Below are 288358 nucleotides of genomic sequence, written 5' to 3' on the forward strand. Positions count from 1 at the left end.
GATGAGTTTCCCTCCGCTGACACTCTGGGTCTATTGTATAGGATTTTGGATTCACCACGTTGCCTGTCCCCCTTTCTCTCCTGCAAACGATGATCCAACTGGACTGTTAGATCAATAAGACCCTCACAAGTGACAGGTAGAGGGACCACTGAAGCTAAAACATCTTTCAGTTCACTACGCAGCCCCTGATAGAATAGTGAAGTGCGTTTTTCCTGAGGCCACTCCGTTTCCACCACTAATCTATTAAAATCAGTTATATAAGGCAATAATTCCTGCGTGCCCTGTCTCAATGTGATAAGTTCCCTATCCAAAGACAGAGAATGAGCCTTCCTATCAAAAAGCTTCCTCATTTCATCACAAAACTTGGAAAAATCAACTAAGACAGGGTCATTTCTTTCAATCAACGGGAAAGACCACGTAGCCGCGTTACCTCCCAAGTACGACATAACAAACGCGGTCTTGGACTGATCATCAGGAAAAACAGCCGGCTTACACATAAAGTGCAGCCGGCATTGTCCCAGAAAGATATTAAACTTTTTTGGATCCCCAAAAAATCTTTCAGGAGGTGACAGAGGAAGTTGAAGGGGCTGTATGACCTGTATTGTAGAGGGACTAGCACCCCCACTTTGACCCTGTAGCGTATCCTTTGTAGCGGGAGGGGGCAGTGTCCAACCCCTAATATAGGAACCTCCCTGAGTACCGGAAGGACCACCCCGTGAAAGACCTACGACTTCCCTTCTCACTGTCACCATCTCATTACGCATAGCAGCGTGTTCCCCTCTAAACGCTTCTACCTCCATCCGGAGGGCAGACAATGTTTCCAACACCGAAGTTAAGACAATGTTAGAGTCCATCGCTCAGGCCGTATACAATCCGTGGGCTTGTCACTCTGTCAAGAATCAAAACATGAGTGAACTAACCTCTTATATGCGGGATACAGCAGGAGCGATGTCAGATGCTTGATTCCGACCTCCCCTGTATGCAATACCCCGCAGGAGTAGCAATATCTAACTCCACCACAGGTATCACAAAAGGGGAAGGGGAAAAGTGGATAAATAAACCATAAAGATGTAGCAGTGTAAATCAGCAGGTCTTGAGAGATCAGGATATCAGAATGACTTCTTCCTAACCAAGGACCCTGTAGAGGAAGAAAACACACGTCACCACACACCACACATTTTGTAAACATACAATAATTACTATGTGTGAGTGACTAACTTACAGTAACCACTGCTGCAGATGGTATTACTCAAAACGTCACAAAAAGGAAAAATAAAGAAAAGACAAAGAAAAAGTGATAATAGCAGTAGTTGTTAATTCTCTTGTAAATAGAGAATTAGTTCTTGCAGCAATTTACGATCCCTTCAATTGTACTTATCTGCACCAGTGAGAGTCCTTTCTGATTATGGGTCCACTGAAGCAGTATCCGTTACGACTGCAATACACTTGTTATGTTCACGAGTCGGAACCTCTCTAATCCAGCGCGGCATGCGCTTCAAACTAACTACAAAACCTTGAAATCCTGTGCGACCCTTTAAAGTCAGCGCGACAGTCTTTCTGCATAAACAAGCGTTTCCTCACGCTTCCGGATTCACGCAATATCCCAAAATAGTCCGTGCACATATAACACGGGAAGAAATCTTCGCGGTCTAAATCCAGCGCGTCATGCGCTAGCGCATAAGCAGGAAAAAACAACGTTTCTCCTCACAGGCTCCAAACACGAGTGTTTCCTCCAAGACCAGAACTCTCACTGAAAATCAGGTGACAAGCACCGGAACACAGGAAAAGGAATGCCTAAGTAGGCAAAGGGAAAGAGAGAAAGGCCAACACATTCCGCCAGGCATTCTGGGAGTTGAAGTCCTATATTAACACCTTTCATCCATAGATCACTGTCACTCACTGAATCATGACAACTAGGTAGAAATTCGAGTTTAGTATGCCTGAACTCAGAAGGACAAAATACATCTTTTAGTGAAGTTGGTTTTATCATTCTGTGTTTGAAAATACTACTTTTAGAAAGTAGGTATGTTCTTGCCTATCTATCCAAGCCTGCCTCTGCTAGGTTGTGTATTCCTTGTCTGGAACTTGAGTGACAGGGGCTTGGGGATTCCAGGACATGGGGTGAGTCAGCAGAGGGCTGAATAAAGAGATCTGCATGCAGATGGGAGGGAGGAAATGCACCTGGGACCTGAATAGGGCTGTGCCTTCTCTCCACAATACTGGCTCCACCTCCTGTGGTGCGTCTGATGTCCCTGGCCTACACTGTGAAAGGAAAGAAGGAGTCTTGCCAACAAAGTGCTCCAGGACTGACCAGAACTGGTTTGGACTGGGCAAATGCCTCCCTGCCTTCAGAGAACAAAGACAATTAGTATAAATATTGAGACCTAGACCCAAGAACTTTAGATCACTTCTGGGAATCAAGACAAACCTTTGCTAAGGAGAAGAACCAGGAAGGTGAAGGAGGAGACTATCCCTGTGCTGTGTGTTTGGGGATTGGCCTGCAGTGGTTGCTTCATTGCCAAAGAAAGGAGAAAAGAACTGAGTGTGCATTTTATCAACTTGAAGAAGAATCTCCAAGGGATTGAACTATAGCTTGCCTCCTGCCTGAAGTCTCAGGGATACAAGACTTCACCAACAAGCTCCCCCCTGAATTCCCTTGCTGGGAATTGAAGTGCCTGCTGTTGTGCTGGGCCTTCTGAGAGACTGCGAGTCGCTGGGATCTGGAAGCACGATGCAACGACGAGAAGCATGTTGCCGCCGCAGCAGCTCTTGTCGCATCGCCGAAGAAGCGAGCCGCCGCTGTCATCATCGCATCGCCGAAGCAAGGCGCATCCCAGGAGAAGTGTGCCGCTGCCGCAGAGGTTGCTGCTGCATCACAGGAGAAGCGCGTCTCACAGCCTGTTGCGGCTCCAAAGATCATCGAGTCGCCGCACAGCCGTCGAACGTGCATGCATCGCATCAACGTTGTCGCACCGTAACCAAGACGCCATTTTGTCGCATCGCACCGGAGAAGAGTCTTGCATCGAGGTGCCATCTTGTCACATCGTACTGGAGAGCAGTAAGAAACTGATGCATCACCTCTCCACACAGTAAGGAAGCAAGAATCAACTCCCCTGCGCAGTAGTAATTACCGATGCATCCACTCCCCTGAGTGTAAGGAACTGACACATCACCTTCCCTGCGACCCTTTTGTTTTCTTTGTGTTACGCATTTAAGGTACATTGAGAGTAAAGTGTCGCATTTACAACTTGTGAGAACTGAGCTATTTTATTACATTTTAAAGTCTATTCTTGAGTACAGTATGAGGTATTAGAGTTAACTTACCTGCATGTTAACCTTTGGGCTTTTAAGTGATATTTCTATGTTTTAGATCATGAATCACATTCAAGAGTTCCCTGGACCCAACCCTCAGACTGTGGTCAGCCCCTACTGTGCATTGCCAAAGTGGAGGTTGACTGTCTACTGGCTCTGCTGCCATACAGCAGTTAGAGTTGGCTGTCAGGCCCCGCCCCTGGCCAGGACCTGTGTCCCACTTTCTGTGGGAGGCCAACACCAGCCGCACCGAGCTGCGGTGGCCACAGGGAGCCACGACTATGTCATGCTCCCATCCCACTGTTGGCAGCTAACCACCTCTTTGCACAGCATACAGTCATATACAGCATGGGTTGGCAACAGGGACTGGCTATTTAGACTATTTCGAATTTACAAATCTGGAAAAATAATACAAATGGCGTGGGTAAAGGGCAGCACTATGGGCCAACCCTTAGGCAATAGCAACAGGCAAGGTCATGTGCTCATTCTTTGAACCATATGAGCTCCAGCCATATGCAGCGGGTTTGAGTGCCCATGATGGGCTGGGTTAGGTATCTGTACACCCCAGGCCAAGCCTCACCCTCAACCCCTGCGATGAATTAGGCAAAGTGCATGACCAGGCCCTGCGTCCAAACCGCACTGTACATGGCCAAATTAAGAACATCATTAGAAAGACAAAGAAATTCACTGAAAAGTAACACAATTAAAAACATCGACTTATGGTTCAGGATTAAATGCATAAAAAACATTGATATTTACCACATATGGTTGTGTGACCTGCTGTGAGTGTGTATGCATATATAAAAGTTTCCATCCCACTAACTGCTCCTAAGGGAGCACTCTGCACACTTAAATAATTGGGGAAAATGAGGAGGCACTCAATGATCTAGCATGCAAGTTGTAGTGGGTAAGGGTAACCATCTTTTTCAAATGAATACTCTATAAGGGGTCTATTAAAAGGAGGTCACAAGCACTTTCTTTCCCTCATCTCCTCTATCCGGGGTTTCTTGTACTGCACCATTCCATAAGGAATCCTGATATTTTTTAAGTTGTCGGAAGTTGCCTGCTTAGATGCATTTTCCTAATAACAGATCTTTTTTTTTCTCTTAGTGGACAATGGATTATTACCTGTAATTCTGGTGTGGAGTTATTTTCCACCATTACTGTGCCACTCATGCGTGACCTCTTGCTGTTTGTTCTATTAATATCTAACATAAAATGTCTGTGAGCAGAAATACTGTCACCGAGAAGTCAAGATTGTCTTACCACCTTCTCACAAAATATGGTTTTGCATGTGTTGTTTTACTACTTAGAACACAAACAACGATATGACTCTCCCCCAGATGCATCAAGCATCCATTTTGCGATTCCTTATTAGCGAAAAATAAGGATTCACTAATAAGGAATAGCAAAATGTTATCCATGAAGAAATCGCTAAAAAAATTGCGATTTCTTAATATTCCTTAATTGCGACTCGCAAATTGCGAGTCGCAATTAAGGAATACCTCCCCATTCATTCCTATGGGCCTAGAGGCCCATAGCAATGAATAGGAAGACATTCTCAATTTGCGATTAGCAATTAGCGAATCGCAAATTGAGAATGCAGTTTCAAGGGTGCAGGGGTGTCCAAAGGACACCCTGTTGCACCCCTGAAATTAATCTGTGCACATATGTTGCGCACACACATGCCCTTAACTTTGAAAAACGCACAAAAGTGCATTTTTCAAGGTTTTTGCAAATTACCATGAAGTTCAACTTCATGGTAATTTAATCCCACTATTAGCGATATTTTTTTTACTTCGTTGCATTGCATTTAAGGAATCTCAATTTTGGATTCCTTAAATGCAATCGCAATTTAAGGAATCTCAATTCAGAGATTCCTTAAATTGCGATTTTTGCATTTCGAATTCTGCATCCCAAATGCAAAAATACCGGTCGCAAAGGGGCAGATTCTGAGAATCTGCCCCTTATCAGCCAGATTTTCCTTTCATGCATCTGGGCCATTGAAAATAAAATTAACACCTCTCTGTCCTAATAAAGCACGATCATTTTGCATTTGGGCAATTGCAAACTGTAAAAAAAGGAATTATGTCTCTGTGAGTTATTCGAATTCTTGTGCAGAGCACAATGTAAGAGATTTGTGAATATCGCTAACATTTTCATTGGTAATAATGGATTGAAAGATTCGCATTTTGAGAAATTCCCTCACTTTACAGCAATGTACAGCGGTTAATATTTTGCATTGCATTTTCATTTGCATAAACACAACAGCAGATCCACTTAAGAATGCTGGTGTCAATGAAACACCCAATTTGTGATTGAAAATGATCTGTTACCCAGGAAGTATGACCGGCGAAACGATTCTTCAAATTGGAAAGTATTATTTTAGCAATTGTTCGCTCTTTTCTAAAATGAGAATGGCCTTGTGAAATGTTCCTGCTGTGATGTGTTAGGTGCGTCTGAGGCAACTCTAGGACGGTTGCATTTTGTTTATTTTTCTCTGTGAATTAAATGTCATTTACAGAAGTTAGGAATGCGTGATTCTGACATCTATTATTGCCATTTAACCGTTGGATAATGAGACAACTGGGGAATACTGTGCAGACACCTCTGCCAGAAAAATTATGCGGAAAGCATGACCTGACAGCGCTAAGAAAACTGAAAAGGACTATGCGTCTGACACACTATAGTCCTTTAACGGTATAATGAGTGACATGGAGACCAAAGTGGCTTATTAGGCAAGGACTACGTGCGTTTCGCTGGATATAGATTCGGTCATTAAGAGGAGACATTTTTTCACATATTAACTTTCCTGTCCTCTTTATATATTCAAGAATCATTAAAAGGGCCATCTAATGAAGAGAAAAAAGTAATGTTTACCCATTCCTGCAACTTTGACAATCATTAACAGAAGACGTTCTAAACTTTTGCGCTGTTTAATTATGCTTCTGAGAGTATCCTTCATTCGATGGCCCTTTAAAGTTTAAAGCACTACGCTCCGCTCGCGGAGTTTGCGAAGTTTTTGCAACTTCGCACTACGCGAGCGGCACGTAGCACAGTGCGAACATGCGTAGTGCAGCGTAGCGTAGTGCAGCGCTCATTTTTTGCTTGTTCGCGGTCCTGAACGTCATGTTCGCGACCGCGAGCAAGCAAAATGACATCCCGGCGAGATTCTCAACGCGAGGAGGTCAGGTTTCTCATTGTGAGTGGTTGCGCATGCTCGCGACCGCTCTCAATGAGAAACTACCTGTTCGCGTTGAGAAAGCTGCCGCTCGAGTAATAATCTCCTCGAGCAGCAGAAAACTACAGCTCGCACTGTGCAAGATGCCGTTTTCAATGCTTGCACAGTGCCGGATGCTTGTCCGCACTGTGCAATCATTGAAAATGCATCTTGCACAGTGCGAACATGCTACTACGCAGCTCGCGTAGTGCTACGTGAAGTTCGCGTAGTGCGAAGTGCACTTCGCGTAGCTTCGCGTAGCGCTACTTCGCGAACTACGCCCACCCTTACTTTAAACCCCCTAAAATGTACTTCACCCATACCGAGCACCTTGACTGTAACAGCACCTTTCCCTATAGCTTTCGTAAGCCTTAACACTTGCTTGTTCACATTCCTCCAGACACAGAAGCATGCCTTACTGTCTATGCACTCTGCCAATATAGATCTTTGACCTGCACTTGTTTGGACCCACCTCTGTTCGGAACAAGCCATATGCAAATCAGTCTTGACCCTGCTCCAATGGGAACAGTCCAGCCAAATCTGCCAGGCCAGGTTCTTCCTGAACCAGACAAAAAACGACCCAAAAGAGGTTTTGCCCTAATTTGGGCTCATCGATCGGGTGTAGCTTGGTTCCAGTGGGACAGTGTACAGAGGAACCCACATCTGGACATGTACTTAAAAAAATGATGGATGAAATGCTTGAATTAATCTCAGCCACTGGTATTTACTCCAGCCATTTCCCAGTCCATTGCGGTTTTGCACTCCATGCTAACTCAATTTGTACTCACCCATGTGCAAATCAGTCTTGACCCCGCTCCAATGAGAACAGCCGAGCTCTAACTGCCAAGCAATGTTCTCCTTGAACCAGAACACAAGCAAACCAAGACAGGTGGACTGGGATGCAGCCCAAAAATTACCATTGTCTGAGATAAGTCGATTATTCATCATCACTTATTTGGTATCATTCACAGGTACACCCACATTTTGATCTTGTACATATTGTGCCAGTAGAATCAACCTATACCCGACTTTTGAGCCATATTAAGGGCAAAACTGATTTGGTTTCCAGTTCGGGGAGGACCTGGCCTGTCAGTATAGTATGGCAGGGTAGAAAGCCCAACATGGAGGTCAGGCAGCTGAGCGTTAGTAGTATTTGAACAATGCTATTAAATCAAGGATGGGAAAACCTAGAAGCATTTATTGGCAGACTTGTTAATTCACCTACAGTGACACTGGAATGATTGGGTTTACCTAGCAAGCTTTTCAAAGGTCAGAGCAAACGGTATTGCAATACTCAGTTACTTGCATCAGAAGATACTTTAGGACTTTACGTAGTGCTGAAATTACTAAAAAGAAAGAAATGGCTTCCCTTATAATGAATAGCATGCACAATAGTGCCTTAGAGCAGACATCTTAAGGTTATTATCCTCTAAAGTGGAAAATAAATATTGGACTTTTTCTCTCTGGTTCAAAAAGTGCTATGAAGATTATGGTGTGTTAGGTTATGTTACTTTGTCTTATGGTGTATTTCTATAGCATAATATATTTTTTAAATAGAGTGGTGAAAGCACCGAGCCTTGAAAACACTGCAGTTGAGAGACCTAGCTCGGATCTATAAGGAGGAAGATTGATGTTTTGATGATGATAGTAAGGAAAGAATAATGTAATTTATGGCCAAATCATCTAATCCAATTTCTTTTACTATTGCAAGCAGGAGGTAGTGGTCAATAGTATTCAAAGCTGCTGACAGGTCCAAGAACACCCAGATGCCTTTTTTGGCATTGTCAGACAATTGAAGCAGGAAAGCTCAGCGATGCTATAATTCGCCTAAAAAGAATTGAGAAGGAGATTAGATTCTACAAATGGTTTCTGCTAAAACAATTCTAGTTTACCCTAAATGCTGTACCACTCCGTGGTTATGTTATAAATTGGACAAAGTGATCAGTTCAGAGGGACGAAAGGAGCAAGTTGTTGCATGATTCTAGTGGAACAAATTTCGGAAGGAGAGGCAGAGTTTCTTGAGGTGGTGATATCCTCAACTACTGAGATTGAGTACCTAATAATGAAGAGTCTCTATTCTGCGTTCACTTGGATGGCTCTATGTATGAGTAGAGGATTAGATTAGTTTAGATGTGAATAGATTTGATTGCGTTACATACAACCAGATTAGATTTGGTTAGATTAGGTCCTGTAAATTGCAAAACGGTGACCCCGAAGGGTAACTTCGGAGAGCTAAAAGAGGGATAAGAAAAATAAATTAAAGAGAGGGGAAACAAAAGCTAAAAAGGAGTTACAAAACAACCATGTCTTGAGCAGTTTCTGAAAATTGAGTTGGTTTAGAACTTTTTAAACATTGTTGGTATGCAATTGTAGTACTAGACAGTGAATATAGAAAACTTTCCCTCAAAACCGAAGGTTATGAATTTTGAGATTTTCTAAAGGCAGGAAAATCGGAGCATAAGATGGATGATATTTCACATATTTCTATTGTAGGTAGAGATATCTAAGGCCAAAGTAGGTGTGGGACCTGGCCATTTTTGCAGGGCTATCCCCAACTCTTTTGCCTTCCTCTGCCTATTTTTCTGACCTTTTTGTTGGCTTTAGGAATCTAGACATGTTACCCTTGCTGATCAGTGCTAAAGTTCATGTACTCTCTCCTCTAAACACTGAATGAATGGTTTACACCTGTTTAGCATATTTGATTTACTTATAAGTCCCTTGTAAAGTGGTATTCCATACACCCAGGGTCTGTAAATTAAATGCTACTAGTGGTTCTGCAGCACTGCTTGTACCCCCCTCAAAACGTAGCCTTTGAAACCTGTCTCAGGTCTGCCACTGCAGGGCTTGTGAGTGCAGGTTACTGCAGCTTTAAATTGCCATTTAAAACTACTTGCCATGCCTTTCCCCTTTTATTACACATTGGTCATTCCTAAGGTAGGCCCTAGGTAGCAATAAGGGCAGGGTGCTGTGTAAGTAAAAGATAGGATATGTACCTTGAATGGGTGAAATGTCCAATTAGTGACAAATAGGCAATTTTATTTCTCACTGCTGTGAGGTCTACTTCTCTCATAGGCTAGCTTTGGGAATTCCCTCATATGGTTTTAAATGGAAATCCCTGATCTGAAAGGAGTGACATGGCCATGTTAGGTATATTTAGCATGGTAGTGATGAATCCTGCTTGCTGGTGTAAGTGTAAGTTACATTACTATTTTCGAAATGCCACTTTCAGTTAAAATTTGTACCCAGTAAAAACACTGATTATACCAAGCGCAAAATGGAGGCAATAGAATTTTGCCGCAAGGTCAAACTGACGGCGTTTTTTGCTAATAGTCCATCTATTGAAAGCACAGAAACAACTGGCCTTAGGAACAAATCCAAGATTGTTCCTTACACTAATATTCCAAAACAAGTGCAAGCTTTTGAACAAGTACTGCTGTCTTCCATTACCAAGATGGAGACAGCTAAGACCTTTACTCAACAGAATATGAATAAACATCAGAGAGAGGTAATTGGTTCGCTAAATAATGACCCTTCTATTGTCATCAAACAAGCCGATAAGGGCGGGGCTATAGTCATCTGGCCTCGCACAATGTATTTGGCAGAGGGGGAAAAACAAGTGAAAAACACCACTTGGTATCGTGCATTAACGGAAGACCCTACTAGAGATATTCAGGGCCAAATTTCCAAAGTTTTGGACTTTGGCAAAGAAAGTGGTTTCCTGGGCAATAAAGAATATGATTATCTTTCTAAGAAATGCCCGAGGACCCCTGTCCTTTATCTTCTTCCGAAGATCCATAAGAGCATGCAAGAACCCCCCGGACGCCCCATCGTTTCCGGGTGTGATTCCTGTTTAGAGCCGATTGCACAATATGTAGATTTTTTCTTGAAACCGTTTTTGGGCCAAGTCAAATCATATTTGCGTGATACGACTGATTTCTTGCTCAAAGTGGAAGGTACCAGCTTCAACCCCAGATCGCAAATCATGGTGACAATGGACGTTACGTCCTTATAGACCCAAATTCCCCAAGAGGAAGCCCTAGAAGTGATGCAATTATATCTAGACCAAAGAGAAAGACTACATCGAGTCCCTACTGGTTTCATTTTGGAACTTGCGGCAATAGCATTAAAGAGAAACTATTTTACCTTCAATGGCCAGTATTACATGCAAGTGAAGGGCACCGCCATGGGATGTCTTTACGCCCCAGAAATGGCGTGCTCTTCATGGCGCAGTACGAGGAGAAGTTCGTTGATACCAACAACCCTTTCAGGCAACAAATTATACAGTGGTACCGGTACATTGACGACGTCTGGCTCCTGTGGCAGGGGAGCCAGACCGAGTTAATGTCTTTTCACGGATGGCTTAACACAAGGCACAGAGACATTAAGTTTTCAATAGAAAATAGTGCCAGTCGTATGACATTTTTGGATATCGAGCTAAGATATGAGGACGGACGGTTGATAACATCATTACATAAGAAAGACACTGATAGGAATACTATCTTGCACCATAGGAGATCACATCCGCGCAGCTTAAAAGCTAATCTGCCCTATGGACAGCTACTTAGAATCAGGCGCAATTGCTCAGATGTGCAGGAGTATGAGCGTCATGCACGAGCTTTTTGTTCCGATATGCAAGAGAGAGGCTACCCTAGGAAGCTCCTTAAGCATTTGCTCAAACGTGCCAAGTACACACCTAGGGAATGTCTTTTGCAACCCAAACAACGCACACCGTTGAATAAACTTGTGTGCGTGACAACTTTGTGTCCGGACACACACAAACTACGACAAGCGGTGTTAAAGAACTGGCATTTATTGGAGGGGTTGAATTACCCTTTTCCCAAACCCATTTTTGCCTACAGAAAAAATCGCAGTATTGGTGAAGAACTCATTAGGGCAGATATTGCTATTCCAAAGCCCAAAGCGATCTACTTGCACAATGGAACCTTAAGCCGATTGAAGCCACCATAAGTGTGGAAATTGCGTCGCCTGTTCCAGTACAATTGAAGGTGACGAGTTTGTTCACCGAGGCACAAAGTGGAGACACATAGATTTCTCCAATTGCAGAACTAAGAATGTTGTCTACATGGTATTATGTCCGTGCCAGCTCCTTTATATAGGAAAAAACAGCCAACAAGTGAATCAAAGAAACAGCCAGCACCGATCCCGCATCAAGAAGCAGGTAATGTCTGCTCCAATGGTAGAACATTTCCGCGAAAAGGGCCACAACAAGCAACAACTCCAATGGTCTGTACTGTACACCATGAATCCCAAGTCTAAATGCCATGACGTCGAGCGAGTTCTATTACAAAAAGAAGCATATCCTATTCTAAAGTTCAACAGCGCACAGACTGGCCTCAATAGCCTGTCTGAGATAGCGCATATATAATAATTGTCTGATAAAATTCATTAGAGTTGACTTACACCGGTTTGACATCCCTGGTTTGACCAGTGGTCCTTTCGATCTATATCGATTTTTTCAAAAAATTGTGGTCCATGGCCTTGAGATGTGTTGAGAATAACATCGCATGATGCTCAAGCTGCAATACACTTCACATTGTGAGAAGAATCTTCAGCATGGGGTATAGTACCAATGCGTTTCATAATTCATCAGCGCACACACCAAAAATGTAATTAGTTTGAAAACATTAGCACGTTAAAATGGATAGGCAAACATGTCGCATATATATGTGTCTTTATGGCGCCTAGAATATGCGATTTGAATAAATGCGACTACAAGTCCCATTATGCAATTTTGCACCAGGAAGTATAAAACAAACAGAAAAGTGCGGCGGCCATCTTTATTGAAAGAAAGCAGACCCGAGTGCGGGCGTGCTGTGGCAGAGGAGCAGGTATTTACAAACACCGCCTTAACGCGGTCTGAGCATTTATTTAATAATTTTGAGAGATCCATGTTTGAAATCGACGTTTCATTCTATTACAGGACGGTGACTGCGGGTTCTCATTGTAAACCTTTAGGAACAAGATACTCCAGTAAGGTAGGCTAATTCTCCTGTGAGCTATATCCACTCACCTAGAATGTTTTGTAAAAAACCACATGATTGAAACTTATGCCATTACTGTTGTAGAATCACACTTTGATGGTGACGTCGCACAAGCCAAATTCGCCGTGCTACGGCAGTTCACATAAAATAAGGTACGCTCTTTTACCCCCCTTTCACATCTTTGACTAGAGCTTGATAATTAAAAGACCCGAGTGGGTTAAATTGAAAATCAATTTCCCATCTTTTTTAGACATCTCTGTCTGGCCGCCACAATAACTAGCGAGTTGGACCACAAGAAGATTAACCATCACGCCCCTCTTTAAAACAATTTTGGTATGTAGCTATCCTTCATTATCACTCTTTGTCCACGGTTGGAGAAAGGCAATCACTATGAATTGGCCTGTTAAAGTAAAACAATGTCTTTGCATCTTTTCAGATACAAAGGATAAACAGCCCTGATGATAGACCAGTGATTTTGTGCCTGGTTCTTGAAACGCGTCGGCAGTCTTTCACGGGTGGAATAATTTGTCAACTTCACGACACTAGGCCCGGCTGGTCCAGTATTTAAGCGTGTACAAGCTATTAAGTTGCTTATATCCCCCTGGAAATCATTTTTCTTCATGTTTTTCATTGTAATATTTGTTGGTTGTAATGTAATTATAATGTTTTGTAATTTTTGATGCAGAAACGTTCTTTAGTGTGTAAATAGTGTTTGTCTTTTGATGTATGTACAAAGTGTATTTAGTCCTGTAAATATTTCAATATGTAGTCCTTTATTCTGTTATGATTTTTTGAAAAATTTAAAAAAAAGCATAAAATGATAGACACAGAGTAATGCTGTCTAAGGGTGGTTACAATAAACTGGTTTCTTACCCTTCTAGAATATTGAATGAGTAATTGTGGTATGGGCACTGTGTGTTTTTGCAATTTAAATATAAGGTCTAGCCCCCACTACGTGTTTATGGACCTATCCCCTTTTGGTTTTCAACTTTTAGAAAGTGAATATTTCTCTGTGCTTATGACTCTTTGTACTTTGAAGCCGGACTGCAATACACGTCTGAGCTTGGGTGAAGGCTACACTTGGTGCATACTTTCCAAATAGCCTCAACACAGAAAGGGCTGGTTGTGACAGTTACATCTGCATTTATCTGTATATGTATGTATGTGTATGGGGTGGGAGACGGAGAGGTCGTTCACACTTCATTTGTATAGGTTCTGTCCTGCCCTCTAACAAAATGGTTGATTTACCCTGCTGACGTCTGGAGCCAGGACTCGCTTGAAAGGGGTGGCTGCGCACTTCTAAGCATTCCTTTGAAATCACCCCTTGACCAAAGACATCTTTGGTATAAGTACTGGGGCCCCATGCTTAAACATTTTGTGAACTTGTAACTAGATGCCGTTGGTTCCACAAACTGCACATTGCCAGAGGACCGCTGTGTTGCCAGGAGAAAACCGCAATTTGGACTATCTGCTTTGTTGTGATGGTCTGCTGGCTGTTGGGCTGCTGGAGGGACTGCCATTCTGCAATCTGCCTTATGTGCTGGCCTGCTGCCTGACCACCTCCTTGTGATACAGTGCTCTCCCAGGTCTTATGACTTGCCCTGTTTCCTACAAATCAGAGCATGTTGAAACCTTTTTCAGCTTGAATCTGAGGTGCAGACACGTTAATGAAACTATTGCATGGTGAGCTCTTTGCTTTATCTAACAGCATGTGGTGAGCACTTTGCAGTGCCCAAATGCTGGCTGATCTCAGCACTGCCAGTGCGTGAAGGCCAGCTCGAGCACATAATTGCTTTCTTTGAGCCTGCAGGTAATGGGAGATCCTGTGGAAGGTGCCGTACCAAAGAAGGGAGACATCATCTGGCAACCAGGGCCAGGCCTGCCAACTGAGGATCCATAGCCAGGTCCACACCAGAGCACATTGTAAGTGAGGCTGTGAATGAAGAAGGTGGGTCCCATCCTTGAGGACTGCCAGGATCCCAGAGGCACCTTCCCCTCCTAACCCTGTTGTTGGTCAGGAGAGAGAGAGCAGGTCCCCTGGGATGCGAGAATTGCTCTGATCACATGAAGGTACTGTCTGGGCTGCAGGGAAGAGAACACCATCCCACGCTCCTTCACAGGTGACTCAGATTTCCAAAGAGGCTGTATCTCAGCAGCTGCATCGCATGCTTGCACGTAGCTGCAGTTGGTATCCCAAAGATGGGGGACTGAACAAGGTCTCCCCACATGGCCCTTGAGATTTGTGCCTTTCCCCACTCTTACCAGAACATAACTCTCCCTGATTTTAGGAGACGGTGATATGAGGATTACCGTATCCAGTGTAGTTGGTGCACAAGTGCCCCAGCAAATTAACTGAGAGGTGACGGAGCACAGCGTTAGCCTCCTTGGCTTAAAGACACTCTCCGCCACTTCTTAAATGCAGAGCTGTACCATATTTACAACAATATTATGCAGCCTTGCGTTACCCCCTGCTCGGTTGCTACATTTAGAAGCTTAGCGTCAACGCTGGCACCCTTGCACCAAAGTGCAAGGGTGTCTGCCTTGTAGGGAAGATTGTTTATATGCAGAAAGGTGTCCCTTCCTGTAGATAAACAATCTTTAAACGACCTTTTATAACTTCTATGTGAGCACATATAGAAGTTGCTAAACTTCATTTTTTTTAAATGATTCTTTATGTGCAGGAAGGGACACCGCAGCACACACGAAAACCGCAAAAATGAGGAGAAATTAAACATTTCTCCTCATTGCGCCAGGGTAAGACTAGGTTTACCCTGGTCTTAATTTTGGTGCTGCCCCATATTTACTCCACCCTTGCAAATATGGGGCAGTATCAAAGGCAAAATTAATGGGTGTTGCAGTGGAATGTCCACCACAACCCCCATTGCCCTCACCTTTCATGCTAAGTATAGCGGGAAAGGGGGCCTTATTTACAAGGCAGTGTTAAGCCACGTTAAGTGGCTTAAGGCTGGTATGTAAAGAAGGTAAAGACCCTATTACCACCACAACATCCTGAAAAGTGATGTTGTATTGGCAACAGGGACTTTTAAATATGCCCCCAGGTTTCTAAATTCACTCCTTCAGTCAGGAACATAGAGATGATCGTAACCATGCTAATAGGAGTGCATGAGTTCATGATGTGCCTTTCCTGCTGCATTTTCTGCCCTGGGTATTTCAAACCTGCATGTAATTATTTTCATAGGGCTCATTAAAATGCAGCATAATATATAATAGGAGTGCAGATGCACTGTACCTATGTGTTCCCTGCATTTGTATGTGACTTACCCTAAATATGTGCATTAGTTGCTAGGTACTTACTGACAAATGTTGTTTTACCATACATAGGTCAGGATAAGGAGTACTATCTCAGGATATGCATAGTATGCACTGTATTTATGATTTATGTTGTTTTTCTCTATGCAATGTGCAATATACTATATTTTTGTATGATCCTGTGTGGAGTCTCTTTTGTGGTTTGTTCATTGTTTTTCTGCGTGAGTTGCGCAAACGCTTTACACATTGCCTTTGATGATAAGCTTGACTTCTCAGAGCCAAACAACCAGAGGGTGCGTACAGGTTATCTTTCGTGGGTAACTCACTTCTCCTGATTAGAGTGGTGGGTTCTACTTGGCTTAGGTGCATGCCATAGCCAACCAGAAACCCAATTTCTAACAGTAGGAATTGAGTGCAGGGATTAGGCATTTAAACCAAACTCTTTTCTTGATTAGATGCCAATGCAAGTTAGATAGGTTACTTTTCGAGGACCAACATATAGGTAGTTAGCATGCACAAAGCGTGATGTTATGAGGTCTTCTATAACTGTCTAACAACAGCTTACTGATAGAAGCACAAAAAAGTGTGTTAGGGCCTTCTTTGTGGCAAAGCAAGATAAAGTGACTAAGGTAACCTGAATGTTCATCTCGAGTTTCGAATCAAAGAGATTGGCAAATTTATGATTTTATTTACTGGTGTCAATGCTTGACTCATTATCCTTCCACCAATATTCATGCCATTTGATGTCTGTACGATTACCCAATGTTAGGATGTCCGTTTTATCAGGATTGATCAGAAGGTCATTTTTCTTCATTCAGACATTGATGAATTTCATGCAGTTTTGAAAATTCTCCAGAGCTTGGTAGAAATCAATGTGTAAACTCATTTTTTGCTGAACTTCTTTTGTTACCTCTAGGACTCTGTACTCTTTACCTCTGCTAACCAGTGGTAAAGTGATTGTGTTCTCTCCCCTAAACATGGTAAGAATGGTATAAACCCATTTGGCACATTTAATTTACTTGTAAGTCCCGATGATATGGTACTACATGAATCGAGGGACTGTGAATTAAATGCTGCCAATGGGTATTGGGCTGCAGCACACGTTGTGACATCCACTAATGTAGCATTGAAAAAACATGTCCCGGGCGTGCCACTGCAGCTTGGAGTACAGTATTAAACTGTCATTTCAACCTGGCTAAATAAACCTTTTACCTTGCCTAAACCTTCCTCTTTAATACTTATAAGTTATAAGTCACCACTAATGTAGGCCCTGCAGACTCATGGCAGGGTGTGTGGTATTTAAAATGTAGGGCTTGAGGATTAATGTTTTACAAGTACTGAGAGTGAAAAACCCATAAAGTTATTGTTCTCTGTCACACAACACTGGATCACTTTATTGCACTTGATAATTGATAACTTCAGTTTGGGAACAAATAGATAATGCTTCTTCCACTCATTTAAATTGTACCATAAAATCCTCTGTAACTGTAAAGTTGGATTTTTAAGTTACTATTTTGAAAATGCCACTTTTAGAAATTTGGCATTTTTCTGCTTTAATCAAGCACGCCTTTCTGCCAATGTCCAAGGTCACATGACTTTGATTAGCTCTCCTGTGGAGCATTGTGTATTACTACCAGTCAATGGGGAAAAAAGGGCCAGGGAAGTGGGTCTGGGCATTCCTCTCCTAAGCAGATTGTCCTGGCAGTCACACTCAGCCCTTCCTGAGTTTCAAAGGGGTAGCGCCTGAGGACTTTGTTCTTCCCCTTCCTAATTTCTGAGGCTGTCTGTCCACCACTAACAAATGTAGCTCACACCAATTCCTGTCTGCCCTTTGTTACCTTAGACAGTTTGGTGCCATACTCAAGGAAAGGGAAATAATAGACAAAGGAGGCATCCAGCACCCACAAGCTGGCATTCGGTATACAAATGGCACGCTCAGAACCTCTAATCAGACTACTCCTCAACCTGTGAAAGATTCAGAATAAGGACTGCCCTGCTGTCTGTTGAAGGAAGAATGGGCTTGCTTGCCTTTAACGGAATGCTAAGATGTGATGCCAAGGGGGAAATGGCTCACCTCCTGTTTGAGCTATAGGGACACAACAAGCTTCCAGAAACCTCCCCGCAACTACTTGGCTGACCAGCACCACCTGCACCTGCCTGAGCCCTGCTGCTGACTTCTGCTGGAGTGAGTCATGATCTTGAAGAGGTGCCGCCAGGTCCCAGACCTTTGGCTGACATCAGAGTGTACTACTCCTGAAACAAAACTGTACTCCAGGTGAAAATACAGAGGTTTGGATCTCTTCTTGACTGCAGAAAGGCTCCTCATGTTGCAACAATCACTATGTCTCCCATCAAGGTGAAATTCCGATGGTGACCTGCTCTTCACATCAAAAAGAAACCGCTGTGTTTCCAGACACTGTGAAGCTCCAGTGATGACCTGCTCTTTGCTCCAGCAACGATCTCCTCACAGACCCTGCAGATGCAAAGCTCCAGCTGTCACTCTTGTGTGGACTTGGACACAGGACTAGCATGGTCCTTGTATTTGAGCTGTGTGGCAAGATACATGCAAGTGATTCCTTATCAGCGAAAAATAAGGATTCGCTAATAAGGAATAGCAAAATGCTATGCATGAAGAAATCGCGAAAAAAATTGTGATTTCCTAATATTCCTTAATTGCGACTCGCAATTAAGGAATACCTCCCCATTCATTCCTATGGGCCTAGAGGCCCATAGGAATGAATAGGAAGACAGTCTCAATTTGCGATTAGCAATTAGCGAATCGAAAATTGAGAATGCAATTTCAAGGGTGCAGGGGTGTCCAAAGGACACTCTGTTGCACCCCTGAAATTAATCTGTGCACATATGTTGCGCACACACATGCCCTAAGCGCATGTGTGTGCGCAACATGAAACTTTGAAAAATGCACAAAAGTGATTTTTTCAAAGTTTTTGCAAATTACCATGAAGTTTAACTTCATGGTAATTTGCTCCCCCTATTAGCGAAATCGCTAATTTTTTTACTTTGTTGCATTGCATTTAAGGAATCTCAATTTGGGATCCCTTAAATGCAATCGCAATTTAAGGAATCTCAATTTAGAGATTCCTTAATTTGCGATTTTTGTATTTGGGATGATGCATCCCAAATGCAAAAATACCAGTCGCAAAGGGGCTGATTCAGAGAATCTGCCCCTTTGCGACCAGATTTTCCTTTCATGCATCTGGGCCATTGAGAATAAAATTAACACCTCTCTGTCCTAATAAAGCACTAGCATTTTGTATTTTGGCAATTTCAAACTGTAAAAAAAAGAATGATGTCTCTGTGAGTTATTTGAATTCTTGAGCAGAGCATAATGTAAGAGATTTGTGAATATCGCTAACATTTTCATTGGTAATATTGGATTTAAAGATTCGTATTTTGACAAATGTGAGTGTTTCCCTCCCTTTACAGCAATGTACAGTGGTTAATATTTTGCATTGCATTTTCATTTGCATAAATACAACAGCAGATCCGCTTAAGAATGCTGGTGTCAATAAAACACCCAATTTGTGATTGAAAATGATCTGTCACCCCGGAAGTATGACTGGCGAAACGATTCTTCAAATTGGAAAGCATTATTTTAGCAATTGTTCGCTGTTTTCTAAAATGAGAATGGTCTTGTGAAATGTTCCTGCTGTGATGTGTTAGGTGCGTCTGAGGCAACGCTAGGACGGTTGCATTTCGTTTATTTTTCTTTGTGAATTAAATGTCATTTACAGAAGTTAGGAATGTGTGATTCTAACACTGACATCTATTATTGCCATTTAACTGTTGGATAATGAGACAACTGGGGAATACGGTGCAGACACCTCTGCCAGAAAAATCATGCGGAAAGCATGACCTGACAGCGCTAAGAAAACTGAAAAGGACTATGGGGCACATGCATCATTCATAGATTTTGCGATTCTTAATTTGCGAAAATTACCGAATCGCAAATTAAGAATTGCAAAATGCTATGCATCATTTTTTTGGCTATTGATTTGGGATTCGGTAAAAATCGCAATTTTTACCGAATCCCAAATCAATAGCGAGTTCCTAAGTGCATTTTCGCAAATCCCATTGATTCCTATGGGCCAAAAGGCCCATAGGAGTCAATGGGAAGGCATTTACAAATTCGCAATTTGTTGATGCATTCCAAGGGTGCAGGGGGGGTCCAACGGACCCCCCCCTGCACCTCTGAAATGCATTTGAAAGTGCATGTTTCACACACACATGTCCTAAGGACATGTGTGTCTGTAACATGACAGTTTAATAAATACATTTTTTTGCTTTTTGACAGATTTTCGCAAATTAACACGAGGGTCAACCTCGTGTTAATTTGAACTTCCTATTTCATAATTCCCATTTTTTTTAAATGATGCATTGCATTTAAGGAATCGCACAAATTCGATTCCTTAAATGCATTCGCATTTTTAAGAAATGCACAAAAATGCGAATTCTGAAAAAGTGTTTGATGCATCCCAAAAACGTATTTAGGAAGTGCAAATGGCCGAATTTACCGATTCGCACAGTTTGCACTTCCTAAATAGGTTGATGCATGTGCCCCTATGCGTCTGAAACACTATCGGCCACATGTATCATTTTTTATGCGAAAATTAAGGAATCGCAATTTAGGAATTGCAAAATCCTATGCATCAAGAAATCTGAAGTGTTTTTACGATTTCCTAATTTTCTGTATTTGCGATTCCTTAATTGCGAATCGCAATTAAGGAATGGCATTACATTGATTCCTATGGGCCTAAAGGCCCATAGGACTCTATGGAAAGGCATTAGCTTTTTGCGAATTTGATTTTGCGAATGACAATTTGTTGATGCATTGCAAGGGTTCTGAGGGGGGTCCAAAGGACCGCCCCTGCACCCTTGAAATGTTTTTTAGTGCAAGTTTCACACACACATGTCCAAAGGACATGTGTGTGTGTAACATGACACTTTCAAAAATGCATTTTTGAGCTTTATTGCTAAATTTCGCAATTTAACACGAGGGTCAACCTCGTGTTAATTTGCACTTCCTATTTCCTAATTCGCATTTTTTTTTAAATTCATGCATTGCATTTAAGGAATCGCACAAATGCGATTCCTTAAATGCAATCGCATTTTTAAGAATTGCAAAAAATAGCGAGTTTTCTAAAATTATTTCATGCATCCCTAAAAGTGATTTTAGAGTCGCAAACGGTCGATTTTTCCGATTCGCACCGTTTGCGACTCCAAAACCACTTGATGCATGTGGGTGCAAAGTCCTTACCGTTATAATGAGTGACATGCAGACGAAAGTGGCTTATTAGGTAAAGGACTATGTGCGTTTCGCTGGATATTGATTCGGTCATTAAGAGGAGACATTTTTTCACATATTAACTTTGCTGTCCTCTTTATATATTCAACAATCATTAAAAGGGCCATCTAATGAAGAGAAAAAAAGTAATTTTTACCCATTCCTGCAACGTTAACAATCATGAACAAAAGACGTTCTAAACTATTGCGCTGTTTAATTATGCTTCTGAGAGTTCGAAGATCTGTTGTGATATCCTTCATTCGATGGCCCTTTAAACCCCCTAAAATGTACTTCACCCATACCGAGCACCTTGACTGTAATAGCACCTTTCCCTATAGCTTTCGTAAGCCTTGAGACTTGCGTGTTCACATTCCTCCAGACAGAAGCATGCTCTACTGTCTATGCACTCTGCCAATATAGATCTTTGACTTGCACTTGTTTGGACCCACCTCTGTTTGGAACAAGCCATATGCAAATCAGTCTTGACCCTGCTCCAATGAGAACAGTCCAGCCAAATCTGCCAGGCCAGGTTCTCCCTAAACCAGACAAAAAACGATCCAAAGGAGGTTTTGCCCTAATTTGGGCTCATCGATCGGGTGTAGCTTGGTTCCAGTGGGACAGTGTACAGAGGAACCCACATCTGGACATGTCTATCTTACTTAGGGAAGTACATAAAAAAAATGATGGATGAAATGCTTGAATTAATCTCAGCCACTGGTATTTACTCCAGCCATTTTCCAGTCCATTACTATTTTACACTCCATGCTAACTCAATTTGGACTCAGCCATGTGCAAATCAGTCTTGACCCCGCTCCAATGACAAAAGCCGAGCTCTAACTGCCAAGCAATGTTCTCCTTGAACCTGAACACAAGCAACCCAAGACAGGTGGACTGAGATGCAGCCTGAAAATTACCATTGTCTGAGATGAAGTCGATTATTCATCATCACTTTTTTGGTATCGCTCACAGGTACACCCAAATTTTGGTCTTGTACATATTGTGCCAGTAGAATCAACCTATACCTGACTTTTGAGCCATATTAAGGGCAAAACTAGTTTGGGTTCCAGTTCGGGGAGGATCTGGCATGGCAGTATGGTATGGCAGGGTAGAAAGCCCAACATGGAGGTCAGGCACCTGAGCGTTAGTAGTATTTGAACATTGCTATCAAATCAAGGATGGGAAAACCTAGAAGCATATATTGGCAGTCTTTTTAATTCACCTACAGTGACACTGGAATGATTGGGTTTACCTAGCATGCTTTTCAAAGGTCAGAGCAAACGGTATTGCAATACTCTAGTACTTGCATCAGAAGATACTTTAGGACTTTACGTAGAGCTGAAATTACTAAAAAGAAAGAAATATGCATATGCTGGCTTCCCTTATAATCACTAGTATGCAGAATGGGGCCGTAGAGCAGACTTCTTAAGGTTAGTTTCCTCTACAGTGGAAAATAAATATTGGACGTTTTCTATCTGGTTCAAAAAGTGCTATGAAGATTATGGTGTGTTAGGTTATGTTACTTTGTCTTATGGTGTATTTGAATAGCATAATTATATTTTTTAAATAGAGTGGTGAAAGCACCGAGCCTTGGAAACACTGTAGTTGAGAGACCTAGCTCGGATCTATAAGGAGGAAGATTGATGTTTTGATGATGATAGTAAGGAAAGAATAATGTAATGTATAACCAAATCATCTAATCCACTGTCTTTTACTATTGCAAGCAGTAGGTAGTGGTCAATAGTATTCAAAGCTGCTGACAGGTCCAAGAACAACCAGATGCCTTCTTTGGCATTGTCAGGCAATTGAAGCAGGAAAGCTCAGCGATGCTATAATTCGCCTGAAAAGAATTGAGAAGGAGATTAGATTCTACAAATGGTTTCTGCTAAAACAATTCTAGTTTACCCTAAATGCTGTACCACTCCATGGTTACGTTATACATTGGACAAAGTGATCAGTTCAGAGGGATGAAAGGAGCAAGTTGTTGCATGATTCTAGTGGAACAAATTTCGGAAGGAGAGCCAGAGTTCCTTGAGGTGGTGATATCCTCAACTACTGAGATTGAGTACCTAATAATGAAGAGTGACTTTTCTGCGTTCACTTGGAAGGCTCTATGTATGATTAGAGGATTAGATTAGTTTGGATTAGAATATCCAGTTGATTGAAAAAGCAGCCAGTTTATTGACATTTTTTAGCTGGGTATTTCATATATTGGGTCTTTAATATACTGTTTAATTCCTTTTAATGATGAAATGTCTTAAGCACATAAGGTGTTTTTTATTCATTTTATGTATCCTATCTTTTTTATTGTATAAATTGTCTTTTATGATGTGAAAATTGAAATAAAGATGTATGAAACCTGAACCTGGATTAGAATAGATTGGATTAGGTTACATAAAAACAGATTAAATTTGGTTGGATTAGATTACATTAGATCCTGTAAATTGCAAAACGGTGACCGTGAAGTTCGGAGAGCTAAAAGAGGGATAAGAAAAATAAATTAAACAGAGGGGACACAAAAGCTAAAAAGGAGTTACAAAACAACCATGTCTTGAGCAGTTTCTGAAATTTGAGTTGGTTTAGTACTTTTTAAACATCGTTGGTATGCAATTATAGTACTAGACAGTGAATATAGAAAACTTTCCCTAAAACCGAAGGTTATGAATTTTGAGATTTTCTAAAGGTAGGAAAATCGGAGCATAAGATGGATGATATTTCACATATTTCTATTGTAGGTAGAGAATCTAAGGCCAAAGTAGGTATTGGACCTGGCTATTTTTGCAGGGCTATCCCCAACTCTTTTGACTTCCTATGCCTATTTTTCTGACCTTTTTATTGGCTTTAGGTGTCTAGACATGTTACCCTTGCTGATCAGTGCTAAAGTTCATGTGCTCTCTCCTCTAAACACGGTATGAATGGTTTACACCTGTTTAGCATATTTGATTTACTTATAAGTCCCTTGTAAAGTGGTATTCCATACACCCAGAATCTGTAAATTAAATGCTACTAGTGGTTCTGCAGCACTGCTTGTACCACACTCAAAACGTAGCCTTTGAAACCTGTCTTAGGTCTGCCACTGCAGGGCTTGTGAGTGCAGGTTACTGCAGCTTTAACTTGCCATTTAAAACTACTTGCCATGCCTTTAACTCCCCTTTTATTACACATTGGTCATTCCTAAGGTAGGCCCTAGGTAGCAATAAGGGCTGGGTGCTGTGTAGGTAAAAGATAGGACATGTACCTTTAATGGGTGGAATGTCCAATTAGTGACAAATAGGCAATTTTATTTCTCTCTGCTGTGAGGTCTACTCCTCTCATAGGCTAGCTTTGGGAATTCCTTCATATGGTTTTAAATGGAAATCCCTGATCTGAAAGGAGTGGCTTTGCCATGTTAGGTAAATTTAGCGTGATAGTGATGAATCCTGCTTGCTGGTGTAAGTGTAAGTTACATCACTATTTTAGAAATGCCACTTTTAGAAAGTGTTTTTTGAGAAAAATAGTGCTGACCATACAAAAATTATAATAACTCCGTATTTAGAGTAACAAATCAACCTTAATTAAAGATTTGTTTGGTATTATTTATTTATACCCTTTTAATTCATTTGTTTTTTAGTTAGAAAATAGTTCAGACAAAAAAGACATACCTTGTACATACAATTATTCAAAAATAGAGAGGGGGGAAAAAAAGAAGATCAAACTTCAAATGACTGTACTTAATCACAATAACATTTACATAAAACATAGATCCACAACTATGTACATTTGCACAATTATTTGTGTACCAACACAAATACTCATTAACAGTTGATTTCTAATCCAAAGAATCAAGGAAAATCAAGAAAAAATCAGATGGAGAAAAGATAAATCAATATCATGCACAGTATAAACAAGGCTGAAATGCTTAATCAAACTTTCAGTCATTAAGGGAGCAATTTTAATCCCAGATCTTTAAACGGTGCTTGTCTCCATTTGGCCGACGCGTTTCGAACTCGCTAAGGTAATTTGCGTGTTCTCATCAGACGCGTTTCGAACTCGCTAAGGTAATTTGCGTGTTCTCATCAGGGCTTATTGAATTTTCCTGCATAATTTTGTGCAAAAAATAAATGAAAAACGAAAATTTGTGTCACTTCCTCTAAAAGAGTGAATAGCCTCATGTTATCGCTCCAATATATACAGTGAGAGCAAGGGGATTACCTTACTGGGGTAGTCGCAATTGGCTGGGGTTCAATTATTTTGTGACGTTCTCGCCGTAGTGTCTGGAAGAGGAAAGACCTCATCAATACAGTGTTCCAAAAGAGATCGGGTTGTCTGATGCCAACCTAATGTGCACCCTACCTTGAATCTTGTCTGTGTGATCCCTTCTTAAAATCCAAACTTGGTGGACATTCAATGTAATTTAGTAAAGATTTCCCAAATGCCAAGGGTCCCGTTTGTGAGCCTAAAAAGAAATTGGTAAAGGAGGGCTGTAACTCGTCCTCGTTGTGTAGTGAGGTGCTGCTAGCATCCTTGACTGGCAATAATATACCTGTGCTCCAGGGCTCAGCAGAAATATTCTCACTGCTGCAGGCGGCGTCAAGCAGGGACGGCTCAATACAAGTTAGAGCGGACCGAGTGCTGTAACAAAGACGAGCACTCAATTACTAGCTGCTTGCCAAATATGACACAGTTCGAATTCAGCGCGACCGGGCAGGCATCACTTACCCGTTGTCATCAGTTTTTGGCTATGCTTCCAGCTCCTGGCAACCTAGCTTCAAAGCGCCATGTTGGAAGGGGGCGGCGGTATTTTATCAAATCACATGACATTTGGGAATTGTGGGATATGTAGTCCCCTACAATGCCTATACTCGTGGGGCTTTTTTACAATCTTGAAATCTCAGACATAGAATTTAACCCTGTCTGAAAGCTATTAAATCTCAGTATCAGATAGGCTTCCTTTTTAAGAAGGACATCATCAACATCTTGTACTCTTTTGTTATGCCCAATTGTGTACAAAACAGTCCATCTAAAGTCCATTTCTGAATGGCCTTGTTCAATAAAATGTTGAACCATGGGAGCAGACGCAACTTCATTTTTGATGCGTGATCTGTGTTGTGTAACACGAGTGTTAATTTGCTGGTTCGTTTTGCCTATGTACAGTTTGTCGCAACTGCATGTGATTGCATAAACCACATTTTTGGTTTTACAATTACTAAAATTCTCATTCTTCCATTTTATGTTCCTGTGTAGAAACTCACTGCCCTCAATTGTTGTATCACATGACACACATGTGGGAACTGTGTGTCATGTGATACTACAATTGAGGGCAGTGAGTTTCTACACAGGAACATAAAATGGAAGAATGAGAATTTTAGTAATTGTAAAACCAAAAATGTGGTTTATGCAATCACATGCAGTTGCGATAAACTGTACATAGGCAAAACGAACCAGCAAATTAACACTCGTGTTACACAACACAGATCACGCATCAAAAATAAAGTTGTGTCTGCTCCCATGGTTCAACATTTTATTGAACAAGGCCATTCAGAAATGGACTTTAGATGGACTGTTTTGTACACAATTGGGCATAACAAAAGAGTACAAGATGTTGATGATGTCCTTCTTAATAAGGAAGCCTATCTGATACTGAGATTTAATAGCTTTCAGACAGGGTTAAATTCTATGTCTGAGATTTCAAGATTGTAAAAAAGCCCCACGAGTATAGGCATTGTAGGGGACTACATATCCCACAATTCCCAAATGTCATGTGGTTTGATAAAATACCGCCGCCCCCTCCAACATGGCGCTTTGATGCTAGGTCACCAGGAGCTGGAAGCATAGCCAAAAACTGATGACAACGGGTAAGTGATGCCTGCCCGGTCGCGCTGAATTCGAACTGTGTCATATATGGCAAGCAGCTAGTAATTGAGTGCTCGTCTTTGTTACAGCACTCGGTCCGCTCTAACTTGTATTGAGCCGTCCCTGCTTGACGCCGCCTGCAGCAGTGAGAATATTTCCGCTGAGCCCTGGAGCACAGGTATATTATTGCCAGTCAAGGATGCTAGCAGCACCTCATTACACAACGAGGACGAGTTACAGCCTTCCTTTACCAATTTCTTTTTAGGCTCACAAACGGGACCCTTGGCATTTGGGAAATCTTTACTAAATTACATTGAATGTCCACCGAGTTTGGATTTTAAGAAGGGATCACACAGACAAGATTCAAGGTAGGGTGCACATTAGGTTGGCATCAGACAACCCGATCTCTTTTGGAACACTGTATTGATGAGGTCTTTCCTCTTCCAGACACTACGGCGAGAACGTCACAAAATAATTGAACTCCAGCCAATTGCGACTACCCCAGTAAGGTAATCCCCTTGCTCTCACTGTATATATTGGAGCGATAACATGAGGCTATTCACTATTTTAGAGGAAGTGACACAAATTTTCGTTTTTCATTTATTTTTTGCACAAAATTATGCAGGAAAATTCAATAAGCCCTGATGAGAACACGCAAATTACCTTAGCGAGTTCGAAACGCGTCTGATGAGAACACGCAAATTACCTTAGCGAGTTCGAAACGCGTCGGCCAAATGGAGACAAGCACCGTTTAAAGATCTGGGATTAAAATTGCTCCCTTAATGACTGAAAGTTTGATTAAGCATTTCAGCCTTGTTTATACTGTGCATGATATTGATTTATCTTTTCTCCATCTGATTTTTTCTTGATTTTCCTTGATTCTTTGGATTAGAAATCAACTGTTAATGAGTATTTGTGTTGGTACACAAATAATTGTGCAAATGTACATAGTTGTGGATCTATGTTTTATGTAAATGTTATTGTGATTAAGTACAGTCATTTGAAGTTTGATCTTCTTTTTCCCCCCCTCTCTGTTTTTGAATAATTGTATGTACAAGGTATGTCTTTTTTGTCTGAACTATTTTCTAACTAAAAAACAAATGAATTAAAAGGGTATAAATAAATAATACCAAACAAATCTTTATTTAAGGTTGATTTGTTACTCTAAATACGGAGTTATTATAATTTTTGTATGGTCAGCACTATTTTTCTCAAAGAATTTACATAGGGTCCAGCTGTCCTTACTCCCCAGGACCTATCTCCCTGTTTACAAAAAAAAAACTTTTAGAAAGTGAACATTTCTCTGTGCTTATGACTCTTTGTACTTTGAAGCCGGACTCCAATACACGTCTGAGCTTGGGTGAAGGCTACACTTGGTGCATGCTTTCCAGATAGCCTCAACACAGGAAGGGCTGGTTGTGACAGTTACATCTGCATTCATCTGTATACTGATGATCCTCCTGGGCTGGGAGAGGGAGAGGTCATTCACACTTCATTTGTATAGGTTCTGTCCTGCCCTCTAACAAAAGGGTTGATTTGTCCCCTGCAGACGTCTGGAGCCAGGGCTCGCTTGAAAGGGGTGGCTGCGCACTTCTAAGCATTCCTTTGAAATCACCCCTTGAACAAAGACATCTTTGTGTATAAGTACTGGGGCCCCCATGCTTAAACATTGTGCGAACTTGTAACAAGATGCTGTTGATTCCACAAACTGCACATTGCCAGAGGACCGCTGCATTGCCAGGAGAAACCGCAATTTGGACTATCTGCTTTGTTGTGCTGGTCTGCTGCCAGTTGGACTGCTGGAGGGACTGCCATTCTGCAATCTTCCTTATGTGCTGGCCTGCTCCCTGACCACCTCTTTGTGCCCCAGTGCTCTCCCAGGTCTTGTGACTTGCCCTGTTTCCAACAAATCAGAGCATGTTGAAAGCTTTTTCAGCTTGAATCTGAGGTGCAGACACTTTAATGAAACTATTGCATGGTGAGCTCTTTGCTTTATCTAACAGCATGTGGTGAGCACTTTGCAGTGCCCAAATGCTGGCTGATCTCAGCACTACTAGTGCGTGAAGGCCAGCTCAAGCACATATTTGCTGTCTTTGAGCCTGCAGGTAATGGGAGATCCTGTGGAAGCTGCCGTATCAAAGAAGGGAGACATCATCTGGCAACCAGGGCCGGGCCTGCCAACTGAGGATCCATAGCCGGGTCCACACCAGAGCACATTGTAAGTGAGGCTGTCAATGAAGGAGGTGGGTCCCATCCTTGAGGGCTGCCAGGATCCCAGAAGACACCTTCCCCTTCTAACCCTGTTGTTGGTCAGGAGAGAGAGAGCAGGTCCCCTGGGATGCGAGAATTGCTCTGTTCACATGAAGGTACTGTGTGGGCTGCAGGGAAGAGAACTCCATCCCACGCTCCTTCACAGGTGACTCAGATTTCCAAAGGGGCTGTATCTCGGCAGCTGCACAGCATGCTTGCGCGCAGCTGCAGTTGGTATCCCAAAGATGGGGAACTGAACAAGGTCTCCCCACATGGCCCTTGAGTTTTGTGCCTTTCCCCACTCTTACCAGAACATATATTGGGGAAATGTTTTCATTAAGCATTATGAGGAACTCTCCCTCATTTTAGGAGACGGTGATATGAGGATTACCGTATCCAGTGTAGTTGGTGCACAATTGCCCCAGCAAATTTACCGAGAGGTGAAGGAGCACAGCGTTAACTTCCTTGGCTTAAAGGCACTCTCTGCCACTTCTGAAACACAGAGCTGTACCATATTTACAACAATATTATGCAGCCTTGCGTTACCCCCTGCTCCGGTGCTAAATTTAGAAGCTTAGCGCCAACGCAGGCACCCTTGCACCATAGTGCAAGGGTGTCTGCCTTGTAGGGAAGATTGTTTATATGCAGGAAGGTGTCCCTTCCTGTACATAAACAATCTTTAAATGGCCTTTTATAACTTCTATGTGAGCACATATAGAAGTTGCTAAACTTCATTTTTTTTAAATGATTCTTTATGTGCAGGTAGGGACACCGCAGCGCACACGGAAACAGCAAAAATGAGGAGAAATTAAACATTTCTCCTCATTGCGCCAGGATAAGACTAGGTTTACCCTGGTCTTAATTTTGGTGCTGCCCCATATTTACTTCACCCTTGCAAATATGGGGCAGTATCAAAGGCAAAATTAATGGGTGTTGCAGTGGAATGTCCACCACAACCCCCATTGCCCTCACCTTTCATGCTAAGTATAGCGGGAAAGGGGGCCTTATTTACAAGACAGTGTTAACCCACGTTAAGTGGCTTAAGGCTGGCTTGTAAAGAAGGTGAAGTCCCTATTAGCACCACAACATCCTGAAAAGTGACGTTGTATTGGCAACAGGGACTTTTAAATATGCCCCCAGGTTTCTAAATTCACTCCTTCAGTCAGGAACATAGAGATGATCGTAACCATGCTAACAGGAGTGCATGAGTTCATGATGTGCCTTTCCTGCTGCATATTCTGCCCTAGGTATTTCATACCTGCATGTAATTATTTTCATAGGGATCATTATAATGCAGCATAGTATATAATAGGAGTGCAGATGCACTGTACCTATGTGTCCCCGGCATTTGTATGTGACTTACCCTAAATATGTATTTTTGGGGGGGCCACAGCAGTGTGTAAATAGTAAAGCCCCCAGAGGAACAGAGTGTATATTTAAATAAAAACCTGAATTGCTACCCGGGCTAATGAAGCAGAGACCATCTCTCTTGGGGTAGCCATATGACCTTCTTAGAATGTACATGGAAAGTCTGCTGTCCTGTTCTTTATGTGATGAAATGTGATGTTTGATTGTTCTTGCATCTAGGGATTTCTGCAGATTAATTTTTGCGGTTTTCATTTATAATTATTGTTCATTCACTATATTATTCTCAACATTGGAGCTCACCTGGTATGGGTGGAGATTTTTCGAAGCAAAATGATATTGGTTGACCTGTACATGACTATTTAATTTGATCAAATGAAAAGCGCATTAACTATAAAAATCGCTTTTCTCCACTATGTATTGGTTCTATTGAGTATAGAAACTGTAAACCAGTAAACTGTAGATTTTGACCTTTGAATCTAAATTTTATCTCTTTTCATAATAGATTGGTCACTGGTGTATCTTGTATGTGTCGTGTCTTCCCCTCTCCCTCGGAGTGAAAGCCCTGATGAAGGTGTGCCCGTTGATCTGGGCCTTGCACCAAAACGCGCGTTGGCGTTATTCGAATTCTGGATCCTGCCTTATCGATCTGGGCTTCCTGGCGGTGTGCCACGAAGGTCCTGCATGGTCCCCTCCTTGTGTCACTCTGGGGTTTATGTTGAGGAATGTGTATTTAGTATGGTATATCTGTGGATGTCTGTGTGTGACTGAATGAGTAGAGTGTGTTTTTGAGAGGTTGAGGTGGGGGATCGGTATGATGTGTATCTATTTATGCAATGTCTTTGTAACTATTTATTGATGTTTTAAGTAATCTAATGTTTTGAATAAAAAAATATACAAATTAAATAATGTGAAAAAGGAAATAAAGACTTTTCTTATATCAATATCGGTAACCCGTGTTACTTTGTGACCTCTATGTCGCCCTGTGGTGAGCTCCATGTTGTAATGTAAAATAAGTGGACTCTTTATGAGCCATTGTTTAATTCGCATGGGTGGACTTCTCTCGTGCAGTAGTGTTATTTTCCCCTGACGTCTGCCCTTATTCGTTGCAGGGGGCCCCTTTATTATTGGCCTTACCCTAAATATGTGCATTAGTTGCTAGGTGCTTACTGACAGATGTTGTTTTATCATACATAGGTCAGGATAAGGAGTACTATCTCAGGATATGCATAGTATGCACTGTATTTATGATTTATGTTGTTTTTCTCTATGCAATGTACAATATACTATATTTTTGTATGATCGTGTGTGGAGTCTCTTTTGTGGTGTGTTCATTGTTTTTCTGTGTGAGTTGCGCAAACGCTTTACACATTGCCTTTGATGATAAGCTTGACTTCTCAGCGCCAAACAACCAGAGGGTGAGTACAGGTTATCTTTTGTGGGTAACTTACTTCTCCTGATTAGAGTGTTGGGTTCTACTTGGCTTAGGTGCATGCCATAGCCAACCAGAAACCCAATTTCTAACAGTAGGAATTGAGTGCAGGGCTTAGGCATTTAAACCAAACTCTTTTCTTGATTAGAAGCTAATGCAAGGTAGATAGGTTACTTTTCGAGGACTAACATATAGGTAGTTAGCATGTACAAAGCATGATGTTATGAGGTCTTCTATAACTGTCTAACAACATCTTACTGATAGAAGCACAAAAAAATGTGTTAGAGCCTTCTTTGTGGCAAAGCAAGATAAAGTGACTACGGTAACCTGAATGTTCATCTCGAGTTTCGAAAAAAAGAGATTGGCAAATTTATAATTTTATTTACTGGTGTCAATGCTTGACTCATTATCGTTTCACCAATTTTTGTGCCATTTGATGTCTGTATGATTACCCAATGTTAGGATGTCCGTTTTATCAGTATTGATCAGAAGGTCATTTTTCTTCATCCATACATTGATGAATTTCATGCAGTTTTGAAAATTCTTCAGAGCTTGGTAGAGATCAATGTGTAAACCCATTTTTTGCTGAACTTCTTTTGTTACCTCTAGGACTCTGTACTCTTTACCTCTGCTAACCAGTGGTAAAGTGCTTGTGTTCTCTCCCCTAAACATGGTAAGACTGGTATAAACCCATTTGGCACATTTAATTTACTTGTAAGTCCCTATGATATGGTACTACATGAACCGAGGGACTGTGAATTAAATGCTGCCACTGGGTATTGGGCTGCAGCACACGTTGTGACATCCACTAATGTAGCATTGAAAAAACATGTCCCTGGTGTGCCACTGCAGCTTGTAGTACAGTATTAAACTGTCATTTCAACCTGGCTAAATAAACCTTTAAATTTACCTTGCCTAAACCTTCCTTTTTAATACCTATAAGTTATAAGTCACCACTAATGTAGGCCCTGCAGACTCATGGCAGGGTGTGTGGTATTTAAAATGTAGGGCTTGAGGATTTATGTTTTACAAGTACTGAGAGTGAAAAACCCATAAAATTATTGTTCTCTGTCACACAACACTGGATCACTTTATTGCACTTGGTAATTGATAACTTCAGTTTGGGAACAAATAGATAATGCTTCTTCCACTCATTTAAATTGTACCTTAAAATCCTCTGTAACTGTAAAGTTGGATTTTTAAGTTACTATTTTGAAAATGCCACTTTTAGAAATTTCTAGTAATGGACGTGCACCGCCTGGTTTAAGTGATTTTCTTCTATGGTTCTCTGTGCTTTTCTGGGAATCACTCCCCACTCCGGAGTGTGTGCTATATGGCTATTGGTTGCAGTTCAAAGAAAATTTTGAGCTGTCTCCCAGAGCACTAGATGAGTTGCTGTGTGTCCAGCTGAACTTATTAGAATTTTCTTTGTGATTATAAAGTGCAAAAATTAAAATAAACAAACACAAATGAATCGCTGGACCTACTCTGTCTCAGAGTGCACTGGGCGGTTTATAATACACATTTTAAACAACAGATCACACCCACACTACGTAGTTCTGCACAGAGGAAACACAGTATCACCGTAGTTAAGCAGGGTCGCCCAGGAAGGGAGACCTCCTTATGAGGTCAGTGTTATTCCATCCCCAACATCGAACCCTTTTAGTCATTTAATTAGTTTGTGTTGTCAACATGAGCCGTGCATTGAACATGTGTATATGCCCTAAGGTCAGTTACACGCAATTTCAACAAATCGTCGATATGTCACTCACACGTGACTCCCACGCATCAACACTCACACAGAGAGACAGTCGTAGGTCCAGCGATTCATTTGTGCTTTTTTATTTTTATTTTTGCACTTTATTTATACCATTGCTTCAGAACAGGAAGGGAGTCTATCCCTTTAAATAAATAGCTAACGACGCCATATGCGTATTGACGCCAGAAGACAGCAAGCAAGCCGAGCAGTGAGGGTCAAGGGTACCACACGCCGTGTACCCCGCCGGTTTCACGGTAAGATTCCTAAAGCATTTTTTAAGCGTTTTAAGCGTTTCAGAAACCGTAATAAGCTATCAGCTAGGCGTTACGGCACACAGCACCTCAAGGGTACACACAGACATAAACAACACACGAAACATCAACGTGAACTCGCCGGCGGCAAAAACTTGTGAACTAAGGAGTCCAGCTGGCAATATGCTGATGGTGTGGGAGTATTTATAAGTGCTTCATACATTGAAAAGCTTATGAACCAGGCGTAACGAGATATGGAGTCTGGAGGGGGCATAAAGCTGCGGTTCACTAACCTTTATATGCCTGCAGGCAAACACATGTGAGCCAAACAGTCACACACAGTGTTACAGCCACCATATAACTTTCATATTCCGAATGGATTAACACCGACGGAGACACATATTATAATAAGGAGCATAACAAAACGACGTAGAGGATAGAACACAAACACAGTGACAAAGCTAGAGACATAACAGAAAACACAGTAGTAAGCGCAGCAGCGCTCGTTGGGAGGGAGGAGGTCAAATTTCGAGGGATTATCTTCAAATGTTTGAACATACGTTATTTACCTTACAGATGTTCCCCTGATGAAGGCATATCACATGCCGAAATGCATTGGGAATGAAATGATGAACAATAAGAATGTAAGGGATTATGGCATTTCGCAAGGAAATCAATTGTTGTGAAGTAAAACATTGATAATAAAAAGTCATTCTTTCAAACGAAGGAGAATTTATATGTTTATTCAATCACAAAGAAAATTCGAATAAGTTCAGCTGGACACACAGCTTATCATCTAGTGCCCTGGGAGACAGCTCAAAAGGTTCTTTGAACTGCAACCAACAGACTTATAGACATTTGGCATTTTTCTGCCTTAATCAAGCATGCCTTTCTGCCAATGTCCAAGGTCACATGACTTTGATTAGCTCTCCTGTGGAGCATTGTGTATTACTTCCAGCCAATGGAGAAAATAGGGCCAGGGGAGTGGGTCTGGGCATTCCACTCCTAAGCAGATTGTCCTGGCAGTCACACTCAGCCCTTCCTGAGTTTCAAAGGGGTAGCACCTGAGGACTTTGTTCTTCCCCTTTCTAATTTCTGAGGCTGTCTGTCCACCACTAACAAATGTAGCTCACACCATTTCCTGTCTGCCCTTTGTTACCTTAGACAGTTTGGAGCCATACTCAAGGAAAGGGACAGAATAGACAAAGGAGGCATCCAGCACCCACAAGCTGGCATTCGGTATAAAAATGGCACGCTCAGAACCTCTAATCAGAATACTCCTCAACCTGTGAAAGATTCAGAATAAGGACTGCCCTGCTGTCTGTTGAAGGAAGAATGGGCTTGATTGCCTTTAACGGAATCCTAAGATGTGATGCCAAGGGGGAAATGGCTCACCTCCTGTTTGAGCTATAGGGACACGACAAGCTTCCAGAAACCTCCCGCAACTACTTGGCTGACCAGCACCACCTGCACCTGCCTGAGCCCTGCTGCTGACTTCTGCTGCTGACTTCTGCTGGAGTGAGTCATGATCTTGAAGAGGTGCCGCCAGGTCCTAGACCTTTGGCTGACATCAGAGTGTACTACTCCTGAAACAAAACTGTACTCCAGGGGAAAATACAGAGGTTTGGGTCTCTTCTTGACTGCAGAAAGGCTCCTCACGTTGCAACAATCACTATGTCTCCCATCAAGGTGAAATTCCGATGCTGACATGCTCTTCACATCAAAAAGAAACCGCTGGGTTTCCAGACACTGTGAAGCTCCAGTGATGACCTGCTCTTTGCTCCAGCAACGATCTCCTCACAGACCCTGCAGATGCAAAGCTCCAGCTGTCACTCTTGTGTGGACTTGGACACAGGACTAGCATGGTCCTTGTATTCGAGCTGTGTGGCAAGATACATGCAAGTGATGCTTTGTTCGTTTTGGTGCCATTTTCACCTAAAATGTACACAATTCATAACTCTGGTTCTACCGATTGAATTTCTGTTGTTTTGCTGTTATTGTATTGAGTACATTTTACTCTAGTTCCTAAATTTCATTTAGGCCTTTTGCTGGGTTTTGTTCCCACTTCATTGATTTTTGAGTGCTGCATGAATAATTTACACATTGCCTCTAAGTTAAGTACGGCTGCTTTTGTACCTAGCTACCAGAGAGTTAAGTTTGTCGTTTACCCTGTCAATGATTGTGTTGATTACTTGAGTGGGTTTCTCAAACCTCTCAACTAATAACCCAATTGGGTATACCATAGTTGTGAGGCGGAAGGAGTGAATAATAGCATCGAGAGATTAAATAAAGCAAAGCAGATTGAAAAGGATTGAGGGATACCATATTCAATATGTTTGTGTGAGGACCAGTAGCTTTCACAAATTACCAACTGCTGTATTTTAGAAAAGAACAATACCAGCTCAGACACTGCCTCCCAAACGTATCTCGCACATGTATTGTAGAAAATGTTATAGAAAACAATGTCAATGGAGACAGACATCAAAATAGGGCAAGAAATGTAAGTGTACCTTTATCATGCCATAAGTGGCAATAGTCCATTACTGAGACTAATACAGACTCCCTTTAGTGGCTAACTGAAAGCGAGATTGAGCTAGGTCTAGGAGATTATTCACTTTTAAGTATTGTGAGTTCTGACTGCTAGCAAGGTTCTCTAAAATAGTGTTGTGAAATGGAAAGAAGATATTGGTCTATGATCAGAACTTGGATTTTCTGCTCCCTATTTATGTTCTAGTGTTACCTGCTCAACTTGAGACCAATTATTAGTGTTCGGAAAAGTGTGACTAATCACTTCACTAGCTTAATTAATTGTTTTCCCCCTACCAGGATCTGAAAGAGAGACAATTGTGGTATTTTGGAGGTGTGTCAGTACACAACTAACTAAAACAGGCTCAAACCTGTTTAGAGATCTTTCACGCAACGTGTTTCTAGATAGTATAAAATCAGGATTCTCTGTTCCAGACTTTCTTGATCTTTGTGTAAAAGAAGCAAGACTAATGAATTAAAAAATCATGACTTATTGGGACATTACTCAGTTTGAGTTGTGGTGAGGTGAGTTTTTTTGCAATATTAAAAACGTTCTGGGTAGGCAAATGGGCATAGTATTTATAGGCACCTTATTAATAGCAGCTTCAGAATAACATTTTTCTTCCAGGATATTTCATGTTTTTAGCCTATTAAAGTTATCATTAAACTAAGGTTCAATAAGTTTGGAACTACATAGATTGATGAGCTTATTCAGGGCAAATTTATCAAGTGCTGTATGCATCAATTTATTAAAGTTGGTGACGCCTACAAATGCCTCCACAACACCGGACCCCAATACCTCAAGAGAATCTCCTTCGACATACCCAAGAGAATCCGCCAATCCGCTGACCTCGCCCTCTACAAAACCCTGCGCATCCGCAGAGCCAGAGCAGGTGGACGGGCCTTCTCCTTCATCAAGGCAAACACCTGGAACGAGCTCCCAATTGACTTCAGACGTGCCCCCCCCCTGAACTTCTTCAGGAAGATGCTCCAGACCTGGTTCTTGAACCAAACGGAGCTCCTCTACCTCCCTCTCCTAAGCACCATTAGACCCTCACGGGTGAGTAGTGCGCTTACAATCCCCTGATTGATTGATGATTGATTAATGTCACCACCAAGTGAACATGTTGAATCAGATAGAGCACTTGCAAAATTAATGTTACTGAATTTAGACCGCGCATGGTCAATATTAGTGGGCCTCTTCATATTATTTCTGTATATATATATATATATATACACACACGCTCACTGATAATTGTAGAAAGCAGACGGCACTCCAAGCTATAGGTGTTGTCAAGAATTTTAATAGCAGACCCCCTGCCCCAGGAAAAGACAAACGCGTTTCGCCGAGAAACGGCTTCCTCAGTGTATATATATATATATGTAAAGCAATAGAATTGCCATTTCAATAGAAATTGTTTGAAAGGAAGCTTCAATTATATCTTGTGTGTACACCACATTATGAATTGCATCTGCAGGAGCACAGATGGGAGCAGATGGCTTAGTTTTGGCATGCCTTCAGCATGCTCGCTGCACATATCCTCTACACCTACACACCTCTCAGTCCATTAAATTGTGGAGAGAAGACAAGCTCGAGAAATGCTTTGTTAATGACCTGAACATTAATTCCTCAAATAATATGTGCAGGATGGAATGAATCTAAGGGGGCATACTTATCAAGGGTTTTGTGGTACGTTTGCGCCACGCAAAGGGGTGCAGGTGACGCAAAACCTACAATGAGATTTACCAAACCAAGCAAGGCCACCTTGCGTGCCTCTGCGTGGCTTGGTAATTCTTGGTAATACAAGTCAGCTAACTAGCTGCCTTCTGTTACTCTTCCCCAGGAGGCATCCCATGGAGTGTCCCCAAGCATCCATCCATGGATTCTGAAGCATTCCTGGATTTACCAATACTAGTAGAACTTGGAACACGTCAGAATGCTACTCCTTCCCAGGGGAGGCATAACCAGGTAAAATATATTTATTACTACTCGTTTGTCCCTCTTTGTACATGTGCTGCATTCTGCAGCAGACATAGAAAGAGGAAACATCCTTAGAAGATTGTTTTTGTGCAGGAAGCTTTACATAAGCAAACCAGTCTGTATTGCAGGCATCCTTGCACCATGGTGCAAGGGCACCTGCATTTGTGATAGTCAGCATAGAAATAGGGCAGGAATACATCATATATTGATAGATATGGAGCGTTCCTGCCCTCTCTCTCTTTAACGCAGCACTGCGCAGCAAGATGTCTCGCTGTGTTGCATTGCGTTAAATAATGATAAACATTGCCCAAAATGACAGATAAGGAGAAGTAATGTGGCACCTCTTCTGGAAAGTCTCCCTTATACTGACTGCCTAAGCTCTTGCATTATGAAAGCAAAACCCCCCAACACTAATTAGAATAGTTTCTTAAAGATAATTACCACCCCTACTAGTTTTCTGCTATACATCCACACAGCGGTTCTAATAAAAAGGATGCATTTGAACAATGATTAGAACGCTAACCTCTCACACATTATTTGCGGGATGGAAAAAAGCTAAGAGACGTCAATGGGCTGAGATGAGGTAACCCTTGGTAACCATCCACAAAACTTCTGACACTCCTGCAGTAAGGAAGGAAATCACAAAAAAATTCAAGTAAAAAGAGCTTAAATTGATCAGAGTGGTTGCTCAAAAAATATTTAAAATCAGACCCCAGATGTTCGCTGAATGTCAGAGTGCTGCTTGATCTGTGATCTAGTCTTATCTTTGAGATGTAAATGGTACACAGAGTGTCACAGCGATACTGAAATTGTGTAACCTAGTTCTGCTTGGTCAGATAGGTAGCTAAATCCTTAATCATCCTTAACAGCTCTTTTGCTAAACTGCGGCCTGGATGTTATGTGATGAATAGCAGTTCTGCCTAGCCAACCGTATACGTAGTTTGTACTTTAATAGGGGGCTCAAATATTGCGATCTGGGAAGGGGTCATAGTGAAGTCTCCATTGTCTTTCTGCTCTCTTTGCCGCTAACATCAAAAAAGAAAGCACTGCAATAAACCAGGGGTTTGGTCTACTTTTCTGACTAATAGTATACTTATAGGTGTTCTTTTTTAAAAGGTGGAACACATTTTGATGGAAGGTGGTCAAAAGGCAATATACTTCCTCTGACCCATTAGAGGTTAAATTAGAGGGACATATGGCATATATGTAATTGTAGGCTTGTTGAAGAGAGATGGTTCTCCAGCATAATGCCACTAGTAAAGATTTAGGTGGCCTAAGGTGTTGAGAGTTAGCAGTTTTCAGAGAATAAAGAACTCCTAATAAATACAAGGGGAACAATGTCAAAGAAAGTGATGGGTCCGGGAGGTGTCCTGAATGATGTGTTAGCTATTTGATTACAATAAGAGGTTGAATACCTCTAAGAGCTGTGCCTGCTGGATGATCCACCCAAAGCTTAAATTGTACAGTTAAAATACATGGCTGTTGTTGATAGCAACGTTTGCAGCATCTTTAATGAAGGCTGCTGAGCATTCTGTGATGGTTTGAGTGAGGTGGTAGATGAAAAATAGATCCAATGTGACAGACGATTTTTTTTAATGGGTTAACAATTCACTTGTAAACATTTTCCTGAAGGGGTTGCTTTAAAGAATAAATATGTCAATACGTTTTCTACAGAGTTGCTCAAATGAACATTTAGATCCTAAATCTTCATTTATTTTCAATAATAACAATTCTATCTTAAGAATTTTTGTAAACATAGTACAAACATTTTAATTGGTTTTAGAACTGCAGCATTAAAAATAAAATGGGACTCAAGAGCTTGGCTGAAAACTCCAAATAGATGAAAGTGCACAATTCAGTTTTTTCCCAATTACTACGCATATCCCCTGTATTTAGGGAAGCACGGAGGCAATACGTTTTATCACAAAAGTGTAGATGTGAAGCTGAAGCTCTTCAGAATTTGAACAATTTGTTGAAGCCGTCGAGGTACGATTTAATAATCTTCAGAATTTTAAAATCATTGGTACCTTTGTGGAATGGTGATGGATTAAACCCAGATCAGTTGACTGGGGGTGAGTGTTTGATTTGTTCAAACGCTCCGTCCATCATCCCCTTTTGTATACCTTTGTGGAATACCATTATAAACGATTAGAATAGAATTTCACCTTCTTTTAAGTATGAATATTCTTATATACCTATTTAAATAATGGAGACGTTATTCATTCCTGTACTACACAGATTGCACTGCTACAAATTTTCATCAACAACTAAGCTACAATATAAGTGACAAATGGCATTTAGAACCAACAGACTAAAGCACAAATTGACTTTTGGACCAGTATTATGGTTAATATGTGATTACAAATGTTGATGGAAATTCAAGGGCCAAATATACAAAGCCCTGTTCCTGTTAAAACCCTGCGATTCACTATATCACATGGTTGGTGACAGTAAAAGGACTTTTTCATAATCTACAAAAAACATTATATAAGTGCCCTTATCAAATTGCATGCAGGAGGGTTGTGAAAGAGGCCTCTACCTCCTATTTGTTCAGAGCCCTTTTTTGGCTATTTGGCATAGTTTGCGCTTAGACCTCTATAACATTTTGTCCACTTAAGGTATCCACACCAAATAAGTGTCTTTTTCCAACATTCTGGGAATTCTAAAGATAACAGGGTTTTTTAATACCCTTGGAGGAGACCGAGAAAGGAGGCTCAATATAGCTTAGTGTAGAGTTTCCCAGTTTCAGAAACATGTAGAGCTGAATAAAACAAAAACTAAGTTTTTAACACAGTTTTGGCATTTTTCACAGAGGTATACCATTTTTTCTATTTCTAACTGAGCCCTCCAGCAGCCCCTAAGCTAGCCCAGTGGTCTTTGTGCCAAAAGCTGCTGCGCCCGAGCCACTTCAGAACTCCGGTTTCATGTGGACTACCATGGGCTCAATACGGTCACCAAGACTGACTCACACCCCATCCCCAGAGCTGATGAGCTCGTGGATCGTTTGGGAGCTGCCCAGTACCTCAGTACATTTGACTTAACTTCTGGGTACTGGCAACTGAAGGAGCCAAAGCAAGGTCTGCGTTCTCAATGCCAGAGGGGCACTTCCAGTTCCGTGTCATGCCCTTTGGGTTGAAGAACGCCCTTGCCACCTTCAGAGACTGGTTAACCGGGTACTGACCGGGCTGGAGGAATTCAGCGCTGCATACCTGGATGAAATTGCTGTGTTCAGCCCCACATCGAAAGAACACTTGCAACACCTCTGCAAAGTGTTGAAGGCTCTGCAAAGGGCAGATCTCACTATCAAGGCCAGTAAGTGCCAGATAGGGCAGGAATCTGTGGTGTACTTGGGACACCAGGTAGGGAGCGGCCAGGTGGAACCCCTACATGAAAAGATTGATACCATTCTGGCTTGGGAACCCCACAAGACCCAGACAGAGGTGAGAGCCTTTTTAGGTCTCACCAGGTATTACCGAAGGTTTGTCAAGGGATATTGCACCATTGTTGCCCCTTGACAGAGCTGACTTGAAGGAAGCAGCCCAGGAGAGTGAATTGGACCAATGCCTCTCAAACTGCTTTTGGTGCCCTGAAGACTGCCATGTGCACAGCCCCTGTGCTCAAGGCACCTGACTTCTCTAGTGAGTTCATAGTGCAGACAGATGCTTCAGAGCATGGTGTGGGAGCAGTACTCGCACAGATCAACAACGAGGGCTTGGACCAACATGTAGCTTTCATTAGTAGAAGGCTACTTCCCAGGGAACAGAGGTGGAGTGCAATTGAAAGGGAAGCTTTTGCTGTGGTCTGGGCTCTGAAGAAGCTGAGGCCGTACTTGTTTGGGACTTACTTCCGGGTTCAGACAGACCACAGGCCCCTCAGTTGTTTGATGCAAATGAGGGGTGAGAATGCAAAACTGCTGAGGTGGTCCATCTCCCTACAGGGAATGGACTTTACGGTGGAACACCGCCTTGGCACAAAACACGCCAACGCTGATGGTCTGTCCAGGTTTTTCCGCTTTAGTGAAGAAAACTCCCTAGAGGGTGGGCAGTTCTCCCCACTTTCAGCAGGAGGGGACACGTGTTAAACCTGGCATCTTTGAAGTGATTTCCCCTGTCTTTTTACCTCTACCTCCTGTAGTAAAGTACACTAAGGGGCCGATTATGATGGAGGATTTTCCGCCTCCTCCGGGCCGGCGGAAGCCACCTCCGGCCACCTCCGGCCCGGAGGAGGCAGAAAATCCTCTGCGGAGTCACCAAAGACCCACCGCCGCATTACGATGGCTGGTGGGTCTTGGTTTCTGTCCGCTGCTTTTCCGCCGCGGTCGGATTACAACCGCGGCGGAAAAGCTCTCATTTGGCTGGCAGTGTCTATCAGACACCGCCAGCCAAATTAGGAAGCATTTGTAAACATGCTTTTCCGCTGCGGTTTTTCCGCCGTGGAAAAGCATGTGTACTTTTGAATTTGGGGGCCCGTTGCGGGCCCCCAGGGAGTTGGCGGGTGGGGGGTGCACATGGGGGGACCTATGGTACCCCCCAGTATTTACATGCACAAAGCGGCAGGCACCGCGTGGTGCCTGCCGCTTTGTGCATGTAAATGTTTAACATGCACTTTTAACATTGCGGCGGGTGCTGCTTGAAGCAGCATCCGCCGCCATGTTAAATATCAAGGATGTGACCGCCAGGGTGGCGGTCACATCCTAATCGCACTTGAGGGAACGCCGCAGCCCATGCGGACGTTCCCTCATCCTCTGGGGTCGCGCGCGATCCTAATCAGCCCCTTAGTGTGCCAGGGCTGGTGATTCAAATGCTACTAGTGGCCTGCAGAACTGCTTTTGCCACCCACATGAGTAGCCCTAAAATGGTGTCTCAGGCCTGCCACCGCAGTGCCTGTGTTCAGTCTGTGAACTGCCATGTCAGCCTGGCCAATGTCCCCAATGACCAGGCCTACTCCTTCCCTTTCTGTACACATGGGACACCCCTATGGAAGGCCAAAGGTACCCCCCTGGGCGGGGTGCAGTGTATGTGAAAGGTAGAGCATGTACTAGTGCAGCTGACATGCTCTGGTAGTGATTTACTGCCATTTTCGTTTTTCACTATTGTAAGGCTATCTTGCCCATAGGCTATCATGGGGAATGCTGTGTACAGTGGTTACCCGCATATCTTCCCATAGGAGCAAGATAGGACATAAAAGTCTGGTATCCCTGAACTCAGAATTTAATAACACATCTTTTAGGAAAGGTGGTTTTTAAATCCTGTGTTTGAAACAGCACTTTTAGAAAGTTGCTGTTCTCTTGTCTGACCTTTCTGTGTGCCTTGGCCTATTTGTGAATTGACTGTCTGGTTTGTGAGTGGCAGGGGCTGGGTGGCTCCCAGAGGCTGAGTGGTTCATCCCTGGGCTGAATAGCTCCATCTACATCTAGAGTGGGGGGAGGGGGAAGTACCTGGGCCTGAATAGGGCTGTGCCTGCCTTCCACAATGCTGGCTCCACCTCCTGCTGGGCAGCTGATGACCCTGCCCCTCTCTCTGAAAGGAAAGGAAAGGAGAGGCCAGGAAAACAAAGTGCTCCGCGGCTAGGGCGACTGACTCGGGAATCTGGGGATCATGGTTCGATCCTCGGCACCGTCGGCAGAATAGCCCAGCACCATGTGACTCTGGGCAATAGCTTGCTTAATCTTCCCGATGGCCCCCAGCGCCTAGAGACACTTACGGGTGATTGTGCACTTTACAAATGTGGATTATTATTATTATTATAACTGGTTCAGACCGGGCTCAGACCCTCCTGCTCAAAGGGAACGAAGACTTTTAGGGGTATAAGTATAGGGCCCAAGACTACAGAAAATTAGATCATCCTGGAATCAAGAACGAACCTCTGGCAAGGAGAAAGCTGAAAAACTGAAGAGGAAGGACTGTCCTGCTGTGTGTTTGTGGGCTGACCTGCAGTTGCTTTACTGCCAAGGAGAGGGGAAGAACTTTGCGTTGTGCTGTGTCCCCCTGCTTGAAGAGATCTCCAAGGGCCTGAGTTGAGATGGCTCCCTGTTAAGAAGTCTCAAGAACAAAACGACTTCACCCCCAGCTTTCCCCCTGAACTCTACTGAGAGAGTTCTGTCCCTCCAAGAGTGCTTGGGCCCGTTGTGGTGCCTCTGGAAGTTGTACCTGTTGTTTGCGACAAGAAGAAACTGAGTCTTTCTACCAAGTTGCACGCATCGCTCGCTTGCGGAGCGCATCCCCGTCAGTGCGAGGAAATTCCCACGGCCGCGAAGATCAAGATCGTCGCAGCGCCTGTTGCTGCTGCAAGAACCGATGCATCCTTCGCTTGCGGAATGCATCGTTCTGGTGCGGGAAGAGTACCATCGCTGCGAGTAAAGTCGCAGAGCCTGTCGTCACTGGGTTTGATTGTTGCACTGCTTGCTTGCGGACCACATCACATCGCAGCGAGAGTCGTCCCAGAGCCATCGCATCGAGGGAGAGAAGATCGACGTTGCACTGCGCATTGCCGCTGCACCTGAGATCATCGCCGTTCCGAAGATCGTCGCATCATAACTTTGCGAGACGCTTCCTATGAAACATGCACACCGTAATCCATACAAGGTATCGCATCTCTCCCGGTACAGACCGGAGTCACCGAAACACTCCCGCTGCGTCCAGCGGGGTTGTCGCATTGCCTCCCTAGGGTCTCAGGAGTGACACATTTCTTGTTTTTCAATGCTGCAGCTTTCCCTTGGAACAGTTATCACATCTAAAGGTACTGTTGGCTAAAACGTGACACAACTGTGTATTATTTTAACGCAACCTTAAGAACTCCTCTGAAATCATATCCTTGAACTATGTATGTTGGAGTTTTGTCGTTTTGGTCTTGTTTAGTTTAGATTAAATACTTCTAATTCTCTAAACTTGTCCGTTTGTGGTGTTTTCACTGTATTACTGTGCCTGTTGGTACAATTACTTTACACATTGCCTTTGATAAGCCTGTCTGCTTATGCCAAGCTACCAAGGGGGTGAGCAGGGGTTATCTAAAGAGTATATCCCCCTTACCCCGACTAGAGGCCAGGGTCCCCATTTGTCACAAGTACCTACCTGTGCCAACTAGAGACCACGAATTCTAACAATGGTGGTCAGCGGTGAGGATTTGAACTTGTATTTGTACTTGACCCACAGTGATTGGTGTACATCACTAGTTTAGTGCAGACCACTACGCAACCACTTACTGTGTTCTGATTTTTGGTTCTATTTTTGAGTAACTCTTCAAAGCATCATGTCTCAGAATGGAAAGGTAGCAAGTGTGGAGGCAGAATTGGAGTTTCGCATTGAGGATTTGTATTCTTACAAAGTTGAGCAGCTCAAGCAATTCTGCAAGGACCGAAGTTGCCCTGTGAAAAGCAGGTCTAGAAAGGATGAGCTGCAGAGAATTTTCAAGGTCTGGTGGGAGGCCCAAGAGGGAAATGATGCAAGTGGAAGGGAGGGGTTTCAACCCCAAGATTTGCCAGTGGGAAATCCAGGCTCAAGGCCTGGCAGCAACCATTCCAGCAGGGGTCATACCTCAGAAGAGTTTGAGGAGAACCAAAGAGTGAGAGGCCATGAAATAGAAATCATAAGAGTGAAAATGAAGCACTTTGAAATAGAGAAAGAAAAGGCGGCAGAGGAGAGCAAGAATGCTCGTGCCTTGGAGGAGAAGAAATTGCTTTTGGCTCATGAGTTGAGCATGAGAGAACTGGATATCAAGGCGAAGTAGGTGGATTCCAGTTCAAATGGTGGCAGCGCACAGCCAGTGCAGGGGGGTAAAGTACATATTCCCAAGGATCTGATTCATAATTACAATAGGAGTGAGGATATCTATGCCTGGTTTACTTCTTATGAAATTGCATTATGAATGAATGGTGAGCCTGAACAGTATTGGTGGGCGGGCCTGTGGAAACATTGTGAGGCTTCTGGGAGGAGTGCTCTAGAGCCCTTAGAATTAGCAGGTACCATGACCTACCCCAATATGAAGGAGGCCCTATGTCTCAGGTATGGACTTACTCCAGAGCAGTACAGACTGCAGTTTGGGAACTCCAAGAAGAAAGAGTCTGAGACTTTGATGGAGTGTGTAAATCTGTACTCGCATGCACTGGAAGGTTGGATGAAGGACATCAAAGTAACTGATTATAAGGGGTTGTTGCATTTAATTAGTTGGGAGCACTTGAGTAGTGTTTGTGTTCCAGAACTGCGCCAGCATCTTTTAGACAGAAAGCTGAGAGACCCCATTGAGCTTGCTAAGGAAGCGGACCGCTGGACCAGGACCAGGGTCCACAGATGAATTTTGGGTACCACAGCCAAAGGTTGGCAGGGTCCCCAGCAGTAGAGTCGGGGGACAAGCGTAACCAAGAGGAGTTCTCTCAAGGGCCCCAAAACAGTTCCCAGGGTTAAGAGTCCCAACCCTCCATACCCAAACAGCCATGGCCCCCTAGGGGCAGAAGGGATAACAGGGGTCCCCCTACCTGCTATCACTGCAATGAGGTGGTACATGTTATCAATAGGTGGCCTAGGAAACAGCCAGCACCCACTGGTGCTCTAGCCCCGGGGTTAGCAAGTTTAGCTTTGGGAGGGGAGTTAATTTCCAGTGGGGAGGAGGCAATAGCAGTCATGACCATTGTCTCCCTAGGAGACCAAGAGATGGTCCAGGATACCTGTCTGCCCCCTAACACTAAGAAATACGGGCAGAAGGTGACCATGAATGCGAGGGAGATAGAGCCTCCGAGAGACACAGGAGCCAGCGTGACATCCTTGAGGTGTCAGTGGGTGTCTGAAGAGCAGGTCATTCCCAATGTACTCCACCCAGTAGTTGCAGCTGACAGCTCAGTGCGCCTCTGCAAAGTGGCGCAGGTCCGATTTGAGTGGAGGGGGGTCTCAGGTCTCTTGAGGGTTGTTGTGCGTCCGTCCATGCCTGTAGACTGTCTGCTAGGTAATGACCTGGAGAGTTCCCTGTGGAAGGTAGTGGAACACCAGGCTCATATGCAGATGTTGGGTCTGCCTGAGTGGATCAGTGTGACCACTCGGTCTATGACAGCCAGTAGGGGTGATTCAGCAGAGCTGGAGCCTGAAATAGTGGCCCAGGAACCTGCCAGGAGAGGAAGAGGCAGGGGGCACGAGAAACCTGCCCCAGCCGTTCCCACCGCCCAGGAAGGAGCAGAACCTGAGGGGGATGCCCTGAAACCTACCAGGGAACAGGTGGCCGAACTGGAAGATCTACTTGAGCTAACCCATTGGCAGCAAGAGGGTGGTTCCCTCCAGGGAGGAGTTCTGCAAAGCGCAGAAGAAAATGCCTTTCTCTCATTGGTGTGCGGCAGCAGGCTGCAGACCAGGCAGCAGGTGGAGAGTCCAAGGATCATCTCATTTACTGGGAAGATGAGTTGCTTTACAGTGAGCCTAAGTTCGCTGAGCACAGTGCAGCCCTAGTGCTGATAGTACACAAGCACTTCAGGAACTTACTAATGGGTGTGGCTCATGACGTGCCTCTCGCAGGACAACTGGGGCATGGCAAAACCTTCCAAAGGCTTGTCACCCACTTCTTCTGGCCCCAGATGAAGAAGCACGTTGGTACCTTCTGTAGATCTTGCCAGACATGTCAGGCAAGTGGCAAGAGTGGAGGGAAGTGCAAGGCACCCCCTAACCCTTTCCTGTGGTGAGCACCTCTTTCGAGCGGGTAGGCATCAACATTGTGGGGCCACTGGACCCCAAGACAGCCTTAGGCAACAGGTTCATCGTGGTCTTAGTGGACCATGCCACCCGGTACCCGGAGCTGTCCCTCTCAGGACAATCACAGCCCCTGTGGGGTTCCCCGGAGAGGTGGTTTTCGTCAGGGGTACCAACTTCATTTCTAGGTACATGAAGTCTCTGTGGGAGAAGTGTGGGGTAACTTATAAGTTCACCACTCCTAACCACCCTCAAGGAAACGGGTTGGTTGAAAGGTTCAACCGCACCCTGAAAGGTATGATTATGGGCCTAGCAGAGCCCATGAGACGGAAGTGGGATGTCTTTCTACCATGCCTGTTGTTTGCCTATAGGAAGGTGCCTCAGGGTTCATTCCCTTTGAACTTGTGTATGGCCACCCTGTTAGAGGACCTCTCACACTGGTGAAGGAGGGGTGGGAGAAATCCCGCGGGAAACCACCCCAGGAGGTGTTCAGCTATGCGCTGGCCTTCCGCAATCAGTCACAACGCTTCAGGAAACTCGCTAGGAGATCCTAGAAGCTAGCCAGGAAGAAATTAAAAGATGGTACGACTAGAATACCACTCTGGTCGAATTTCAACCTGGGCAGAAAGTGTGGGTGATGGCGCCAGTGGAGCCTTGTGCGCTCCCAGACAAGTGGAATGGGCCATATGAGGTGGTGGAGCGTAAGAGCGAAGTAACCTACCTGGTTAACGTGAAGACTTCCAGGCAGCCCCTGAGGGTCTTGCATGTGAACCGCCTCAAACCCCACTTTGAGAGGTCTGAAGCGACAATGCTCCTGGCTACAGATGCTGGAATGGAAGAGGAAAGTGACCCTCTTCCTGATATCCTGGCAGTCAAGGAGCAGGACTGGCCAGTGGATGGTGTGGTCCTCTCGCCCACCCTGACCCCAGAACAGCAAATGGACTGTCGCCAGGTGTTGGGTCAGTTTGCCTCCCTGTTCTCCCTGGCCCCAGGTGTCACCAATTAGTGCATCCATGATGTGGACACTGGAGATAGTCTGCCAGTGAAACAGAAATTTTACAGGGTAGCTGACAAGGTCAGGGCCAGCATCAAGGAAGAGGTTTCCAAGGTGTTGGAGCTAGGGGTAATTGAGCCCTCCAGAAGCCCCTAAGCTAGCCCAGTGGTCTTTGTGCCAAAAGCTGCTGCGCCCGTGCCACTCCAGAACTCCAGTTTCATGTGGACTACCATGGGCTCAATGCGTTCACCAAGACTGACTCACACCCCATCCCCAGAGCTGATGAGCTCGTGGATCGGTTGGGAGCTGCCCAGTACCTCAGTAAGTTTGACTTAACTTCTGGGTACTGTCAGATTGCCTTAACTGAAGGGGCCAGAGCGAGGTCTGCGTTCTCAACGCCAGAGGAGCACTTCCAGTTCCGTGTCATGCCCTTTGGGTTGAAGAACGCCCCTGCCACCTTCAGAGACTGGTCCATTTGTGGTGCTTTCACTGTGTTACTGTGAGTGTTGGTACAAATACTTTACACATTGCCTTTGATAAGCCTGTCTGCTCGTGGCAAGCTACCAAGGGGGTGAGCAAGGGTTATCTAAAGAGTGTAGCCCCCTTACCCTGACTAGAGACCAGGGTCCATATTTGTCACAAGTACCTACCTGTGCCAACTACAGACCCTGAATTCTAACAGATACTTAGTCAGTCAGTCAGTCAGTCAGTCAGAAATCTTTATTCGACTATATTTCAAGCCATAAAATAATGCATCATACAAGAATACAGGAGTTTCCGAATAAAATCAGCATCAAATTAATACACATATAGAAGACTCTTAGAATAAATTATACTAATCTAAATAGGACGATGTTTAACTTAATAATGATGATGGAGGCAAAAGACAATCTTAGTACACTATTCTTAAAAACAGCCGTTTAAAACGGCATCATCACCAGAAACATGAGCTAATTTTCCAACAATGTTCTGGAGTCGAACTGCAGAGGAGATGTATTTGTAGACCATTGAACAAATAAATTCATCCTGTAAAAGCTGAAGATAATACAGTACAGCCTGACATTTCCTTATATTTAAAAATTGTAAAAGTGGAATTAAAAAAGCACGCCTTGGATTGATATAGAGTTTGCAAAAGAACATAAAGTGCAACGTGCTCTGCCTTGATTGTGAATCACATGGACATACATCCAACCTAGCGTCAGAGATGCATTTCGTGGGTATGAGACCAATAGATGTGAAATTCCAAACCTCAACCTTATAAGATCATATAGTTTGGTATGACTAAAATAAAAGGAATGGTAAGGTTTGGTGCCTAAAGAGCAAACTAAAAGTGAATGGCCAGTAACTCTTTTTATCCCCATTTCCTGCATGTGTCTTTTCAGATAAGAATATGCCAGAAAATCTTTCTTCAGTTTTGTCCTTGACATTTTAGGAATGTTTCCTGGGTTGTCAAGACAATCTGATAATCCCAAGTTCCTTAGTTGGGCTCTAATATAAGAGATCCAAGGGATTTTTTTTGCCCATTCTAGTTTTAAACAGTCAGTGATGACCGCACGATTCAGGACTGGTTTCTCTTTTGACCACATGTTATACCACAATAAGAGAGGCACTAATTGTGTGCGCAATGGTTTGAAACAGTCAACTGGCGTTTCAAAAACATATTTTCAGCTCTCGGTAGGCCTAAGATGTTACAAGTGCCCCAAACTCCAGCGCCACACAAAGTAGTGGCACATATATGTCCTTTATATATTTCAAGGATTACTTTTATTGGGGGGAGCCTGGTTTTTTTGCAAATCTAAAGATGGCCTCCAGATTTTGAATAAAACCCTTGATCTTAGCCTCCATTAAGTGGTGCCATAAACCTGTTGAGTCAAAAAGGATTCCTAAATAAGGGAAGATGGGCACATAAAGCAATTTCTCGCTGCATACAAAACAAGTCTTCACAAGTGTGGGAAGTTTTCCCACCACCATAACATGGGATTTAGCCACATTAGTCTTGAGGCCAAGGTCATTTATAAAAATTATTAAAACGTGTTAAAAGTCATTTCAACCCCACCCCGGTTCGAGACATTAAAACACAAACGTCTGCATATAGTAAAGCCGATAACGGCCTTTGGCTTATATGTAGAGCATCCATGCGCCCATTTGTGATAACGGTTCCTAAATCATTTATATACAGACAAAATAAAAAAGGGGCAAGCACAGAGCCTTGGCGGACCCCACAGCCCATTTTGATTTGTGTTGTAAGATCCCCACCTGCTCCACCCCAGGGCGACATCCCGATGCATAGCTGCTATGAAATGCACTATCGCTGATTCAATGCCCTTCTGCAACATCTTCTCCCAGAGTTTTCCTCTCTGCATCCCGCCAAAGGCAGATGTCAAGTCCATGAAACCTAAGGATAGGGATCCTGACCTGGCTAAAGTAAATTTGCCTATGACTAGGTGAAGATTAGTGCACTGTTCTACTGTGCCCAGCCCTCTCCTGAAGCCATATTGGATATCAGAGAGCTTGCTATTCTCTGTTACCCAGGCCTTCAGCCTTTCTAGGATTACTATGCCCATGATCTTACAGGTGCAGTCGATCAGGGAAATAGGCCGATAGCATTTGGGGTCTGCTCTGTCAGCCTTTTTAAAGATGAGCACTATTGTCACGGTTCTCCAGGAGTTAGGAGGTCCTTGGGCTACATAGCAGGTTAAAATATTTGTTAAAAGCGAGAGCCACAAGGGTGTATTGGCCAGGAATAAATCTGCTGGGACGCCATCAGTGCCAGAGGCCTTGTTCCTCACAGTCTGGGTTAGGGCCCTATCAACCTCGTCTAGTGTTGCGGGTGCCATGGTTGTTGCCCCATGGTTCGTATTAAAGCTAAAGACAGGATCACTACCAGTTTTGTAGAGACCTGAAAAGTGTTTGACCCAGGTCTCTGGCATGATGGCTGCATCGATTTTACCATTTTTAGGACTCATTAAAAAAATCCTGGTTAACAGTTTGCCAGAACAATTCAGAATCTCTGCTCTAACAGGCTGTGTGCAGTTGTTCCCATGCTTCATGCCTGATTTCAAGCTTACTTTTCATGAGCGCGTACTTGTATTTAGAGCGTAGCTGTTTTACCTCTGATAAGTTGTGGGATTTCTTTTTCAGGGCCTTCACTAGTTGATTATGCCAAGAGGTGCAGTCATCATTAAACCACCTTTTGGCGCTCAGTGGCCTTGACCTGGGTTTCTTGGTTAATATAGCGTTTACGGTCTCTATTATTCCCTCAAAAGAGGTTACCATACCTGAAGGATTTATACTTTCTTCCAAGCAGTCTAAAACTTGAGTCAAATTAGTTGTTATAATTTGATGTAAAACCCCGTCAGGCTGTTGTAGACCACTTCCGGAGTGTCCTTTATTTTTTTCGTAGGTTAATTTGCCTGTACTAACTGAGGCGGGTTGGGCATCAGGTTCGGTCACCATCTCTAGGGAAATAGGGTAGTGATCACTATAAAGAATTTTGTGTAGGTTAAAAACCAGAGAGTGGGATTTAAAGAACTCTGAGAAGGCAATAATAACCAATTAATGAGCCTTGGCCTCTCCCAGTGTATGTTGCCATGTTAGTACCTGCTAGATTGTTAAGGTCCACAGTGAGAAAAAGTGAAAAAAATTACAAAATGTAATTAAAAATATTCCCACAGGGATTGTGAATAAAATGTCAGCTGTCCTCTGTATCCCCAGCTACCAGATGCCAAGCGCCCTGTCTTGAGAGAGGGCATAGTTTATAATTGAAATCCCTGCCCCATAACACTATGAAATCAGTTTTTAGTTCCTCTATATGTTTTGACAGTGTGTATTCCAATGCTTGGGCAATGCTTATGTTTGTAGCGTTAAAATTGTTATGATAAAAATGTATAAGTACCAATGTCAGGCTTCGACCAATGGAGATGTTAATAATCTGAAAGTGTGACGAGTGATATGCAATCCTACCCAAACTACCATTCATTGTCATTGAGACAAGAGTCAGTAAACCTTCTTTTTCATGACCGCCCAAAGAAGCATTGGCCGGTGTGTGGATCGAATAAAATTTATTTATATGTACGATATCTTGCAGCCATGTTTCTTGAAGGCATACTATGCCATAATTTTGAATAAAAGAAACCCATTCCATGAGTTCTAAATTATGTGATAGACCTGCAATATTCCAAAATAGACTTCCATAAGTGGTCATATTTTTTGGGGCAGTAATCCCGTCCGCTTTGGAAGATAAGGGTAAGGCAGGGCCCAATTTGGGGCTCATATCCTTTAGTGCCCCAGGGGGTTCCAACTCTCCATATGGCAAAACATTCCACAGTGATGCAATGCTCTCTGATCATACATGTGAGGTGCAACTGGCTTAGTTAGGACTCACAGGGGAAGCAAAGGTATCCATTATGTTGATATACGAAAGGCAAAAAAATCAAGACTGAAAAGAAAAACCAGAGATAATTCCTTCGAACTCGGCATTAAGAAACAAAATAAGAGTAAAATTACATCTAAGTACATACATTGAAAATACAAGTGCGTACTATATACCCCTATTGATACTTCAAATATTTCCATATTCGTTTGTATCTAAACATTGAGCGGATGGATCTAGTTTTAGCCAATGCGTGCTCTTTTTCTTATATATCTGACAAAAGAGCGAGCATTTCTGATAAAGTAGGAGGTTTAGGACTGATCCATCCCCTCGCAATACAAAGATGTGCAGTTGCCAATACAATTGTCAGTAAGCGCATTATAGCAATATTATCATGCTTCTTAGACCCCAGAATGACCTCCTTTGTAGTAAAAGACAAATCAGATCCCAAACATTGGCCAGCAAAGGACGTAACCCACTTCCAGAAGTCTAGTAGACTAGGACTTGTATGGAACATATGAAGAATATCTGCTGCCCTCTGACCACATTTAGGGCAGCATGTCTTGTCCCCAAACCCAGTAGTAGATCTTCATAGAGGTTGTTGCCACCTACAGATTTTCTCTGGTGTATAATATAACATGCATATTGTTTGTAACTGTTGCAATTTGAGGCTATCAGAGTATACAGAGCTCTCAAAAGTATCTAATGCAAATATAATTTCGGATACATCAGTAATTAATTCCGAGTTTCTGACATTTACTAGCTAGATGGCTAATATCGGATTCCCTTAAATCGGCCAACTGTGAATAGATAGAGCTTATTCTAATCCCAGTGCCAGTCTGCTAGATCAGGGAAAGCCTACTGTAAAGTCTTAACAATAAATGTCCGAGTGTCCGACTCTTCTCTACCTTCCAGTATCCCGAAAATTCGCAGATTGTTCCAGCGCTGGCGGTTTTCGAGATCTTCTACTTTTCCTTGTAAAGCAGAGAATTGGATATCATGCTCATGGATTAATTTGGTAGAACATGATACAGCATCTTCGTTATCAGATAGTCTTTGCTGTAGAGCAGAGAGGTCATTTGTAAGTTGCGTCACCTGGCCGGTTACTGCCACCAAAGTATGCTGGATAAGAGTATTATCCAACCTCAGCTGTATAAAGTGTTCCTGTGCTTCAGCTCTTTGTGTAGTTAGTTTCTTCATAATTGAAGTTAATGAAGGTTCCAAAATTGTTATCGTACTTGATACATTTATAGAACCTACCCTCTCTGCAGATGCAGGAATATCCTTAGGTGAATGTATCATATAAGAGGGGTCTGCCCCTTGACAGCTCTTTGTCTTATTGCCATTAGTTATTCCTGCAAGTCGGGGGGTAGCCAAAGGAGTAGCCAAGCGCCAACAATTGGTGGATTTTTCACCCCCCCCTTTAACGTCTCTCTTCGCAGTCACCCATTAACAAAGTGGGCTATCTTGAGTTTTGACAGGTGACTTAGGCCGTGTTGAGCTGATAGAATTACCTTGCTGTTGGATAGAATTTGCGCCATTTACAGTTGTATTTTTATGAGCAGTTTTAATGTGTTTGAAAAGCTTGGCATTGCGTTTATCCTTCTTCTTAGAAGACTGAGAGTCAGCCACGTCAACCTCTTCAGTCGATAGATCAAGTGAATCATTGATATTAGCAATGTCTCATGGAGACAAATGGTGCATCTTAGGACCTACCCGTCCTGGCCCCCGTCCCTATGTACCATTTGTGCTTCAAAATCCCTGTGCCGACACAGGTTACCGGCAACCCAGCCCATGGAGTAATTCTCCATGAGACGAGAGGTCGTTTCTAAGGGGCAAATCAACGATTGAGTTGTAGCTTAGCTGTAGTTTTACACAGCGCGAGCTCGCTCTTTACACACAGGGGGCTTATATCCCCTCTGCACTTGCACTAAGCACTGCACTATTTATTACTGGTCCTTAGGAAGCGCCAAGGATCGTTCTGACCGTCTGGGCACAAAACATGTCGACCTGACCATTTTAGTTACCTGTGGCACATCACAACCCAGAGATGTAACGCACAACCTTCTGGTTTTTTCTCCGCCAAAGCGACTCTTCGGGGGACCCATTGGGCAATGCTGCACCGGCCCAACGAGGAGCAAACACCCGATGATGAAGCATGACATCCCTCGGGGTGTGTGAGGGCAGCAAGAGACAAAGTGTGTTCTCCCCCTTACAAAGTAGATCCAGACCTAGAACTAGCCATATTCTCTTCCAGCTCTAACATGTTTTTCTCTTCTCCTTTATGTGTGAGGGTGGCTCTTTAGCACCCACACCGATGGAACACTGACTCCCTTTATTGGCTTTTGAATGGATACAATTCCAAAACCTTTTTGACTCTAAACAATAATCAACTATAGCAGTGGATTCCAGAAGCTTTGATCTTGGGGCTGTTCTCTCAAGCTAAGGATGATGCGAAGAACACACTATGTTATGGCTCAAGTGTATTAAAAGAAGCAGAAATAAATTTCTCTGAAATAGAGAAAGAACTTTTGGCCTGTTGGTCAGCGATCAGGAAATTTCATCCATATATTTAGGAAAATCATTTCATATTGCAAACAGATCACAGTCAACTAGTCTCCATATTGTCAGTGGATAAGATCAAGGATCACTTACCACAAATTGCTAGGTTGTCAACTAAACTGCTTTAATATGATTTTAAAGTTTCATATGTGCCTGGCAATAGAAAAGCAGGGCAGATTATGTGTCCAAATTTCCAATCAATGAAATTGACATATGCATAGTTGAGAAGTTAAGAGAGTTGATCCATTGCGTGTATTGAAATATAAAACATGTGTGCTATTAGTGAGGTGGAATGGAGAAAGAAGTTGTGTAAACATGAATTGTTAATTCAAGTTGAGAAGGATAGATGACCTAAGGAAAAGAATGTTCCATACCACTTTCAAACATTTGTTAGATTCCTTAGTACTTTCAGTGGAGGATGGTATACTCATGCCTGGAGAGGGATTTGTACCTCCGGAAAGTTTAAGGAAAAGAATAATGTGTTTTGCGCATGAGGGCCATTTGGGCAGAATAATGATGTCTCCCATGGTATGTGAGACTTTCTGATGGCCTACTTTGGCTAAAGTCATTGATGAGCATGTGGGTGATTGTGTAGTTCATTGCAATGCTGAGAAAGGGTTCAAAGTAAACGTAGGAATCCTCATATGCAATCAAATGAATTTCCATCTAGGCCTTGGGAAACAGTTGGCATGGACCTTGTGAGTCCATAGAACTTTTTACCATCTACATCTAGGTTTGTGTTTGTTCTTATAGATTATTATTCAAAATAGCCTAAAGTCCTGTTCATGGGTGAACCTACGTCCAAAAATGTCACTGGTTTTTTGAAGGATGTATTTTTAAGAGACGGTTTTCAGTCTTTCATTGTATCTAATAATGGAGTGCAATTTGTCAGCCAAGAATTTCAGACTTTTCTCCAACAAGAGATAATAAAGCATCTTAAAAGCTTGTTATATCACCCACAAATGAACAGGCTTCCTTAAACACATGAGCAGAGTCCTGGGTAATTGTGTTCAGTGGGCTATTGCTAGCATGTGAATTATTCAGAATGGAGTGCGTACTATGTTTTGGTTTTACCACACCACTCCTCATTCTTACACAAATGTGTCACCATTTGAGTCATTGAGGGAGAGAAAACTATCATCCAAAATCTGTCCAGAGTGGATGTCGAAGTTGGAAAAACAGAATGTACTGGATAGTGTAGATAATGTGGTCATACAAAATGTACATGAAGCTCAGGAAAATCAAAAGAAATACTTTGATTCAAGAAAAACAATGGTGATAGTGTACAGATTAAAGTTCATGTGCACACAAAGAAAGGTAGCATGAAATATTTAGTACCAGTGACTGATGATAAGGTTTGTGGAAATGCAGTCAAAGGCGCAACTAGAGCCAAATTTTGGGAGGGCTAATAAAAGATTTCGGGGTGGGGGGGATACTTTTTCCAGCCATAGGCAGACTGGAGATACAGGGGCTCTAAGAAAAAAAAACAACAAAGCCTCATTAACAAGCAAATGGTCTTTTAAAGACCTGTGAAGTACTCAGTGCGGCTGTGGTATGCCCAGGAAGCTGTCTTACACGATGGGGGGCTGAAGCCCTTTGAGCCCAATGGGCGTTGTGCGCCTGGTCAGAGTCAATAAGCAGAATTGGTAGAATGTAGGGAAAGTGATCTATATTAAAAACACTCAAGAGTCTAGGATTTTTTTTTTTTTTTCTTTATCCATCCATGCCTCTGTACAAAATACATTTGTTTATATATGAGGATTTTTTTTATTTTCCCCCCTAGCTCCCCCCACCCAAAGAACCCCTCCCCCCTGAGGAACCCCCCCTGCGTACCTGGCGATGACTTCGCCTTTCGGAGCAACCGGGTGGTGTCCGTGACCAATAAACTATATTCTAGCGAGACGAACTAAATCACAAATAAATCATATCCTCTGTTTTGTCATACAACATATTTATGCAATGATTTACTTTCTCAAATTCCCCCAACCATTTTTTTTTTCCCTCCTTAAGGTGATCACCAAATCTATCCAATACTATTCCTCCTGCTCGCTTCTCATTCGGTCTAAAAGGTTGTCAACCTCTTCTGGCTGTGTGAAACTATAGGTCTTATTCTTCCACATAATCTTGAGCATAGCCGGGAATCTCATTTGCACATGTGCTCCCAGTGACCTTAGATCCGGCATTCTGGTGCCCAGCTCCCATTGTCTTTGTGCGGTTCTTGCTCCGATGTCAGACCTAATAAAATAAGGACTGGACTTGTAAAGGAGATCTGTTTTTGAAAGGGATCTCCTCAGGATAAGCTCCTTAACACTGAAAGTTTGGAAATTTACTAATATTTTTCTGGGTGCTTTCCTATCTGTACGTCTCTTGTAAGGGTCTCTATGCACCCTTTGAATTTCTGCCTCCAGATCTATATCCGGGCGGTCTTTTAAAACACCTTCTCTCATGAGTTTACAAACAAATCCCTTTATGTCCTCCAGCTCTTCCCCTTCTGGTATTTTCAAGATCCTTAGGTTATTCCTACGTGCTTGAGTCTCCAGCCGCTCAATGTCCATAACCAATGATCTATTCTGGACTTTTAAGTGCTCTATATCCTTTTGATTTCCATATGCAGTTTTGTTCAAGGCAGCTGTGTCTGTTTCAAGGTTCCCTGGCGAAGAGTGACCTCCTCTAATTTAGATTCTAACACATCGAATCTGTCCTGTATTGTTTTTTGGTTAGTTTCTGATATCTCAAATTTCGACATCATATCACCTCTCAAAGATCGAAAAAGGTCCTCTAACCGGTCACTCTCTCGCTCACATAAGTCCTCAGAGCTTCTCCTTATTCCCGAAATTATTTGAGCAGAATCTGATTGATTATCTTTACTTGCGTCCTTTCTCCTTGTCCCTACTTCTAACTCCTTAGAGCTACTTTGTGCAGGTTTTGCTGTTCCAGATTGACTCTTGAGGCTCGTGTCTTGCTTTCCTTGCACTTTGTCTACTGGGGTTACTTTATTTAAATTAGCCGGAGTACCTAATACCCTCACACTTTCAGTCTCAGGAGGATTTAACTGAACCTTATGCTGCCCCGAGCTCGCTAAACTCAACGTTTCTGTTCCCACTTCAACATTTTCCATATTTTCCAAGTTTTCTAGGGCCCCGTAACGTTTTTTTAAAGGTATAATGTCAGTGTTGTCCTCCAACTGCACTGAAGAACGCCTAGCCTGATCTAAAACCTTGAAGAAAGATTTGAGGGATGGGGTACTTTTCACCACCTGGCTCTCAAGGGACACTCCTTTAAATTTTTTTACTAAAGTATACTTGTTCTTGTTACTTTTGCAAGGGGTTAATGGCATGGGCCGCTCCCTCTCTCCAAATTCAAATTCTAAAGCCCCTTTCTCTTTTAATTCTACGCTTGATCTTAGCTGGTACCTATTTCTTCTTATTGGGAGGATATTTCCTTTTTTTACAGGTTTTAAACTTGTCTCCGCATTAGCAGACTCAATTGTCTCAGATGTAGCAACTTCCGTTGATTTTTGTCCTACTGACTCAATACATTTCAACAGTGCCGGCTCTTGTACTGAAGCTTTCCCTATATCAGCATAGCTATCCTTGTAAGTTAGGAAGTCAATCTGCGTTTGATCCATACAACAGCCCAGCCTCCCAGTGATAACTCCGTGAGTCACTACCGCTTTACTCCCTTTCTCCCCACACCTTACTGCAAAAGAGTAAAGCTTCTTTCCCTCAGGCACCGTTTTGTGGGATTGTTGCTCAGATGTATATGTCGCCAGGCCTCCAAGTTTAAGTTTAAATAATACGGAGCGGAATCTGCTCCATAGGCACCGTCGGCGTTCTTCCAGAGTGGGAACAAGTAAAGCGCCGGACCATAGAGGTCCTAGCGCCGATTTATATATATATATTTTTTTACGCCTGTAGGTGGTCAAGCCAGTATAGATGTGCTGTACACTGAGAGAAACGAATCTAAATCGCCTCGCGCACCGGTCCTTTAAAGCAGAGTTGAGTGCGTGTGAGGTACAGCCTGGCCCGTAGACTCTGCCGGTGTGCTCGCGGTAGAAGTGTTTTTCCTCCAACCGGTCCAGATGTGCGGTGGTCCTAGCGCCGCCAGCTGTAACCCCCTTCTCAGGTGGCCGTTGACCTCGGAAAAAACAACAGAGGAGCCGGCTTAGCCTTGCGTTGAACAGTTACGGGGGACAATGCATCTGCCGCTTACCTAACAGAGGGAAGCTCGCGACCTCAAGCTACTGCGTGCCATTCGTCTCAATCATCGGAGAACACCTCGGCGCTGCCGCGACCGGCTCTCAGACCGCCGCCATGTTCCTCGTGGGCGTGTCCGCCTCTTCTCAGTGCCTCCAAGAGTCTAGGATTGATGCCAGCAGAAAAAAAGATCCTGATGAAAATCCAATCAGAGTTGGCAAGAGCAGTCATCAGCCAAAGGTGCTTGTTAGATGTAATTGAAGTGTTTATTCACAATAAAATGCTACGTTATAGCATTCCTGTGTTTTCAATGATTTTATTGGCTCAGTATATCGATGCAGGTGCTTAGTAACACTTCTAAATTATTTATGTAAGATCTTTTTATTACTGTTGTAGCTTTTATGCATCTGGTTAGATGTTTAGTAACATTCTTATATTATTCATATATGTGTGTAGGATTCTCAAGTTATTTATGCAAATAATAATTTGATGTTTTTTCTTCAAGATATACATATAGTTTAGTCATGTTATTTTACTAGTCTATGTTCACACATGTCCTTCCATCAAAATGGTACCTCACTTGTGTATCTGTGTGGGTATGCCTAGTGCTGTGACAGGAAATGGGCCAAAAGGGAATATGAATGTATCACAGTTTTTTCACGGAAAACAGAGTTTTTTCTAATGCCGTTAGCTCTTGCCCGCTTTGTTTACCCAGACTCTCTTGCATACCTCCACAATTGACTAAAAAACAAGTTTTCCTCATATTTATCTTAACAGAAAGTTCTGGAATCTGCAGATAGCCACAATCTTCCTTCCACCTAGCAGTCGCCTAAGTCTCCAGACATAAATAGCACCTCAGTTGTGTGGGTAGTCCCGGTGCCCGCAAAAGAAACAGGGCAAAACGCAACATGGTTACATCACTATTTTTCTACTGGAAAAAAACCCGATTTGTATATGTCATTAGATGTGGATTTTGGGCCCTAGCTCAGCCAGTACTTAGGGAAACCTAGCAGACATGTGCATTTTTTAAACCTATACACCTCGGGTACTCAAGGGAGGGTAGACGTACGTGGCTTCCACCGGCTGTTTTTTACCAAGAATCCATAGACTACAAAAAAGCATTTTACTTGTATTTCTGTGATGGAAAGTTCTTTATTCAGTGGGCAGTCACACATTTCTTTCACATAGCATTCCCTTAAGTCTCCCGATAAAATTGGTACCTCACTTGGTAGGGTAGGCCTAGTGTCCACAACAGGAAAGGGCCCAAAACACAACATGGGGCCTGCTTCAGATCTTGTCGGACAGGTTACTCCCTCACAACGTGACAGAAATCCCATCCGCCAATTTATAAGACCCAATATATCCTATGGGATTTATATTTTGGCAGACAGGATATCTATCACGTTTGTGATGGAGTAACTCATCTGCCAAGATGTAAATCAGGCCCTCAGACAAATCACATTTTCCACTCAAAACTGGAGCATTTTCTGCAATGTGGGTAGCTGTGGATTTTGGGTCCTAGTTTAGCCGAGGAAATCTTTTGGAATCTGTGTGGAGTCACATATTTCCTATCACCAAGCATTCCCCTAAGTCTCCTGATAAAAATGGTACGTCACTTGTGTTGGTAGGCCTACTGCCTACGACAGGAAATGGCATAAAGCGCAAAATCGGCACATCACATTTTTCTACAGAAAGCTGACATTTCTTTTTTGCAATTTCAGTAGCGGCAGACTTTGGGCCCTAGTGCAGCTAGCAACGATGAAAACCTAGCAAACCTGTAAATGTTTGAAAACCAGACACCTAGTGCAATTCCGGCTGGGTGACTTGCAAGGCTCTCACAAGATTTTTCCACTAAGATTCACTTGCAAACCTCAAACTTCAAATAAACACACATTTTCCTCTTTTATGTGATGGAAAGTTCTGGAATATGCAGGGAGCAGCACATTTCATACCACCTAGCATTACCTCAAGTGTCACAATAAAAATAGTCCCTCACTTGTGTGAGTAGGCTTTGTGCCCACAACAGCAGACAGCCCAAAACACAACATTGACATATTACATTTTTCAACTGATAAAGTACCCTTATTTGCAATGCAGGTAGCTGTAGGTGTTGAGACATAGCTCAACCAGCACCTAGGCAAACCTAGCAAACTTGCACATTTTTGAAAACTTGTCAACAAGAGGAGTCTAGGGATTTGTGACTTAATTGGCTCTCACCAGATGATTTTACGCAGAAGCCTTTTCAAACCTCAACCTTCAAATAAAAACAAACATTTTTCACTCAATTCTGCGAGGAAAACATGAGTGATCTGTGGGGAGTCACACATTTCCTACCAACCAGCATTCCTCCAAGTACCCTTAGCAAACCTGCACATTTTTGAAAACTTAACAACCAGGGTGGTCCAGGTGTGCATGACTTGCGTGGCTCTTACTTGGTAATTCTATGCAGTAGCCTTTCCAAACATCAAAATTCGACCAAAAACACAAATTTTTCACACCACACATTGCTGTGAGGAAAGCTTCTAAAATCTGTGGGGAGCCACAAATGTCCTACCAAACAGAATTCCCCTAAGCTTCCCAATAAAAATGTTGCTTCACTAGTGTAGGTAGGCATAGTGCCTGCAATAGCAAAGGGTCCTAAACACAGCATAGACACATCACATTTTTGCACCACAAACGGACAGTTTTTGCAAGTTAGGTAGCTGTTTGGACCGTAGTTCAGCCAGCACTTAGGGAATCCTAGCAAACCTGCACATTTTTTACAGTTTTCACTGTCCATACTGCCAAGTATTTGCTGGTAGCGCTGGCCATTGAAAGTGGACCTGTATATCTGCACATCTAAATTAAATGTGTGGACATAGAGGTCAGGCTCAGACTGCTCTTGCTCATTCAGGCTATGGGAGGGATATATAAAATGCCAAGATGGAGAAGTCTTAACCATGGTTACACCTATGGTCCATTTGCATATAAACTGGGTGGGCAGACCATTATTCTGGTGGTAAGAATACTCTGTCACTGTTGCAACAAAGTATCCTTACTGCCACAGATATAAATCTAAACCAAAGGAAATGATGGACGGAGCGTTGACAATACAAGCACACGCCCCCAGTCAACTGATCTGAATTTAATCCATCACCATTCTTTAGCCCACTCTGCCACCCCAGTTCAGACATGGCCATATGCAAATCAGTCTGACCCTGTGCCTCATGGGAACAGTCCAGCCCGAACTGCCAAGCCATGCCTTCCCTGGACCGGAAACAAGCTTACCAGGACCGGTTTCTGGCATTGCAGCTGTCTTCAGCTGGGCTTGCTTGAATCCAGTGGCAAAGTGAGCAAGGGACTGACGTCTGAGCATACCCTGCCAACTTATGGCGAACAAAGCAAAACCAAAGGAAATGATGGACGGAGCGTTGACAATACAAGCACTCACCCCCAGTCAACTGATCTGGGTTTAATCCATCACCATTCTTTAGCCCACTCTGCCACCCCAGTTCAGACATGGCCATATGCAAATCAGTCTGACGCTGTGCCTCATGGGAACAGTCCAGCCCGAACTGCCAAACCATGCCTTCCCTGGACCGGAAACAAGCTTCCCAGGACCGGTTTCTGGCATTGCAGCCGTCTTCAGCCGGGCTTGCTTGAATCCAGTGGCAAAGTGAGCAAGGGACTCACGTCTGAGCATACCCTACCAACTTATGGCGAACAAAGCAAAACCAAAGGAAATGATGGACGGAGCATTGACAATACAAGCACTCACCCCCAGTCAACTGATCTGGGTTTAATCCATCACCATTCTTTAGCCCACTCTGCCACCCCAGTTCAGACATGGCCATATGCAAATCAGTCTGACCCTGTGGCTCATGGGAACAGTCCAGCCCGAACTGCCAAGCCATGCCTTCCCTGGACCAGAAACAAGCTTCCCAGGACCGGTTTCTGGCATTGCAGCCGTCTTCAGCCGGGCTTGCTTGAATCGAGTGGCAAAGTGAGCAAGGGAATCACGTCTGAGCATACCCTGCCAACTTATGGCGAACAAAGCAAAACCAAAGGAAATTATGGACGGAGCGTTGACAATACAAGCACTCACCCCCAGTCAACTGATCTGGGTTTAATCCATCACCATTCTTTAGCCCACTCTGCCACCCCAGTTCAGACATGGCCATATGCAAATTAGTCTGACCCTGTGCCTCATGGGAACAGTCCAGCCCGTACTGCCAGGCCATGCCTTCCCTGGACCAGAAACAAGCTTCCCAGGACCGGTTTCTGGCATTGCAGCCGTCTTCAGCCGGGCTTGCCTGAATCGAGTGGCAAAGTGAGCAAGGGACTCACGTCTGAGCATACCCTGCCAACTTATGGCGAACAAAGCAAAACCAAAGGAAATGATGGACGGAGAGTTGACAATACAAGCACTCAGGCCCAGTCTACTGATCTGGGTTTAATCCCTCACCATTGTTTAGCCCACTCTGCCACCCCAGTTCAGACATGAACATATGCTAATCAGTCTGACCCTGTGCCTCATGGGAACAGTCCAGCCTGAACTGCCATGCCATGCCTTCCCTGGACCGGAAACAAGCTTCCCAGGACCGGTTTCTGGCATTGCAGCCGTCTTCAGCCGGGCTTGCTTGAATCCAGTGGCAAAGTGAGCAAGGGACTCACGTCTGACCATACCCTGCCAACTTATGGCGAACAAAGCAAAACCAAAGGAAATTATGGATGGAGCGTTGACAATACAAGCACTCACCCCCAGTCAACTGATCTGGGTTTAATCCATCACCATTCTTTAGCCCACTCTGCCACCCCAGTTCAGACATGGCCATATGCAAATCAGTCTGACCCTGTGCCTCATGGGAACAGTCCAGCCCGAACTGCCAAGCCATGCCTTCCCTGGACCGGAAACAAGCTTCCCAGGACCGGTTTCTGGCATTTGCAGCCGTCTTCAGCCGTGGTTGCTTGAATCCATTGCTAAAGTGAGCAAGGGACTCACGTCGGAGCATACCCTGCCAACTTATGGCGAACAAAGCAAAACCAAAGGAAATGATGGACGGAGCGTTGACAATACCAGCACTCACCCCCAGTCAACTGATCTGGGTTTAATCCATCACCATTCTTTAGCCCACTCTGCCACCCCAATTCAGACGGTTGTATGACATCACAACGCATGCTTTTACCACGCATGCTATTACAACGCAGTTTTTACAATGCAAGTCGTTACAACGACTTGCGTTGGGGGGGCGCTGGATAGTGGAATAGTTTAATTTTCTATTCCAACTCTATTCCCTGTGAATAGTAGGGAAGGTGTTGGATAGAAAATTAAGCTATTCCCTATCCTACAGCGCCCTCCAGCGCAAGTCGTTGTATTGACTTGCGTTGTAATGGTTGCGTTGTAATGGCAGTGCGGTGTAAAAGTTGCATTGTAATGGATGTTCCCCGTTCAGACATGGCCATATGCAAATCAGTCTGACCCTGTGCCTCATGGGCAGATCAGTTGACTGGGGGTGAGTGTTTGATTTGTTCAAACGCTCCGTCCATCATCCCCTTTTGTTGGTTTCGGCACCTCTAGAAATGCAGGCTTCAGCACAAATACTTATCACAGTATCTGAATATTCAAGCCAAGACTACTGAAGGTGAGCAAAAAAGCCACGTCAAAGCACCTTAAGCTTTAAGGTCAATTTGCAAACCATTCAAACACCACTTACAAGACTTTCATACCACCGGCCATGGGCCCAATCCCACACATCAGTTCACTCACATCAACATATCGCCATCATTCAAGGTCCCATCACAATTATACACCACTGGATGGAATCCCCATTCGTAGCACCCTCTCGACCAGTCATCAAGCAACTAACATACAACACACCACAAACAAACATTCATAAACACCTAGATCCAGACATGGAGGTGGTTGGTGCCTCCACAACCATCACAAATAAATAAAAAGTTTGACTACATTTTTATTGCTTGTCAAGTATCTGCCTCCGTCGACATTCTTATCATTACCGAACAGGTGCTTAGTGAACCTAACTGCTCCATGATAGCCACTTAAGGCTCAGGAAGACGTGTCTTTCATGTGCCTTTAGCACACTCACTGTGCTAAATCAACCTCCCTCTAAGTTGTGGATGCAAGTTGGGGGTGTCTGAGCATGGCGTCTGAGGCCCACATTCTTCAAACTGTGTGACCATATCTACCTTTGAAAGTAAGGCAAACATGGTGGGTATAGGAAGCTGGCTCTCTTTATAGTGTACTAAAAAGAAGTACATTGTTCCTAGAGTTCAGAGAATTCCCAAATGGTACAAAGAGGTAAAAGCAGATCATTGTAATGCTCTTTTTCTGTCATGTGGTTGAGCAGTTAGGCTTATCAGAGTGTAGTGCCATTTGTTGTACTCAAAATTTAATAAATGAGCCACACACTCAAGAATAAATCCAGGACCAATTTGTAAAAACAAATTCAATTTGTATTTATTCAATAAGACCAAGAAGATAGTTCTAAAGTAAGTACTTTTTAAGTCATGATTATTCAAAGTTCGTAAAATATATCACATTTGTGCGAAGTTACACACCATAGGAATCAATGGGGAAAAAGAGACAAATGCATATAAAATCAGAATATGCTTTCACAAAGGTCACCTTCTTGTTTTAGGTTGATGTCAGGACCAGGTACAAAGTCCCAGCCGGAGATTTTAGGGAGCATCCCGGGTCGGGCAGGAGCAGAGTGCTGAGGGTCTTTGAAACTGGTGCGCAAAGATAAAGGGGGGCCACTTGAAAATGGACTGCACAGGTCGACTTACTGGAAGTCCGATGGGTCTCCGTGGAGGGAGGAGGTTGCAAGAGCTTGGGAACCATGAGACCAGAGCTAGTTAGTCTGTGCCGGGGCCAGTTGCAGACCTAACAGGTCAGCCGGGCATTGTGCATCTTCAGGGTCCTTGCAGTGAGGAGCAGGCATGTTGGTGAGGCAATCTCGGAATAGCTGGGCCACTCAGGAAGAGGATGTTGGATGTCTCGACATCCCTCGAGGGGTGCTTTCTTCTCGTGCTTTGGGAGTCTGAAGTGAACTTTTCGTTTTGGTTTTTACCTTTGTGTGTTGTATCCCCTAAGTATTTCTATGCCGCGGCTTTGGGGGGTCCTGGTACCTCCAAACTTGGTAGAAAGGCTGATCTGAACCTTTAGAGCTGCTGTACCTCTTCTTGCTTCAGTGTTACATCAAGGTGGTCGGGGAGCATTAAGCCGACAAACTGGACTTCACAGGATAGGTGCCTCTGGTGTCCAGGAGAGTGATACATTCACTCCAAGATAGCTTCTCAGAGATTTTTGAAAGGGTGTAGGTGCTCCGGGGTTCCGGGAGTCCTTGCAGGTTCAGGACAACACAGCAGGCAGTGATTCTTGAGTCCTTGGAGCAGCTGACAGAGTATGGCACCTTTCTTTTCTCATTCTTTTCTGCAGCATCGCTTCAGTTCTTGTTCACCGGGTTTTCTTTGCACTGGTCTTCTTTGGCCCACTGAAACTGAGGTTCAGGACTTGGGGAACCACCTAAATACTGAATTTGGGGGCAATACAAGGGGAGACATGTAGTAGCCAATGGGCAACTTACCTTTAGGGTATCTACAGCCTCTCTCTAATGAACACTTCCTATGGGAAGAGGCACTACCCTAGCCCTGATTGCAGGTTGTCTCACCATCTCAAGATGGTGGTGCAGGCTGAGGGGGCTCTTCCTCATCTAACTAATTTTTCTGCCTTTCCTCCCACCGTAAGTGGAGCAGGAAAGGGGGTTTGGCCTCCCCCACTCTCTGGGCATTACTGGATAGGATTTCAGAGGCAGCATTGCCCTTTAAGCCTCCTGCCTGGGAAGGTCATCCTGTCCTGGAGGAGGTGTGAGACACCCCCACCTAGAACAGGTATTGTTTCTGTCCGCTGTAAGTGCTGGCTCTCTCCCCATGAGGTCAGAAAAATGTCTGGTGGTACGAGGCTGGTGAAAACTGGCCAGATACTCAACTAGTGTTTGGTTAGGATTCAGGGGACCCTCTAATATGGTCTCCATTGTGAATTTATTAAAAGGTTCAAAATTGGAATCAGTGAGGATTCATTAAGAAATCAGTTAAGCCATCCTGGTGCTAGGAAATTGATGATGACAAGTAATAATAATAATACAGTATTTATAAAGCACAGGAATAACTTAACCCCAAAAGGGCATCAAGGCGCTATCAGATGGAAACAACATAAGAAATAACCACTAGCAGAACATAAGAGCGTGGAAAGACTGGGTAAATCGGGGCTAATAGGAAAGGGAGAACAGCCACGTTTTTATCAGTTTACGAAAGATTGACAAGGACGGCTGTCTAGCAATTTCGGGCGGGAGCGAGTTCCATAGTTTTGGAGCGACCAGAGAAAAAGCTCTACCGCCCCATCTCGCCTAATTGACCCTCGGAACTATAAGCAGGTTTTTCGAGGCAGATCGAAGGGATCTGCTGGGAGTATAGGATTTCAGTAAGGATTTGATCCCTTCTGGCCCTGATCCGAAGAACACACTGTGGGCGAAACAAAGCATCTTAAATGAGACTCTCGCCTGAATGGGCAGCCAGTGCAGTTCCTTTCTTGCCGCCGTCGCTGATGATCGCCTCAGCAGATTTAAAACTAATCTAGCAGCAGCATTTTGAATTACCTGTAATTTTTGGATCTCCTTCTGATTTATCCCGCAGTAGAGAACGTTGCAATAGTCGATCCTGGATAAAACCAGGGCGACCATAGATTGTTTGCGCGCCTCAGTAGATAAGAAAGGAGCTATCGTCTTCAAGGTTCGAATGATGGTACAGCAGCTGCCAACTGTTCTATTGACCTGTCGGTCAAATGACAGGGTGGGATCTATAATAACGCCTAAATTCTTAATGAATTTGGCCGGGCGAGGTCATTCGGCCAGAGCGGCGGGCCACCACTCCTCATTCCACAGATCTTGATTCCTACCAATTACCAGCACCTCTGTTTCCTCACCATTGAGCTTAAGAAAATTCCTTATCATCCATGATGATACTAATTCCATGCAGGTCTTAAGTTTTGCAGCACAGTCTTGCCCTGACTGGTTTGTCGAGACAATGATCTGCATGTCATCAGAGTAAGATAGCACCTGATAACCGAATTCTCTTATTATTTTGGCTAGGCGGGTCACATATACATTAAACAGAACCGGGCTAAGTGCCGAGCCCTGTGGGACTCCACATTGCACCGCCATAGTGGGGGACATAAATTCGCCCAATTTCACTTTTTGCTGTCTCTGGTGCAGAAACGAGGACAGAAGGTTCAGGGCGCTGCCCGCTACCCCTATTCCCCTCAATCTATCCACCAAGATAGAGGGGGACAGATTGTTGAAGGCTGCTGTTAGATCCAGCAAGACCAACAAGGTGGTCTGGCCCTTGTCCACCTCAGATCTGATATTATTTACTACCACCGTGAGGGCAGTCTCCGTACTAAGGGACGCACGGAATACATGCTGAGATGAATCCAGGCAGTTCTCCTTTTCCAAAAATGCTGTCAGATGCCGATTTAAGTGAGCTTCCAGAATTTTTGCCGGTGCTGGCAATAGTGAAATCGGCCGGAAATTTTTTAGCACCTCAGGGTTCAGAGAACCTTCTTAAGAAGTGGTTTAACCGCAGCAAGTTTCCACACTTGGGGGAAAATCCCCTCCGTGATGGCACTATTTAAGATGTCAAGAAGGGACGGTAATAGGATACCTCTACAGGCCTTTAAAATTTTCAAAGGACAGGGGTCCAAAGGAGAGCAGGATTTAATGGCATCGAGGATGCAGTTTAGTTCCTCCCAGGACAGCGCAGGAAATTTCAAAAAAAGAGGAGTGGGGCTGGAAACCTCGACTGTGTTTGTATCATCGGGGTGCGATGTAGGGGCAAGGAGGTCAGCTTCACTATTCAATTTTTGGTTAAGGATAGTATGCAGCTCATGTACTCTTCATGGCTTCCCTGTTCATTTACAATATCACAGAATGGACTGGACATTGTAGGGGCGTATCTGCTCATGCAGATATGCCACACATAGTATATAGTGCACCTGCCTTAGGGCTAAAGGCCTGCAGGAGGGATGACTTACCTTTAACTTATGCAGAGTATGGGTGGCATAGCAAACAGGGCTGCGCGCCATGTCAACTCTTCGGATTTTCCTGCACCAAGACATGCACTCACTTAGAAAACCCTCACATACACCACACATAGTCTTTGTCTAAAGTGCTCCCATGTAGTCGTAGGTCGCAGCACGCCGCATCCCGTAGCGGGGTGCGAAGACCCCAATGATGAAGCATGACACCAAGGGTCCTTTTGGTGTGTGAGGGGTATTTTTAAAAAACACTAAGGGCTCCCTATCACAATAGAGGATGCTTTCAGCCACCAAAGATGGATTCCTTTTGTTTAAACATACCTTCTAAGGGAGTACAAATCCACCCATAAAACTCTCTCTCCCTATTTTGTTATTTACTAAAGGTTCTTGCAGAGGCAGCACTTTAAACTCACTTCCAAATAACCTGGACTGGATTGGCACCACTTGGCAGAGCAAGACTTGCAGCTGGTAAAGTCCAGGTGCTTAGTTGAAGATGAAAGTGAAGTCTTTGATATCCCTTAGACTTTAGAAACAGGACGCAAGTATACATCCGAGATGGATACAATGGGTTAATTCTCTTACAGCAACAGATGTTGGATACGTATTTGATTCAAATTTGAAAACACAAGCATTTCTACAATACAAACAAAAATGTCCTCTGACTGCTGGAATTCTGCTGCAATCCCTCATTCTGAAAAGAAAATAGACAGAAAAATAGTGCTAGCTGTCAAGACAACATGCAAAGGCAGTGGTGCAGCGATCCGAACAATGTTCCGTTTGCTTGAATTCCTGGAGTGGAGGATAGGGTAATTCTAAACATGGAACATAGATTAGGACTAATCCTAGCAGCACATAAAGGGCTTGCATCGACTCATTCAGGTGTTTCCGCTGCAGTTTTTTTTAATTAAAACAGAGATACTGGTGGCCATGCATAAGGAAATAGACCAGAAACTACGTCTTGGACTGTGAGATATGCCAAAAGATGAAAGTCTGTACTGTGAAACGTCCTGCGCAGACGCCCCTGTTAATTTCAGATAAACCATTAGCTTGTGTTTACCTGGAACACTGCGGTCCCTTACAGAGGGATGGTAAGTATAAATATATCATGGTCACAGTGGATTCTTGCTCAAGGTTCATTTGGATGTGGCCTCAGCGCTCGGCTGATGCTCAAACTCTTATAAAAGATTTGCGAGTCTTTATCAGCACATACGCAGTCGGCACGCTACATTCTGACCAGGGTCCTGTGTTTAGCTCTCGAGCTTTCAAGGATGCCATAGCCAATTTGGGCGTTGCATTGCAGTACTCTAGTCCATTCCATCCTGAGGGAAATTCGGTTGTAGAGAGAGAAAACCGGGACATAAAGCAATCTATAACAGTTAGTGTATTAGGTTCAGGTAACAGGTGGGTCAAACATCTAATAAGTGTCCAGCGTAGTCTTAACAACATACCAAGAAGTTCTCCAGGGGGTATCACTCCATATGAGGCCCTTTTTGAGACAAAAATGCTGGTCGCCGACCTTGATTGCCAGACATCAGTGGTGGACCAAAAAGATTTTGATATCAAAGAACGTTTGGCTGTTTTACAGGACTTAAAAGAAATAAGAACGAAACAAAGCAACGTGTTCCTGAAGCCAACCACCACTGGGGAAAAAACGATCATCCCTGCAAGGCCTGTCTGGATCCCAAAGCTTGTGGAGCTAGTCAGAGAAAAGATAGCTGACAAGAAGGAATTTGGGCCTTCTTACAGACAACCAGTACCTTTCCTAGCAATCCACGGATCAAGAACAGTTTTACTACCGCCCATTGCTGGTAAAAAGGAGAACAGGTTTGTGTCCATTGACCTGATTAAACCACACTATGTGGCCGATAATAAGCAGTAGGCCAAGTGGGACTCCGCCAATGTAGCAGACTCACTCCTATAGCTACAATCCAAGAGGTTCAAACTGAGAGACTCATCACCTTTGAGGAATCTGCAGTGCGAAAAGAAGGACTATGCAACAAAGCCCTGAAACTTGTACCTCTTGAGACCCAAATAACAGTTTGTCAAGAAACACCTATCTACAACGAAGTAACAAGTGATCAAGTGGTTCCAGCGATTTCAACGAATCCTGATGCAATGCCAACAATTGACAGAACTGTTTCTGGCTATTTCATTAACTTTGATACTTTTTCTGAGGATCCCAGCGAACCTGGAATGACACCAGCACAAAGAACTTTCAAAGAACAAGCTACTGACTTTTTTCATCACCTGGAAAAGACTTATCTGGTATCACCATGGATGGAACTTTGGATTGTGTTGGGTGTACTTTTTCTTCTATTTTGGTTAGCTCTGGTAATACCTCTGGGAATGCTGATAAATGGAAGATATGTCAAAATGGACACAGCAAGTAAAAACATCAACTTACTCCTCAAGCCACACAAATCGTCCCATCGTGAACAAAGAGACTTGTCATCAGTGAATATCACAGCCGTTTCTACACGGGTGGTATAGCTTGGGACAAAACAGAATATGACATTTTTGGCCCATCGGAGCTGTTGAAGATTCTACACCAATATTTCATTAAGTGACTTTGTTTCATTAAGTACCTTTTCTGATGATTGGGACTTCGAGACTGTTAATAATATGAATCAGTCCTAGAAATCTGTGCAGTATTTACAAACCATGAATATTTAGAAGGTTCATCAGACGATGAACAAATGTATTGTTATAATCATTATGGTTATCATTTCTTGCACAAATCTGCAAATCCTAGAAATGTATTAATGTATAACCAATGGGAACATTGTCCTAGGCCACCAAAGGGTAGCTCAAAGACATTTGCTATGAAATTCCCCTACTTTTCAGGGTTCAATGTATCAAATGCTGAATCATTTTACTTCAAGAATGGAAACAAAACAGGAATAAAAAGTATGTTGACCAATCCAAAACAGATTTATTCTGCAGCCTTTTATGCCCAACTGTCTAAACTAGGTTTCGACTTTTGGAAAGACAACATTCAGACAAAATCTGTCTGGGGCACAAAACATTGGCAGGTACAGGGTGTAGAAGCTTTATTTAGAGCCTGTATTATCCCTGAGCAAAATATGTTTTTGAATGACACTGTCCAACAGACTTCTTGCCTTGGGTTAGCCAAGATCAAAGACATGAACAATCCTTCCTACCTATACCTGAAAGTAATAACACTTCAGAGGGGGAGGTTGACGTACATACTATTTTGCATCACAACAGAACAGATCCAGATTGGAATAAATGGTTGATCTGGCCCACAGACACAACCAACTGTCAAGATAGATTCCTGAACAAAACACAGGGTTTCACATTCACAAGGCCAGACCCAAGATATGTACAAAGACAGCATCCTGGAATAGTAACAACATAAAGTGTAGGGAAACTGCGCCTTGATTAGTTACATAGATCTACACTTAAGGATGTAAAGGAACACGTATCTTTACATAAAGATGGTGCTGATCTTAGGGAATTCTTGCTAGGACCAACAGAACCGCGTCATAAACTTTTCATATATGCTGGTATCTATGCTGCTTATAATGAAGCATGGAAGATGACGCAAGCCGAGACTGCAGAAAGAATACGAGAAATTGATCGTATTAATTTAGAGAATCAATCAATCAATCAATCAATCACAGCATTTATATAGCGCACTACTCACCCGGAGGGTCTAAAGGCGCTAGGGGAGGGGGGGTCCGCTACTGCTCGAACAGCCAGGTCTTGAGCTGCTTCCTGAAGGCGAGGTGGTCCTGGGTCAGGCGGAGGTGGGTCGGGAGGGAGTTCCAAGTCTTGGCGGCCAGGTAGGAGAAGGACCTTCCTCCTGTGGTGGCTCTACGGATCTGGGGGACGGCGGTGAGGGCGTGGCTGGGTGATCGAAGCTGGCGTGTGGGAGCGTAGAAGTTGAGGCGGATGTTGAGGTATGCTGGTCCTTGGTTGTGCAGGGCTTTGTGTGCGTGGGTGAGGAGACGGAAGGTGATTCTCTTGTTGACCGGGAGCCAGTGCAGATCTCTTAGGTGTCCGGAGATGTGGCTGCGACGGGGGATGTCCAGGATGAGTCGTGCTGAGGCGTTCTGGATCCGCTGGAGTCTCTTCTGGAGTTTGGCGGTGGTTCCCGAGTAGAGGGAGTTGCCGTAGTCCAGACGGCTGGTGACGAGGGCCTGGGTGACCGTCTTCCTGGTCTCGGTGGGGATCCACCGGAAGATCTTACGTAGCATGCGCAGGATGTTGAAGCACGATGAGGAGACGGCGTTGACTTGTCTGGTCATGGAGAGGGAGGAGTCCAGGATGAAGCCTAGGTTGCGTGCGTGGTCCGTCGGTTTGGGTGCGCTGCCCAGGGCGGGGGGCCACCAGGAGTCGTCCCAGGATGAGGACTTCCGTCTTGTCCGAGTTCAGTTTCAGGCGGCTGCTCATCATCCATTTGGCTACGTCTGTCATCCCTTCATGTAGGTTGGCTCTGGCGGTGGCGGGGTCGTTGGTGAGGGAGAGGATCAGCTGGGTGTCGTCGGCGTAGGAGATGATGTTGAGGTTGTGTTGGCGTGCGATGGCTGCGAGGGGGCTCATGTAGACATTGAAGAGGGTTGGGTTGAGCGAGGAGCCTTGAGGAACGCCGCAGATGACTTCAGTGGCTTCTGATCTGAACGGGGGGAGGCGGACTCTCTGCGTCCTTCCGGCGAGGAACGAGGTGATCCATTCCAGTGCCTTCTCCTGGATTCCGACGTTGCTGAGGCGCTGTACTAGGGTACGGTGGCAGACAGTGTCGAAGGCCGCGGAGAGGTCTAGGAGGATGAGGGCCGCTGTTTCTCCGTTGTCGAGCAGTGCTCGGATGTTATCGGTAGCTGCGATCAGGGCGGTCTCGGTGCTGTGGTTGGCCCGAAAGCCAGACTGCGAGAGGTCGAGGGATCCGTTCGTCTCGAGGAAGGCGGCCAGCTGCTTGTTGACGGTCTTCTCGATGACTTTGGCAGGAAACGGGAGCAGCGAGATGGGGCGGTAGTTCTTGAGGTCGGTGGGGTCGGCTGATGGTTTCTTTAGTAGGGCGCTGAGTTTGGCGTGCTTCCAGCTCTCCGGGAAGGTAGCAGTGTCGAAGGAGGTGTTGATGATGTCCCGCAGGTGGGGTGCGATAACAGCGTCGGCCTTGTTGAAGACGTGGTGAGGGCAGGGGTCGGTTGGAGATCCGGAGTGGATGGAGTTCATCGTGCGGATGGTGTCTTTGGTGCCGATCGGGGTCCAGGCGCGGAGGGTGGTGGTGGGGGGTGGTGGTGGTTCCGTCGTTGCTTCTGGCGTCGGTTGAGGGCTGAAGCTGTTGTGTATGTCCGCGATCTTGTTGTGGAAGTAGAGGGCGAGGGAGTTGCAGAGGTCTTGCGAAGGGGTGATGTCGTTGTTTCCAGCGTTGGGGTTGGAGAGCTCTTTAACGATGTTGAAGAGTTCCTTGCTGTTGTGTGCGTTGTTGTCCAGTCGTTCCTTGAAAGCAGTTTTCTTGGTGGTGTGGATCAGTTGGTGGTGTTTTCGGGTGGCGAGCTTGAGGGCAGTCATGTTGTCCAGTGTTGGGTCTCTGCGCCAGGCTTTCTCAAGGGCTCTGCTGTCCTTCTTGGAGCTCTTGAGTTCGTCGGTGAACCATGGGGCTTTCTTGCTGCCGGGTCTGCTAGGCGTGGCCCTCAGAGGCGCGAGGTCGTCTGCGCAGACGCTGATCCACTTCGTGAGGTTGGTGGCCACTTGGCTGGGGTTCGTTGCGCTGGTGGGTGGGTTCTTGCTCAGGGAAGTCGCGAGCTGGTCGGCTGTGATCTTGTTCCAGCTTCTGCGTGCAACCTGTTGCTGTTGGTGGTGGATCGTGGTCCTTTTGAAGCTGAAGTGGACGCAGCTGTGGTCCGTCCAGTGGAGTCCATTGGCGTGGCTGAAGGCGATGTCCTTGCTGGATGAGCAGACGGGGTCGAGTGTGTGTCCGGCGTAGTGGGTGGGGGTGGTCACCAGCTGCTTGAGACCGAGGTTGGCGAGGTTGTCCAGCAGGGTGGTGGTGTTGCGGTCGTTGTTGTTCTCCAGGTGGAAGTTGAGGTCGCCGAGGAGGATGTAGTCGCCGGAGGGGAGGGCGTGTGGGTTGATGAAGTCGGCGATGTCTTCGCTGAATTGTGTGCGTGGTCCCGGGGGTCTGTAGATGAGGGTGCCGCGGAGGGTTGTCTTGGGGTTGATGTGGACCTGGAAGTGCAGGTGTTCGGCGGGTGCGAGGGTGTCGTCGGAGTTGGTCGTGATGCGGATGGTGTTCCTGTGGACGATGGCGATACCTCCTCCTGTCTGGTTGATGCGGTCCCTCCGGATGATCTTGTAGCCGTCCGGGATGGCGATGGCGATGTCGGGCGCTGAGGAGGCGTTCATCCAGGTTTCCGTGAGGAAGGCGACGTCTGGGGCTGTGGTGTCGAGCAGGTTCCAGAGCTTGATGGTGTGTCTGTGGACGGAGCGGGTGTTGATCAGGATGCACTTGAGGTGGTAGCTGCTGGAGTTCGGCTTGGTCGGTGCTGGTGTGGTGCAGGTCCGAATGCAGGTGAACTTGCAGGCGTGGCAGCAGAAGGGTCCGTGGGTGCGTCTCGGGGTGGCTCGATAGCAGGCCGGGGTTCTACCGGTGTTGAGTGCGTAGAGTTCGGTGGCGTCGTAGGTCCGGCGGGTGGGCTGGTGTCTGCGGGGGACAGGGGTCCTGGCCCTGGGCGCGGTCGAGGCGCGGACGGGCACAGACGGGCTTACCTTTGGCGCGCCCGCTGCGCGTCAACGCTGCGCGTTTGCCACTCTGCCATATGTGGAGAGTGGGGGGGGCGGAGCGAGGGAGGAGCAGCTGGGAGGCGGGAGCGGGGCAGCGAATGGGAAGGCAGAGGGAGGGAAGGGGGCGGGCCACCGGGGGGCAGCGGCGGGGAGCGGGCGGGAAACGCGTCCGGGGCTGGGCGGGAAAAAGGTACAGAGCAAATAACTACGAGCAGGGGGCAATGCGGAGGGAGAAACGAAGATAATACAACGGGGGAGAAATGAAGAGAATACAGCGGGGAACAGAGCAGATGAAGCAGACACAAGCACTAGCAGTTACCACAGCGCAGCGGAGGAACTACCGCTACAGCAGTCCAGGTGCACGGCTGCGGGCAGCGGCGGCACTCGGCAGGAACGGGGGCAGCCTGGGCTCACTCCAGAGAGTGTGCGCGGTGCGTGGGGTGACCGGCCCAGAGAAAACTCTATCAATAGTTGATAATGGGTTAACGACTGTCGTCCAGGATATATTCATTGGACAGCATAGTGTCTTCTGCCATAGACATCATTGAACAGGACTTGGTCATGTTGCATCGTTTATTTATTATTTATTTATTGCATTTTTAAAGCGCATCTATCACCTAAAAAAGGCATCCTGGCGCTGGCAGACTCATAACAGCAAAGGCGGCCGGTGGCAGACTAAAATTTTGGGAAGAATAGTGTTTTCAATCTCCTCATAAACAGGAGGAGATCGGAGATGTGTCTAAGCTCAACCGGGAGAGCATTCCACAGTTTTGCCGCAGCTACGTCAAACGATCTTCCTCCTGCTTTGGTTTTCTTCAACCGAGGTATTGTCACCAACCTAGCCGAAGAGGATCGTAGGCTGCGGGCTGGGGCATACCATCTAAATTTACTTTGTAGGCCAACAGGACCTAAGTCATGCAGGGCCTTAAAGGTCAGACAGAGAGACTTAAATTGTACCCTCTGTCTCACCGGGAGCCAGTGTAGCTGGGCCAAGGCCGTAGAGGAAGAAGCTCTCGTCAGCCACCCCAGGGCTAGTTTAGCCGCCGCCGACTGGATTCTCTGAAGTCTATCTAGATAGCTTGGAGAATCCAGCAGCAGGGAGTTAAAATAATTTAGCCTGCTGAGCACAGTGCAACGTACCACCTCAACCCGGGCAGGGGGCAGTAATAGGGGAAGAATTTTTCTCAGAAGTCTGATGACAGCTAAACAGCCAGCTACTAGTTTCGATACCTGTGCCTCCAAAGAAAGCTCATTACTGAACATAACACCTAGGTTACGGACAACCTTCACTGGCTCTACTGCTGAAGAAAAATCCCCAGGCCAGAAGCTACAGGGTAAAAGAGTTTGCACCATAGGCATAGGGTCAGTCGCAATTACGGTCTATGCTATTAGGCTGGATGTTTCAAAACCTTTGTTCAGGCTATGTGCCTTGGCGTTTAATCAATACTACGCCACTGTTTTCAGAATTCAATCTCACTTATAAACAGATCAAGTTGGCACAAAGGGGAGCAGACTATACGGTGCTGAGCATTGAAAAACTGGAAAGATTGCTATTTACGGTAGCAGAAAAAATAGCTATTGAATGGATTATACATGGAACAATCACTCTGCTTGTTACAATTTTCCATTTTCAGTAATGCCTAAAACACATTCCAGCAGGCACATATGAAAGGTTGGGTAAAGGATACATCAAGACATCCTGGGAATTACCATACACACATAGATGTTGGAGGGGAGAAGTGAAGTGTTTCTTAGTGGTAAAAACTGTGAAAACGCACTAAGCAATTCTCTCCTTTGTCAGGGTATTAATTTACACTGGGCCTGCGATGGTTCGTCTAACATCTTATCCTGTCACCTACAAGGTTCACCAGCTGCAGCGATTGATCCAATTTTTGGACAACTTTCAAATGGAAGTTACCTCATGTGGACAAAAACAGCTGCTGTGGCATGTTGCTAGTAATACCATATCTAGTAACTGTGTCAGCCAAGGTCACTTGCTGTATGCAAGTATTGTTTCCCAAAACCAAGACAGACAGGGAGTCACCGTTATGGCCTTCACTGAACATCTCTACTATACGAATTGATACTTTGAGCATAATAAAAGCCATTCTTTTGAAAAAACTATGCCACTGACTCGGCCAAAGAGACCTATGATCAGTAAGTCGCAAGGACTTATGCCGAGATAAATGCCCTCTTAACTACAAACTGCCTTATACATTTCTTCAAAATGGTAAGTCGTATCTTAAACCTGTCTGATACAAGCAGTATTGTACATCTATTTAAGAACGTATGTTCTGGACTGTTAGCACTTTTTCAAGAAGTCCTAGGAATATTTCCAAACTTCGTGCACTCTGTGTTTGGCGGACTGACCCTCCTTTTGAACTCGTTGCAGGGATACCATTTTTGCTCCTTCTGCTACGATATGGCAGGCCAAATCACCAGCACCACTCCAAACACCATAGAGAGAGCTCTATTGGAGATGAAGTGTCGTGAGCGCATCGTCCAAATTATGGGATTAACTCGTCTATGTGAATTAAACACCACATGGTTTCTGTCATTCAGACCAATCTGGCAAGACTGAATCTTACCTGTTCAACGTTGCCTGCTATGCGGAGAAGAATGTGTGCTAGACATCTGTCTAACACTCCCATCAGTCATGCCAACAGATGTTGATACTTTGCTGGACCCGGTAACGGCCCATGCTCTGTATTGTCCCCAACGGCTACCATTTCTGATGACCGCATTCATTGAGATCTCACAGACGCAAAATACTGATGCTGAGGTACAAGAGGAAACTTCAGGCTCGCAGGTAACATCCGATTTGAATATTGCCGATGCAACCAATGCTGAAAGCGATGCTTCACATCTTTGTGTGGTTAATCTTCTAAACGAGGTAATCCAACTGTCACCTACAATGATAGACGATTTTTTTACAGACATAGAAGATTTCATGTTTTCTCCAAGCGCTAACACTGACTTTTGAATTTGGCACACAGTGTTCTGAGAGATTTTGAATTTGACCTTCATTTTTGAAAACAAAGAAATTTTTCCTATGATTAATATTTTTTTTCAAAATTTGTATTTTTCATTTTTTGGCACTAGTAATCTGCTTATAGTAGAACTATTCATAGAGAACAAGAATTCTTTGAATACTCCAAGAGACAATTTTTGACCTTGTCCACATACAAACAGTTTTATTTAATACTAGCATACCTGTCGCGCGTTGCTGCAATCTCATAAGAAAGAAAATTTGTTATGTTTCACTTGATACCAACATTGATAATGGTTCGGGTGGTAAATGCAATTCTTGCAATTTCACTTTTCCACCTGCACAGCACATTCCTGGAGTTTCATTCTTGAATTTCAATGCACGGCAAAATTCGTATAAGTTGTCCATTTTTCCAATAACGACACTTCGATGAAGACTGTAATCATAATCAGCGTCGTAATGGAACGCAGCAAGATTCAAATCAGCGTGCAGTGTACTCTTGGATCGAACATTGCATGCTCGATTGGTTTCCAGTCTTGCTCTCTGTTGGTCAATTGTTTCATTCGAACGGGCTTGAGCACTGCGTACTCGATCGTCTTCCAATCTTAATTCTCATTGCTCTCCTGTTTCATTCCAGCGGGCTTGAGCAGTGCGCAATCGATCGGTTTCCAATCTTGATTCTCGTTGCTCTCCTGTTTCATTCGAGCGGGCTTGAGCAGTGCGTAATCGATCGGTTTCCAATCTTGATTCTTGTTGCTCTCCTATTTCATTCGAGCGGGCTTGAGCAGTGCGTAATCGATGTTTTTCCAATCTTGATTCTCGTTGCTCGTTCATTTGAGAAGAACGGGTCTGAGCAGTTTGTATTCGAAAAGCTTCTAATCTTGCTTCCCATTGCTCGTCTGTTTCTGAAGATCGGAATGCCTTTTTCTTTCGTGCTTCAGATGTAGATCGACCAATCGATTTCCTTTTGGGGGGCATAACTGTTGACTATGCTCGCAAAATCGCTGAAAATAAATAAATGGAAATATTCATTATTCGAAAGATTATGTCGGCCCTGGGGGGCCGATATTTTAAAAAAATGTATGCCAGAAACCTTCCCGGGAGTGTACTCAACAACTTCCCAAAGTTTCATGGCGATCGGATGAATGGTGTAGTAATGCATAAAGGACAAACAGACAGACAGACAAACATACATTCGTTTTCATATATATAGATGACATGAAACGGTTTCGGCCTTTTTCTTGTGTATTTACGAGCCATTTCACAAATGTATATTTTCATGATTCATTCTGTTAGCATTTGAATGTAAATATATGCTTAGAATGAAACATTGCTTTAATGCGTACAACACCTATGCATTTTTCATATGTACAACCAGTTCTAATGAATTTTTTATGTATTTTGGATGGGTTTTCACACTTCATGTGTAGATATGTTTTAGATATGTTTAAACATGTTTAGAATTTAGTAATGTCGTACATAAGAAAGTGGAGTGGGTGTTGTGTTAAATTTTAGATTCCGAATGAACTTCCCGATTCATGCCCTTATATATTTATAATTCTCATTCCCCTTATATAGGCATACAAATCCAGTCTTATTTAGGCATAGCCCATGCTACCTAAATACAGGCATGGCTACTTCCATCCTTTCATCTACGTCACAACGATTTCTTGGAAAACCAGACTCTTAAGCAGAAGGGGCTTCTCCTAGCATGGATATTGATTTCTCCAAGAAACTCATTATTATGAATGAACATCTATTTCTTAGGGGTTCATCCATGACGTTCATATGCCCGACTTTACGTCAATACTGGCATTCCTAAACACCTTCAAGGTATAAATATACCTTCGTTTGCTATGGCAAAGCACGGGGTGGTTCGGTGCAGTTCGCCTACATACTTGGACGACGCAGCTCGCTACAGCAAGTGCCGAAGGAAGCCAACTCTCCAGCTAACACACTGACCAGAAGCTGTCATCCTCCTTCTGAGAAATCCAGCTCCAGTGCTTCCGACTCTCCTTGCGGGATGTTGGGAAATCGAGTCCCGAGACAGAGATACCAACCTCTCGCATTCTAAGGTATGGAGCTGATTAAAACCTAGAGAAACCTTCGGCAATTCTTGGCAAAACTAAACCTATGCTAAAAGGCAGACACCTACATCTTCCCTCGTACTAGACCTAGGTTATGTACACTGGGGTTGGCGTATTTTAGAAGCACCAGTTGAGTATTTTAGCCTGTGTTATTTATGTATGTATTTTTACTTGTCATAGCAACAGAACATGCTATTCCAGTATTATTTTATATTACTGTTTGTGCTGTACGCATTATACTTCGTATTCTAACAATTGTAGCAGTTCACCTCTCTTGCATGAGAAAGAACTGTTCAATAAACCCTTTTTATTGAAACGCCTGTCTCTCTATTTCTGTGCAAACTCTGTAGAAACAAAGCATGCATGATTGACTGAGTGAAATAGTTATCTATTGTTTCCACCACTCTGAAGATATGTTAAGATTCTAGGGGAAACAAAGTTGTAATGTTTATGCGGTTGTCAGAGACTAATCCCTTCTTGTTTGTTCGAGAAAGTTTCTAGTGACCTTTGAGTTAGCTGGCACACACCATTAAGTTTAGTATACTCGATAGAGACATACTGACCTCAGTCCTATGTCAAATCTACAGTGTATAATATTCCAACGCGCAGAGCCTTTTGGAAATATAGGAACTACACTACAATGAGGGTCGTGACCTGGGTTGAATTATTCTTGGAAGTGTCTTTGTAACAGAAGAGTTTTAAGATCGGCTGTGGAAGTCTGGAAAGAGTTGGTTGGCCGAAAGATTGGAAGTAATGAGTTCCAAATTCTCGTCGCAATACCTGAGAAGGATTGTGCCTAAAATCTTTCCCATTTGAAAGTAGGGAGTTTGAACAGTAAGTTTTCAGCATTGCCTGAAGGTCTGGAGCCTCCTCATATTTTGAATTTGTTTGCCAGGTAGCATGGGGTGGATGTGTGTATGGCTTTATGGGTGATGCAGGCAGTCTTGCAAATTGGCCTAGCTTCAAAGGGAAGCCAGTAGAAAATAAAATAGTATGGGTGTAATATGTTGATTTCTTTTGGCCCATAGACAAAACGTGCTGCTGAGTGGAGGATGGATTTTAGAGGAGAAAGGTTGGTTTTGGGGAGGCCAGAAAGGAGAGAGTTGCAGTAGTCCAATCTGGAGAGAACCAGTGATTAGACCAAAGTTTTTAGGTCTTGTTCAGGAATGAAACATTGAACTCCCCTGAAAAGGAGCAGTTGGTAGCATGTGATTTTGGCAATGGTGTTGATATGGCAATGTAGGTTTAATCTTTTGTCTAGGATGAAGCCTAGGGATTTGGCCCTGTCCATAATAATAGGATTGCTATTAAGTATGTTCAGATTGTCTAATGGTAAAGAGAAGAAGTAATTCTGTTTTGGAGGGATTCAGGATTAGTTGATCAGTTTGCATCCAATCTTGAATGGAGTTGATGATGGTATTGAGTATTGAAATGTTGAGTGCAGAGGACACCTTCAGGTAGATTAGAGTGTCATCAGCATAGCGGTGATAGCGGATCCTGGATTTTTTTAGTGGATTTCCCAGCGGCTCCATGTAAATATAGAACAGGGTGGGTGCAGGGTTCGAGCCTTGAGGGGTGCCTTGTACCACAGCATTTCATGTAGAGACAGTTTGCTAATTTGATCATCTGAGATCTGCCAGAGAGGTGTTTCAGAGAAAGGCATTCGAAGGTGTGGAAAGAGCATATGGGAAAATTCTTCAATTGGAAGGAGTTTCTGAAGACAACTGCTATGCCTTCCCCAACTTTACTCTCTCTGTCATTTCTGATAATGGGATAGTCTGTGGGGAGCAGAAGATCAAACGTAGTATAAGAGGTGTCTTTGAACCAGGTCTCAGGGAAAAAAAGTATATCAAGATTGTAAAGATTGATGATGTCTGAGATTTCCAGCTTGTGTTTAGTTGCAGATCTACAATTGTGAAGCAAATAGCGCAGCTCTGATATGACTGTTTTGGTGAAGGGGGTGTATGGGTTTTAGAGGCTATAGGGGTGATGTTCCTATATGTTGGTGCATGTGTTGAAAATGGCTTGTGTTTGGTTCAGGCCAGGGAGATTCAAAACTATAAACAATGGATTTTCACATTTCTATGTGTTGTGGTACATCTCATTATTAAGACTCACCTGAGCATTGAAAAAGTCTCCTCACCATTGGGAGCCCACACAGCAACCCACATGCTATAAATTCTTCCAGCATTGGGCAAACACTCATAATTTCTCACATTGGATTATCTTGATTCTTGAGCGCAGGCCTCAGATGTGCAGAGCAGTCCGCATAGTGCAATGATTAGTGTTGGCTGGAGAAGAGAAGGATGGGTAGAAGTATTGTAAGTAGGCAATAAATTGGAAATGTCTGTTGGCAATAAATTAGGTGCAGTTCTTTTGGGGCAATGGAAGAAGGGTACTCTTCTGAAAAAGGAGTTTGGGGTAATGAGCACTTGCCAGGGGAAGTAGGAAACCAGAAAAGGTGGATATTTTTGAACCCAGGTGGGAGATGGTAGTGTCAAGCTGGGAGATTGAGGAGATGAGATGGCCTAGTTTATTTTCTCAGCAAGGAATTTAATGTTGCTCAGCGGGTTCATAAGGGAGCTCAACTTGAGAGGGAGGGCAAGAAGGGAGGGAGGAATGAAGGTGTGCTGGGGTATAGAATTATAAAGTGGAGGGAGACTCGATAAGTGGTGTTGAATGGTAATAAGTACAGGTGCAGCTTTAGGGGAGAGAACATTTTCTGGGCCTATATTGAAAGACCTAGTAGTATTGAGTTCTAAATGGGGAGGAGATGGGTGAGGGCTGTAGTGGGAGGACGGTAGGTAGGGAGGGGATAGAAGGGAGTCAAAGAAAGGCAGGGGGGTCGAGGGAGGTGAAGAAAGGAGGGGGAAGAAGACATGTGAGTTCTGTAAGGTGAGTGTATGGGGCAGGTGAAAAGCACAATGAGAAAATTGACCCAGAGGGTAGATGTAGACAGTGAATGGTTCTTCTAGTCATGTGGAAGGGGAGGGTAAAGGTAGAGGTAGCCATAGGCGGGTAATGAGTTGACCAGCAGTACTGGAATGAGGGGGGGGAGAGAGATATATGGGGTTTACAAAGGATTCAGGTTAAAGGGAGAAGAATTGGGGGGAGATGGGTGTGGTGGGTGAAAAGGGTGAGCGCATGGTGGAGAAGTTGCTATGTGAGCTGGGAAGCCTAGCTGCTAGAAAAATGGTTTGGATAAGGGACTGAATAACCTGGTTAAGTGGAGGATTCTTTGAGATCCTGGGATGGAATGGAGGGGCAAATTAGAGTAATGTCCATAGGCTGGGCTAGTGTCCCAACTGGAGAGGGAGTAATTGGGAGGAGGGGAAGTAAGAGTGAAGGAGGGGAGCGGGTCTGCCAGAGAAGAGGCCTGTTCCTCTTGGGAGTGTTGCCTTCTGGTGTCCAGGTGGCTAAGGGGAGGCATGAGTGAATTGAGCGAGGAGTCAATTGGAGATTCAAGAGGGATCGACGTGCCAGGGATGGTGAGCAGGGATGGAAGTAGGTGGTCAAAAAGAGAGACACAAGTGCCGTTAGCTTGAATCATGACCTTACCATTGCTATAAAGGGAGATAGTGAGTGATCCATTGAATAGAGCTGAAGGAACAATTTCTAGTTTGTTGCCCATGTGGGATAAAGGAGAAGGAGGTAATGTTGAAGGAAGTAATGGAGGTATTGTGCCAGGATGAGATGTTATTGATAAAGAAAATGGGGTCAGTTCGGAGCCTCCCATATCGGCCGCTGCAATATTGGTCAATGAAAGGGTAATCAGGAACTTGTTCAAGGGTGTGTATGTTTGAAATTTTTATCAAATGCTTTGAAAAGATTGGGAGGGTAAATGAGCTTGAAGCAGTTGGCTCCAGTTTTCACTTGTTTGGCCGACATGATTATGAAGTGGAAAGGATGTGCTTAGGATAGTGGAGGGGAAGGGGAGGTGAGGGTGCCAAGAGTGTGGTGATGGTGTGTAGAATCAAAAGGAGGAGAAGGCATATAGCTCAGGGGAGCCTTAAGTAAGAAAAGTGAAAGGAGAAGACAGAGCATGGAGTAGTATACCAGTTGAAGGCAGATGCGTGTTTACGCAGCTGACCTCAAGCAGTGCAGGAAGGATCTGGTGTGGCCACAAGGGGAGCCACCACAGAGACAACTTTAGAGGTTTGTTTTAGCCAGTTAAATCAGACCAAGTCGTCCTGCCACTGTTTCTATGACCAGCCTCAATGGGCAGGAAGATAGTCCTTCACTAGTTTCAATATTTTGTCTCAAGGGTAGGAGAATAGTCCTTCCATAGTTTTAATGACCTGCCTCTAAAGGAAGGATATGATTCCTTCCATATTTTTGATGAACTGCCTCAAAGGGAAAGAGAATAGTCCTTCCAGAGTTTCCATCCTTAAACCTTGAGGGGAGGGTGATGCTTTAGCTGTGATGGACTGGGAGCAGAATTCAGGGCATACCCCACAGAGATTACAATGAAAATGTCTTTGAGAGGCTTCATTGTAAGGGCAAGGAGAAAAAAGACAAAAAAGCAGGTATCAGCCCAGTACCATTCCAAGATGACCACTGATTAGCTATAAGGGGTTCAATCTAGTGGATGGGTAAGTAGTCCTTCTTCACTGTTGTTTAAATTGCCAGTCAACAGTCCTGTTACAGTTACTCTACTAGAGAACCAGGACCTCTATCTTGCAGAACATTCCCTGGTGGACTTCAGAAAGAAACTCAAAACCTGGCTTTTTGAATGAGACATAGCACCCTTAGCGCCCAGATAATCTTAGGGGTGACAGTGTTGCGTTACACAAATATGGCTTATTGATTGATTGACTGTTCCCTTGGGGAGCAGGGTCAAGACTGATTTGCGCATGGCTGGGTCTAAATTGGAATGCCATGACGGGCAAAAAATGATGGATTTAGGCCCAGGTCTGGGAATGCCCCGATGTGGGTCTCCTGCTCTCCATGCCACTGGATTGGAGCTAGCCTAGCTGATGCGGGGTGATACCCTGCCCTGAAACTTGTCCCACAATGCTTGTTTCTGGGCTGGGAGGGTGTGGCCTGGCAATTCAGGCTGGACTATTCCCATGGGGAGCAAGGTCAAGACTGATTTGCAAATCGCTGGGTCTAAACTGGAATAGCACAGTGAGCAAAGAAACAATGGATTAAGGCCCAGATCTCTTTGTTGGGGGGGTGGGGGGGTGTTGGGGTATTTGCCATTAGTCAGCATTCCGTTCATTCATTATTTTATTTTGTATTTGTTGCCCTAAGTGGTATGGACATGCCCAGTTGTGGGTGCAGTGCTCTCCATGTCATTTGAGTTGAGCTAGCCTGGCAGATGAGGGGTGATACCATGAAACCAGTCCAAGTATGATTGTTTACTTTCTGGTCCAGGAAGTGTGTGGCCTGGCAGTTCAGGCTGGACTGTTCTAATGGTGAGCATGGTCAAGACTGATTTGCATATTGCTGGTTCTAAACTGGAATTGCAGAGTGAGCAAAAAACTCTGGATATAGTCCTAGATCTCTGTATTTGGGGTGAATGTTTGACATTGATCAGGAATCCCTCCATCAAGTGTTCTTTTTGCACTTTTAGAAAGTTGGGGTTTTCTTGCCTTAGCCATTTGGTGCCTGCAGCCTGTCTCTGATCGCATGACTGAGTGTAGTTGGCATTTGGGCTTTGTGTATTCCTCTTCGAGAGCCAGACACAATGGGAGCTTACGTGTGACTGAATGGACCATCACTGGCAGGATGGGAGAGAGGAGCTGGGCCCAGACTAATTTACCCCTGTATAGGCTATACTTCTCCACGCCAAGGACTACATACCCCCTGAAGTTAGTCTGGAGCCAGGGCAGGAAGTCAGGGTATCTGTGCACTTCAAAAGCATGCCACTAGAGGCTTCTCCCCATTTCAAATGCACAACTTTGTATAAAAGAAGAAGGACCTTAGACACCACCTCTAGTCTTCAGTACACTTCTGGACCTGTGGATGCTCTGCCAGGAAGAAGGATTGCTTTGTTGCTGAAGGACTGCCGCTCTCTTGGACTGCTGCTCTGGAAAAACTACTTCCTCACTTTGCTGGTCTGCTGCCCTCCTTTCCTGGGTGAGAAAGACTGAACCTGAATCACCTGAACCCAGAACCAGAGTGACTCCAAGAGCTTGCTGCTTGTCTTCTGATTGATGTCTCAAGGCCATAAAAGACTTTCAACACATCTGCTACAGTCTTGCCCTGTTAAGTGGTGACAATCCAGTCCTGGCCCCTTGGAAGTAGGTAGAGAGTGCTGTTTAAGCAAAAATGAATGCAACAACGCTGCTGCGCTGCTCGGCACTGGCGCGTCTCCATCAATATTGACACATCCGTTCTGTGGCGATGACCGAGTACATCACATCACTGACTGCACTGCTCATTGCCTCCATTTCTTAAGCATCTTTGACTTTGAATGGCTCAATGTTGACGCATCGCCTATATTTTACAATTTATCAATGATGCATCGCCTCTTAGTTCCTCGCATCTCATCTTCGCCATCGACGCAAACAAGGTACTTTGCAGCGAGCAAAGGCTGTCCCTGTATCCAGCCCGCGCTCCATCATGATCACCTTGAACTTTTGGATTTGACCCAGTCTAACTCAACCAGATAGTTGGTACTTTATGCTTTTAAGCACTATAATGCAGTCTATTCTTTAAAAATTCATAACTCCAGTTCTACTTATAGTTTTTTTGTCAATTTGGTCTTATTTTGTTAATTAAATTAAGCTTTATTTTTCTAACCAGATGTGGCATTTTTTGTGTGGTGTTTTCACTGTTTACTGTTGAAGTATTGCACAAATATTTTACACATGGCCTCTTAATAATAAGCCTTACTGCTCTGTGCCAAGCTACCAGGGGGTGAGCGCAAGTTAATTGAAGGTGTGTTTTTGACTAGGATCGGGGTTCCTGCTTGGACGGGATGCATATCTCTGCCAACCATAAACCTTATTTCTAACACTATGGAGTAAAATTAGTTGACTCTTTAAGATTTGTGATGACCCTGATTGAATATTGGCTAGTTTTATTCCATGGTAGTTCAATTAAGATACTTTCCCCAAAGGTATTTCCTCCATGAAAAAGTGCCACTGAAAGAGCTTTGGAGATTAAATGTCATGGACTTACCTCTGAACGCAATGATTTCAAGAATAGTGGGGTGTCCAAAAGGAAAGAAACCTATAAATGGGTATCGGAAGGCCTGTAGGTGATTTAGATATTTGCAAGGTATAATGGCAAACAGCAATGTCAACATCTGCTGTCTGGCTAAGACAGGGGTATCATTTTGACAGTAGCATTGATAATCTATTTTTCCCATGATGAATATAGTGTAAAAGGGTAGGTGCTAAAAAGCCTCGCCTGATCAACTTATTGATTTCTATGGCATCCGTGGTTTCTCCATTGGCCTCCCATCGAACATTTCTGGGCTTATGAGAATAAAGGCCTATTATCATTGAACGTAAGTACCCCCAAGTCACCCAAAGCCTTCCCTAATAGTATGTAGGCAACCATATGAAAAGCTGCTCTTAAATAGACAAAAGCTACATGTAGTGGTTTCTTTTGGAGCTCAACTACATTCTACAGCAGGAGAACAAATCAAAGCACTTGGCCTAGCTGGGAGATGGTATAAGACATTTAATTTATCTAATAGCATCTTGACAAATATGTTTGCACTTATCTATCAGGCTAATTGGAGGTAGTACCCTGTGTCATCGAGTGATCTTTTTTTATAACTCTGAATTATTTCAGCAATGTGCCAGGTTTCAGGTATTGAAGCAAATCTGCAATGAAAAGTGCATATAGGGACCCCAGATAAGGGGTTTGGATCCACAATGGATTTTATTACCTCCTAATCTGGACGAGAGTCAAAAGTACTACGATCCTTCAATGATTTAGGGGCCATATGTACAAAGATCAAGAGCTGAGATTTCCAAATTGCGATTCTTACTGACTTGCAATTATGAAATCGCAATTCATAATGCTAGAAAGCTTCCATCTATTAAATGGTGATTCCTAGTGAGTTGAAAATTGACCCACCTCATGAAGAATGAGGTAGCTTGCCGTTTGTGACCCTTTAAGAATGATAGCTATCACAAATCACCATATCTGTGATTGCTTTTTAATAAAGCAAGCTTTGCATCCTTTTTAAATGAAGCCTGTTCTCCTTAAAGGAAAATGGGATGAGTTTAAAAAATAGAAAATTAAACTTTAATGTTTTATGTTTAAGTGTAGGCAGTGGTACGCTGTACCACTGCCTAATCTTAATAAATATTATTGTTTACATTCTCAAAGGGAAAGAGGTCCTTTGGGTACTCTTCCCATTTGTGAATTGTTACCATAGCCATTTAGTAGTCAGTAAGGGCCAGATGTACGAAATGGGTGGATGTTCCCTCGTAAGCCTTGTAGAAGTGACGCAGTGAAATCTACCAGATTTCACAGCACCACTTCTAGGATGCAAATGCTTCAAAAACTTACGCCTGCCTCACAGCGGGCGTAAGACTGATGCATGCCCTTTCACATGGGGCTTGCCCCATGTGAAAGGACACATTGCCGGAGTTTTGTCACTTTTGTGGCACATTCCAGCAATGCATCACTTTTGCGCCATACAGATACGTAAGAAATACTGACGTATCTGTAACTCCTTGCGACATGATGCGTCATACAGTAAATATGACGCATCAATCATGTCCCACACAGCGATGCTTCCCTCCTCATATATTTGGCCCCAAATCCCTAAACCAAATTGCTATTCAGTAACAAGTTGCTGAATCACAATTTGGAATTCGTACATTAAAGAAATTGTTTTTGCAGTTGTAAGCGGGCTGATTCTGCAATGTCAAAACATTTTAGTAATTATGTCTCTAGGTTGTCTTCGAATCTCAGGTTTGATGGCAACTTCCAGTCTGTCATTAACAGTAACAGTAACATGGCGGGATGTGCCAGGGTCTTTATTAAGGTACTCATTAGGTCCGACCATTGTTGCTGCTCTCAAATTGACTTATTTGATTTTAGAGCTCACACCTGAAATTAAGTGTTAGACCTGACATCATTGGCGTGAGTCTCCCTTCCATTTTGACGGATTGCCTCCTCTGTTTTGATATGTTGTTGCTGGATTTATGCTTTGGGCACTGTGCCACTGCTAATCAGTGCCACAGTGCAAGTGCTCCCTATGTTAAAATAATGTACTAATTGGTTATTCCATGATTGGGTTATAAGATTTACCTGTCAGCCCCTAGAACAGTGCACCATGTGTGCCCAGGGCTTGTAAATCAAATGCTGCTGGTGGGCTTGCAGCACTGGTTGTGCCACCCACAGAAGCAGCTTGTAAAGTATGTCACGTGCCTGCCATTGCACGGCCTGTGTGCAGTCTAGCCTGCTAAGTCGACTTGGCCAAGTGCACCCACTTGCCAGTCCCTAAACCTTCCCTTTACTTCATATTAGATACCCATATGGTAGGCCCAAGGGCAGGGTGCATTGTAAGTATAAGGTAGGATACGCTCTGATGTGTGTAGCATGTTCTAATAGTGAATTACAGCCAGTTTCGTTTTTCACTATTGAAGGCTACCTGTTCTCATAGGCCAGAATGAGCAGCTAGATTATTACATTCTTATAATCCTAGCTGACTCAGGGAACATGGTAGAAATTCGAATTTAGTATGCCTGAGTTTATTTTTATTTTAGTTTATTTATATTCTGTGTTTGCAAATTCCACTTTTAGAAAGTAGGTATTTGCTTGCCTAACCATTTGAGCCTGCCTCTGCTGGGTTGTGTATTCCTTGTCTGGGTTTGTGAGTGACAGGGCTGGGGGATTCCAGGAGACAGGCTGGGGCAGCCCAGTGGTGAATAGAGAGATCTGCATCTAGATGGGAGGGAGGAGTTGCACCTGGGACCTGAATAGGGCTGGGCATTCCCTCTACAATGCTGGCACCACCCCCTGTAGCTTGTCTGATGGCTCTACCCGGCACTGTGAAAGGAGAGGAGGAATCAAGTCAACAGAGTGCTCCACATCTGTATCTTCCCTCCCATGTGCTGGTTCCACCTCATGTGGGACCACTGATGTCTCTGCCCTGCACAGTGAAAGGAAGAAGAGAGTCATGTAAACAAAGTGCTCAGGAACTGGTTTGGACTAAGCAGAGGCCTCTCTGCCTTGAGTGAACAAAGGATTTTGGGGTATAAATATTAGGACCCTGATCCCAAGAAATTAGATCACTTCTGGACAAGAAACCTTTCTGCCAAGGGGAAGAACCAAGGAAGCTGCAGGAGTTGTACTGCCCCTCTGCCAATGTGCTGTTTGCTGGGTTGGCTTGCAGTGGTTGCTTTATTGCCAAGGGACGGGAGAAGGAACTTTGTAAGGACTTTCATCTACAGAATATTCTCCAAGGGCTTGAACTGCGCTTGCCTGCTGCTGAAGTCTTAGGGACAAAAGACTTTACCTCCAGCTCCCTCCTGAATTTCCTTGCGTGCCGCTGGGAGCTGGAAGCGTGATGCATCGAAAAGAAGCTTGTCGCCGGCGCAGCTGAAATCATCGTAACGCCGGAGAAGCGAGCCTTCGTCGCATGTCCCTGGAAGCGTGTGTTCATCGAAGCTGCCTGCTGTCGCATCACCGAAGAAGCGTGACGCCATCGAGAGAGTCGCCATCGCATCACCAGAGAAGCGTGTCGCAGGGCCTGTCGCGGCTTCAGGGCGTCATCGCATCATCATTGCATCGCCGCATCAAGGGCCCCATCTTCTCGCATCGCAACTGGATCATCGCATCGCATCAAGGCGCCATCTTGCGCACTGCAACGGGCCCGCAGGCCGAGAATCTACGCATTACCTCTGCACCGATAAGGCTCACTACGAATCCCCTACTCTGCGCAAGCATTAGGAAGGACGCAATCGTTCCCCCCGGTCACGGAACTGACGCATCTCCCCTTTTGCGAGCCTTTTGTTCACTTTGTGTTACGCATCCAGGTACTTTGTTGAGAACTTTGTCGCATTTACCAACAACTTGAACTAAGAGATTTTATTCATCTTTTAAGTAATCTTAAGTGTAGTATTGTGGATTTTTGTCGTTTGTGGTCTTTTGTTTAAGTCTATATAAAGAATACTTAATTTTATAAAACCTGTGTTGTGTCCATCTGTAGTGTTTTCACTGTATTACTGTGTATATTCACAAATGCTTAACACCCTGCCTCTGAGATAAACCTGTCTGCTCGTGCCAAGCTACCAAGAGGGTGAGCAGGGGTTATTAGGGAGTGTAATCCCCTTATCCTGATTTAGAAGTAAGGGTCACTATTTGGACAAAGGTGAATACCATTGCCAACTAGAGAGCCCCAGATCTAACATTAAGTATGGTCATCTTATCTTTGCTCCGAAAAGCGATAGGGAGAACAACTTTTCCCTTCTGCAAGCGCTATCAAATCACTCCTAAAAGCGCCATCAAATCAAGGATTACGTTTGCATGAAGGCCTGAGGGAATATCTTTTTTCTTTGGTTATACGTTTTCCTAACTTTGTGAGCAAGCTTCTGTGTGCAGTGGACACCGAGAGGGCATCTATGGAGGTGGATAGCATGGTCTCAAAATCAACATTTCTACACCATTTCCTTTTTTGAAAGGTTTGGCAATGATTCTTATCTGATGGAGATCTACATAACATGCCATTGAAAAAGCAAATATATTAACTCGAGATTAGTCCTTTGTGCATGTCATTCCAAATTTGTGGACCATTCAGAAGTATCTAAAATATGTGATTTCCCCCGCAGCATCTATCGTAGTTTTTCCGCAAACATTTTCAAAATATTTTTTCTTTTGTACTTAAAACTATGCGCACGAAGTGGAACCCTTTCTTCAGAAAACTTCACAGAATCATATGTGACGTTTTAACCCAGTTGTATCGGTTATGCAAACAGAAAAATGTACAAACATATTGTGCACTGCTTCTGTTGGAAATAACTATACTTGGTTTATACAGGAATATGTTTCTAAATCTAACATGCTTGTCTGGTTTACTTGAAAACGTAAGCAAAGATGCTTTTTTCCCGCTCCAATGTTGTTAACTGACAATTTTCATAACAGGGCATTACAATACTTTTTGCAGTGGTTCTACTTCAATGCTGATTACCGTTTGATGGTGTGCATATTATATTATCATGATAATTGATATTTCAAAGACAATATATAATATGAACTAATGTGAATCTAATGTAATTCAATAAGCATCCTTTTTGCACTTTAGATACCTAATGTATTCTGTCACAGGATGCAAGATAATCTCTTAATGCTCATAACACACTCTATTTCCGATTTATTTTCAACTCTATTATAAAGTGACACCCTGGTTTGATGAGCGTCTCCTGAAAATGCATTCTGATGTGAATCTGATGTGCTGTATGGATGAATGGTTGTGCATTTAGTTACACATGCTCACTTTTTATGGAATTCATTTAGAGAATATTTTATTGCAATATTTCATGAAGTGTTTGGGATGCATTGTCATATCCTTTGTGTATTTAAATGTTAGAGTCGATTTTTATGACAGTAGTTTTCATGTTTCTCTCTACCGCTTCACGCTTGGTAAAAATGAAGTGGTCTGTTCTTCTTTCGACTCCATGGGTCAAATAAAATCATGTAAATGTGCGATGTGATTACTGAATAGCTGATGCCTTTATTCAATTTGCGTCAACGGTATTAGTAATTGTTAAATTAATTTATACAAATAGTCGATATCAGTTAATACAACATTAGCTTCGTTTTTATTAATTACTATAAATAAAACTCAATTTAAAAGTAAAGATTCCCCAAAACGTCTTGTTTTATGATTGTATTTTCATCAACAAACGCGTATTTGGGTTAAACAATGCATATATATATGCAAAACATACATTACATAGGATAACAGTAACAATTAAAAAACTAATTAAAATATGAAAATGGGATAGTACATGTTTATTGTTCATGCCTTGAATATTTTATGGACTTTTGCATTCTTGCATCCACATACTTGAACAAAGGTCAAAAAGAACTCAATCACCTGGTACAGATAAGTCGAGCGAACTAAGGGGCTCATTACGATGGCAGGCGGACATCAGTCTGCCTGCTATCGTTGCGGTTCTCTGACCAGCTGCTGGCAAGGCGGTGGTCCAGCAGAGTGAATTAGGATAAGCCCGCCACTATGGCGGGCGCATCCAGGGCCCTGATCATTGCGGATGGTGCTGATGGCTGCAGCACCGTTCGCAATGCCAAAATGCCTAGATGTGCATTTCCATGCACAACGTAGCAGGCACCACACGGTGCCTGCCACCTTGTGTATGGAGATGCTCCCCAGATTACATACACCCTACCCCCACACAGAGGGGATCCGCAACTGGCCCCCAAACCCAATCACTGCTGTGGAAAGGTCTCTTCCAGGACACATTCTAATATGTCTGACGGTGCCTGCTAGGCAACAGCACCATATTAGTGGCCCTTTTCTGTCCGTCAGGCAATCGGTGCGATTGCCTCCAGCCGAAAAGCGGCGGACTGACGTTTTGTCCACCACGATACCCACGCCATCCTAATTTGGCAGTGGGTAAAATGCTCGGTGATGGTGGAAGGTCCATCATAATTACCTCCAAAGAAATTAATATTATTTTAAGAGGAAAAGTAGTGAAAGGACAACTAGTTTTAAATGTCATTTGAACAAGATCAGCGTAGCTGAAGCAAATAACCAGTAAAAGCATGGTTTGGAGTCTGGGGGCCAAGAAGGAAAACAATTGGAGCGGAAGTGCTACAGGGAAGGTGGGACAGGAATGGTAAAGGAGGGTTGATATGAGATGAGAATTTCATAAAGACAGGAAGCTGCTAACGACGGAGCTCATTTAAAAACAGTACAAAGTTAATATATCAGAAAACAATCTAAAATATGTTACTAGCCTATGTGAGAATTAAACATTTACGAGTATATGAGCAGAGAAATTGGAAACATATTGCAATATGTTATCTCAGCCTCTTTTAACCCAAATCTTTAACAACCTGTAGACAAGTATCTTTTACGCTGTACCAGATAGGCATGTTGTCATCATTCGGATGGGGGAAGATACCAGTTACTGGTCTGAAGTTCCCATGGATGTGGACCTAGTGTCTCATTTAGCATTCGGCAGGACAGTCACTGCCAACCTTACAAATGTAGGAATTTTTTTCATTTGCTGAGGCATCTCCTTCCTCCATGATGAACTGGTTTGGGTTAAAAAGCACTGACATTTGGTCCATGAGCCACCGTGAACGTCATCTTTTTTTCATGTACTCTGCTGCTGTCTGTGGCTTAAAATATGTGTTTCTACAATTGTTTGTTCCTGTTGCTTTTTCAGACTAGCCATAACTGATTTCCTTGCCAAGTCTACAGTGCTCCGGCACCCATAGCAGGGATGTATTGCGGGGATGGGTAAAGGTGTCTTACCTCTTCTCCATGCTGATCTGCGCCCTCTGTCTCACCTTGACTGCTCTCTTGAAAGGGATTGCTTTATCTTCACCAATCTCATACTTCTCTGTATCCTCTTCAATCGCATAGAGCCATGTATTGCCATGTATTGCAGTACAGCAGTATCAGTCTCCTACCTCTCCCTTGCCATGCTCTGTTTTAGTGGCTTGTATTTTGGCCTTGCCATCGACCTCAACTATTTCTACAATTTTAAATTGTTTGCAACTCCTACACAACTGCTAGACATTTATCAAATCTAGACTGCTCATTTAACTCGTAAAACACTGACATTTAACTCGTAAAACACTGACAACACTAAACACTGTTAACTTCATGACAAAGTCAGCTACTGATTCCATTTTCTCTGGAAGGGCTAGCAACATAGTTTACTCCACACACAAAAATATTGTTTTGTAGGAATTTATTTTTTGGTGTCAATGTCTGTCTTCTCAGATAGTCACATTTGCTAATATGTATTTTCCATCCTAATCCTTTAGTGTTAGTATTATTTGTTGCTCATCTTGGTCACCTGGGGTATACATAAAGTAGTTAAATTCCTTCTGCCAGTACTGCCATTCAATCCATTGGCTGCTGCAGCAGCAATTACAGCAAACCTTTATTGTTCTCTGACTACACAACAACAATAATAATCTTTTCTACTACTTTCAGCAGTATTTTGTAGTCAAAGCTGTTAATATATTAGGCTGGCTTGCACAGAAATAGGCATGGCTGATCTGCAGATACCCCGCACTAGCCTGATCATTGCTTGCACAGCCAACTTGTTGGAATGTGGTTTATTAGTAGGTGTAGATAGGGACCTACTGCTAGTAATAAGGCCACAATCACAATATAGGGCCCCGTCAATGTTTCAATAAATTATTCCCTTTCTCAGCCTTGATAGCTGTGTATAAGCAGACAGGCTTAACTTAAGAGACAGGTGTGTAAACCATTTAAAACACCAATACATTACCTCACTTAGGCACAGCACTCAATACAAATTCAAAACCAATTGATAAAAATAGGAAATATTTGTATAATAAAATGACAACAAAAATCCAATTTAGGCAACCGGTGATATGAGTTTTTGAAGACTAACCCCCAGATGCATCAAGCACCTATTCTGCGAATTCCAATTTGCGAAAAATTCCGAATCGCAAATTGGAATTCGCAGAATGGGATGCATTAAAAAATGTGTCCAGAATCGGCTGCAATCGCCAAATGCGATTTTAGCAAAATCGTACAAAAATCGCAGAATCTCTTGTTTTTCCAAGTTGAAATTGCGATTTCGCAATTACCAAATTCGCAAATTGCGATTTCGCAAATTGCGAGATCGCAAAAACGGGAAGTCGCATTTTGAGCACAATGATGACATCACAACCAGGAAGTAGGCAGTTCCCTTACTCATTCTGAACACAGAGCTGGAGAGAGGAGGAGGCACAGCACTGAGCTCTAGCAGACACACCCTGCAGCCCCACAACAGTACATACATCCAACTCCAGAATGTCCCAGGATGCAGCAGGATCCAGTGAAACTGGCAGGAAAAGAAAAATAAAATGTTCCGAACAGGAGTTCGAGTACCTGATTGAGGGAGTCAGCAGGGACCATGATAAGTGTTTTGGGAAGCTATCCAGGAAGGTGCCTGAGGCTGACAAAAGGCGCATTTGGCTGCGCATCAGGGCGAAGGTAAACGCCATAGGAGTGACCCAGCGGTCAATCGATGACCTAAAGAAGAGGTGGTATGACCTCAGAGGCCATGCCAAGGAGCGCATAGCAGAGAGGCTGGGGGAGCAACGGGCCACGGGAGGAGGAGACCCCAAAGTTGCGGCCAACTCACCACACGAGGACCTTGTTGAGGATACCATCAACCCTGCAGCCTGCGTGGGCGTCACTCAGCTGGACACCTCCCGACCCACACAACAATCCCAAGGTAAGAGCCATGCAACTGCGACCCCGTCCCCTAACAATGCCCATGCCCCCAGAGCTAGCCATTTGATAACCCCAGTAATGCAGTCCATGCACATCAGAAACGCCCTATTGCATTGTGGGACCTGTAGTGTGACAATAGTTCCCTGATAGCCACACACAGCCAGAACTGTCAAGTGAAACATATCCCTAGAGCCAGTCAGGGAATGCAAGCCTTCATGCCTTTTGCAACATCCCACGTGCAAGATTCATATCATCAATCATGCACCCATTTACATCACAGGTGCTGCAGAAGCAGAGACTACAGACAGCGAGGCACTCCATATTGAGGAGACCCCAGAGGAGACGATGGGAGAGAGACATCCTTCCCCACAACCTGGACCGTCACACACACCTGCACCAGTACCATCACCTCCCCATGCGGACAGGGCCACCCCTGCAGCCGCAGGAGGAGTGCAACCACCCTAGGCGTCACGCATGGCAGTGGAACAGGCCACACCACCACCCAGGAGGCAGACACACCGCACAGCCACTGTGCGGTCGCAGTCAAGCGTCCGGTTGAGGCAGCAGCGCAACGTGGCCACACGAGCAGACAGGGAGCAACATGCCCAGGATCCAGGGCTAGGGATCAAACGCCGGATGCTAGCTATGCACCGCAGGCAGTCACAGCACATGGCAGCCATGCAGCTGCAGCTTTACAAGACTGCACTCAATGTCAACCAGCTCACCGAAAGTGTGCAGGAGTTAACGGCTGCAGTTAAGGAGAACAGCCAACTGATGGTGTCGCAGCAGGACATCACCCGACGCCACCACCGCCAGCTGCTGACCCGGCTATCAGCATATACCAGGTCGAACCACCTGATCGGGAATGCAACATCCCAACTGTCACGCCGGTCCCTGGCAATGCAAATCCAAATGGTGCAATGCTGCCAGGATGCTGCAAGGGCCCTGGAGCAGGTCACAACCGCAGTCCAAAACCAACAGGTTTGTGGTCATGGCCATGCAAGGGGGGGTGATGATGCCAGTGAGGGCACATCCAGCCTGAGCAGCCTGTCTGTGCCGGTGGCACCAGAATGGCGCCGCAGTACCAGGACCAGTGCAGCATCATGGCCGGACACTGCCGATGTGGATTTGGAGAGGCCACAGGGTGCGCCCGGCAGGAGGCGCCAGTGAATGACTGAACATTAGCAGCAGGGCCATGCTGATGTACCAAGCACGCCTGCTCTGCATTCATGAGGCTGTATGACGCAATACAGTATTTTTGTTATTTGAACAAACAAAAAAGTTATAGATCTTGTTAAAAAAATTATAAGAATTTATTTTAAACACAAATCTTACTCATATCATTATTTCATGTGGCATGCATGAGTGCAGTGTTGTGTGAGGGGTATGGGTGCACTAGAAATAGTTCCGTGTAATGTTGTTGCGGCGCCTGTGTCCTTCAGCAGGATTCTCCCTGCGTGCATGATGCACATGTGCAGGTGGCCGGTTGTCCCCCTCCGACTCACTACCAGAGATCCACACAGGTATCCTCCGCTTGGTAGCAATATTGTGGAGTATGACACACACGGCCACGATGCGGCAGCAGACCTCAGGCTGGTATTTGAGGGCCCCACCAGTCTTATGTAGGATGCAGAATCAGCTCTTTAACATCCCAAATGTTCGTTCAATGACATTTCTTGTGTGAATGTGCGCAGCATTGTAACGCCGTTCCTGTGGTGTGCAGGTTTGAGGTATGGGGTGAGGAGGTACTCACGGAGGCCGTAGGTGCTGTCAGCTGAAGGATAGGAGCACAGGGTCAGTGCCTGTTGTGCGCAGCTACATGGTCTTGACATACTGTATGTGGGCATGTGTGCTTACCTAGGAGATGTCCTTCGCCAAAGTCACCCCTGGCCAAGCGGGTGTGTATGCCGCTGTGCCTGAAGATGAACAAATCATTTGTGCGACCCAGGTATTGGGCCACTATTTCGGTGATGATTGTCTTTGCATTGCAGACCATCTGGATGTTGACTGAGTGGTAGGACTTGCGGTTCCGGTACATGTGTTCTGTCTCAGTGGGTGGGCAGATGTGGATGTGGGAACAGTCAATGCAGCCAATTACGTGGGGGAATTATGCTGTGTTATAGAAGTCAAGCTTTGTTTGATTTAAGTCCTGTTGGGTGGTTGGGAAGGGAATGTAGTGGTGTATCCCGGTCAGCATGGCGTCGAGGAAACTCCGTAGGCAGCGTGACAGTGTGCTCTGGGAGATCCCCCCCTGCATATGTAACTATCCCCTGGAAGCTTCCAGAGGCCAGGAGGTGCAGGCAGCACAGGACCTGGACATGGGTGGGCACAGCATTGGTCCTCCTTGTTGGGTGCTGCATCAGGGGGTCAAGGTCTCTGATGAGCTTTGTTATCATTGCCCCGTTCAGCCTGTATTTGTAGTAGATCTGCTCTTTAGTCTGGCCCAGGAGTGTTATCCGCAGCCGGAAGATGCGCTCCTGGATCCTGCGTTGGTTCCGGGCTGCAGCCGAGAGCCTCAGCCGCCTTGCCACGATGTAGAGACCTGGCATTGTGAATGTCCTCATGCTCCTACTGTGTCTCCTTAAGTGTGTTTGTTTCACCATGCACCTGTTCCTTGTTCTGGAGTCAGAATTCCCAGCAATGAAATTCAGGAGGGAGCTGGAGATAAAGTCTTTTGGCCCTGAGACTTCAGCAGGAGGCAAGCACAGTTCAAGCCCTTGGAGAATATTCTGTAGATGAAAGTCCTTACAAAGTTCCTTCTCATTTCCCTTGGCAATGAAGCAACCACTGCAGGCCAACCCAGCAAACAGCACACTGGCAGAGGGGCAGTCCAAACTCCTGCAGCTTGCTTGGTTCTTCTCCTTGGCAGAAAGGTTTCTTGTTCCAGAAGGGATCTGTACCACAGTGCAAGTGCTCCCTATGTTAAATTGATATACTGATTGGATTCCATGATTGGCTTATTTGGTCTTCTGTCAGCCCCTAGTACAGTGCACCATGTGTGCCCAGGGCTTGTAGAGCAAATGCTGCTAGTGGGCTTGCAGCACTGGTTGCGCCACCAACAGAAGCTGCTTGTAAAATGTGTCTCAGGCCTGCCATTGCAAGGCCTGTGTGTAGTCTGTGACTACCATGTCGACTTGGCCAAGTGCACCCACTTACCAGTCCCTAAACCTTACCTTGACTTCACATTAGACACCCCTATGGTAGGCCCAATGGTAGGGTGCATTGTAAGTATAAGGTAGGACATGCTCTGATGTGTGTAGCATGTTCTAGTAGTGAATTACAGCCATTTTCGTTTTTCACTATTGAAGGCTACCTGTTCTCATAGACTAGAATGGCAGTGAAGATTGTTACATCCCTACAATCCTAACTGACTCAGGGAACATGGTAGAAATTCGAGTTTAGTATGCCTGAACTCAGAATAATAAAATACATCTTTTAGTAAAGTTTTTTTTTTTTTTCTGTGTTTGCAAATACCACTTTTAGAAAGTAGGTATTTGCTTGCCTTACCACCTGTCTGGGTTTGTGTATGACAGGGCTGGGGAAATTCCAGGAGACAGTCTGGGACAGCCCCGTGGTGAATAGGGAGATGTATCTCCAGATGGGAGGGGGAGAGTGCACCTGGGACATGAACAGGGCTGGACCTTCCCTCCGCAATGCTGGCTCCACCCCCTGTGGCTTGTCTGATGTCTCTGCCCTGCACAGTGAAAGGAGAAGGGCAATCTTGTCAACAGAGTACTCCAGAGCTGCATCTTCCCTCCCCTGTGCTGGCTCCACCTCCTGTGGGGCGTCTGATGTTTCTGCCCTGCACAGTGAAAGGAAGAGAAGAGTCATGTAAACACAGTGCTCAGGAACTGGTTTAAACTAGACAGAGGCCCCTCTGCCTTCAGAGAACAAAGGATTTTTTGGTATAAATATTGGGACCCAGTCCCACTGACTTTAGATCACTTCTGGAAGAAGAAACCTTTCCGCCAAGGAGAAGAACCAAGGAAGCTGAAGGAGTTTGGACTGCCCCTCTGCCAGTGTGCTGTTTGCTGGGTTGGCCTGCAGTGTACTTCATTGCCAAGGGAAAGGAGAAGGAACTTTGTAAGGACTTTCATCTACAGAATATTCTCCAAGGGCTTGAACTGTGCTTGCCTCCTGCTGAAGTCTCAGGGCCAAAAGACTTCATCTCCAGCTCCCTCCTGAATTTCCTTGCTGGGAATTCTGACTCCAGTCACTTGCGTGCTGCTGGGAGCTGGAAGCGCGACGCATCGAGAAGAAGCGTGTCGCCGCCGCAGCTGAAATCATCGCAACGCCGGAGAAGTGAGAGTTCGTCGCATCTCCCTGGAAGAGTGTGTTCATCGAAGCTGTCTGCTGTCGCATCGCCGGAGAAGCGCGACTCATCGAGAGAGCTGTCATTGCATCGCCAAAGAAGCGCATCGCAGGGCCTGTCGCGGCTCCAAAGTACAGAGTCGTCGCAAGGCTGCCAGGGCGTCATCGCATCATCATCGCATCGCTGCATCAAGGGCGCCATCTTCTCGCATTGCAACTGGATCATCGCATCAGCATCGCATCGCATCAAGGTGCCATCTTGCGCACTGCAACAGGTCGAGAATCTACGCATCACCTCCGCACCGGTAAGGCTCACGACGAGTCCCCTACTCTGCGCAAGCATTGAGGAAGGACGCAACCGTTCCCCCGGGTCACGGAACCGACGCATCTCCCCTTGTGCGAGCCTTTTTGTTCACTTTGCGTGTCGCATCCAAGAACTTTGTGAGAACTTTGTCGCATTTACCATCAACTTGAATTAATTGACTTTTATCATCTTTTAAGTAACCTTTAGATTAGTATTGTGGATTTTTGTCGTTTGTGGTCTTGTGTTTAAGTCTATATAAAGAATACTTATTTTTATAAATCCTGTGTTTATTTATTTATTTATTAGAAAGTTTTATATAGCGCGAACGTGACCCTTGGGTATCAGAGCGCTTCACAGAATACATATACATGAGGTAGATTAGAGATAAAGCATACATATACATGAGGTAGATTAGCAATACACTTCACATAACGTTACCATGAAGGGAATGAGGTAGGTGGGTAGGTTATAGTTCCATATATTAGGTGTAACCTACTGCTACAATTCACATCACATTGCCCTACCGGACTGAGGTAGGTAAATTATAACTCTAAGTAGAAAGTGTAACACCCTGATAAGGTGTAGATTCGGCATATGTCAATCACGAGCTATATTCTGAACTATGTACACTAGTTTTTAAAGAATCGGTTAGTATTACCACCGGGATTACATAATGCTATACTTTCAACCTGCGTCTTTCCCCAAGTTGACATAAATGCTATAACTGTTCATCGGTATCCTACTAAATTGCGTGCTAAATTCCTGTCTAGACCATACTGATTTGGCTTTGATTGTGCAGTCTTCTTCTAGTTCTAAACGAGTGTAGCGCCTCTGGGTTGAATACTGCTTACTGTACGTTCTTTCTATTTTCCATCCGCCGCTCCGGGTAGGCACCTTCCAGATGAGGTGGCGTTGAAGTCCGTATTCGACTATGTAAGGAACTTACTCATTAGGAAGATCTTAGCTTCCTTTTTGAATGCAGAAATGTTAGTAATTTTCCTGATAGTCGGAGGAAGTGAGTTCCAGACTCTGGGGGCTGCCCCAGAGAACGCTCTGTCATACGTTTTCTTCTTCCTGAATTTGGGTGGCCTCAGCGGCAGCTCCTTGGCACTTCTGGCAGGTCTGCAACCTCCCGATATCTCGATCTTCTGGGCCAGGTAACTTGGTGTATTGTAATGGAGTGCTTTGTGGGTGATACATGCCATTTTAAATTGGATTCTGGCTTCATATGGAAGCCAGTTTAACGCTTTTAGGTGGGGAGAAATATGGTCGAATTTCTTCGAGCCGGTGATGAGTCTTGCAGCTGCATTGAGGCATGCTTTTAGTGGTGCCGTGGAAATTTTTGGCAGGCCTGCTAAGGTTGTACATCCATATTCGATCCTTGAGATAACTAAAGATTGAATTGCCAGTTTGAGATCTGCCGACAAAATGAACGGTTTCACTTTCTTTAGGTAGTTCAGATGAAAGCGTGCACTTTTTGCCGTTAGTTTGATGTGTGCTTTCATGTCTAGATTCTTATCCAAGGTGATTCCTAACGATTTGGCTGAGTCCACCAGCGTAGGGGTGCAGTTTAGTGCTGTGATCATTTTGGTCCATTCTATCGTCTCGGAATTGTTCTTTGGCGGTGAAATTAATAGGAATTCCGATTTTTTGTGCATTCAGCTTCAGGTGATTACTGGTTAACCAATAAATTGTCTTTTTTAAGGCCTCATTGATTAACTTGATATCCTCTAGAGATGCTACTTTGATGTAAATCTGCGTGTCGTCCGCGTACATGTGATAGGATATGTTTGCGTCTTGGAGGATTTCTGTCAGAGGTTCGACGTATAGGTGAAAGAGTGAAGGAGATCCTTGAGGGACCCCTATCAAGTTTGGACAGGAGGGGGATAAGGACTTATTGACCAAGAATCTTTGCGATCTGTTCTGAAGGAAGGATTCAAACCATTTCAGAACAAGTCCTGACATTCCCATCCTCTTGTGTAGTCTGTCCAGTAGTTTTTCATGATTTACCGTGTCGAAAGCTGACGATAGGTCTAGAAGGACTAGTAAGCATGATCTATTAAGATCTAGGGCCTGTAAAGCGTCATCAGCGATATGTAGAATCGCTGTTTCCGTACTGTGTCCTGTTCTGAATCCTGATTGGCAGTTGTCCAATAGTCTGAAGTTTGTGATGTGTTGGCTTAGTTGATTTTGTATGCATTTCTCGATTAGTTTGGCCAGTAATGGAATATTGGTAACTGGGCGAAAGTTATTAGGATCTGCTGGGTCCGCTGTTGGTTTCTTGATGATCGGTGTAACTTGGCCTGCTTTTAGGCATTCTGGAAGGACCCCTTGCGATAGCGACGCATTTATTATTTTTGTCCATATTGGGATGATGATGTGGTTGACGTTTTGTAGACATTTGGTGGGTAGTGGATCATTGAAGTGGTTATTTGGTTTGATGTCCGCTAGTGTTTTGGCTATAGTATTCTGATCATATATCTTGAATGAGTCCCAATGCGCTTTGTTTTTAGTTTCCACACGTTCGTTTGTCAGATTGTAATAGTCCAGACTGTGAGGTTGGATGTGTAGGTTGTCCGCCTCGGATTTGAGCTCTGTATCCAAGGTGCTGGCCTTGTCGGTGAAAAAATTAGCGAATACTTCACAGCTCAGAAGTGTTTTAGTAGTTTCTTGGGCCGATTTTGCAGATTTGTTGGATTGTTGCTTTAGGACCTCAAATAGTTTCCTTGGTCTGTTTTTGGCGTTATCCAATTCTGATCTAATATATTCCTTTTTAGACTTTAGGATCTTTTTGTTGTAATCATTTCTTATTTTTCTTAATGATTTCAGCTCTGGTGTTGCCGGATGTTGTCTCCATTTCCTTTCGGCCATTCTTAGTTTCCGTCTATCCTCGTTCAGTGCATCATTAAACCATGGGTTGTGTCCATATGTAGTGTTATCACTGTATTACTGTGTATATTCACAAACACACTGCCTCTGAGATAAGCCTGTCTGCTCGTGCCAAGCTACCAAGGGGGTGAGCAGGGGTTATTAAGGAGAGTAATCCCCTTGTCCTGACTTAGAAGTAAGGGTCCCTATTTGGACAAAGGTGATAACCATTGCCAACTAGAGACCCCCAGACCTAACATTGTTGGTCAGCGGTGAGGATTTGGACTTTGCATTTGTGTTTCATATACAGTGATTGGTGTACACTACTAGTGAGTGCAGGCCAAATGCGACCACGTACTTTTTTTTTATAGAATGCTTTTTTTCTTTGGAACTGTTATTTTTTCTAAAGACTCCCAATTCTTACTACCATGAGTAAACCAGCTTCTGTTGCATCTATGGATCTTGATTTTGAGGAAGAGAGGTTGGAAACCTACACTGTGAAACAGCTCAAGTATCTCTGCAGGAAATTGAAAGTTGCTACACCAGGCATGTCTAAAAAGGAAGACTACCAAAAGGCGCTGAGGGTCTGAGTAGAAGCCAGAAATGTCCCTGATCTTGTTGTGGAGCCTGTTGGGGATGCAGGTGGGCAAATTGATGGGCAAGAATTTCCAGCCAGGGAGGGGTGCCTTCCTCACCTGGCAGCAGCATCTCTTCCAAAGACCTGTCCCCCAGACAACTGGAAGACAGGGAGAGAAATAGAGCACTGAAGCTGGAGTTGACTAAGCTTAAGATGGAGGGTCAGAGAGAAGCAGAGAATAACAGGTTGTCTTTGGAAAGAAAGAGAATTAGAATGGAGCATGAGAGGATGTTGAGGGAGTTAGAGATCAAGGCCAAGGTCTTAGAGATCAATTCCTCCGGTAGCAGCGCACCATCTGTGCCTTCAGAAGGCAGGGTACATATTCCCAAGGATGTCATCAAAGATTTTCACAAAGGTGAAGCTATTGGTCAGTGGTTTGCAGCTTATGAGATAGAAATGTTGGCCCACCGGGTCCCTGAGAAGGATTGGGGAGCGGGGTTGTGGGGCCGCTTTGTCACTGAAGGTAGGGACACTTTGTTAGACCTGCCCAAAGAGCATAGGATGTCTTATACCCACATGAAGGAAGCACTGGTGACAAGGTATGGGTTAACTGAAGAGCTCTATAGAGAGAGGTTCAGGAATTGTAAGAAACTGGAGGGAACCACTTGGGTAGAATATGTGTCTTTCTTTTGCAGAGCTATGGATGGTTGGGTGAGGGGTAGCAATGTTGATAATTTTTCAGCTCTCTATGATTTGATTGCCAGGGAGCACTTATCTGCTAATTGTTTTCCAGAGCTACGCCAGCACCTTGCTGATAGCAAGTTGACTAATCCTAGAAAGCTTGCTGAGGAGGCGGACCGCTGGGTCAGTACCAGGGTCCACAAGGGTCTTGTGGGAGACTCCGCCAAAGGTGGGCAGGGTCCCCAGCAGAACAGTGGGGGGGACAAGGGTAAACAGAGGGAGTTCCAAAAAGGTCCCCAAAGTAATTCCCAAGGGAACCAGGGTAAGGGTTCCCAGCCTCCCACTGAAAAGAAGTCAGGACCCCCAACAGGTAAACCTGTTCATAGGGGGACTGTTACCTGCTTTCAGTGTAAGCAGGTGGGACACCATTGGTATTATCCCCAGTGTCCTCAGAAAGGACAGTATGTGCCACCCCGTGCACCACCCCGTCAGATGGCCAGTGTAGCCCTGGGTGGGGAGGAGATGGGTGACCAAGGTGGAGAAATGTCCCTTGTCTCATTAGGAGATTTTGAGATGGTCCCTAGAGCTCAGCTGCCTGATAACACTAAGAAATACAGGCAGTGGGTGACCATCAATGGCCATAGAGTGGAGTCTCTCAGGGACACAGGAGCAAGTGTGACAGCTGTCAAGTGTCACTTGGTCTCTGAGGAACAGGCAGTCCCTCATGCATTCTTCCCAGTTGTTGCCGCTGACAACACAGAGAGTCATTGCAAGGTGGCTCAAGTTCCCTTTGAGTGGGGGGGTCTCTGGTACTCTTCAAGTAGCTGTGAGGCCGTCCATGCCTGTTGATTGTCTGTTAGGCAATGATTTAGAAATCTCCACTTGGGCCAAGGTAGAGAGGAAGGCGCATTTGGAGATGTTGGGTCTTCCTGAGTGGGCATGTGTGACCACTCGGTCTATGGCAGCTAAGGATGTTCAAGAGACCCATGAGCCTGAAAGTATGGCCCAGGGATCTGCCTTAAAGAGAACAGGTCAGGAGCGTGGGAAACCAGCCCCTATTGTTCCCACGGTTCAGGAGGAGGCAGACCCTGAGGTGGATGCCCTGGAACCCACTGGTGAACAAGTTTCTGAACTGGGCAACTTACCTGAGCTGAGCAAGAAGGGGGTCCCTCGAGGGAGGAATTTTGTGAAGAGCAAAAGAACTGCCCTTCTGTTGTGGGTTTGAGGCAACAGGCCACAAACCAGGCAGCAGGTGATCAGTCTGGATCACATTGGATCTACTGGGAGAATGGTCTCCTGTATAGCGAGCCTAAGGTTGCTGAGCCTGGGTCAGCCCGTGTGCTGGTGGTACCCCAGCGCTTCAGAGCCTTCCTACGGGGTTTGGCTCATGATGTTCCATTAGCTGGTCATCTGGGGCAGAACAAGACCTTTGAAAGGCTTGTCTCCCACTTTTATTGGCCCCAGATGAGAAAGAGTTCAGATACTCATTGTAGGACTTGTCAAACTTGCCAGGCAAGTGGGAAAAGTGGAAGGAGGCACAAGGCCCCTCAACAACCTTTTCCCGTAGTCAGTACCCCCTTTGAACGAGTGGGCTTTGACATTGTGGGGCCACTGGACCCCAAGACAGCCATGGGCAACAGGTTTATCCTGGGCTTGGTGGACCATGCTACCCGGTACCCGGAAGCCATTCCACTCAGGACAGTGACGCCCCCGTGGTGGGACGTGCACTGATGGGGATTTTCTCCCGTGTGGGGTTTCCCAGAGAGGTTGTGTCTGACCGAGGTACAAACTTCATTTCCAATTATGTGAAGTCTCTGTGGAAGGAGTGTGGTGTTACCTACAAGTTCACCACTCCTTACCACCCACAAGGCAATGGGCTGGTTAAAAGATTTAACCGGACCCTCAAGGGCATGATCATGGGTCTTGAAGAACCAATGAGGCGTAAGTGGGACATCCTCTTGCCATGCCTTCTGTTTGCATACTGAGTGGTGCTGCAGAAGTCTCTAGGGTTCAGCCCCTTTGAGCTTTTGTATGGTCACCCGGTAAGAGGACCTTTGAGTTTGGTAAAGGAAGGCTGGGAGCAATCTCCCAGGAAACCTTCCCAGGATGCATATAGCTACATGCTGGACTTCAGAAACCCAACCAGGCGTTTCAGGGATCTCGCTCAGGTGAATCTGGAAGCCAGCCAGGAAGAGATGAAGCAGTGGTACGATCAGAATTCCACTCTGATTGAGCTTCAGCCTGGACAGAAAGTTTGGGTCATGGCCCCTGTGGAGCCTTGTGCGCTCCATGACAGGTGGACTGGTCCATATGAGGTGGTGGAGCGCAAGAGTGATGTCACCTATCTGGTGAACTTGCGGTCTCCTAGGAAACCTTTGAGGGTCCTTCATGTTAACCGCCTGAAGCCCCACTTAGAAAGGTCCGAAGTGGGCATGCCCCCAGCGACAGATGATGGAATGGAGGAGGAGACCGAGCCTCTTCCTGACCTCCTGTCTGCAACAGAGCAAGATGGGTCAGTGCATGGTGTCAGCCTCTCTGCCACACTGACACCTGATCAGCAGCAAGATTGTCGCCAACTGTTGGGGCAATTCCCTGATCTATTTTCCTTGGTTCCTGGTGTCACAGATTGGTGTGTCCATGGTGTGGACACTGGTGACAGTCCTCCTGTGAAGCACAAGGCTTACAGAGTGACTGAAAAGGTTAGGGCTTACAATAAGGAGGAAATCTCCAAGATGTTTGCTTTAGGGGTCATTGAGTCTTCCAACAGTCCTTGGGCCAGCCCAGTGGTCTTGGTCCCAAAGGCTGCCTCGCCGGATGCCACACCTGAACTCCGGTTCTGTGTGGACTACAGAGGGCTCAATTCAGTCACCAGGACTGACGCACACCGCATCCCCAGAGCTGATGAGCTCATTGATAGGCTAGGAGCTGCGCGGTACCTCAGCACGTTTGAGTTGACGTCTGGGTACTGGCAGATCACCTTGACCGATGGGGCAAAGGAGAGGTCAGCATTCTCCACACCAGATGGGCACTACCAATTTCGGGTTATACCCTTTGGGATGAAGAATGCCCCTGCCACCTTTCAGAGGCTGGTCAACCAGGTGTTGGCTGGACTGGAGGATTTCAGTGCCGCCTACCTGGATGACATTGCAGTGTTCAGCACCAGTTGGGAGGAAGACTTGCAGCACCTCTGGGAAGTTTTGAGGGCACTGCGCAAGGCAGGCCTCACTATCAAGGCAAGTAAGTGTCAGATCGGGCAGGGCTCCGTTGAATACTTAAGTCACCAGGTAGGAAGCGGCCAGGTGGCGCCCCAACAACCCAAGATTGACACCATCCTGGCATGGGAACTCCCAAAGACGCAGACACAGGTGAGAGCCTTTTTAGGACTCACAGGGTACCACAGGAGGTTTGTCAAAGGGTATGGCAACATTGTTGCACCTTTGACTGAGCTGACTTCCAGGAAGCAGCCCAAGAAAGTGAACTGGACTGACACCTGTCAGAAAGCTTTTGATGCCCTGAAGACTGCCATGTGCACAGCACATGTGCTTCAGGCACCCAACTTCTCAAAAGAATTCATTGTACAGACAGACGTTTCAGAGCATGGTATGGGGGCTGTTCTATCACAGATTACTGAAGAGGGCTTTGACCAACCTGTAGCCTTCATCAGTAGGAGGTTACTTCCATGGGAACCGAGGTGGAGTGCAAATGAGCGTAGGGCATTTGCTGTGGTTTGGGCACTGAAGAAGCTGAGACCATACTTGTTTGGGGCTAACTTCCGGGTTCAGACCGACCACAGGCCCCTCAGATGGCTGATGCAGATGAGGGGTGAGAACCCAAAGTTGTTGAGGTGGTCCATCTCCAAACAGGGTATGGACTCTACGGTGGAACACCGCCCTGGTACAGAACACGCCAACGCTGATGGTCTGTCCAGATTTTTCCGCCTTAGTGAAGAGAACTCCCATGGGGAAGGGTAGTTCTCCCCTCTCAGCTGGAGGGGACACGTGTTAGACCTGGCATCATTGGCGTGAGTCTCCCTTCCATTTTTGATGGATTACCTCCTCTGTTTAGACATATTTTTGCTGGTTGTATGTTTTGGGCCCTGTGCCACTGCTAATCAGTGCCACAGTGCAAGTGCTCCCTATGTTAAATTGATATACTGATTGGATTTCATGATTGGCTTATTTGATCTACTGTCAGCCCCTAGTACAGTGCACCATGTGTGCCCAGGACTTGTAGAGCAAATGCTGCTGGTGGGCTTGCAGCACTGGTTGTGCCACCCACAGAAGCAGCTTGTAAAATGTGTCTCAGGCCTGCCATTGCAAGGCCTGTGTGTAGTCTGGGACTACCATGTCAACTTGGCCAAGTGCACCCACTTGGCAGTCCCTAAACCTTACCTTTACTTCACATTAGACACCCCTATGGTAGGCCCAAGGGCAGGGTGCATTGTACGTATAAGGTAGGACATGCTCTGATGTGTGTAGCATGTTCTATTAGTGAATTACAGCCATTTTCGTTTTTCACTATTGAAGGCTACCTATTCTCATAGACTAGAATGGCAGTGAAGATTGTTACATCCCTACAATCCTAACTGACCCAGGGAAAATGGTAGAAATTTGAGCTTAGTATGCCTGAACTCAGAATAATAAAATACATCTTTTAGTAAAGTTTATTTTAATATTCTGTGTTTGCAAATACCACTTTTAGAAAGTAGGTATTTGCTTGCCTAACCATGTGAGCCAGCCTCTGCTGACTTGTGTATTCCTTGTTTGGGTTTGTGTGTGACAGGGCTGGGGAAATTCCAGGAGACAGTCTGGAACAGCCCAGCGGTGAATAGGGAGATTTACTTTCAGATGGGAGGGGGAGAATGCACCTGGGACCTGAATAGGGCTGGGCCTTCCCTCCACAATGCTGGCTCCACCCCCTGTGGCTTGTCTGATGTCTCTGCCCTGCACAGTGAAAGGAGAAGGGGAATCTTGTCAACAGAGTACTCCAGAGCTGCATCTTTCCTCCCCTGTGCTGGCTCCACCTCCTGTGGGGCGTCTGATGTTTCTGCCCTGCACAGTGAAAGGAAGAGAAAAGTCATGTAAACACAGTGCTCAGGAACTGGTTTAAACTAGGCAGAGGCCCCTCTGCCTTCAGAGAACAAAGGATTTTTTTGGTATAAATATTGGGACCCAGTCCCACAGACTTTAGATCACTTCTGGAACAAGAAACCTTTCTGCCAAGGAGAAGAACCAAGCAAGCTGCAGTAGTTTGGACTGCCCTCTGCCAGTGTGCTGTTTGCTGGGTTGGCCTGCAGTGGTTGCTTCATTGCCAAGAGAAATGAGAAGGAACTTTGTAAGGACTTTCATCTACAGAATATTCTCCAAGGGCTTGAACTGTGCTTGCCTCCTGCTGAAGTCTCAGGGCCAAAAGACTTTATCTCCAGCTCCCTCCTGAATTTCCTTGCTGGGAATTCTGACTCCAGTCACTTGCGTGCTGCTGGGAGCTGGAAGCGCGACACATCGAGAAGAAGCGTGTCGCCGCCGCAGCTGAAATCATCGCAACGCCGGAGAAGCGAGAGTTCGTCGCATCTCCCTGGAAGCGTGTGTTCATCGAAGCTGTGTGCTGTCGCATCGCCGGAGAAGTGCGACGCATCGAGAGAGCTGACATCGCATCGCTGGAGAAGCGCATCGCAGGGCCTGTCGCGGCTCCAAAGTACAGAGTCGTCGCAAGGCTGCCAGTGAAACATCGCATCGGCATCGCATCGCATCAAGGTGCCATCTTGCCCACCGCAACAGGTCGAGAATGTACGCATCACCTCCGCACCGGTAAGGCTCAGGACGAGTCCCCTACTATGCGCAAGCATTGAGGAAGGACGCCACCGTTCCCCCGGGTCACGGAACCGACGCATCTCCCCTTGTACGAGCCTTTTTGTTCACTTTGCGTGTCGCATCCAAGAACTTTGTGAGAACTTTGTCGCACTTACCATCAACTTGAATTAAGAGACTTTTATCATCTTTTAAGTAACCTTTAGTATAGTATTGTGGATTTTTGTTGTTTGTGGTCTTGTGTTTAAGTCTATATAAAGAATACTTATTTTTATAAAACCTGTGTTGTGTCCATCTGTAGTGTTATCACTGTATTACTGTGTATATTCACAAATGCTTAACACACTGCCTCTGAGATAAGCCTGTCTGCTCGTGCCAAGCTACCAAGGGGGTGAGCAGGGGTTATTAAGGAGAGTAATCCCCTTGTCCTGACTTAGAAGTAAGGGTCCCTATTTGGACAAAGGTGATAACCATTGCCAACTAGAGACCCCCAGACCTAACACATCCCAAATGCAAAAATCCCGGTCGCAAAGGGGCAGATTCTCAGAATCTGACCGTTTGGGACCAGTTTTTTTGCTTGATGCATCTGGGCAATGGTTACCACCTGGTTTGACTTCTCCTTAATTTGCGACTCGCATTTAGCGATTTTGGTGTTTTTTGTGTTTTCCGCTATTTGCGATTTTTGATGAATTGCGTTTGCGATTTATTTGCGAATTCGCAAAATAATTCGCAGAATAGGTGGCAAATCGCTGTTACAGAATAGTAAAGGGGGTTCCATATTGATTCTGCGAATTTATGTTTGCGAATTCGCTATTTGGTGGTTTTTCCATTCATGAATTGCGGGAGCGGAAATTTCGATCGCAACAGCTGTTTCGGAGCTATTGACACCATCCTGGCATGGGAACCCCCAAAGACGCAGACACAGGTGAGAGCCTTTTTAGGACTCACAGGGTACCACAGGAGGTTTGTCAAAGGGTATGGCAACATTGTTGCACCTTTGACTGAGCTGACTTCCAGGAAGCAGCCCAAGAAAGTGAACTGGACTGACACCTGTCAGAAAGCTTTTGATGCCCTGAAGACTGCCATGTGCACAGCACCTGTGCTTCAGGCACCCAACTTCTCAAAAGAATTCATTGTACAGACAGATGCTTCAGAGCATGGTATGGGGGCTGTTCTATCACAGATTACTGAAGAGGGCTTTTACCAACCTGTAGCCTTCATCAGTAGTAGGTTACTTCCATGGGAACCGAGGTGGAGTGCAAATGAGCGTGGGGCATTTGCTGTGGTTTGGGCACTGAAGAAGCTGAGACCATACTTGTTTGGGGCTAACTTCCGGGTTCAGACCGACCACAGGCCCCTCAGATGGCTGATGCAGATGAGGGGTGAGATTCCAAAGTTGTTGAGGTGGTCCATCTCTAAACAGGGTATGGACTCTACGGTGGAACACCGCCCTGGTACAGAACACGCCAACGCTGATGGTCTGTCCAGATTTTTCCGCCTTAGTGAAGAGAACTCCCAAGGGGAAGGGTAGTTCTCCCCTCTCAGCTGGAGGGGACACGTGTTAGACCTGGCATCATTGGCGTGAGTCTCCCTTCCATTTTTGATGGATTACCTCCTCTGTTTTGACATATTTTTGCTGGTTGTATGTTTTGGGCCCTGTGCCACTGCTAATCAGTGCCACAGTGCAAGTGCTCCCTATGTTAAATTGATATACTGATTGGATTTCATGATTGGCTTATTTGATCTACTGTCAGCCCCTAGTACAGTGCACCATGTGTGCCCAGGACTTGTAGAGCAAATGCTGCTGGTGGGCTTGCAGCACTGGTTGTGCCACCCACAGAAGCAGCTTGTAAAATGTGTCTCAGGCCTGCCATTGCAAGGTCTGTGTGTAGTCTGGGACTACCATGTCAACTTGGCCAAGTGCACCCACTCGCCAGTCCCTAAACCTTACCTTGATTTCACATTAGACACCCCTATGGTAGGCCCAAGGGCAGGTTGCATTGTACGTATAAGGTAGGACATGCTCTGATGTGTGTAGCATGTTCTATTAGTGAATTACAGCCATTTTCGTTTTTCACTATTGAAGGCTACCTGTTCTCATAGACTAGAATGGCAGTGAAGATTGTTACATCCCTACAATCCTAACTGACCCAGGGAAAATGGTAGAAATTTGAGCTTAGTATGCCTGAACTCAGAATAATAAAATACATCTTTTAGTAAAGTTTATTTTAATATTCTGTGCTTGCAAATACCACTTTTAGAAAGTAGGTATTTGCTTGCCTAACCATGTGAGCCAGCCTCTGCTGACTTGTGTATTCCTTGTTTGGGTTTGTGTGTGACAGGGCTGGGGAAATTCCAGGAGACAGTCTGGAACAGCCCAGCGGTGAATAGGGAGATTTACTTTCAGATGGGAGGGGGAGAATGCACCTGGGACCTGAATAGGGCTGGGCCTTCCCTCCACAATGCTGGCTCCACCCCCTGTGGCTTGTCTGATGTCTCTGCCCTGCACAGTGAAAGGAGAAGGGGAATCTTGTCAACAGAGTACTCCAGAGCTGCATCTTTCCTCCCCTGTGCTGGCTCCACCTCCTGTGGGGCGTCTGATGTTTCTGCCCTGCACAGTGAAAGGAAGAGAAAAGTCATGTAAACACAGTGCTCAGGAACTGGTTTAAACTAGGCAGAGGCCCCTCTGCCTTCAGAGAACAAAGGATTTTTTTGGTATAAATATTGGGACCCAGTCCCACAGACTTTAGATCACTTCTGGAACAAGAAACCTTTCTGCCAAGGAGAAGAACCAAGCAAGCTGCAGTAGTTTGGACTGCCCTCTGCCAGTGTGCTGTTTGCTGGGTTGGCCTGCAGTGGTTGCTTCATTGCCAAGGGAAATGAGAAGGAACTTTGTAAGGACTTTCATCTACAGAATATTCTCCAAGGGCTTGAACTGTGCTTGCCTCCTGCTGAAGTCTCAGGGCCAAAAGACTTTATCTCCAGCTCCCTCCTGAATTTCCTTGCTGGGAATTCTGACTCCAGTCACTTGCGTGCTGCTGGGAGCTGGAAGCGCAACACATCGAGAAGAAGCGTGTCGCCGCCGCAGCTGAAATCATCGCAACGCCGGAGAAGCGAGAGTTCGTCGCATCTCCCTGGAAGCGTGTGTTCATCGAAGCTGTGTGCTGTCGCATCGCCGGAGAAGTGCGACGCATCGAGAGAGCTGACATCGCATCGCTGGAGAAGCGCATCGCAGGGCCTGTCGCGGCTCCAAAGTACAGAGTCGTCGCAAGGCTGCCAGTGAAACATCGCATCGGCATCGCATCGCATCAAGGTGCCATCTTGCCCACCGCAACAGGTCGAGAATGTACGCATCACCTCCGCACCGGTAAGGCTCAGGACGAGTCCCCTACTATGCGCAAGCATTGAGGAAGGACGCCACCGTTCCCCCGGGTCACGGAACCGACGCATCTCCCCTTGTACGAGCCTTTTTGTTCACTTTGCGTGTCGCATCCAAGAACTTTGTGAGAACTTTGTCGCACTTACCATCAACTTGAATTAAGAGACTTTTATCATCTTTTAAGTAACCTTTAGTATAGTATTGTGGATTTTTGTTGTTTGTGGTCTTGTGTTTAAGTCTATATAAAGAATACTTATTTTTATAAAACCTGTGTTGTGTCCATCTGTAGTGTTATCACTGTATTACTGTGTATATTCACAAATGCTTAACACACTGCCTCTGAGATAAGCCTGTCTGCTCGTGCCAAGCTACCAAGGGGGTGAGCAGGGGTTATTAAGGAGAGTAATCCCCTTGTCCTGACTTAGAAGTAAGGGTCCCTATTTGGACAAAGGTGATAACCATTGCCAACTAGAGACCCCCAGACCTAACACATCCCAAATGCAAAAATCCCGGTCGCAAAGGGGCAGATTCTCAGAATCTGACCGTTTGGGACCAGTTTTTTTGCTTGATGCATCTGGGCAATGGTTACCACCTGGTTTGACTTCTCCTTAATTTGCGACTCGCATTTAGCGATTTTGGTGTTTTTTTGTGTTTTCCGCTATTTGCGATTTTTGATGAATTGCGTTTGCGATTTATTTGCGAATTCGCAAAATAATTCGCAGAATAGGTGGCAAATCGCTGTTACAGAATAGTAAAGGGGGTTCCATATTGATTCTGCGAATTTATGTTTGCGAATTCGCTATTTGGTGGTTTTTCCATTCATGAATTGCGGGAGCGGAAATTTCGATCGCAACAGCTGTTTCGGAGCTATTGACACCATCCTGGCATGGGAACCCCCAAAGACGCAGACACAGGTGAGAGCCTTTTTAGGACTCACAGGGTACCACAGGAGGTTTGTCAAAGGGTATGGCAACATTGTTGCACCTTTGACTGAGCTGACTTCCAGGAAGCAGCCCAAGAAAGTGAACTGGACTGACACCTGTCAGAAAGCTTTTGATGCCCTGAAGACTGCCATGTGCACAGCACCTGTGCTTCAGGCACCCAACTTCTCAAAAGAATTCATTGTACAGACAGACGCTTCAGAGCATGGTATGGGGGCTGTTCTATCACAGATTACTGAAGAGGGCTTTTACCAACCTGTAGCCTTCATCAGTAGTAGGTTACTTCCATGGGAACCGAGGTGGAGTGCAAATGAGCGTGGGGCATTTGCTGTGGTTTGGGCACTGAAGAAGCTGAGACCATACTTGTTTGGGGCTAACTTCCGGGTTCAGACCGACCACAGGCCCCTCAGATGGCTGATGCAGATGAGGGGTGAGATTCCAAAGTTGTTGAGGTGGTCCATCTCTAAACAGGGTATGGACTCTACGGTGGAACACCGCCCTGGTACAGAACACGCCAACGCTGATGGTCTGTCCAGATTTTTCCGCCTTAGTGAAGAGAACTCCCAAGGGGAAGGGTAGTTCTCCCCTCTCAGCTGGAGGGGACACGTGTTAGACCTGGCATCATTGGCGTGAGTCTCCCTTCCATTTTTGATGGATTACCTCCTCTGTTTTGACATATTTTTGCTGGTTGTATGTTTTGGGCCCTGTGCCACTGCTAATCAGTGCCACAGTGCAAGTGCTCCCTATGTTAAATTGATATACTGATTGGATTTCATGATTGGCTTATTTGATCTACTGTCAGCCCCTAGTACAGTGCACCATGTGTGCCCAGGACTTGTAGAGCAAATGCTGCTGGTGGGCTTGCAGCACTGGTTGTGCCACCCACAGAAGCAGCTTGTAAAATGTGTCTCAGGCCTGCCATTGCAAGGTCTGTGTGTAGTCTGGGACTACCATGTCAACTTGGCCAAGTGCACCCACTTGCCAGTCCCTAAACCTTACCTTGATTTCACATTAGACACCCCTATGGTAGGCCCAAGGGCAGGTTGCATTGTACATATAAGGTAGGACATGCTCTGATGTGTGTAGCATGTTCTATTAGTGAATTACAGCCATTTTCGTTTTTCACTATTGAAGGCTACCTGTTCTCATAGACTAGAATGGCAGTGAAGATTGTTACATCCCTACAATCCTAACTGACCCAGGGAAAATGGTAGAAATTTGAGCTTAGTATGCCTGAACTCAGAATAATAAAATACATCTTTTAGTACAGTTTATTTTAATATTCTGTGCTTGCAAATACCACTTTTAGAAAGTAGGTATTTGCTTGCCTAACCATGTGAGCCCGCCTCTGCTGACTTGTGTATTCCTTGTTTGGGTTTGTGTGTGACAGGGCTGGGGAAATTCCAGGAGACAGTCTGGAACAGCCCAGCGGTGAATAGGGAGATTTACCTCCAGATGGGAGGAGGAGAATGCACCTGGGACCTGAATAGGACTGGGCCTTCCCTCCACAATGCTGGCTCCACCCCCTGTGGCTTGTCTGATGTCTCTGCCCTGCACAGTGAAAGGAGAAGGGGAATCTTGTCAACAGAGTACTCCAGAGCTGCATCTTTCCTCCCCTGTGCTGGCTCCACCTCCTGTGGGGCGTCTGATGTTTCTGCCCTGCACAGTGAAAGGAAGAGAAGAGTCATGTAAACACAGTGCTCAGGAACTGGTTTAAACTAGGCAGAGGCCCCTCTGCCTTCAGAGAACAAAGGATTTTTTGGTATAAATATTGGGACCCAGTCCCACAGACTTTAGATCACTTCTGGAACAAGAAACCTTTCTGCCAAGGAGAAGAAACAAGCAAGCTGCAGTAGTTTGGACTGCCCCTCTGCCAGTGTGCTGTTTGCTGGGTTGGCCTGCAGTGGTTGCTTCATTGCCAAGGGAAATGAGAAGGAACTTTGTAAGGACTTTCATCTACAGAATATTCTCCAAGGGCTTGAACTGTGCTTGCCTCCTGCTGAAGTCTCAGGGCCAAAAGACTTTATCTCCAGCTCCCTCCTCAATTTCATTGCTGGGAATTCTGACTCCAGTCACTTGCGTGCCGCTGGGAGCTGGAAGCGCGACACATCGAGAAGAAGCGTGTCGCCGCCGCAGCTGAAATCATCGCAACGCCGGAGATGCGAGAGTTCGTCGCATCTCCCTGGAAGCGTGTGTTCATCGAAGCTGTGTCGCATCGCCGGAGAAGTGCGACGCATCGACAGAGCTGTCATCGCATCGCTGGAGAAGCGCATCGCAGGGCCTGTCGCGGCTCCAAAGTACAGAGTCGGTCGCAAAGGGGCAGATTCTCAGAATCTGACCGTTTGGGACCAGTTTTTTGCTTGATGCATCTGGGCAATGGTTACCACCTGGTTTGACTTCTCCTTAATTTGCGACTCGCATTTAGCGATTTTGGTGTTTTTTTGTGTTTTCCGCTATTTGCGATTTTTGATGAATTGCGTTTGCGATTTATTTGCGAATTCGCAAAATAATTCACAGAATAGGTGGCAAATCGCTGTTACAGAATAGTAAAGGGGGTTCCATATTGATTCTGCGAATTTGTGTTTGCGAATTCGCTATTTGGTGGTTTTTCCATTCATGAATTTCGGGAGCGGAAATTTCGATCGCAACAGCTGTTTCGGAGCTATTGCGATCGCAATTTCGGTTGATGAATCTATGCCTAAATACTTTACAGTGCCTAAAAGCCAAAATCACCACTTTGGGACATCTTGTCGCGCTTGACCAGGACAAAGTCAAAGTTTCAGGCCAACTGCAATGGAGCGCAGGTTAGATACATTTATTGGTAGGGCCCGGTCAAGTTTTTACCTTATGCCTTATTCACTTTTTTGGAGCTTTTCCTCTCAACTTCGTGCAAGGTTCCTCATCAGCCAGGTTTAGAGCTGATAATTGTGACTTCTTTCAGCACAAAGCCTTGGTGAAATTTGGGAAGTTTTGAGCTCCAGAGCTTTCAGCAGGACGAACCTGAAATCCAGGTCAGGTTGCGAGTCAACATCGGTGGCCAACGGGTCGGTCACCTTTTGGAGCTTTTTACCAAAAACTCTCCAATCTTCTCCAAACTTTTAGATATTCTTCCAGAAAGTCCTTTTTGGGTTTTAAAGTGTCCACAAACAGAATCCAAGGTTCCAGAAGCTCGGAGTCACAAATCACCTGACAAAATCCTTTAAAACTCCAGCTGAAGGTGGTAAGCTGGTTTATTCTTGCATGTGATGATGCAGGTGGAGCTCTTTTAACCTGTTGCTTTCAGGAAATCCACTCCTTCACATTTTAAAACAAGGAAAAGTCCTTAGGGTTGCAGGTCCGAAGGTGTGCAGCAGGTGCAGTCATTCAGAGTGCACTCCTCTTGGTGCAGCCCAGGGTTCCAGCAGGACTGTCTTCCTTCTTCTTGTGGTTTTAGGCATGGATCTGAGTTGCTGGGCAGCTCTCCCATATTTATCGAGTATTCTAGGGTGACAAGCAAGGGGGCACCCCTGACCAATGGGGTACAGAGTACCACCCAGAGATATGACCCCTTCCACCAAAGTGTAGGATATTCTTGTCCAAGAAAGTACAATTCCTTTATGATCCAAAATGGACAAACTTTCTCCTGAAGGTTAAGATCTGGCTAAGCCAACACACTGGTGTGGCTACGTTTCCCTAACACTCTTCTACCAGCCCTTCAATACCTGGGGCTCCTGCCTGACTGGGGTGCAGGAAGTGGGGGTGAGCCTGTGTCCTGTCCTAACTGCCATTCCCTCTTTGAAAACCAGTTTGGCTACCAAGCCACCTCCTGCCTTTTGCTCTGCAGCTGCTGATCTCCTCGCACCAGATGTCCTACTTCTCTATGCAGGCCACTTCACACCCCATTAGAGCAATTTGGCTAGTCTACCAAAGGCTGGCCAATCAGGAGCGGCTGCTGGAAGTCTGAATTTTAGTTCATTATAAAAGAAAGTTCTATAACTTCTTTTAAGTGATAGTTATAATAAATCTAACCTTTACAAGTTGTTGGATTTATTCTATCATTTTGATACTTTAAAGTATATTCTTAGCTAGGTCCTGTTAAAATCTATACTTTATTAATGAATTTCCATGCTCCAATGTGCTACAACAGGGAAGAACACAAATATCAGTTTTTCCCTCAGCAGGGAATATAAAACATATTGTATAAAGCCCCTGCTCATACAAGGCACCCTACCTCTGGGGCACTTTGGGTAGACTATAGGGATGACATAATAATACCACAAAAAAATGGTTTTGACTAAAAGTTTTGCCTGCACACCGCTTGTTCACAGTATTTTTCAAATAAATGCTCACTCTTCTGGGTCAACCGAAAAAACCCAAACCTCTTCATACAATTCCACGATTTTGCGGAGGACAATATATTTCTTACACCAAAAGTCCAGAATGAATACAAAATAACTCAATGATTGTGTTCCACTTATGTTGAATCAAAATGACAGCAAATACTTCACTTGAGCTTAGTTAAATGACAGCGGGAAAACGTATACTATTTTCATAACACTCAAATTGCCAGATTGTTTTTCATCTTCTTTATTCTTTAATTTCTAAAATATTATAATAAGACAAAAAGACAAATGCACGTTGGGAACAGCCTACGTGTTTTGTCCCTGTTCTCATGGGACTTCTTCAGGGCAACAATCCAACTTATGGGAAGTCTTGTGTACAATCAATATTTATAGTTCCAGAACGAACCTCTAGTGTACTATTGAGACCTTCAGTGGCTCTCCTATAGACCCAATGTTTGGTTAATCCCTCTATAGCACCATTGAATCCAAAACAGGTCTCCCTACACTTTCCGTCCACCAATAGGCGTGGTAACCATTGTTCACAGAAAGGAACTGCTCTCCGTACACTTTGGAGATCACCGCAGCACCTCGTTAATCCAGCAATTGAGCACCCAGTGGGCACTACATGCCCGGGTGCTCTAGAAAAAGTGCAGAGGGACCAATAGAACTTGATGCCTTCTATGAAGATTTTCATCAAGTGAACTTTTCCATGTCCTTTTCTCTCCTGATCACTGAACACAGGATCAGTACGAGAGAACAAACAAATGGGAGACCTGTTTTGGATTCGATGGTGCTATAGAGGGCTTTTGACGCATTCTTCCTCTCACTTCGTCTACCTCCTCTCACGCCCCGCTTTCCCGCCCTACCCCCCCCTCCCTGGACAGTTAGTCCCTCCACTAGAGCACCCAAACCTCTCACGCGCAACACAAAAACAACAGTAGCCTTCCACAACGTGAAGCCACCCTCTCAGCTGCCACCAAGAAGGCGGCTCACCCCTCCGATAGTCTCCTCAACCACCCTCTGCCTACTACCCTCCCCTATCGTCTATGATCAACCACACCACTCCATCCAAGACCCCCAGCTACTTCCCTATACCCACACTCATAAGAACGCGGCAGCCACAACATGACCCATCTCCTGCTACGCCCTCAGCCCCACGCAATGACGACACGGACAACACATTATCTAACATATGTCACAGCAGAAGTGTCAGGACTCCCCCCTCTAGGGAGGAACCCATTCAGAACCTCCCAAACCCCTCCCTTGAAGAGACGGGTCAACATCTCACCCTGCTTGAAAACCAGCTAGCTATTGTTATCAAAGGCTTCAAAGAAGTCCATACTAACCTCGCCTCACTCCGTAAACCACACCTAAATTCCCACTACATCCCCACCGTCAACAACCCTACTCACCTCCACAGAGAGACCCCAACCCCCCCTCGAATAAAAAAAGAATCGGTACCTAGACCATACCAGCAGAACTAGAATAGCTATGTCCCCGAGTAAAGCAGCAGATCTGGACTCCTCTTACGACATCCCGTCCACCGCCACCCCTCTATCCAAAATCCAGATAGTGATCATCGGATTCAGAAGGAACGACTCCCCTCCTAATCACCCTGGAACCCCTGCTTCCCTTACCAAAATCCCCAGGACCCCTTAAGAAAAAACTCAATAAAGAGGTACTTACCACTAACTGCATACTCATTTACTGCAGATCAGCCACTAAACATGCAACTGAACTAGCAGAATCCATCCTCACCCATGACATAGACATTGCCTTCATCACAGAGACATGGCTAAATGATTGCTCCACACCTAATCATCAACATAATCATCAACAAAGATCGAAATGACCAAAAAGGCGGAGGTATAGCAATCATCCATAAACTCATTATAGCTGTGACTGAAATCAACACCTTTAACTATAACACCTGTGAATGCCTTTCCGCCAACATCAAAACAAGTGACAACAAGTAATTCCAGTGCCATCTTCTATACCATTCCCCAGGAAACACCACCACATTCACCGAACATCTGTCCGACATGATCTCATTGCTCACTTCGAGACGCCAACAACCTAATTCTTGGAGACCTGAACCTACACTGAACGAAAAAAAAAAACTCAGTAATCCAGAACCTAAATGAGCTGCTACACAGCAACAAACTTACCCAGCAATGTTCAGAAGCTAGCCACGACAAAGGAGCGATCCTGGATGCCATCATATCCCAACGAGACAATATCAGAATCGATCAGATCCTACCTGTCGGCTGGTCTGACCACCACCTTATCCTATTCCAATTCACTAAACCAATCAAACATCATCCTCCCCCAAACCCCCCCCCCCCCCAAAAGGTCGAGAAATCTTAGACAGATCTCCATGGACGACTTTGAAAAAAGGGTATGGTCACTCCTGCCTACCTCCATGGATGAGCTCTCTACAATGGAACTCACCACTCACTATAACTTCCATCCTTGATCAAGTAGCCCCCCTGAAACAAAAAAAAAACAGGAACATTCCGTCCAGATCATGTTTCAACTCAGACATCAAGGCAGAAAGAAGGCAACTAAGAGCCGCAGAACGTCTGTGGAGGAACAATCCCACTAAAAGCCTCCACGAGCAACTCAAAGCAACCCGAAGGAAATACAATAAACACATTAACAATGAAAAAAACACCTTCTTCTGCACTACCCTGGACACCACGAAAAATAGACCCAAAGAACTATTCAACAACATCAGACAACAAACATCCAAGCCCTCAGCTGTCCCTGACCAGGCCTCCAAAGACCTATGTGACAACTTCAACAACTTCTTTAAAGACAAAATCTTCAAGATTGAGCTCTCACTTGACATCAACCCAAATCCCTCATGCACTAACCCACCCCCAGAAACTGAAGCCAACACACTCAAACACCCCACGAAATCCTAGAAATCCTTCAACCCTATACCCGAAACCGAGATTCTCAGACTGATCGCCACCTCCAAACCCCCATCTCACACACTTGACCCATTACCCACCCAATTGACTCAAAAGCTGCAACTCTCCATAGCTCCATTCTGGTGCAAGATCATGAACAGCTCCTTGAGTACCGGTGTCATTCCTGACTGCCTCAAAGTCTACCAAGTCACACCACTCCTGAAAAAACCCGGCCTTGACACCAATGATGTGAACAACTTCAGACCTGTTTCCAACCTCCCCCTCCTTGCTAAAATAATTGAAAAATGTGTTCTTTTACAACTAACTCAGCACATAAACAACTTCAACCTTCTAGATCCCCACCAATCGGGATTCAGAAAAGGCTTTAGCACCAAGACCGCATCCCTTAACATCGTGGATGACATGCTCAAATCTCCAGATACTGACAAATGCTGCCTACTCATCCTCCTGGACTTTTCGGCAGCCTTTGACACAGTGGATCACAATCTACTCATCAAGGCTCTTCAAGACAAAGTAGGTGCTGGCAAGGTGGTCCTACAATGGTTCTCCTCCTTCTTACAAAACCGCTCCCAAAAAATAAAAATTAAAACCTTCACATTTGACTCACACCCCTTCAGCAGAGGTGCCCCACAAGGATCAGTGCTCTCCCCTCAACAGTTCAACATTTATATGGAACCCCTCACCTCCATACTTGAAAATGCCAACATCACCTTCCACCTCTGTGCAGACGACACACAGATCTATTTGGAAGCCTCCTTCTTTGAAGATATTCAGAGACTAAACAATACTCTCAAAGAAGTCCAACATTGGCTATCCATAAACCACCTCAAACTCAACCAAGACAAAACCGAAATCCTCCTCATCTCCAACAAAGAAGAAAATCCCTAAACCATGGAATAGCTCAAAGAAATCGATGCTTTCAACGGTAATAGCACTCAGGCCAACTCCATAAAATCATTAGGAATCACCCTAGACCAAAAACTTGACATGGACAGACACATCAAGTACTCCGCGAAGAGTGCCTTCCTCAATCTGAAGCTTCTCAACAAAATAAAACCCTTCATCCCAACCAAAGACATCAAACAAGCCACCCAATCCCTGGTGATATCTAGACTTGACTATGGAAATGCTATCCTCACTGGTACAGCAAAATACCACCTAGCCCCCCTCAAAACTACACTAAATGCAGCAGCCAGAATGGTCACCGGAGTCAAGAAATTGAGAACATTGCACCCGCACTCAAATAACTAAAATGGCTCCCTGTAGAGATGCATGCCAGCTTCAGAACTGCCTGTCTCACGCACAAAGCCCTCCAGACAGGGAAACTGGAATACCTGGCTTCCAAACTCAAAAAGGCCGGACAGACAAGGAACCTCAGGAGCTCCAACTCCCTACTGCTCATCCCTATGAAAATAAGCAAACAAAAAACCGCTGCACGATCCTTCACTGGAAACGCACCCAAAATCTGGAATTCCATCCCAGCACACATTAGGACTATCCCTTCCTTTGTAAAATTTAAAAAACTCCTAAAAGACCTCTTCCTCAACCGTGCCTTCCCGGACAGTTGACCCTCGCTGTAGGGCACTTGCTGACTTTCTGCAGCACCTTGCCACTTTGTCATCATTATCTACCTCCTCCTAGTGCCCCCATGCCCCTCTCCGCTCCCCCCTCCCTGCAAATGGTTCCGCTCAAGACAGGGTGCAAGGCTTTCTGGACTGCCATGCCTCATTTGTCTCACCACACGCCGGGACTTTATGAACCAATATGTATACCTATGCCTTATTTTGAGACTCCTGCATTATTACTGTTGTAAAGTGCTCCAATACCCTCAGGTCTGGCCAGCGCTATATAAAACACGTTAAATAAATGCGCTCTCTTCTCCCTTTCAGGAAGTGCCTTAAAACGCTCCTGTTCAGGGAGGCTTTGGACACAATCTAACCATCTGTAACACGTGTTCTGGGGACTGCAGTGGGTATTGGACCTCTCTCTCGAAGCGCTAAGAGACCTGATGGTGATTAGGCACTATAGAAGTAGCAGTTAACATTAACATTACCATATTCTAGGGGCTTACAGGTAGGTTGTCATAACAATCGTAATTACACCTTATTACCATATACCTTTTAACCAGAGCACTGACTCTGGGTCTGGTTAGCAGAGCCCAGGGCACAATCAGAGTCAGAAAACCATCATCTAGTCGTCAAAATAGAGGCAACAATTGGATGGACACTGCAAAAAGCCCCAGTTTCTCACACAGCCAATTTTAGCTGGAACCATGGCTCTGATAGTTCAATGTTCACTGCTGAAATATGAAGTAATCTGCCAGCTGCAAGGTAAACCCTCAAAATGCAAACTCACACTTCATTCTTTCTAAGGTTTGTTGAAAGTAAAAGTACAGTCTATATTGCTTCATATAAAAGACTGTATTATCATTATTATTATTACTAATAATGTATTTGAAGAATTTAGTTAATTGCTATTAGCTTTAACCCTTTCGCTGCTAGGCCTTTCCCCCCCTGTGCGAACCCTTTTTTTGGCTATTTGGGGTAGTTCGTGCTTAGGCCCCTGTAACCTTTTGACCACATAAAGTATCTACGTCAAATTTGCACCCTTTACTTCCAAAATCATAGGGATTTTGTGTATGTGGATTCCCCTTGAGGGGATCCAGAAATTAGCCAAAATACAGTTACGTTTTGAATTTCTTTGGGAAAAATGGGGAAACATGCTGCAGAAGAAAGTGTCTGGTTTTCCCCCTGCAAATGGTATCAAAAAAGAGGTTGTGGTGCTGAAATTATAATGTTCCCAGCTTTCAGGGACAAGCAGACTTTTGTAAGAAAACCAACATTTTTTACACAGTTTGGCATTTTACTGGGCCATAGCCTATTTTTGCTACTTTTTGTGCTTTTAACCTCCTTCCAGTTAGTGGTAGAAATGGGTGAGAACGCAATAATGGTTCCTGGAAAGCTATACATTTTTGGAAGGTAGATAACATTCTAAATTCAGCAAGGGGTCATTTATGAAGATCCTTCAAGGTTTTTCTTTATAGAAACAAACAGTTTAAAATAAGAAAAATTGAAATTGAGTTGAAAAACACAGCCATTCGTTCCAACATTCTCACTTGTAACTTCTTCTAAGTATGACAAATGTTTGAAATCAATATACCATTGCATCCGTTGGACCTTTCTGGTTGTGTGGTTATATATGACTTGTAGGCTCACCAAGAACCTGAGGAACCCAGAGCCAATACCTGAGCAGCGTCTTGCAGTGGTTTTTATTGTGTACCGGGTCTATAGCAATTCATTTGGTAAAATATGAAGAGTGAAACATAGGTATCAAAGACACCTATGTATTTCCGATATGGGAACAAAATATAGAGTTTAGAAACAGTAGCTATTTGCACATCTCTGAAATTGTGGTTACCCTTTACTAGCCTGTGAATTGTAGAACATTTTTCAGTGACTTCTTTTTTACACTTTGTCTTACATTAGTAAGGCAGAAATGCATAGAAAGTCAATAGGTAATAACAGTTGCTCTACAATTCTGAGTTTCCCTAAGTCTCCCGATAATAATGGTTCCTCACTTGTGTGAGTGCCCGCAGCAGGAAACAGCCCAAAACGCAACGTGAACACACCACATTTTTACTGTGAAAACTGACCCTTTTCTTGCACAGTGCCTAGCTGTGGATTTCAAACCCTAGCTCAGCCGGCACCTAGGGAAACCTAGCAAACCTATACATTTTTGAAAACTAGACACTCAGGGGAATCCAGGAGGGTGTGGAAAAGTAAATTTTGCCATGTTCTGTGTCCCTACGTGTTCCCCATCCTATGTTGTATGTGCATGATTAATATGCATATGTATTCCCCATGATCGATTAAAGACGCAATTATAGTTGTGTCCATCTCTAGTATGCCAGTTTCCAGTTCTCGTGAAAACTACGAGTATTAGGCCTATGTAAAGTTACGTTGCCACGTTTCTCAGTGTGCACGTTATTTCATTGAAAAGTCCCCGTTTCTAGGCCTCAAAAGGGCCCGGACTCAGATTCAGCTCCTGTCTTCTGAACCCTCGTTGAGGAGCGATACAGCCCCCACCTGTATTCCTGACCCTTCACTTACTTCCTGTCTCACAGTGCCCGGCTCTGCCTGGCTCTGCCTGCCAGTCTGCCAAGAGTATGTTATGATTCTAGTTATCAGTCCAGCCCTCCTTCTCTGCATTCCTAAGCTACTGAATCGCATCAATAGTTTCCGTCATGGTCTAGCCTTTACGTCTCCATGTAAGAGAAATACTGAATTAATGGTCATTTAATATTCCTCAACACGCACTACATGTAGAATAATGCATGCACCAGTCTTAGAATCTGTTAGCCTTTACCCCGATAACTTTTGGATTCTATCAACATGTTCTCTAAACATCAGATACTAGATAGTGTTTAGGTACATGTCGCTCTGACTCTCCAGACTTCAGTCTCTCCTTCTAGCGCAGAAGTCATAGCCCCCAGCTTCTCCTAGTAACACGTCATTGTCAGTTTGCGCGCACCACTAGGTTAGAGGTCCCGGCTCCTCAGGTAGCCCCCTCCATGTTTCCGCCCCATTTATGACATATTCTGTTACGTTTACATCACATGTCTATGTACACGCCTCCTGTTACACCTACTTTCACCCTTATCTTTCGCGAACTGCTACTAACCCCACCCACTGCTACACCTACTGCATGTACTGTAATGCAATTGTTTTAGTATATATGCTTGTGCACTGTTATTAAAAGTTGCTAGCCATCCCAGATCTTGCCCGTGCAGGTTGTCCTGTTCCTGTCCTTTATGCTGTATTAAACCTGCAAACTCCTACTACCTCGAATCTTGACTCTTATTTATTGAGCTATCTGTTATTGTTATATCCAGTCAAAAATAGAGGTATTATTTATTTATTTACCACATAATGGCGCCCGAATAGGCACTTGCCCTTTCCCCACGCGCCGGTGAAGCCACGTATGCCCCCTGACCCTCTGCAGCCGTGACGGAACTCTTCTGCGCACCGGCAGATATTTCTGCTTCAAGTATCCCTCAGGCCCACGGAGGAGACGGAGGTTGCGGTCCAGCATCCAGACGAGGCGGTGGAGGAACGCGGCGAGTCCCGACCAGAGCCCAAGCCGAGAGTCCAAGGTCCGAGGTATCCGGAGGCCCACCCGTAACAGAAGTCCGAAGTTCGTCCGTCCGGCGTCGAAGCAGTCCAGTCCAGTCCGAGGCCTTCCGTTCTTGCTGCCCGGTGAGTACCGTTGCTGGGGTAGTATCTAGACAGGGTCAATCTAATTGACTCTGGTAGAATAATGCATGCACCAGTCTTAGAATCTGTTAGCCTTTACCCCGATAACTTTTGGATTCTATCAACATGTTCTCTAAACATCAGATACTAGATAGTGTTTAGGTACATGTCGCTCTGACTCTCCAGACTTCAGTCTCTCCTTCTAGCGCAGAAGTCATAGCCCCCAGCTTCTCCTAGTAACACGTCATTGTCAGTTTGCGCGCACCACTAGGTTAGAGGTCCCGGCTTCTCAGGTAGCCCCCTCCATGTTTCCGCCCCATTTATGACATATTCTGTTACGTTTACATCACATGTCTATGTACACGCCTCCTGTTACACCTACTTTCACCCTTATCTTTCGCAAACTGCTACGAACCCCACCCACTGCTACACCTACTGCATGTACTGTAATGCAATTGTTTTAGTATATATGCTTGTGCACTGTTATTAAAAGTTGCTAGCCATCCCAGATCTTGCCCGTGCAGGTTGTCCTGTTCCTGTCCTTTATGCTGTATTAAACCTGCAAACTCCTTCTACCTCGAATCTTGACTCTTATTTATTGAGCTATCTGTTATTGTTATATCCAGTCAAAAATAGAGGTATTATTTATTTATTTACCACATAATGGCGCCCGAACAGGGACTTGCCCTTTCCTCACGCGCCGGTGAAGCCACGTATGCCCCCTGACCCTCTGCAGCCGTGACGGAACTCTTCTGCGCACCGGCAGATATTTCTGCTTCAAGTATCCCTCAGGCCCACGGAGGAGACGGAGGTTGCGGTCCAGCATCCAGACGAGGCGGTGGAGGAACGCGGCGAGTCCCGACCAGAGCCCAAGCCGAGAGTCCAAGGTCCGAGGTATCCGGAGGCCCACCCGTAACAGAAGTCCGAAGTTCGTCCGTCCGGCGTCGAAGCAGTCCAGTCCAGTCCGAGGCCTTCCGTTCTTGCTGCCCGGTGAGTACCGTTGCTGGGGTAGTATCTAGACAGGGTCAATCTAATTGACTCTGGTCCGTGGGTTTGGTGGTACACAGATCCAACACGAAGTGTCCACTTAGGTGGATGCGGGTCCTGACGTGTCTCTTATGAGACCGGTAAGTTCGTACTGTTTTAGCAGTGCATCTAGTTTCTGTTCTAGTCCGTTCTGTTCTCGAGAGATTCATGTATTCTGTTTTCAATATTCCAGGTAGTATTTTGTCAGAACTGTTATTTTAAAATGTCATTCATGTATTTTAATGTCGTGGTATGAAAGTGGTGTAATTATCGTGTTTATTGTGTATTGTAATGTATCTAGATTACAGTCCAGTCATGCCGTTGTTTTCCAAACTACGTCAGTTAAAAACTAGAAAAGGTCTGTTAGAAGAAGCAGTTCCTGTCCCGCCTAGGGACAGTCCAGGTCATTTTATGTATCAAAAGCATGGCATAAGTGCCATATTGTATCTAGATTTATGGGTGGAGTACACCAAACAGTTAGAGGAAAAGTATAGATGGCCCGTATCAGGTACGTGGGATGCCGAGTGCATCATGCGAGTAGAAGAAGCATTATGGAAAAAGAAAGCCAGACAGTCACAGAAAGATGCCATCGAGTTATGGCGCAAAGAATCTCATAAAAGAACCGAAAAAGAAATCAGAAAGTCAGAATTAAGTAGAGAATCCATAGAAAGAGCCCAAGAAAGGGAATTAATCGAAATAGGTGAACGAGTTAAAACCGAACAGTCAGACAGACAGAGGAATGCTCTCATTAAGGGTATGTATCCTCTTCTTGCCGAGGGCTTGCCAAAAGCAACCCCGGAAGCACCATGTAATTTTCCGCCACCCTTAGTTCCGACCAAGCTACGTCACAAACCGACCGCAGCTGATATTTTTCTCTCGTCCTATTTGGACGACACAGTCCCAGAATATGCAAATCCTGTTCTGCCAGCTCCTGTAAATAATGTAATTCATGGTCTTCCAGCCACCGGGGCACCTGTTGCAGTACCTGTTACGGTACCCCCGGTCCAGCCCGTAGTACAAATTCCCGCTACTTCAGTCACTCTGCCAGCACGAAGAGTATCAGTCGACGATTCCAGTATAGGGGCCGCGGGAGGAGGTCCTCCTGGTACCCCGCCGCCAAGTAGACGTCTAGGGGCAGTCGAGTTACATGAACGTGCGTTACAACGTACGCCTAAATATAAGTCCATTGCAGAAATCAGGCGACTTCTTACTGAATGCTGTTATGATCCAGTCCCAGGCGAGGATAGTATGGTTATATATGCCGTACGTATAAGGCAGGTGTCCGAGTATTTGGTCACCCTACCGGATATGAAAGAAGATCTAGACAGAATGTATCGTTTCATTCGTACAGGACAAGATCCAGAAAGTATTGCTGACGTCATGTCTCACAGGAAATCCGAAACCCAGTTTATGCTATTAAAGTTTCTGATCAATTGTTTAATACGGGAACAAGATACCCCGACTAAAGATCCGACCGAAATGAGAACCCTGACAAGGTGGAGTGATAATATAGCCGAGGGTAAGCACAAGACACTCAATAGTATAGAGCATATGTACAAGAAAATTCGTAAAGAAATAATAAGGGTACACGAACAACGCAGTGAAGCTCTAGGAAGCGAGAAAGAAAATGACTCTTTTACGGAAGAGGTAGAGGACGAGAATACTGCCAGAATAGCGTATGTAGGAAAATCTAGATTTCCAGACCGACATTTGCGTCTAGAACACAAGAAAGTTTTTCATCTTCCAGCACCGGAACAAGGCTCTCTAGAACAAGTGTTTCAAGCTACCGATCACATTCTGAAATCACGAATCGGTTATAGTGAGTTAAGTACCATGCATGAACAAGAACTAGCCCGATCAGCAGTCCGATGGACTACTGATTCTACCACTTTTCCAGACGAAATAGTGGCACAAATGTTTCTGAAATTGCCCCCAGCCGAGCAGCGACTGGTGGGTATGTATATGATCCAGCACCTCATTACGCTGTATGAGGGTCAGCATTCCGATCCAGGTCCGCTACATGATGTCCTGAACAAGTTACTCCAGTATAGATGGAAAGGTTTAGGTACCGATTTAATTAGTGTCATTCTAGAACAGCGCCATAAATATAGAACGTTTTTGAACCCGCATTTTGTTCATGTCTCACCTCCAGAAAGTAAACCGTTTTACATAGACAGACAGCATCCGTTGCGAGAAGTACACCCAGTTAGGACAACGGGTGGTGAAATGCAACGAGTATTTGTTTACACCCCAGTTACCAAGATGGAACTCTTAGAGATGAAGAAATTAATTCCCTGTCACGATAAAGACCCAGCAGGGTTCCACCGAGAATTAAAAGACATGCTCCGTATGGGAGAATACACGTATCCAGATATTATTAAAATGTTAAAAGTCCTGTTGCCCGCAGGGGTATACGAAAAACTCAAGGAAAAAGAATGGGAGGTGGGAGAGAAAAAGATCGATTGGGCAGTTCTAGAAGCTGAAGATAAGATACGAGTACCAGGTACCGGTCTTGGAGAGAAATGTAAAGAATTACCTGAACTGTTAATACAAGTTTTGCCTAGACTATTAGCCACTAAAAAGGAAGACTGGGATGCAATCTCAGCCTGTAAACAGAAACAAGACGAAGATACTAGTGATTTTTATTCCAGATTTGAGAAATGCTTTATCATAAACAGTGGCTTGAAGACGAGTAGCGAGTCATACCCTCATCTTTTTGTTACTAAACTAGTCGAGAATTCAAGTCCACAAGTTAAAAATAGAGTTTTGAAAGTCGAAAGTACATGGCAAGCTAGTACTCCGTCCCAGATGTTACAGATGCTCCAGTATCACCAGAATAGAATCAGAGAAGAGCAAGAACACGAGAGAAAACGTATGAAAGACACGAAAATGAAAGTGCTAGTTGCACAATCTGTTCCTCAAGACAGTCAGAAGAGGGGTCCGAATCAAGCCAGTCATCCTGCAACTCCCGTTAAAGGGACATGCAATTATTGTAAACAGCCAGGTCATTTTATAAACAAGTGTGCAGTTCTGAAACACAATATAGCCACTGGTAAAACTAAAGAAAGACCACGTCCGCCTAGACAAGAACAAGTTTCACAGACTTCTCAGCCACAGAATGCACAACAGACAGTTCCAGCACCGCAGCCTATTGCTGCAACACAGCATGTTACACAGCAGATGTACCAGTATGCACAGTCTGAGTATCCAGAGTATCAACAGTATTCATGAAACAGCCTAGAGAGGGAGGTAGGCTTGCCTCTCATCGAGATTCCTGTAGATCAAGAAGGTCCCTATGTTCATAGTCAAGTATTAGGGAAAGACAGAAAGTTTCTGATTGATACAGGGGCAAGTAGGACTACCATAAGTCACGACGAGGTTCCAGGGGCTCCGCTCTCAGGCTCTAAAAATGTTTCCCTTGGATTTTCAGGAAAGCCTATTGTAAACGAGATTTCTAAACCAGTTACTCTAGAAGTAGGTCCATTGTCCCGAACTACTGATCTATTACTTACGAAGTCATGTCCAGAAAATTTGTTAGGTATTAAGACACTGAAAGAATTGGGTGCAGTCATTTGTTGTTCCCCAGAGGGAATCCGTTTGTTTTTACGTGACTTCAAGGGTCACTATGTATTACGAGATTTTGATCCGAGATTGTCTAATGTTCCGCAGCATCTATGGGCGCAAGGTCCAACTGATGTTGGCTTTATGCAAATCACACCCCATCGTGTGACTCTCAAGCAAGGTATAGTCCTGCCACGAATCAGACAGTACAGATTGCCACCTGAGGCTGTAGCAGCCTTATCCAAAATTATTGACGAGCTCATGGCTCAAGGAGTAGTTGTAGAAACTGACTCCAATATATGTAATTCTCCGATCATTCCAGTCATGAAACGTACTGATCCAAATGCACCCCCAGTATATCGATTAGTGATTGACCTTCGAGAACTCAATAAATGTATTATTCCCCAGTATCCAGTTGTTCCAGATATTTCATCCCTATTGACAGCCATTGATTCTGAGGCAATATTCTTTACCGTAATCGACCTCAAGAACGCATTTTTCAGTGTCCCCATTCATCCAGACAGCCAGTATCTTTTCGGTTTTTGTTTAAATGGAAGGAGCTATAAATTCACACGAGCTCCTCAAGGTTTCACAGAAAGTCCTAGCATTTACAGTCAAGCACTCAAGAGACAACTAGACAACATTCACATGCCAGCTGACACTGCCCTGCTCCAGTATGTCGATGATCTACTGATCACAGCCCGTTCTGAACGTGCTTGCGAGCGAGCATCACTTACAGTCTTGTATTTCCTAGCCGAGATGGGGCACAAGGTGTCCCCTTCAAAGCTTCAATTCTGTGTCCAGCAAGTGATCTACTTAGGCCACTTACTGTCCAAGTGGGGTAGGCAGTTGACACCTGATCGTATCCAGTTAATAGCGAGTCTTCCTCAGCCCAAGACACAGAAGGAGGTACGTGCTTTTATCGGCCTTACTTCTTATTGCAGACAATGGATTCCTCAGTATGCATTTCTAGCCAAGCCTCTGATACAGTTAACGACACAGGAGGCAGCCGTATCGACTGTTCTCCCTTGGACATCTGAACATACGCTTAGTTTCAATGAGTTAAAGAAAGCTTTATGCCAAGCTCCTGTTCTAGCTACACCGAACTACAGTAAGCCTTTTACACTTTTCGTCACAGAACGTGATGGTACAGCATTATCTGTTCTCACACAAGATCAAGCCGGACAGTACAAGCCCTGTGCTTATTTTTCTAGCACATTAGATCCAGTAGCCCAGGCTCTGCCTGTGTGCCTCAAGTCAGTTGCAGCCACAGCACTAGCTATCAGACAAAGTGATTCCATAGTATTAGGACATTCCTTGACAGTACAAGTTCCACACTCCGTGGAAGTTCTTTTAAACCGAACACAGACTCAGCACTTGACAATTGCACGTTTGACAGGTTATGAACTGACACTGTTCCAGCCACACATAGAAATCAGACGCTGCAACGTTCTAAATCCTGCTACACTGTTACCGTCAGTTAGTTCAAATCCTGCCACACATGACTGTGTGGAAGTTGTTAACACTATGACTAAGCCAAGACAAGATCTGACAGATATTCCATTACCAGATCCTGACCTGACACTTTATGTGGATGGTTCATGTATGAGAACAAGTACAGGAGAACTAGTAGCCGCGTATGCAGTGACTACTGACACTGAAGTTATTGAAACACACCGTATTGACACCCTGTCTGCTCAAGCAGCAGAGCTAGTTGCTCTGACACAAGCCTGCATACACGCCAAGAACTTGAAAGTTAATATTTACACAGATTCACGCTACGCATTCGGAGTTGTACACGACTTCGGAGTGCTCTGGCAGGAGAGAGGTTTCATGACTTCTCATGGAACCAAGATTCAGCATGGTCTCCTTATTCAAGCTCTGTTAGATGCCATACATTTACCGACATCTATTGCTATCATGAAATGCAAAGCACATACGAAAGTTACAGACATTATTTCCCAAGGTAATGATCTAGCAGATCGAACAGCCAAGCTTACAGCTCAGACACCAGACATACCAGTTAACAAGACACCGACATCCACTCTAGAACAGACTACGTGTATGACAGTTAAGGACCCCACTCAAGATGTCATAGATATCCAGTTACATGCTACTCCCGATGAAATCAAGAAATGGTCCGAACAAGGAGGGGTCCAGACAGATCAGGGATGGGTGACGAAGGGAAGAGCCACATGGTTTCTCCCCGACTCAATGGTTCAAGTCATTATCAATACCGCACATAGTCCAGCACACTTAGGAGAAAAAGCCATGTTAGACAGTATCCAGAACATTTGGTTTAACAAGCATTTACGAACTGCAGCCAAGCATAAAGTCTGTACCTGTATGATATGTTGCCAGTTCAATCCAGGTAAAAGTGTCCCGGTGGAACAAGGTGGATTCCAGCCCCCTGACCACCCTTTTGAAGTCCTCCAGATGGATTATATTCAGATGGAGCGATGTCGAGGTTTCAAGTATGTCCTTGTAGTTGTATGCGCTTTGTCCAGGTGGACAGAAGCATATCCAGTCCCAGATTACACAGCCGCGACCACTGCCAAGCAGTTGGTTCGTGAATTCTTCCCCCGCTATGGACTCCCTAAGGTCGTATATTCTGATAACGGCCAGCCATTCTCATCTGAATTGATGAAACACGTTTCCCTTTTGTTAGGGTACCAGTGGAAGTTCCATTGTGTACGCCATCCAGAAGCAGCCGGTCTCGTAGAGAGACATAATCAAACCTTGAAAATCCGTATTGCCAAAGTATGCAAAGAGAAAGATGTAGACTGGCTAGTAGCCCTGCCAGTTGCCCTGTTCTATATGCGCATGGTCGCACATTCCAGATCAGGTCTGTCCCCGTATGAGGTCGTCTTCGGCCGCCCCCCAAATGTGTGGGGTACACCCAGACCCCGAAGTATTACAGATGTTTCCAGTAATATGCTGACAGATTACCTAGCTTCCTTGATGTCTGCCCTCCACTCTTGTCGTTCACAGGTTGCCGCTGCATTTCCCGACAATACTGAAGTCAAGCCACACGAGATCCTTCCAGGCTCTTTTGTTCTCGTTAGGAATTTTGATCGTTCAAGTCCGCTGGAGCCTCGCTGGAAGGAGCCAAGGTTGGTTCTCCTGACCACCCGTACTGCCGTCAAGTTGGAAGGCAGGAAGGGGTGGGTCCACCTGTCGCATGTAAAGACATTTCATGGACTCCGACCACGAACTGTTTCCAAGAACTTTTCCAAGGATTGCCAAGATTTTAAGGACTACCGAGATACTATTCTTAAGGACTGTCCCGCAAATGACATTGATACCAAGCCTCCCCTGTTAGAGGAAACTCCGCAGCAGGAGTATAAAAAGAAATTAAGGTCTAGTAAAATAAGTCAGCCAGTTTAATTGTCTAAGTCCTCCCCTAGGTGAAACGGTTAAATAGGTATCTGACATGTATGAAATAGACCCCCATAGTGAGAGAGTTAGTCAAAACTCAATCCGATGTATCGTTTTTCTAAGTTTTATATTGTTTTTAAGCCTGATGGTTACCTGCACGAGTTATGCATTTCATTTATGTTTTCCAATTTCTCATGTAAATAAGTCTTCTAATGCTACAGTAGAGCACACGTTTAGTGATCTGCCTCCTCATGAACTATCTTATCGTCTTGCTATGCGCAACAATTCATTTATCCGTATGTTGCATTATTCACACCAGACCAGCAATGCCACTAATTGTTGGGTGTGGTCGACTCCCCCCTTTCCAGACACCGAAGGGAGTTCTGCCACTGTTTCCTTATCCATTTTCACATAACGGTTCATGTGGAGCATGGTCCACGTTAACGTCATCCTCAAATGATATGTCCTTTCTGAACAGTACATGTTTTCCAGACAAGCAAGGTCTTCCCCACAGAACAGGGTTAGATCTAGAAAATGAAGTTTACAATTTGGGTAATTATTCTTCGAATTTTATGGTCCTGAATGTTCAGTCTGATTCTACTCCAGACTTACCTGCTATGTCAGTATTACCAGTCAAAGGCGAATTATGTGTCAGAAATAATGGTTCCGTACATGTAGGACATAGTGATTGTACTACTATTGTCGAGTATAGTGACAGTGGGAAATCTATTTTCAAAGCTTCACGTCATTCTTATTTTGTTTGTGGTCAGACCGCATATGTTCGTTTGCCCCTCGATTGGGAGGGAACTTGTTACATTGCATTCCTACTGCCACCAGTTTTCCTAGCCCCACCTGACTATCATAGGAACTCCCACCTAGTACATACTAGACACAAGAGAGACCTCCCGATTGTTGATTATACTGAAACTGCTCTAGAACGATATATAGATCTCAATAAAGGTTTCTTTCCCTACTTAGGTACTGTCATGAATAGTAAATTGATACGTAGATTGACCAGAACCCTTGAAGTAGTAGTGACTGAATCTACTTCTGCTCTAGGTAACCTAACCGAAGAGCAATCTGCTATGAGAGTTGTCGTGCTCCAAAATCGTCTCGTTCTTGACGTCATACTGGCCGATAGAGGAGGAGCATGTAGAGTCATCGGATCTAGTTGCTGCATTTTTATTCCTAATAACGCGCCGTCTGTTTATTCAGCTATAACCAGACTTCATAAAATTGCCCATCTGTTACACCAAAATCCAGGCACCTGGACATGGTCCGGTTGGTTCTGGAGTATAATTTCTGCCTGGGGATGGAAAGTATTGTCATTTCTAGGTATTGCAGTAGCGATCACATTCAGTTGCTGCCTCTGTATACAATGTGGCCCTGCGATTTGCGGCATTTGTGCTACCTCTTGTATTCCTAGTCCTAAGTCCCGTTCTAAATCCCGTTCCAAGACAATTCGAGACGAGCAAATGATACTGTATGAAATGATAGATGGTATCATGAATATTGATGTTTCCTGATGGAAGCGTAGTGACAAGGAGGGAATGTGGAAAAGTAAATTTTGCCATGTTCTGTGTCCCTACGTGTTCCCCATCCTATGTTGTATGTGCATGATTAATATGCATATGTATTCCCCATGATCGATTAAAGACGCAATTATAGTTGTGTCCATCTCTAGTATGCCAGTTTCCAGTTCTCGTGAAAACTACGAGTATTAGGCCTATGTAAAGTTACGTTGCCACGTTTCTCAGTGTGCACGTTATTTCATTGAAAAGTCCCCGTTTCTAGGCCTCAAAAGGGCCCGGACTCAGATTCAGCTCCTGTCTTCTGAACCCTCGTTGAGGAGCGATACAGCCCCCACCTGTATTCCTGACCCTTCACTTACTTCCTGTCTCACAGTGCCCGGATCGGCCTGGCTCTGCCTGCCAGTCTGCCAAGAGTATGTTATGATTCTAGTTATCAGTCCAGCCCTCCTTCTCTGCATTCCTAAGCTACTGAATCGCGCCAATACCTGAGCAGCGTCTTGCAGTGGTTTTTATTGTGTACCGGGTCTATAGCAATTCATTTGGTAAAATATGAAGAGTGAAACATAGGTATCAAAGACACCTATGTATTTCCGATATGGGAACAAAATATAGAGTTTAGAAACAGTAGCTATTTGCACATCTCTGAAATTGTGGTTACCCTTTACTAGCCTGTGAATTGTAGAACATTTTTCAGTGACTTCTTTTTTACACTTTGTCTTACATTAGTAAGGCAGAAATGCATAGAAAGTCAATAGGTAATAACAGTTGCTCTACAATTCTGAGTTTCCCTAAGTCTCCCGATAATAATGGTTCCTCACTTGTGTGAGTGCCCGCAGCAGGAAACAGCCCAAAACGCAACGTGAACACACCACATTTTTACTGTGAAAACTGACCCTTTTCTTGCACAGTGCCTAGCTGTGGATTTCAAACCCTAGCTCAGCCGGCACCTAGGGAAACCTAGCAAACCTATACATTTTTGAAAACTAGACACTCAGGGGAATCCAGGAGGGTGTGGAAAAGTAAATTTTGCCATGTTCTGTGTCCCTACGTGTTCCCCATCCTATGTTGTATGTGCATGATTAATATGCATATGTATTCCCCATGATCGATTAAAGACGCAATTATAGTTGTGTCCATCTCTAGTATGCCAGTTTCCAGTTCTCGTGAAAACTACGAGTATTAGGCCTATGTAAAGTTACGTTGCCACGTTTCTCAGTGTGCACGTTATTTCATTGAAAAGTCCCCGTTTCTAGGCCTCAAAAGGGCCCGGACTCAGATTCAGCTCCTGTCTTCTGAACCCTCGTTGAGGAGCGATACAGCCCCCACCTGTATTCCTGACCCTTCACTTACTTCCTGTCTCACAGTGCCCGGCTCAGCCTGGCTCTGCCTGCCAGTCTGCCAAGAGTATGTTATGATTCTAGTTATCAGTCCAGCCCTCCTTCTCTGCATTCCTAAGCTACTGAATCGCATCAATAGTTTCCGTCATGGTCTAGCCTTTACGTCTCCATGTAAGAGAAATACTGAATTAATGGTCATTTAATATTCCTCAACACGCACTACATGTAGAATAATGCATGCACCAGTCTTAGAATCTGTTAGCCTTTACCCCGATAACTTTTGGATTCTATCAACATGTTCTCTAAACATCAGATACTAGATAGTGTTTAGGTACATGTCGCTCTGACTCTCCAGACTTCAGTCTCTCCTTCTAGCGCAGAAGTCATAGCCCCCAGCTTCTCCTAGTAACACGTCATTGTCAGTTTGCGCGCACCACTAGGTTAGAGGTCCCGGCTCCTCAGGTAGCCCCCTCCATGTTTCCGCCCCATTTATGACATATTCTGTTACGTTTACATCACATGTCTATGTACACGCCTCCTGTTACACCTACTTTCACCCTTATCTTTCGCGAACTGCTACGAACCCCACCCACTGCTACACCTACTGCATGTACTGTAATGCAATTGTTTTAGTATATATGCTTGTGCACTGTTATTAAAAGTTGCTAGCCATCCCAGATCTTGCCCGTGCAGGTTGTCCTGTTCCTGTCCTTTATGCTGTATTAAACCTGCAAACTCCTACTACCTCGAATCTTGACTCTTATTTATTGAGCTATCTGTTATTGTTATATCCAGTCAAAAATAGAGGTATTATTTATTTATTTACCACAAGGGGGTGGCTTGTGTTGCTCTCACCAGGTCCTGTTACCCAGAATACTCTGCAAACCTCAAACTTTGTAAAAAAAAACATATTTTCCTCACATTCCTGTAATGGAGAGTTCTAGAATCTGTGTGGATCCACACAATTCCACTCACCCCACATTTCTCAAAGTATTCCCAATAAAAATGATACCTCACTTGTGTAGGTAGGCCTAGTGCCGGCAACAGGAAACGGCCCAAAACACAACATGGACACACCACATTTTTACGGTGAAAACAGTTCCTTTTTTGGCAAAGTTCCTAGCTGTAGATTTTGAACCCTGGCTCTGCCGGCACCTAATGAAACCTAGCAAATCTATACATTCTTTAAAACTAGACACCCAGGTTCTGTTACCCAGAATCCCATGCAAACCTCAAACTTTGTAAAAAAAACATCTGTGTTGGAAAATTCTGGAATCTGCATGGATCCACAAAATTCTACCCTTCCCTCATTTCCCCAGGTCTTCCGATAAAAATAGTACCTCACTCACATGGGTGGGTCAAGTACCTGTGACAGGCAAGGGCCCAAAACGTATTGAGGAGACATCAAAATTACCTATCACAAAACAACCTGGTTTTGCCAGAGGGGTCACTTGGGTTTTTGGCCCTGGGCTCGGCGGCCATCTAATGAAACCTACAAAAGCCACACATTACTGAAAACTAGACACCCGGAGGTATGGCTTGCGTGGACCCCTACGTTTTCCTACCCAGAATCCCCTTCAAACTTCAAATGTAGCTGAAAAAAACACTTAATTCTCAAATTTCTGTGTGGGAAAGTTGTGGGATCAATGGGCTGACACAAATTTCCCACCACCCAGCGTTCTCCCAGGTCGCTGTGTGAAAAATTAGATTTTTATTCAGCTAAATTTAAGGTTTGCAGGGGGTTCTGGTTAGGAAAATGTTGATGGGTCCATGCACACCATACCTCCCTGGACTTCCTGGTGTCTAATTTTCAGAAATGTGGGGGTTTCGTAGATTTCCATAGAGGGCAGGTGAGCCCGGGACCAAAAATGCAGGTGACCCCCTTGAAAACCAGGTCGTTTTTTGATAGATAGGTGGGGACCTGTGCTTTTGGTCCTGGGTTTGCAGACATCTAGGGGAACCTAAACAACCCAGACATTTCTGAAAACTACCCACCCATGGGAGTCCAGGGAGGTGTGACTTGATCCCCCAACATTTTCCTTCCAACAATTCACTGAAAACCTCAAATTTAGCTAAAAAGTCAAATTTTCCTGTAATATATGTGTGGGAAAGTTGTGGGATCTCCGCACAGCACAAATGTCCTGCTACCCAGCATTCCCCTCAGTCTTCTGAAAAGAACTATGCCATACTTGTGTGGATGGGCCAAGCGCCTATGACATGGAAGGGCCAAAAATGTGTAGAAATTGAGGGGGGCCCAAGGTGGGTCTAACAGGGCAGTTGGTTTATACGTTTTTTGGCTAATGCTACTTTGGGCATCCACACCAGTGAGGTATCATTTTTCTCAGGAGACCTAAAGGAATGCTGGGTAGCAGGTAATTTGTGCCTGCACGGTGATCTTACAACTTACCCACACAGAAATGTGAGGAAAATGTATATTTTCCAGGGTATTCTTGGTAAGAAAATGCTGGGGGAATCCAAGCAAGCCACACCACCAGCCAAGAGCCAGTACATGCACACAACCATCCACACACACCACCTACCAAGCGCCATCCATGCACACCACCAGCCAAGCGCCATCCACACACACCGCCAGCCAAATGCCCTTACGTATAAATAAAACAACAATATCCCTGGCTCCCAGTGGGCTTTCTGACCCCATCTGAGGGGGGCAGATTAGGGACTATTGCCCCCATCTTGAGGCAGAAAGGCCATGGCAATTTGTTTTAGGGGGTGGAGGCATTGGCATGCCCATTTTGGGCAGCCCCACCTCTTTGTATAAAAAAAACAATCCCTGGGGCCTAGTGGGCTGTATGCCCCCTTGGGAGGGAGATCAGGGGCTATTGCTATTACTGGAAAGGCAGAAAGGCTGTGGGGTTTGGAGGGGCATTTTGGGCATCCCCACCCCTAAATTCAATGAAAAAGAAAGCCCTGGCGTATTGTGGGCTTTCTACCCCCCAGGGACGCAGAATTGGGTCTACTGCCCCCATCTGCCCCCCAATTTTGTGGGGGTGGGTGGGGGCATTGGCATGCCCATCTTAGGCAGCACCCACACATAATTGCGCTGAAAAAAATCCCTGGTATCTAGTGGGCTTTTTACCCCCAGGGGGGACAGAGAGACTGGAATTTTGTGGGGGGGGGGGCATTATTCAAATAAATACATTCAGTGTGGAAAAAAAACCTGGTGTCTCATGGGCATTCTGCCCCCAGGGGAGATTGGGGACTACTGCTCCCATATGCTCCCAGACATGAAGACTGTAATTGTTGCGGGGGTGTGGGCATTGGCATGCCCATATTGGGCATTCAACAACCCTAATTTAAATTGCAAAAAAAATCCTTGGTATCTAGTGGGCTTTCCGCTCCTCCCTACAGCTGACTAGTGGGTGAATCCCTGCTTGAGGATCGCCCTCCTGGCGATCCCCAAGTAGGGATCCACTAGGAAGGGGTACCATTAGAAAGGGGAGATTTTCCGCTTCCCAACGACACCTCTCCTGACTTTCTACGTGCTCAGGTGCTGAGATAGCCCTCTAAACATAGAAAGTGAAACTGAAATGAGCCTCTCTGCTCATTTCAGTTTCATTTTCACTGAAATTACGTCAGCACAATGTGCGCGCTGATCGTCATTTCAGGGAAACCAAAGCTACAGCCTCGGGAGCTGGGGAAGCTCTTCCCCAGCTCCCGAGGCTGTTGGACGTGAAAGGGAGTCCCTCTGGTGCCCTCACCAGAGAAATTTCTTGTGCTATGTGCCGTCCGACGCACAGTAGCACTGGTGCGTCGGAAAACCCCCAGCCGTCCAACGCACCTAATGAGTTAATTATACGTATCTGTTTTATATTCCTTTTCAGTTTAAGAAGTTTTTATTTTGTTTAAATAAAGTTCAATACAAAGGTAATGCAATAGTACATTAGAACCAAGATACACATTTGAGGCAAAGAAAAAACTATGCAATAAACGGTTCATTAGAAGAGAGGAAATGCAAAAGAAAGGAAAAGCAAAAAGAGAGAAGGAGAGTAAGAAAAAAGAGAAGGGAGAGAGAAAAAAGGAAAGAAAAAAGAAGAAGAAAGGCGAAGGGAGGGTAAAAACATTGTATATATAGGCTCAGTTATCAAAGAGAGGGGGTGATGAAAGGTAATTAGAGAAGGGGAGCCAAAGAAGATCAGATTTAATTTTAGAAGAGACAGATGAGGAGGAAGCAATAGCAATTCTATGTTCATCACAAACAAAGTTCCACCATGTAAGAACAGATAGTTTAGATTTATCCTTCCAACAAGATAAAATTACTTTAAATGCAATCGCAATAAAAAGATCCAGTAATCTAACACTAGAAGGAGCAATATCTATATCAACTGAAGCAGAACCTAAAAACACAGTCAAAAATGACAAGGGAACAGAACATTGAAATATACGCATGCAAATATCCCAAACCGAGTTCCAAAAAGCTAAAACAGAGGGACATTCGTAAAGTTGATGTTTGAGGGTACCAGTGAGCGAAGAACATGACCAACATAAAGTAGAAGAAGAAGGTGAGAACTTGGCAATACTAAGAGGGGTGAGAATGGATCTATGGTAAATAAAATATAATGATTGGGTAATACGGGCTGCAACGGAAGTCTTAAACAATTTGCTCCATATACCATCCCATTCATCAACAGATAAAGATACAGACAAATCAGATTCCCAAGCAAGTTCAGTAGCTGACTTAGGCCGTTCCACAACATTCGAAGACAATATTCTATAAACAAGGGCAGCCTTGGGTTGTTGAAGGGAAAATATAGGATAAAGAGGGGAAGAAGGAAAGAATGTTGGTAGAGTGACAGAGGACGGAAAGGTTGATAAGTATGAAGTGATAGCATTAGTAATAATCATATATTCCTTGAGAAAAGACAAGGGTAACTTATACAAAACTTGTAGCTCAGAAAAAGAAATAATGGCATTATTGGCGAAGAACTGATGCACATAAACAATGTCCTTTTCTTTCCAGTATTTGTAATAGAAAGACCTGCCCTTATATTTGAGAAATTTGTTGTACCAGACACAAGAAGACAAAAAACATTGGAGTGGAGATAAATCCTTAGCAAATATATCATGCAATAAAGTTTGTGAATATTTTAAAACTGTGTGCTTTGATAAAAACGAGCAGTTAGACATAAAAACAGTATGTTGAAATGAAAAACCTTGTAACAATGATCGTTCAAAGGTAACCCATTTAGGAATCGGGGAGTCATGAAAGTCAAAAGCTAAAGAAAAGGATTGCTTAATGAGGAAGGCTGAGTGATAGAGTTTAAAATTAGGGAAGCGAACCCCGCCTTCCGATTTAGGACGTATGAGCTTATGTAAGGCAATGAGAGGGTGCTTGTTGTTCCACAAAAATTTGGAGCAAATGGAATTTAAGCGAGTAAAATAAATGTTTGGAATTTTTATGGGAAGCATTGATACAGTATATAATAGATGGGGCGTAATCATCATTTTGATGGTGTCCAGTCTACCCCACCATGATAAGAATAAAGGGGACCAACTTTGAAGAAGAGATTGAACTTTCTGAGTAAGGGACATGAATGTGGCTTTAAGAGTATCATTAAGGGAAGGTGAGAACCAAATGCCCAGGTATTTAATTTTAGAGGGGCACCACGCAAAGTCAGTAGAGGCAAACATGTATTCAAACAAATAGAGTTTAATGGTAATACTTCAGTTTTAGATACATTTAGTTTATACCCAGAGATGGAGGAGTAAAGGAGGACTTCGTCTAGAAAAGGGGGAAGGGACGTGACAGGGTTAGACATGTACACTAAAATATCATCAGCATAGGCAGACAATTTAGTTTCAACAGAGGAGATTTTAAAACCAGTTATCTGGGGATTAGAACAAATTTGTTCAAGAAAGGTCTCAAGGCAGAGTATGAAAAGTAACGGGGATAAGGGACACCCTTGTCTCGTTCCTCTACCTAATGGAAAGAATCTAGAAAATTGGTTATTGACAAAAATGCTAGCACGGGGAGCTGAGTAGAGGAGTTTGGCCAAGGAAATAAAAGAGGGACCAAAACCAAACCAATGCAAAGTGCGAAACATAAAATGCCAGTTAATGCGGTCGAAAGCCTTTTCCGCATCTAGGGATTAGGCAGCTAGAGGGGCTTTAAAGTTTTTGCTATGGGAAATAACATTAGCAAACATTCTGGCATTATCAGCAGCTAGTCGGCCTTTAACAAAACCAACTTGGTCCGTTTTAACTAAGAGTGGGATAATCGAGTCAAGGCGGGATGCGAGGATTTTGGCAAAAATTTTACAATCATAATTGATCAAGGAAATAGGGCGATAGTTTTTACAGTGGGAATGGTCCTTATCCGGTTTAGGAATTATGACGATGAGGGCATCTAAGAAAGAGCCAGAAGCCTTAGCATCAGCAATGAAAGAGGTATACAATTGTAGCAATTTAGGCACAAAAATAGTATGGAGGGCAGAATAAAACGCAATTGGCAAGCCATCTGGGCCAGGGGCCTTTGATTTTTTGAGGGAGTTGATGGCCAGAAGAATTTCTTGAGATGTGATATCCTTTTCTAATTGAGCAAATTCATCAGGGAGTGTAGGCGGAGAGGGGAGACTGCCAAAGAAAGAGAATAAATGTTGATCTGTGGGGTGAGTATCATCAGTATAAAGATTATGATAATAGGTATGGAAGACCTCTGCAATATCTTCGTCAGAGGTAACTAATGAATTCGTAGAGTCATTCAGGATAGGACCCACAGCTTTACGCTCAGACTTGATCTTTAGGTAGTTTGCCAACATTTTACCAGCCTTATTCTGACCTCCATGAAACTTAGACTTAATTTTCAATAAAGTATTACATGCTTCCGTTGTGGCTATTTTATTCAGATCGGATTTCACTTTTATAAGATTATGAAGAGCAGCAGAGTCTTTAGATGGGAAATACAAATGTTCCAGCTTCTTAATGGAGGTAAGTTGTTCCGAGTATTTAGATGTATTAAGTTTCTTCTTTTTGGAAACATACGAGATTGTAAAAGCTCTCAAGGCAGCCTTGAAGGCATCCCAATTGTTAGGAACTGAGGTGTCAGTAGGAACATTAAAAGTAAAAAATTCAGCTATAAACTTCTGAACCTCCTTTATAAAGACATCATCTGACAGAAGGAAGGTGTTGAATTTCCAACGGCTGAATTTGGAAGAGGTAAGAGTAAGATCAAGGGTTGCAAAGACGGGGGCATGGTCAGAGATAAAAATAGAACCAATTTCAGATGTATGCAATGTGGGGAGGAGAGATTTGCTGACTAAAATATAATCAATCCTAGATCTAGTATGATGCACATTGGAATAAAACGTGTATTCCAAAGTATCAGGATTACACGTTTTCCACACATCATATCAGGGACAGGAGGATATGGCAGATTGGAAACATTTATGGGTTTTGTCAGGACGGAATTTAGTAGAAGAGAGCCTATCAGAAAAGGGATCCAACCATTGGTTAAAATCACCAGAAATAACAATATTGGGACAGTCAATAGAGGAAATGAGAACTTTAACCTCAGTCCAGAATTCAGGAGAAGGGCGAGTAGGGCCATAGATGTTAAGAAAAAACAGTGTTTTGTTTTGGATAACAACCTTAGCCAAAACCTAGCGACCTTCAGTATCAGCTTTGGAAGAGAGAATTTGGGCACATAAACCTTTGTGAAATAAAATTGCAACACCTCCCTTGTTGTTAACAGCAGGAGAATAAACTACTTGGCCCACCCATTGTCTCTTGAGTTTGGAGGATTCAGAATCTGTACAGTGAGTCTCTTGAAGAAAGGCAACCTGTGAATTAAGCTTAGATAAATGTGACAATACCTTTTGACGCTTGACGGGGTGACCCAGACCACGAACGTTCCACGAGACAAAATTACACATGATGGGAGGTGAGGAGGGGGGTGAACATCTGGAGCGAACACACTGCAGGGGATTGACTAAAATAAAAGAAATAAGAAACACAAACATTAGAGAGAAAAATAACATTCGAGAAAAGTACATTAAGTCGAAAAAACATGCCAAAAAGTGCCAAATACGAACTAACAAGGAACAGAAAGCAAAAATCAAGGAATAGAACAATCAAAAAAGAAAGGGAAGAGATAGAGATGTTGAACAAAAATACATACTGGTAGAACAAGAAAAGAGATACAAGAAGGAGGAAAGAAAAGAGATAGAAGAAGGACGAGGAAAGAGTGGACAGATCAAGGCAAGAATGCCAGATCTGAGAAGAAAGAAAACACCAAGACGTCTGGAGCGAGGAGACGCCGAAGGAGAAGCAAAACCCCTAAGAGCGTCAGGAGAGAAATAGAGAAAAGCCAGGGACGGCACGACAGAATGAAGGAGAACATGTTGAGGCTAGGAACAGTAGAACAATACAACAGAGAGCTGGCAAAAAAAGAGAAAACAAAAGATGCCTATAAGGGGCATCAGGTGGTAACATCCATTGTAGGAGTAGCAGCAAATTGCATATATTCGTGCAGCTTCTGAGGATCATCAAAGGTGCGAGTACGACCATTATGAGTGATTTTACAGAGGAAAGGGTGTAGAATTCCATATTGAATGTTTAACTGTCTCATCTGAGGGCGGAGATTCAAGAATTCCTTGTGTCGAGCATTGGTGGCATTTGACAGGTCTTGAGAGATATAGATGTTATGACCCGACCACACAAGGTGACGTTTGAGCCTGGCAGCTTTTAGAACAGTCATTAATTCAGTGAACTCGAGGAAAAGAAGGATGATACCCCGAGGTTTTGAGGAATTAGATGTAGGACGACCAAGACTTTTAGCACGCTGGATGTTTAGTGGATGAGCATTAGGTTGAAGGTCTAGCAGATCATGCAGGAGGCGAAGAATGAAAGACACCATGTCAGATCCCTCAAGATTCTCCGGAACTCCGTAAATACGTAGGTTGTTTCTACGATTGCGATTTTCAAGGTCCTCTGTGTGTAGTTTGAGCTGTTGTATTTCCTTTTCCAGGAGGGGTATCTTAGTAGAGACATCCTGAATATCACTAACACGCTGTTCCAGATTCAAGACCTTGCCTTCCATAACAACCCACCTCTCTTCAATCTGTTTGAGTTTCTCATTGGTAGCCGACATAAAGGGTTGTAGACCCTGAACCTCCTCTAAGATGGAGTCCAGAATAGGATTCTGGGAGGTGCGAATCGGAGAGGGGGGATCATTCTTAAGGCGCTTGGGTGTGGTTCCTGTGTTCGACGACTTTAAGCTGCCCGTGACATGCGTCATTATGCCAAGATAGGGGCACATCAAGAACACAGAAGAAAATGAGTAAAAAGGATAATGATTGTGAAGAGGGAGTCCAAAAAAGACACCAAGCGTGAAGAAAAACTTCAAAAATGAAGGGTAAAATGACTCAGATACCCTACTTCAGAACCTCAAGGTTAACCTTATACAAGTGTAATGAGAAAATATAATGCAGTCAGACTCCGCAAACTGACAGGGTGAAGAAATCCACAAGAAATGATGAAAACATAGTAACCGCAAAGCATTCATTAAAAAACTGAGGGGCAGGAACTAATTTTGAAGAACCACATTGCGACAGTTGAAAGAAGTATGAACCCAATACTCCCTTGCAACACAATTTGGTAAATGGCGGTCGTCACTCATGCAGGTGGAAAATCCATATTTAGAAAAAATCAGTCATATAGGGAGGAGCCATTAGCTGGAGTACGCCATACCTTATGCAGAGTTGCCAATAAGGAGAAGCATGAAGCAATATCAGTTCTGGGCGCAGCCTGAGGCAACGGTAAATTGTTTGAGGAGAGACGCGTTCACGGCAGCTCAAAATGGCGGCCGCCCGCGTCCCGACATCGGCGTAGGAGACAGGGCTCGCAGGACCGCAGAAACAACGTTTGGAGCCTCAACCTTGGAAGCAAACGGCGCCGTAGATGTACCGCCGCATAAGCACACGTAATTCCAGCCTCAAATGCAAAGAAAGCCGTCTAAAATCACCTCGGGAGTTCGCAGCTCTCCAGAGCTCACGGGAAAGCCGCCATCTCGCTTCGGCGCGTAAGCCACGCCCCCCTGTTTTATATTCCTAATCTACAAACTTTTCAAATTGGCTGCTTCACTTTGCCAGACCCATGCTAATGCCTTATTCAGAAGTCTCGTTTTCTCACAACAGTACACAACATGGCTGGCGTTTACTGTGCAATTGCAACTGGTTATGCAATGGTTTCCTAAGGTGTCAACTGCCTGTGCATATGTTAAAGTGCAGGTTAGGTTACAAAAAAAAAAGCCTGATAACATTGAAATTAATCAGTAATTGTTCACTAAACTAGTCATGCACTGTTTTTACATCACATTCTACATCACCCAAGGCATGATAAATGACTGAGGACCTCCATGATCACAACTCAAATGACACAGTCAATGACGTCACTACTGGCATAATTATTGATACTGGTGCTGATATTCATTTTGACTTTTCTAATGATGTGCGTGATAAATTTTGACATGTATAGGTTATTTGAGTAAAATCTATTTTTGCAATATGTTGTTTTGGGTGTACTGGTTTTATGACTGTATATTTTAAAAGTAATACATAGATGTTTTTGCTTAAGCCTTCTATTTTGCACAATAATGGTGTGTCTCTTCTTATGTAGCCATAGATAAATGTTTTTATAACAGGTATATATAGACGTATGTTGCACTCTCTGTGTTCATGGATAGGGGAATGGTTTATTGGGATACGTTTGTGTTTACATATAGTTTTCTTATTCTATGAGTCATGCTAATAGAGTATATCATTGTGAGGAGATAGCCCTTTTTGCAGGCACCCCCCCCCCCATTTCTTACCCTACTCCAGCTGGATTGCTATTGTAATGATTATGTGATACACTGAACCCTACTGACCAGGCCTCATGTATGTGCTCCAACACATAATAATTGGCTCACCTACAATTGGAATAGTTTACCTTACTTATAAGTCCCAGGAATATGGTACCAAGGGTACCCAGAACCTTTAAGTTAAATCATCCTTTGTGGATTGCAGCAGTTAGTGTGCCACCACAAGTCTGGTATGGTAAAGCACGACTCCCAGCCTGCCATAGCCAGGGCAAATTTTTAAACTGCTAATTCGACTCTCCCCTATAAAGTAATGGCGATGCCCAAATCTTTCTTTTTAATATTGATAAGTCATCTCTAAGGCAGGCCTTCAGAGTCATAAAGGCAAGGTACATTATGTTTAAAAGTTGGAAATGTGTTTTAGTAACTTTCTTTACATGTCGTGACAGCAAAACTCCACATTGTCTTTTTTACTGTGGACAGGCTTGTAGCACCATAGGTGAGTAAAGAGTTACAAACTGATACCTAAGCAGTGCTAACTTCTGAATTGGACAGTCAAGTATAATGCTTCAAGGTATCAAGTCAAATTAATGGTATATTTTGCCCAAATGCCTACTCTAGAAAGGTGTCACATTGTTGCCCAAAGTTTCCAGTGACTTTTTATGTTTGCATACAAGCTGCTGTCCTCTAGACAGCTTTCTTCCATTCCAGGGAGAGGTGTGAACGATTCTCAGGAAGAAACACAAAGGGCATGCCAAGGGAAGAAGTGTGACTTCCTCCTGGCAGAATGCTCAAACAAGGTGTGAGCACAAAAGGCGCACTTCAAAGGAGAAAACATCTTTGAAGGGCAAATTGTAGTCACACATGAGTGGGGCTGCCCTCTCTGTTTTTTTAAAAAAAGGTTGTCATCTTGGACAGAAAGGTAAAGCCATTGCCAAACTATTTTTTCAATGGTTTTGTAGCCCCCAGGTAGCCACACTTCAGGGTTGGGCTAGGAAACTCCACACACCAAGAGAATGGTTCTTGCATGTTGGGAATGGGCATAATGGTGCATTCTGGGCTAGCTAGACACAGCACTTCACGGAAGTAATGTCTAGGCAGGTGGGCATCTGGTAGCCTATAGGCTTGTAGTTGTCACATCTCCAAGGGCAAGTAACAGGGATAAAAGTGGCTCCCCTGACACTCAGACCTCAGATCATGTCTGTACTGGAGAGGGGAGTGAAGAATGAATACCCTCCTGATCTCTGGACCCGGCAACGAGAGGCAGTATCAAAGACTGGACTGCACCTGCTGCACCTTAGGCTATCAGTGATAGGACTGTGCCTGTGATGTCATGCTCGAGGAAAAGTTGTTTCCCAGCCCCACACAGAGAGTGTGACTCCATGTTACAGCAACGGAGCCATAAAGACTGTAGAAGCCTGCTTTGGAGAGTTGTAGCTAGAACACTTGTTCACCACTGTCTGCCACATTGCAGCATTAGAGACTGTGTCCTGACCATCAAAGGTTGAACAAGAGTCTGCTGCAGCCAGTGGAGTCGTAAGAGTGCAGCCTGATCATCCAGCAACGAATTTACTGCCAGTTAAATGGCATCTCTGGTTTTACTGTAAGGAGGGGCCAGCAGACCAGTGGCCAATTTTGTTTGGCTGGATTTCATCCTGCTTCAAGGGATATCGATCCCTGAAGCCAGAATTGTCTCACTATGTTTATGGACTGATGGGTGGCCACAGAAATAGCTCTGACACTGACTTGACATCTGTATGCTAATCAATTGGAGGGGGAGAAGGAAAATACTGATCCCTCAGTTTCCTTGGGTAATTACAAATAATCAAAAGGGAGGGATCACTTGTCCTGCGTGAACCAGGGTATGCAGGAGATCGAACAACGGTGTCTCCAAAAATTAAACCCTCATGCACGTGTAGGGTAGCGTTGCGTGGTAAGCGGTATATCTTGATTCTCCGCTTTGCTGACACGTGTGTGCATAATCATCGGGTTTTGCGGTATGCAGCCTCCACCAGGAGGATCTTACCCTCGGTAAAAACAGTAGTGACCCAGTGATGTGGAGGGAGTGTAGGACAGTAAAAATCCCCCGGATACCCAGTAAATGGACTTTTATTAGATCTGGGTTCGGGTGGATCCCATTAGGGGAATGCTCCAATCATGTGCGCTCTGTTGAAAAAGATTAAGTTTTCAGGATGCACTAGCATTCAAAAATGATTTAAAATGGCCAACATGTTTCAGCCCTCTATGCCGTGAATCGGACTTTAGGGCTTTCTTCAGGACCCGTGGTGAAAGGTGATAGTGATGCTAAACGAAGTTGTTCGATCTCCTGCATACCCTGTTTCACGCAGGACAAGTGATCCCTCCCTTTTGATTATTTGTAATTACCCAAGGAAACTGAGGGATCAGTATTTTCCTTCTCCCCCTCCAATTGATTAGCATATTCTAAGCAGCGCACAGCTGTGGGAGAATTCTTAAGATTAAGACTCTCTGGTAAACACTACCAGATTGAGCCTACTGCCTTGGCACGAACCAACCATGGCTGAAAACTTCGGACTAAGCTACACAACCGAAGAGATCGATGCCATACTAGCAAAACCTCTACGTTTTTTGGATAGTGACCTCACTCAGACTCTAGCCAGCACCACAGACTTGGATGAACTAACCGAAGTAAAAAAGGAACAAGTAAGAACTGCCGTCCACGGCATCATCATGACGGAATACCTAAGGGTAAATGCAGCTCCCAGAGGCCTCTGGGTTACCAACGCCCCACGCATTTTTCTGAAAGACTTGGCCTTTAGAAAAGACTGGTCGGCCATATCTTGGAAGTGTACAAGGGACTATTTAGTCCTAATAATCAAGACAGCATCAAGACTGACAGATGAACTTACTGTCAAAATTCAAATTCTTGAGACAAAATTGAACAATACAGTAAATGTAACCATCTACAAAAAAAGACTTGAAGAGATTAATAAAGAAATGGATGACACTCAAGAGTATCTTACACAGACCAAGCTACAAAAACTAGCAAAAGAACTGAAGAGGTTTTCACTTGAACGCATCCATCCGTATAGTAGTAAGGACCACAAATTTAATGACAATGCATCAAACTATGGGTCAACCAGTGGGTCCTCGGTTGATGGATCAGACCAGAGTGGAGATGATTCTTCCAATCACAACAGAGGAAGACCACAAAACAGGAGGAACAATCGACGAGGCAGGAGCACATGGCGCCCTCCTTTCTTCCAAGTAGATCACCAAGGAATCCCTTTCCAACCCTTCAACCCACATTTTCAAGGTTGGATGAACCCATTTTTCGCGGGCCCCCCGCCCATGAACCATCAAGGACCCCAACAACAAGGACAAAATTTCACACCCAGGGTTCCTTTTTTAGGGAGGGGCCAACAACAACAACGAGGAAAGAACCGAGGTGTAACCTGGTCGGACCAGACCCGACAGGTTCAAACGAGGAGTGTGACAAAAGCCAACACTGTTCCCTCATCGTAAATCTGACCGACAAAGTCTTAACCAAAGAACAGGAGGATGTCCCCACCCCGAAAACAGACGTCTTCAAAATAAAATGCGAACTGGCAGAATTCTGCCGAACCTTAAAACTGAAAGCCTTTTTTAAGGATCAACCTAAGTACGTCCCCGAGGGGGATACCTCATTGAGGAACAAGTCCACTTTCTGCCCTTTGCCCTCTCAAGTTCCGATAGAAATCGCAACCTTTGAGCAGGCCATCATGAGAGAAGTAGATGATTTATCATCCGACCAAAGGAAACCGTTTCACAACATAACGAGAGCTGAACAGACAGCGTTGGATGAATTAAAAAATGACGGCCAAATCATTATAAAACCAGCCGACAAAGGAGGAGGGGTAGTCCTCCTGTCTGCAGAAGGCTATGACAAGCAGTGCCTTGATCTCCTCTCAGATGAAAAATTCTACAAAAAACTATCCATGGATCCAACCCCGAGGCTACAGAGAGAAATACAAATGATGATCGAAGAAGCAGAAGCTCATGACTGGCTTTCCAAAAAAGAAGCTGATTTTCTAGTAGCAAAAAACCCGAAAATTCCTTACTTCTACTCACTGCCAAAAATTCATAAGGCCCGAATGCCACCCCCAGGACGACCTATAGTGTCAGGCATTGGGTCAGTTTTAGAGCCTCTCTCGCAGTTTGCTGATCATTACCTCAAACCATTGGTCCAGAGTACACCCACCTACTTAAAAGACACGCGACATCTTCTGAACCTGCTGAAAGATGTAGAATATTCACCAGATACCATGATGCTTGTAGGACTCGATGTGGAAAGTCTTTACACAAGTCTACCACAACGAGAGACCCTAGATATGCTTGAACAAATCCTCTTTGAGAAGGACTGGACATACAAAACGCCTAGACACTTCGTCTTAGAATGTTGCCGCATGGCGTTGACAGAAAATCACTTTCTATACAAAGAGACACTATACCTACAACGCCATGGGACATCGATGGGTAGTACCTTTGCCCCGAGCGTGGCCGGGCTATATGTAAGCACCTTTGAGGGCACTCATATACACACAGAAACAAATCCTTATATCCGTCATATACTGCTTTGGAAGCGGTATATTGACGACATCCTGCTGATCTGGACAGGCAGTGAAGATGACCTAAAAGACTTCCACGAATGGCTGAACACAAAAGACAACTGTCTGAAGTTCACTTACAGTGCAGATAAAAATAGCCTTGACTTCCTGGACATCACAATATATGCAGAAGAAGGACATCTGCAAACACGCACCTTTTTCAAACAAACAGCAAAGAATAGTCTTCTCTCCTTCAAGAGCTTCCATCCGCGCCCTTTGAGGGAAAATCTTCCCTACAGTCAGTTCCTCAGATTGCGGAGGAACTGCAGTAAGAACACTGAATACCGGGCGCAAGCACAAGATCTGTGCACCAAACTCCAACATCGAGACTATCCAAGACGAGTGGTAAATAAATGCAAGAAAAGAGCCCGACATCAGAACAGAGAAAGCCTCCTAGAGACCTTTCCAAAAACAGAACCTGAGGATCTCACTACCTGTGTCACGACCTACAGCCCGGTAACTGACAAAGTCAAGAAAATTGTGAATAAGAATTGGAGAATCCTCACCTCTGGCACTCTTTCTTGGCCAAAACCGAGATTCGCCAACAGGCGTTGTAGAAACCTAAAAGACATCCTGGTACACACGAGACCACCTGTAAAGAAACGAGGACAACAATCCAACCTGTGGGAAAACTCCCCCGTTGTTGGACATTATCCCTGCGGTTCTTGTTCAGTGTGTAAACTGACCCAACCAACAAAGGAGTTACAACTACTCCCAAACCTCAAATGGAGAATGCTGAGACACACAAACTGCAACACGAGCCATGTAATTTACATGATCACCTGCCCTTGCCAACTGCATTATATTGGCATGACTTGCAGAAAAGCCAAACAAAGGATCGTTGAGCACAGAAGCAATGTCAAATGCAAAAAAACCACAACCAAGATGGCTAGTAATTTTTTGGAAAAAAACCACACAGTGGATGACCTCAGTTGGGTCATCCTAGAGACACTGGACACTAAGGACAGCAACGCAGAAAGAATCCTCTTTGAAAAAGAGCAACGTTGGGTCCACCGTCTGGGGACAGATACCAGGGGGCTCAATGATAATATCCCGTGGCTGAGTGTGCTGAAATAAGACTGCCTACCATGAAGCTTACTTCATAATGTAAGACACCGCCACGCCGTACCTTGAAGCTAAAACATCAGAGATGAACTATGTACTGAATGTGAACACACTTGAAATGAGAAACAACCCAAAACCTGCTCTACGCAAAAAAACCAAAAATGATCAGTGTACTTTATGCTAATAAGTTGCTGGCCACAAGGATTTACTAATTTAAATCTGTACAACTGATCACTACAAACTTGTTCCAGTTTTTATTCATTACTCTTTCATCCTCCAAGTTTGAAATGAGAAGCGTAACCCCAAGAAGAGCGCCTCTCAGAACAATATCAACTACATCTCTAATACAAATAACGTAAACACCCTAGACGAATTCTGTGCCCCTTCATTATCAAAAAACTGACTACCCCGTTTAGAAAAGATATGATAAAAATTTTTTTAATTTAATTAATTTTTATTTAGAATTAATTAACCCCTTTGTAAATTCCTTGGTTGTATCGATTTTTTCATAAAATCCGTTTTTGGACAAAAAAGCGGCATGAAGAACAAGATTCCCAGATTCATGATATTGAAAACACTCGGGACGACTAAGTCCGCTTTCTATTTTTCATGAAAATATCAACAAAAACGACCCGGAAGCTCATCACTGCTACTTCCGGGTCGCAAGAGGCAGCAGAAGCGCAACGCGAAGCGCGAGGACAGGAGCGTTAGGTATCTCTACGAGACCCTGCAGCAACTAAACCGCAAGTATACCGAGCCAGGCCTCACGCTAACAGTGCGTTATTCCTTCCGTCTAGCCCCCTCGAAGCCCTTGCCACACCCGAAGGAGGTATAACTAACATATATCTCAGGTATGATTTTGGCGCGGAGGGCGCACATAAGCACATCGGCATGTTATCGTCACTACGCTAAGCAACCATTATTAGCCCCACACTGTAATGTATTAGAGATTTCATTCACGAATGAAGAATCCTGCATGTGATGTTTGAAATACAATGGCCACATATCACGATCCATCACCGAAATCGTCATAGTGGACAGGTACTATCCTACTGGCATAGCATTTACATATGAATATATATATGCCCCGGTTACAATGAAAGGAGGTGTAACTATTGTTTATTCTAGGTATGAATCTGACGCACAGAGCACGGCGGTATGAAAGATTTTCACTACGCGGGGCATTCCATTTCATACGAAAGATATTGGAAATTGCACTTATGAATGAGTATTGACTGCATGCCACATGACAAACAATTACCACTTGTGACTTATCACGATAGTCCTCCAAGTGGTGGGGTTTCTTTAACCCAAAAAATTGCCATATGAGTATGATTTACTATCTATGAACCACTTTTTGCATGCATCAGCTTGCTGGAGAAAGAGAGAGTTGACACTGCCAATTACTGGGGGTTACGAAGTATTGCTATCTTAAGTTGCATCAAACTGCATTTATTAGTAGTGAATTCACTACATTATGTGTCTCCCTTACCCTTTCTTTTGTATTTGTGTATGTTTGTGTGTGTCCCTTATTATTATGTTTGAACTATAGGTACATCGCGACCTCGAGAACAAAGAAACAGGTTAAAAGTTTCCCTTTTTCTACACACCTGCTTGCTATAAATTTAATAGTTTAGCATCACTATCACCTTTCACCACGGGTCCTGAAGAAAGCCCTAAAGTCCGATTCACGGCATAGAGGGCTGAAACATGTTGGCCATTTTAAATCATTTTTGAATGCTAGTGCGTCCTGAAAACTTAATCTTTTTCAACAGAGCGCACATGATTGGAGCATTCCCCTAATGGGATCCACCCGAACCCAGATCTAATAAAAGTCCATTTACTGGGTATCCGGGGGATTTTTACTGTCCTACACTCCCTCCACATCACTGGGTCACTACTGTTTTTACCGAGGGTAAGATCCTCCTGGTGGAGGCTGCATACCGCAAAACCCGATGATTATGCACACACGTGTCAGCAAAGCGGAGAATCAAGATATACCGCTTACCACGCAACGCTACCCTACACGTGCATGAGGGTTTAATTTTTGGAGACACCGTTGTTCGATCTCCTGCATACCCTGGTTCACGCAGGACAAGTGATCCCTCCCTTTTGATTATTTGTAACTGACTTGACATCCTCAGCATCCTTAGGCATATTTAGCATCCTGCATCCCTTGCATCATGGCCACTTCATGTAGTCCCATGGCAGTTTGAACATAGAGCCTGGAACTAGACTGGATATTGCTTTTACTGCAATGTAACTATTCAACTGGACCTTGTTTTTCATTGTGACTGGCTTCCTGCTAAAGTAGATGACAACACGAGTGCTCTTATGGCTGTTTGCAAGGAATTTGTTGGGCTAACCCTAAACCACAAGTCACAGTAGAATACAAAGATTTATTATGCTAAATGAAATGCTGTGATTTCTTGAATCTTTAAAAATTCATGTCTCTGGAATCTCAGGTGGATTTGTGTCATTGAGGTGTCTACTCAAAGGTAAAAATAAAACCTATTGTTAGAAATGAGAGTTGGATTTTTATTGTGTTGCATTTTATTCTTATTCAACTGTTCTGGTACTTCTGTGTGCTTTACACTTGTTCCTTTGATTAAGCTTGACTGCTCTAAGCAACAGATGCCTAGGACTGAGCAAAGATTTTACAACCAAACCTGAATGGACCTGACAATGGGCAGGGTGCTGTGTATCTAAAATGTTGGACATGTACTCTTAATGTCCTGGTAGTGGAAATATGCTAAATGTGTTTTTCACTGCTGGGAGGCGTACCTCTTCCATAGTATAACATTGGGTTACGTTGCTCTGTTTTTTAAGTTAAAACAATCATTTGGTAGCAGGTAGGAATGTTGAATTTGGTCTCAGATATTTATTACTTAAAACCCCCCTTTATGGTAAAGTTAGATTTTAAATCACAGTTCTGCAAACGCCACTATTAGAAAGTTGGCGTATTCTTGTTCTAACCCTTTGGTGCCTGCAGTCTGTATTCTGGGACTCGTGACTAGGTAGAGCTGGCACTTGCTCATTACTTAATACACCTAGACAGTGAGACAAAGAAGGAATAGGTGTTGGCAGAAGGGGCCATCTCGACCTTGAAAGGACGAGGCTGTCATCTACCACACTTGCACATCACAAAGGGTTTCACACTAGCATATTGTGCCCCCAGACAAGCTAGGGCCAAGACAGGGAGGCAGGAAAATCCAAACACCTCTGGAGGTGGAATCTACAGAACCTTCTCCAACTTCAAAGCTGGCACCAAATATAAATATTGTTCGCTCTGACCGAACTCTTCAGCATACCTCTGCCCTGCTACTCTGCTGCCATGCTGCCTTCCTGACTAAGTGAAAAGGAGTGGACCTGCACCTTGAACCTAGAACTACTAGAGTGGCTCCATGGTTTAGTTTCTGGCCTGCTGATCAGTGCCTTAGGGACAGAAAAGTCTCCAACCATCTTGAACCCAGCACCAGGACTCTGCCTGCAGTGAGTTTTGCCTCCAAGTGGCACCCCATCCTGGACCCTTGGATGTGGGCCTGAAGGTGCTCAGCCAGCCCAGCTGTTCTCACCTGGACAGAACCGATACAGCATAGCACATCTCCTCGCAGCTCTGCATCAGAACTGCAGGTTGCAGAAAGCACCCACGACACAGCTCCTCAGGACTGCTTCTATGTAATAAATTCTCAAAGCAGAACTTTGAAATGTAAGCCTTCATCAAAGGAATCATTGATGATGGCACAGGACCTCGCATCCCAAGCCCAATCAACAGTTTCATTGGAACTGTCATCGTGTGATGCATCATTGACTCAGGACCTCACATCACAGCCCACAGCTTCTTCTGAACCACTGCTGCGCAATGCAGGACCTCGATGTAGAATCTTGCAATGCTTAGCAACCAGGATTTAAGGTACTTTGTGCAGGTGGCCTAACTTGTTCCCTGGATCTGGCCCTTGCTCCAAGACTTGTGACTTTGTCCTGGTCCGGCATGACCAGACAACCACTGTTGGCACTTTGTGCTTCTAAGCACTGTTTTACTTAACCTTAAAAAACTACCTATCTCTAGTTCTACAAATACACTTTTTGTCGTTTGGTCTTAATTAAAGTATTACATTGTGTTCTATTTTTCAAAATTGGTGTGGGATTTTTAATGTGTTGTGTTTCACTCTGTTACTGTTTGGAGTTCTGCATAAATATTTGACATATCGTCTCTAAGCTAAGCCTAACTGCTATGTACCAAGCTGCCAGAGGGTTAAGCATAGGTTAATTAGTGGTGTGCTTGTGTTAACCCTGGCAAGAATTGTGGTTGCTGCTTGGGTAGGGGTTCACTCCCCTCAACCAGTAACTGATTTTTTAAGAAACTCTGTGGGGGTACATTTATCAAGACTTTTGTGACTCTGCAGAGTTATGTAACGTCATGTAAATCAGTGACAAACATTGACTAAATTATTAACTATGCAGGGGAAAACAATTTTGCATTGGAAAATAGCCATGAAAATAACGCAAACATTGCTTTGTGCTATCTTGCACTGTTTTGTATCAAGGCGGAAACCTTTGTGTGGTACATGTGCATTAACACATCATGTTGCAAAGGTGTGTGCCACCTGTTTGTGCCCTAGTGCTGGGAAAGAGACCATCATTGCCATATCTTAGTAGATATGGCTTTGCTCTCCTCTTCCCTTAGCGCAAAGCAGCAACTATGGTTGCTCTCTTGCATTGGGCAACCATTTAATAAATCTGCCCCAATATATTTCATTGTATTGAACAGTGGGTGTTTGGTTCTATGATTTCATGGAAATGTTTTTGTTACATGTTTCAAAATCAGGGAATGTGTGCCTCAGTATGATAGTGCTTGTTTTTTTTTGCCCTATTATCTGTGACTAGTGCAATACAACAACTTTGGTTGTTGCGCTGCTCTTCTTATTAATACATTTGCCCCTACATTTTTGTTAGTATTCAGCACTAGATGTGTGTTTGTTTGATTAATATGTTTCTATTAAATGGGAGTATTTCAAAACGATGGAAGCATATTGAGTGCTTTCTTCACCACTTGTGTGACTTTTTTCTTGGTGTTTTTCATTTGTTTATTGTTATGATGGTGACTGTGTTTTATTGAGGTAGTGGGTGTCTTTTTAAATATTGTTTGACTTACAAAGGTTTTTACACTGGTGTTCTGACAAACTATTAATGCACGAGCATTCATAGAAAATGTATTTTTGTTAAAGGCGCAGTGTTTCAAAAGATAAAAAAACAGTTATATGTTTACAATAGTGTGCACACAAGTATTGCACAATGTATTCATACACAAATGTATGCAATTCCCATACTTTAAGTCTTTAAGTCATAATGATATTTCAGGTGAGTAATGAGTAATTAGTGATTTAAAGTAATCATGGTAAGATAAAGAAGCAGTGTATTGGTATAACTGGGTCATCAAGGTTGTCATCAGTACAGTCATCACTGAACTTATGTGAGAAGTTTTCCGTGATCTCATCAATAACATTTAACTTATCGTGAATTATATAAAATGAGAGGTCAGGAGCAATGCATGATGGGGCACAAGTTAGGGTTGGTTAACTAAACCACAACTGGCAAATTTCAGTTTTTTTAGGTTGTATTTTGTAACCTCAACTGTACTTTTACTGCATTTTATGTCGGGAATTTCAGAAATTTTTTAAAACATACGTTTTTGTGTTATGGGCAAATCTTACCATAGCTTCACTTTAATATTTCTTTTATTAATTTCTGTTTTTTATTTTATCATATTCCACATCGCATTGCTTATCGGACTTCAACTCTGTTTATAATTAACCTTTGGCTAGACCATGCATACCATTCTCTCTGGGTGGCATATCTCCACTGTGCAGGGGGGTGGGCTACAGACAATGGTCTAAAGCGGGGAACAGCGTTTACAACGCAACTTTTACAACAAAGTACCTTTACGACGCAACCATTACAACGCAACTTTTACAACGACTTGCGCTGGGGGGGCTCTAGGATAGGGAATAGTTTTAATTTACTATCCAACACCTTCCCTACTATCCATGGGGACTGGAGTTGGAATAGTAAATTAAACTAGTCACTATCCAGCGCCCCCAACGCAAGTCGTTGTAATGACTTGCGTTGTAAAACTTGCGTCGTAAAGGCATGCGTTGTAAAAGCATGCGTTGTAATGACGTACATCCGTCTAAAGCCATACTATGCACCCCACCCTTTATGAGTGGCTCCCCCTGTGGGGGCAGGGCAGTGGGAATGGCCTATTATCCGGTACTGTTCCCTATCTTTCATCACCAACCAACCCCCATACTCCACAGGCTGACCCTCGCTGTGCATGGCATTGAGGTGTATGCATCATTGGTAAGCCATAGTGTATTGACTCCAGCCAGACACTGCGATCCACCTGCAGGGTTATGATAGAGGACCTGGACTCGAGCTCGGCCTTGCTCTCCACCCTCTAAGGGCAGGCATCCATCCTGTACACAGCATTTGACTTTGCACAATGAGGATTGGCCATTAGGCCTGACTTGCATCCAAACTCTGCACCTCGCTGTCCAGAGAGGACCAACTTAAGTTGTGCTGTTTTGGGCAAGTTCCTTCATGGAACTTTTACTTGTACATTTTTTCTAAAGTTTTTTTTTATTTCAATTTTGATTCATTCTAACATGGACTTCTTTTTCAAGTTTTTTCAACTGTTTTTTTTTATTGAACCATGTTTTAATTTTTTTAAAACAACATGCTTTTACTTTTTTATTATTGTAAGCTTTCCTCGAAGCGCTTGGATATATATATTTTTTAAGTGAGTGTTCATCAACATAAAGATGACTCATCAGCTTTCCTTTCCAGAACACGTGCTGTTTTTGCATTTACTGAAATATGTGGCAAACAGGGTCATTCATGGAGCAAGGACTCGTATAAAATAGACTTGCTCAAAGGCAATCCTCTCATAATAACTCATAACGTTATACTAATTAATGTATTGTGTAATTAATATTCACCACAGTTCAAATATCAAGAATAGGAGAAGCTTGTGTAGGTGTCTTATTAACAAGTAAGTTAAGTGAAATCTAAAATGGCTGTTGACGCAGGACATTGCATTGAGCATGCGTTAACTACGTCTACGTAGTGATGACAGTCTTTTGCCTGGAGAGAATTTGCTGCCCTTGCGCAGACACCTCCAAAATGGCCACCTGAAAACACACATGCTGAGCATCTGTTTTCCTGAAACTAAAAGACACTAAATTTCTAATTGCTCATGCTGGGAGAGTATTTATAAATAAATGGCATTAGAGTAGAGATAGGTGGCATACAGTGAAATCATTTTATTTTGTAACTAAAATACATTTTCTTGACTTTCCTATTAGTTCGTATTTGGGCCTCCTGAGAGGGACTGTGGCCTATATCCCATGTGACCCATTACACATGTGCGGTTTAAGTGAGCCAGAATCAGCACTGTCATCCTTGGATGCCATCCAAGAAAAGAATCAGCTACATACCCTGGGAACCATCCTGATGTCCTGTGAAAGGCTGAAAATAATACTAAATATATACTTTGTGATGATAAAAACTGTGAATACAGGTGGGAATAAAGATTTTTGAATACAGATTAAGGGGAGGGATTACTAGACAATGAACTAAAGAAAATGACGAAAACTTAGCATGGTGTAATGATCATCCCTTTTACCTGTGCAAAAAGAATTAGGGGTTTTATGAATCTGAAAAATTAAGGTTGGTACATGGCATTAGAAGAGTATAATTGAGGTAGTTTAGTTAATTAGACAGAACAGAGAGACAGGAATGCTGCAGAGCTCGGGAGGCTGTTGGAGTATCGAGCTAAAGTTGAAGAAGAATCCTATTGTAGAATTATAATTTAAGCAAAATAATTAGAAGAAGATCGCGGAAGAATCGAGGAGAAAGATAGAGTCAGAAAGAGGTGCGACGCAGGCGTCGGATCTAGAAGAGGTCACCTTATCCTGTCATGAATTTTGTCGTGAAACCTGTCCTGGAAACTGAAGCGTTTGTCTCCTGTCCTTTCCCAGGGGATTTTTCCCAACTCCTTGGCTAAGGGTTCAGTTCTCACACCATTCTAGGGAACTATAATGTGCTGTAGTTTTAATTTGTGCTGCTCTCTCTATATCCTCTCATTTCCAAATATCGTCATTTAAAGCCTTATTAATTTAAATCTTTTCCTTCCATGGGTGACGGATTCCGTTCTGTACTGTGATTTTGTCTGACATTTCATTAGATATACATTTAAATTTGTTCCTGAGTCTGTGGTTATTTCCATTGCAGAGAAAGTATATTGTATTTCAACTAATGGCCCATAGACCAGAAGAAATAATTTTTTTCATCTGTGAAAAGATTTGATTAGATGTATTAAATAACTAAATCTCAGACTACAATTATAAAATTTACCCCAGTAGATTACACTGGCCTCTGTGAATGATTGTGTGTTTAAGGGCCCAAGGTGAGAATGAGGTATTAGAGTATCTGAGGCTGCTTTACCACTGGATCAATTTTTCTGCTAGCAGAGCATGGTAATTATTGACTACTTTGGTGATAAACATTGATATTGATTATTGATTTATGTTTTAACAAAACCATTAATGTCTTGTTTTATGTTGTCTGGAAATGCCCAGGAAATAAATAGCGGGTGGTAAATGGAAATCATACTCAGTGAGGCTACTCGTCTGTTAGAAAAGTACTGAGAAGCTATGCAGGGCTACCAGTGCTAAACTAGGGACTATTTTTTTGTGTGAAAGCAAGAGTGACTGATAGTAAGAAATTCGCTGATGAAACTTTGGTCTTATATCCCCTAGTAAGGATAACACCAAAGGTGTAGCAGGTTTTTCTGAGCTTGACTGAAGGGTAAACAGAATTTTTTACTCACAGTGTATGAAAAGTAAACAGAAGGTCTTACTCAAAGAAGAATAAGTGGAAGGTTTTTATTTTCAGTTGAAAGAAGTAATCTATCCTTTGGATTTAGTGGAACAGACAGAATAGCAAATGTTTTTATGTTGTTACTAAAGGATTTCATTTGAAAGAAAATAGAGAAATAATTTTCTCGTATTACCTTGTAAAGTGAGGGTCAGTTGCAGGAGTTGTACTGATGTCACAGTGTGCCGCGTTGGGATTGGTGGAAACAGCGAGTGTGTGCGAAAAATTCAGACCGTAAAGGAGAGGTCAGTAGTAAGAAGTGATACTGATGTCACAGAGGCCACGCTGGGATTGGTCAAACCACGGATGTAAGCCTGATTTTCATTGGTTAACAAAGTAGAAGCATCAATAGGATTGGACGTAGGAAGATTTGCAGGTAAAAAATCTGATTTAGCTAATAAAGTGGATCGCCCAGATAGAAGATTTCAAGGGTTTACAGAATGCAATTGTATACATAGACCTTTACTTAACATGTACGGTGAGTGAAGAAAAATGTCATTTAAAAAAAAAAAATTGAAGTTATTTTAGGAAATGCAAACCTGTGAAGACTAGAGAAGGAATTCCTATTCAGCCACCAAAAGTCCCTGCTTCATTTATGATGATGGAGAGAGGTTATTATACATGTGTATGGATGGAAAATTGGATGGAGTATACAACAGATGATGGTGTCTTAGCTTTTGCAGAGCATGGTACCTTTAATGTAAGAATTTTTTCAGAATTTGAGGATGCTGATGTATGAATTAGAACCAAGACCTAGATTAACTCAGTATGAAGCATTAGAAGAATGTAAAACTCAGTAGTTTGAGAGAGAGAGAAGGTTAGAAGAGGAAAATGTACAGGATTCTATACTAGACGTATGAATGGGACGTGTGAAGAACAGATGAAACAGTGGAGAAGAGCAATGGTATCAGAAGGATTATATCCAGTATTAACAGTTGATGAAGAGACAAAAGGAAAATAGAAAGAGTAAACTAAACACTTACCAATGACAGGTTTTTTGCAGAATCAGAAGATGAGATTATGGAGGACATTTTAACTAAAAACCCTCCACCATATCAGGAAGAGCCGAGTAAGACTAATCCTAGTACACCAGTTTTTCGAACACCGTTGGTTCCACAAATTTTGCATGCTACCTCAGATAATAGGGTAATTCAGGATAAGAAAAGGAAGCATTAAACAAAAACAGAGAAGAATTAATACAGAAAATAACTCACCTAAATGTAAATCGTGAAGCATTGACAATACCCGTAACTATAGGTCCTGTTGTTCCCTTGCATGGAGACAAGGCAAATTGTCCAAAACCTCAAGCTGCAACAATCCCTTTGAACAATCCAAGAAAAGGAATTATAATAACTGATGATCAAGCCAGTGAATGTGATTCCGTATTTCATGAATGGATCTGCCAATAAGAGACTCAGTGAGTGAAACTCCAAAGAGAGGTATGCCTAGTAGTTCAAAAGAAGGGAGATCAGTGATATCTTCTGATGTTAGAAGTGCTACAGCAGTAACTCCAGAGGATCTGGAGATATGGGCACAGGAAACAGAAAAATAAAGATCAACCCTCAAGATTTGAGACCTTTTCAGACTGAAAGTAAAATTAGAAGAGATGGCCGAACCGCTCCCCAACCGCCACACAGCCTCACCAGCTGACGCCTCGCAGCTTCGTCCGCCCTCCACGCGCGAGGACGAGCCTGCGGTGACCGCTGCCACTGTTCACTGTGCCACTTGAGTATTTTCTCTCTGTACTGTGATTGGAGTGTATTATTTCCTTAGCCTGTACTGCCAGTGTTATCTTCTTACTCGGTTTCTTCTCCAGTGTTTTTGTTGCCTTTGCTGTCCTGTGATTGTAGTGCATTTTGTGTCCTTAGCCTGTTTCTGCCAGTGTTATCTTCCTTAACTTTGGTTCTTCTCCAGTATCTTTTGCTGCCTTTCCCTCGCCAGTCACCATCCCCCCTCCCCCCTTCTCCCCTCGGCAACCCTCTTCTCCCCGCACCTCCTCGTGAGACCACTCCCCCTCGCCGCCCCGCTCCCGCCTCCCAGCTGCACCCCCCTCCCTCTCCGCTTTAAATGGCGACCGCCACCAGGACGCGCAGCGGACGAGTGCAGTGGGCATGCTGATTGCACGCTGAAGGCCGCGCCTGGAGCGCGCCCAGCGCCAGAACCCCCGGACCCCGAGGCTGCCACAACACCAGACTGCAGTACGACTCCAGCACCCTCCACGCAGTCAACCCCGGAGGAGACCGCTCCTGCTACCAGGCCATCCCGAAGCGCACCCAAGGGCCCTTCACCTGCCGGAACTGCAGCTTCACCAGCATCCGGCCTGCCAAACCATCAACCAGAGAACCCAACCACCTCCGATGCATACTCCTCAACACCCGCTCCGCTCACAAGCACGCCATCAAACTCTGGGACCTCCTAGACTCAACCACCCCTGATGTCGCCTTCCTGACGGAGACCTGGCTGAACACCACCTCAGCACCAGACATCACCATAGCCATCCCAGAGGGCTGCTAGATCTCCCGCCGAGACCGCACCAACAGAGTGGGAGGGGGTATCGCCATCATCCAGAAGGACACCCTCAGAGACTCGACCAACTCCGACCACACCCTCACCACCGCCGAGCACATTCACTTCCAGATCCACACCGACCCCAACACCACCTTTAGAGGAACACTCGTATACAGACCACCCGGACCCCTACCACAGTTCAGCGACACCATCGCCGACCTCATCAGCACCCACGCCCTCACCTCCATGGACTACATCCTCCTCGGGGACCTGAACTTCCATCTCGAGAACAACAACGACACCAACTCCACCGCCCTGATCGACAACCTCGCCAACCTCGGACTCAAACAGCTTGTGACGACACCCTCCCACGCCGCCAGACACACACTGGGCCCCATCTTCTCCGCAAGTCCCCACGTTTCCTGTAAACCACACCACCGAACCCCACTGGACCGACCACAGATGTGTACACTTCACCTTCAACAAACCCACCACACACCACCGCACCCAACAGCTGCCACGCCGCTGCTGAGGCAAGGTCACCAAGTACCAACTGAAAACCACCCTCACCTTGAGACCACCCGCCGACCCCACCGACCCCGAAACTGCCTCCATCAACCTCAAACAGTGGACCAACGACTGCGCCGACACCCTCGCCCCACTCAAGACCTCCGCAACCAACCACACCAACAAGAAAGCCGCATGTTTCGCCGAAGACCTCCGGACCTCCAAGAGCACCTGTCTAAAGCTGGAGAAGATATGGCTCAGTGACCAAACACCCGACAGCTACACAGCCCACAAGAACGCCACCCACAAACACCACCAACTCATCAGGACCGCCAAGAGGACCACCTTCATGGACCGTCTAGACAACAACGCACACATCACCAAAGAGCTCTTCAGCATCAGGAAAGAACTCTCCAACCCCAGCTCCAACACCGACATCCCACCATAACAAGACCTGTGCAACTCACTGGCCACCTTCTTTCACCCCAGGATCACCAACATCCACAACAGCTTCAACTCAGACACCCCCACATCCACCGCCGAAACCACCACTACACCTGCAACCTCCACTTGCACCAGCCGCCTGACCGCCTAGTCCAACATCAACGACGAAGACACCATCAAGACCATGAACTCTATCCACTCCGGATCACCGTCCGACCCATGCCTTCACCACATTTTCAACAAAGCCAGCACTGCCATCGCACCCCATCTCCGGAAAACAATCAACACCTCCTTCGGGACAGCAACCTTCCCGGAGAGCTGGATGCACGCCGAGATCAAAACCCTACTGAAGAAACCCAAGGCGGACCCCAAGGACCTCAAGAACTTCCGGACAATCTCCCTGCTCCCTTTCCTGGCGAAAGTCACTGAGAAGATTGTCAACCAACAACTGACCCGCTACCTCGAAGACAACAGCATCCTGGACCCATCCCAGTCCGGCTTCCGCAGCAACCACAGCACCAAGACCGCCCTCATCGCCGCCACCGACGACGTCAGGATCTTGATGGACAAAGGAGAAACAGCCGCCCTCATCCTTCTGGACCTGTCGGCAGCCTTCGACATGGTCTGCCACCGCACCCTAACAGCACGCCTCCATGATGCCGAAGAGAAGGCCCTGGCCTGGACCACATCCTTCCTCACCGGCAGAACCCAGAGCGTCCGCCTCCCACCCTTCCACTCCAAGACCACCGAGATCATCTGCGGCGTCCCGCAGGGATCTTCCCTCAGCCCGACGCTGTTCAATATCTACATGGCCCTACTCGCCCACGTCGCACGAAAACACAACCTCAACATCATCTTCTATGCCGACGACACCCAGCTGATCATATCCCTCAACAAAGACCCCCACACCACCAAAGCCAACCTCCACAGACGAATGAAGGCTGTTGCCGAATGGATGAAGGACAGCAGGCTGAAGCTGAATTCAAACAAGACGGAGTTCCTCATCCTCGGCCTCACCCCATCAGCCTGCGACAACTCCTGGTGGCCAACATCTCTAGGAACAGCCCCAGAACCCACCGACCACGCACGCAACCTAGGGATCATCCTCAACTCTGCACTCACCATTACCAAGCAAGTCAATGCCGTCTCCGCATCCTGCTTCAACACCCTCCGAATGCTCCGTAGGATGTTCAAATGGATCCCCTCTGACATGAGGAAAACCGTGACCCAGGCCCTCGTCACCAGCAGACTGGACTACGGGAACGCCCTCTACGCAGGAACAACAACCAAGCTCCTGAGACAGCTGCAACGCATCCAGAACACATCGGCATGACTGATCCTCAACGTCCCCCGATGCAGCCACATCACACCCCACCTGAGAGGCCTGCACTGGCTCCCCGTCAACAAGAGGATCACCTTCAAACTCCTCATCCACGCACTCAAGGCCCTACACAACGCGGGACTAGCATACCTCAACGACCGACTCAGCTTCTACACCCCCACCCGCAGCCTCCGCTCTGCCAACCTCGCTCTCGCCTCAGTCCCTCGCATCCGAAAGACTACCGCCAGAGGCAGATCCTTCTCCTACCTCGCCGCCAAAACCTGGAGCACCCTCCCTACCAACCTATGACAGACTCAGGACCTGCTTGCCTTCAGAGGACTTCTCAAGACCTGGCTCTTCGATCAGTAGCAGCCCCCTCCCCCAGCGCCTTGAGACCCTACGGGTATGTAGCGCACTTTACAAATGCATTGATTGATTGATTGATTGATGATAGCTGGAAATGTAGGCATAGGTAGGCTAAACACTTACAGTGAAGTAGAGTTATTGTTCATATGTAGGAGCATGACTAGGAATGCTAAAATATTTCTTGAAAAATTGACAGAGCTTGCCTCTGCAATGGGGATTGAACTAGGGAGATCAAAAGAACTACAGAAGCCCTATAGAACAGAACTTACTGATAAAGATTTGGAAAATATGAATGTGTCTGGAAGGAAATTGCTGATTAAAGAGTTAATGACCATTTTACAGAAATGGGAAGACTTGGACAGATGGAACACTAGGTGGACAAAGAAGAAGGAGGAAGCACTGGCAAATTGGATCGCATCTGAATATTTACTGAAAGAATAAGGAAAGACAGAGAGATTGTGCCCGATGAAAGAAGTTCCTGGGGGAGGGTATGTGCATGTTCCATGGAGTCAACAGGATATTTTGTAATTTATTAATGATTTTCCCAAGTTGAGAGAAAAACCTGTTGAATGGTACAAGCAGGTTGAAAGGTTTGTATAGGTTTCCAAGGTTTTGTTGAACGATTTGGATGGTCTGCTTGACATAATGGTACCTACTGATTAATGGACAGAATGTAAAACCACAGTTGATTGGCCTAGTGATGAGTACCCAAGAGACTCAAAAACAGGAGCCCCTTCAGATGAGTTAATGAAGAAGTCTCACCAAGTGATTGCATTCTTGAAAGGGAAAATTACACCAAAATAAACAGATTGGGTACAAATAGATAGAACAACTCAAGACCCAAATGAGTCTGTAAATGCTTCCTCGCACCGTCTAAGAACCTCTTTGGAACTTGTTCTATCTGCTCTTGAAACTGGTGCTCAATCTCTGCATGAAAAACAAATCATCTGGTTATAAAGAACGTAGGTGTTTGATCAAGCTAGCAGGGCCAGACCTGTAAACAAAAGCAGCCCTGGCAAATGTTGGCAGACCAGCCCCCATATGGTGTATAGCGAGCGAGCCTGACCACTGGAAGGAGGGAGCTTTGCATATAAAATACTGTTCTGTGATCTGCATAGTACACACGCTTTGCACAGGCATATTAACGCTCTATGCTACCTTAGATAAGTCAGAGCTGCCACTAGACAAAACTCTGATCAGCAAGTACATGAACACTAGAGTTATCTTGGCACTCTTACTGTTGGCTGAAAACTGTTGGACATACAAGGAACTCTGCTGTCCTTTTAAAAAAGCTGCACCACTACAAAACTGGCCCCCAGTAACAAAAGTGACACCCTCCAACCTTCCAGCCTCCCAGGGCAACACCCGATGCTAGGCAGAGCCAGTCCGGACTTGCATGACCGACGTCCTAAATGAGTATAAGAAAGGATCTCCTGTTTGCAGCACTTGGTGGCATAATGTGCATATCCATTATGTGCATTCACTTTTTTTCAGCCCTTGATTATGTAAATATCATGCAGATCATTAACTCGTTTCCTAGGTTTTCTGCAGCTTTTGAAGTTGTTGGAACTCAAAAACAATATCTTCTTCCTCAGCCAGTGGTGGAGGTTCAGTGCTGCAGTTTTCTGCCTTTTCACTTAGTCATCATCCTTTTTAGGACAAATGATACGGATATTCCAAAAATGTTTAGCTCTACGAAATGGTGTCTTACAATGGTAGCTTCCTGTTTGTAGGCCATTTAGACCAAAAGGTCTGATTATCTGGCCACAAAAGGAAGAAAAATTGTTGCAACTGCCCTGTGTCCTGAGGGACCCCTTGGCACTCATGGAGTAGAGCCAGAGGGAACCCCAGAGGGACAAAAAAGAATCACTTTTGTGTTATACCATTGTGCTGCCATCACCCACTGTGGGTTAGGGACACAGATGGGGATGCTGACTGTCTTCTCCATGGCAAGGGAGGTGAATAGGTTTTAATATAACAAAAGGGTGTAAAAAGTGTTTTAAACACACAGCAGTGGCAAACTGACAAAAAGTAAAATTAAAGTTGAAAAAGGGGAGAGATGGGGAAGAATGGGGTGGATGGTGATGGACATGGCCCTGGGAGCTAGAAATATGATGATAGCAAACCAGGAACAGGCTGGAGCAAAACAAACTGGGAGCGTGCTTGTGCAATGCTAACTGTGCTCGTTTTAATTTGGGATGCACAAAAGTGATGGCAGTGCACTTAGTGCAATTTCACATAATTGTGTGTCATCTTTATGTAACTGTGCCTCAATAGGCAACTTTCACAAACCCCTACTTGTTTCTATTGACTTTAGTCTTGCTTTGCAGATATAGTGGATTGTTTACCCAATTGGTTCTTTTTTCCTCTATTGAAGGATTCAAGGATAATCCATGGCTTCAATAGAAACAGTGGTATGGTGCAGCAACATTTTCATGCCATCGGGAAGGTGGGACTTTGTTTCCATGCATTACAAATACAAAACCAGAACAGCAAATCCCATTACAATTTAAGTTGACTTTAGTAAGAAATACAACAAATTTTCATTTTTTGAGACCATGGGTTTGCTATATGCAACTTAAGATCATAGCTATCCTTGTCATCAGCAATGCTACAGCAAAGGAGGTTAGATGGTTTTGCTGTGGTTTCGCTTTTTGGGGACTTGTTTGTATTTCAGCAATAGCTTTTGGTAGGGCTGAGCAGCAGAAGAGATGTCCAGAGGAAACTGCTTTGCAGAGTAATTAAGAAAAAGTTCTCCATGCTGAGGATTCAGGATCTACACCCGAATTAATTGTGTGGCAGTTATTCACGATACCTGCTAACGAAAAAAAAGCTGTCATCAAAATATATTCCATGCACATTATGTTAAAAAAACTGGTTTGGGGAAGACATGGCAAATATTCTTTTTAACATCTTTGATGTGCAGGCTTCTTAAAATATAAATGACAATTTAATGCAGCGAAAAGAAAGAGGGATTCTGAACAGGCTGCATCTGCCTCTACTGCCACATTCCGCATGCTATATATGCTGGTGACAGATTGTTAGAGGATGTCCTTCAACAAGTGCAGGATCAGAGTGACATATGATTCATCACTACTGGTATGTACATCTTGGTCTGCAAGACAGTTACTTACAATGGAGACCATTGGAGAGCAGAGAGTACATGGAGAAATAAGCGTATCAACAGCAGCATATGAATCATGTAAACTTACTAATGGCAATATCGGGTCACTAGTTCCTGCTCCACAGTTGAAGTTGTGTGACTTTTAGGGCTATATGTAGGTAAATCTCATTTACCGATTCATAAATACCGAATTTTACCGATTCGGTAAAATTACCGATTCGGTAAAATTACCAAAAATGTACGTTTTTCTAGCCCCTACATCTCCATAGCCCTTTACCGGTTGGAAACGGCCGAAAATCTGTATTTTCGTCCATTTCCGACCGGTAAAGGGCTACCTACATCTGGCCCTTAGTTCCCCAAAAAATAAAAACTGGAAAAAAGATATAGAAGCATTTTAAGAAAATAAAAAAATGGGCGACAAAACTCCCAATACCGGAGTAAACATGCAGACTCTTCTTGGCAATGCAAAGACAGTATTTACCACAGTCGTGCTCAGGCTATCTCTTTGGTTTTATTCAAATGCCTGTTCGCAGAGAGGCCTTTTTATGCAAATCAATAAAAGACCTTATGACACATAGTAAATAATAGCTGACTTGCATGTTACAGATTTAACCACTTGGCTGCTAAGGTACATCCCCCTCTTCCCATTGACTTTCCATTGAAATCAATGGAAACTCCATGACGAGTTACCCTTGTCATTAGCACTGAAGGGGTTAAGCTGAAAAAACACTCCTAGACATGTGACCTCATAACCCTGAATCCCTGAAAAACGATTACAAATTCTTAATTATACTTCTGACAATGCTTCATGACAGAGCATTACTTGGCCTAAGAATGTGTGTGTGTTTCTTGGTGTACACAATTTACTTAATGTGTGTGCTGGCAGGAGTGTGTGTTGGCAGCATTTTGTGCCTGAGACATTTGTGTGCTCAGAACTTAGGGGCACATTATGATGGCAATGGGACGGGCGTCCATCAGCCATCACCGCAGGCAGCTGACAGGCTAATAATATGTTGGCAGTCATGCCCGCCTACCCTACAAAGATACGACTGCATTGCAGGTGGTTGTAAAATGCATTTTTCTACTGCAACGTCTGTTGCTGCCTAGAAAAAGTTCCGAAGCACAAGCCACCATAGAAAAAGGTGCTTTACTAACATCCATGCACTGTGTTCCAGGCACCAAGTGGAGCCTGGAAAATTGTGCATGGATGTGCAAGGGGGAACATGTGCCCCCCTGGCCACTTAGAAGTGGCCCACAGGGCATGGATGCACAAGGCTTTTTCCATCTGCCTTTTCATGGGGGTGGGACTGTCATGAAAAGGCATTCAGAAAGGGACACCGTGATCCTGACGGCAGTGCCTGAGCAGGCACAGCTTCCATTCAGGATCACGATTCTGACAGCCGCCCTGACGGGATCAGTAAATCCTGTCAGAGGTGGCGGTCCATCCCGAAAGATACAAGAGTCCAACCACCTGCATCATAATGTGGCGTACGCCCGAAGGGCTGTCTGTTGGTTAGACTGCCATCAAAGGCCTATTGATGGCAGTCACACCAGCATTGTGATGATGCCTTTCATTTCTTCCCTCTACTCATTGTTTAATGAAGCACCTTTGTGCTCTGGGCTAATTCGATTATGAACCCATTATCTAATCAGACAACAATCTGTTTGCAGGCACGAGGTGTGGGGGGGACTTGTGTGCTGATGTCATAAATGTTTTAAAGTCTATTAGACATGAGGTGGCATTTAACTGAAAACCCTTTTGCGTTTCCTATTCCACTACATTCTTAAGTGAACTTTTCACCTTGCTCGTGTCAATGTGGGAGTTGGGCCTCAGCTGGTTTTTATTCAAGAACAGCTGTGTGGTTTCTACTTGGACTTGATGTTGCAATATATTTTCAGGTTTCATATCTTCTACAATGTGTTAATGTTTTACATTTCCTACAACATTTTACTTTAGAATGAACTGTGATGGTTTATTTAAAGATAATATGTATGCTGTATTTCATCTATGTTTAAAAAAAGGGGGGTTGCCCTAATACTCCACACGCACCGGGGCAATGTAAACAGCAAGAAGCATAACTTGATGCAGCGGAATCGATCAAAGAATTATGATCATTTCTAAACCTGAAGGAAACCTTAATTAATCCCTCAAGTGAAAAATATTCTCCTCAAACCATGTATCTTATTGGAAAAACACTCACACCGGTCTGTGATCCAGATGTTTGTCTCTATGTATATATTTTTCAAAAATCCCATCAAATATCTACATATACATACAATAAGTTGATACTTTTTTTTATATATATATACATTCAACATATATAAACAATCATATAATATCTTCAGTCTCACAAACAATATTTTACCAACAATCGTTCGCAACCCATATCATCAAGATAGCCCTTCTGGCAGCACAAATCAGGGGAATAATGCCTCTCAACCCCTTTCTATATTAGATGGTGCTGTGAATTTCCTTTTTAATAAGAGTTAGAATTATAAGGGCTTCTTTTATCTATCAGGTTGATGCGTTTCAGCCTGTTTCGTCTGGGCCTCATCAGGACTAGGGACACAAAGGAAACCTAAAACAAATAAAGTACAATCCTTTGTATTTACATATACACATATATACAAATATATACAGGCTTTTAATCATAGGAGATTTACCACACCCCAGAGAAGGTCCACCAAAAGCTTACCACAATGTGGTTATTTCTGTGGACACAAAGGGCAATAGAAAGTGCAGACACACTTAATCATATCTCATATATCCACCGTGTCAGTCTCACCCAACAAAGCAATGTGAAAGGGTAACAGTGTGTCAAGTAGACAGAATAGTGACTGAATAGGCCAGAAAAAGTCTAGAATCTATACCAAAAGGACCGTCAAGGCCCAAGACTCTATTATACACCACCAAGCGTGTCAAGGTGCAAATTACATGATGCCTGATAAATACCTGCCTGTCAAAGGTGTTTGCCAGGTTCAAACAGAATCAATTGAGGTGCAACTCTGAAAAGTCAGAAATTATCTTTTTGGGGCCACAACCCAGGTGAGGAATGGCATCAATGGTGGCCACAGAATATGTCTCCCCCTAAAAGTTCAGTAACCACCGTGAAAAACCTCGGAGTGAAACTGGACGTGGACATGTCCATGAAGTCCCAGGTCCAATCAGTGGCCGACACATGCTTTGGCCTACTAAAAATATTGGGGAATTTCCTCCCATTACTCCCAGTTTCTCAAAGGAAAACAGTAGTCCAAGCATTGATTATATCCAGGCTTGATTATGTCAATGTTTTGTACTTAGGCCTCCCTGAACATCTACAAGGCCGCCTACAAGTGGTACAAAATGCGGCGGCAAGGGCCATACTTATGGTAGACCTCAGGACACATATGACCCCTCACCTAAAGTCCCTGCACTGGCTTCCGGTGCGCAAGAGGACAAACTTCAAAACACAGTTCTAACGATCAGACGCCTGTGTGCGAGGAACCGCAAACTGCCGAGACGCTGCTGAGAAAGCCACCGCCCCGAGAAAATGCTGCAGAGTTGAGGAGCCTGTTCACGGCTCTTGTTCCACCTTTGCTCCCCCCGCAAGTCTGCTATTTGCAAGTGGCCGCGGGGGTTGAGCGAATAAGAGTGGTTTTCGCTGTGTTGCACGGAGCTGGAGTCGGGTGCGGCTCGGTTAATTCGGTGTACAGTGCTGCCACGGTGTTGCGGTTCTGTGAGGAAGAGCCGTGAGGGGCGAGCGGCGCGTGGTGTGTGGTTGAGTCCAGCAAACTACTGCACCAACTACCGCACTACCACACTACCACTGCCGCTGAGCAACGGGAAGAGCAACAATCAGCCAGGAGGCCAGCGAGGCCAGCACTCTGCCCTCTGCTATGCAAGAATGATTTAGGGAGGGCTCGGGGATCCCTGAGCACAAGAAAACTTCAAAGACAATGAGGGGTGTAACTGGAAGAACTGTAACTCCAAGAGTTTGGTTTTGGTCATGTTGATGATGTCATTGAGAACAGTCTCGGTATCATTCAGAGAAGTGCTGGGAGCGCTTTGAAGATGCATGGACTGGTCGAGTCTCTGGCGGCTTTGACCTGTCCGCAATCAGGAAGAAAACCTCTGCCTCAGGAAGAGTTGCTGAATAGGCTGCGGGAGACACTTGACCCTTGCTTTGTGATCTGGAGCTTGTGGGCTGCTTCTAGCTCTTGACCGAGGAGAGACTGAGGGGGTGCTGCAGTGGGTCATGCCCCCCCTTCTTCTTGAGCAGGACTTTGCTGTGTGCTGCATCCTGTACCCCAAGGGCCCGAGGGGAACTGGCTCCCTGTTCGGAAACACAGGAACATAAAAGTTTCCAGGAAGTCTCAAGTGGCGCGGTGGTGGGACCGTGTCGTGGCAGCCTGAGACCGCCGATGGGGTGCCTAAGGTGATCGTAGGCACCCGGAGCGAATCAAGACTCTGAAGCGCAGGATGCAAGTCTTGGTGTGGCTACAGGTGTTGGAGCACCTGTGGAGTGTGGGCATTGTGGAAGAGAGCCGAGATTTGGGATGCGCAGGGGGTGTGTGTCGCAGTGCAGTACAGGCACTGGTGGAGAGTGCTGGGACATCATGGGCACTAAGGGGAAGTGAGTCTACGACAAGCGGATCTGCGTGTGGTGGAGAGGTGAGACTCAGATGCGCAGTGTATGTGTCATGGTGCGATCCGGGCATTAGTGGAGAGCGCCGGAAGACCGGGTGCTTCAGGAGACTAAATGAGTCTCAGAAGTGCCGGTGGGGCATGTTGAAGGTGCCACTGAAGGTGCTGGTGAGGAGTACCAAGGAGCGGTCAGCACAAGGGAACGAAAAGTCCTAACACCGCTGGAGAGGAGGGCCAAGTGATTGGGCTCTAGAAGGCAACGTGAGGTAGCACCAGTATCATGTGGAAGGCTTTGTGAAAGGAGTTTGTGCTGAACATTGGTGGCCCGGACTGGCAGCCCCACAGGAGCTGAACTATCGGTCCGAGCGCGCCTTACCCATGGTGAGAAGGTTCTGGAGTAAGGCCAAGCCACTGCGGCAGGAGAGGAGAGTGGGGTTGAGTCCCCCCCGGTAAAGTGGATCATCTCCTGGAGGGGGATGCGGGCCCAGAGGGACAATCTCTCGGCATCTCGCTGCTGGCAGCAGTGTGCTCCTGTGGCTCCGGCCCAGAACTCGGTCTGTGCTGGTCCAGGACAGGGCAGTACAGGGGCCAGGGCCTGGAGTGGAACTTGGGTGTCATCATTGATCCGTGTTGGGGGCAACTGGTCGCACACTTCTAAAAACAGTTGTATAACACTTTGCATATCTGCTGCTAACAAACTATTTAACTATTGAACCACGTTTGATACTTGAGGTGCTTAACGAACTCAGGGGTTAGTGCGCTTCGCACTACGTTATGTTTCCATTGCAGGAATACAGGATCACAGCGTAGCGCACTGCATTGATTGTTTATTGCACTGTACTGAATTGCACTGTGACGCATTACCTTATTCCTTCCATGTACAGGGCATGCTGGTGGTGATACACATTGCATTGTTTTCCTATCCAACTGTACGTAATTGCAGCGTGACGCATTGCTGTATTCCTTCCTTGAACAGGGCATGCTGGTAGCGAACCGAGTTGCATTATCTGGTGTTGACTCAGTACATGATCTTGACATACGCATTACATTGTTTCACTGTGGTACTGTACAGGAACCCATCGTTAAGTAGGGCAGTATTTCTTGTATTTTGCAACATGTGTGAATCTAGTGATACGACGTACCTAACCTGCGGAGAACGGTTAAAAGTCAGGGTAACTGTTGGTTAGAAGCAGTGGGTGGGGATTAGGACCACCCAACCCACCGGAAACAATATTACCCAGTGTATATGTGTGGGAGTTGTATCGTGTGGTCATTTTGTATATATTTTTATATAAAGCATACTCGTTTCATAAAAACTCGTGTGGAGTTCATTTGTGGTGACATCATTGGGATTGCTGTGGGCGTGTTGCACATACTGAACACTCGTGCCTTGGAGATAAGCCTGGCTGTTTGTGTCAAGCTACTAAGGGGATGAGCAGAGCTGTCTCGGACGGTGTCCTTTCTTGGGCGAACGTGGGAGCGGGGAGGTCCGGGTCACGCACTTGACAACAACGGTGCACGCGGGAATTCCGGCTTCAAACACAGAGCATATGCTGTGGCATACCCTAGCCGTATATTGGCTATTATTGAAAATAACACATCGCAGGTACTTGACATGGAGTTCATAAATATATATTTATTGATGGCATTTCTCTTACATGAATATTACTGGTCTTCACAGCTTGTGTAAATGAGTTGCAGTGTTCACCCTTAAAGACCACTGCTTAATATTATACAGACGTGCAAATATTGCACAACACAGACAGTGTGGTATGTGAAGAGAAAGGTGAGCAGCCTGCCAGAATATACTGGGATTGCAATTTGAACATGTCTGTCGGTCACAATGAAATTGTGCTGAAAATGTAGTGACTGTGTATACTGCTTTGTGAGTGAGTGGTAGGTTACAAGACCTCAAACTCCTGTGTGGCCTTACTAGATGAGATGTGATTGCGATTTCAACTTTGAGTGATGGGCAGATCAGAATTGACTAAATATATTGATTAAAGCATAAAGGGCACATTTTTAAATGGTATGTGCATATAATTGACACATTTTGAAAGTGGGGCCTGCAAAGTTTTAAAACGTGCCATTCAAATGTGTCAATCTTTGCATTTGCCATGTTGTGCAAAGTTTCCTGGGTTTCACAACTTTGTCCACCTTTGAATAAAGGGGAGGTTTTAGGGACAAAAGAAAAAGATTTGACAGAGAATTTTCTTACAAAAAGTTAGTTTCATGTGAGAATTTGATTATCGAAATAGCATTTTCCTACAAAGCTCTTTTTGATTTAACGTTTTCCCCTCTATTAGTTCTTTTAAACCCTTTGCGTTTCTGAGGAAAGAGCACGGCAATTTCCAACATCCTTAGCTAGAAGGAAAAGCTCAGGTCTAAGATCCGCAGCATACTGCAGTCAAATAGTTGGTCTTATACTTTAAAATATGTGAAAAATGCTACTATCATACGGCACCCCCAGATGATCAGTCCCGTTACAGCTCATTTAGTATTATTGGTACACAAATACATCTATTGATGTTGGCTGATTTGAGTGGTGGAACTTAGACGTTCAAGGCACTCTCTGGTGGAGGTACATTTTTAATATCAACCAATTATAAAGCCCAGAATACCATTCATTGCTTTATTGCATTTATTTAGAACAGGTTCATGCCCTTGAATTACATCCTCTCTTTTGCATTCACAGTGGAAGTAAAAATAATCCTGCTCACATTTCCGTCCTTGAAGATTTTAGTTGCTGCTCTCAATATTGTGGATGCTTTTTAAAGCAAACTGCAAATTGTGGTGAATTCATTAATCAAGTTCTGTCATAGTCTTAATTATGCAGGTTAACATTTCCTACCTAAGGAAAGCAGGTCATGGCGTTTATTCTTCAATGTAATCAATGATATCTTGATCGGGTGAACTGAACGCTAAACAAACCGTCAGGGTGGATAATGAAGAAAATGAAATATCTAATGGCAAAAACAGTTAATATAATAAAGATGGGTCCTACTTTCGGATTTAAAATCATTTATTTTGATCAGCCTTTCATGCAACCATTTTGGAAAAATAAATTACCTTCATTTATTTTGCCTAAAGCCTGTGAGAACAACACAGTTCATAATCTTGCCTGCCAGACACCATTCTCTGCGTGATGTCACCTGGTTTAGTTGCTAAGCAACAACTTGCCATTATTTCTGCGCTAACCTGCATATTTGATTGCATACACGAATTTCCTTGAAATGATCCCCGAAGCAACATTGGATTTTGTTTACAGGTGGTAAAATGCTACTCGGTGTAAAAGACAGATAACGCCACCTCCAACCATAATAGGATGGTGCTCCTCTTGCTAATATTTATTATTATGTCTTCTATTCATTCTCAGTCTACACGCTGCTTTACCGTGTTCTCCAAGAGCATTCAGTGACAAAGGATATGTGTGAGCCCGTCATGATAATCTACCTACGTAGGACCTTTAGTTAATTGCTTTCCTATATCCACAACATTTTTTGGGATCCTGTTTATTAAATAAATACCCAACGTGCTTGGACAAGACTTAAAAAACTGTTTGGATACCCTAAAGCGACTCGCGAGTGTGGAATCTAAACTGGATATAAACGACATTAGCCAATATTTTGCCTGGGAATCGCTTATTTACAGAATCATGCTGCACCAGCTGTAAGTTTAATAAACTGGAAAAATGTAGCATACACGAAGCTGTTTGCCGGTTTACTGAGCTCTGTAGAGCTAGTGGTATGCTAATTTGCAGTTATTTTGACAAAAAATAATGAAATTCCACCGAAATGTTGTGCAATTAGGCTTTTAGAGCGAAATGTGATTTGCTGGTATCTTGTGGGACAATTTGTTAAGTGAATGCATGCCTCACTTAAAAACAATATCTAAGGAGATACCAAAAGGAGAATGGTGAAGCAGAAATGTCTCTCAGTGAGACCTTTTCTCTGTGAACCAGTTTTCTCTTGGTATCTTGCAAGACTTTTTTCCGATTAGGTGCAGTTATGCAAAAGTGTGTAATGCCAAATTTTAATATATTTCAAATGCAATGTGAAATTTGAGAATTTTGAAAATTTCTCCTATGTGAATACACTGTTTGCAAGGGCTGCTCATAACCACATTGCTTGCGGTGTCTTCTAATCCATTGGGGCAAGAATTGCTATAGTCTACCCTATAGATGTGTGGCTGTTAATATCTGTGATACTGAATAGAACAGGATGTATTGCATAGCCTACACATCTGTCGATATCAATACAAAAGATAATTGTATTAAAGTAGAACACTGTTTTATTCGATTATGCTTCGCTAAAAAGTCATCAAATTATGATGTTACTTTGCCACAGTTACAAACTATTGTAGTGGCCATGAACCTAACCTTACAACATCAGCCTAATGGGGTAAACGCTCATCATTTACATTAATGCCTCTTATACATTACAGTGGTTTGCTGTAAATAAAAGAACTTAATACAATTGCTATGTGTCATCTGACCCCATTCAACTACATCATTCAAGCCTCCAATGTCTGTTCCGAATTGGAATTGTTACTCATAGGGCATGTAATTTCTTGTCAGTTGTGTGACTCGCTTCACTTTGTCAGTGACTGTCCACTGTAAATCCTCTTCTAAAGTAGTTGTGATTAAGGCCGCAGCAAATGTAGCTCCTATTTTACAAAATCATTACGTAGCACTGGCCACAAGGATATGTAATAAAGTGATCGAGACATTACATCTGCAGTTTGTGTGGAAGCTCTGTTCCCAGGGGCTCTTAGGCCTTGGTGAATGGACTTGGCGGTCCTCTGTAAATTAGGATACACGCAATGTCACACGGATAGTGTACAAGTGATCATAATGTGCTCTGTCCAGGGTCCAATGTACTTTTCTGCTCAATGCCACCTAGTGTGGACACCTAATCGTGTCTAAATTCCCCATGAAGTCTTTAATATCGCATATATGGAATTTTCAACATATGAACAGGCTTTTTAAAATACAACAACGGAGTTGCCCCTAAATAGACATTATTAATTGCCACATTCATCATGTTTTTTTTTCCTCAACCACAGTAAAGATTTTCTAGAATTTTCATATATCATTTAGCGATAATGCACTTTATTGTGTTCAAAATGCAATACACCAGCAACAGAAAATGTGTGCATTACGCGCGTTGTGTAGTTTAGGATCTCTATTCTGCCATTCCACACATATACAATAAACATGATAGTGTTTGTAGGTTTGAACGTAGTCGAGGGATCTTTAATAGCACTAGAAATGTTTCTTTCTGGACATGTGCGAAACATGATTGATGTGGATTAATGCATACATAACTTTGGGGGTGCCATTTCAGAGTGCACGTTGCACTTCATGGAGCTGCAAATAATGCCTACAGAAGCTGCCTAATTCTTTTTAATATCAGAGTTCTGCCCTTTTTACCCATCCTCCAGACTACTTTACAGACCATTAGGTGAGCTAATGTTTAACTACTTTTATGAATAACAATTTTGCTTCCACAAAATGATAGCTTATTTACTCCCAGTAGAGCCCACTCCTTCTAACCCCCTTCTTTACTTCCATTCTGAAGGGCCCCTTATGCATAGACGTAAATGTTTTAAGCTCATCAACACTAAAACCTGAGTCACATTTCGATTGTTGCTAGTGGTATACTTAACTTGTATTTCAATGCAAGAGAGGATTTTTGCACATTTCTGCTGCTCACAGATCTCTAAAACAACTCAGGTGATCCATTTTATACCTTCACATGATGGATGAACTCTAAGAGATGAGCATCGTTGTAGACAAAGATGTATTTCTTTCTCGCTTCAGAAAACAATTGCATATTGATTGTTAGTCTCGTATGCTCCCTAATTTGTGGCTTGGTGTTGACATGTTGTATGAAAATGTTACTGGAACAGTTTGTCTATTTCCCAAACGTATAACTTGACGTTTGTCCGTTTGCGAGATTCTTATGGCAATATATATATGGTCAAGTAATGAAGTGCAGTGCAGGTAGTCACCTTGCTGGGCTGCACTGTGTGACAGGGAAAGGGCAGAAAGGCACTGTATTGACCTAAATACGGCAAATTCTTGCCTTTTCCCCTGTCATGGTGCTCATTTGGCTGCCTAGTGCCAGCGTGGTGCAAGGGTTCCTGCGCTGTAAGGGGCATTGTTTTTGGACTCACCTTCCTGCACAAAAACAATCACCTGAGGCTTTTTCCTCTATGTGTGCTGCTGCTGCACACATAGAAAGAAGAAAAAAACAGAAGAACTGAAGATATATCTCCTAATTACACCTCCCTAGGGAGGCAAAGGTTTTTGGTGCATTCCCAGGTCCATCACTTCTGGTAAATCAGGGAATGAGTCAAAATCCATTGATTTTGTGTGGGAACACCTGCGTAACAACAATGGAAATCCCTCACTGGTGCAGAGTAATGCAATGCAGCGATTTGCACTGCGTTGCATTACACGAGATTTATGAAGCCACTCAGGGCGGCGCAAGGTGGCCTTGCTTGGCTTCATAAATCTCATTTTGAAGTTGCATAACTACTGTACCACATTGCATGATGCAAGAGTGCCACTTGGCTTATAAATATGGCCCATAGTTTGAACTATTGAAGAGCATATGCTGATCAATTCATTCTAAAGTGTAGGTGGCACTTATGTATGGGCCCGGACACGCTACATTCCATTCAGAAAGAGTTTCTTTAATTTGTCATGTAGACGTACACAGGTACACATTGACAAAGTATCAGGAATATCGATTTTAGGGGCATATTACCAAGGGCATTATCGCCGCTTTAGCGGGAATCTTTACCGCAAAAGCGGCGATAATTTTATCGCCCTATTACCTAGCTGTCGCTAACACCAGTTAGCGACAGCTAATAGGCGATAGCAGGCATTTTGCATGTCAGCGATAATTATCGCTAATGACATGCAAAGTGGGCGTGCCAAGATGTTAGCGACTGAAAACAGTCGCTAACATCACTATCCCCTATTACCAACTTTTGGAAATAATCGCGCTAAGCGCGATTATCTCCAAAAGCTAACGCCTGCCCAGAGCAGTTCTTAGCCATGTTATCCAATGGAAGGTGGATAACATTGCTAAGAGCATTGTCACGATAATGCATGATGATTGCTGATTTTACAGCGAGATTCATGCATTTCCCACGATTTTTACCGCTTTTGAGATAAACCTTGATAATATCAAGGTATCTCAGCGGTAAAAATCGTCGGAGCGCGGCAATATTTTAATGCCCGCTAACCAAGCTTAGCGATAATTATCGCTATAGCTTGGTAATATGCCCCGTAGTTTTTTGTTTTTTTCCGCACTGAACAAATGCACATATTATCTATGTTTAGATAGTAATTGGTAATATTAGCATACACGTAGAAAGTGCATTGTGCTCTAAAAAGCTTGCAAAGTTGTGTTGCTGATGGTTTGCAAAGACAGCTATTTCAGATAAATATGGATTTGCAACAATTGCAAAATAAGTGACTGAATGGAATAGTGGACAAAGAGATGAAGGAAGGAATTATTAATGCACATGATGCTTTGAAGACCAGATGAAGGCAAATCCTACCTTTCCAGGTCAGTCTGGTACATCTGACTTCAGCTTTCAGATGGAGTCTAGAGAATGGAATAGGAATAGATTCTGGCCATAGCATTCCAGAGGTGGAACCCCTTAATCAGGAAGAGGTTACTGCCTTTTTTTTTTAACAAATACTGTTTTGGAACAATGATCTAGCCATGGTCACTTTCACTTTCTCATAGGAAGGCAGCAAGGAATTTTATCCTGATAGTATTATTGACCTTCTCTAGGAACACTCTTGAAGATTAACCAGGATACCTTGAAAGCGTCTTTGTCTCTTACTGGGAGCCACAGAAATACACAGCCCACGCCAGTCACATCACACTATTATGGTCTTACTATGAGTGTTGTAGAACATTAAATGAAAACCTAAACACAAGGCAGCCTTGTACCACATGTTTGGTAATAGTGACTCCAGTGTTCTGACCTCTACCCCTGATAGGAAAATCGGCCTTTTGTACTAATTACTGGTTGCAACAATCTGGTGGCAATTTGCAACCAGTATTTGTGCAACTGGAAAGTATTTACAAAACTGACCTGTATACTAATAGGTCTAATGGCTAAATTCCGATTCACAGAGGGTCGCAATTAGACCTATCACAAGAATAATAATGTGCTAGGTCGATAATTGTGGCTCACTCTGATTAGTGATCTTCACGGGGATGGTGGACTGTTAGGGTCTTGCACACCACTATGTCTGTGATAGTCTTTCAGTAAAGTTAACTTTTTTTTAAAAAGGCAGCTCAGGCCCTTAAAGGAAAAGGGGCAGCATTTAAGAAGAACATATTCCTTTTAAGTTTGCTTTAGAGTTGGCAGTGGGCCCCTGGTACACTGCCTACTCCACTACAAAAATGTCTATATATTCAGAAAGAGTATGGGATATTTAATGCTTTACCACCCCAGCTCGGGAGTAGTGGTGATATCAAACTGTCTTTTCAGAAAAAGGTGGCTGGTGCTGTAACCTCAACTATGAGGTGACCCTGGATAATAATGCCCCAGATAGAATGCCATCTGTTTTGCCAGGAGGGCTCCCGTCTTGGCAGCTGCCCTCCTTCTGTAACTCTACGCTCACAGAGGGCTCACAGATTGTGTCAGAATAATTGTCCAGTGTCATTTATATGTTGAGGAACAGCATATTTACTCCCAAATTACAGTAATTCCCTAATTAGGTCCTTGTCTCTGCCATTAAAAATCTCATCTGATAGTGGACTCAAGGTCTTTCAGGACATTTGCTCCTGCTAATGAGTAAATGACCCTTTTACTCCTGTTATTGCAAATGCTTTCGATCAGAGCTGTGAGATTGCTCCACTCAATCCTTATCATAATCTTACTTTAGCAAACGCTGTGTTTAATACTCTGAAACTATCTCACCATATGCTTCTGCTAGTCACGGCATTACAGTGCATTGTACAGTGCCTTGAAACTCGGATGTGTGTAGTCCGCGCTATAGGAAACAATAAAAAATATTGATATGTCACACGCTGCTAGAGCTCCTTCATGAGTTTTCACCAACCTCCCACCAGCAGATTCATTCTTGTGAGAGCGACAGTCAAATGATATGTAGTTGCAGACATAAACATGCTCTGCACTTGTCAAACCCGATAGGCAGGTTGCTGATGAGTGACATTCACGTGAGCATATGATTTGGATGAAAGTGGGTGCATCTGCTATACATCAATCTACAGGCATACACCTTTAACCATGTACACAACAGAAATGTTGATACTGAATGTGAGCAATGCCAAGCAGGTGTTAAAGTATCACTATCATGCATCACTAAACTGGACTGTCCTTCCTTGTTATAGGCAAAGCAAGAGTGGATCAAAGCTAGATTTTCAGGCGTTCTGCATAATTAAATGGACATATATTGAATGTCAATGAAAATCAAATGTTTAGACCAGTGCTTCCCAAACCTTTTAGACCCACGACCCAATTTTTAGAACAACAAACCATTTTAATGGACATGAAGTGGGCAGTTTTTAAATGAAACTAAAGCATTGTGTGGTAGTACATTGTCATTTAAACACACTATGTTTTACATTGAAATGGCCACTAAATTTGCACAGATATAAAGCTGCACTCATAAAAATATATAGCGCACAAATGCTAATGTGTAGAAATTGGGTTTCTGTGAATATTTATCATTTGTGCATCGCCAAGTAAAGTGTCTTAATTTGTTTTGATCCCAATAAAATCCCCGTTTCTAGAACACTTCAGAATTACCAAAAACATACTTCATTTTTGCTTTCCTAACCGATGAACGCAAACAGTCATTAATTAGGTATTTGTATTTTGTAGTGTGTTGCAAAAAACTGGTGTCCTACATTCTTTCCTTTCACACTCCCTGTATGCACAAAGATTGTCACATAATTCACATTAAAAAATATTCTTACTTTGCAGTCAGAGAAAGTAAACACCAATCCCAATGTTAAAAGAATAAGCAGCAATTTGGGTGAAGACATAGCCTGACAGTTGACTTCTGACTTAAACAGACATGCAAATGTGACAAAATAAGCACAGAATTTAAATGCATCTTTATTTATTGTTCAGACATTCCCAAACCACATAAATTGGAGCAGATCACATATTTTACAGCCCTTACTGACATTACTGCAGAAATGACATGTACATGGCTAATATTATGCACTGAAAACTGCTGTTCCATTGTTTGTCAAGTGGCAATCACAAATAACACCACTCTCTGCACAACAGAATCTTATGTTACACATTTTGATGCACACCACTCCAACTTTCATTGGACCTGATTCACAAACTGCACATTGTACTACTTTTTGCAGTACTAGAATATTACAACCCAACTTGCCAAAAAGTGCTAGTCACAAAATTCACTTTTGTAGTAACTTTCACATTTGAGCAAGTTTACTACTTTTTGGTATTCAGTTCAGTTCAAACGTCTTTATTTCGATTTGTTTAAATCATAAAAGACTTCATAATCAATACAAACATTATACATAGAAACAAAATAAAATTTCCACAGTGCTCATAAAAACATCATCAATACTTTAAACATTAAAAATAGATTAAATATACTTTAAAGACGTGCAGAAGTCATACATATGGAGAATAAAAGAGTAACATCCAGTTATATAACTGATGGGTGCCTAGCTCTGATAGCCCATACCCAACCTAAAAATTTAGCCACTCCTATGGTTAAGCATTCAGCGGTATTGGATCTTAAAATCCAGAGCGCTTCACCGCACCCCCCTTGTCTTTATCCTTTTGCAGATGGGTTTAAGCCATTTACGGCGGGGAGCAATGTAAGCTGGGCAGGCAAAAAAGATATGACCTAAAGATTCCTTTTGGTCGTTACACCAAGGGCAGAACTCTGTTAGTTGTCCATGCCATTTATGTGTATACGACCTAACTGGTAATGAGCCTATTCTAAACTGATGGTAGATTTTCCTATCCATACTTTTAGTGATGTTATCCCAGTATGGCTCTAAGCAGAAATCTATTTTACGGCTCAAAAACAATCCTGTCAGATTTGCAGACTGAGATAACTTGACATATTGGGCTTTTACAATCGCCCAGTATAGTAATTTAAATTCTTGTTTTGACGGAAAAACATTGTTTCCCGTCTCAGACCACTGCAAACTTAAGCCCATATTCAGTAAAGTGGACTTCACTACCCAGAACCACGGGAGGTTACCAGACCCCATAATTGATCTTAGATCCATGATTTCGTTAGCAAATAAGATCAATTCTGGTGTAGACTAAATGCGACGCCACAAAGCTACCATCCTGTAACGTGCAAGATCTTTAATAGAATGACATCCCATATCAGAAAGAAGGGGTAGTATGTGGGTGGATTGTGGAAGACTGACCAAGCTCCGCAAAAACTTATTTTGTATTTTGTCCAGAGGTGCCAGGTCCGCATAACCCCATAGATCTGCACCATAAAGGATTGCAGATCTAATTTTTGCGTTATATATTTTTATTGCTGGTGTTATCTTTTTTGTACGTGAGCAGCGTTGCTCCTTAACCAAGCACCCCGTTAGGCGGGCGGATTTTAGGCATAAGGCTTCAATCTGTGGCTTCCACCGCAACCTATAGTCTAAGACTACACCCAAATAAGTCATGACATTCACCTGTTCAAGGTCAATGCCATTCATAGAGACATGGCTACGATGTGGTTTATTTTTTGTTAAGACCATGAATTTCGTTTTTGAGACATTTATCTCTAAATCATTATTTTTACAGAAGTCCATGAACTTATTGATGGCAGACTGTAACCCCGTTTGAGTTTTGGCCAGGATCAGCGTATCGTCTGCAAAAATCAACAGAGGGAATTTTCTGCCTCCTAAAACTGGGGCATCTGTAGGGGTGTCTTCGAGGAACTGCACTACTTGATTAATAAACAAAAGAAATAAGGTGGGAGCGAGCACACAGCCCTGCCTTACGCCACGGGTGACTGGGAAGGGCTCTGTCACCTGGCCCTGCCTACCCCATCTTATGGTTAATTCCAAAAGTTCAGGTGGCATTCCCATTTTCCCCAATGCAACCCACATCTTCTCTCTCGGTACAAGATCAAATGCGGATTTGAGGTCCACAAACGCTGCATAGATGGTCCCCCCTCCTAAAAACACAACCTTCCAATAAATCATGATGAATCTTAGCACTTGATCTATTGTACAAGTACATGACCTAAAGCCCGCTTGCATCGGAGATAAGATGTTGTCCGTGCTCATCCAAGTCTGTATTCTCGCCAAAACCATTCTTGCAATAACCTTCTGCAAGGCGTCTATAAGGCTAATGGGGCGGTAGTTCCCTGGAGACGAACGATCACCTTTTTTAAAGACCGGTAAGATCTCCGCACCTCTCCATGAATCTGGGACCCTGGCCCCATTGGCAATGGCATTAGCTAAAATTGTGATGTATTGCACCCAATTATGCTGATCGTATTTAAATAGATCTGCCGGGGACGCAATCCATTCCAGGGGCTTTTACAGCTTGAACTAAACTTAATGCCTTCTCAGCCTCTTTGGGATCGAACACTACTAATGAACGTTGCACTAGAGGAAATGTCGACCGGGCCATCTGTGCATCTCTTGTTGCCTCATTCGGACCACAAAACTGTGATGCATAATGAGCCACCCAATCCTCTGCCGAGACATGATTAGATGGTATTTGTGAGTCCTGTGTCCCTCCCCATGTTACAAATTCCCAAAATTTTAACTGATTTGATGACAGGCAGGCCTCGTACAAGTCCTGCCAACGACAATCATCCCATGATTGCTTAGCCCTCTTCTGGGCCTTTTTATAATTTATCCTTTCCGCTTTGATATTAGATGACACCCTAGATTTTATAGCCTTAATCAATGAGCGGTGGGCCTGACGGCAAGTTTTATCATACCATTTCGCTCCTGACCGAACCCCCTCCATTCTCCCAAATGTACCTGTCTTCGTAAAATGGGTTTTTAAATTATCGAACAGTTGCTCATGTAAAAAGCTAATCTGCTCTAGCGGGCCTGAGTCAGCGATCACTATTTTAGCTCTATTAACCAAGGTTGCGACTTCATGGGATATTTTATTAAGGAACCTTGGGTCTTCCAAAACCCTGCACCAACGGACTCTACGGCAGTCGTTTGTTAAGATGGTCTCACCTATCATACAATTAGATGCTTTTGTACTACCTATCCCCCCCTCAATTTTCAGGCTTAGTGTCAACGGGTTATGGTCGCTCTCGGGTCGTACATGAATTACCATATCATCTAACACTGACCAGAACTCTATTTTGATAAAAAAATAATCAATCCTGCTAGAGTTTATACCATTATCAAATGTTACCTGCCCTATTTTGTCTGATTTTGCTCGTCCATTGGCTGCTCTTAGGTCCCAATCCAAGCAAAAGCCTAGCCAATGTAAAGCTGCCTCAGTAACACTTTTGATAGGATTAAGAGCAAGGACTGGCACATTCCATAATTGGTCTACCTCTCCATAGCTACCTTCACCCTCACCGAGTAGCGGTTCGAAGGTGCTGTTTAGGTCCCCTGCCACTATAATAAATTTGTCTCTCCCAATTGACTCCAATAGGTGATCGAGGTCGTCAATAATTACCGGGCTCCAGCCTCCCGGCAGACCCCTTGCGTAGATATTAATGATAAATATGTCACTTTGGTTGTCACTACTAAGCTTTAATCCCAAAATATCATTATTTTGGGCTGACAATTCCAAAGACCTATAGCCAAGGGATTGCCTGATCCAAATTACCAACCCTCCCGATGGTCTACCTTTTTGCCCCCTAATGGCTGGTTTGTAAAAGTTGATGTAACCTAAGCGAAAAATTGGGTCTTGAGCCCAACTTTCCTGGAAAATAACTATGTCATGCTGGTCTATAAACTCTCCCCAGTCAGCCCCGTCTATTTTCCCCTTCAATCCGGCAATATTCCAAGAGACTATTTTGATCACTGGAACTTGTTTGGAAGATACAATGGATTGGCTTGGTTTGGTAGCCACTTGGTGATTAATTCTCGGACTCCCTTCCGTGACCAAGACGGACTGTCTATCACAACATCCACCACGGTACTACTATCACCCTCTCCCACACCATTTCTCCCGCCCAACGACTTCAATCCCTCCTCATCTTTACTACACTGTATTGGAGTACATATTTGCTTCAGCTTACTTTGGGATGGACGAGAACCCTCTAAACTATTAGCTGTATAACTAATACAGCTTTTATCGGCAATCATACACAAGGGTCAATCGACTCTTTCCAGACCACTAAGCGGGTCATAACGATTCTGGAGAGGTGGATAAACGGGAGAAATGGTGCCAAACCCTGGCAATACCTTCCTCTAGGTCTGCTGTTTTGGTGAGGATATATTTGGTGAAATAATCCACTAGGCCTGACTCTTTGGGGATAAAAGTATTGCAGGGATAACGATTGGACATCTCCCACCTTACCAAACCTTGGGTTTCTGCGAATAAAATCCACCACCCAGGAAACCCTAAAACTGACTATAATACAGTCCCCCTCTAAATCTTTTGGACAGTACCCCACCCAATTTACTCTCCTAACATTAAGAATTTCAGTGGAGGACATTGGTGGGAGGGTTCTGTTTTTATTGAGCCAGAAATTGACTTTGTTATGGATATCCCTATGTGTTTCAGTTTTCCCCACCTCCAGAGGAACAACCCCAGTTTAAATGATGGTATAAGGTTCTGATTCAAGGGGTAAGTTAACACTAGGAGGTTTAGGTTTAACAGACTTTGTTTCAGGTTGGCCTTGACCCAAAGTCTTGGTTGCATTATTTAACTTACATGGGGCTGGTTGTGTTTTAGATACTAGACCTACTATAGGCGTTTTCCCCCTAGGTTTGGGAATGACTTTGTTTTTCCCCTGCTTTGGATGTTCTTGTTGATGCAACTGGGGTACTGAGTTAACAGTTGGCCCTACCCTTGGCGTATCATTGATGGGCTGTAGCTGGCCTCCAGTTTGAATGGTCCCTGTATTAACATGAGCTCTGGGGATCTTTCCCAACCGGACCGTGTTTTCTCTAACTAATAGCTCCAAACTGGTCCATTTTATCGTTTAGCAACCTTGTCCTTTCCAACAATGGCAACAATAATGACTTCATCAAAAGTTCTAATTTTCCCAGAAGGATGTCATCATTATTGGACGAGGGTTGATTGGTGGCTTGATCATTAGTTGTTAGAAGCCCAGAGGTTATGGTGGGGGGTATTATTAGATTCGAAGTGAGTTTACTTGTACACTTATTTTTAGGTAACTTCGCAGTGCCCCCCTTCTGTACTTTCTCTACCCTCTTCCTCTTGTTGTTAATGGATCTGGGCGGTGATACCATAATTGGACTAGTGTTCCCTACACTAGCTATAGAACTAGAAAGATCAGCTGTGTTATTGGTGTTCAATAAGTCATTGAGAAGGGAACTGCCTGATGATATCTCCAGGTCATGGGTTACTACATCATGTTCTATATTCTCTGGGATCAAATTTGGGCTTTTATATAGATTGTCGCTGGGAACGAGTTCACATAGTGGAACAGGGGATACGGTCTGCCCAATTTTCCCCAGTGATGACCTTTTCCCAGTTATTAAGTCAATAGTCTCTGCAATCCGTCCCGCGCAGAAACTAAACGCGGCGGCATACAGTTGGGTTTACTTAACTGCAGGTCGCTTGTTAAACACGCCCATGAAGTAAATCTTTTGATCTCGGACCTTGCCATGGACATCCTGTTTCTCACTGAAACATTGCTCACCCCCAACAACGGCCATGACATTGTCAACGCACTCCCCCCGGGCTACCAAATCTGCTCACTGAATAGATCGTGTGGCAGAGGAGGGGGTCAAGCCATAATACTTAAAGATTCCCTCATGTGCAGAATCTCGGATGGCAACATCAAAGACTGCGAAAGCTGTCACTTTACTATTCAAATCTCACCAGAAACTTCTCTGTCGGGGCTGCTTGTATATCGCCCCCCCGGTCAAATCGCCGAGTTCCCCAGCAAGCTCATTGACCATATCATCCTTGAGGCTACGACTTCTTCTAACTACCTCTTACTAGGGGATCTTAATCTTCACTTCTTGGACCCTGCTGACACTCCTGCAGCTGAACTACTACTGGATATCTCCTCCATTGGTCTCTGCTTAAAGAACTCACAAGCCACCCACGACAAAGGACAGTTACTAGATCCAATCTTTACAAACATTCTTGGCCTTAAGACATGCGCTAACCTCCCTCTCCCCTGGACTGACCACTTCCTGGTCCCGTTCGAATGGCACATCAATACCCCCCCCACCCCAACCGCCCAAAATCAGAACACTTATCAGGCGATGGCACAAACTGGTCCCTGAAGATTGGGCAGCCATACTCATGGAAAATACCCCCCTCCCCACTCAAAACCCCATTCCTGCCGATACTGAATTTAACACATGGCTTACCCAATCATTGGATCGCCTCCTACCGAGATCCAGCACCCTTAAACGTACCAAAAGAGTTAACCCCTCTCCCTGGTACACTCCTGAATTGAATCTCTTACGAAGGGAATGCAAGAGAAATGAACGTGCATGGAGGAAAGACAAGACAGCCGACAAAAAAGACAGGTTTCGGGCTTCCATAAAAATTTACAAACTTGCGCTCCACAAAACCAAAAGCGCATTCTATGACGTTAGAATTAAAAACTCATCCTGCTCCGCTCAGGAAACCTTTTCCATTCTTAAAGAACTTCTTCATCCCCCAGACCCCCTTGCGAAACCCCTGGACCCCTTAGCCGCGGAAAATAAATGCATCAAACTGACTACCTTTTTCGACGAGAAAATTCAAAAAATCCTCGGATCCCTACCACCCTTAGATGCCGATTGCACAGAAGGGGACCTCCCCCACCCTTCCCCTGGCTACAGCCCTCCTCCTGATGCCCCCATACCTCCTCTTGATATCTTCGGCCCAGTATCCACGGAAGAGGTAGCCGCGACGCTGGCTACAATCAAGAGTGGTTCTCCCAGCGACCCGGTCCCGCTACGCTTCCTGAAAGAAGTATCCGCCACCATCATCCCTCCTCTCACGTCTCTCATCAATGCCTCCCTAACACAGGGAGTAGTCCCTCCCAGCTGGAAAGCGGCGGTGGTCAAGGGTCTTTTGAAGAAACCTTCACTTGACCCCCAGGACCTAGCCAACTACAGGCCAATCTCCCTCCTCCCAGGAAACAGCAAAATCACGGAGAAGCTAGTGAATAAAAAACTTTCATTATTCCTAGAAAGCAACAACCTCCTTAGGAACTCCCAGACTGGCTTTCGCCCAGGCCAGGGCACTGACACCGCCCTCCTGGCGGCAGTGGAGGAGGCCAGAAGCATTCTGGACTCAGGAGGATCAGTGGCAGTGATCCTCCTGGACCTCAGTGCGGCCTTCGACACTGTCAATCACCAGGTTTTAATCCAGCGTCTGAGAGACATTGGAGTAAGGGATATGGCTCTGAAGTGGCTTGTGTCATTTCTTAATGGCCGCTCCTTCCAAGTCTGGGAGAACGACAGCCACTCCCCCGCGATCCCCCTCCGCTGTGGAGTTCCGCAGGGCTCATCTCTTAGCCCGACGTTATTCAACGTTTATATGTCTCCACTGGAGGAATTGGTCACCCCGTTTGGTGTGTCAATTATTAATTACGCAGACGACACCCAGCTGGTGGTGACCCTCGCACATCCTCATCAAGATCCCTGGCGCCGGAGGTGCGCCAGAGGTAAGCCCGTTTGCGCCCGTTCGCGCAACGGACGCGCAAAGGGCCGCTGCCTCTGGCCGCTTGCTCCCTTCCCCTCGGGTTTACTCCCACTCAGACCTGTGTGCTCTGAGACCACCGTGCGATCCTTCTACACATGGTCCCAGCACCCGTTCGCCGCCCCAGCCACTCCTTTGTGGGTTGCTTAATGTGCGGTCACTCTGCAAGCACCACACGGAGATCGCCTTCTTGGTTGAATCCTCCGGGCTGGATGTGTTGTTCATGACGGAGACTTGGACTCGGGAGGACTGCCTAGTTGAACTAGGCCTGGCCTGTCCCCCGGGTTTCAAAATTATTCATACTCCGCGCCTACTGAATCGTGGCGGCGGAATTGGCATCATTTTCCGCGAACAGTTGGATGTCTCCCAGCTTAAAATCGGCGAAGTTTCGGGTTTCGAGCTCATGGGCTTTTCGTTCAGTAACCCAGAGAGAACGCTGTTATCTGGTGTGTTATGTTATAGACCGCCGGGTTCGGCCTCTTCGCTGCCGGAGTTCCTGGACTTAGTGTATGATCTTTCTAACACTCATTCTAATCTACTTGTCCTGGGAGATTTTAATCTCTGGCAGGGGGGTCCTTCAGATGGAGCTTTTACTTCACTCTGCCAAGTTTTGGCCGACATCCATCTGCAACAACTGGTTGGCTCCGCGACTCATAGGGGCGGTCATATGCTCGACCTTATTTTCGCGGGCGCCCACTTGGCGGTGATCATTGACATCTTAGTCCAATACTGGACGGATCACGCGCTGGTGGTCTTCTCCCTATGCCTTGGGAATAACCCCCCGGAGGTTGCAGGGGTAGGACTCTCGCAAGTGGGTCGACCGTGGTCCAGACTGCTCAGTCTAGCGCCTCTGCCCTCTTTGATATCTGCCAATTTTGGCCTGAGGAACTCAGTGGAAGACAGCTACTCCTCCTTCTGCCGGTCCATTACCGAGTCACTCGATAACATCGTGCCTCTTCGGAAAGCAAGAGCGAGGGTGAACCGGGCCTTTCCTTGGTATACGGTGGAGCTACAACACCTGAAGCTGAGCTGTAAACGGGCAGAGAGAGCATGGAGAAGGGAGTATTCCCACTCGGCCAAAGTCTTGTTTATACTTGCACTGAGAGGTTACAAGGAGCAGATCAAGCAGGCTAAGGCGTCTTTTATACAAACGTCCTTATTACAGGCGCCTAATAAATCTCAAGCCTTGTTCAAAATTGTCAAGGACTTGTCCCATCCGGTCTGTGCGGCTAACTCTGTGCGAGCCTCTCAGGCTTTATGCGACTCGCTGGCGTTGGCCTTCGAGGAGAAGACCGCCAAGATTTTGGCTGGCCTAACACTTCCTGCAACTGAGGAGGCCTGCCTTGCTAGCCCTGCCGACAGGGGGCGGGGAGCCCCGGGTAGCCAACCCCAGATGGTCATCGGTGCTCTGGATCTGGGCGCTCCGAGCGGCTCACCCAGTCGACCCCAACCGACGGGTATGGGAGCTCCGGGCGAGCGGCCCAGTCGACCCCAGACAAGCACTGCTGTTTCTGTTCTGGGAGCTCCGGGCAGCTCACCCAGTCGACCCCAGCCGGTTGGTGTGGGAGCTCCGGTGGAGCAGCCCAGTCGACCCCAGACCAGCATTGTGGTCTCTGTTCTGGGAGCTCCGGGCAATTCACCCAGTCGTCCCCAGCCAATCGGCGTGGAAGCTCCGGCGGAGCAGCCCAGTCGACCCCAGTGCAGTACTGTGATCTCGGTTCTGGGAGCTCCGGGTAACTTACCCAGTCGACCCCAGCCAACTGGTGTGGAAGCTCCGGCGGAGCAGCCCAGTCGACCCCAGAGAAGCACTAGTGTCTCTGAGCTGGGAGCTCCGGGCGGTTCGCCCAGTCGACCCCAGCCAGTCGGCGTGGGAGCTCCGGCGGAGCAGCCCAGTCGACCCCAGAGGAGCACTAGTGTCTCGGATCTGGGAGCTCCGGGCAGCTCCCCCAGTCGACCCCAGCCAGTCTGCGTGGGAGCTCCGGGTTGTTCACCCAGTCGACCCCAGTCGGCCGTTGTGGCCTTCGGGTCGGGCGATTTGATCACCTCACCCAAACCACCACGGTTGGACTCCTTCACCCTCCCGTCCTTTGAAGAATTTTGTAAAACGGCTTGCTCGGTGTCATCTGGATCTCCGCTTGATCCACTGCCCCCCAAATTTTGGAAAACCTTTCATGAAGAACTGTTCCCGCCTTTGTTTTCAATCTGTCTCCAATCTCTGGAATCGGCGTCTGTCCCAGATTGCTGGAAACTAGCAGTGGTGTCGCCTCTGCTAAAAAAGCCAACCTTGGATCCAGCGGTTCTTTCCAACTACAGGCCGATCTCCTTGCTTCCCTTCCCAATCAAGATCTTGGAGAAATGGGTAACTCGCTCTCTTTCCTGCTACCTGGAACATATTGGGTGGTTCGATGAGGCCCAGTTTGGCTTCCGACCTGGTCATGGGACGGAGACCGCACTTGTGACCGTGCTGGACAATCTGCGTTCGTGTGTCGACAGTGGTCGGGCAGCCTTTTTGGTGCTGCTCGACATGTCGGCCGCGTTCGACACGGTCTGCCATCGGACCCTGGTTCAGAGGCTGGAAGAGTGCGGGATTTGCGAGGGGGCCAGAGACTGGTTGATTTCATACCTCGAGGGCAGGCAACAGTTGGTGTCACTTCCGCCTTTTAGCTCGGAGCCAAGGAAAATCGGACAGGGGGTGCCACAGGGCTCGGCCATCAGCCCGATATTGTTCAATCTGTACCTCCGTCCGCTTGTCCAGCTAATAAAATCTTTTGGGGTCTCGGCATTTAATTATGCTGATGACACTCAGCTGGTGTTTTCCTTGGAAGGGAGCAATGCGATCTCGCTGAACACCTTCCATCTCTGCATGGCAGCTACAGCGGATTGGCTTCGAGCAAATTCTTTGCAATTCAATAGCTCGAAGACGGAAGTGCTCCACTGCTCCACTGACCGGATCCCGCGGGCTCTACCTACCGACTTTTGGCCTAGCACTTTTTCCGAACCAGTGTCGGCATCAGAGTCAGCTCGTAATTTAGGGGTCATGTTCGGCCCTAACTTACAACTTGACCTACATGTTAATAAAACCACGGGAACATGCATGATGCTGCTCCGTATGCTCCGCAGAGTTTTGCCTCTGCTCCCTGCTCAGTCCAGGCCGGAAGTAGTCCGTGGGACTATTTTAAGTCGGCTGGATTATTGTAATGGTCTCCTTTTGGGGGCCCCAAATAATCTGATAGGGAAGCTGCAGAGGGTGCAGAATATGGCTGCTAAACTGGCCCTTTCACGACCCAGATCTAGCTCTTCTACTCTTGTGCTTCGTGACCTGCATTGGCTCCCGGTAGAACTACGGGTCCAATTTAAAGCGGCCTGTTTGGTATTTAGAGCGGTACATCTCTTGGGCCCTATCCCGCTACAAAACATGTTTGCATGGTATTCTGCCCCACAGCTTCTGCGGTCGTCATCGGCTCACCTTCTGGTGGTGCCTAGGTTTCAAAGAGTGAGGATGGGCGGCCGTTCATTTAGAGTGGCGGCAGCTAAATTGTGGAATTCTCTCCCACTCACTCTCAGGAGCTGCAAGGACTATCTTCCATTCAGGAAGGCCTTAAAGACCTATCTCTTTCCCAAGTAATGGCTGCGCGACTGCTCTGGTCTTGTGAGGGGTTTCTCTGATCAAAGCGCCAGGATGCCCTCTGGGTGACAGGTCTGCGCTCTATAAGTATGCGAAATAAATAAATAAATAAATAATCCCTCAGATCTCCACAGTTGTCTTACTGAAATCCACAGATGGATGAACACCTCAGCCCTAAAACTCAACGGGTCCAAGACTGAAATCCTGCTACTTGGACACAAAGGGCCCTCCCTGCCGCCCAACATCTGGCCTGACTGCTTAGGTGACCCCCCTGCCCCTAATGAGGAGGAGAAGAGCCTAGGCGTTTGGCTCGAGAAGGATCTGAGCTTCAGAACTCAGGCCAAAAAGACGGCAGGAATATGCTTTGGACTTCTTAGGGCCTGTAGGAAGGTCCTTCCCCTGCTCCCCGTCACCTCCCGTAAACTATTGATCCAGGGCCTCATCCTGGCGAGGCTAGATTACAGCAATGCAATCTACCTGGGTGCCCCGGAAGCCACATTCAAGACTCTGCAGAGAATCCAAAATGCTGCGGCCCGACTACTCACTCACACCCCGGCCAGATCTTCGGCAAGCCAGCCTTGAAGCTGCTTCACTGGCTCCCAGTCAGAGAGAGGGTTGTCTTCAAAGCCCTCTGTCTGGCTCATAAACTACTTCACCACAAAGGTCCACCCATTCTTAATAAATTTATCACTCCCTACAAAGCTACCAGAGCACTTCGGTCAAACCAAGAGAACTTCATTTCTGTTCACAGAGTAAAAAAAGCACGGTCTGGAGGCCGCCGCTTCTCGGTACACACCGCCAAACGGTGGAACAGACTCCCCCGGAGACTAAGGACCGAACCTAACCTCCTTCAGTTTAGGAAGGCACTGAAAACTCTTCTCTTCCCCTGATCCACTCTTCCCTTCTGTTGATGTTCCCTCTCGACTCCAGGTTCCAGCGCCGGGATGCTCCAGGGTTACTGCGCGCTCTACAAAAACCTTCATAATAATAATAATAATAGAAAGCCGTTTTTCAACAAAGGCTATTTCCTTTTCCAATATACTTGTTGTACGCTTAAATAAATGGTCAATGGTACCGGTAAATACCCCGTTTGTTGTCGAGACTTGTACTAGTCTTTCTTTACCTGATCTCAGAGGCATTATACCGTCACTACTTAACTACCAACCAGCCTTAAAAGTTACAACAGTAATAGTAGATATGACACCAGATCCAAATTTATAATTTAAAACAAATATGAGACAAGTAGTAAAAGATCGGCAATCTGACCACACAACAATGCAATTAGGCAAGAGCACACATGAAGGAGGGATGTCCCAATCCAACCTCTATTGGCCTCAGACGGCCCGCCATTGTCCCGGGCTTCTCCCGGGACGCTCCCGCGCAGCCGAGAGGATGGCCTATTATTATAGGGGGGTTGGTTGGAGGGGGCGGGGCAAGCAGGGAGAGAGGCCCAGGTGTCTCGGGTCAGGCTAGCAGGGACTCCTGGGAGATGGAGTCCCTGGTCCTACCGCTCGCAGCCCTGCTGCTACACTACACACCCCACAACCTCCAAGGAGCCGACCCTTCCTTTTGTCCAGAATCCACAGGAAGCGCACACAACGAAGCGGAACCCGCGAAGCGGGTCCTGCGAGGTGCAGAGTCTCAGGAAGAGCAGACAGGTAGCAACAGGTGACCAAAGTTCAGAGTCCCGGCAGGTAGGCAGATTCAGATTTTGGTATTCACAAACTGCACTTTGTATGAACTTAGACTTTTATAGTGAACTTACACTTTTGTGATCAGCACCTACCTCCATTCTTTTCTATGCAAGGGTATTGCAGTAGTAGTGCTTGGCCATGTGTAGTGGTGAACTACAAAAAGGAAAGCTAGTACAAAAGTACAGTAAGCTTACTCAAAACTGTAAACTTACTCAAAAGTGTAAGACAAATAGTGAATCAGGACCATCGAGAGCGGAGGATCCTGGTTTGAGTCTGGGTGGTACAACAACCTGTGATCCTGGCCAAGTCACTTAATCCATGTGATAAATTGCCCTACATAATATATGCTACAAGACAAAAACACTTTATGCAAAAATAGTTCTAACAAAGTGCATGTTCGCATTAATACAGCTACGGGAAACTGGTAAGAGAAGCAGATGAGGAACAAGCATTGGAAATTGCAGGAAAATATGCTACAGCCAATAGAAATGGAGAAACCTGAGTGACAAGCACAGGAACCAATGTAAAGCCAGGAAAGAGAGGGGGTGGGATGTAAGCCCCATTTAAGAGATAAGTGCTGTGCAGGCGAGACCTAAAAAGGCAATACAACTGTGCAACAGGATTCAGGCCTGTGAAACTGAAAATGGAATGTTTCTTTAAGTAAATGTCCTGATAAGACAGCTGTAACGGTGTGCAAAATGTTTGCCAAATTGCAAAATGTTCAAATCTGAGATGTAAGATTCTAAGTGACGGTTTTCCCAGCTAGGACTAAAAAGATAACATCTCTGAGCAACATGTTTTGATCACAAGTTGCAGAAGTCTGGGATTCGAAGTGCAAAATCTAGGCCAAACCCTCTTTTTCTGTTTTCTTTGAAAAGTCTTCAAATGTCATGTTTGCAGTGTGTTGATGAATAGTTTTGACATACCCATGGGAAGCAATGGATCTTGTTTATGTATACTTCTTGCATATGCTTCATAAGTTGTCATTTTGCTTGTGTGAGCTTTAGTTGCAATCAGAAAAATGAGCTAATCGCTTTTCCTTGAAAAAATCCCATTGCTTCACACTTAGGGACAGAATGCGAGCTTGTTAGGAAGGCCTCTAAACGGGTTCCGGAACAAGTAAATCTGATTCAGAGCCTATGTTTCCGATTGAATCTTCCCCCTGTCCGAACGAGCAAGTAGAATGCGAACATTGCATCCGCGTCGACTGAATCGTTTCCGAACCAGATCCTGTCAGTCCGACTGGTTCGCTGCCGAATCGGGTCACGCAATGAAGCCGACTTCTGAACGAGCGCGTATGATGCACGATTTGGAGAGCTGTATCGACTCGGTCTCAGCGAGATGAAACAGCTGTGGGAATCGGACTTCGGGGGGCTGTAGCAGGCCCCCCTTCACCCGGTTCCAAATCAGTCCCCTGGGGGTACCCATGTGTCCCCCCATTTCCATGCATGCACAGTGTGGTGGGCATCATTGGGTGCCCGCCACATGGTTTACACTTTTCTCAATCCAGCCCTTTTTGCTATGGGAGCCTGTGTACGCTCTCAGTATACAGGCTCCTATCGAGTTCAATGGGAGTCCGAGCAAACCGATTCTGTCACCATATGGGTGCATTGGAATCGGTCGCTCAGACTCGCGGAGTGCAATTTGCTAGGAAAACCCTCCAGATCTGAGTCGTATGGTGGGCTTTCCTAGCGAGATCGTACTTGGCCCCTTAGTTGTTTACATAACACATTATGAGGCACATGCATCAAGCATTTTACCAGTCGCAAACGGTCCAATTCACAGAATCAGCCCGTTTGCGACCGGTAAAATGCCTTTTCTGATGCATCAAAGGCATTACATTAGCAAAATAGATAATCACATTTATTGCGATTACCTAATTTGCAAATGCATTTAGGGAATCACAATTTGCGATTCCCTAAATGTGACGCATGTAGCAATTCCAAAATGCGACTTTGCATTTAGGAATCGCAAATATTCATCAATTTCAAGTTGATGGTAATTTGTGAATCCTTTGAAAATGTGCAAAAGTTTATTTTTCAAAGCTATGTTGCGCACATACGTGCCCTTAGGGCATGTGTGAGCACCACTTGTGCACACTTATCTTTTTTGGGGGTGTATCAGGGGAGGCTTAGGCCCGTAGGGCCCCTGCAATTGTATTCACAATTTGCGATTCCCAATTTGGTAATCGCAAATTGCGAATGCATTCCCATTCATTCCTATGGGCCTATATATTCTTCTTTTTTGTTACAAGACTCATATTAACTGAACAATTCATGATTCAGTTACTCAATGAGCACAAGGCAGTCCTAACAGATAGTTACTTGTTTCTCTTTTAAGTGTTAAGGATGATCGTTTATTAACATAGGGATACTTATTGAAAGGATGTTGGTAAGCTGTCTAAATGGTGGCACACAGTAACCCAAACACAAATTGTTGGAAATGACCCTTTCTGCAGGGTTATCCCCAAACCTTTTGCTCCTTCCTCCTTTATTGTTCCTGACCTGTGGTTGTTGGCTATAGGACTCTGGACACTTTACCACTGCTGATCAGTAAGTAAGTAAGTAAGTAAAATTTTATTTGCACAAATAATTAAAATCATTGCAATTTACACAATCATGGTTAAAAGTTTAGAAAGAGACACTAATCGATTCTGATAAGAAAACAATAGACACATTGCATAAAAAGAATCCGTTTTCAGGAATTAGAGTTCGTTCTTGATCATCTAGTGGTAACAGAAGGTTAATTTGAGATATTAATTTTACAAAGCGCGTTGCCATCTGAGGTGAGTCGCCCCTCATACAAGCTTCCAATGCTTCTTGGCATGTCCTGTGTTAAGAAAGATCTGCTGATCAGTGCTAAAGTGCATATTCGTACTGTATAAATTGTTATAGTGAATGGTTATCAATGATTGGCATATTTGTTTTACCAGTGGGTCCCTAGAAAAGGGCTCTGAATATGCCAGGGCTGGTGATTCAAATGCTACTAGTGGGCTGCAGCACTGATTGCGCCATCCACATGAGTAGTCCTAAAATGGTGTCTCAAGGCTGCCACCGCAGTGTCTGTGTGCAGTTGCCAACTGCTGTGCTGACCTGGCCAGTGTGCCCACTGGCCAGGCCTAACCCTTCCCTTTCTGTGCACATTAGATACTCCTCTGGAAGGCCCAAGGTACCCCCTGGGCAGGGTGCAGTGTATGTGAAAGGTAGAGCATGTACTAGCGTGGGTGACACGCTCTGATAGTGAAATACTGGCAATTTCGAATTTCACTATTGGAAGGCCATCTTGCCCATAGTCTAGAATGGGGAATGCTGTGTATAATTTATAACCCATCTTTTGGGAAGGATGTTTTTTAAATCCTGTGTTTGAAAATAGCACTTTTATAAAGTGGTTGTTTTCTTGTCTAAGCTTTCTGTGTGCCTCTGCCTGTTTGTGAATTGACTGTCTGGTTTGCGAGTGACAGGGGCTGGGGTGGCTCCAGGAGGCTGGGTGAGTCAGCATTATGCTGAATAGCTTCATCTGCAACTTGAGTGGTGGGAGGGGATAGCACTTGGGCCTGAATAGGGCTGTGCCTGCCTTCCACAATGCTGGCTCTACCTCCTGCTGGGCAGCTGACAACCCTGCCCCTCTCTCTCAAAGGGAGAAGGTGCCCACTGGCAAGAGATACCCAGAACTGGTTTAGACCGGCTCCAGAGCCTTCTGCACAAAAGGATCAAATACTTTTTGGGGTATAACTACAGGACCCCAAACCCCTGAACTTTAGATCATCCTGGAATCAAGAAGGAACCTCTGCCAAGGAGAAAAGCTGGAAGACTGAAGAGGAAGGACAGACCTGCTGTAAGGCTGACCTGCAGAACTATTCTGCCAAGCGGAGGGGAAGGACTTTGCTGTTGCTGTGTCCCCTGCTTGAAGAGATCTCCAAGGGCCTGAGGAGAGCTGGCCTCCTGTTAAAAAGTCCCATGAACAAAAGGACTTCACCCCCAGCTTCCCCCTGAACTCTGCTGTGAGAGTTCTGACCTGCCTAGAGTGCTTGATCCAGTTCTGGGGCCTCTGGAGGTTCTTTGCCTGCAGTTTGGGGAGCTGGAAAAGAAGAAGAGAAAAAAATCTGCAATGCCACACATCGCTTGTCTGCGGAGCGCATTGTCGACAGTGCAAGAAGATTCCCGTCGCCTCGAAGATCGTCGCAGCGCCTGTTGCCGCTGCAAGACCCGACATGTTGCTCGCTTGCGGAGCACATCGCCCCAGTGCGGAAAGATTCCTATCGCTGTGAACATCGTCGCAGGGCCTGTCGTCGCTGCAAGACCCGGTGCACCGATTGCCTGCGGAACACATCCTGTCGCTGCGAACATCGTCGCAGAGTCCAGCACCAACGCATCGAGGGGCCGCGACAGAAGAGGATCAACGCTGCACTGCGCATCGCTGCTGCACCGAAGATCATAGCCGCCCCGGAGATCGATGCATCGTGCCTGTCCAAGAAGCTTCCCACCAGAGAACCTGCAAACCGGAATCCATACAAGGTATCGCATCGCCACCCATACAGACCGGATTAGACTCAACCCGCCCGCTGCATGCAGCGGGGTTGTCACATCGCCTCCCCAGGGTCTCAGGAGTGACCCATTGCTTGTTTTCTGACGCTGCAGCTGCAGTTTGGAACTTTTGTCGCACCAACAGGTATTTTGGGCTAAAAGTGACGCAACTGTGGATTATTTTGATGCAAACACTTGAACTCTTTTTAAAGTCTTATTTTGGAACAATGTATGCTTGATTTTTGTCGATTTGGTCTTGTGTAGTCTAGATAAAATACTTTATTTTTCTAAACTAGAGTGAAATCCATTTGTGGTGCTTTCTCTGTGGTATTGTGAGTCTTGGTACAAATACTTTACACATTACCTTTGATAAGCCTGTCTGCTCGTGCCAAGCTACCAAGGGGGGGAGCAGGGGTTATCTAAAGCGTGTATCTCTTTTACCCTGACTAGAAGCAAGGGTCCCTATTTGGACTTTGGTACCTAGCTGCCAACTAGAGACTCCCAGATCTAACACAAATTATCAGCAGAAATAAAACAATAAGAACATACGCAGTCCTATGTTTAATTTTTTTCTTAGTGAAGTAAAATCATCCTCATGTGATAAAATAAAAACATTATCATTAATATATCAAATACAATTAATTTGAACAGAATTTTGGAGTTGTTGTGCTTAGATAAAATGAAATAGCAGTATTTCCTTCATCAGCTCTTCGCAGGTCAAAGCAGGTGCAGTATGTCCTCAGTGTCCTTTCCGCCCAGGCGACAGGTCTTTGGTGTGGAAGCTCTCGGCCAGTAAGAAAGATGTGCTGTGCACAGTAGCTACATGGTATTTCACAAATTCCTCTTTAATGCATCTGGGGAAGCCTAGGCTGAGATATTTCTGGGACACTGGGCAATGTAAGTGTTTATTGGTATCCATGCATGGGATCTGGATAAAAACACAGCCCCAGATTTCTGTGATCGATTTCTATATTGTTTCTTCAAACAACAAATGGGTAGTTGGTGTTTCCCATAGCTGGGTCAGCCCAGTCCTGGCCAAGGATTGCTTCAGATATATTGTAGCAGGTGATGAGTCCCTTTGTTGGAGCCACTGCCATATATAGTGATTAAGTGTGTAGGGAGACACATTTCTGATTTTGCACCAAAGGTTGGTGGAAGCTCCTCATTTCTGCAGGGACTGATTCTTAAGACCAAACTCCAGCCTGATATGTGCTGGTGAATTGGGCTTCGGTAGAGTAAAGATGATACAGTGACTTGAGTGCTGTCTAGAGTTTTTGCATCCCAGCCTCTTTGGAGTTCATTGCTGTATGTTACTATTGGCAATAGTTTTGCATGCATTACCCGGAGAACAGGGGAGAAAGAAAGCCGATTTAGTTTTGTTCTTAGGCTCTTAAATGACACTGCAAGCACCAGGCGTTTCCTTTTTTATGGTCAAACTTACCTGCTCTGTCAATGATTACTACAAAAGAATTTGTAGTCTGTTGTTCACTGGATTCACATATTTTCCCAGAACCATGCATGTAAGTTTGTCCTTTTGCTGCCAATCGTCATAGTGGTTGTTTTGTCAACGGTGATGGTCAGTCCGTTTTCTATTTTTGTTTTAAAAAAAAATCTTTTTAATAAACAGGCCCATCATACAGTATACATGGCAAGCGTTTAGTACAAGCATTGTCTCACATTATCATGAGTAGTTTTTCCTCTGGGAGTGGTCTTACATGGTGAGAAATGGAGTCTTAGTCTTCAATCATAGCTCCCCAATTTGTGCATGTCCAGGAGTATCCTCGGGTACCTCATGACCCCAATGTTGCTCCTCTGTAATTCCTCCATTAGGACAATATTGTCTCCCATTTTCTGGGGCACCCTCTTACCTTACAGATCACTTCCTCTGCCACCAGTCCATATCAGTTTCTCACTCTGCTACCGTTGGGGTCATGGGACCCCCCATTTCCTTGCTATATTCCTTTTCGCCACCCCTGTTGCTAGTGTCAGCCAGATATTAGTCTGTTGTGGCCACTATTCCTTTCCCTGCATCAACAAGATGTGTCTAGCTGCCAGGGCTTTCATAAGGACCTGATCTCCCACATTCAGGAAGGAGATTAGTCTGCAGAAACCACAGTCCTCAGGAAACTTGCCATTTTTGTGAATGACCACTATTGTTGCCATTTATTGGTCTGTCTTGAGGGATCCCCCACACCCTTGTGGTAGTGTCAGCCAGATCTTAGTGTGTTGTGATAAAATCACTCAGAAGTTTGAAGTCGATGTTTGAATCCTGCTATTTGGTAGTTAGAGGCTCTCATAGTATGGAGCAAAGGTGCCCTCAATCAGCATGCTTGTGGTCTGTATGGCTCCCTTCCCATCTGTATCTCCCGACACTCAAAGACCTATCACTATCCCTCTTTCCCAGCCAAGCCAGAAGTTTGGAGGTCTTTTCACCGACTTTGTATAGTCGGCGCTGGGTGGCCAAGGTATATGATCGGACAGTTTTGTCAGCCAGGTTCCTCAAGTCGTGTTGCCTCAGTGCTAATCTGTGCCGGAGGTCGGCACTGCCCTCCCTAGTCACCTCTCTCTCTGACTTCAGGATGCCCCGTTATATCATGTTGCATGTAACTTGTCTCTCCTTCTCTTCCCACCTATCAGCATGAGCCTGGCCTCCTATCACTGCCTTAAATGCCTCTAAAGGATGCATGGAGAGAAGAATGAGCCATTGTTTTCCTTAAAGTAGAACTCTGCCCCTGAGTTCAGTTTGTCTTTGATGTCATCAGAGTATTTCTGGGATATGTTGAGAAGGCGCTGTAAGAGTACCTTAGTTTGACTGACTAGCCCTCATCATCCATTATAAGACCCTAGAGTGCTTGGCCCCCTATCCTAGGCATGTGGGAATTGCAAGTGTTCAGTGCCAGGGTTAGATAAGATTAAAACAGATTAAATAGAGTGGGTGCCAAGACGCAAAACTAGTTTAGTCCTTTCTTTGTTGGAATTTGGTGGGAGAGGTGCATTCCTTTGCCCAGCTTCACCTGTACCCATGTGTCAGTGTGAAGGATGCTTAGCAAGGCCAAGAGAGTCTGAGGTATACCCTAGCAAGCCACTTTGCTCCAGAGGGTGGTTCTGTCCACATGATCAAAAGCTGATTTATAATTGAAGTAGCGTAGATGAACTTACTGTTTTGAGATTTTCACCTGATCTATAAGCATTGATATGGCCATGATGTTGGTTCTTGTACCTGAGATTTTTGAAAACCTGACTTGATATAGTGGTATGATTTCTTAGTCTCCTGCCCACTTTAACAGTTCCTTAAAATTATTTTGGCTTGTTGTGTATGAAGGGTTTTAGGTGATAGTTCCTTGGCATGGACCTGTCCCCACTTTTGTGTACTGGGGTTTTATAGAACTAGCTTTCTTAAGAGGGAGAGTTTAAAAGGCTCTGGATACAAATGAAGTTGCATCTGCCTGGAAAAGAACAGCTAGATAAGGGACAAATGGGCAGTTAATCTGATAAGTTTGGTCAACTTCTCCTCTGTATCTGCGAATAAAAAAATGCCCTGTACGCGGAGACAGTTGGAGGTCCTGCAGTGGAAATCCATGAGGCAGATGAAACCGGACATCTTGCAGTGGCCGAGACTGGGTGCTGTGACAAGCCTTGCTACAACTTGAACACATCATCTGGCGTGTCAGAAGATTCTTTGAATGTCTGGAGGTTTCTATGGCATCAAAGTAGAACCATAGATAATTTTTTAGAGTGTTTTAATCTCTGGATGCCATGGTCTGGCCAAGTCTGCCACAGAAAGACACAACCTTCCAGGATTTATTATAAAGGTTTTCCCTACTTGATAATTTTGACTATGAATTTCAAGGCTAAAGAAGGAACATAGGGGCATATTATCAAGAACTTTGTTAAAATTATCACCGCTTTAGCGGCAGGAAACTGCAGCTAAAGCGGCGATAATGGGCTTGATAATATGCCCTTGAGAATTCCAATAGAAGCCCATGTTCACACCACAACATGGGCTTCTAGGGGAATTCACAAGGGCATATTATCAAGCCCATTATCGCCGCTTTAGCAGCAGTTTCCTGCCACTAAAGCAGCGATAATTTTAATGCCGTTTCTTGAAAATGTTCCACTAAGAAACAAAAATCCAGGTCTGCCACACTTAAGATTTGCAAGGAGGCTTAGGTCCCTTTCTACAAAATCTTTCATCTGACTGATTAGCCTTGCTGATCAAACTCAGAAGGTCCCCCAATTCCGATCAAAAATTTCCCATTAATTTGCATTCATTTTTCAGTCCCCTTGTTGAAAGTTTTTGTTCTTTCTAATAAATTATGATCCATACGTCATTACGTCAATATAAACGTTACATTTTCATCTATTTAACAACATTGTTTTGGAAATTCAAAACCATGCGTTTATTAACTGCACTTTTCTTTTGCCCTTGTAGCACAAGAATGGCACACATTTTTCTCTAATGAAGACCTAGCTTCCTGTGCCAAAATATTGAGGGTGAACTCCACATTCCTCAAAGGAACCTGATTGCCTAATGAATTTGATTATTTTGGCTTTGTTGCACCTCAATGGTAGCTCAGATGTAGATGACAACCTAACTTCTCCACAATTTAACAATTATGTTTCCTACTGCACCTCAGATACAAAGTATTGTTTCTGCAGGGTAAATCTAACCAGCAGACACACAGGACCAGTCGGGGAGACACACTGGATGGATAGAGGAAGAAAGACTCAGCAACAAAAAAAGACAATTCTGCTAACTTAAAAGATAATAGATTGGAATACTGTATATGCACAAAAGTGGTATAAAATGGTAAGTGGTAAAAACACATTTTCTTTACTAAAAAATCATGTAGCTTCATATAACTCTTCCTACAACAATATAAATAGGAATGATGCTTTGTTTTAAAATTGAACATACAAATGGAGAATATTCAACAAATTATTAGTTGTGCTGCAATGAAGAAAGAAATTAGTGACATACACTTTGGCCATCATTGTGTAAAGGAATGGATGCAAAGATGGTCTGTAGAAAGCCCTTCTGAATTGCCCAATGAAAGTACAACTCCTCCAAGTACCACTGTGCTACCCTGCTTTGAATATATGTGAAATTTGAAGTGTTATATATGACCAGGGAATTAGATGCTTGGGACGCATCATGCCTATCCAAAAGTTAACTATTATATCTTTGAAACATGAACTGACCTCACAGGAAGAACATCATGTCCTGGTATATCCATCAGAACTCCCAATGAACTGATCGCCATTTTGAAAAGCACATTTTACAGAGTCAAATATCATCTTTATTTTAGAAATCATGGCATCTGTCCTACCTTGAAAAAGATGACCAAGTTTGCCATTTTGTGCAGCATACATTAGAATTGAACTCCACTGTTGCCTCCTACACTTTGTGATACTTGAAAGAAACCCTTCCAAGTCAAACGGATGCAGCAACACTCAAGTGGCGCCATCAGTACGGAATCTCCACTTCAGACAAAGTACGGCATGCAGTTTAGTGCTCACAAGTGTAGAAGAGACTTTTCCCCTTCTGTTTCTGCGTTCTACTGGGCACAATGTGACAGTATGCCTCAGTCAGGAATTCGAGCTTTATCTGCCTTTTTTGCCAAAAATAATGGACCAACACAGGGACATGAACAAGAGAAGCATCTTCAATGGAACATTCCCTCAGAGGCTGTGAGAAAGTGGAATTTAGAACAGACAGACGATAGTCCACTACAAGTAATAATGCCTCTATCCTTGTTAGGTCAAGTAAAGGTTTCAGTAATTTAAACCTGAGCTCAACACCTGGTAGCTATGGCACAGAGAGCAGCATTAACTTATGGGCGAAGCTGCAAGCTGGATTCAACTTTGGGTTGGAAGACAGCATGTTACGTCTGGCGTCTGTGCACAGAAAGGTTAAACACTGATAAACTTCAGCTTGGCTTCCCTCTCAGTGAAGTCTACTACATTTGGGTTTAACAGGGTACAGCAGTAATTGGATCAGACCGGTCATTCGATGTTGATGGCTTCATCTCAATAGCAGTCCGATATCTCACTGATTCTTCAATGAGGAAGTTGGAATAATGTTTCTAAGTCACTGCTTTTGCCGTTTGGGCAGGAGGAGTACACTCTAAAATTAACCACGGATTCCAGGGCCTTATGAAAAGCATTTGGGGGTCAGGTTGTACTCCAACAGAAGCCACTAGAATGGTCCAGGACAGGCCTAGTTGGAATTGTTCAAGTGGGCTCCTCAGGAATGTAGGTTTCTTGCAGCTTTTGTGTCCCTATAGCTTAACAGGAGGTCAGCCAACCAATCTTTGGAGCCCATTTCTGTGTCATGGGTACAAGTGGGAGCAGGTCCAGCCCTTAGGGTCCTCCTCACAGGTCAGTCAGTCAGTCAAAAGAAATGTTGATTTAGGCCGTAGTCTTTCAAAAAACATATTTTATGAACAAGAATGTATTACCAAAGCAAATACAACTATTTAAAGTCTTCTGTTATACCTGCTGCTCAGCCAGTTATGTTATGTTATGTTATGAGAATTTGTATAGCGCGCGGCTGCCCCAGCCAAGGGACGTCCCGGCGCTGCAAGCTGACCAGAGTGCAGAATGAAGGTGCACAAAGAAAACGGGTTATTGGAAAAGATGGGTTTTGATGGCTTTCCTAAAGGCTAAGTGTGACTGTGATGAGAGAATGTTGATGAGTGGAATGTTGGTGAGTGTGTGAGTCAGTTGGTGAATGGGCTGAGCAGCAGGAAGGCTGCTCCTGGTGGGGATCTACGCTGTAACATCTGATCTTGAATAAACTTACATGGAAACTCCTTGGACCAGATCAGCATTTATGCACTACATTTTGGCAATGAGGATGTTATTCTTATTGCAGAAGTTGCATACAAATATTTAAATATCTGTTAAAAATTTACCACCCAGTCTCTGATCTTGTATCCCCTATTTTAGAAGTTCGGTTTTTGGTAGGGGTAAGTGTGCACTTATCGCTAGCAATATGGGCACAACACAATATAAGGTCCAGGCAAGGTCTCAGTACATTAGCCCCTGACTCACCCCTTGGTAGGTCATTGCGAGCTGGCAGGCTTAACTTAGTAGACATGTGTGTGAAACATTTAAAAACACCAATACATGAAATAAGTAAGATACAACACACTATAAGACTCCACAAGCAAATTATACAAAAAGGAAACATTTAATGATGAAATTGACACCAATATGATGGTTAAAAGTGCCCAAAACACACATCCAAGGGCGCAGAAGCTCTAAAATGGACCTTCGAAGTTTGGGACTACAATTCCCCTAATGCTCTTTGACAAATCCTTAAAAGTCCACTGGACTCATTCTAGGCTGGGGACTTCTTGGGGGAGATGGTACAGGTGAGCTTTGTCAACCTGTTGCTTTCAGGAAGTCTACTCCTTAATCTGTTTTGAAGCAGGTCAAGGGCTGTAGTTCCAAGTACGCAGCAGGAACAGTCCTTCAGAGTGCAATCCTTTGGGGTACCTTCTGGGTTCCAGCAGGGCCGTCCTTCTTCTCCTTGTAGTTTTAGGGATCAGGTCTGACTTGCTATGAAGTCCTCACATATTTATCCAATGTCCAGACGTGACAAGCAGGGGGCACTTCTAACTAATCGGGTACAGGGTGCCACCCAAAAATATGACAGCTTCCTCCCAAAGTGTGGGACATTCTTGTCCCACTTAGCACTGTACTTTAAAATTCAAGATGAAGAATTTCTCTCCTTGAGAGTACACTTTAGCTACGCCAACCTACTGGTTTGGCTTAGTTCCTTGAACACTCCCTTTCCAGGACTCCTATAAATTCCATTCCTCAGGCCCTCATCTGGCTAGGTGGTACAGAAAGAGGTAGGAGGCCTGATTGGCATTCCTTACTGTCCTGCTCTCTTTGAAGCATAGTTTGTTTACTCAGCTACCTTCATAGCCTGTACTATGCAGCTGCAGAGCTCCCCATCATAAAACAATCTATGTCTCAATGCAGGTCACTTATCACCTCATCAAAGCAGTTTGGCTAAACCTGTTATGAGAGGGTCATTCAGGAGAGGCTGCTAAAAGGCTGGATTACTTCTTTTCTGCACTAGTTATGATTAATTCAACAGTGGGATGCTGTTGGATTATTCATTCCCAATCTTTTACGTCATTGAAATATTATTTTAGATCACTCCTGTCAATAGTTACACTGTATTACAGTATTCCCATGTTAACCTATGGAGTTACAATGGGGGGGACAGCTAATTGTTCATTTTTCCCTCACCAGGGCATATAAAACATCTTTTAAAATGTCCCTGCTTATTTTTACATGGCACCCTACCAGGGGGCACCTAGAGCAGACCTTAGGGGTGGCTTATATGTAAATGTGAGGAAGGACTTACCGGTGTAACAACATGGGCGGATTCCCCTCTTGACGACAATGGGTCCCACTACAGCCAGGAGCGACAGGATCCAGTGACACGGCGGAATCCATTCCGCTGTTCTGTTTTTCCACAGCACAGAGCAAACGATAACCCGGAAGCGAGAGAGGACGACCCAGGAAGTGCAGCGGAGAAACGAATGGCAAGAGGCAAGTTTGAGGAGGAGGCGGTTCATACTGGTGGCGCGAAAGGAACTGGGACGGCGTCGGGAAGGAAGACAGAGGAAGATGGGCCTTGTCTGCAGAGTACCGAAGGAGAGCTCAGGACAGAAGACGCCAAGGAGGACATCGACCAGGAATCAGGAGAGCGGTGGTGTAAAGACTGGTGGAGTCCGCCGGAGGATGCTGGAGAGCGGCCGCAACTCAGGAGAGCTGCAGCAGAGTGGGAGAGTGGCAGCGTCGTTGGTGAACACGAGGGTGGTGTGAGGAACAAGGGTAGCAAACCGGAAAGGGTGGCGGGTAACAAATCAGAGGGATTGTGGTGTGACGCGTACCCTGTAGATACCAGTGAGAGAACCCTCAATACGGCGTGGATACCTAAAAACGACATATTGATGTTACTGTTACATGTTATTTCTTTCGATATTTCCTAATGCTTAAAAACTCGCAATTGGCTCGGATACTGTGAGGCAGAATTGCATAACTCATCTCCATTACTCAGTTTAACGTCGGGTTCCTTAAGTGAAAGTAGCATAAATCAAGCAGTGCTTACGTTATTTTTTTCTTTTCCCTTGTGAACACACGACTAGACTCCCTAGGCACTAATAATAAGATTCTATTTCCCCTATAACTATACCATGGTGATTCTTCTTGTGCACTTTGAGGTGTGGTGAAGGGTTTACACATATAGAACTAACCGGAAAGCATATTGCTGACGGCTCCTTTCTTTTCCCTCTCTTAAGAGCCACCAGGGTGAAGATTTTGACCTCAAAGAAGAGGAGCCGGAACCATCACACTCTACTGCCCCTTCCAGCTCGACCAGGATTACATCTGAGGAGAAAACTAAAGACTTACCTGTTGTGTCACCAAATCTTGTCACTTCTGACAATAAAAATTGACCTCTTGGCAAACACAAACAGCCTCCTCACCTGTATATCAAACCGGCCCTCCCACAGTAAAAATAAGGTGCTGGATCTAAAGGGTATCCTGATTTAGTTTTGCTCATAACAACGCAGGTGTTCTCCTCGTTCAATGCTGGGAAAAGTGTTAAAGCTGGTGACGTTGATGTTACAATGATGTCCTCTGTTCTACTTGGATCTATAACTATGTTACACGGAAGTGAATCATAAATATCTACAACTTTTTTCTTGAAGAAGACTGCTAGCTCTTTGCATCTTTTCTTGGTAGATCGAGGAAGACTGTTATACTGTTGTCTTGTTGTAAGTGGATTAACGACCTTGAATAGTTCCTGAGGGGAACTTGAAGCCGGCTAATCTTCTCCTCATAGTAATTAGACTGGGCATTTTTGATTTCATTATGATAAAGTATAATGGTGGTTTTAAATTCAATTTTTAGCGATGGATCATAGTACTTCCTCCATTTCCAACCTTCTTACAATCTTTCCTCATGGAGGCTAGGTGGATATTGAACCAGGGGGATATTTTCAAAATAAATGTAGGCTTTAACCTATATTTTGGGATACATTCATCTACTGACTGTGCAATCTAGTGTTCCCATTGAGTGTAAGCCTCCTCTAGCTTACCCTTTAGATTTGGAGTAGAACACTCGCTTCCGGGACAGGTTTGGACCAACTCTGTGACAGGTTAGAGGAGACTTTAGATCAGATTTGTATTGATGGTTTACATAATGTAAAACTTATAAAATGATGATCTGACCATGGTACAGGGATCGGGACGTTGACCTGAATCTTAGGATCATTAGAAACTATAGGGTGTTAGACCTGGCATTCTTGGCATAGGTTCCCCCTGTATTTTTGCCTTTGCCTCCTGTGTTTTTACAGTATGTTGGACTTCGTTTCTGCCGGTCTAGATGCTTTGGGCACTTTGCCACTGCTGTTCTGTGCCAAAGTGCATTTTTGTTATGGATTTGTGTGTTCACAATTGGCCTATTTGATTAACTGCTAAGTCCCTAGTATGGTGCATTGTGTGTGCCCAGGGCCTGTAAGTAAAATACTGCCAGTGGGCTTGCAGCACAGATTGTGCCTCTCACACAACAGCCTTGCAAAAGGATCTCAGGTCTGCCATTGCAGTGCCTGCGTGTAGTTTGTACTGCCATGTTGACCTGGCAAGTGCACCCACTTGTCAGGCCCTAATCTTCCCTTTTCTTACATGTGAGTCACCCCTAAGGTAGGCCCAAAGTACCCCTGTGGACAGGGTGCAGCGTATGTGAAAGGTACAACATGTCCTGATGTGTGTGGCATGTCCTGATAGTAAAATAATGCCAAAAGTAAAAGGCCATCTGTCCCATAGAATAGAATAGGAAGTTTACTTATAACATCTTATAAATATAACAGCCCATGGGAGTAATATGGGAAAATAGAGTTTAGTATGCTTTAACACAGAATGTAAATATGCATCTTTTAGTAAGGATAATTTTTACATCCTGGGTTTGAAAATGCCACTATTAGAAAGTACATATTTTCTTGTTTAGCTATCCAGTGTGCCTCTGCTAGGTTTGTGGATTGGCTGTCTGGATTTTGAGTGACAGGGGCTGGGGATGTGCCTTCAGTTCAGACAGCCACTTCGGGGGTGAGGTGTGTCCTGCCTTTCCAGGGTGAGTCAGAGCTGGGCAGAATAGACCTGGACTGCATACAGAGTAGGGGGAGGAGATTTCTGTCAAACCTGAATGGGCCAGGTCTGCCTTAGACAATGCTGTCTCCACCTCCTGCTAGGAAGCTGGGACAGAGAGGACAGAACCGTATTTTGTTGTGCACAGACAATCTCTGCCTCCAGAGAACAACAGATTTTGCACTATAAAAAGGGTGGCCCAGACCCCTGAACTTTCGATTACTTCTGGATTTCAAGAGGAACCTCTGCCAAGGAGAAGAGCTGGGAGAAGTTGGAGGAGAAGTACTGCCCTTCTGCTGTGTGCTTTCGGGGGTTGGCCTGCAGTAGCTGTTTCTGTCAAGGAGAGGAAGTGTGTGTGTATCCTGCTTGTCAAAGTATCTCCAAGTGTTTGAGGTAGAGCTTGCTTCCTGTTCAAGAAGTCTCAGGAAGATTAAATACTTCACCATCCCTCTGGGCAATGTCTCTGGAACTGCTGGTTTCAGTCACAATAGAGGAGAAGAGCAGCTGACTCTGTCACAGGCCCCGTCGCAGGTTCTGTGTCCTGAAGGCATCGCCATACTTCATACCGCATCCCTGGCTTCTCTGATGGTGCTGGGCGACTGTCTCAGAAATGGCAGGCCTGAGACAGGTTTGAAAGGCTACTTGTGTGGGTAGAATAAAGGCCTTGGGTATATGGTATATGTTAGATTTGGGGGTCTCTAGTTGACATAGGTAGGTACCTGTGACAAATAAGGACTCTTGCGTCTAGTCAGGGTAAGGGAGTACACTCCTAAAATAACCCCTGCTCACCCCCTTGCTAGCTTGGCACAAGCAGGCAGGCTTATTTCAGAGTCAGTGTGTAAAGCATTTGTGAACACATACTGTAACCCAGTGACAACACTACAGACGGACACCACACAAGTTGTAGTATGAAAATAAGTATTTTTATATAGACTTAACACAAGACCACAAATGACAAAAATGCACAATACTGTACTTACAAATGGTAGAATTGGCTCAGTTCTCTTTAGATGTTCAAATGCGACACTTTGAATCAATGTACCTTAGGATGCGTAACGCTATCCAACGAAAGGGTTGCAGGGAAGATGATGCGTCGGTTCCTTACACGCAAGAACGGTGATGCGTCGAGTCCCTACTGTTGCGTAGGGGATGCGTTGGTTCTTCTCTGCAAGGGGAGGTGATGCGTCAGATTCTTACTGTGCTTCCGTGGTGTGCGCCCCCCAATGCCGTGATGCGATGAAGATCCGGTGGACTGAAACAAAGATGGCATCTTTTTCTTGGATGTGACACAATACGTGCACGCACGATGGCCTTGCGACGACTCAACAATTCTACTGAGCCATGACAGGCACTGCAACACGCATCCCGGTGATGCAGCGACATCTGATGCAACGTCGATCCTCTTCTCCTGAGATGCAGTGGCTGTGGCGGCGACACGCTTCTTCTTCGTGAGACGCGCTTCCAGCTCCTTGCAACACACAGTTCCTCAGAAAGCCCAACACAACTGTAGGCACTTCCAAAGAACTCTTGGGGAACTGATGGGTGAAGTCTGTTGTCCCTGAGACTTCAGCAGAAGGAAAACTCTTTCTCAAGCCCTTGGAGATCCTTTACAAGTTGATGAAAGTACACAGAGTTCCTCTCGCCTTTCTTTGGCAGTCAGGCAGCCGCTGCAGGCCAGTCCCCAAAGCAGCACTTAAGCTTAGGGATAGTCTCTCCTCAGTCTCTCTGGTTCCTCTCCTCAGCAAAGGTTTCTTCTTGTTTCCCAAAAGTGATCTAAAGTTCTGGGGTCTGGGTCCCCTCTTTTATACACAGTTTCTCTTTGTTCTCTGAAGGCAGAGAGGCCTTTGCCTAGCCCAAACCAGTTCTGGGCAGTCCTGGAGCACTCTGTTTACATGACTACTTCTTTCCGTTCACAGTGCAGAGACATCAGAGGCACCACAGGAGGTGAAGCCAGCATTGTGGAGGGAAGGCACAGCCCTATTCAGGTCCCAGGTGCAACTCCTCCCTCCCATCTGCATGCACATCTCTCTATTCAGCCCTGTGCAGACTCACCCTGTCTCTTGGAATCCCGCAGCCCCTGTCACTCAAACTCCAGACAAAGAATACTCAAACTAGCAGAGGCCGCCTTGGATAGTTAGACAAGAAAATACCTACTTTCGAAACATGGTATTTTCAAACACAGAATGTTAAAACCAACTTCACTAAAAGATGCATTTTATCATTCTGAGTTCAGGTATGCTAAACTCGAATTTCTACCTAGTTCCCTGAGTTGAATAGGATGTTAAGATGTAATAATCAAATTGCCCATTCTGGCCTATGGGAAACAGTGAGCCTTGCAATAGTGAAAAACGAAAATGACTGTAATTCACTGATAGGACATGCCACACACACCAGGGCATATCCTAGGTTTAGGGACTGGCAAGTGGGTGCACTTGCCCATTCAACATGGCAGTACCAAACTGCACATAGGCTCTGAAATGTCAGACCTGAGACATACTTTTACAGACTGCTTCTGTGGGTGGCACAACCAGTGCTGCAATCCCACCAGCAGTATTTGGTTTACAAGCCCTGGGCACACTCAGTGCTCTGTACTAGTGTCTGACATGTAAACCAAACCAACCAATCATGGAATTTCTAATCCATACATCAATTTATAATAGGGAGAGCAAATGCACTTTAGCACTGATCAACAGTGGTAAAATGCCCAGAGTCATAAAACCAACAAAAACAGGTAAGACAAAATACAGGAGGAAGGCAAAAAGTTCAGGGATGACCCTTTAAAAAGGGCCAAGTCCAACACCTCACAAATAACTTGGCACACCCATTGGGCCGGGAATGTGTGCAGTAGAAAAGAGCTGTCCTTCACAACCAGGGAGATTTCTGCCTGGAGGAAAATCTCCTCGAGTATCCGACTGTACACGATACATACAACTTACCACTCGGTCCATTTCTGCAATATAGAGGATGTATCCTTATGGCTAGAGTGGTCGACCTCGAAGCTGGGGAACCGGGTTCGAGTCTCGGCAACAATGCTTAACATCCTGTGATTCTGGGCAAATCACTTAATCTTCCTATGCCTAACAAAAATTAATTTGTCCTTCTGTAATGAAATTGGTGCTTATGTAAAGCGCTCTTAAACCCGATGTCTCAAGTCTAGTTTGCGCTACATAAACCAAACCAAAACCAAAAACCAAAACCAAAAAAACTAAAATCTCCAAAGGCCATAGAGTGATGCCCAAAAGGCATCCCCCACCAATGCATTATTGCAAACTGTACACATCATGGAGCAGGGCTGAAAAATTGTTACATGGATTTCTAGGGCAATCAGGGAACACACAGACATTTCTCTGCAGCCACTTAGGAGGTCCAGGTAGGGTGTCACGGAATAGGTGTTCAAGGATAAAGAATGACAGAGGGTGACATAATACCCACAAAAAGTCTTTAGGAAAGCCTGTTTTCGATTCTATTCACCACAAGGCATACCTTAAACTACAGATAGAAGTCATCTTGTACCCAGAAGCATTCTCCGACTATGCTAGGTGTCATCACTTCCCAGCACACTTCTGTCAATCCATGTAGGATTGGACACTCCTTCCAGTGTTTTGGGGCACCATAAAGACAATCATTCCAATGGTCATAGGGAGGTTGCAGTTGGCAATAATAAAGCCTGTCTGTTAGGCATGTCCTCCAGGTCCTCCAGGACTAAGGTGACAACAAGAGTCACTGATCTCCTTCTCCTCCAGGCCAAACGCAGTGTAACATTCCGATGGAGATAAGCAGGCGCCCCACCTGGTGCAGCAAGAATAGCTGAGGTGCTCTTCTGGGCAGAAGCGGAGAGCAGGTCCTCACCCAGGGAGGACCAGCAAGTTTGACCAGGCAACCTATAGCATCCCAGTGGGATGCTTTGATGCTTGATCTGAAGTGATATTAGAAGAGAAGGATAGACCCCCCTAGATCCGCTCCAAGTCCCTTCCAGGCTAACTATATCAGCCAGGGGGACCTCTTGAGCATAAACGCTTCCTAATGCTCCACACTGAAGTGGCATACTTCACTTTCTCCCTCCCAATTGTCTCATTTTGGTGGAACCCCCTTATTCAGGTGCTCCACACACCTAATATACAGAGAAGTCCCCTCTCCCTCTCTCCCTAGCCATGGCACTGGATATCCTCTCGAAGTACAGCACCCCGAACTACTACACAACTGGCAAGAGGTCAACACAGTTCGGAAATGATTCTTCCTTGTCCAACTCTCTGGATGGGGAGCCTAGGGCGGGACAGGGATAAGTAGTTAAACGTTTTGTTGTTGATGTTTATACCAAATATATAGGTATGCTGGCGATCAAAATCACAGATAAATATCTGTGTATACTTATATGTCATCCTGCCGCCCCCCCCCTACTCTGGGCTGCATTAGTCAGTTAAATGTCTATTCATACTGTCTGCCCGTCCCAGAGGTAGTAGTTCCAAAACTCAATAAAAAGATAGCTAAAACAAAATAATGATACACCCTCTTTGGTATGTTAGGAAACTTCACAAATATAATCTATGAACAATAAATCATAAAAATCTAAATATTTCATTTATAATGCCAGTGGGTTATTAAATAGGGCACTGGTGCCAAGTTTAAAAAAATCAAAGATAATTAATTTCACACTGATCAATAGAATACATATAAAATAAGGTATGACTCATGTTGCAAACACCTGTGTGAAAAATAGGGCACTACAGAAACATTTTAATTAATCATCTCATTTCCGAAAACATTTCCATAGCATATCATGCAAATGATATAATTTCTGTTTGATACTAAGGTAATTAGTGTCTGTGGAGGAAGATAAAACATGAATATTAAACTAAACTCTCAACTAAAATGTCCTCCTGTTTTGTGCTGACAGGTATATGAATATATGCATAATGTTGATGCGTGACCTATGAAGGCTTAGGTGTGTTAGATTCATCAATTCATTATTCCACAACATTTATGCATTATTTAAGAGGATTTATAAAAATTAACAGAATGTGCATAAGTATATCTATTTTTATTTTAGAGGAAGTTATGCCATCGTATCTTCAAGGATGAACAGAAATGTTGGTTTTAGAAATTGAACATTAGTGCGTGCCCTGTTTTTAATAGAATACATGACATATGGCTGCTTCCGTACTGTAGGGCTGGTAAAATAAAATGTATGCTTTTACCAATGACTTAAATCTTTCAAAATGCAACTAAATTGGCACATCTCAAAACTACAGTTCAGCAAATGATAATACCCTTTTAGGGCCCTACTCACCAAAAAATAAAAGTGCGTGAACGAAGTTCATCTGTCTCTGAGTGCACATTTCCGTTTATTTCTTTTTACGCTCATTCACAGTGCTACATTTGGAAGCCACAGGATTCCAAGCTTGGTAACGGAATTGTCTCGTTATACTTTAGTCTCCCATTTCTGAGTTCCCATAGCTGGGAACTCTGCATGAGGGTATGTAGCCTCCTGTGCATATGCACATTATTTTTATCTATGCAGGGAAAACATATTTCCATTTGCAGAAAGCCTTTCTTCTAAACTTCCAACAAACCTGCCCTTCACAGAGTTAAATCATCTGACCATTTTCTAGTGGGAAACAGGTTGAAGTGTAGAAATGCCATAAGCGAACTTGGGCCAGATGTAAAAAGCTGAATTGTGCCCTTTGCGACCTGAAAAATGCTTTTTTGCATGTACACAATAAAACATGCTATTTCGTAACTTTTGACCAAATCAAAATTTGAATTTGCGATTCGGTATTTGGAAGGCGGGTGTTTTGGGCGTCCCTTCCAAATACTAACCGCCTGATTCATCAAGTTAAATTGCACTCGCAAAGGGCAAGATTCTCAGAATCTTGCCTTTTGCGAGTGCAATTTTTGCATTTGGGATTCATCATCCCAAATGCAAAATTCGCTATTTAAGAATTCGCACATTTGCGAAGAATTGAATTTAAGGAATCTCTATTTGAGATTCCTTAAATGCAATTCATGAAGCATTTTAAAATTGCGAAAATGCAATTTTGGGCCGCTATTTACCGAGAGGTCAGACCTCTCGGTAAATAGCAAAAACTTAGAAAAATGCTTTTAAAAGCATTTTTCTAAGTTGCATGTTGCACACACACATGTCCTTTGGACATGTGTGTGCGCAACACCTGTTTCAATATGCATTTAAGGGGTGCTACAGGGTGTCCTTTGGACACCCCTGGCACCCTTTAAATCGCTATCTTATTTGCGATTAGCTAATTGCTAATCGCAAATAAGAAATACTCCCCATTCATTCCTATGGGCCTTTTGGCCCATAGGAATGAATGGGGAGTTATTCCTTATTTGCGATTAGCAATTTGCTACTCGCAAATAAGGAATGTGTAGGAATAGCTATTTATTTAGCAATTCCTACATGAATCCCGTTTTGCAAGTCCTTAATAGCGATTCGTTATGAATCGCTATTAGGGGCTTGCAAAACGGGAGATTGATGAATCAGGCTGTAAATCCGTATGGAATGTATTACTGCTTACATCCAAATTCATGTTTTTAAACACATCCTGTTATCCTTTAAGGAATGCATTGAAAAAAATTGCTTTATTTGAAAGCAATCATAGACACAGTGATCTGTTTACTCCGGCAAGCCACCATCCCTATGATGGCTGCAAATCCTAGTGGCTCACAAATTGCAACCTAACTCATTAATATGCATGAAGAAGGTCTATTTGTGACCCACAATGAATTGCTAATGAAACTTTGAAAAGGTTTCATACATTAGGAATAGCGATTTACTTATTTCTATTTGCAGGAAATCATAATTAGGAAATAGCTATTCTTAATCCTTGTTTGAAGGCACTTCCACATTTTTAAAGCAAATTCTTGCTAGGGATTTCCTACTCCTTGGTAGGAGAATACTACACAGATCTTGCTTTACTCATGGTGAAGAAAGTCCCAGTAGTACATCAGTTTACTCTCCTGCCCCCATTAATCCTTTTGTGCATTCCTGGCAAGTGTAAAAAAGGAATTTACCCCTTTGAATAGGGGCCTATTTATGCAATGCACATACTTTTATCTCCCAAACAATATTCGTGAATTTATTGTACTTTCACTTTAAATGGGTCCCATTTACAAACAAAACAAAACTGTAAATCCACAACTGTAAATGTATGCCTATAGGGCCAATTTACAAAAAGAATTACAAGATCTATACTCATTAGGATTGCTGCAGATTCAAATCTCTGCACCAGTTTAATATCCTGTGATTCTGGAAAAATCACTTAAAGCCTTATTTATGAAAAGTGTTGTACTGCTGAGTGAAAACAGTGATGTAACACTTGGATGCCCTGGTTGCGACACCATGGATGCACTGTATTTACTATACTGTCAAGTTACATGTGCCAGCATGAATTAATATAAGATAATACATCTGTTTGACTATACAATACTCCCGTGTTTATTTCTCTTCTTTCTTCTGATTTGATCAATTTGTGCATGATTGTTGAACTGCTCTAAATCATTACACTATTGGTTCAAGATTGTGTATAACTGAACTGTATTAATTTGCTAAACATAAGTCAGAAAAAATTGCTTAAGTGAAATCCCTTGCAGGCACACATAAACTGACAATATTAACTTTGCCCAAAGCTTACAAGGGTATATTGGGTTTCTCACCTCACTTTTTCATTATTTTGCGTAGACAATTGTTTACTGTGGGTCACTTATATAAGTGGTTATTTTGGAAGTACAACTCATCACTATTTTCACGATTAAGGCTTTTAACAGCTTAGTAATTCATGTCTGAGGCAGAGACATTGTCTTACACATATGAATATGTGTTAAAGATTGCAGCTGCCCCCCCCCCCCCCCTCTTGGGAAACAGAGGCCCTGCAGTCCACTTACCGTACGAATCCGATTTGAATCAATTGGAAAGAATTAAGAAAAAACTAGTCAGGACAGAACTCCATGCGAATTTCTTGACTGACTGTCTTAACGCAAACATCATACCAACAGGTTTGCAGATTAAGAACATACCGATAATTTTATTGAGGACCCAGATTTCAAAATAGTGTTTTGTTTTGCTGCGAATAAATGCTTGCGCACCTGGATGGTGCTGAGCATGGAAACAGCGCTTAAACATATCCAAGTGCTTGTTAAAGAGATTGAGGATTTGGAAAAGAAAATCAACACTGACACCACCATCACGAATGCAAAAGCCTTATTAGATAAAGTGGCACTTACGAACGAAGATTTTGAAGAATTCAATTCCCATTAAAAAACTGAGAAATTACATAAGGACATTCGTTAGTACAGCAAAGAAAAGACATATCCATATCTCCACAAAGATTTCTATCAACCCCAAGGGGCTAATCACGGTCCTAATCAACCACAATGCAAGAGAACTACTTTTTCAGACACCAATTCCGACACAGACAGTGAACAGGCGCCTGATAGCACATATAGACAAAATTACGATCTGCAGCCATCAACATCCAGGCAGCCTTTTTTAGGACAGGACAGGAGAGGCCAGGGGCAACCTCGGAGGTCCCGGGGAACAAAGAGAGGATTGCACCGGTACCAGTATACTCCTGGTTTCAGTTTATCAAAAGGAGGGAGAGGGAGGCTACTGCTAGGTTCGGCCCCTGAACTGTAAAGTGTAACACTTAAATCCAAAATGATGGATCATGTGAACCTAGCTAAGGAAAGGATTATTCAGGAAAGCCCAGATTTTAGGTGTACTGTCTTGAAAAAGAAAATTCTTTTCTTGAGTCCCCTCACTCACCCAAGGTTGCCCTTAGATGACATGCTTCATCATTGGGGTTATCCCAAGCATCTACTGCTTGGGGCGTGCTATGACTTGCGAGGGATACGTAGGAGCACTTTTTGCGAAGCTATGTGTAGTGCAGTGTGTGGTGGAGTAGTGGTAGGTGATAATTGAAAATACCTAACTCGTAAGCCAACATTTTATTCCTGCCTCTAGTTGGTATGATAAAAGGGGGGTGGATAAAGGAAAAATAACTGTTATGTGGTTACAGTCCCTAATATCCTGTTGACATGTTTCAAGGTGTCCCCTACACCTTTTCTTCAGGACAACATGAGGGCCAGCCCCATGTATGCCACTCCTGTGAGTCAGCTTTAGTATTAAGGAATTATTGGGTAGACACACCTAGTGTGTGTATCTAGTAATAATACATACTGTTAACGCTGTATCCGTCGTATCTGCATAATGGAAAAAAAAATAGATTTGTAGGTTAGTACACAGTGCCTGCCCCTATTGGGCCGGCCACGTAGAAAGGCATTCGTACATTGTTGTGCTTTGTGCCCGTAAAGTGTAAAAAACAGAAGACTGTGGTGCATGCTCCTGTGCTGCTAAAACAAATGGACTATCAATATTAGTGAGTAGTGCTTCATCTGTTCTTAGTGATCATGTTCAAAGGATTAAAACGTATAGACAAACAAACCACACTTGTTTTTTAAAATGCACATTCACAATAAACAAACATAACATGCAACATAAAGTAAATTCCAGAAATCAGAGCTTGTTGGCAATATACATTTCAGAATACTCATTGCAGTTCATTATTTAAACCTTCTACAATGCGAGCGGCTCGTCAATTGGGATGCTTTGGGGGGGTTCACATATGTGGCCCCTGTATTCATTCCATGCAGACCATATGTCAGACCATTTCCGGGGGCATCCCCTGGCTACAAAGACTGTCTTCAACTGCAGCATGCACCAATCCATGTCCTTTTTCCATCCTCCCAGTTTCGGCTGCCCCTCTGCCCCCCATAGCCTACACCTCTTTGCCTCAACTCTTAGCTCCACCTCCCACACTTCTTGCATGCACCTATGTATCCGGCACCAGTAAGGCTGAAGCACTGGACAATCCCACAGTACATGGACAAATGTCCCCCTCTCTCCACATCCTCTCCTGCAGAGCCCGTCCTCACTGCGGCCCATCAATTGCAATCTGGTCCCCGAGATGTAGACTCGGTGGAGAATTTTAAGCTGAATGAGCCTTAGTCTGGCCGATATGGCCACTTCCCTAGGGGAAGCTAGAGCACTCCGCCACTCCTCCTCATCTATTTCCAACCCTTCCGCTCCCACTTCCCTTTAAGGGGTTGCAATATGTCCGGGGAGTTATTGATAATCTTTTTGTATGTGAGTGAAAACTGTCCCAATTTTCAACCTCCCACAGCATCAGTTGTCTGAAGCTGAAATATCAGTTCTCTCAGCTGGATTGTCCTTTGTACCCACCACAAGAAATGACCAATTCCAAACAAAATTATAGAACTTTACAAATGTTTCCACTCTGTAAGACTCAAAACCTGTTTTGCGAAAAAAACAACTATATGTGAAAAAGATATCACAGGATTACATAATCGCTCTGTGTTTTTTCCAAGAAACATGATGGTAGCGAAAGAAATCGTTACCTTTGAGAATGCGGTTATTACCAAATTGAAAATCTTTTCAAAAAAACGATCTCTGTTAAGAGCAATTTGACTAAAGAAGAACAACAGGCATTACATCATCTACAATCACTGTCCAGTACCATCATTAAACCTGCAGATAAGGGTGGGGGGATAGTGCTGTGGGATCAGGAGACGTATAGGGCAGAAATCAATAAACAAATGGCAGTAGAATTACATTACAAAAAGCTATCTAGCAATCCCACAAGCAGGTTAGAAAAATCAATCACAAATATCAGCCAACAAGGCCTAGAAGGAGGATGGTTGAGTGCAAAAGAGGCTGCATTTTTAATCAACAAATCCCCACCGGTACCAGTGATCAATATTCGGCCTAAGATTTATAAGAATGAAACGGCCCCTCCTGGTAGACTGATTGTGTCAGGGTTTAATTCCATACTTAAACCCCTGGCACAATATGTGGATTTCTTTATTAGGCCCTTTGCTACAGAGTCCCACATGTATATTCGTGACATCACAGCAGTCGTCAATGTGGTCGATGGACACCCCTTCAATTCAGAATGTGAGCTGTTGGTGTCCATGGACATCGAAAGCCTGTACACGAACATCCCACAACATGAGGTCCTTGTAATTCTTGAAGAGTTATTGAGCGATCAACCAAGACCACACTCTGTACCTACTGATTTCATCCTTGAGTTTATTAGAATATCCTTTTGTGAAAATTGTTTTCTATGCGAAAATACATTTTACCAACAACTCAAGGGTGTGCAATGGGGGCAGGTTATGCTCCCGATATAGCGAATATTTACGTCTCCCATTTTGAGCAGAAATACGTCTATGACTCTTTAAATCAATTCTCAGCCAACATTACACGCTGGCTGAGATACATAGACAATATTTTTCTAATATGGATAGGCAGCGAAGAGCAACTTTTAGAATTCACAACAGGCTGAAGACGAGAAATCCCAATTTACAATTTGCCATTGAATATGATGATCAAATTATGAATTTTCTTGACATCTCAATTAGAGTAGGTAGTGATGCGATCTTATATACCACTCTATTCACAAAGCCAACAGCTAGAAATACCCTGCTGAAATACAGTAGCCACCACCCACAAGCGCTTAGGGATGGCCTTCCATTTGGGCAATTTCTCCGCTTGCGGAGAAATTGTTCCAAGGAAGAGGATTACTTTTTTTAAGCCAAAATACTTAAAGAAAAACTGCATGCTCGAGGCTATCCAAACAACCTCCTAAAGAAATCATTGAAGAGGGCCTGGTATAACAACCGGGAGGCCCTGCATGAGGTCAAAGAAAAGACATATCAACCACATTTAGTTTGTGTTACAACTTATGGTACTGCCACAAACAACATCAAAAAAAGAATTACCAAACATTGGTCATTGCTCTCTGCACTACTAGAATTGACTGAAAAACCTCTGTTTTCATTTAAGAGAGGTTCAAATCTGAAGGACCGGCTGGTCCATGCATATGAGTCAAAGGAATCTAATGTGGTTGACAATATGAGACAATTAACTGCTGTGACAGGACATTACAAATGTAACAGTTGCACTACATGTTCGACTACAACAAACAGCAACATTTTTGTATTAAATGGCCAGAGTTACACCATAAGCCATTTTTCCAACTGCAACACCATAAATATGGTAAATTTTATCAAATGTCCATGTAATTTGTCGTACATAAGGAAAACAACCCAAATGATTAAAAAGCGTATCCTGCAACATCAATCTAGTATTCGCTGTAAAGTTGAAAAATGCACCACTTGTGGAGCATTACATCCAAGCAAAACATACTGAGAAAGAGATGTCCTGGTTTGTTTTCCGGGTAGTCAAACCAAGGATAAGACAGTCCAATGTCGACAACATTCTGACACTCAAAGAAAACCGTTGGATGTGTCTAGCAAACAGTGTGAAACAGGGTCTTAATTCTGCCACTGAGTGGCAATCACTGGCCTGTAATACCTAGATTAAAATAGTCCCTACCTATCATGTATGTTGATGGTTTCACACATCATTTTCAGCTAAATCACCAGACACTGTATTTTGAATTTTAATGAATCTAGATTGTGAGCGCTATCGAGATTAAAAATGCACGAGGAAGTTAATAATACATATGTTTGAACTGTATTTCTTCCTTTTTGTTCATCGATTTAATCTCTGTCTGTCAAGGAGAACTAATCACTTCGTCTGTACACCAATGTCGTGATAACTGTCAAAGGGTTTATGATTTTCCTATGTAATAGTGCAGCTAATGAAATTCTGTACAGAATCACAATTAGACATGAGTACATTAGATTTATAAATGGCTCAAGTAAATGTGCACACATGTTGCTGACACTTCTTTCATTCAGGGGATTCATAACAAATAGTCTTATTTTTTCTTACGATATGAATTATGTTTCATGTCAACTTGACACACGCAAGATGGCTGCCGAATTTTCCACGAATGAAAGTTCGACCGCATGGCGCTGTCTTTACGCTGCGTTTTTCCTAATGTGGACAAGAACAGCAACATTATGATCATAAATTGTATTAGGGGTGAGAATCATGTTCGTTTTTTGTTTTTTAATTTTAAATGTCCTAATGCAAAGGACTATCAGGTAGACGCATCAAGCATTTTTGCGAGCGCAAACGGTGCGATTTGCAAAATTCGGCCGTTTGCGCCCGCAAAAATGGCATTTGAGATGCATCAAGCGTTCATGCACTCGCAATTTAAGAATTCGCAAATAATTGCGAGTTCTCAAATTGCGATTGCATTTAAGAAATCGCAATTTGCGATTCCTTAAATGCAAGGCATGAACCATTCCAAGATTGCGAATTCGCAATCTGGGGTCGCTATTTACCGCGAAGTCAAACTACACAGAGCCTCATGATGTACTGTAAGGGCTAATAAGGTATCCTCATTAAAATCTAATTGGGAAAGGAAAACAGCACTCATTATATTTGATCTGGAATGGATGTTTTATACACATGAAGTATAGGTTTTTATGACTATTTGCCTTTTTCTTGTGTTTGCTTGAGATTCATTTTCATTATGATTGTACCCTCTTCTACATGAATTAGTATAAGAAAATACATCTTTTTGACTATACGATACTCCTGTGTTTATTTCTCTTCTTCTGATTCGATCAATTTGTGCATGATTGTTGAACTGCTCTAAATCATTACACTATTGGTTCAAGATTGTGTATTACTGAACTGTATTAATTCGCTAAACATATGTCAGAAAAAATTGCTCAAGTGAAATCCCTTGCTGGCACACATAACCTGACAATATTAACTTTGCCCAAGCCTACAAGGGTATATTGGGTTTCCCACCTCACTTTTTCAGTATTTACTGTAGGGCGTTCCATGTCGCACTAATTTACAGCTACGTTCGTATTTCTGATGTATCAGTAGGCACAGTAATGACACATTGCTGGAGAGTGTTGCAAAAGTGATGTTACTCGAGCAATGGGTCAATACACCTGGACAAGTCCCATGTTTAAGGCGCCTGCGTCAGTCTTACGCCTGCTATGAGTCAGGCATAAGAATTTGACGCAGTGGGGTCCTAGGAGTGGTGTAGTGAAATCTATTAGTCACTTTCTAAACATGGTGGGGCAGATTCACATATATAGAGATTTTTATAGATGTGTCAGTTTCCCTGTGCCTAAGTGAAAAACTCTCGTGCCCCCCTAGATGCGCCGTATTTACACTATGGCGCACTATGGCGCAAGGATTGACAGATGCGTCAGAAATTCTGACGCATCTGTTGGTGGAAAAGTCATGCATTGCTGGAGTTGTGTCGCAAGCACGATGCAACATCAGCAATACGTGTTACGGCCTATTTCCAATACACTGCGTAACTCCTTACGCCTGCTTCAAGCAGGCGTAAGGTTTTGACTCAGTGGCGTCCTAAAAGTCACGCAGTAAAATCTTGTAGATTTCACTGCGTTGCGTTACTTTTACGAGACTTTACTGCGTGGGAACGCCTACACTGCATACATTATACCTGACGCAGGTATAATGTGACGCAGGGCTTTACAACGTGACACATCTCCCTAGATGCATCACGTTGTAAATTTGCCGCATTTTTTACGCCGCTGTTGCGTCACAAAAGTGACGCAACAGCAGCATAAAAGTAACTCAAAGGGCTTGTAAACCTATTCCGGTGTATTTTTCAACGCCGCTGCATCTTCCCAAAAAGTGATGCAACAATGGTACAAGGTGCTCATATATTTTCCCTAAATCTACTGTTGCCTAAAAAAAATGAAAGTGTCCTTGAATAAAGTTAACTGGTGCTCGTAATTCACAAGCATGCCTTAAAAGTAATGCCAATTACTTTACGACTAAGTGTTTTTTTTAAAAGGAGCAATTAATCCTCTATGTTACATTTTCGATAGAGTACTATTGAAAACTGTGGAAAGAAAGCCTGATGTGCAAATACACTCATTGTTTTTTTTGTTTATTGTTCTCAATGGGGAAACATTTTCCCAGTAGATGCATTCCTTCCCCGACACCCTCATTAAGTTTGGTGGTTTTCAATTCCCTTTTCCACCATTGAAGGAGAGTCTATGAAGTAGTTTGTTGGAGTAATAATCCAGCTGTATTCTTAGTTAAAAATGGTTGGAAAGGAATTTGTGAGTTACCACAAAAGCATGAGTTAATGAGGCATTCAAAACTTACATGGCAACCTCTGAATTCATCCATCCACCCCTCATGCCTTGCACAGGTCTTGCTACTGTTTAATCTTTGCAATAGTGGTAGAGACTAAAGCAGTAGGTAAACAATGAACCAATTGTGGAGGCCATATATGACTCTGAATTAGATGCTGTAAATTACACTGTGAATATGGTACTGTGTGTCAAACAGATTTCAAAGTCATTTGGAAAGTCACAAAATATCCGGGAATATCTGTGGAAAGCTGTGACCATGTTGCACATATATACTGACAATAGTCATATGCAAATGGTTAGAGAAATATCATTTGAATATGCAAAACATTTCTCACGGTGGAATATTTTGCCCCGTGGAAACACCCTCCCTACTATCTCTTATATTTTTGGGTCTCTCATTTCTATTCCCATCCATTTCAGTGCATTTACTCCTGACCTCAATAGGAGTAGAGATCTTACAATATACGGTATGTGAATTGGCAGGGATAATGTTTTGAACACCATCCACACAGGAATACCCACTCAAGCCCATGATAGCACATTTACTTCTCAAAACTGTCTATCAGACCATATTGGTGTAATAATAGGTGTGGCTTATAGAAATAGCTTTTTGAGTTGTAACTAACCCTGGGCAAAGTACTATGCTACGCTTGCGTAGTTTGCAAAGATTGCGCTACTTCGCACTACGCGAATTGCACGTAGCACAGTACAATCACGCGTAGCGGTCATTTTTTGCTTGCTCATGGTCCTCAACATCAAGTTGGCGACAGCGAGCAAGCAAAATGACATCCTGGCGAGACTTTTTCCTTGTTCGCGATCATCAACTTCAAGTTGCCCATTGTGAGGGAGGAAAATAAAGCTCCCGGCGAGATTCTCAACACGGGGAGGTCAGGTTTCTCATTGCGAGTGGTCGCGTATGCTTGTGACTGCTCGTGATGAGATACTACCAGTTCACGTTGAGAAAGCTGCCACTCGAGTAGAAATCTACTCGAGCGGCAGAAAACGACCGCTTGCAGTGTACAAGATGCGGTTTGCACTGATTGGACAGTGGGGACAAGCATCCGGCACTGTCCAACCAGTGCAAACAGCATTTTGCGAAGTGCACTACGCAGTTTGCGTAGCTCGCGTAGTGCAAAGTACACTTCGCGTAGCGCTACTACGCAAACTACGCCCAGGGGTTAGTTGTAACCATTGTTTTCTCTTTCACGGAAAGCTCTCCATTGGACAGCTTGGCTATTTATCTTAAGCATGGATATGTATTTCTTGGATGAATTTCTACATAATTTTCAGGGTGTTGGAAAAATGAAGCAACATTTGGATCTTTGCCATACATTGTTCAATGCCTTGATCTCATAATGAGACAGCAATTATATCAGGTAACTTCTTGGTACAGAAGTTTGAAATCCCAACATATGGTTGTACAATTCTTGTATCATTAACATTCTTTGACATTACACATATGGGGGTAGATTCCGATCCTGGAAAAAAAACATCCGTACGATTAGTTTCCGGAGCCCTCTCCGTACGTACCATAAACATGCCGTACGACCCAACGAGTACGATCCTGACAGGGGTATGAGGACACGATTCGTACGGTTCACGTCAGGTAAGGGCGATTCGTATGGAAAAGCACACAATTACATACACACCGTACGGTCCGTACACCCCATGATCGCAGGGGTACGCACCGTACCCCTGTGATCATGGGGTGTACGAACCGTACCCCGAGATCGCAGGGTGTACGCATCGTACACCCAGCGAACATGGGGCATGGTGCGTACACCCCATGATCGTGGGGTACGGTGCTTACACCCCATGATCGCAGGGGTATGCACCGTACCCCTGCAATCATGGGGTATACGGACCCTACCCGGGGGGGGGTCCCGTACCTGTTTCGAGGCGAGCTCTGCTTCTCCAGATGTTTTCGGCTCCCGTAGAAAAAGCGTTGTACGTTGTGTACCCGACACAAATCGTACTTGCTGGGTCGAAAAAGCAGCCGCGAACCGTACGGATGTCACGTACAGCGGGTTCCAAGGGAGATTGGTACAGGGATTTGATTCGTACGGTCTCTGTAAGATTCGTACAGAGTCCAGCTCCTGGTACGAATCGTACTTCCTCGTACATACGAGGGACATTGAAGGGTACGATTTGTACGGGAAAATTGCTCCTTACGGATATTCGGAGCGGTTTTTCCCAAATCGGAATCGACCCCATAGTGTTATCATTGTCCTCCTCTCCTGAAAACATGAGCTCTGGTGTTTTGAAACTGTTGAAAATGTGATTAAGTTAGAACTGTCATTCCGACTTATGTGCACATATGAAGTGTGATGAGCAGTCAGGTATTAAGACTTTTGGGCTAACCATTTTGCAAGAACCATTGATAACTCAATGTGGCTTACTGAGGTTTCTATATACCCCGCTTTTAAAAATGCCGGAAAGTGTCATAGAATAACGTAGTAGTGTTTAATGAACTTTGAAAGTACTGGGTGTTAGAAATGGTGTTTCTTGTTGTCTAGAGTATACACCTAAGCCAGGCAGAAGCCACCACTCTAGTCAGGTTAAGGGAGTTACAAACACAAGATAACCCCTGCTCACCCCCTTGGTAGCTCGGCAGAGCAGTCAGGCTTATGGCAGAGGCAATGTAAAAGCGTTTGCGCAACACACACTTACTAGTGACACACTGAGCACGGCACTAAAAGAGACACCACACAGGTTTTATGAAACATTTTCTTTGTAGTATAAACCAAACACATTAGACCACAATCACATAAATCACTTTACCACTAGGCAATTGTCATAAACAGTGCACTTCTAAGTTGCACATGTCATAAAGAAAACATTATGAAAACAACACTCTACACCATCACTAAACATAGTAGTCAGTTTCTGAAAAGGATGCTTGTCATCCTTTCATTACCAGGTGAACTTGGGGAGTACCACAAGGCCTTCTCATGGCCTTCTATTCCAAAGGGGCCTCGCTTGGATACGCCAGGCCAGTGCATCAGCACGGGCCACTTAATCAGAGCCCATGCTGCACATTATCACACCGTAGCTCAGCACACGTAAGGCAGTGCTGCACACGCCTTGATGACCAGCACAAGGATTTTTAAAACATGTGCTATTCAGGGAACAAACCATGAAGTGCTACTCCCACATTTGGAATTTAAGCGCTCACCACGCACTTCTACAACAACAACAAAATCGCTCTTCACACGCTTTGCTGTAAATCCAAGCTCTCTTCAGCTCTCTTATGGTAGAATAAAGGAGAAAAACAGTCCAGTCCTTCTACTATCCCAGGTAGAAGTAGCAACTGCAGGTCATCACACCCCCACACAAACCAGGGGCAGCACACCTCACACAGCTTCTCAGCTCTCCCACGAGGCAGGTCACTTTAGATCCAGCAAGAATCTTTCTTGAAACCTGTTATCTCCCTGAGATTTCCAATAGATGGCCAGCACACACAAGCCTTTGGAGAATTCCTTCCCAAGCAGGATACCACAGCAGGGCAAAAATAGTCAGTCCTTTTCCTCCACCGCAGACAGAAGCAGCAACTGCAGGCCAACCCACCCTTCACTCAGAAAAGGCAATGATCCTCACACAATCCATCCGCTCTTCTTCTTGGCAGGGTCTTCTTGTTCCTTGAAGTAATCTAAAGTCCTGGGGGTTTAGGTGTAATACTTATACCCCATGTTGTTATTGTTCTCTGTTCTGTAAGAGTCTCTGAGTCTAGTCCAAACCAGCCCAGTCCTCCCTGGTGCAGCACGACCACAAGGGGTGGAGACAGCATTGTGGAAAAGGAGACACATCCTATTCAGGTACAAGCAAAACTCCTCACAGCACTCTAAATGCAGACCGGGTCTATTCAGCCCTGCAATGAGTCACCCAGGTGAGGCAGGGCACACCTCAACCCCCCAGTGACTGTCTAGAGTGAATGCACATCCCCAGCTCCTGTCACTCAAACACCAGATGCTGAATACACAAACAGCCAGAGGCACACAGAATGGTAAAGTAAGAAAAAGTCCACTTTCTAAAAGTGCAAAATCCTTATAGGGGTCAAGCTCAAAGGACCGGGGCCAGGTGGGTTATTCAAAATTCATAACACAAAACAATGAACCTGGCTCCGTGCTACCGTACACTCCTACTACTCATGGAGTAACTAACAGTCAACTCTTTTATCTGTCCAAATTGAATTTTTATTAGACCATTCCTGTTTCTTTAAAAGTTAATCAAAACAATTTTTGGGGACTGAAAAAGAAACACATTCACACATGAACTTACACACGTACACAATTCACAATAACATACACTCAAAGACAAAAATGAACTTAGATACTGTGAAAAAAATTATTTGCAACATCAGAAAATCAGTAAATGAATTCATACATTAATATGATGCAAAACACATTTTCAGAAAAATGTACATAATATACAAAATTAGTAATAAACATGAAATTATCCAATGGTATGAACCGCATGTGTTATTCCAGCTCCAACGTCAAAAGAGTATCTGAATAGTATATCAGTCCTTTATCCAATAATTTCCTTCAACACTCGCTGCATTCAGAATTAACTAAATGTCTCCCAAAATGCCAAAGCATTTCAAGACCCAGGCGAATAGTACTGGGACTATCATCAGGGCTTCATATAAATGGACCGGATATTCTGTTTTCTAGAGTTGGGGCAGCTGCTCCTGCTCGTTTACTCCAAGAGTTTTTGGGTTTTCTGCCACTGGACTTGCTTCTGTTACTGCCTACGAGGTTCCCTTAACACTTTGCCAGTATACATTTTTTTACTGCAGAGTATGCGCAGGACTGAGTTCCCTGAAGACTCTTTATTTTTACTGCATCATCACCACTTCAAAACTCTGGATGTAATGGACTATCCTGTTGCTCAAATACGGTCGTGCTTTCCCTCACAGGTATTATTTTTCACTCAAAAACGAGAAGAAATATTCAACTTGTGCACCATGATGATTGTGACTCAACTCTGCATCTAAGGACAATGTGGCAGTTCACAACTGTGTGCACAGACACTGCGGTGGAAGGTCTGAGGTACGTTTACAGGGCTACTTATGTGTGTGGCACAACCAGTGCTGCAAGCCCACTAGTAGCATTTGATTTACAGGCTCTGGCACACACCGTGTACTTTTTTAGGGATGCATCAGTAAATCAAATATACCAATCATGGATAACCAATCATTGTTACAATTTATGCAGAGATGCACTTTAGCACTGATCAGCAGTGGTAAAGTGCTCAGAATCATATAGCCAATAAAACATGGTCAGAATAATAGGCGGCAACAAGTTTGGTGATAAACCTGTGAAAAGGGCCAGGTCTATCAGCGGGCATTCTTACACTGTGGACATTTAGGGAAAAAAGGTAAAATGGTGAATTTTCATGGTAGAATTCCCACATTAATTGGTTAAAATAAGAGGGTTTTTTTGGCAATGATGGCTGTAAAATTCTACATTAGGTCCACAATAACCACAGTATGTAATAAGATCAGGATAGCAACAAACATGTCTGGCGAACCCCAATATTCCAAGAAGGACACCATTGTACCAAAGACATCATTGTATCAGGAATTGGCACACTTATGTCCAGAATACCCCCAAAAAGATCTGTGATGGACATTATCAGGCCTCAGCCATCATTGTACCAAGTATAATCACAAATATCTTAAATGTGGTATTCATATTTCGAGAAGGACACCTCTATTCCATGGCCATGATTCGAGGCTATCATAGGAGTATGGTTTATGCCAATGCAGTTATGAAGCCAGGGATAGCCACTATTATGCTGAGCTTGCCTCAAATGTATCAACGATTCTCAGCATTAGACCCGAGCATCAGTATGCTAGGGATAGGCACACGCAAAGATTGTGCCTTTAATATTCAAAGGAGGGCATTAGAATGTCATTGCCAACATCAGAGGCTAAAATTACAGTGCAGCACATACGATGGGCACCATTGTGAGAAGGTACATTTACCCTCCCTCTACAAATACACATAAATATCAATTCAATCACAGACTCACACATGCAAAAATACAACCCCTTCACCTTATTTGTTGTTTAGATATGCCAATTGCCAATGCAAACTTTTTATTTTCTTTGAAATTGTTCATTGCTAAGTATTGCAAGTGCATTTTATAATTCTGTCATTGATTTAAAAACACGTTTGCCTAAATTGTAATAAATCGACTATTACTTTGTGGCCGGATATGATGCTGGTCCTCTAATTCTCTCCCAGCTCCACTTTAGCTATCAACTCCACTCTCAAGCCTGGCATGAACAGAGCAGTATTAACCGGCGGATGCTGTCATCACTGACAGCTTCTGCTTGGCCCATCTCTGTTTATGACCCATTGCCTCTCGCAGGGTCCCAATCAAGAGCTTGACAGGGCGGGAGCTGGACCTTCTTTCTCTCCTAAACCTAACCTCGCTCTAGTCTGTACTACGCATGCTATGGGTCACTTACTGGATCCTGAGTTTGCGAGTTGGGAGGGGGTGACTGTGGACACCCCTATTCCTATCCCATGGTCAGACCATTAGTTAGTTCCCGTTCAGATAAGCAGCTCTGGCTGTGAGAAGCGCGCAGCAGACATCAAAAACTTTCCATAGCGTAAATGGAAGCAGTTCTCCCAAAATAGCTTTAACAGGCTGATACAAATAGGGGGTCCGCTGGATGGCACCGATGTTGAGTGTGTGAACCTAAGCTTGATGAGCGCATCCTAGACGCCGTGAACTCCACGGCTCCACTGAGCAGTTCCAAGACTTGTGGTAGAAGAGCTAGGACTGCTCCATGGTTCACACCAGATTTACAGCTGGTAAAATCGGAATGTAAACGGCTGGAGCGCAGTTGGAGGTTGACATCCTGTTCTGGGAGTAAGGTCTGCTACAAATTAGCTATGAGGAAATATCAAAAGCAAGTGTGAGGGGCCAAAGGTGCCTACTATCACATTCGGATAGAGGAGGCGGAGAACCTTTCGAAGGAGTTTTTTAAAATTTTTAAAGAAATATCCCTGGTACCTGGAGTGAATTCCCAGTCTACCGATCCTATGGGGGAATATAATCGAGTGGCTGAATTCTTTGCTGGCAAAGTAAAGAGTATTTATACCTTTTTCTCCAAACAGCCAGTTAGTAGCCTTCAGTTCATGGAATCACTGGGATGGAGAGGTTCGGCGGAGAGGTTGGAGCACTTTTGCATTCCTCCAGCTGAAGAACTGCGCAGCATCTGTCGTAGTGTAAAATCAGGCTCCCCGCGGGACCCCGCGACCCCTAGGGTGCTGGCTGAGGGCTTGGATGTACTTGAACCCCTGTTCAGATATGTACTTCAGGTCTCCTTTACCTCCCAGCAGCTCCCTGCAGACTGAAAGAAGGCTATAGTCCTGCCCATTAGGAAAAAGCCTAATGTGGGTATGGAGGTTCTTGAAAATCTAAGACCTATATCTCTTCTCCCTTATTTGGCCAAAGTGGCTGAGAAAGTTGTAAACCGTTAGCTGGTGGAGCACCTGGAGAAGGCTGAGATTTTACATCCCTCTCAGTCGGGCTTCCGGTCGGGGTTTTCGACTGAGACGGCCCTTCTGAGAGCTACTGAAACGTTGAGACAGGGAGCAGATGCGGGGCACACCATGGCTCTGGTGATGCTAGATCTTAGTGTCGCTTTTGACACTGTAGCGCACTCTATCTTGCTACAGTCTCTTAGCGAGGGTGGTGTCACCGGGTCTGCTTGGGGTTGGCTAAAGTCCTTCCTCATGGGCCGCTACTTCCAGGTCCAGCATGGATTTGCCCGCTCTACTGAGCTGGCACTTGACCAGGGGGTGACTCAGGGCTCTGCCCTGAGCCCCACTCTATTTAATTTGTATATGGCCCCCCTGGCCCGGGTCGTCCAGGCGTATGGAGTGGAGTTGGTATCCTACACCGACGACACCCAACTGCTGTTATCCCTATCTCAAGGCCATGCAATGACAGCATCCAATTTTAAGGCCTGTATGCAGGCTCTGGCCAATTGGATGGACTCCCATTGCCTAAAATTGAATGGTTCTAAAACGGAGGTGATGGTGGTGGGCGGGGAGACCAGCAGTTGGTCAGCCGAGTGGTGGCCGCCATGTTTGGGTCCCACCCCGGTACCCTGTGAGGAGGCTAAAAACTTGGGGGTATGGGTTAATCCTACCCTTTCTTATGAAGGGCATATCCGCCGGTTAGTTGGGAAGTGTTTTGGAGTCTTTAAGACCTTAAATAAAACGCTTGACCTCCTGCCCTTGCCAGCCAGACGAACCATGACTCAGGCCCTGGTGACCTCCCGGATGGATTATGGGAATGTTCTATTCCTGGGGGCCACCAAGAAAAGTTTGGGGCAGCTGCAAGTTCTGCAAAATTCTGCCGCACGGTTAGTTCTGCGGCAGCCTAGGAGAGCAGCCTCCAGTCTGGCCCTGGATACTCTGCACTGGCTGCCGGTCAGGAAGAGAGTGCTTTATAAATGCCTCCTGATTTGCCATCGCATTGTATGGAATAGGGCTCCTTCTTACCTGCAAAACTTGGTGCATAAATATGAACCCTCGAGAGCTCTTCGCTTGGGAGGAACGGGCTTGCTGGTGATTCCTCGAGTGAAGAAAGCAAGAATGGGGGGGCGCTCTTTTAGTGTGATTGCGGCACGGAGCTGGAACAATCTCCCTTTGGCGATGAGACTAGAAGGCGCTGAAGTCAAATTTAGAGCATCTGTATAGGATGTAGGGTTCATGGAAGGGTGGGCAGTCTCTGTTATTGTTGGTTATTTCTTTCCTCACTAGTGCGGGGACACGCCGTGAAGGTGTTAACAGGCGCTTTATAAGCTGTTTATTATTATTATTATTATTTTGCTCTGTATGAGTCGTATGCAAAATCGATTTTATGTACTTGCTCCCGATAGTATGGAAGGAGTCCTTCATGTAATTCACCATGAAGGTGGAAGGATACTGTAAGGAGACAGAGGTGAAGAAGCATGGCTGACAAATGTTCTGCTTTCAAGAAGAGATCCTGTCATCTTAGGAGTGGGCGGTGGTAGCCAGCGAGTGTGTGTTTCACAGGTTTTGTGTTAAATAATGTTGAAATATTAGGGAACTGCATGCGCATTAAAGAGAAACAGGAACATCTTTAGAAATCCCTTTAGTAGCATCTTCCTTTTACACTTCAGTTTAGATTGCTGATCGTAGTCCAACTTTTTTAAGGGCCCATGGTGAAGTTAATGATAAGAACATCCGACTCTTTTTGCCCATGTCTACATTGAAATAATAATTAATATTATGGAATAATTATTGGAATGAGGACTAAAAAAGACAATATTTAGTTTGGCTCTCATCCCATTCGAGCTCTTGGTATGCTGGAGTCTGTGGTATAACGCACTGATAGCTCCATCCTGGAAGTTCTTCGTTGATAAATGTTTGAATTTGGAATTTGAAGATTGCACTCATGTGCCTCCATGTCTGACCTTTGTGGAGATTAGGAAAAACTTTTGGACCTCTTGGATTGTCTGGAAAGATTTACCAGAGTGGGTTCCCAAGTTAACTGTTTATCTGATTAGTTTGAATATTCCCCTGTAAAATCTTGGAATGCTTCACAAAAAGAGTCAATATATCAGATTACAAAATAATTGACATTGAGTGACTGAGATGTACACAAGAAGAAGGGGAGGAGGGCAGATTGTTCATTATCAAGGTAGATGTCATCTAAAAATGGTGGTGTAAAACTTTACACAGTTGTAAAGTGCCGAAAAGTGCCACAAAGCAGTGCAAAATGTTGAAAAAGTATTTATTTTCCAGGACTAAATAATTCTCTGCTGAACATTGGCCCTTGAGGTAGTGTAAATAGTGCTTTGCACTGCAGTGTGTTACTTTAAATCAAGGGCTATTTCATTTGTTGTATTTGGGTGTTCCCATGTTACCACCTATGGTCCTTTATGCATAGCCAGTTCTACAAAGATTGTTAAACCCAGCTTTGTGTAAAAAAAAAAAAAATACACCTCTTTGAAACAAGCGTAACGTAGGATAAATGTTCATATTTCTGCAAATATTTCAACCATTGGATGAGTGCTGCACTGTAAGCACAGGTTCAATATATTACATTTTTTAAAGTCTGTTTAGGTATTGTATCTTGTACTGCATGGGTACCCTCTCTTTACAAAACCTTTGATAGGCACACACCTTTGTTCACTATAGTACAACAGTGTTTGTGGTGCTAGGCACCCTGTTTGTGTACCAGTGCTGGGGATGGGAGCAGCAGCTCCATATCTAAGTAGATATGGTTCAGCACTTGTTAGACCTGACAGCGTTAGGGGGGTCTTCCACTAAATTTTTGTCTGACTGCCTCAATTTTTCTGACCTAGTTTTTGCTGGCTTTAGGACTCTGTGCCCCTTACAACTGCTAAACCATGCTAAAGTGTTCGTGATCCCTCCCCCAAACATGGCTTTATTGGCTCATACCCAAATGACATGTTGAATTCACTTATAAGTCCCTGGTAAAGTGCAGTACATGTGCCTGAGGCCTGTACATTACATGCTACTACGGGGTTGCAGTCAGTGCTTTATTTGTGAAAACATTAAGGCCGTTCTCGGAAGACCACTGCAGCCTGCACTATCCATGCCCTACCAGTGTAGCAAATGACAGTACCAAAATAACACCTAACTATCACACTCCTACTAATGTGACAATTCAGACTATTTCAGACCACACAAACGTATACAACATTATTCATTTTCAATGTATGTTGATCTAATAAACACACTTACTGTGCTCATCTCAAAATTAAAAAGGCAGAACCACCATGTGGTGGACTGTCACTAGAGCTGATGCTGACAATTAAGTGCCAGTGCTGAGCACTGGAAATCACTTGCACAAATTAAGCACTGGTTGTGCCACCCACATAAGTAGCCCCTTAACCATTTCTCCAGCCTGCGTGTGCAGTTTACTGCCACTACGACTTTGTAATTAAAACTACTTGCCAAGCCTTAAACTCCCTTTTATTACACAAGGTAGGTCCTAGGTAACCCCAAGGACAGGTGTTGTGTATTTAAAAGGTAGTACATGTACTTCTTTTACATTTCCAGGTAGCTCAATTTGTTTTCACTACTGAGAAGCTTACTACTCTCAAAGGGTAACCCTGGGAATTCCTTAATACACCTTTAGGCTGTAATCCTCATTAGAATGGAGTAGCTGCATTATGTTTCATATCTTTTGAATTATAATGGTAAATCCCCTTTACTGGTACATTTGGATATAACGTTACTATCCTAGAAATTCCACTTTTGGAAATTGGACATTCCTCTTTCCCTAGCTTTGTGTGCATTGCAGCCTGCCTCCAATAAACGTCTGGGGTAGGTGACAGATACACTTTGTGCATTCCCTCAAGAAAGCCACAAACACAGGAAGGCTAGGTGTGTCTGAATAACCATCTACATACATCTGAATTATGATGACTCTTCCTTGGCCGGTGGGGAGGGATGGGCTGACACTTACACTTCAATACATAGTGTAATGTTATCACAGAAAGGGCTGATTGCCCCACTGATAGTCTGTAGCCAAGGCTGGGAAGAAAGCACCAGTGTGTACCACAGAGACACTTTTGGGTATAAGTACCAGGTCTCCAACCCTACCAGAGGAGTACACTTCTGGACCTGTGACCACTCCACCAGGAAGAAGAGCTGTGGTGATGCTAAAAGAACTGCTATGCTGCCAAACCGCTGCTTTGCTGAACTCTGCCTTGCTGTGCTCTTGCCTTGCTGAGCTACTCTGCTGCCTGCTGTTCAACCCACTGGTTGAGACAGAATCAACCTACATCAGTTGAACCCAGAGTGACTCCAAGGGCTTGCTGGATTGCCTTCTGTTCCCAAGTCTCAGGGATACAAAAGACTTGAACCACCTGTATCTGCACCTGACTCTGCAAAACGTGAGTCTGCTTTGCCGAATGGTGCCAGCCCTGGACCCTTGGAAGTGAAGCCCTAATGAGTTCGACAACCTGCACTCACACTTCCACATCAGATTCAGCAGCTCTCTGCAGCAGTGTTGGTTGGAACCAGTGCTCTCTCTGCATTACGTGTAGTGGACTCAGAAACAGTTACGTCGAATAACTCTACACATGTCGTCCAGAGTGTGATCTACGCAGTCTTGTAGCAATGACATTATCCGTATTGTTACTTTTGTTCAGCAGATCCAAGGCGATCTCTGCTGCTGGCCCACACTGAACTCTTGACTTTGTCCTGGCCTAGTGTGACCCAATAATTCACTTAAGCACTTATTGTCTCCAAGTGCTCTTCTGAGTTTTGATTCTATACATCTTCTTCTTTCAAAATCTACTGAAAAGAATCTTAAATATGTTTTGTTTATAAAATCACACTTTATTTTTTTTAACTGTTGTGGAGTCTTTATTGTGGTGTTTTCACAGTTTTACTGTTTAAGTGTTGCAGACATACTTTACACATTGCCTCCTAAATTACATCTAACTGCTATGTGCCAAGCTACCAGAGGGTGAGCTCAGAATATTTTACTTTGTGTAGTGACTTACCCTGACTAGTGTTGTGGTATGTGTGGTTCCTACTTTGACAGAGTGCATACTCTGCAAACCCCATTTCTAAAAGTGCTACTCACGCCCCCTAAAGAAATGTGCCATCATAACTTTGCTTGCTGTGCCGCATTGCAATATATTTGTTTTAAATCTATCCCAAAGTGCTTGGAGGGAGAGGACCTGATTTATTGTTTTCAATTCATTCACTTTGTTGCTTAGAGGCATAGTTGTGACTTGCTCCTAGTAGCTCTTGATCCTTCTGTGATATGTAGTGTATTGTACAGGTGGCAGGCATGTCAGATATTTTTGAAGGGGTCAAGCTGACAAGCTGACAAACTGAAGCAGTCCTTTTGTCAGAAGAGGACCTGTCTGTTTAAAGTTTAAATACATGTCAACTGAGGAAAGGTAACATGAGGCATGTCCGACATCTGGTGTCAGATGATAGTATTAGGTATGTTAACTGCATTGTTGTGATAGTACCGGAGCCTCACATCAGCCATCAAATTTGGTGGAGGGATGAAATATCATCTGCTTATCATCAGACAATCAATAGAAATGTTAAAAATTGACATTTTGAAGGGTGTTTGCTCTTCTCTTTTAAACACACCTTTGTTTTGCATGGGGAATGGTTTCTACAGCAACCACTTTCCCTCTGTTGGAGACAGCGAGTAAAAATGTCCTTGTTCTTAACACAACCTGATGTAATCTAAGTGCATATGGCAAATGGTGGCATTTAAAACACACAAGCCCATTAGAAAACATTGACATTTTTGATGTGATGTAGAGCATGTTTACCCAGATTTCCCCTGCCACTAACATGCTTAGGACCAGAAGTAGTATCCCTTTTCACAAACCAAGGAAAGGTTCACTTGTACTGAACTACAAATAGTGATGCAAGCAGTGATGAGACCTATGTGATAGGTTGCATAACAAATTGAGTATTTGCAGGATGTCATGAATTAAACTTTCCAATTAATAATTACTAGGCATGTCACATTTTGCAACACTCTTTGTATGCAGAGATGATGGATTGCAAGTGACAGATGACAACCATCTCTGCATTTGCTTTCCTAAACTGGAGGCATATTTTTTTAAAGCATCCCATGGTCAATAAAGAGACAGGTGCCCAATTTTGGAACCTACGAATCCTCCCTAAGGACATCCAACACAATTCCCAAGTGGACTAGCTTCCTTTTGGGGGAATCAGTTAGGAAGCCAACATAAGAAGAACCAAACGTTCAATGCTTTGTGACAACTGAAGGTACAAATCATTGATAGATTCCTTTGCAACTCGCAAAGAAGTGGTGACTACCTTTTCATATCGCATGCTGTTTGCAGTTCTGAGAGTCACAAATTATACTTTACGAATTGCAAGAACTTTTCGAACTCATAAAAAGGAGTTGCGCCTAATTGTGAAAAAGTGTGTTATGGTCACAAAGCCTTATCCATGGGCTTTGCAACTTCAAAAAAATGTTTAGTTTGAGCTTTAGCGGGAGTGCGCATGCGCTGCTTGCTCTGCGAGGCATGCAGTAGTCGAGTACGGGAGACAAGCTGCTCCCACTCTCCACCCATATTTTGATTGGCTTCTGTCTTTGTCCTTCATAAAAGCTGCTGTGTGATTCCATAATAGGTGTGTTAGTCACACCTTAGAATAGCCATGACGTCATTTGTGTCCTCCCATGGCTACTGGCCCCTTTACTTCATTGTTACACTGGCATGTACTATTTCCTCCATAGTCACGCAGCTTTGTCCGTGCCTTCTCCTCTCTCCCCCAAGCCCCTCACCCCTGTTGTCCGTGCCTTCTCCCCCTCCCTACCAATGTCCGTGTCTTCTTCCTACCCTGCACCCCCTTTGTCCGTGATTCCAAGTTGCCAATGTAATCGGTCTCTGGTAAATTGGAGACCTATTGCATTGTAAATGCTTGTTTAATTCAGAGAGATGAAGGCAATTCACTGTCTTTCTAATAAATATACTAGCTAACAGGTTACGTGATGTCATTGCTCAACTAAAACTATATATTTGCAGTACAGAAGATGTCCGGAATAAATGTATAATAAAAATGGATGTTAGGTCCGTTAATTGCAGCAGGTAAGAAACGGGCTGCATAATTATTTACTTATGCATTGTGTTCATTAGGAGAAAGTGTAACACAAACACGCCATTCCAATCTCAGGTGTTTCAGGGGTCAGGTGAGGCAAACAGTGCGAGGTCAGGAGGGCAGCAGGTCATGCCAGGTGACGTGGGACAATGCTGCTGACAGTTTCCTGAGATTGTGTTGTGCTGGTTGGGCAAATCATGATCGAATGACCTAAGAGGGCAGAGTGAAGGGGTTGGGGCTTGGGGCAATTGTTTGCAGGAGAAGGAAGGGAATAGGAGTGCCAATTGGCAGGGGAAATGAACTGCGAGCGACATTGCTAAAAACCTTCAAATCTATGCATCTATCTCAGCATTGAAGCTTGTATGAAAACATGAGGAGCTCGAGGAAAGGTGACAATCACTACAATGGCGAGCTGGGCACATGCCACAGAAATTGGAACACCTGAAAGTTACAGGCACCAATACCAATGACTGCACCCTTCCTAGCGAATTCAGTGACCATAACCCTGTAACAATCTGTCTGAACTGTCCCTGGGTAAAAAAAGGTAATAAAAGTATTGATCAAGGTAGACTGGGCACAACAGATGGGAGGAGGCGGTTAAAATGGTCAATGGTCTCTGCGGATATCCTTTATAAGAACATCTCTGAAGGGTGTGCAGAGGACATTAATGTTTGTATTAACGAGGGGGGTGAACCTAGGCTGGTCCTAGAGGCTTATCAAAATATTTCGGAGAAGGTGTCAGCGTTTCTATCGGTCCCTAATAAAACCCAGGCTAATGTAGGCCCGAGATGGTTTAGCCATGACTGTACTGTAGCTGCTCGCAAACTGAGGCTTGCACTGTCAGCTTCCCAGAGGGATCGGGAGGTTGTAAAACTCTGTAGAAAGGATTATAAGGCTATCACTATCGCCCGCAAGGAGCTACTGAGGAAAGAGGCCTGGGAGGAACTGCTTGACCCCTCTACCCTGAATAGCAGCACCAAATTCTGGGCTCTGGTTAAAAAACCTTTTTTGACCGAGGACCCCGGAGATGGAATTGTCTGCTGTATAACCAAAGAGAAATGGGAAGGTCATTTTAAAAGTCTGTACTATTCTGAAATTCCTGGATCCATGGCTGCTGCCCCCTACGATAGGGACAGCCCCATTATTTTTGACAACAGTGAGGTCTTGGCTGCCATAATGGGTCTCACTGCTAATAAAGCGCCAGGTCCTGACGGAATACCACCGGATCTTTACAAATCTGATCCAGTTTTTTGGGCTCCCATTCTGGTTGCTATATTTAATGCTGCGGCCACAGTGGGTTGTCCGGAAACGTGGGGACTATCAACTATAGTCCCTGTTTTTAAGAAGGGAGATAGGGGAAGTGCACTTTGTTATCGACCAATATCCCTAATTGACTCAATGGTTAAGATCATGGGGAGAGTTATACTTCAACGCTTAACAAGTTGGTCGAATGAAAACAACATCATGTCGATTTCTCAATATGGCTTTTGTGAGGGGCGCTCTACCATAACTCAGTGTCTCAACCTGTTTCTTATTCTGAATAAATATACTGTTGTTCAGAAGGGAGCAATTCATCTTGCCTTCATGGATCTGTCCTCAGCCTTCGACTGTGTCAACAGGGGGAGGCTGTGGCAGACCATGAAGGATAAGGGAATTGATGGGGGGATCGTGGAGTTCCTAGCGGATCTGCACAATGACACAAGAGCCAATGTGAGGTTCTCATCGACCGGGGAAACTACGGGTTGTTTTACTATTAATAAAGGTGTACGTCAGGGGTGTATTATGGCCCCTTTTCTTTTTAATTTTTATATAAATGACTTAGAGGCTGAACTACAAGAGGTAAAATCAGACTGTCCTAGAGCTGGTGCCAGGGGTATTCCTTTACTTTTATATGCCGACGACGCGGTTTTAATTTCACGAACAGAATTAGGTCTCCAGGCACTTTTGAATGCTTTTAATAATTTTATGTCTGATAGGGACCTTATGGTCAACAATTCTAAATCTTTTATCATGCATGTTGGCCGTCAACCTAAAAAGAAGTTCAATTTTAAATTGAATGATGTTCTGATCCCCATCACCCAGACGTTCTCATACTTGGGTGTTTTATTCGATACGAAGCTTTGTTGGGCCCCACATTTGGCCAAGAAGAAGGGGGAAATGACTAGGGGAAATGCCTCCATCTTCAATTTTGCCTCTAAATTGGGGAAAAAACCAAATGTGGCTATGATGAAATTATACAACGCTAAATCCATAGCCACTGCAGTATACGGAAGTGAGATATGGGGCTACATAAATGGCGAACAACTACAAATAGTTGAAAATAATTTTTTAAAACGTCTGTTGTGTGTCCCTGGTAGTACACCGAATTTAGTTGTTCATGAAGAACTTGGATGTCTGCATTTATCCGACATTGTTGGATTGAAACCACTGTTGTGCTTGGTAAAATTATGGTTAAGTGATGAAATTCCCTTAACCCACCAGATAGTGGAAGATCTTGTATCACTTGATCATGCAATGTGTGTACCCTGGCTTAAATATTTGAAGTCCCAATTTTTGAAGCTCGGCCGCCTGAACCTGTTTGATAACCCGAGGGATATAGTTAAGGGTGATGTTGCAGCAATCAAGAGAGCTTTTTTCTTGAATTGTAATGCTCTAAGAGATGAAGTTGAGCTCTTGAAACCTAATGTTAGAAAGTATATCATGTTGAGAACTTGTGATTCTATGGAAATGTATCTAACATGCTCCTTCACCTCCCATGAGAAATGTTTGCTGACTCGGTTCAGGTTTAACATCTTTCATCATCTTTTAATTAGACCTAAGTCGGACATTTTTAAGAAACCTGCAGCTCCCTGTGGCTGCGACGGGAAGTCTCCACAGGATATGCTGCATTTTATATTTTTATGTACATTTTATGAATATCCCCGTAGGCGGTATCTGGTTACTCTTTTAAAGAAATTAAATTTTAATCAAATCAGACCCGCCCTTATGTACTTACAGCTGCTGCACTCTGATAGTGTCCTCCAGGTGTTAGAATTTTTAAAATTAACCATGAGACTTAGAAAATGTTTGGATGAGTAATTGTGTGTTTACTGCAGCCCAAAGCACTATTGCACTTTTCTGTTTGTGGACTCTATTTGCACTTTTTCCTGTACTGATTTTGTCTACGCACTCTTTTAGGAAATATTTGTGTTATATGTAATCTAGATTGACTTTGTGATTATTGTGAAGTTTTTAACATGAATTGTATAACGTGTGTACTTTTATGGATTGCAATATATCCGAAATAAAGTCAATTTGATTTGATGATTTGACCAATGACGTAGCTCAGGAAATTGAGTGCCTGCTGCAGGCTTCAGTGTGCAACCTGCTGCCCAGAGGGGTCAAATGCTGCAAAGACAGCTTATTTGGTTAATGCAGAGAAAGAGTATAAATTGGAATTACAGAGTGAGGGAGCAAGATAGAGAGTGAATGTGTTTTATTGTGCGTTAGGCATTTGATAGGTTGTGAACCTAATTCCAAACTGCAACAAGCATTGGCAAAGCCCATAAATCCGGGTGTTGGCTGTCAATCATTTGATTTTGTCAATGCTACTTTTAGCCAGTCATGTTTTTTGCAAAACGTCTTTGTTGATGAAGCTACTAAGACCCCATCAGTCCAAAAAACATTGGCCTAAAGCAATATTAAGGCCCTAGTAGTCCCACATAACAACCTGCCAGCCAGAAGGTTCGTGAAAGCATGCTGTGCCATTGTTTTTCTGCTGTTGTGTGTGTGTGAGCCCAGAGCTCGCTGGTATGTTTGAATATGAGGTGCAATGGTCAATATGCTGTTGTTACAAGAGTGTGAGCGGAAGATTCCATGATGGTGCCACTTTGTGACCTGTAGGTAAACAAAAAAGTAATGGATGGAATGCTTGGATTAACATCCCACACTGGTAGTTACTCCTGGCTGCATCCCAGTCCATCATTCTTTGCATACCATGCATCCCCAGCTAGGATCCAGCTATATGTAAATCAGTTTTGGTCCTGTTCCAAAAGGAACACTCCAGCCCGAATTGCCTGGTCAGGTCCCCTCTGAATGGGACACAAGCAACCCACACTGGTTTGGGCCTATCTGAGATTCATCAGAGGGGTGAAGGTTGATTTCTGTGGCACAGTGAGCGTCACGTAGGCCCCGTGGATCCTATGCTAACTGTGTCAAAGGACTATAGTTATACCTTTTCACAGAGACCTAAGTAGGTTAAAACTGTTTTGGGGCTTCTTATGCTTCCATCTGGATGGAACCTGGCCTGGCAGTTTGAGCTGGACTGTTCCTGTTGGTGGCATAGTGGATGGAAAATGATGGTCTAGAATCCAGACTGGAGCGATCGCCAGTGGGTCAGATTAAGTCAAGCATTCCATCCATCACCTTTTTGGTTGTTACTTTGTGCACGGTAACCACAGAAAGATTAGACAAACTATTTGTTTCTTGATGCCTCCTCTGCATGATGAAACTGCGCTCTCCTCCATTAAGGCTGGATTTATATGAAGAAGTGAGCATTTTCTAAGATTTCCTTGAGCTGGGGATCTTTTAGGAATGCCCTTGGGACCTGTGACTCTCAGAAGAGTATGAGAGGAACCCTGTTCAGCGATGACTTGATAAGCTCCCCAAGGCTGAACTCTTTTGCTTATTCTTAGTGGCTGTCAAATGGCATCTCTGGTCCCTCTCCGCTATGGGTCTTTGGGTGTCTCCATGGTGAGATGTTTCTGTTTCTGTTTATGGGATTTATAGCGCGCATAGCTTTCCAGGGGCTACCCAGCGCTAGGAGAGAGAGACGATCAGGGAACAAGGAGTTAGGGAAATAGCCAGGTTTTAAGACCTTTCCCGAATGCCAGTTATCGGTTAACCTGCGTTGGTCTAGTGGCAAGGTATTCCATAATCCAGGGCCAGGTGACTGAAAGATGCCATTATGGGTTTCTGTAATGATGACTCCATGCTTGCTGCTGAATATGAATGATATGAACGGACAGAAGAGCAGCCACTGGATCAGCTTCAGGTAGTTAGCAGCCACAGAGTGAATCACCCAACCTTCCATGCAGTGGAGCTCTTATGACTGAATGCAGAGCATCATCATTGCATCAAAACAACTGCTGTGCCCATTCCCAAGGTAAGGAAAAACTCTAACTTGGCCCATTGATTGCAGCACTCCAAGGTTATAAATAGAGAAGAATAGCAATGGATCCATTCAACACAGCAATCTTCCTACCCTGCAAGACCGGATTGCTGATGAGTTATGGGCTATAGAGTTGTGCTGTGGGCTAATATATATTGGCCTAGGAAGCTTATGTCATACATTCCATTTTGTAGTTCTGTGTTCAGGAAGTGAGCTTCCAAGCCTTTCAGTTGGTGCTGAGCAGGTGAGGGACCACCACTCATCATTTATAACGCATCAATAGATCTACTCAGAGTTATATGAGCCATTGCTACAATTTCCATGCTCAGAGTGCCAGTCCATGATAGAAATGAATGTGTACAATGGAGAACCATAAAAAGTAGACTGGGGACAAGAAATATAAACTCCCAGCTAACACCCCTGTCGCATTAATGGAAGCACCTGAGACCTAGCAATGCAGTTCACAACTCATTTCAAATTCGGAACAAGAGGTAGAGCCAATACAGAGTGAGAGATCTCCAAAAGAAAGCTGGTTCTGTTTTACCTCATGAGTAAGTACATAACAAGCATTGCTAACAACAGTAGGGCTTGTCTTTGAGACTATTGACTCTGCCACTGCCTGTTGTTCATGATGTACAGCATGGCTACAAAATATCACTAAAGTCAACAGCTCTCATAGGCGTAGCCCATTGGTTGTGCAAATGCTGGTCTATTTTATACAACGATTGTTGGACTTGGCATTGTTGGCTAAAGTTCACTTAAACTTTTTGATTTTCCCCTAGACCGTTTTCCTGACAGAGCGCTGCGAAGTTAGATGCTGTAGGTACTTGCCACTGCTAATCATTGTGCAAGTACAGATGTTCCCTGTATAAATTGTGGTGGAGTTTGGTTGCCTCTGATTGGTATGTTTGCCTTACTAGCAAGATCCCTAAGTGATGCGCACTGTGTGTGCCAGAGCTAGTACTAAAGAAATGCGCAGAGAGGGAACACAGGTCTTCAATGTAGGGCCTGCGCACATTTAGCTAAATTAGCATGTTGTCCTCATTAGTGCTACCACTTGTCAGGCCTTACTTTCCCTTTTGCATACACATTGGGCACTCATGTAGGACGTCCTGGGAAACCCCTAAGCATGGTGCCGTCTAGGTAAAAGGCAGAACCTGTGCCAGTGTGGGTGCTAGGCCCTGACAGTGGAAAATACTCCATTTAATTTTCCCTTGTGAAAGGCCACCCTGCCCATCGGACAGAATGGGGGAGGCTTGGTGTAATATTGTTAGCCTAGTTTCCCAAGAATTGGAAATAGAACAGTGAAGTTTGATACGTCTGAACTCACAGCGTCATAACGCATCTTTTTGGGTAGATGGTTTTGTTGCTGTGTGTCCAGAAACCGCTGTTTGAGAAAATGGCCAAGTTTGTGCTTTAGACCTTTTTGTGTGTCTCAGCAGAATGTGAATTGCCTGCCTTGATCTGGAAGAAGTGAGGAAGGCTGAGGGAGGTTGTGCCGCCGGGATGGGTGGAGACAGCGCCAGGCTTCCCTGCACCTGGTGTGGGAGAAGGAGAGGCTTTGTGAGGTGAAGAGGCCTAGTTCAGAGCCATAAAACAATAGACCCATCTCCCTCTGAGTGATTAAAGATCCAGGACCTAAGTATCAAAGAAAGGATGGTGACACGGGGGGGAGGTACGCAAGACTGATTTAGGAAGGGGGTCGGAGACCCCAGAGCTTAAGGAAACTTCAAAGACAATGAGGGGTATAACTGGAAGAACTGAAACCCCAAGACTTTGGTTATGTTGACGATGTCGTCAAGAACGGTCTCGATATCGTTCAGAGAAGTGCTGGGAGCGCTTTGAAGACGCCGTGGACTGGTCAAGTCTTAGGCAGCTTTGACCTGTCCACAATATGAAAGAAAACCTCTGCCTCAGGAAGAGTTGCTGAATAGGCTGCGGGAGACACTTTTTTTTTGTAATACTTTATTTTTCAAATAAGGAATATGAGTCACATTGCATTTCAAACAGAAAATGTTGCTCCTGACAGTTCCATAAGAGTAGTAGTTTAGCTAGCAGTGCATAATGTGGTTTTGTATGTTACTTCACCCCATCCCCGACTCCGACTCCTCCCCCTGCCTCAAACCCTGTTTTCATGCTTATAGACTTTACAACTAACCTTACATCACAAGGAGAGCTGCTCGAGTGCACAACCTCCTGAGCATTGTATGCAGAAAAGGCTTCAGGGTTTAAGAACCGCTCCCTCATCCCACTCCCTCCGGCACTGTGCCGTTATCTGGCTGAGTGTTGGAAGCCTGCTGAGTGGCAGCTAAATAGTCCCTTGGTGGCCCCCATAAATCTCTGGGACGTAATGTTGATGGCATAAGACTGGCGTATGTCTCAGCATTGATGTTGCAGTACATTAAACTGTTTAGCCAGTCTTGTAATTTAGGAGCGGTTTTCCTGCCCCAGTGGATGGCAATTTCACTTTTAGCCAGAAGTAGCCCCAGCGATGCCAGCCTTCTGACTTTTTTGGGGATCTGTACCGTGTAGCCTAACAGCGTAATCTCCGGGAGAGGATCAAGTGGAAGGCCAATCATTTTCCCTAGCGTCCTGTGCACAGCCGACCAGTATGCCTGTAAACGGGGGCAGGACCACTCCAAATGCATAAATTCGGCGTGTGGAGCAGTGCATTTTAAACATGTATGAAGCCTAGTGGTGTCTACACAATGTGCCATGGCTGGTGTAAAATAGGCATGGCAAAGAAATTTGAAATTTAGCAGTTTGTGACGGCTGTCAAGTGAAATTTCCTTAGTGGCTTCACAAAATGTACCCATTGATCATCTGTTATTGGCCCGCCTGTGTCCACTTCCCAGGCTTGTCGGAGTTTGGAATCGTTCACAGGTTGCATTTTGGCGCTAGCCTTGTACATTTTGGAAATGAGGCGTTCTCCATTATGGTTCTCTATAACCAGAGTGAGCGGGGGAAAGAGTTTGGTTTGATGGGGAATGTGGGGATCGCATCCCGCAGCGCCGATCACAGGCGGGACATGAGAAAACGGGTCATGAAGCTGCAGTCAGCGAACCTAGCGTCTTCATCCAGTGAGAAAATATGCCCCCCTGGGAAGAGATCCCCAATCTTGACAATGTCTAATGTGGTCAGTGAGCGCTGTACTAGACCCTCCCCCGAGAATGGGAACAATCTGGTGTTAAGAAGTGGCAGGGCGGAAGAATATAAGTCCGAGACGCCCGTACGCTTCCTCAATTTTCCCCACACCCAGGAGGTGGTGGACACTGTCTAGATGTCGCGTCTATCTCGGGGGAAGCACCCAGGTAGTACCTCGGACAATTTGTCAGGGAGAACCAGGTCAGCCTCTGGCTGCAGAAACGGAATACGCGCATCTCGATGAAACCAAGCGAATGCATAAAGGCATTGCTCTACTAAATAATACAGTTGGAAATCCGGGACATTGTACCCACCTTTGTCATACTCGGCCTGCCAGAGACTATGGCAACCTCAGCCATCTGTCGACTTGATCTTCAAGATATTGGATGGCCTGTCCATAGTTTAAGCAGATGATGTGAGTGGTATCAAGGTGAATGTGTATTCCAAGATAGTTCGCCGAATCGTGACACCATTTGAGAGAGAATTTGCAGTCCCATTGGACTGTGCTCGCGGTTAGCAGAAATATGATGGGAATATGATGGACTTGTGCCAGTTTATGCCCAGCCCTGAGAATCTACCAAAACGGATAATTACCCGGATGAGAGGCGACGGGTTGTGGTGTGGCTCCCAGACGTAGAGGATGGTGTCGTCTGTATATAGGGATGCCAGGAGTGGGCCCGTATTAAACTCCAGGCCTCTGTTCAAGTGGCGTTCTTGAAAATGCCTGATTATTTGGTCCATGGCCAAGATGAACAAGAGCGGGAGCAATGGGCAGCCTTGTCTGGTCCCTCGAGAGAGCCAAAACGGTCTGGAAAGGGTACCATTCAAGAGGCGGCATGCCGAGGTGCTACAATAGAGCAGGGTCACCGTGGCAATGAAACGTAATACAGTCCCATGCGCTGCATCACTTCGACAAGGAGAGGCCATTCCAAGGAGTCGAACGCTTTCTCTGCGTCGAGCCATACCGCCACCGCTGGAATGTCAGGCTTTATTCTGTGTAACACTGCAAACAGTGTACGGAGATTTAGGGATGTTGAGCGGTGTGTGTAAATATGGTTGGGAATTGGTATATCCCTGATTGGCTTATTTGGTTTCCCTGTTAGTCCCTAGTAGTGTGGCCTGCGTGGGCCCAGGGCTGGTAACCCAAATGCTGCTAGTGGGCCTGTGTGCTGGTTTGCGCCACCCACAGAAGTAGCTTGTAAAGTATACCTCAGACCTGCCACTGCAGTGTCTGCACGCTGTCCAGAACTGCCATCTTGGCTGTGAATTGCTCACACTTCCCAGCCCCTGACCCTTCCCTTAGCCTCATGTCAGTCACCCCTATGGTAGGTGCATTGTGTGCGTAAGGTAGGGCATTGCTTGATATGTGTAGCATGTCCTGGTAGTGAATCCCCCTCCATTTTGTTTTTCACTGCTGCAAAGCTACCTGTTCTCCATAGGCTAGAATGGGCAGACTGGCTATTACATCTTATAGTCCTATCTGACTCAGGGAACGTGGTAGAAATTCAAATTTAGTATGCCTGAGCTCAGAATAATAAAATGCATATTTTAGTGAAGTTGGTTTTAAAATACCACTTTTAGAAAGTAGGTATTTTCTTGCCTAAGCCTCCAGTGTGCTCTGCTGTTATGTGTATTGGCTGTCTGGGTTTAGAGGGGCAAGGCAGGCTGAGTCAGACCTGGGTTGAATAGAGAGATCTGCATTGAGTACTGAGGAGGGGTAGCTCCTTGTCCTGGATAGGGCTGTGCTTGGCAATGCGAATGCTGGCTCTACCTCCTACTGTGCGTCTGATGGCACACCCCCTCTTTCTGAAAGGAAGGATGCAGCCTGGTAAACAAAGTGCTCGGGGCCTGAGCAGAACTGGTTCTAGCTGGGTTCAGTGACTAGAGACTTCTGAGAACAAAGACTTTTGGGGTATAAATATCTGTGCCAAACCCCTGATTTTGGTATTGCTCCTGGATGTCAAGAGGAACCTCTGTCCGTGTTACTGAAGGAATCTGCAGAAGAGGACTGTCCTTGTGCTTGTGTGCTGTTTCTTGGATTGGCCTGCAGTAATTCCCCTTGGACTTGGAAGAAGAGGGAAAAGGACTTTTGAGAGACTTTTATTTGTGCTAAGCAATCACCCAAGGGCTAGAAGAGAGCTAGCCTCCTGCTGGAGTCACAGGCACATCTGACTCCTCCACCAGCCTCCTGATTCCTCCCAGTGAGGATTTCTATCTGCAGGTGAGGCCCCTGTGAGTTCCAGGGCCTCTAGTTCTACTACAGAGAAAAGAGAGCTGAAAATCGTCGCTAACTCCGTTTGCGAGCCGCTGCAGCTGAAGAGCGTAAGAAAAATCCACGCGCTGCTGCCGCCGAGCGCTCGCAAACCAAAGATCATCGCATCGCACGCTTGCAGGCCCCAAAGTGCTCGCTAACCCCAGAGATCATCGCATCGCATGTTTGCGGGCTTTTCGAAGGCTCGCTGACCCCGGATCATCGCAGCGCGGACGCCGTGCATCCACCATTTTCCTCGCATCGCACCCGGACCGAGCACCATTTTCTTTCATTGCAACAAGATCGCACACGCAACAGGATCAGCGCATCATACTCCCTCGCGGCAAGGATTCAACGCATCACTGGCCTAGCGTGAGGAAATCTGTCGCTTTGTACCGCACGCACCTGCAGCCTGGCGCATCATCCTCCCTTGCGGCAAGGATTCAACGCATCGCCGGCCTAGCGTGGGGAAAATCATCGCTACAGTTCCTTTGCGACATATTGTTGGTTTCGCTACAAAATCCAGGTACTTTGTAAGTAAAATGGTCACAGAGACTACTGCTTTGAACTGAACCCCTATTTGAACACTTTGTACTCTTTTTCCAGCTTTTCAAGAGTACCCCTTTTCCAGTATTGTGGATCTTTACCCGTTATTGGTCTTGTGTTAAGTCTATATATAAAGATACTTATTTTTTATAACTACTTGTGTGGTGTCCCTTTGTAGTGTCCTTCACTGTGTTACTGTGTATGATCATAAATGCTTTACACACTGCCTCTGAGATAGGCCTAGCTGCTCGTGCTACGTTACCACAGGGTTGAGCAGGGGTTATCAAAGGGTGTAGCCCCCTTACTCTGACTTAGGAAGAAGGGTCCCTACTTGGACTGTGGCCAGCCACTGACAACTAGAGACCCCCATTTCTAACAGTATATGTTATGCCCTAGGGGCCTCACAAGCCATATACTAAGAAAGTGGTATAAGTACCACGTGAGAATTAGAAAGCAGTCCTGGGGCCTGTGGAATCGCTGGGGCTACACTAAACAACCAAGGGTTAGGAAGTAAGAGGCCCACGGGAGACGCGTGCAGTGTCTAAACACAGACGCGAGTTTCCATTGACTTTCTATGGGAAACGAAAAAGTTACAAATACACAATTTAAGGACACTTCCGGATGGACTAAGGTGGAACCCTTTTAAACTAGGACACTTCGAGAGTCAAGACCCACGGGAGCACTGGAGTACTCGTGTTACCTCACTGAGGGAAGCCCGGTGCATAGGTGTTTTTTCGTGTCGGGTTTCGTCGTCGTTTTCTATGGAGAGCTGCAAAGAAGTGCTGCAGGCAACCAGAGGAAAAGTGTCCGGGTGGATCCAAGGTTGGATCAGAGATGTGAAGAACCTGAAAGCAGAGGGGACAGAGTCTTGGTCACTAGCCAGTGACCAGGAAGGTACCAGGAAGGAACCAGGTGATGTTGGGTGCTTGAAGGTGAAGAAGGTGAGTTTGTCTCTTCAGCCACGAGGTCCAGGAGGCATCGACGATGACCAGGTGCTGGATTCGAGCTGTCCCACAATGGATCTAGATGACTGCGGTGTCGGTGTCCGGATTGGACCCAACAAGCCTTGGCAACCGTAACCCATGCAGGATGTTGAGATTGTCTCTGTCTCTTTTGCAGACCAACAAGGTCTGTGGCACTTCTCTTTTACACGGATGCTGGGGCAAGCCTGGAGCAACCAGGCAAGCAAGTTAAATTCAAAGAAAGGTCTTCAGGGGGCTCACAAGCCAATGGGAAAGGAACCAGGAAGACGTGTCACGCTCAAATGCAAAGGAGGGGCCCAGGGGACACTCGCAGAGTGTGTGGGCCTGGGCTTCAGTGCAAATGGTGCTCAGGGCTTCTCGTATCCCAATGCACAACTTACTGAGGCTGCAGGAAAGGAGTGGAGGCAGCAAAATGCAGGATGTCCAAGAAGTCCAGTCCCACGTCTCTCGTGTTCGCCACGGGTCTCAGCTTTGCTGTTGATGTGGGTCGGGGTCAGAGAAGTCTGGAAGTCCAGATCTTGTGTCACAGAGTCTTTGGGTTCCAACAGGAGCCTTGAAACAGCAGACAGGCAAAGTTGCTATTGGTGCCTGTTTGCACAGGGTGGTCACTCCTTGAGCACAAGGGAGATGTCTTCCGTCTTCCAGTCAGAATGGAATGTCGATGGTCCAAGATATGTCTTTCAAAGATTCGTCCAGCATAATCTAAAGTCTCAGGGACACAGCTCCTATACTTATACTAAGAAAAGGGGCTGGATTACCTGACTAGGATCCTCCTATGGGTGGACCTGAGAAGGGGGTGGTTACACCCCTTTCCCTTTGTCTAGTTTCGCACCAGAGCTGGGGCTGGAGTGCCCCAGCAACTGGTTTGAACCGGGCTATGCGTGGAGCACCTTGGGTGCCCCAGGCAGTGTCTAGATGCATTCAATGAATGCATCCCTCCCTTCCCCAATACACAAAACCCCTCTCTGGGGAGGTGCCAGCACCTCCCTGGACAGGATCCCTATTGTCCAGGCCTCCCCTGCCGGAGTTTCCCCCAGCAACAGGAGGTCAGACTCGTGTCTGTGGCAGCAGCATCCATTTTGTGATGCTGAGGCTCTGTTTAACTTTAACCGGGTAAAGCAGTAACTACATGTCTTCTCCCTCTAGAAGGGTGGAATGCTACCCCCGCTGCCAGAATTGGCAGGGGGGTAGTATTCCAAAGTGTTTGACACCTTACACGACATGTTTTGATAAAGCCAAACCAAAGTTAGCATTAACCGCGAGGATTATAATGCACTAAAGAGTGTATGGTATGGCTATATCATAGAACAGCTATAAGGAGATGGTTGAGAAAGCTGAAAAGAGGCTCAGCTCTTGCTAGGGCACCCTCTCACATAAAACCAAGCACTCTGCCTCCAGGATTGTCGAGGCCTACCATAGGATGTGGCTTATAGGTATATATGTGTCTATATGTAGAGGTAGATATAGGGCTACTATATCTAAGTAAGGGGTGATTACACCACCTTACCCAGGCTGTGTGAACAGACCTGTGGTGTCAGTATAGAAGGCAAACCAGGGGTGGCACAATACATGCTGCAGCCCCTGGTAGGCCTAGGGTACACCTATGCCCTGGGTACCTATGGTACACTATACAGGGGCTCACAAGGGTGACCCAGTAACCAATCTGGTATGCACCTAAAGTACATGGTATCAATTTAGAGAGAGAACAGCTGGGCTGCGGGTCTGATTAACAGGTCCACAACCACATTAAAGTTGTAAAACCAGAGAATCACAGCAAAAAGTGGGGGTGACCATAGGAAGCAGACCCTACTCTCCTACATGGGACAAAGCCAGATTGCACCGGGGAGATAATGTACTCCATTAGCTGCGACAGCCTGTTTGCGAGTACTTTCACCAAGCTTTTATAGTCCAGATTTAATAAGGACAGATGCCGATAAGGTCCGCATTGTTTGTGATCTTTGCCGGGTTTCGGAAAAAGTATTATTACGGATTCTCGTAGTGTGGGAGGGACAATTTGTTTCTCTAATGCTGACGCATAGACCTAAATTAGCTGCGGGCCAGGAGGTCCTTGTATTCCTTGTAAAGGTCACCTGTGAAGCCATCTAGCCGTGGGGAAGTAGAGCCCCGTAGGGTGTCTATGACCAGGGTGACGTCTGCAACTGATATTGGTACTGCCATAAAGTCTTGCATGTGTTTTTCCAAATACACCAGCGCAAAAAAGTAGGCATTTTCTTGTTTAACCATTTTAAGTGCCCCTGCCTGTGTGTGTATTGACTGTCTGGTTTTGTAGTGACAGGGGCTGGAGAGGTGCATTCTCTCAGACAGCCACCGGGAGGCGGGGAGGTAGATGTGTGTCCTACCTCTCCTGAATTTGTCAGCACTAGGTTGAATAGGCCTGATCTGTATTTGGAGTGGTGGGAGGAGTAGCACCTGTACCTGAATAGGGCTGTGCCTGCCTTCCATAATGCTGGCACCGCCCCCCTCTGGTGTGTCTGGAGCCAAGGCTCACACTGACAATGGAGGTTGTTGTGCACTTGCAGAGTGCCCCCCAGAACTGGTTTGAACTGAGCTCAGATCTCCATGCGCGGGAGAACAAGGACATTTTGGTGTATACGTTTCAGACCCAAAACCCCTGAACTTTAGACTACTTCTGGAATCAAGAGGAACCTTTGCCAAGGAGAAGAGCTGGAGAAACTGAGGAGAAGTACTGCCCATGCTGTGTGTCTGGGGTTTGCCTGCAGTTGCTGTTTCTGCCAAGGAAAGGAGGAGGACTTTGCTGTGTGCTGTGTCCCCTGCTTGAGGAAAGTCTCCAAGGGCTTGAGTAATGCTTGCCTCCTCTTTTGAAGTCTCAAGAAAACAAAGACCCCCCCCCCCCCCCTCCAAGCTCCCCTGAACTTTCTTGCTGGGAGTTCTGGCCTGCTAGGAGTTCCTGTGGCTGTGTGTGGCTCCTGGAGGTTGTTTCAGCTACTGGGAGCTGCAAAGCAGTGCAACAACAAGAAAATTGATGCATCGCTCTTCTTGAGAAAGTGTTTCCAACGCAACACCGTGGTGCAAGAAGGATCTACCCGCACCGCCGCGCTGCTGCTGAAATCGACACAGCGCCTGTTGCCACTGCAAGAATCGACGTATCGAGGGATAGCAGCTGAAGAAATTGACACAACGCCGCTCGACGCCGCTGCATTGTTCACCGGCGTATCCGGAATTCCTTGCATGGTCCCTGTGAATTTTTCCCCAACATATCACCCGCGGATCGAAGTCGGCTCAGAATCAATGCATCGCTTTCCCCTACAGACCAGACCTGACCCACCGTTTCTCTGTGTCCAGCAGAACTGTTGCATTGCATCCACGAAGGTCTAAGGAATCAATGTATCTCTTTGTTTTTCTACGGTTCCCTTCGCTGCAGCTGTTTGGCTCGGTGAATATTGTCGCAGTGACAGGTATTTTGCAAAAAATCATGTATCCATAGTTTTCTATGGACTCAGTTGCTAAAACCTTTTGAAATTCATTTTTCTTAATACTTGTATGTTGGATTTTTGTCGCTTTCGTCTTGTTAAAGGTTAGATAAAGATACTTTATTTTTCTAATCCAGTGTGGTGTCCATTTGTGGTGTTGTCACTGTGTTGCTGTGAGTGTTGGTACAAATTCTTTACACATTGCCTTTGGGATAAGCCTGGCTACTCGTGCCAAGCTACCAAGGGGGTGAGCAGGGGTTATCTAGAGTGTGCATCCCCCTTACCCTGACTAGAAGCAAGGCTCCCTATTTGGACAAAGGTACCAACATCTGCCAGCTTGAGACCCCCATTTCCAACAGCCCCTATGTACTATGTGTAATTTGAATAAACTGTGGGGCATATTTTTTAATGGTTTTGCTTCACACTCGTGCCACGTAAGGGAGTGCCGGGTGAAGAAAAACCTATAATGAGACTCATCAAGTCACCCAAGGCCACCTTCCATGTTTCTGCGTGGCTTGGTAAATCTAGAGTAATGCCAGGCAGTGCAAGTTTCTGCCTTGAGGTACTCTGTCCCAGGGAGGCGTTCCATGGGTGAAGGGTGGGTATTCTCATGCATCCACCTAGGGATTCTGAAACATTCCCCGATTTAGTAATACTGGCAGACCTGGGAATGTATCAGAATGCTACACCTTCCCTGAGGAGGCCTTAGAAGAAATATATGTATTTCTCCTCGTATTTCCTCAATCTATGTGTACTGCATTCTGCCGCAGAAGTAGAAATAGGAAAAATCCTCAGATGATGTTCACAAAAAAGGCTGCCTGTAAGGTAGGCGCCTCTCACTATGGTGCAAATGTGCCTGGGGTGGTGGTAAGCAGCAGTTTGTGTGCCAGCACAGGCAGAGAGCACAAATATGCCATATCTTGGTAGATGGGGTGCATTCCTGACCTCTCCCTTTTACGCGGCGCAGTGCAGCAAGGCATGTTGCTGCTTTGAATTGATTCAAATAATGATAATTATCGCCCTTAAAGCAGGTTTCCAGGAAGCAACATAAACTTAACAACGTTTCACATTGTGAGGAATAAACAACTGTTTCAAGCACATTACATTCAGAATTCTAAACATATTTGCAGAGAGTCGGAGGATATTATCTTACCATCATAATTAGCATATATAGCCAAGCACACGTGCATGTCCATGCCTGTTGTGTACGCTCACACAAATAGACAAACTCACACCGACACACACATAGTGAAACTTTGTATGGACTCCAAAGAATCAAGATAAGGATGCCGATAAGAATAATACAAACGCATTTATATGTAAGAAGTCTTCTTGCAGTATACATATTCCCCAGAAATGTTTGTGTACTTTCACTGCTCATTATCTAAATTATATGCTTCATGGATGGATATAAAATGCCCAAGATGTGATTTAGACTATAATTTGCAAACCCACATTTTCTCCCTTTCCTCTGCAATTGCCTCTTAGAGACGGGCCCAAGCGCCATCCCTGCTGACATATGCACGGGGAGCGTCCGGCTCCTCTCTGCGTTTCTGGAGATGCTGTGCTTAATGAGCTCCTCAGTATTCACAGGAACACAGAGGTCAGCTGTTTCTTGCATCTCCAGCAGGGCTTCCTTTGCTCATTTACCTAGAGCCGCTCCACCGTGCAGCATCTTCGTGCAAGGTCCCCAGTGTCAAACACCTCAGGAAAACTGAGCAGGGATTCAAAGCGAAAACATAAATGTTGCAAAATGTTTCAAGCGGAGAAAACAAAATACTAACACACATAAATGTGTTTCGGTGTATATCTGAAAAGCATGTTTTAGGTTGCAGCACCTGAAGTCCATTGTACAAGTTTCTATCAGCACATTTTGCTGGAAAATGTTTGTTCTTCTCACTAACACTGGCGCCCATTGCTGCAGAGGAGGATGGTCGCATTTTGACGTGGGCTGGAAGGAGCGAACAATCAAAAAAGGTGATACAATATTTGGAAATATTGTGAATTAACTTTAAAAGGCACAGATGTATGGTTTGGCCTTTTCACGCTTTCGTCGGTAGGTCGCCTGTACAATCAAAGCGCTTTCCCAGGGGTTAAGAGGTCTTGCTGTAGTTATCCGCCCCTTGGGCGATATTAGTTAGTGTCCTGGATCCATTTAATACAGCCCAGTGGATATCTTCAAAAAGGAATGCCAAGAAAAGTGGAAGCTTAAACTGTGAATCTTGAAAGTCCATTCTAGAGTGTGAATGCCCCCGACACTAATGGCACCAAGACGTGTCCGCGGAGAGTAGAGATCAGACATCAATGCAGCAGCGTGCGGCGTTTGCATCTAAATTATTTACAAGAAATTGACCTTCATGAAAATCTGAAGGACTTGTTTGTTTGGAACTCGTTACCCGGCACCTTTCTGAACATCTTGCAAAAAAGCAAGAAACGTCGGGTGCGCATAAAACGATGTTTGTATCCTGCTGGACTTGTATTGGCTGTAACAATCATGCGGGGCTTGTGAATGCATCCATAATGCGTGATTGATGTTTTTCTATGGTAGCTCTTCCTTTTTGCACTTTCTGGATGAAAAACACAACCGATAATTTTACTATACGTAGTTCGGTCTTATTTGCCCACAGAAAGGTCAAATGTAGAGTTTTGACAAGTGACCTTATTTCCTCTTCAGTTGAGTCATCCTAATTTCTGATTACCTGCATTAGCATTTTTAATGCTATAGCAATGAATACAAAGTCAAAGTAAAGTAAAGTCCACATTTGTAAAGCGCACAATCACCCGTAAGGGTCTCTAGGCGCTGGGGGCCGTCGGGAAGATTAAGCGAGCTATTGCCCAGAGTCACATGGTGCTGGGCTGACCTGCCGCCGGAGCCGGGGATCGAACCGTGGTCCCCAGATTCCAGCGTCAGTCGCCCTGGCCGCGGCGCCACACATCTTCCAGCTTAGTTTAAATGCTCCTTTAATCTCACGGACTTCTGTTTAAACGGTGTTATGCTACCAGAGAGCAGATTCACCATCACCATAGCGCAGACACACCATCACCCTAGAGCAGACACACCATCACCATAGAGCAGACACACCATCACCATAGAGCAGACACCCCAACACCCTAGAGCAGACACACCATCATCATAGATCAGACACATCATCACCCTAGAGCAGACACACATCACCATAGAGCAGACACACTATCACCTTCACACAAAATACGGGAATGAAAAAATGCTTAATCCAACTCACCATAGACAGATCAGAGACCTCTGATGGTTATCGAAGGGGGGACCGCAAAATGCTTATCAATAACTTTTAGGATTTATAGAACGCCGACAAGAGATACTAATAATAAAAACAACAAGGTATACATGGCATGATAAAGGAGAGCTACCACAAACAGTCAACATCCATAATAATATTGTTAAGACAACAAATGACTATGAATAACTGAAACCTGGTTCCACAATAATTAAATCACGGCTCTTGTCAAGCTCCCCCTCTACCACCCCACAGCGGTGATGCCCGGTGTCATTTTACACCCACAAAAGGAAGGAGAGTCATGGGCCACTGGCAGGGCTGGGGATGATGGTTTTATTCCCAAGTGAATGAGAGTCCTGTGCAATATGCTGAAGCCTAGGACCAGGGACAAAGGCACTGCTTATGACCTCGCATATTACATCAATCATGACATGTTAATAACGTCAGTGATGGCACCTGAAATTACATCATTAATTACTTCACCGTGCATGGCAAGTGTACAGGTCATAGTTCCTCAGTTAACTATAACTGGTGAGGGGGCGCTGGCGAGCCCGAAGCAAGATGGCCGCACATTAGTGCAGCTCTGTTGGTCGGGGATACAATCCGTCCATTATCCTTGTCCTCCCCTAGGCATCTGTGGTGGAGAGTTAGCGTATTTGAGTCTGCCTTACTTGCTAAATTGAATGCAGTGATTTATGTGGCTGCTGCCCCTGTGGAACGCCGGTATGCTGCCTCTGCTGCTTTGCCCGTCATATGGCGGCATGTGGGACCGTAGTGTACACCTATGGAACCTACTAGACACCATCTCTCCGGACGTCGCCTTCCTAACAGAAACATGGATGAATGCTTCCTCCGCACCAGATATCACCATTGCCATCCCTGAAGACTATAAGATCACCCGCAAAGACCGTACCAGCCACACAGGAGGAGGAATCGCTATCGTCCATAAGAAATCTATCCGCATCTCAACTAGCTCTGACGCCAACCTCGCCAACTCCGAACACCTTCACTTCCAGATCCACATCGACCCCAAAACTACACTCAGAGGCACTCTCCTCTACAGACCACCAGGACCCCGCGCAAAATTAAGTGAAGACATCACGGACTTCATCTCTCCACACGCGCTCCCCTCCAAAGACTATATTCTTCTGGGAGACCTCAACTTTCACCTTGAAAAGATAAACGACCACAACACCGCCACCCTCGTGGACAACCTCGCCAACCTCGGACTTAAACAACTAGTCACTTCCCCCACCCACATCGCAGGTCACACACTCGACCCCATCTTCACATCCAGCAATCATGTCTCCTTCAGCCACACTACGGATCTCCTATGGACCGACCACAGCTGCGTTCACTTCACCTACAACAAGCCGAAACCCATCAACCACTCCCAACCTACCCTGCAAAGAAACTGGAACAAAATCACCACGGACCAAATCTCCGCATCGCTCCTTCAAAACTCCCCAGCCCTCTCTTCTAACGCCAACGAAGCCGCCGCCAACCTCACCCTATGGCTATCCAACACCGCCGACACCTTAGCTCCACTGAAAAAACGTCAAAGCAAACCTGGCAGCAAGAAAGCCTCATGGTTCAACGACGATCTCAAGAAGTCCAAGAAACTCTGCCGATCCCTTGAAAAGGCCTGGAAAAAAGACCCAACCACCAGCACCAAGGACGCCTTCAAAAGCGCCACCCGCACTCACCACCAACTGATCCGAAAAGCCAAGAAAACAGCGTTCAAGGATCGACTTGACAACAACGCCCACAACAGCAAGGAACTTTTCATCATCGTCAAGGAATTTTCCAATCCCTCGGCCAACTCCAACGACATCACCCCCTCTCAAACCCTCTGCGACTCCCTAGCCTCTTTTTTCCACAACAAGATTGCAGACATCCACAACAGCTTTGACAACCAACCCGAAAACCAACACACCCTACCATCTGCTGACCATCTTCCCCCCATGAACACCCTTAACGCCTGGAACCCAATCTCCACTGAGGACACCATCCGCTTGATGAACTCCATCCACTCAGGATCCCCCACAGACCCATGCCCTCACCACATCTTCAACAAAGCAGACTCCGTCATAGCACCGCACCTCCGAGACGTCATCAACTGCTCCTTCAACTCCGCTACCTTCCCAGAAGACTGGAAACACGCCGAACTCACCGCCCTTCTGAAAAAACCAACAGCGGACCCCACCGAACTAAAAAATTACCGCCCCATCTCGCTTCTTCCATTCCCGGCCAAAGTCATCGAGAAAACCGTCAACAACCAGCTCGCCGCCTTCCTCGAAGCCAACAAATCCCTCGACCCCTCACAATCTGGCTTCAGAGCAAAACACAGCACTGAGACCGCCCTCATCGCAGCAACAGACGACATTCGAACTCTACTGGACAATGGAGACACAGTCGCCCTCATCCTCCTCGACCTCTCTGCAGCATTCGATACAGTCTGCCACAGCACCCTTCTACAACGCCTCAATAACATCGGAATCCAAGGAAAAGCACTTGAATGGATCACCTCGTTCCTCACCGGAAGAACCCAGAGAGTCCGCCTTCCTCCATTCAAGTCCGAGGCCTCTGAAGTCATCTGCGGCGTACCTCAAGGATCCTCACTCAGCCCCACCCTTTTCAACGTATACATGAGCCCCCTCGCGGCCATCGCACGCCAACACAACCTCAACATCATCTCTTACGCGGACGACACTCAACTGATCCTTTCTCTCACCAATGACCCCAGCACCGCCAAAACTAACCTACACGAAGGAATGAAAGAAGTTGCCGAATGGATGAAACAAAGCCGTTTGAAACTGAACTCAGACAAAACAGAAGTCCTCATTTTAGGTACATCCCCCTCTGCTTGGGACGACTCCTGGTGGCCGGAAGCCCTCGGAAAAGCACCCATCCCGACAGACCACGCACGGAACCTTGGCGTTATCCTGGATTCCTCACTCTCAATGAACAGACAAGTCAGCGCCGTATCCTCTTCCTGCTTCAACATTCTTCGCATGCTCAGAAAAACATTTCGCTGGATCCCCTCCGAAACAAGGAAAACAGTCACCCACACTCTGGTCACGAGCCGACTGGACTACGGAAACACCCTCTACGCAGGTACCACCGCTAAACTCCAGAAGAAACTCCAACGAATCCAAAACGCCTCAGCCAGGCTCATATTAGACATCCCACGCAACGAACACATCTCTGGTCACCTTAAAGACCTCCACTGGCTACCCGTCAATAAAAGGATCACTTTCCGACTGCTTACCCACGCACACAAATCACTCTACGACATCGGACCAGATTGCCTCAACTCTCGACTGTCTTTCTACACCCCCTCCCGCCAACTACGTTCTTCCAGCCAAGCCTTCGCCACTGTTCCTCGCATCAACAAGACCACCATGGGAGGTAGATCCTTTTCATACTTGGCGGCTAAAACATGGAACTCACTCCCCGCTTACCTTCGCCTCACCCAGAACCACCTAGCGTTCAGAAAACAGCTTAAAACATGGATATTTGACAAATAATCCTCCTCCCCTTCCTAAGCGCCTTGAAACCCTCTGGGTATGTAGTGCGCTATACAAATTTCATGACTTGACTTGACTTGACTTGAGGCATCCTAGCTACATTGGTGCCCTAACTGACTGCGGAGAGAGGCCCGAGTTGCGGTGAATGCCGGAGGCACCGGGGGCCGAGTGTCGTTAGTGCAGCGCTGCACGGACCTAGCCTGTCGAAGGTGAGAGCGCTGCTGATCTCTGGCGGTTGACAGTGCGTGACACTTGGCCGGGCCTTTGCGGAGCGGTCTTACCTTTCTAAGCGGTGAACCGTGTACCGCAGTGCTGGTGCGTGAGGTAGAGTCCCGCTGGGATCGTGGCTGATGGTAGCGGTACTGTCTGGCAGGGAGCAGCCGAAAAGAACGGAGGCCGAAAAACGACGGCGGAAGGCTGTGTGGAGGCTGGACGGGCAGTGGCGGCGAGGCCTTTGCTGAGCGGTCTTACCTCGGTAGTGGTGAGCCGTGTACCGCAGTGCTGGTGCGAGAGGTAAAACCCCGCTGGGATCACAGCTGACATCAGCGACACTTTCTGGCAGGGAGCAGCCAAAAGTACGGAGGCCTGCTATGATGATGTGAGGCTGTGCGGAGGCTTGACCGGCGGTGGCGGCGCGGCCCTATTGCCGCTGCGGTGTGCCCTGGAGCGGAGAAACGGCTGGGAGCTTTACTGGCACTGTGGGCTTTGGAGGCGGCACTGTGGACAGCTGGCGCTCGGTTCTGAGGCCTTGGCAGGACTGTTGGCAGCGTGTTGGTGAGTGGGGCAGGGCAGGGAGGGCAAAGGGCCTGGACATCGGGGGTGCGGGAAGAGGCCTGAGCATCGGACGAGGCCTGGACATTGGTGACGTGATTGCGCGCTGGGAGGCCCCTGTGCTGTGTTAGCCATATGAAGTTAGTTACAGGAGACACAGTGGGTTGTGAGGAGCTGCTGTGAGCCCCGGCTGCTGTTGGGGATCTGCATATCAATTCTGGTGGCATCTGCTGAACTGAAATGACTATGGGACTGGTGCCGCCCTTCAGGTTCCCGTTTGGACACTGCTGCAGGGACTGGTACGGCCTTTTAGTGCTGTGGTTGGCTTGCCTGGGATACCACCTCGCTGCTGGAAAGAAGGGGTTTGCACAAGGCCTGTTTGTGAGCAGGCCCGGTCCGGGTCGCCTGGGGTGCTGCCTGCTCGCTCCCTGTTTATGTCCGGGCCTTATTAATGTTCTGAGTCATTCCGGAGCGCGCCAGGGAAGTGTTTAACCTCCGGTATTGAAAAAGAACTGTTGCGCCTGGTGTGCTCCCGGTGGCTGGGCTAACGGTTAAGTCGTACGGTGCGTCTGCCAGCACTGACGGCATTCTGCCCTGGTGACGTGAGGCCCAGATGGCGAGTGGGACTTCTGTCTACTCTTGTGGATTGTTCGGTGGGTGTCATCCACGATCAACTGATTGACTGTACGCGAGACAAGATGGGGAAACCGGACAAACACCTGCAATCTATGCTATCTTTTGAAACTAAACGGCTGAAGAAAACACAAAAGCAGGTGACGTCTGAGACGGAGATGGAGTCTGGAAGTAGCTCTAAACTAGAAAAAGTGCTTGTGTCAATGCAGCAGGGTCTTCAAACTATAGATGGCAAGATTGATAATTTGAATTTGCGTATGGATGCCATGTCAGCTAAGTTAGACAAACATGGGGCTCACCTGACGGAGACAGAACAGCGTGTCTCCACGGTCGAGGATAGGGTGGACCATGTCATGAAGTCCTGCTCTGAAATGGACAAGATTTTGGAGGTTATAAGGGCCAAGAAAGAGGACTTGGAGGCGAGATCGCACCGTAACAACTTGCGCATCACGGGAGTGCCTGAATCCACCAATATAGGCAAGCTGGAACTTTGTGTTGAAGACATGCTAAAAACCATGCTGGGTGTGGAGCATTTCTGTAAGATTCTGGTGGAGATGAGAGCCCATCGGTCTCTGGCGCCGCGTCCGGTGCCTGGGGCCCTGCCACGTCTAAATATCGGGAGACTGTTAAATTATCGCAACAGAGTTGTGGCACTTCGGCGCGCCAGAGAGCTGGGCATCACTAACTATCAGGGGATGGAGGTGGCATTGTTTCCGGATTTTACGGTAGCGGTACAGCAGGGCCGGCGAGAGTTTCAGCAAGTCAAGAAAAAGTTGCAGGGTATGAAAATCCAGTATGCCATGTTATATCCTGCCCGGCTTAAGATAATGTATGGAAGCAAGCCTCGGATTTGCATGACCACGAAAGACGCTATGCAATACATTAAGCAGTTGGAGAAGAGTGCCGCGACTCGGCAGGCTGGTGAGGATGCGGACTATGAGAATTAGTCAGTTCCTCCAGGTGGTTTGATACTCCTGTACAATACAGATGTGGGACGTTACACATTTCTTCATTGTCATTACTGCACTTCCTTTCACAGGCGATTTGACACAGTAATGGGACTATGGTCATTTTCTAGGAGGTACTGTCTGTGGGGCAGGGAGAGATGACTGCTGGACATTTTTGAGATGGACTTGTCTGTCACATTTGGTCGCTGTTGATTCTCCTGAGGGTGTTATTATTTGTACTGCTCTGTACACATCTAATGGGCCTGGTGTGAATTGGGGGGGTCGGGGTGGTGGGACGTCCAGTTTTGTATTGTTGCACTGCTTTATTTTATTCTAGGCCCGCCTCTCTTTGACATCTTCCACTCAGGGTAGGGGCTGTTGACAATTACATTATGTTGACTGAATGTGGAAGGAGGTTTCTGTGCGCTCGAGTATGTGTCGGATTCTGACAATGTTTAGGTTATTATTGTTGCTATGATGACCGTGGGTTGTGCTGGGGAGGGATTGTTGGTTTGCCCCGACCCCCCTTGGTACCACCTTGGGGTCAGTGGGCGGCTGGTGTCCCCCAAGAGGGAATTGCCCAAGTGCTCTTTTTGATATGGGGGTAGACAGTGAGAGGACTAGCATCTCGCGATGGGTGGGGAGGGGGATTTGTTTCTGTATTTTAAGGTGCTGGGGCTCCTTGGCATTTTTGGGATGCTTCAGTGGATGGGGGGGTTTGTTGGGGACACGATATCCGATGGCTTAGTGGGGCACAGAGGCGGTGTGATTTTATTGTATGTGGCGCAGGGGCAGGATGCATAGCTCTTGTTCTGGCTCGGAACCTACTAGATGCTGGTGGAGGGTGGTAAGGTGACATGTATAACGTGGAATGTCAGGGGATTTAACAATCCAAAGAAAACTAGGCAGGTTCTTGCTTTCCTTGAAAGGCACAACGTACAAGTCGCACTATTACAAGAAACATACTTAAACAGACAAGCTGCAGAGAATGTTGCCACTAGATGGGCGGATGCTAAATTTGTATCATCATATTCCTCATATGCGAGAGGGGTCATGATTTTGATTTAAAAAACTCTTGTTTTTGAGCCGTCTCATATTGAGGCTGATACGGATGGTCGGTACGTAATAGTGCAGGGGAAATTATGTGGGATGATGGTCACCATTATCAACGTATACGGCCATAATGTTGATGACCCTGCCTTTTATGATGTCTTATGGGATAAAGTTTAAAGGCTACGGCCGACCGCCTTTATTTACGGTGGGGATTTCAATGTAATCTTGAATCCGGATCTAGATCGGCACACTAAATCTGACCCATTAGTTAAGAAGGCTGTGCAGGCGGTTCAGACTGGAATCCGCAATCTGTCCCTTATTGATATTTGGCGGCTGCGACACCCTGCGGCTCGGGAGGGTACTTGCCACTCCTATGCGCATCAGTCCTGGTCCCGTCTGGACTACTGGCTGACTACTAGTGATGTGCACTCGCGGGTTACGTATGTTGCCCATTTTCCTAGGACACTTTCTGATCACTACCCTGCACTGTTCACTATGTTAATACCTAGTTATGCTCCGCCACTGTTTCAGTGGTGATTACAACCCACAGCTCTGCAAGATCAAGTATTTCGTGAGGGCGTCAGGGAGGCTATTATTCAGTACTTTGACCACAAGGTAGGCACGGTGGAAGGCCTGGATACCCTGTGGGAGGCATTCAAGGTAACGATCCGTGGGGTGTGTATTGGTCTACAGGCTGGGGTACTTAAGTCGCTCCGGGGATCTATGCAGACCCTAGAGGTGGAACTACTTGACCTTGAGAGACAGTATGACAGGGACATGGATGTTGATACCCTAGCGATCATTAGACCAAAGATCACTGAGTATAATGAGTTGGCAGATATGGAAGTGAAGCACATGTCGTGAAGATGGATGGCCAGATATTACGGGGAGGGACGGCGTCCAGGTAAGGCGCTGGCGAGAAAAATAACTGAACGCTGGGCGAAAAACAATACGGTGGACTCAATCTGTGTGGATGGGGACAGGCGTTGTGATAGTGAGGGTATTTTAGCCTCTTGTTGAGTATTATGAGGGTATGTATAGGTGTAGGCAAACTGCTGACGAACCCGAAATAGCAGAATATCTAGAGGACGTAGCTTTGGTGTGGTTGTCCAAAGGGCAGCAAGACTTTTTAATGCATCCGTTCACTTTGGAGGAGATACGCGATGCGGTCAATGCTTTGCCTAATGATAAGGCAACGGGCACGGATGGACTCCCTGTGGAGTTTTATAAAGAGTATCTCGATATCCTGGCACCTCACCTTCAGGCTATGTTTGAGGAGGCGTATGAACAGCAGAGGCTGCTGGCCACGCTCCGCGAAGTGCTGATTGTGGCTGTTCCTAAACCAGGGAAGGACCCCGATAGGTGCGACTCATATCGGCCTTTGTCGCTAATGAATACGGATGTAAAAATTCTGGCTAAGGTGCTTGCAACTAGATTGCAATTGTTGCTGCCTGTAATGGTCCTGCCTGACGACTGGGGCTTTGTCCTGACCCGCTCCACGGTGCACAACTTACGAACGCTCTTTGCAGTGATGCACCTCCTGAAGCCTGAGTTACCTGCAGCGGCAGTCCTACTGGACGCTGCAAAGGCGTTCGATTCCATATCTTGGCGGTACATGCTGGCAGTGTTGCATTGGATGGGTGTGCCCCTTTTTTTCACTAATTAAATTAAGCTGCTGTACACAGCGCCGGTAGCCAGCGTTCATATAAATGGTATAACCTCAGACATATTCCCGATTGGGCAAGGGATGAGGCAGGGCAGTCCCCTATCGCCGCTCCTTTTCGCTCTTGTGTTGGAGCCCTTGGCCTGAATCGTGCAGCAGCAGCACGTGCAGGCGGCGCTTCGATTTCAGCAGAGGCCATTGGCGGTGTCCATGTACGCCGATGATATGGTCCTATATGTTCGTGAGCCTGAGGTGCATCTGGAGAAACTGATACGGGAATACATTAGATTTGAATGGCACTCAGGATTAGGGATAAATTGTGATAAGTCAGTAGTATTTGCTTTAACGGAGTGTACGAAAAGAGTGCAGCTGGAATACCGGGTGATATGGAGTGATGAGCCTGTCAAGTACTTGGGTGTCTGGGTGCAAAAAGATCCACAGCTTGTTGTGTGTGAAAATTATGGGACTGCTATAGTGAAACTTGAAAAAATGGTTGCTAGGTGGGGGCAGCTCCCATTGACATTTGCAGACAGAGTGGCGCTGATAAAAATGGTGGTCCTCCCGAAATTTCTATATTTATTTGTCAATATACCCGTTATCTTGAGACAGCATTTTTTTAATGTACTGCGGGGGATTCTAATCACTTTGGTATGGGGAGGGAAGAAGCCGCTTATCAGGTGGGAGGTTCTGACACTGCCTTATGAGAAGGGTGGGTTTCGTGTGCCTGACATGCAATTGTACTATTTGTGTGCACAAGCGCAATATGCATCGTATTGGCAGACTACGCTGCACTTCACGCCGCACGTGGCAGTAGAAGCAGGGGCTGTACACCCGGTGCCGTTGAAAGCTATGGTCGTTAATGATGCCGCGGTCTTTGAGAAAGATGAAATCAATACAGTACACTGCACGCGACACGCATGGAAGGAACTTGGGAAACGAGCTGGGAGGTTACCTCTGTATGCACCGGCCATGCCACTGCTTCATCATGGGCAACTCTCAGTGACATGTGAAGCGGGAGCGTTGAAGGTTTTGCAGTCGGTGGATAAGTGCACTATGGGGGATATCTACTCAGATGGGGAGTTTATTAGGTTGCAAGCATTCCTGGGAGATGGGGGTGACTCGGTGATGGCTACCTTTGTATATAGTAGGTTGAGGGCTGCGATTAAGGCTTTATACCCTGGATACCCCATGGAGCCTCCTACTCTTATGGCGCTGCAATATCTGTATGCTGCACAAAATAGGGCAAAAATGATCACCCGATTGCATACTGTATCGCAAGCTGATGAAGTGGAGGAGAGTGTGGGCCCTCTGGCGAAGTGGAATGCTATCTTGCCGCAGGAACTGACGGGGGATGAGTGGGGCGCATGTTGTAAATTAACAGGTCAGTTCACCGCTAATGGGAATTTGCGCCTGATTCACTATAAGTACGTGCATCAAGTATATTATACGCCTGCACAGTTGATTAAGTATGGGGTCTGGGACTCTGATCATTGTAGGCGCTGCGGGGCGGAGACAGCTGATTTTCAACATTTAGCATGGAGCTGTGCCAAGGTATCGGAGTTCTGGGTGAAAGTAACTGCTGCATTAAAAATGATGGTGGGGGAACCTGTGCTTTGTACTATGGCTACCTGCCTACTAGGCAATGTACTACATCTTAAAGTGTGTAACGGCAGGCTTGTGGCCCTAGCGCTGCTGTTGGCCAAGCGTAGGGTGTCATTACACTGGGACGGGAGGGCTGCACCTAGGCTTCCGCAATGGTTAAAGGACGTTGCTTTTTGCCGGGATCAGCTTCTCTGTTATTGAGAGGAATTGCCAAGACCCTCTAGACCTAAGGACATCTGGGGACCATTCACTGCTTATGTTGCAACTCAATCACCTGACTGTTAGTACCTTGTATGTAAATGGGAAGGATCATGGTACAATTGCAGGATCTCTGATATTCTATGTTAGCATGTGTATGTTGAACATTGTGCCTCATTGTGGGAAAGCTAATGTGTGCCTCGGTGCATAGTGAGGCTGCATATTATAGTTACCTTAAGGATGCAAGTTATAGTATAACGTGTGAATTCATGTGGTATTTAGAGTTTACTGAAATTTTCACCTAACTATATAGTTACTTTAACCTTTCATACACACGCATATATATATATATATATATATTCACTGAAAAAACCATAGGTTATAGACCATATATAGTTAGGAATTTGCATTTACAAAACCTTGAAAATTCACTGAAAAAACCATAGGTTAGAGACCATATATAGTTAGCTGGACATTTTATTGACATAAAACCAATGAAATTCCATATATAGTTAGTTGCACTAACTATATATCGCGCACCTGCAATCCACTGCTGATGATGTCACATATTACATCATTCATGACATGGTCAGTGACATCACTGATGACATCACTGATGACATCTCAAATGACATCATGAGTGAGGGAACAAAGAAAGATAAGTGAGGGAGTGTGGCTGAGTTATAGGGAGTAAGCGTAACAGAAGAGGAGTGAGAGACTAAGAGGATGGAGAGAACGGGGGTAACAGAGAGAGAGTGAAGGAAGGGGGGTGAGTAAGTTACAGGACAGAGGGATTGAGAGAAGGAGTTACTGAAGTGGAGTAAGGAGAGTAACAGAAGGGAAAAGAGTGAAGGAGCAAAGGAAGGGAATAAACAGGAAGGGAAATAAAACAGGAGAGCTGAAGGAAAGTGAGTGTGGGAGTGTGGCTGAGTTACACAGAACCACCTCTCCTTCAGAAAACAACTAAAAACTTGGATATTCGATAAGTAAAGCATCCCCCCCTCCCTCAAGCGCCTTGAGACCCTCTGGGTGAGTAGTGCGCTATACAAATTTTGAACTTGAACTTGAACTTGAACTTGAAAGAAGGTGAGTTTGGGAGTATGGCTGAGTTATAGGGAGTGAGCGTGACAGAAGAGGAGTGAGAGACTAAGAGGACGGAGAGAATGAGGCTAACAGAGAGAGAATGAGGGAAGGGAAGTGTAGAAGTAAGAGGACAGAGGGAATAAGAGAAGGAGTTAGTGAAGTGGAGTAAGGAGAGTAAGGGAAGGGAAAAGAGTGAAGGATTGAAGGAAGGGAAGAGAGAGGTAGGAAAGTAAAGGAGAAGGTCTGAAAGAAGGTGAGTGTGGGAGTATGGCTGAGTTATAGGGAGTGAGCGTGACAGAAGAGGAGTGAGAGACTAAGGGGACGGAGAGAATGAGACTAACAGAGCGAGAATGAGGGAAGGGAAGTGTAGAAGTAAGAAGACAAAGGGAGTAAGAGAAGGAGTTAGTGAAGTGGAGTAAGGAGAGTAAGGGAAGGAAAAAGAGTGAAGGAGTGAAAGAAGGGAAGAGAGAGGAAGGAAAGTAAAGGAGAAGGTCTGAAAGAAGGTGAGTGTGGGAGTATGGCTGAGTTATAGGGAGTGAGCGCGACATAAGAGGAGTGAGAGACTAAGAGGACGGAGAGAATGAGGCTAACAGAGAGAGAATGAGGGAAGGGAAGTGTAGAAGTAAGTGGACAGAGGGAGTAAGAGAAGGAGTTAGTGAAGTGGAGTAAGGAGAGTAAGGGAAGGGAAAAGAGTGAAGGATTGAAGGAAGGGAAGAGAGAGGTAGGAAAGTAAAGGAGAAGGTCTGAAAGAAGGTGAGTGTGGGAGTATGGCTGAGTTATAGGGAGTGAGCGTGACAGAAGAGGAGTGAGAGACTAAGGGGACGGAGAGAATGAGACTAACAGAGCGAGAATGAGGGAAGGGAAGTGTAGAAGTAAGAAGACAAAGGGAGTAAGAGAAGGAGTTAGTGAAGGAGAGTAAGGGAAGGGAAAAGAGTGAAGGAGTGAAGGAAGGGAAGAGAGAGGAAGGAAAGTAAAGGAGAAGGTCTGAAAGAAGGTGAGTGTGGGAGTATGGCTGAGTTATAGGGAGTGAGCGTGACAGAAGAGGAGTGAGAGACTAAGGGGACAGATAGAATGAGGCTAACAGAGAGAGAATGAGGGAAGGGAAGTGTAGAAGTAAGAGGACAGAGGGAACAAGAGAAGGAGTTAGTGAAGTGGAGTAAGGAGAGTAAGGGAAGGTAAAAGAGTGAAGGAGTGAAGAAAGGGAAGAGAGAGGAAGGAAAGTAAAGGAGAAGGTCTGAAAGAAGGTGAGTGTGAGAGAGGAGTGAGGAAAAGGGGAGTAAACGTGGGGATTCAGAATAAGTGAGGGAAGCGCAGTAAGGGAACGGGGGTGTGGGAGGATGAGAGAAGAGTAGTGAGGTTAAGGAAAAGAGTGTTGAGAAAGTAAATTTTGTACGTCAAACTTACCTTATAAGTAATGTAAACTTAATTACATATTTTCAGTAAATTTAATATCTGTGAAAGAGAAAAAAAAAGTAAGTTATAATATTTATAATATATATTTTACAATACAAGAGACAAAGCAGGAGATTAAAAGTCATAAAAGGTTAGTAAGAGATAAAGTAGGAGTGAAAGACTCAGAAAGGAAAACAAAGGAATGGTGAAGGTCAAAGAGAGTGAAAAAGAAATAGAGGGAGAGCAAATTACTAAAAGGATAATGACATGGATACATTCAGTGACAGAGAAGAAGAGCAGAAGAAAGAAATGAAGTGAAGGTGAGTAAGATACTAAAGTAATGTGCATTAGGAAAACTAAAGGAAGAAAGGGGAGTAAAGAAAGGGGAGTAAGTGACAGGGAAGCAAGAGTGAATGACGGTGGATTAATGACAATGAGGGATGGAAGGTGAGTGAGGGTGAATGTAGGGTCGTAAGACAGTGAGGAGACAATGGGAGTGAGGGTAACAGAGAGGGAGTGAGGGAAGACAAGTGAGAATATGAGAGAACAGAGGGAGTGAGAGAAAGAGTGAGTAAAGGGGAGTAAGGTGAGTAAGGGAAGGAGAATGACTGAGGGAGCAAAGGAAGGAAAGAAGGGGAAGAGAAGTGAAGCAAAGGGACTGGGAAAAGGTGAGTGCGTGAGGAGAGAAAGAGGAAGGGGAGTTAAGGATGATGAATGAGGATAACTGAGGTAACCGGAGTAAGGGAACAAGGGTGAGGGAGGGCGGGTGAAGGGCAGTGAGGTTGAGGAAAAAGGGAAGATAGAGTGAGGATAAAAGCAAGTGAGCATGAGACAAGGGAAGTGAAGGAGTGAGAACATAGAGGTAGTGAAGGAAAGAGTGGTAGGAAGGGACTGAGTGAGAGAGCAAAGAAAGGTAAGTGAGAGAGTGTGGGTGAGTTATAGGGAGTGAGGGTGATGGAAGGGGAGTGAGAGAGTGAGAGGACCGAGAGAGTGAGATTAAGAGAGAGGGAGTGAGGGAAGGGGAGTGAGGATGTGAGAGGACAGAGGGAGTGAGAGAAGGAGTAAGTGAAGTGGAGTAAGATGAGTGAGAGAAAGGGAATTATTGAGGGAGCAAAGAAAGCAAAGAAGGGGAAGGGGAGTGAAGTAGAGTGACTGACAGCTGGGAAGTGGTGAATGGGAGAGAGGGAAAGGGCAGTGAAGGAATGGGGAATGAGGATAAGTGAGGGAAGTGGAATAACGGAAGGGAGGTGAGGGAGAGTGAGAGAAGGCCAGTGAGGGTGAGTTAAAAGGAGTAATAGAGGGTGGAAAAAGGTGAGTGAGCATAACAGAAGGAGAGAATAATATATATTTGATAATACAAAATAATTTGTACAACATGTTATATGGTTTATTTTTGCTGTTCTCAGAATATATTGAATTTCACTTAAAACAGCGACTGTAATAGTACTCATCATATAACAGCGGGCAAAAAAAACCACAATCAAAATGATTGTGCTTAAAAAACCCATACAACGTTTCAATAAATAATGTATAATTTAGAAAAAACATATCTTAACTCACTTTTGGTCTACGTACTTTTCCACGAGGCCAAATATTATATGGAAAGTCCTTTTCTTTGGAAATTACGCAATAGTATTCTTAATCTCCCATTTACCCGAGTTTCTGAAAGAAAAGCTCCAACATCTTTTACATTATGAAACAATAGTTTTATTTCCACCTCTGTCTTACTTATGATTAATATTTCCTTTAATACTCACATCACACACTACGTGATACACTTATACTACCTCTATAACAACTACAAGTTTTTTATTATCTTGATCACTCTCACTCGCAAAGTAATTTTGAACAGCAAACTAAGTTTTATTAACTGGTCCAATCTTCATAGGCCAATTACCTTCCCTAAAATTACGGTTGTAAGAACACTAGGTAAGAATTTTGTAAGTCAAAAGGCAAATGTTGTTCGAAAATCAATTCAGTATCATTACAATAACTCCAACCTTTTTGACATTTTAAATAAGCTGTGTAATGTCCTGATGTTGTTGAAGGACCATCATGGTAAATAATTGCTGCAGTTGCAAAGGTTCTTCCTGAAATTGATAATTGAGAAGCCACAAAATGTTTAATTAAAGTTGTCAATTTAGTTCCATCAGGTCTACATCGTTGGAACATTAAAAATACATACTGTCCATATCTTTGATTAAATAATGTTGATAGCATTGCTGATTTACCTTGAGTACAGACCATGTTTTGATCTGCTCCTCTAACTAGATTATTAAAAGACACTGATTTGCAGTCTGGTAAAGTCAAATATATAAATCTTTCAGTGTCTATTGTAGTACTACTTGAAAAGGAACAATTGTCGCAGTCATGCTGCCATTTATAAGAAAGGCCAAAAAGATTTTCTACATCTACACCTTCATCTTGCAATACAACAAGCATATACATTAGAAATTCCTGACAATCTTGCTGAATATTCTGTGAAAATTGATTTAGACCAGAACATATGTCTAAAACATTTAGAATTTCAGAAACACTTTGTATTTTTGTTCTATCACTGCTACATTTCTCAAACACCGAATTCAACAAACAACAAAGCCTTTGATCTCGATTTTCAGCAATCTGTTCCTGTACAGTTTGGAGAAAAAAAACATTAACCACTACATTAGCATAGCAGTTGACACCAGAACTGTTTTCAAACTGAAATCCAACAACATCTTTAACTGAATCCTTTTCCTTTCTGCTTACAATTACTGGTTCATCTAGTTTTTTTCTTTTTGCTACAACTTCACTACAATTTTTCTCATTTCTACTTTTTCGGCCTACCACGCGCTTTTCAAATAGAGGATTTGAGGTAAATTTGGAGCATACTCTCTTCTTAACCTATTATATTCTTTTACACAATTTAGATCTGCATTAATCTTTGTCTCATCAAAATCAATCAAGTACAATCCAGATAAAGTTCTGACTCGAGATAAAGCAACATATGCCATACCCTTCTTGAACACAGAACTTCCAATATTCACTAAAGCACTATCTACACTTAAACCTTGAGATTTATGAATAGTCACCGCATATGCCAAAGAAACAGACATATAAATCTTTCACAAGCAAAAATCGGGCAGAACAACAACTGATTTGTTGTACTTCTTCAATATCATCAAATTTAATTTTTATAAATTCAATTCCATCTCTATTTCGGTAATTCACAAAATCAACAACATGACCCATTGCTCCATTTACTAAACCTCTTTCAACATGTAAATTACGTCGTAAAATTATACGACAATTTAAAGATGCTTACAGAGTCTTTTCCAAACCAGCAGTTTTAGATATTGTCTTCTCTAAAGAATCCAACTTTGATTTCAACTTTTCAGACAAAATAATAGTTGCTCCTTCATGTTCTATTTTATCAATAGCTTCCAGTTTCACAATCTCTTGATTTTCCAACTTTAACATTTTGTTGTTGAAGATTGAACATTCTTGCAGAGTTGGCATCAAGCATATGACAGATTTGTTTTCAGGAATTTTCTTAAAAATATTCTCTGGGAGAATGTTTTCGTTTGGAAACAAATTTGAAATTAATCGTGCATGTAAAGCTGCTTTCCCATGCTCACTTACTTTTCCAATTCTTACATGTTGTAGAATCTTTTTATAATCTTCATCCTTTGCCTGTCTCATATTTTGTAGCAGTTCTGCATATTTGAAATTTAACCATATGTTAACATTTGCAATGCTTCCTAGGCACTTCCTAGTATCTTCATGTGTAAGCATTGTAAACACTGGTTGTCCTTTCACTGGAGTTAGCTGCAGTAGATCTCTAAAAACAATGATGTGTGCCTCCAAATAGCACATTGTACTCTGTTTTAAGAATGTCTTGCATTCTTAAATGCACAAAAGCAAGCATTACATTTGATACCATGCTTACCTCATCAATGATAAGAAGTTTCATTTTATTCAAGACTCGGGAAACTTCACAACAAGCTTCTCCAGATAGCTTGTGGTATTGTAATTTATTATCATGTTCTACTGGCAGCATCAATAAGCGATGTAAAGTTATCCCTTTAATGTTATGTGATGCCAACCCAGTTGGGGCGGTAACAACACAAGACAGCGATGACTCTGTTCTTTTCTGCAGATAAGTTGCAATTGCTTTAATCAGAAAACTTTTTCCAGTTCCTGCTTCTCCACTCACGTACAGTCGGACAGGTATAAATGACGTACATGAGCACTCTTTTTTCTCGTGAGATAAACCATGCTCAATCTGTTCTGTGACTTGGTCATATATTTGTCTCTGCTCAACGTTTAGTTCTTTTTCCAAATCTTTTAAGTTAACTACATCCTCCTGAGCTTGTTCCATGGCTCTTTCAACTTCATCCATGGCAGTGGCAGCTTCATTTTGTATAATTGGTCCTCCTAGTGGATCCTGACTCAATGAAGCAGAACTCTGACTGTCTTGAGAACTGTCTCTAGCAATCTCTGCTGCAATTGTAGCTTCTTGCTGTATTTCCTCGTTCAACATTTGCAGATAATTTGAAAAAACAGGACATTCTATGGTATCCTTGGTTGCATTGAACGAATCTTCATAACTAAGAAAATCTCCAAGTAGTTCCTCTTCTGTACGCCAAGGCTTAAAGAGTTGCAAAAGAGCTAAGTAATAAAATTCTCTTTTGTCTGGAGATTCACAACTCAATTTTCGATGATTAATCAAATGGCCTTTTCTTTGTTTCACCAGACAGCCTTCACATCCAATTACAGCATGTACACCTTTATTGATATCTTCTGTGGCGTTCCTCTTAAAAGTATAGGTTTGCAGAACTTCATACAGACAAATGTACTCAAGATGACTACTTCTATTTGGATAGTATGTATCCAACATGTTTGTCTTCAAAATATCTGTACTGTCTGGTTCTTTCTCCGCCAAATACTCTATTTCTTGTACAGATTTCAAAACCCGGTTTCGTGTTGCAGCAAGACCTAGACTCACCCAAATGATGGTTCTAGATTTGGCATATAGACTTGCTGATGATAACCGATCAGAACATTCATATGCTCTAATTTCTCGAGGCAACAACATCTTCAGACTGTAACTGTATAATTTCTTGTTTAGACTCTTTTCATGTGAAATTTCCTCCCACATTTCCTTCAGTTCCGTCTTTTCTGATTTTGTGATGTAAGACGTCACATATCGAGCCACAGCAATAGAGTTGTCAGCAACATATTGAATATCCATGTTAGCATTCCACATGGACAAAATGACTGGATTGTAGTCATTTATGTATTTGGACTCCTCATTTCTTCTTAGGTTGTATGTATTTTTCTGTGATTTTCTTGTCACAGTATGTCACAGAGAAGACATAAATAAAATTTTTCACTCCTTCTTTCGATGTTACTGGACGTGGAAATGCAAAACGACATTTTGTGTAGAACTTATCCTTGGATTTGTATTTTCGACGACAGTATTTTCCACAATGATGGGTTTGAAAGCGTAAAACTTGATGTCTTAAATTGTTTTCTTCTGTACTTTTCGGAACAGCACATGTAGAAAACTGCTCAATGAAACTCATCACTTTCTCATCTGAATCTGTTGTAAATTTTGGTGCATCTTTAATCCATAGCAGCATATGTATGTGAGGAGCACCTCTTGCTTGATACTCTTTTCTCCAAAAGAAATCCAAAACCTCTCCAAGCGGAGGATTTTTTTTGTTTGTGATAAAAGACATCATAGCTTCAAACCTATGATTGAAATACCTGCATACATTAACTGGATCCAAAGAGCAGAGTTCTCCAGGTGTCTTGTATTCAATATTTTCAATGTTTTTATTTGCCTCTCGTAGAAATTGAAGTAAGTCTTCCCAAGCATACTCAGCACAGCTAAGAGTGGGGAACCATGTAGGAGTTCCTAAGTGTCTTAGCATACATTTCAATTCCCCATGACAACGGTACCAATACTCATTAGTACCACGCTGACATGCCATGAGATTAATTAGCTGAGATTCCAAAACACTGTCTTGCAGTTTCACTTTATCCATAAAGTCCCTTGCCGAAACATTTTGTAGATGCACTCCACTTTTCAGTATATGGTTCACTGCATAAGAAAGTCCAGACAAGTCACTCAAACAGTAGATGGAACAAATATGGAATGCATTGACGAAACCTTGGATCTTCTGCATATAATCTTGAAGTCCGGTATTCAGATGCAGGAATTTGAAGAGGTCGGTCATCATATCATCCACCTTGACCTGTTGGAAATAACTGTGGAAAACAACGAGCTTCCAAACTTTCTTCCCATACACTAATAGGACTTCCTTTTGCTTCTTTCATTTGAAACAAGTCAATAGCATTCCCCATTACTTCTTTGGAATGCAATGGATGAACACTATAATGTTCATAAATTTCTTCAGTAGACACAGTAAAATAGTATGAGCAGACACACACATATTGCATGCAGAGACAGGCATGGTAGATTACATGTAACATCCTGGTCATGTGCCTAAGATCACACTGTGAGTCAAGCATGATTTTAAATGGATCTGGGTGAATAATTTGCTTAGTTGATGTGTATTCTTAAAGTCAATTAGGCTTTAGCATATGTACTAGTAGGGAATCTTAGGCAGCATGTTTGTTAGGCCTCTTACTTCAGAAATAGGCTTTAAGCTGTGCAATCAAGATCCAGGGTTTGCCTTTGAAATGAAAAAGAAATGTTATTTCTTGCTTATATATATGTGGTCTGGTTTTTGCCAGTAGACACAGTGAAATAGTATGGGCAGACACACGCATATTGCATGCAGAGACAGGCATGGTAGATTACATGTAACATCCTGGTCATGTGCCTAAGATCACACTGTGAGTCAAGCATGATTTTAAATGGATCTGGGTGAATAATTTGCTTAGTTGGTGTGTATTCTTAAAGTCAGTTAGGCTTTAGCATATGTACTAGTAGGGAATCTTAGGCAGCATGTCTGTTAGGCCTCTTACTTCAGAAATAGGCTCTAAGCTGTGCAATCAAGTTCCAGGGTGTGCCTTTGAAATGAAAAAGGAATGTTATGTCTTGCTTATATATATGTGGTCTGTTTTTTGCCAGTAGAGACAGTGAAATAGTATAAGAAGAGACACACATATTGCATGCAGAGACAGGCATGGTAGATTATAGTAACATCCTGGTCATGTGCCTAAGATCACACTGTGAGTCAAGCATGATTTTAAATGGATCTGGGTGAATAATTTGCTTAGTTGATGTGTATTCTTAAAATCAGTTAGGCTTTAGCATATGTACTAGTAGGGAATCTTAGGCAGCATGTCTGTTAGGCCTCTTACTTCAGAAATAGGCTCTAAGCTGTGCAATCAAGATCCAGGGTGTGCCTTTGAAATGAAAAAGGAATGTTATGTCTTGCTTATATATATGTGGTCTGCCTTTTGCCAGTAGAGACAGTGAAATAGTATAAGAAGAGACACACATATTGCATGCAGAGACAGGCATGGTAGATTACATGTAACATCCTGGTCATGTGCCTAAGATCACACTGTGAGTCAAGCATGATTTTAAATGGATCTGGGTGAATAATTTGCTTAGTTGATGTGTATTCTTAAAGTCAGTTAGGCTTTAGCATATGTACTAGTAGGGAATCTTAGGCAGCATGTCTGTTAGGCCTCTTACTTCAGAAATAGGCTCTAAGCTGTGCAATCAAGTTCCAGGGTGTGCCTTTGAAATGAAAAAGGAATGTTATGTCTTGCTTATATATATGTGGTCTGTTTTTTACCAGTAGAGACAGTGAAATAGTATAAGAAGAGACACACATATTGCATGCAGAGACAGGCAGGGTAGATTACATGTAACATCCTGGTCAGGTGCCTAAGATCACACTGCGAGTCAAGCATGATTTTAAATGGATCTGGGTGAATAATTTGCTTCGTTGATGTGTATTCTTAAAATCAGTTAGGCTTTAGCATATGTACTAATAGGGAATCTTAGGCAGCATGTCTGTTAGGCCTCTTACTTCAGAAATAGGCTCTAAGCTGTGCAATCAAGATCCAGGGTGTGCCTTTGAAATGAAAAAGGAATGTTATGTCTTGCTTATATATATGTGGTCTGTTTTTTGCCAGTAGAGACAGTGAAATAGTATAAGAAGAGACACACATATTGCATGCAGAGACAGGCATGGTAGATTACATGTAACATCCTGGTCATGTGCCTAAGATCACACTGTGAGTCAAGCATGATTTTAAATGGATCTGGGTGAATAATTTGCTTAGTTGATGTGTATTCTTAAAATCAGTTAGGCTTTAGCATATGTACTAGTAGGGAATCTTAGGCAGCATGTCTGTTAGGCCTTTTATTCCACAAATAGGCTCTAAGCTGTGCAATCAAGATCCAGGGTGTGCCGTTGAAATTAAAAAGGAATGTTATGTCTTGCTTATATATATATGTGGTCTGTTTTTTGCCAGTAGAGACAGTGAAATAGTATAAGAAGAGACACACATATTGCATGCAGAGACAGGCATGGTAGATTACATGTAACATCCTGGTCATGTGCCTAAGATCACACTGTGAGTCAAGCATGATTTTAAATGGATCTGGGTGAATAATTTGCTTAGTTGATGTGTATTCTTAAAGTCAGTTAGGCTTTAGCATATGTACTAGTAGGGAATCTTAAGCAGCATGTCTGTTAGGCCTCTTACTTCACAAATAGGCTCTAAGCTGTGCAATCAAGATCCAGGGTGTGCCGTTGAAATTAAAAAGGAATGTTATGTCTTGCTTATGTATATGTGGTCTGTTTTTTGCCAGTAGAGACAGTGAAATAGTATAAGCAGAGACACACATATTGCATGCAGAGACAGGCATGGTAGATTACATGTAACATCCTGGTCATGTGCATAAGATCACACTGTGACTCAAGCATGATTTTAAATGGATCTGGGTGAATAATTTGCTTAGTTGATGTGTATTCTTAAAGTCAGTTAGGCTTTAGCATATGTACTAGTAGGGAATCTTAGGCAGCATGTCCGTTAGGCCTCTTACG

The sequence above is a fragment of the Lissotriton helveticus genome, chromosome 4_1 (genome assembly GCF_964261635.1).
Source record: "Lissotriton helveticus chromosome 4_1, aLisHel1.1, whole genome shotgun sequence".
Classification (NCBI taxonomy): Eukaryota; Metazoa; Chordata; class Amphibia; order Caudata; family Salamandridae; genus Lissotriton; species Lissotriton helveticus.